Source organism: Triturus cristatus, chromosome 4_2, assembly GCF_964204655.1.
Source record: "Triturus cristatus chromosome 4_2, aTriCri1.1, whole genome shotgun sequence".
In the NCBI taxonomy this organism is placed as follows: Eukaryota; Metazoa; Chordata; class Amphibia; order Caudata; family Salamandridae; genus Triturus; species Triturus cristatus.
In genome coordinates, this window is record NC_140586.1 from 637,253,586 (window position 1) to 637,541,943 (window position 288,358).

The window sequence follows — 288,358 nt, forward strand, 5'->3', positions numbered from 1 at the left end:
TAATTGCGCAGAAGGTGTGAAATGCATTTAAGACATTATTCTGTTTAAGGTGTAAAATGCATTTTATAATTCAATCAAGTGAGCCTTCGATTATTCACTATGACAAAACGACGCCTCACCAGTTTAAGAGGGCCGCCCCATTTTCATACCGCAGAGTGCAATTTCTAGTTTATCCGTCCCCTTACCTGCCGAGACTCATTTTGAGAAGGGATGTGCACTGTTGTCTTGGCGCACAGCGCTCTGCCAGACTGCAGTTCAGTCATCCGTTATAGCAGGATTCAGCTTGACAGCCGAGAGGGTGCAAAAATGCGTGATTTTGCATCTCAGTGCGGTGATGCTAACCACAACACAGAAATGTGTTAGACTAACGCCTGATGCGTGGTACTTGGCAGGGCTGCAATGTGAGTTAAAACATGCACATAGGTTTTTTCATATCTCACACGCGCCTGCTTGCTTTCCCCATGGATGCTTGTACACGGGTGAGGCAAAAATAAAAAAGGATCATTCAAAAAGTCAGCAGCACACTGAAGCAGCCTACCGCACTTTAGCACCGGGAATAAATGCCCTGCATTAACGGTATTTTAGATTGCAAATAGCGGCCATTTTAACTTGGTCACTATGTTCTGAAAAAGAAAGGAAGGAAGGAGACACTCCAACATTCCACACTCCAACATTCTCACAACCAGTCATCCAGGCTGAGAAGCATACTACAGAGACCGACTGCATAACTCCGGTCCTGTAATATTTATTTTAGGAGCAAACTATCTGAATGAGTGTTAAAGCGAATGAAAACTATACTATTTTTTTTAATGAGCAAAGTCTTTCAAGAGGTTAGAACATTTAGATACTACACAAAGTAAGCATGCAATTAGAAAACAACGTAGCTGATGAATAAGGCTCTTTATTGGCATTCTGCTGTAGTTGTGAAACATTGAGAACCGGGCTACCATGGTTAATGCAGCAGTGAAACATGGTGGCGCTGTTGTAATAACACTGAGCATGTGAGCTTGAAGGCGAGCTACATTAGTAGAAGAAGGACTTGCATGTTTGTCTGTCTCCATGGCGACTAAAGGACGCGGCTGGTTGCTCCGCAGCATATCTCCCCGCTGACAGCACTTGAAAGTCACTCTGAGCAGCGAGGAAGAGTTGGCATCAGTCCCACGGGACCAGTCACTTGAGCCCTAGTGCCGGATGGATCACCTGCGCTGTTACAAGTATTTCACTCCACCTGGGAATGCACAGCCTTCATTGTAAGGATTTATGGGGGGTTCTGTTTCCTCATCCTCACCATGCTCGTCAATACCTTCTGGGTGTGCCTGAATTAAAGAAGGAAGGAGAGCGGGATGGGAAGGGCTTTGGTGCAGAGGCGGCGAAAATGGATCAGCTGTGAGTGGTGGGTTGTTTTAGGATTGAGGTACAGGGCGAGTTGTGAAGAGTCCGTGTTAAGTTTTGCCCTTATATAACTGGGAAGCCGCGTAATTAGCCGCAGCACCTATATGATCGGTGTGATGGGTGCTTTGGGACTGCTAGGGTGTGTTTTGCATTATTCGTAAGTCAGAAATAGAATGGATCCTGTGAGACCTGAGAAGCGTTACGTTGTCGCCTCCTTGAACTGGAGATAAAGGAAGAGATGGGTGAGGTGAGGTGCAAAACTCAAAGTAATAGCTGAGCCAGCAGTAGAGAGCTGCTATAAGGGTGAATGCATCTATTGTTTAGCACATGCCAATTTTAATACGTCTCTCAGAGTCGTGTAATCAAATGATTTAAACGAAATGCAGATTACATGAGAAAATGCGATGCGGTATTTCTTACAACTGCGTATCGTTTCAGTGCATATTATTGAGGAGGAATAGACACGATTATACATGAATTCTGGAAAGTGTGTGTCTTAGAAACGAATTAGGATAGTTTTTCATAGTATAAAGTTAAATATCGGAAAGCTAAATATTCATATGATATTACCACAGAGCTTCATTGAACAAACACAATCACACATCACTAAATGCAATCAAGTAAGTAGGTCAATGAAGTCGCACGTAAAGTGCCCTTGTTGATAAAGGTAGAATGGGCGCATTTATACTCGGAAAGAGCTGAGCTGCAGGGCGCTTGTTGATAAAGGTGCATGGGCTGCAATGATAGTTGGAAAGTGTTGATATGCAGCAGCTGTGTTTATAAAGGAACAGGGGTTGCATTGAACTTTGGAAAGAGGTGAGCTGCGGTCCCCTTATTGATAAAGGTACATGGTCTGCACTGATAGAAGAAAAGAAGCGAGGTACAACAACCTTGTTGATAATGGTACAAGGGCTGCATTTATACTTGGAAAGAGCAGAGCTGCAGTGCCCTTGTTAATTATGATACAAGGGGCTCCTTTATATGTGGGCAGTGCTGAGATGCGGTGCCCTTGTCTATAATGGTACAATGGAGGTGCATGCAAACTTGGAAAGAGCGGAGCTGCAGTGCCACTGTTGATGATGGTACAAGGGGTGCACGTGTACTTGGAAAGAGCTGAGACGCAGTGCCCTTGTTGATAATGGTAGAATGGGCGCATTTATACTTGGAAAGAGCTGAGACGCAGTGCCCTTGTTGATGATGGTACAAGGGGTGCACGTGTACTTGGAAAGAGCTGAGACGCAGTGCCCTTGTTGATACTGGTAGAAGGGGCGCATTTATATTGGAAAGAGCGGAGCTGCAGTGCCACTGTTGATGATGGTACAAGGGGTGCACGTGTACTTGGAAAGAGCTGAGACGCAGTGCCCTTGTTGATACTGGTAGAAGGGGCGCATGTATTCTTGGAAAGGGCTGAGACGCAGTGCCCTTGTTGATATTGGTAGAATGGGCGTATTTATACTTGGAAAGAGCTGAGACGCAGTGCCCTTGTTGATATTGGTAGAATGGGCGCATTTATACTTGGAAAGAGCTGAGACGCAGTGCCCTTGTTGATAATGGTAGAAGGGGCGCATTTATATTGGAAAGAGCGGAGCTGCAGTGCCACTGTTGATGATGGTACAAGGGGTGCACGTGTACTTGGAAAGAGCTGAGACGCAGTGCCCTTGTTGATACTGGTAGAAGGGGCGCATGTATTCTTGGAAAGGGCTGAGCTGCAGTGCCCTTGTTAATTATGAATGATACAAGGGGCTCCTTTATATTTGGGCAGTGCTGAGATGCAGTGCCCTTGATGATGGTACAAGGGGTGCACGTGTACTTGGAAAGAGCTGAGACGCAGTGCCCTTGTTGATACTGGTAGAAGGGGCGCATGTATTCTTGGAAAGGGCTGAGCTGCAGTGCCCTTGTTAATTATGAATGATACAAGGGGCTCCTTTATATTTGGGCAGTGCTGAGATGCAGTGCCCTTGATGATGGTACAAGGGGTGCACGTGTACTTGGAAAGAGCTGAGACGCAGTGCCCTTGTTGATACTGGTAGAAGGGGCGCATGTATTCTTGGAAAGGGCTGAGCTGCAGTGCCCTTGTTAATTATGAATGATACAAGGGGCTCCTTTATATTTGGGCAGTGCTGAGATGCAGTGCCCTTGATGATGGTACAAGGGGTGCACGTGTACTTGGAAAGAGCTGAGACGCAGTGCCCTTGTTGATACTGGTAGAAGGGGCGCATGTATTCTTGGAAAGGGCTGAGCTGCAGTGCCCTTGTTAATTATGAATGATACAAGGGGCTCCTTTATATTTGGGCAGTGCTGAGATGCAGTGCCCTTGATGATGGTACAAGGGGTGCACGTGTACTTGGAAAGAGCTGAGACGCAGTGCCCTTGTTGATACTGGTAGAAGGGGCGCATGTATTCTTGGAAAGGGCTGAGCTGCAGTGCCCTTGTTAATTATGAATGATACAAGGGGCTCCTTTATATTTGGGCAGTGCTGAGATGCAGTGCCCTTGATGATGGTACAAGGGGTGCACGTGTACTTGGAAAGAGCTGAGACGCAGTGCCCTTGTTGATACTGGTAGAAGGGGCGCATGTATTCTTGGAAAGGGCTGAGCTGCAGTGCCCTTGTTAATTATGAATGATACAAGGGGCTCCTTTATATTTGGGCAGTGCTGAGATGCAGTGCCCTTGATGATGGTACAAGGGGTGCACGTGTACTTGGAAAGAGCTGAGACGCAGTGCCCTTGTTGATACTGGTAGAAGGGGCGCATGTATTCTTGGAAAGGGCTGAGCTGCAGTGCCCTTGTTAATTATGAATGATACAAGGGGCTCCTTTATATTTGGGCAGTGCTGAGATGCAGTGCCCTTGATGATGGTACAAGGGGTGCACGTGTACTTGGAAAGAGCTGAGACGCAGTGCCCTTGTTGATACTGGTAGAATGGGCTGCATGTATACTTGGAAAGAGCTGAGCTGCAGTGCCCTTGTTAAATATGATACAAGGGGCTCCTTTATATGTGGGCAGTGCTGAGATGCAGTGCCCTTGTTGATGATGGTACAATGGAGGTGCATGTGTACGTGGAAAGAGCTGAGATGCTGCGCCCTTGTTGATAACTGTGGAAGGGGCGCATTGATATTTGGAAGGAGCTCCTTGTTTGAGGTGCAGTGGGTGTACAATTGTAGGTATGCATGGGTATTTATGTACTACAGACATTACCAAAAGGCAGCGGGCTGCTGATAGTTGAGAAGAAGTGAGCTGGAGCACCCTTGCTAATAAAGGTACAGAGAAATGTTAGAACGAGAAGGTGTGAGCTGCAGCACTCTTAGGATAATGTACGGGATCTGTTTTGTAATTTGAATAAGGAAATGTAGCACCCTTAAGATAAGTATATAAGGTGTGCTTTGAAAGATGCGAGGGGCATTCTGAAGCACCTTAAGCCTAAGGGCATTAATATGATTGTTGCTAGGAGAGATGGAAGGATAAGATTTGGGTTGAAATCTGTAAAAGTATTGTCCTAACAGTTCAGGTTTGGACTGATCTCTCTGGTTAGAACAAATATATAAACCTATTTTCTGTTCAGGTCTGGATATATCTTTGTTCTTGTCAGAGAAAAATACAGCTCTTTCGGATCTGCTTTAATTAAAATTTGAGTTACATGTCATTTCCATTCGACCCGGTTGCTTGCAGAAGGGATTTCAGACTTTCCAGTGAACTGTGATCGAGAAAATTTCAGGATAGGCTAGCTTAGGTTTGTAATCTATTCATCAAAACAGACATGTACAATACCTTGTGCGCTTTCCTTCAAACTAAAACATTATGTAATGCCAGTAGGTAATGTGATCTACATTTACGAAACAAAGGTTTATCCAACATTAAACAAGTACACAATGTAGGTTCATGTGGAACAGAGATTTATACAGACCCAAACAGGCCAGAACAAATTAAAACTTTTGGGACAAAGGTATACAGTGGCATCAGTTTACTAAATGCATCTTGAATTGGTTATGTTAATTGGTATCTGTTTATTTCAGTTGGTGCTTCAATTTAGCAGTAAAATTGACCTTATTTTTTCCCTACTAGAGAAACCCATTTTAAGAATTCATTTGGATGGGTGACTACCCACTTTAAGGAATAATCAGAACCCATGTCGTGGTGAGCCTTTAAAGTCATTAAATTAATTGGTAGCTATAGCACAGAACAGAAAGGTACAACTTAGGGCAATGTCTAAAGTATTTATGCATTACCAAAAAAGTAAGAAAGTCAAAATGCAAAAGAATGACAACCCCAAACCAAATAAAAAAAATAGAGTAAAATGTAATTAACAAAGTTACAGCAAAATGACCAGTGGTAATGGAGATATGATTTTTTAAAGATTTAAGTAAGGATAGCGCCAAGTAGTACAAAGTGCCAGTGATAGTGTATGGTCGTGGTAAACAGGGACGTAGGTGTAATGTGAGCCTGGCTGCGAAGGAATATGGGTCAGATACACCAAGCAGGTTTGTCCTCGTCAAAGATTTTACCTTCTGACTTAGTCCTTTAAGTCCTAATCCACCTCTAGAATGCACTTCTAAAGCCCACAATGACCTCAGGGAAGGCATATAGAGACTCACAAGGTGTCAGGCAGAAGTCAAAATGGCAGGGTGCACTCCAGGTCCAGTTTGCCACTGGTCAGCTGAGCAGCTGCAGGAAAGAGCTCTTGTAGCTTGTTGTATCCCTGTAGTTTGAACAGGAGGTCAACCCTATGATCCCTGGAGTTCACTTGTCCTGGGTACAAAAGGGGCAGGTCTAGTCCTTCAGAGTTCCTCTGAGTCCACAGGTCCTCTAAGTCCACAGGTCCAGTCCTCTTGTTCTTCCTCGGGTCGAGGAATGTTTTGATTGACCCAGGTCCTAGAAGTGTTCTGAAGTGGGTGCCTTGAGTTGCCACATTTGTGCCTGCCACTAGCTAGTGGGTTGGAATGACTCCTGGGCATGACATAACCAATGAGGGCAAAGTACCAGGGGCCAACCCTACTCACGTCGGGGATTTTCAGATGGCAAAAATCTTCAGCCACACTAAAATTGAGCTCTGAGGGCTTTGTGTGTGTTTGGGAAGTGCACTATGGTAATCCTAATGTCCTCCCTCATCTAACATAGAATCCAGTTTGAAGAAGCCCAGTAAACCCAGACACAGAAGCCTGGTAGAACACAAGGCGGTTTTCCCAGCAGCCATACAATAGATATACAAGAATTTTCTTGGCATCCTGTTTACCTTCCTTTAAAGTGAACCCCCTGTGTCATATGTATGTAAACCCAGCAGACCTGTCAATCAAGATTTGACACTGGTATGTCTAAAAGGATGACTACAGCACACACTCTACATAATATGTGAGGATCAGAGGAGTCATCACTGCCCACTCAGATCAAACTATTGTTTTTCCTCAGAGACATTTCACGCCTTTTTCGCACCGATTCAAATGCTAATCTCTGGCTAGGAGAATTTGGAGAATCAATACAAATTAGCCTCCAGGAATTTCAGGCATGGAAAAGGTAACTTTCTAAAAGTTACTTTTCCTTAATATTTATAAAAATCTGCATTCTGCATTGAATTGGATTTTTAATAACTATTAAAAATACTTGTTTATTTTTCTAGTTAGTTCCCTAGCAGAGATACAATATTCAAATTGTAATCTGTACTCTGGTTTCTACATAGGACACCTAGGCCTGCCACCATGAAAAATTGCTTTTGAGTACTAGTCACTGTAAGGATATTTTTATCATTACATTTCTATATATCCTACTTTTAAATACCATGCACCTTGCAGACTACAAGGCCTACTTAGGGGTTAATTATTAAAATTTAAAAGGGAGGTTTTGACCTGTCAAAGTTGTTTATTTTGATAGGGTGGATTGCAGTTTTAACATTGCTACAGTCAAGCTACACTGGTAGGGCTGAAGTCATGTATACACTGCCATTGTAGTGGATGGCACAATAGGTGCTGCAGTCCACATGTTACATTTAACTTGCGGGCCATGAGTATACTGATAGTACCATATACTTATAGAACCATATGTTCCATATACTATGGACTTATAGGTAAGTTATATATGCCAATTAGGAGTATACCAATTACATCATGTTGAAAGGAGGAGCATAGGCACCTTACCACAGGTTAGCAGGGGTAAAGTGCATAGAGTTCTAAAGGCAGCAACATTTTTGGGTCCAGCAAAAGTCAAAAATTCTGGGATGACCACGCTGAAAAGGCAAATTTCCTACTCTCATTTTCTGTGACTAGATTAATTTGAATCCACTTGCAACTGATCAAAGGAAATGTCTACTAAGGTATACAGTGTTTGCTTCTGGAGAACGAAAATGTGGTGTTTCTGTTTGAGTTGCAGCTCCTGCTGAGCCATTTTGAATAGGTGAGTTGCAACACAATTTGCAAAGATGTATATAGCTTGCTGTGAGAGGTAGGAAAGGAATGAGTAAACTGGATCATTATTTTAATATAAATGTAGGGCGTATTGTGAGAGTTGGAAAGGGGTAAGCAGTACAAGTCATCCAATGATAGTTGAGAAGCGGTAATGTTCAGCACCTTTATGGTATATGTACAGGTAGTACACAGTGGGACAAGGAGAACTAGATCACCAAATAATAGGAGTACAGATGGTGATTATAATTTATTATAGTACATGACCGGCATAGAGGCACAGCAGATGGGTAGCTATGTTATGTTAGTATCTGTATAATGGACATCCCACCCGGGAAGGTATCCAGATGCTTGAAACATGAGGCTATGCCAGCTACGACAAGAGCCTTGTGGAAAAGCTCTTCAGATATGAGAAAGCAAAAGACACACAATTGATGGACGGAATGCAGAACAAATCAGTCTTGACCCTGTGCCTCATGGGAACAGTCCAGCCCGAACTGCCAAGCCAGGTCCCGGTTTCGGGGTTCTCATGAGGCACAGGGTCAAGACGGATTTGCATATGGCTAGGTTCAAACTGGAACGGCATGGTGAGCAAAAAAACGATGGATTTAGGCCAGGATCTCTGTACTGGGGTGAATGTATGACATTGTTCTGCATTCTGTCCATCAACTGTTGTTTTTGCATTCTTCAGATATGAGAGACACGCGCGAGGATTGATTTCTGGTCAGGGTGTGGAAACTGATGCTGCTGTTAAGGTATATGGGATTTTGTAGGGCTTTGTATGTGTGTGTGAGGAGCTTGACGAGTGTGCATTTGTGGAAGAAGAGCTAGTGGAGGTCTTTGAGATGTATGAAGATTTGTATTCCGGTTGGCATTCTAAGCGTGAATCTGGCTGCTGTGTTGTGGATGAACTGGAGTCTCTCTGTGGGCTTAGTGGTGATGCTGAGATAGAGTGAGTTGCTGGTTATAAAAGTGTAAAAATCGCAGATTTCTAATTTCTTATTTGATGTGTCCCATGAGCCTGATGGTTTGGGATGTATTACTGCTTGCAGCTCTTTCAATATTGCATAATACTGACAAACCCTGGGCGTGGTGCTTCCCATTTATAGTCTATTAATCTCAGGCCAGATTGGTGGGAAGGAGTAGCACAGGACCAACTGTGAAAGCTGAGGTGCTAAGTAGACCAGCTCCATATTTAGCAGATAAAGAGCCCTAGGCTGAGAGGGGGGGCAGTTTAGTTTTGATACAAGCCTTAGTTTTCTTCTTGCCCACTGAAAGCCCTTGATTGACTGTCTAATGCCATATGCGTTTGTTTTGGAATAAGTAAGGGATTTAATACCAGTAGATGGCTACTGTAGGGATCCACCACAACTTTTATCATCTGAATTTTACCACCAAACACAGAGAAAAATATTTGTTTATCTAGTATAAGATTTGCTAGTTTTGGTCCCCAGTGATTCCAGATTGTCTTCCACGATCTTTCTCATGCCTTCTTTTACTAGTGCACCAAAATATTTCAGATTGCTTGGGAGCTTATGGAAACCATGGCCTTTCCAGTGTGACAGACTGTGCCTTGCTACATTTCAGTTGTGCTGTGAGCAACCGGCCCGTTTATTCCACCTGGTCATGATGTCGCCATTTTAATCAAGATAAGACATATTCCTCTTTTGATGTGAATAAATCATTTATTTGTACTTTTCCAATTCCAAAATTTGCAGTGTTTTGGTAGTTTGGCTTATCCCTGATCTCTCTTTTCAGGTGAGATGTTTCTGTATAGTTTCTACGTTTTACTAGAAGAAGATTCTTCATCATCTGTCACCTCAGTGTGAATGAGCTTTAAAGCGGTCTCAAGGGGAGTCTGTATTGGCAATGTAGCCCACCTTAAAAAACTTGGATGTCAATTTAGGGAAAAATTAGAAGAGGACATATAAGTGATAGAAATAAATTACAGGGTGCCTCCATCACACTGCCTTTTAAGAGAGGTTATCTAACTCAAGGGTCAGTTGCGCATCTTAGATACAAACAAAGCAGAACTATCACTACTGAGGTTAAAAAACCTCACCTACAAAGCAGAACTATCACTACAGTGGTTAAAAAAGACCGACCGACCGACCGACCTTCCTGGACGCTACCTCCATACCCAGCTTGGTCTAAGCATGAGACAACGACGCACAGGTAAGGATCGGGGCGGGTCTGATTTTGATTTTGTTATGCTGAGACGCTTTTTGACTAAGTTTTGCTGAGACTCTCTCTGAGCCTTCTGACTAAGTGTTTTGCTTAAATTAGGCATATTTGAGTTATGTGCACGGAATACTCCACCTAACTTTTTAAACACTTAAAGATTGATAACACTCACTTTCCTGTCCTAGGTAATGTTAGGATTTAGAGATCTGTTCTTCAGTCATATTCTCGCTGCGTAGACAGCGTAATCACACACGTTAGAGTTTTGTGGACTTGTCCAGATTTATTTGCAAGATTTTGAGAAAGAGATGAACGTTTGTTTGATTCATAAGACTTGCTAGGCATATACCAACCTGTACACACTGGGTCATTAAATGCATCATACTAGCGGCATCTATACTTTTGCCATGTTCTGGAATGGATGTTCACCTCACATGCAACATTGGAGTTGGTGTTTTCTCTCTCTGATTAGTTGACAGAGATGAGATTACTTAGACATATGGACATTTGTATATATGGAGTGATCTGTCAAATAGTTTGAACTCTAAAGTTCTAATTTCACTTGCCTTTCTCCCTTTTGGTTAGAGCGGGACCTCTATTGACCTGAGTTGGTACCAGGCGAGGTGAGGTCCAGTCCTCGTATCAGACGGGTGAGCAAAAACATTTTTTAGACTATAAGTATATTATAGACTTGAAGCTAGATTGAGGCTATTAATACCATATACCTCAAAATACTTACCAGCTGTAAGATTTTGTAATTATATGTTTTGTCATTTAGAGTACCACGTTTTGAATTTTAATTTCTTTTTACAGATGTTCTACATATCCCGCTGATACGGTAGGATCAGTAAAAGACACTAGAGGTTGTATTAATTCCAACCTTTATGTTTATTGTTTCTCCTTTTTCACCCTTCACATTTCTGATAATATTTTTGTTTTGCAGTACCAATAGTATTAAACAGACAGGTCCTGAAGAAAGCCGCGGATCATTTGTCCGGTAGGCTGAAACATGTCGACCGTTTTCTAAACAGTGATTTTTTTACAATTGCTCATTTTGCACTGTTTTTAATGAGAATTGCAATAGATGTCTCAATAAATAGTTTTTTCTTTTGCAAATTCTCTTTTAATTCACACACACACAATTGCACTGCACTTATCATTCCCACATTGATTTGGGGTTTCCTTATGAAGTTTTCCAAGTTTCTTGAGAACATATTATTTCTCTCGGTTCTTTTGTCTTTTCTATAAGACTCCCTTGAGAACAATAACCACCCATGATCCCTCTATGATCAAGAGGATGGATACCCAAATGATGATCATGATCACGTTGGTGAGTGATGGGAATCCAATCACTGACAAGAGATTCTTCACTCTATAATCTTATCTAATTTTTTTCTTGTGGCTTGCTCTTGATGACAAATCTGTTCAGGTCTTTCTTTAATCAAATTGTTGGTACATTCAGACCCCGGATTATTTGTGTTTTTTGGTTAAAAAAACTTCACCTACTCAGAGGGAAATAAGGGGGAGGGGCAGCTAGGTCGTCTACGACGAATTAAAGAAGAACAGGGATTTGAGGGAAATATTGCTTGACAATGGTGAATGAGTCATCCGAAGAAGGGAAACCTAAAGCCTTCTTCGACAATTATGCCAAACTTTACACAGTGGAACACTCTACAGAATCATTACAGGAAGAATATTTGAAGGCCTGCTGCATCACAAAGATTGCACATTAACAGGCAATGGACTCAGTGGACCCGATTTTAGAGGCGGAAATTAAAGCACCCATCATCTATTTAAAAATTAAAAAACTACCAAGACCTGATGAATACCTTGAGGGGGGATATCTATAAAGCTTTCACAGGACTACTAATTCCCATTGTAACAAGGCTTTATAATTCATTCGCCTCCGACAATGGCTGAAGCCATTATCTCTTGAATACATAAGCAAGGGAAGGATCCTGAGAAGTGCTCATCCGATTGACCTATAGAACTTCTGAACTTTGATGTGAAGATTATCATGAAGATATTGGCATAATATCTAACATCTAAAGAATATACTTCCATATCTCCTTCACCCAGACCAGTCAAGATTTTTAAAACACTGGCACAAGACAATATTAGAAGAGTAGGCCACCTAGTCAAAAAAGCAAAAACAAAAAGTAAAACCAGCAATTGTAGTGGCACGAGTTTCAGAAAAAGCATTTGACCCGGTGGACTGGCAATTCCTTGTGTGGGTGCTTAGGGAGAATGGTATGGGTACAATGTTTATAGCAATGACAATGGTGCCCAAGTCAAGACTAATACTTAATGGGGAGGATTCACTGGACTATTCAGATTGAAGAGGGGCACTCATCAGCATTGTCCGCAGTCCCTACTCCTCTTCACTCTTAACATTGAAGCATTAGCCAACCACATGGGAGAAAATGGGGAGATATTGGGCTTACAGTTTGTACAAGATGATCATGCTCTTCACTGACAATGCGCTTCTGAGCTTGGCAGAGCTGGTGAGGTCTCTCCCCAGATTACAGACCTACCTCGAATCATTTTAGAAGCTCGTTGGCTTTAAACTTAATACCTCCAAATTGGAGATCTTAAACCTGAACCTCTCACAGCAGAAAGTAGATGAAATTAAAGAATGAACTGGTTTTCAATGGCCATCGAAATGCATTACATATATTGAGATAAAGTTAAATTGGGAGGTATCTGATATATATAAAGCTAATCTCATCCCTCTTTTAACTGGGACAGAGTAATCTCATATGATGGTCAAATTTACTTGTATCATAGCACTGTAAAATTAACGCTATTAAAAAGGAATATTCTTCCCAGATTGTTATATCTCTTTAAAGATTTTTTAATAGTGTGATCCTGAAATACATATGAGCAGGTGGGAGGCCAAGAATAGCTCACATAGTACTGTGTAGATCTAGGGTGAGAGGCATGCTACCTCTTCTGGATATGCAGCTCTACTATAGGGCAAAGAGCGGTACAGTTGCTGGTAACAGCCGATTGGAGTTTTCGAGACTCAGAAAAAATAAGGGTACACATGGTCAGGGCTGTTACGAGTCCATCACTGTGGGTTTTGATATGGAGGATGAGATAGGATAAACTGTCAAATGCACATCCTAGCACATCTACGAACACTACCCTTGTAGTATGGGATAATATGAATAAGCAATGAGAATCGACTATTTATCCTTCACCATACACCCCAGTTCACCTCAACTCCTCCCTTACTCCAGTGGCGTAGCTAGGGGGGTGGGGGGGGAGGGGTGTATCGGTCCGCCCCAGGCAGCACTATTTTGGGGGCGGACGCATGGCACTGGTGGCCCGTTGCGGCGGCCTTTATAATTTATTTGGGGACCAGTGGCGTAGCTAGGGAGGGCGGTGCGCCTCAGGCGGCACTATTTTGGGGGCGGACGCATGACACTGGTGGCCCGTTGCGGCTGCGGCGGCCTTTATAATTTATTTGGGGACACGGTGTTGCCCAAATAAATGATAAAGGCCGCGGCGGCCGCAACGGGCCACCAGTGCTGCGCGCGCTGCCCAATTTGAAAGTGCAAGCAGCCACGCACTGCTGCCAAAATAGCCGCCACGACCTCCGTCTCGCGTTTGTGCTTGCTTGACTGCTGGTCCGTCCCAGCCTCCAGGGCCGTCAATCTTGTAGCACGCGAGAGCTACCAATGATGCCCTGGGCAGCATTTTGGCCAGCCCTCGCGATGAGAACGTAGCAGTGATGCGTCACGCACTTCACCACTACGCGCTCTCGTGAGGAGTCAATTCTGGCCTGGGGCAGCAGCTAGTGGCAGAGCTATATGCTGGCTGCTACAGTGCAACAGAAGTGAATGAAGTTCGAACCAACCCCTGCCTGCCATAGAGACCCTGGAGCAAGTGAGGTGAGAGCAGCAGGAGCTAGCTAAATGTTTTCAGAGGGGTGGCTGAGTGGCTCATCACCCCCGCTACAAATCCACTTTCATATGTGAGTGCATTTCCGCTGCAGATAAGAACATTGATGACGCCCAAGTCCCCTTGACACAGTAAGCGTACATTAGTAAATAATTCGCACTCGATGCACAAGGGATACAAACAAAGTTAATAATAGCTCTTGAGCAATGTAAGCCCCTCTGAAGACCCCTTGGCCTAAGAAGAAAGAAGGCATGACATCCGATGAGCAGTGAGGCAAACTCTGACATTTCCTGGTGCCCTGTGAGCTGTTAATGTCCGAAATTAACATAGGAAGGAGAATGTGCAATTGGTCTGATAATTAACTTAGTAATGAAGTTTCGTGATTTACCTACATATTGTAAAACTGTTTTGCCATTCGACTCAATCTTTTGGGATTTGATTACTACTTTGCATCGAGAGCTTACCAAGAGTTCTGCCAAGTGTGGAAAAATATATTGCAGGCCAGCGTTCCGAAATACGTTCTGTGAATATTTCACCATTGAAAGGCGGGAGGATTTCTGAATGCCTGCCTGCTGAAATATTTCATGCTTTGTGATTGAGAAATTTGTCAATCTACACTTGTGCGCACCTGACAGTGCTGGACGATTTGTGTGGAAGTAAGGTGAGTGGGTCTGGGTGGGGTGCTGCTGCAAGGGTATTGAGCCGGGTATGTTTTCTTTGTCAGCAACATATGGTACACAGGGACGGGGAGGGTTGAGTAGAGGTTGAGGCAGAGTTTGCTAGGGGGGCCGGCTGGCAGCCCTGGCGTGGCTTGTGGGGGGCAGTTTGGTGCATCTTGGTGCCCGAAACAGTCGAGTGAAGTTGATGATGTTGGCTACCTGGCTGAACCAATTCTAGCTTGCTTTAACTGCTGTTGTATGGAGCATCGAGGTTGCGCTGATTCACATTGACATCCGTATTAGTATTTGTGTAGCATTCTAACTCTTCCATTCCCTGACTACCATGGCAACCTGGGTTGGCTTGTTTGTTTTTGCCTGCCTTTGGTCTGTGGAAGTGGCTTTTGTACTTAAGACCATTCTTCTATCATTTGATAGCCTGATAAAATGACTTTGAGGCGGTTATGTACGTTCTAGTCGTTTGATTGCTACAACCAATTCCACTTCCTCTAACAATCCCTTGAAATAGAAAAATCTATAAAAAAAAAGTCTCAGTTGTCGTACCCTACATTTTTGACTTTTTTCCTCGTGGCTGCTGCAGCAAGTGAACTACCCTTTGATTGCCATAGAGACCCTGGAGTGAGGCAAGAGAAGAACTAAACGTTTGCAGAGGGGTGGCTGACTCTGAAGCCTCTAGGGTAGAGGCCCTCAAAGTCTCTTAAAACATCAAACCTACTCTTTATCAGGGTCCTCACCTCTCGTTTGAAATGATGTCCTAATACCCTTTGCGCGAGCGTACCTTCCTTTAGTTGAGCCTTAGCCAAAGAAGCCTTCAAAAGGCTGTTGTACAAGGAGGAGGGCCTCAAATGCCTCTTGAGCGAGGATACTTAAGTTTTTCTAGGACAAGGCCCTTAGTTGATGGCCGCACAAACGGAGCAGGTGCAGTGCACTGCAGGAGGTATAGCCAATAGCCTCAGCCAGTAAGTGCGCAAACTAGCTTCAACGCTCTGCCCCAAAAGCGGACCCCAGGAGCTGCCTGGCCTCGGGTGGGGCATCAGAAGTGGGCACGCCATGATCGTGAGTAAGGGAACCAACCACAAGAATTGGCTCTGTCGCTGAGGAGGGCTGTCACTCACAGGCTCAGCAGCCCTGCCCTGGCGGCAGCGCTGTCTCCCAGCTTGTGTCTCTCTCGGGCAGTGACTCCTGGCTCCCTTCCCGTGCCCTGGGTAGACTTGGTGGTATCGGTTACAGGCTCAGCCCACTGGCGGCTCTAAGCTCTCCACCATTGGCTGCACTTCCAGCCCATTAGGAAAATGAAGCCCTCTCTCCAGTTTCCCGAGTGGCTAATGCCGTTTTCTGGAAACCCGAGACATCCTGTGGGGGGCACGCAGAAGCACAGGGTGCCAACATTTCTCTCTACTGTGCGCACCCCCCCCTGCCCTTGGGATGCCTTTCTTCCCCAACCTGTGCTATGCTTAAAGTGTCCTATGCTACCTTGTGTTTTGTTAGAAAAGCTTTAGTGCTCACAACCAAGAACTGAGTCGCATCATGGCACTAAATTGTTTTTCTTTTGTAAACACGTCATGCTCACCGCCGCCACTCTTCACCCTCTTCCTCACTCCCTGGCCTCTCTTCCTCACACCCTCCTCATTCTTTTCATCACTCCCTGGCATCTCTCCCTCACACTGGCCCTCCTCATTCTTTTCATCACTCCCTGGTCTCTCTCCGTCACACCGGCCTTCTTCATTCTTCTCATAACTCCCTGGCCTCTCTCCCTCACACCGGCCCTCCTCATTCTTTTCATCACTCCCTGGTCTCTCTCCCTCACACCGGCCTTCTTCATTCTTTTCAGAACTCCCTGGCCTCTCTCCCTCACACTGGCCCTCCTCATTCTCTTCATCACTCCCTGGCCTCTCTCCCTCACACCGGCCCTCTTAATTTATTTCATCACTCTCTGGCATCTCTCCCTCACACTGGCCCTCCTTATTCTCTTCATCACTCCCTGGCCTCTCTCCGTCACACCCTCCTCATCCTCTTTATCACTCCCTGGCCTCTCTCCCTCACAATGGCCCTCCTCATTCTCTTCCTCTCCCACCTGTTGGTCGCCCCCTTAAGTATGTGCATCCACAGTCCCTCTACCAATTTGCCTGCCTCTACTCCTTCATTACCTCCCGCTGCTCTTTAACACAAGCCTGTCCATGTTATTGCACATTCTCTTTTCTTCCTGCATCGTGCCCTCCTCCATGAGGTCCCCTCCCTGCCAGGAGTGTGTCTTTCTGTGCATTGCCCTCCCAGGTTCTTTCGTGTCCTCCGTCCCCACCTCTCTTCCCTTGCAGTGGCAGTGCTGGGCAATTTGCTGGCTGCTGCAGCAGAAGTGACACAGCCCCTGCCATAGAGACCCTGTCTCTGGCTGCCACCACTGTGGAGTGCTGCTGGATGCTGAGTGAGGTAGGAGCTAAATGTTTTCAGAGGGGATATTTAGTGAGTGGCAGAGTGGCAGCATAGCTACCATGGTTTCAAATGTGTGACATTTTCTCATAACTTCAGTGTAATTATGATTGACATTTCAACGACTGTGAGCATAGCTGCCAAGGTTTCAAATTGCTATGTGTTACATTTTTATAATTAAATTGTAATTATGAGTGACATTTCAACGACTATGAGTGACACTTTTTGCGAGAAAAACTCAAGCAATGAAGACGAGGGAAATATATATATATATATATATATATATATATCAGTAATTACACCCATTTGAGCAATGAGAAACTCTAAGAAGACTAAAACTGGTGCAAATGTCATACAATAAAATTATGAAAATATCACATAGCAATCTGAAAGCTTTGCAGCTATGCACTTTGAGGCTGCTCTTTACCAACTGACGTTGGAACTACTCAAAAAAGCAATGTACAGTAGAACGCTTCATACTGTGTATCATGTGTGACTTGTCCATGCACATCAAGGGTTGAATCTCTCTGGCAGTACCCCCATATAAGTCAGGTAGATTGCACAATTTTCTTCTCTAATGTATAATTCAGATGTAGCTTACTCAAATTATTTTAACTTAATGTGGTAATATATTTTAATGGGCACATCTAACAGGGGGTCACAGTAGTATAGCACAATACAGCCCATCCCATAATCTTCATGATTATCTCATGTACATCCAGGGTTCGATTCCCTGGCTTTACATCCCTTAACTTTCAGTTTGATTAATATTGTCTTCTTTGATTTGGTCAAAATGTGTGGTATTATTTTGGCAATATATTTAAATAGACACACCCAACAGCATCTCATGTATGTTTAGCATAATGCAGCCCACCTGGTTTGCTCAAGACTCACCTATGTATATCTACTTCCTTTAAATTTATTTCACTTGTATTTTAGCAGCTGACAATCACACTTAACGTGCTTCATGTCATCTTTGTCTTGTATCTATTTATTTGCCCTGCACATTTCTTTATTTCGAAATATTGACCATTCTTGGCCCACATCACTGTGGTAGAACATGCTTCACCATCTATCAAACATTAATCCCCAGGGCTTGATTCTCAGGTAGCATCTTTCAATATTCCATTGGATTGTTTGTTTTCTTTTATTGTAATTAATTTCCGAATTACATTTGTGATGGTTAACCCTTAACGTTGCGCCGAATCTCTGTATTTCCACCAGAATCACAGGCTTCAACACTGTTAAGTTGGTTTTGGGTCCCCAGAGCACATCACGTTTGTGCAGGTCCCCACTGCTTTAATGGGGTGACCATGATGTATGGTCATTTAATGTCAGCTGTAGATGATGGATCCCTGAACAGTGTCATGTATGTGCATGTTTGCATTGTGGTGATGGGATTACCAGGTAATTGTTCACGCAGCTCTCTGATGGATGTCACATGCGGTTTTTCTGAGTCCCTAGATAGATCATGCTGTCTGTGTGTTCTCTTTTGTACTGCCAGTCACCGGTGTATTCAACAGTGTAGCCTTGTACCGTGTCATGTATGTGCATGTAACTTGCATGATCGAGGTAACTATTAGCGGCAATACTACGTGTCTCTCGGACCTCTGTCAAGTGCTCGCTGTCCTTTTTCCCCAGGCACCCCCCTCCCCTGGGGCGGCAACCTGAGGTATAGCCCCGGGCGCCACAAGATCTAGCTAAGCCTGGTGCTGGGTGCATTTGATGCATGGTGGGATGCCAGTTACCGCATGGTGAGCGACATGTTTCATAAAAGAAGCATATAATCTTTATTCTGATTGTAGGAGGCAATTTTATGTGATTGAGAAAGAAAGACTAAACTACGCACAGATATGACATTTGGTTCAACAGCCTTACATTCGAACAGCAAGCACAAGAGAGCCCGCCCCTACAGAGTAATTTATCCTGAGGGCAACTGGAGATAAAGGTGTTATTTCTGCACTTTACCAGCTGATATTAGATGCAACATTAGTTAAAACCATTTTATATCAAGATAACTGGGACACCAGTGGGGGAAGAGAGCTTACAGACACAAAATGATTGCAGGTCTCGATAAGCCTCTCCAAAACCAGCGCACAGTGTCCTGGGAAGGAAGGCCCTCTATAAACTTATGTTTGGTATCTGTTAGTGTCTAAGCTAAACAGATTTTGCCCCCATAGTTAGACTGATGTGCTGGAAAGATTGCAGCTTAGTTGGAGATATGACTCATATACAGTGGGAATGTCCTAAAATCAAACCCTCTTTTGGGGAAGGTTTTCTCTGAAATGTGAACAATTCTGAGCTACCTGCTACAGGAAAAACTGTAATTTATTATTTTTGGGGTGCAAATGAAGGACATGCAGTTTCAGGCTAACTGGGACAAATGATCATATGGAATTGCATGTGAGCAGCAAAAACCACCACTGCGGCTTTTTGGAATTAAAAAGTACCCCCTGATATTGCACACTATCACTCGTGCCTTTTGAACATTATGGCGATGGAAAACTCACATGCGATATGAGGTATGAACGATGGCACTCAATACCCCTTATTTCAATATTTGATGTTATTTCTTGCGCTGCAAACAAGCAACCAGGGTGCAAACATTTGGAACGAACATTGAAGTTACATTACAATGTATGTTATTATCTGATTATTTTGCTTGTGTTAAAACGCAATAAATTACCACGGTTAAAAAAATAAAAATAACCCCAATTTTATTTCTCCTACTAAAAATAATACAATATCTCTCATCAGTCTTTATTTTCTCAAAATCTCATATTCTGAAATTATTAAGAACCCATCAAAATAAAAAAACATACTGTCATAATAATGTTGTAAAATTGAATAATGGAATGCAATTCCTAACTGATGGCATTCAAGAACCTGTCCTATGGTTTTATGTGCGGAGTTTTCTGCCTCGACTGCGGATTCTCCGCACTAGTAAACTTACTATTTAAATGTAGTTTTGTGAATACCGAAAAAGCATAAACTTACACAAATGTGTAAGTTTACCTTTGTGAATCAGGCCCTATTAGTAGTACTCCTGCAGTACTTACTTTAAGTACTACAAAACGCAATTTGTGAATTAATTCCTCTGAATGCAGATTTCTCTACAGAAATGTATTAATTCAGTTCACACATGTAGGACACAACGTTTGTTTGGAACGTGCACCTTGTTCAAAAGCTCCAATTCACATAACTGTAAGTAAATATGAATAAAACACAGTCCGATTTCAAGATTCTTGCTATCAACGCAGGACCCAATTCATAAAGGTAAATTTAGACGTTTGGTCTAAACTTAGACCAAGCATCTAAATTTACGACTTTTGGACTTCGCAAATGGCATTTATGAGCACTATCTTTATGTCTGCACTTGGGCGGATCTGCGCCCCAAGTCGGACTTAAAGATATTACTCGTAAATGCCATTTGTGACTTCCCAAAGTTGTAAACTTAGACGTTGCTATATGAATAACGTTGTAATGCAAAAAAAAAACTCTTTTCAAAAGGTACGTGTGTTTTGTGGGGATGCAACGTCTCGGCAGAGGATTGTGTGAGTTTTCAGGCAGCAGTGATCAATTTTGACAGTGTTAACTTTGTTTTTTCCTGAAAATCTGTTTGAAGAAGATGTGTATATGTTTGCCCGTTCTCACACAACACCTCACAGTGCATACCCTTTCCTTGTGGGAGTCGCTGTTAAATTCTCTTTGCTTACCTCAGAATAGTTTGACATTTTGCACATCACAAACTCACGCCTAGCTCTGTTCTTCCCTTTCAGGCCTGGTGGCAAATCAGCTCTGGAACAGAATCTGATTTTGAGTTTACTGAACAAGATCAATGAGCTGGTAGTTGATTATTGGATAATGTGGACACAACGAAACAGTTCTTTTTCATGTCCCGAGCTGTGAGTTGACCTTGTTGGTACCTCCGCCTTGCTCTTGCCCTTGCCCTACACTACCTCAGGAAGGATCACAAAACCCGTCTCTTTTCTATTTTGCTTCTACTCAAGGTTTGATTTCCCTCTCGCATGGCTACTGAGCACTCCAAGAAGTACTCTCGTCCCATCCTATAAGAACATGCACAAATGAATTCTTTCCTCCCACATTTGTAACATATTTACAGCCCTGGGAGATTGAAAAACAGCAGTAGGACGTGCAGTGTGAAAAAGTATTTATTAATATAATTAAGCTCAATACATGCAAACCCTGATGCAAACCCAGATGCCTCATGCTAACTTCCCTAACTCTGATTCTGGATGCATTGTGCATGGTGAGTCGAAGCATGAGCATGAACTTGCTGTGAATGACAAATGCAATTTAAATATGTGTTTTACCGTGAATTCTCTACATCTTTCAAAGTACTCTATTAAATTTGCTAAGAAAGAGATTTAGCTGGTAGAATTCTGAGTGGGGTAGTTAGCGACTTTTATTTGGGTGAGGAAATAAAACAAGATTTCAGATATAATTGCTTAACATGCATTTGTCAACAGTGGTTTTGGCCTCCCAATGTTTCATTTCTTTAATAAAGGATTAGTGTTGGAGGGTGGTTTTGACCACACAGAAACAAACACTGAATGTGTTATCTGAAATAACAAGACACACTTCTGAAAAGCAGGAATTGAGTCAGGAGTGACACTATTTATTTAAACAACTAAACAATAAATGTCAAAGACACATCACTAATCAAAAATGATACTGTTAAGTAATCGCCACCACAGCAAAGATTAATAAGAGAAGGTGTTTATTGAACATGAATCTTCAGGCACCAGTTGACAAGTGAAGCGCACTGAACATTCTAAGGTGAGCTTCTCACCAAGATTCTACTGGAATGGTAAGTACCAATGGGAGTAAAAGGAAGGGGGGGAATGGGTGAAAGGAGGTTGGATTGGAAGGGATGAATGAGGATACACAGGAACAGGGTAAAGTTCCTAGTTACAACACATCTCCCTTTGAATATGGAAAGCTAAGGAAGAAACTTGTACAGGCCAAACATTCATAAAGAAGAATACATTATGTTTATAAAACATAATACAAAAGATTACATTTTATAATCCACCTACCAAACTGGTGGTTGACGAGTTCTGGACTCTTTAGAACCATGTGAAATGGAGGATGACTCGTCCTGACTTTCCTCACCGGAAGGTAACGGGAAATGTACTTTGGAACAATGTGCAACATTGTCCATGCTTCAGGTGCTACCATCTTCCAGCACAACAGAGTTATTATTGACTCGTTTTATTCTCATGGGTTTGGAAAATGAGGAGACTTTGGCTCGATATATGTTTGGCTTCTTGATAACTACCCATTGACCTTCCTGCCAATTCTTGTTGACAGTACCCCATTTCTGGTCGTATCTGGCTTTGTAGTCTTGTTGATGACGCCCAACTTTATCCAAGACCGACTTCCTGTCTACTCAAACAGGACATTCCCCATTCAGCCAATTAGGAGTGAGTTTGGAACCAGGATTTCTTCCTTTGAGGGAAACAAATGGAGAAACACCAGAAATACTATTTGGCGTGATGTGGTATAACCATAGCATCTGTCTTATGGCTTCTTCAACAGGATCACGAGATGCTAAGGCCAATTAAATCGTATCTTTTATCATCCTGTAGGCTCTTTCGACCAAACCATTGGTTTTCGGACAATAAAGGGGTGATTTGAGATGGGTTATGGATAATGTGGTCAGAAAACTGCATCATTTCATCGGACGTGAATTGAACACCATTGTCCGTGATCAATGTGCTGGGAACACCCTCTCTGGAAAATGTTTCTCTAAGAAATTCAATTAAAGAAGATGTAGTGATGGTGGTGAGCATTTTTGTGAAAATCCAGTGAGAATGGTAATCTATAAGTACGAACATGAATCTTTGAGAATAGTTGAGCAAGTTTAAGGGTCCTATAATGTCTAGGCCTAGTTTATCCCACGGTTTGGAAGGGACAGGTGCAGGAATGAGTGGAGCTTTGCGAATGACTTTAGATTTATCACTGGATTCACACACCAGGCAGTCTTGCATAACCCGCTTTACCATTAAATCCATGTTGGGGAACCAATAGTCTTGTCTAATTTTACTTTTAGTCATACTTCTACCTGGATGGCCTTCATGGGCTATTTCAATTATACGTTTGTACATATCTTCTGGGGAACAATCCTATTTCATCTGTAAATGTGGTAATTTATGACTGATAACTCATCTTTCACTACCCAGAGGGATTTGAGATTCTCTGGTAGTTCTGTAAGACTTTTGGCCCCCCGTTGCAGATAGTGCTTTTAAGATCATTAAGTATAGTGTCACTTTTCATGCATTTTTCCCATTCATCTTTTCTAATGGCCGGGATATCAACTGAAAGAATGGTCTCATCAAGGGGGTAAAACTGGGGGTTCTCATTAGTGATTGGAAGTCTAGAGAGACAGTCGGCAACTAGGTTTTCGTTGCCAGGTTTGTACCTTATGGTGCAGTTAAAGGCTTGTAAACCTAGAATCCATTTGGAGATGCGGGGAGTAGTTTTTTCTGTGCATTTAGTTGAGAACAAGGGAAGCAAGGATTTATGATCTGTTTTTAAGGTGAATGGAATCCCCCATAGAAAGAATGTAAAATGATTTATTTCCCAATAGCAAGAAAAAGGCCTCCTTTTCAATAGTGGAGTAGTTGCGTTCTGGTTCTTTCAAAGTTCTAGACGCAAAGGCTATCACCCTTTCTTGTCCTTTTACGTGTTGTGTAAGTGCAGCTCCTAATCCTTTCATGCTGGCGTCGGTTGTCAAGGTGGGTCTGGCATTGGGATCGAACATACTTAAAATGGGTGCCTCTACTATTGCTTGCTTAATCCATGTGAAGTCATTGTGACACTGAGAGTTCCAATCGAATGGAGTACCTTTTTTGAGTAACTCTCTGAGAGAGTGGACCTGTTCTGCAAAGTTTTTTATATACTTGGACATATATTTAACCAGACCAAGAAAGGATTTAATTTCCTCTTTATTTGTAGGTGCAGGAGCCAGCTTGACTGAGTCCACTAGGCTTGATTTAGGTTTGATTCCTTCTCCTGATATGGTGTGGCCTAGATAAACCACAGATTCAACACCTATTTTGCATTTGTCCTTCTGTGTATTTAACCCAGCTTTGTTCAGTTTTGTTAACACTTCCTCTAGAACCTTATTATATTCTGATTCTGATTCTCCGTAAATCAGGATGTCATCCTGAAAACACAGCACCTTGTATGTTCGATGTGTTGCGTTATGCGTTGAAACACTGCAGCGGCAGATGCTAGACCAAACGGCATCCTAGAAAACTGGTATGCCCCAAACGGAGTTATAAATAAAGGAGGTTAGGGACTTAGAGTCGGGATGGAGAGCTACCTGGTGGTAAGCTGAGGAGAGGTCGAGACCGCTGAAGAACTTTGCCCCCTGTTTGACACTGAGCATCTCGTTTGGAAGGGGGTGTCTGTCCACCCATATGTTAGAGTTCAAGTCTCTAAGGTCAACTCATAGACAAAATCTCTTCCCTCCTTCCTTAGATGCCACCACAATGGGAGCCAACCATTGGGAGCTCTCAATACGCTTGATCACACCGCTGGCTTCCAAACTGTCAAGTTCTTTTTTTGAGTGGGTCTCTTATGAGTAAAGCAACCGATCTGGCCTTGTGGACAACCGGTTTGTGCTGAGCCTTGAGCTTGATCTTGTGTAGGACACCTTTCAACAGTTCTAATTGATCAGAAAACACTTCGGGCAATTTCTCACATATTTCTTTTCCTATATTCGACCTCTCCACAAGATAATTTGGTTCAGGGGCATTAGGATCTAGCTTGATCCCCAAGTCTTTTTTGTGTTTCCACCCTAATAAATTTGATCAGTTTTTTGTGATATAAACTTTTCCTAAAATCGATCCGTCTTTAAAATCAATGTGCATTAAAAGCATGCCCACAAGAGGTATAGGATTGTGGTTGTATCCCCGAGGTGTGATGTCAGGAGGTAATAAAGTGTATTGTTTGTTCCCTGAGTTTTCCTGAAATGTGGATTTACTGATGAGGGTATATGGGGAACAAGAGTCAGCAAACACTACATACAGGACGTCTCCTAGCATGATCTCACATTTGGGATAGTTGTTGCTAGAAGATTCCATATTGTTAGCTACTTGAAAAACAATATCTTCATTAGGAACAGGTTCATTGCTGACGAAATGGGTGACGTTTCTCCTGATTTCCTTGCAGACCGTGGCAAAGTGTCCTCTTTTATTGCATTTTCTGCATGTAACACTTCTTGCAGGGCATCTAACATTATTGGCCAAATGGTTGGGATTACCACACCTGTAGCACTTAAATTTGTTTCCCTCAGGTTTTTGTTTCACTACCTCAGTAGATGACGATCTGTTTTTATCATCTTTTGTTGATATTTTATTTACTCCGTTGTCCAACACTTGTTTGACATCAACTGCATCTCTCATCTCATTCATGCAAAATGCAGTATGTTCTATACTTTTCGCTATATCAATAGCATGTTTTAAATCTGGGGCATCAGCTAGTAGTTTCTCATGTATCTTCTTATCACTTGTACATCTAACTAGTTGATCCCTGATAAGAGATTCAGTCAAAGTACCAAAATCACAGGTTGATGCTAATCTCCTCAATACAGCAATGTAATTACACACTTTTTCATTTTTCACTTGCGAACGTGAAAAAAAATTGTCGTTCTAGAACTACATTAATCTTTTCCCCAAATTGAGCCTCTAATTTCTTAAGAGTGTTTTGATAAACATCATGCTGTACATCACCATGTGCATCATCATTAACATCTTCACCCTCAATAATGGAATAAGGAAGATCATCAAAAATCTCTCTTGCATGTTTTCCTAGGTTATGCAGAGACGTAAAGACGAAAACCTATCACCCCAAATAGCAATTAAGTAAGACTTGAAAAAGTTTACCCATTTTTTCAATGGAATAAGTGGTTCTCCTGCTTCATTAAGAAATGAAGGCGGTTGGGATATTTTTAAGATGCTGCCTTAGTGAAGAAAGGAATGAATAAGGGGGAAGATAAGAATAAAGGAGAGAGGTAAGATCGGTGCGAAGAATTTGGGAAAATAAGTGAAATACTGTGGGATGTATGTCGTTACAACGCACACTTTTACAACGCATGCACTTACAACGCATTTTTTACAACGCAACATCCATTACAACGCATTCCATTACATAGCATGACACTACAACGCATTTTTAAAAACTACCTTTACAACGCATTCCATTACATCGCATACTACCTTTACAACGCATACCATTACAACGCATAATATTAAATTGCATTTAAGGTAAGTATTAGATAGTATAGGGGTAAAAATTACTTTTCTAACTCCAGGGGGTGCAACAGTAGGGTAAGTGTTGGATAGTACAGGGGTAAAAATTACTATTCTAACTCCAGGGGGTGCAACAGTAGGGAAAGTGTTGGATAGTATAGGGGTAAAAATTACTATTCTAACTCCAGGGGGTGCAACAGTAGGGAAAGTGTTGGATAGTATAGGGGTAAAAATTACTATTCTAACTCCAGGGGGTGCAACAGTAAGGTAAGTGTTGGATAGTATAGGGGTAAAAATTACTATTCTAACTCCAGGGGGTGCAACAGTAGGGTAAGTGTTGGATAGTATAGGGGTAAAAATTACTATTCTAACTCCAGGGGGTGCAACAGTAGGGTAAGTGTTGGATAGTATAGGGGTAAAAATTACTATTCTAACTCCAGGGGGTGCAACAGTAGGGAAAGTGTTGGATAGTATAGGGGTAAAAATTACTATTCTAACTCCAGGGGGTGCAACAGTAAGGTAAGTGTTGGGTAGTGTAGTGTAGTATTATGCGTTGTAATGGTATGCGTTGTAAAGGTAGTATGCGATGTAATGGAATGCGTTGTAAAGGTAGTTTTTAAAAATGCGTTGTAGTGTCATGCTATGTAATGGAATGCGTTGTAATGGATGTTGCGTTGTAAAAAATGCGTTGTAAGTGTAGTGCGTTGTAAAAGTTGCGTTGTAAATGTTGTTCCCCAATACTGTGGAAAGACTAAAGGAAATATTAAATTATAACCCACTGTGAGAATTCCTGAAAATATAATTAAACAGTTATCAAAATATCAGGCAAATATGAAAGACCACGGTGAAAGGTACTGTAGACATGTGCTTTTCAATGAGCACACCGGTGCAGGGGTCACCCTTCTCAGTCCACGGGTCCTTAGACTAACAAAATAGAGATTGGCACTGAAGCTGGAATTCAAATAACAAGTTTAATAATCACTCATGAGTGGGACTACGTCCACACAGCACTCTCAAGTCCTGCCTGAGGTAGTACATTGAAGTCACAGAACACAGGCCTTATATACAGAGTTTGTTGCAGAGTAAGCATGTAGTTACAAATCCAAGGTACAAACATACACAGGAATAACTACCGACAAACATGGGCAGATTGGGGATCACTTAGTCAGCAAAGTGGGAGGAGGAGCAGGAGTGTTTATGGCTGCACTAAGAGATTGACAGTTGAGTCTGAGACCAGGTGTTCTGGCAGCTACAAACTCTTTAGTATACATATTGCTTTTAGCTGAGTCAGGAAGTCAACTAAAATGAACAGCACAGGCAGGGAAAAAAGACGAGCAGCAGAAGATGGGAGAATTACAAAGCCAACAAAATGGATGCCATAACCAAGATGGCTTCAGCTCATGCTAACAGAAATTATTTCAGATTTACACAGACAACCCTTTTAGCATTGGCTGAAGACATCTCTATGATTTGGAAGGAGCATGGATGATATAATGTACATCTATCTGCATTAATTCAGTAATTTCTTGGTCCATTGCCAAACGAGCATTTACATTTGTGACATTTCGTTTAGTCGGTATACATGAGGTACAAGTAGAAATACATAGGGAACAGAGCATTGGGCCACATTGAATACATAGGCAACAAGTAAAAAGAATAGCAAAAATTATAAATAGGGCTGACAATAGTTTCCAACCCCATACAGTAAACATTTTCCATAGCCATCCAGTCAAAGTCCATGTCCCTGAATCCTGGTGGATTTCAGTGGCTATTTTGTGCTTCTGTTCATGATAAGAAAGAGTAAAGTAATAATGTTCAATGGGGATAGGAGTAGTAGCAGTCAGTAGATTTCGGACAGGAGCTACTTCCTCTACAATCAATGTTATTATAGCAACAGTAACAACAGTCAAGGTAAGTCCAGTAGGAATCATTAAACTCTTGCAGCAGTTGGTTTCTTCTCCTTAGGCATATTCATTTTGTCGACAAATGAGAAAACAGATGGTGCTCTAAGGTCCTGGGCAGACGTTGGTTTCTTCACTGAGATTGAGACGAGTAGTCACTAAAAGGTTACCCCATTTGTAGCTCAGCCTTTCACTACCCAGGCCTGTGGCTCAAACAGTCTTTTTCAGCAATGAAGTTTCTTTCTTCCTGGGTTGCAGCTGATAACGAGATGTACCAGGAATCGTGTGGTCCGGGAAGACTTCCTCAGATCCTTCAGGTGATGTGGCTTGTCCTTTCTCGGTGACCAGGATTTCGCGGTGATCTGCCAACGCAACTGACCTCACTAGGTCTTGCAACACTTTTCGACAGTGTGTCGCATGGATCCAGTTCTTCCGGTTGGTCCCTCGAACCGCAGTCCTGGTAGGCAATAGCACCTGCTCAGGGCCACGCCATCTCAGTGCTAGGGAGCTGGCTCTCTGAAAAAACTTGACTACAACGTAGTCTCCTGGGCGTAAGCAGTGGCCCTCACCTTGTGACCTGTCTGGAAGAGTCTCCCGAACCTGTTGATAAATAGAAGACAAACTGTCAGTCAACTGAGACAAATAGCCACTCATCAATACACAAGGTACATCCTGTATAGGGCGTGGCTTAGGAATACCCCAACTATTCATTGCCCTTCCAAAATCCACCTCATACGGTGTGAGGCCAGATCGTGTATGTGGTATTGATCCAATGGATAGCAATGCCAAGGGCAGTGCATCAGGCCATTTCAAAGATGTGGAAGCCTATATCTTAGCCAATTTTAATTTCAGGGTAAAATTGTAACGTTCCGCTAACCCTGCTGATTGTGAGTGAAAAGCAGCATGAAACTTCTGTTTAATTCCCAACCCTTTCATGAGGTAATCAACAACTTGCCCAATAAAATGGGGTCCGTTGTCACTCCACAAAACTCAGCAAATGCCGAATCGGGGAAAGAACTCCTTTAGGAGCATCTTTGCTGTAGTAAGAGCTGTATTATCTTTCGTAGCGTATGCCTCCACCCATTTACTAAAGGCACAAACCACCACTAAGACATACTTCAGGTTGTTACAGCTCTCAAGCTGGATGTAATCCATTTGCAGGACCTCAAAAGGTGCAGTAGGTATTGCAGACCCTCCTGTTGGAGTTTGTGTTCCTTTTCCAGGATTATACTGGAGACGGACTGGACTATTTTCTTAGCCGTACCGACAATCTCTGGATGGTCCCAAACTTGCATAAGTTGCTTTGCTATTGAGGATGCTCCCACATGTGCCGGCCCATGTGCCATGTGAACCATAGGGTGTAAATAGGCTGTGGGTAACTTCCATTTGGTCATTTCTTTATTCTTCCAACAGCCCTCATCATCCAATGCTCCCTTCTTGGACCATTGGTCTAATTCATCAACAGAGGCAGATTGTTGCATGTCCAGCACCTCTTGCCTAGCTTCATGCCAACGTTCAGCCTGTGATTTAGCTACATACATAGATGTGGTACTTGACTGCATTGCGGTCTCCCGAGCTGTGTGATTGCAAAGGCATCGCCTGCTCCTATTTTATCAGTCACTTTCTTGTGTGCACTACACTTAACAATTGCTACTTTCTTAGGATAGGTCAAAGCAGTAAGGCAATTATGTACTAATTCCCCATGCACTATTTGTGTCCCATGTGAAGTGAGAAAGCCTCTTTCTTTCCAGAGTTGCCTGAAGTTATGAGCCACGCCAAAGGCGTATTGGCTATCAGTGTAAATGTTAACAAGCAACTCTGTACTAAGCTCACATGCTCTTGTCAGTGCTATCAACTCAGCTGCTTGAGCTGACTTCTGTGGGATGCGAGCTGTCTCAACTACTGTCTGAAGTGTTGTAATTGCATAAGCAGCAGATGTAGTGCCATCAGGCAATTTCAAGCAGGACCCATCAACCCACAATTCACCATCAACACTAGAAAAAGGTGTATCTTGTAGGTCAACACGACCCTTTGTGTGTTCTTCAGTAAGGGATATACAATTATGTAGCTTTTGTGACTGAGACTGGTTAGCTGGAAGTGGCAATAATGTAGCAGGATTCAGAGTCAAACATCTTTTCAACATGATATGAGGGGCCAAAAGTATCAATTCATATCCTGTCAAGCGAGCACTAGTCAGATGCTATGTCTTTGTTTGATTTAGCAAGGCATCTACTGAATGAGATACTAACACCAACAATCTATGTGACAAGACTATTCCTTCACTCTGACGTATAGACACAGCCGCTGCTGCTTCCACTCGGAAACAACCGGGCAGCATGCGAGCAATTGGATCAAGGACAGCTGAGAAATATGCACAAGGACGTTGTTTATCACTGTGTGTCTGTGTTAAAAACGAGAGGGCACAACCTTCCCTCTCATGTACATAGAGTGTGAAAGCCTTAGTGTAGTCTGGAGTTCCTAATACTGGTGCAGAACAAAGAGCTTGAGGTAGCTGTTGAAAGGCATTCTGGCATTCAGTAGTCCATGGGAGAGGCATCAGAGTGTCTTTAGTCAAAAGGGCCAACAAGGGTTTAATAATGTATGAAAAGCTAGGGATCCACTGCCTACAGAAAGAAGTAAGGCCAATCAATGCACGAACGTCCTTCTGAGTACAGGGCACAGGTGTGTCTAAAATGGTCTGAATGCGATCTGGTGTGAGTGCACGTCCCTCCTTAGACAGGAGGTGACCTAAATAGGTAACCTGCTGTCTACAAAATTGCAATTTCTTCCGAGAGACTTTGTGATGATGAGAGGCAAGGAATGATAATAGTGACAGTGTTCCTTCTTTACACTGTTCAGGGGTAACGGCTGCCAACAAGATGTTAACTACATATTGAATAAAAGCCACCCATTTCGGTACAGGAAAAGAATCAAGCTGGCTTTTCAATGCCTGACTATAAATGCTAGGACTCTCTGTATACCCTTGTGGAGCTCTGCAGAATCTGTATGATCTATTATTCAAAATGAAGCCGAACAAATAACGGCTATCAGGGTGAATAGGAATTGAAAAAAATGCATTCTTTAAATCAATGACACTAAATGTAGTGGCAGTAGGAGGAACCATAGTAAGGAGTGTTGTGATGTCAGGGACAACCGGGTATTGGGGCACCACAATTTTATTAACTTCTCGTAAATCAATAATGAATCTGTAAATTTTAGTGTCAGTGTCTCTTTTCAAAATAGGAAGGATAGGGCTATTACAAATGTTATAAGGGACTTCTTCCACAACCCCCACCTTAATCAAATCCTGAACAATGTGCATCAATGCTTCTTCGCCTTCCCGAGGTATTTTATATTGGGGCAATCGAGGCAATGAAGCACCTTCCTTTACTTGAATATGCACTGGTGGAATAACCATTTGTCCCACATCGGTATCTGATGTAGCCCATAAAGTACTAGGTAAAGATGCCAGAGCAATATCTTCTTTAATGAGACAAGACCTCTCAACCATTGGATAGTTATAATTTAAGATAACCCGCACACCTTCTGGGGAACAACGTATTGTAGCACAATTTTTTTTTAACCTATCGATAGCCACAATGTTTTCCGGCGTGGTAGGGGAAATCAAAAATGGACATGCTGCAGTGAATTTATCAAGACTAAATGCAAGTGGCTGTGACAGTGGGCTAGATGTAGGTGCCCCATCGAATCCTATCGATGTTATCATTGCGCCAGACAGGGGAGCCCTAGGAACCAATTTTTTAGACAAAGCACTGCTAGTAGCTCCTGTATCAACCAGGAACCGATCAGTAGAGCCCAAAACATTTGCATCAACATAAGGAACTTTCTGATCTACTGGGACCTCAACCGGTTCCTTACCCCATCCTAGACGTTCCTATGCATAATCAGAATCCCTAAGACCATCAGTCGAATAATCTGACATGTGATATTGATTTCGTCTATCAAAAGTATTAGAATAATTTGGCCCCTGTTCAACTGCCTCAAACCTGGGACGAGTTCCTATACCTCCCCTATTTCCTGAATTCCCTGGGCGTCCTCTCATGCTTCCTCTACCCCATTGATACTGCTGACCTCGCAAAACGGGGCACTCAGAAAGTCAATATCCAATCTCTTTACAGTAAGCACACTGATCAGAAGACAAAGTTGATCGAGAGAAAGGGGGTACACCAGGGGTATATACTACACGTCCGCCTGTACCACCACCTCTGAATGGTGGACCATATACTTGAGCCAACATAACTTTTGTTTTTAACTCCTTTACCCTCTTATCCTCTTTGCCTTTTGCTTCCAATTCTTGATGCTCATAATACTGGGCCATAGTCAAAAGCGAGACTGGGGAAGACGTAGTCCATGAACTTTAGGAGACTAGCTATTTCTGGCAACATGTTGGCGGCAAATTTATCGACGAACAGATGCTTACCCGTGTCATCTGTCAATGACTGCCCACTAAAGCCATGGAATGTCTCTTCAAATCGTGTAAAGAAATCGGAAAATGACTCATCCGCTTTCTGTTTACAAGACGCTAACATTGTCCAATCTATTTTCTTAGGGGATTTGAGAGTTTTTAGTTACAATAGCTTTGGGAAGATGTAATATCTGCTATTTTGGTTTATATGCAGGCTCTCTAGCCGCATCTATTTCTTCTAAATGCACCCAAGTATCACCATAGGCTACATTATCATCTATTTTCCGAATTGTTCTCCACATATCAGGGGGCAAACTAAGTCCAAAAAACATGTCAATATCTGGCAGAGTCATAGTACAGGAGCTAATAGCTCCTTCCACTTCATCGTAAAAAGCGGCCGGATTTTTTCGTGGATCAGGCAAAGCAGCTTTAAGAGCCATAACATCTGCTCTACTCCAAGGAGTATGGACCCAATTATAGACAAAATATCCCTTTGCATCATCTGAATCTTTATCAGCACTTGTTCCCGCACCCTTCGGATGAACATACAAAGGCGCAGCTTCACGCATCGGTTTTACAGTAACCACAGTATCATTAGGGTCATTGTCTGTCCCCAAAACGTATTCTTTCTGCACTGGGGTCTGAACTGTTTGTGCAGTTTTAACTTTACCAGCTGATTTTTGCTCCGCTTTTAAACGTAGTGTATCATGTCTTAATTTAACTACTCGCCTAATTAAATCAGGTATATTTGAAAAAAGAAAAGTTCCATCATTTATTTGTTTATAATCAGAATTGATATCAGTGGGCTCTAAGTTTTTAGAAACATTTCTAAAACCAAGTATTACCTCCCAGGTAAACTTCTCTGCAAAATATAGCTGCTGCAAAATCCTTCCACTGCTAAACCATTGCTACAAGGTCTGGGGCAGAAGTAGTCCCATGAGCTTCTTTGCGAGCAGTGGATCTGATAGCGGCCTTTTCATCAACAGTCAAAGTAGAGCGAGTCTGCCGCCCATCTTGCTTATCTAAGTCTTTAACATCTGAAGAAAGTTGTTCTTCTTCAGAAAGATCACCCTCAGGGGCAGAGGGAAATTTATACGGGGGCGGAGGTCGATCTAACAAAATGGAGTCATCCTGAGGTTTATTAAGTATGGGATAAATGGGGCACCTACTAGGGTACTGGCCAGTTACCTCTAAACGATGCTCCTTTCCTCTTTTTCTTTCATTGCCTTCATCTCTTTATTTTTTTTATTCCAATGCTTTTTGATATATCGTTTTACGCTGTTCTTTTTCTGCTTTAGCTTCTTCTTTCCTCACTCTCTCTTGCACTTCTTTCTCCCACATTCATACACAATCAAACATATCTTATCGACTCTTATGCTTAAACAAACACTGCTCTACATACTGAATCTTTTTTAAATCAAATGACCCATTCACTGGCCATTGTAGATCAGGATCCTTTTTCGTGTATTTGTTCCACAGTGCACTATACATTATGGAAGAAATACCGTATTTAATGTACATATGCCTATTAGGTGTCCCCTCTGGCGGAGACGGCTAACTTCTTTCTAAATCCATTTTGGTACCACCACAACAGCAACACAACCTATGGAATGTGCTAGGAACAGGCATGCTACCAAATTTTTGAAAAATATTAAGTTTCCAAGATATACCAAAGTAGAGAAAAATCTCCACATTACCTGCCTTTATCTTTTGCAAAGGATAAATCAAAACAAACAAAACCAGAATCTTGGCCAAGTAAATCAAGAGAGCCGCAGTCGGGACCGGCCAACACCTGGAGGGTCAAATCAAGAAAACCGGAAAAACCACTTCAGCTGCAAAGACAAGGGTCTCCTCATGTAGGAATTCTCCTCAGCAATATTCCACTATTCCATCAAGACCACTCCTTTGGACGGCCGCGTCTCCGATGAGGACCCACGTGTTGGGAGCCAACTGTGGAAATGTGCTTTTCAATGAGCACACCGGTGCAGGGGTCACCCTTCTCTGTCCACTGGTCCTTAGACCAACAAAGTAGAAATTGGAACTGAAGCTGGAATTCAAATAACAAGTTTATTAATCACTCAGGAGTGGAACTCAGTCCACACAGCACTAAGTGCTGTCTGAGGTAGTACATTGAAGTCACAGAACACAGGCCTTATATACAGAGTTTGTTGCAGAGTAAACATGTAGTTACAAATAGAAGGTACAAGTATACACAGGAAGGACTACCGACAAACATGGGCAGATGGGAGATCACTTAGTCAGCAAAGTGGGAGGGGGAGCAGGAGTGCTTATGGCAGCACTAAGAGATTGACAGTTGAGTCTGAGACCAGGTGTTCTGGCAGCTACAAACTCTTTAGTATGCATATTGCTTTTAGCTGAGTCAGGAAGTCAACTAAAATAGACAGCACAGGCAGGGAAAAAGACGAGCAGCAGAAGATGGGAGAATTACAAAGCCAACAAAATGGATGCCATAACCAAGATGGCTTCAGCTCATGCTAACAGAAATTATTTCAGATTTCCACAGTACAAGTGTGCAGAAGTGATAACTATACCAATATTGTAATGTTTAGGATACAGAATATAGAACCTATGACAAAAGAATTCAATGTAACAAAACTAAAAGGTGAATGTATGTAGATAGGATGTGCCTATCAGCGAAGGAAGGCACCTTGATGAAGGATTAGAGGACACTGAAGTGAAGATAATAACGTGGAGTGCACACTGATTGTACAATTAGAAGGCTGTGCCTGTCGGCGGTTAAGAAAGCTGGCAGGCTGGAGTGAAAATGGTATCCCCAGGTGGAGAAATGCTGAAACAACAGAGTATAGGGATCACTTGTAGTACAATTAGAAAGCTGTGCCTGTCTGCGTTGAAGAAGGTTGGCAGACAGTGGAGATATGGCAGCCTCTCCGTTGAAGAAATAGAACTAGATGCCAATGCCTCAAAACGGAGAGCGAGGAGCGGCATGCTACGTCATTCAGCACAGCTGAGGTGAATTTTACCGAAGTGGCGCCCTCAGCTCCGCCCATTGTTCTGAGCGGAGAGGCGAGGCAGCGTGTAGTGTTACCCAGCAATGGCTGAGGTAATTAGAGCAAGGCAGTGCTCTCATCCTCTGCCAAGGCTCTGAGAGAAGGAGCAACGTGCCGCGTTACTCAGCAAAGGCTGAGGTACACGGAAACGAAGCGTAGTCTTCAGCTACTCGTTCAGAGAAATTCACACGGTGGCCAGCGCTCTGAGGGGCAGCGTGATGCATCATTAGACATTAGCTGAGACGAGAAGGCAACTCCAATGGTGAAGGAAGGGACGGGAGAGTTGCTTGCTGTAAAACGCTAAGTAGCGGCGGGGAGTGCTGATAAGATCTGAAGAAATGAGGAATGTCTCAGGAAACCCTTTTCTCAGCGAAAACAACAAGGCTCTATAGGGAGTACTAGGAGGAGGGAGCGCAGAGTCATGTGTTGCTACCAGCTGAGAAGAGATTGACGGAAGGCTCAACGTCAAACACAGCTAAAGGAGAGAGAGGGACCGAGGTGCAGCACAGAGAATGGAGAAGCTGTGCCTGTCAGCAATAAGGAATTCTGTCAGGCTGCCCTGAAAGCGCGTAGCACTCACCTCACAGCAGAAGCTTGAAGAAATGGTAGCTGCTCACAGAGGTTGAATACTTCTTTTCTACTTGAAGAAATAAGACTGCTCACAGAGGTATAATTCTTCCTTTCTACAATAGCAGGCACACTGTAGCAGCACTCTTCACACTCACTGGAATGCTCTTGAATTCGGAATAGGAGGTGGCACATAGACAGCTGGTGAAAGAAACTGGGGAGAGGATCATAAACTGCCCCAGCATAGCAAGAATCGTTGCCAAAATGTTAAGTACATGCCACCACAGCAAATATTAAGAAGAGAAGGCGTTTACTGAATATGAATCCTCAGGCACCAGCTGACAAGTGAAGCGCTCTGAACATTCTGAGGTGAGCTTCTCACCAAGATTCTACTGGAATGGTAAGTACCAATGGGAGTAAAAGGAAGGGGTGAAAGGAGGTTGGATTGGAAGGGGTGAATGAGGGGACATAGGAACAGGGTAAAGCTCCTAGTTACAAAACATACCATACAATCTAACGAGTAACAAGTGTCAAAGACACATCACTGATTAAGAGCAAAAACATGTAGTCTTGGCAAGTTTAAAATCACGGCAATTCAACTAGAGAGTCAAATAGGGAGAAATTGAATATGAAAGTACAATGAAGAAATGTAACCTTATCAAATGCTAAATAAATTAATTAAACAGCTAGCTGGGGGCACTTCCCCGTGGAAAACACTGGGTGAGGTGATCAACGAGTAAGTTAGTGAAAAGCCCTTTCATACACCTTTAATTAGGAATCATTGACCGCAAAGTCTAACTTTAGCAGGTGTTTGACCACAGAACATAACAAAAGCTCCACATTTTATTGAAAACAATTTGCGGCACTTCTCAGAACCTTTAAGCTCCTTATAAGACAATTGTTTATTTTAAGCCATGTCATTATCTTTGTTTGCAAAGCACGCAAAACATCAGGTGAGAAGCTGCAGAAAGTCCCAGTTGGTCCCCACTCCTACTATTAGCCCATCTTGTTCTTCTAGATGACAGATGCATTCTGTAATTGCTACATCTTCTCGATGTTCAGAAAGATGTACACGTAGAGGACAGGGGCTCAGAGACTTGATCATCAGAAAGACAGTGACCTGAGGTTATTGGAATTCATAGGGGAGATACATCTGAGGTTACAGGAGGGCATGAGGCCTACTGCCTCTGTAGACACTCATGGCAGTGTGGGCAATTTTAGCACAACCCTGTCTATGGGCTGGCAGAGACATTTGAGACTCTCATGCTTCAGATGTGGACAGAATGGCCCTAGTGTACTTTTTGGCAAAACTAGATCCTGCTTCAGTTCAGTGAAAACCAGCCTCCAACAATGGTTGTACAGAATCCACATTTCTGGATTCAAGACAACGTGAAGGAAATTCCAGACTGTTGTCCCATTGAGCTATCTTCGGTAGAACTTTTCCCACTGGTTGCTTTGATAATTATAGAAAGGAACCTAAATGTTTGCTAGGTAGCTCCCAGGGTAAAATTAAAATAATCTATAAGCAGTTACCTAGAGACAGGAACGACTTGTATTATATCTCTTAAGAATATTCCATTTTGTGGAATCCGGCTCAGCAATTATTTAAAATAAACAATTGTCCAGAAAAAACAAATCAGTTCTAGAATCATTTAGAGTAAGAATGTCTGTTGCAACACTCAGTTTTATGGCAAGACCAGGAGACTAACATTATGCATTAATCCTTTATTACCAGTACTTCAGAAGCTCCTTTAAAGAATGTAGGACTTAGAATTCTGACTTTAATAAAACCTCAGAACTCCCAACACACAGCCTTCTTTTTTGCTGCTGCTGCAGTTAGTTACAGTATGGAGAGTGTGAGATTAAGTTTATTAATATAAGAATGTTTGTTACATTTCTTAATTTTAAGATTACAACTACCCTTCTAAGGTGTGAATGAGCCGGAATATGGGTCCAGGATATATAGTACTATGATTATGTTAGAAATAAGGTATTAATAGCATCTTTTAACATGTAAATTAAATTAGAGCGTTTAAATACATGTTCGGGGGTTTGGAGCAGAGCGGTGTTAAAGGGATTAGACTTCTGGGATATTGAAATTATTTGCTTACTCTGCGGCCTGTGGCCGTTTGATGCAGTGGTTTTTCTTTTGAAGGCTCATTTTTTGACCGCGTTGGGTGCTTATCTATGATCAGGCACTTTTCGATATTTATACTGCCATGAGAAGTTGCAGACGGTAGCGGCAACAAAGGAATTTTGTTAAAGAGGTGCATTTGATGTTGTACGCTCTGGTAATGAAAGTAGAGGTAGGACTATTTTGTCAGCAGTCTGGCCACGGCAGCCATTTTGACAGGTTGGGCAGATTTGTATGCTTTCATTAGAGTGTGTTATTGTGGAAAGACAGTTTTGCTACTAGCTGTCGGTTGACTAGATGTTAGTCAGATGCGCACAGGCAGTTGAGGAGAGGAAAAATATATTTTGTGACAAGGAATACTGGATTTAATATTTTGATGAGTAGATGAGTTATTTTAGTGGCTTCACTCCTTTTTAGATTCAAATGAAGTAGCACCTAGAGGGTTATTAACATGGGTAAGGAAAGGTCACAGGTGGATGAGGAATGTTTGAAGAGAAATTAAAAAAGGCAGTACAAAAGATGTCAGAGGATATAGTTTCTCATATGGAGAAAAAGTTGGAGTCAGTGTTGGATAACCCAAGGGTAGTTTCAGAGGAAGAATAATTCTGGTCCACTTGGTAGGCTTCACATTCTAAGAAAAGAGGTAAGGTTGCTAAAAAGAGAAAGCATCTTTCTGAGGATTATGCACATGCTAAAAAGTGGAAGACTGCGTTTGACAGCCCATGGTGCTGGTGTAAGCTGGAGGCATGGTAGTGTCAAGGGCACACACAGGGGCAGTACAAAGGCCCCAAGAGTGAAAGAAAATTGAAAGAGATTGGTAAGAACCGTAAACATACGGTGGTATTATGTGATAAATCTTTGGGTAGTTCAGAAGTGGAGATTAGTTGTTCATCACTTTTTGGAACTGATGATTCTGGTAGTGAGGATGATCATCAGGTGAAAGAGAAAAAGGAGAGATTTAAGGACACTGACATGGAGGTAATTAAGGATCCTGCTATGGATTTAATGTTTGGCCCTTTTCTGTTCAGGCACCCTCTTTCTCCAGATTGGTCACCTCTGGAGCATGTGGCAGATTACAGGCATTCATGGATAAGAAAATAAATCCCTAAAGTAGTTAAGGTTGAGGAGAAAGGGGTGTCCTAGACAATCCTTGGAGGATAAGGCAATGGAGACCTCAGAGCTGGATCCAAAAATATTGGCATTTACAGGGAGAGGGGGACGAAATCCCCGGAAGGGTTTGGATAAGGGTTTACGTATGTGCCAAGATCGGTTTCTGGATGTTTCTGGGCCATTGAAGAAGATTTTTGATTTAGTAGAGGAGGCACATATGAACAAAGAAATTGTAGACACAGACGAATTGTGTCAGTGGGTCCAAAGGGCAATTTGCCTGCTGGCCAATGCAAATACTGCTTTATCTGTTGACCAAAAGCTTGTTGATTGGTCCAAAAATAAGGCTGGGCCAGCTGTGAAAGGTCTTCTCTTTGGAGACTACTTTATTAAGTCAATGTCAAAATTTGTGGGAGCATATTCTTCAAAACAAAAGTCCCAGTAAGATATTAAGAGGGTCTTCAATGAATTTGTTTTTGGTTGGGCTGGAGATCAACAAGTCGATTTCCGGGTCAAGGACAGGGAATTACAAGATCTTCTCTTTCCCGAGGATATGGCCCCTCACCTGGACAAGGCACATGGAAGTCCTCTGGTTTCTACCCTCATAGACAGCGAGTTAGGGGTTGTGGGGGACAGAGTAATCGCCAGTTCAGACGTAAGACAGGTAAGATCAGGCCTTACTTCTATCTCGTAAAGTTGGGTGGCAGACTTGCCCAATTTTACAAGAATTGGTTTCAGGTAACAAGGGATCTTTGGGTTTTGGAAATGGTGCATGGTTATCGCATCAAATTCATAGAGGAGCCAGTTCAGAGTTTGGTGCATGGTCTGGTGCAATTCAGTATGGAACAAACAAAACTTGTAGACAAAGAAGTATTGGAGCTGAAAGAGAAAGGAGCGATTGTGGAGGTGTGGCAAGAATGAAGGGGTTTTGTAAGCAATATTTTCCTAGTAGAGGAAAAGGACAATAAATTTGCGAAGTCTCAACGATTGGGTGGTGTACCATCACTTCAAGATGGAAGGGATGCACATGTTGGGAGACATCCTGCAAATAGGAGACTGGTTGACTTGATTAGATGGGAACCACATCAGAAGTATCTCATGTTCAGGTGGGGCGGCAAGACCTGGAAATTTGTATGTCTTCTATTTGGTCTTTTGTTGGCCCCTTGGTGTTTGCGACCAGTATTGTAATTTCTGAGAGAAAGAGGGGTGAGACTGATAATCTACCTAGATGACATTTTGACCATGGATAAGAGCAAATTACGTGTTTATGTGATCAACAGACAGAAATCTTGTTTAGAACCAAAGCAAGAGACTCAGTTTTTGGATTTTTTAGTGAACACTGTAGAAGGGGTGTTAAAACTTCCAAAGGAAAAGTTTAAAAAGATAAGGAAGGAATTGAAGAGGACGTTATTACAAGGTCAAATTTCTTCGACAATGTTAGCTCATGTGGTTAGTCTTTTATCTTCAATGCTACAGGCTATTATTCCTGTACCTTTAAATTATCGGGCGGGCTTTACAGAGATTGAAGGGTATGCATTCAAGAGGTGACTTGAGGTATTCACAGATGGTTGTTCTAATGGAAGAGCCCAAGGAGGAATTGAAATGGTGGTTGAAGAACATGGAAGCTTGGAATGGAGAACAATTTTTGGGGACAATCCAGAGTTAGTAATTGAGTCAAATGCGCGCTTAGATGGCTGAGGTGCACAGTGTGGTGCTTTTTCAACAGGTGGCCATTGGACAGATGAGGAGAAGAAGAGCCATATAAATTGTCTGAAGTTGCTGGCAGGATCATTTGAGATAAAATGTTTTGCACATAACAAAGTGAAGTGTTCAGTGCTGTTACACATGGACAATGTGTCAGCCGTGCAATATGTGAACAAATTGGGGAGACTGAGATCAAAGAATTTAGTGGATTTGTCGATGGTGTTTTGGGAGTACTGTCTGAAAAGGTGACTATGCCTACAAGCAGAGCAATATAGTGTCAGATTGGTTTTCACGGAAATACAGGGACTCAAGCGTTTGGCTGTTGGATAGGACAGTGTTCTTGCAGTTTGGGGTCCATTTGGTGTGGACCTATTTGCCAACAGGCTGAATGTACAGGTGACCAGGTTTTTCAGTTTTCAGAAAGATTTGAACAATGTTTGATTTACAGGATAGCAAATGTGTATAGATCATCTACTGCGGCAGGTCATGAGCTGGTTAACGGACTATCGGTAGGACAGGATGTAGTGGTGTGTAGACTTAAGCATAGCATTTGAACTGCAAAGCCCCCTGTGTCGGTTTGACATGTTTCAAAAGTGTTGGCGTTTTTGCTATGGTGGGAGGTAAACAACTTGTTGTCTATGAGAGATTTGTTGTAGAAAGTGAAATTTTTGTTGTGTTTGGTTTCATTAGGAGGGTGTCAGATGTGACAGTTCTCGATGTAACCAGCAGAGTTTTTTCACATGGGGATGTGTATTTTTATGTAGCAAAATGAATGAAGACTATTTCAATTTACATTTTTTATCCATGGCTTTGATGACTCATAGAGAAATTGTGTGTTGTGAGAAGTGCGAAGGAATATGTGTGGAGATCTGCGGAGGTAAGATCATATGGGGTGAATCAGCTGTTTATTTCCTTTAAGAAGCCATATAAGGCAGTATCGTCACCAATGCTTGCAAGATGGGTGCGAGAACTGATGTACAGAGCAGGTGTGGATGTGAGTATGTGTGGAGCTCACTTAGTGAGGGGACAGCTGCGTCTACGGCGTACATGATGGGAGGATCTTTGCAAGATATTCTACGTTGGGCAGACTGGTCGAATGATATAACTTTTCAAAGATTTTATTTTAAACCACTAGAAAATATAGCAAGTTGTTTGTTGTAATGCTTTAAACTTGTATAATGTTAGCCTCTGGTTCCTGCCATAAAATATAGATTTTCCACAGCCTGGTGGGCATAAAATCTGGATTTTATTAAAGACACAGAGGTTAATATTATCCCTCCCGTATACCTAACCCTTGTTAATTGAGGTTTTCTTAATTTATACCTCGACAAGTTAAATGGACTGCAGTCGCAAGCGCATGAAGGATCGATGTTCATGTTTTTTGGAGATAGAGAAAGTTCAAATTCTAGGACTTTTTAAAAGACTGATGTAGAGTTAAATACAGTCAGTTCCTCGAAAAGGCTGTATGTTGGTGGGTCTGAGGTTTTATCAAAGTCATAATTCTAAGTTCTATATTCTTTAAAGGAGCTGTTTGAGTAGTGGTTATAAAGGATTAATGCATAATATTGGCCTCCATGTTTTAAATAAAATCAAAATTTTCTGCTCACCAGGCTGTGGAAATTCTACATTGTTTTGTGTTTCATTTAAGAATGCATTAAAAAGAAATGAGGATTTCGGTTTTTCAAACCTGCATTTTGTGTTCCAAACAGTATTGTCTGTGTTGTCAGGGAAATGCCAGAGGTGCCAAGATTGTTTAATGTTTTGAAAGATAATTGACTACCTGTCTGTAAGATACTTTGCCTCTTTCCTGGTTCTCATGTGAAGGAAAAAGAGCCTGTATAATACTATGAAGGAAGTGGTCTATCAATCTGGTAACATCAAGTGCTACAGATCTGGTACCTTATATGCTATAATATTTCTGAGGTCAAATTAGATCTGGGTCGGCCAGTTGAGCTTTGAGCTTGAGCGGATCTTTGACTCCAGTATATTTGGAAAAGATTAGTTTACGGAACCCTAATCTATCTTGGTCCTCTATGTAGATGGTTACATCACTGAGTGAAATGTTAAGCACTTTTTGGCTTGTGTATTTGATAGAGGTAAGCCAATATTAGGGTTCGTTTTTAGCACAGTCACCATTGGCAACATATGTAATTCCAGTGTGGATCTTTGAAACCAAGTTTGTGGTTATATAAGAGATTCATGTTGACTAAAAGCTTTTGTTGCAGCAAATGAAAGTGAAGTTTCCACCTACAATTGGTAAATGGTGATAAAAATGAACTCCTCTCTCGAAGTATGAATATGTCATATTTGCTGGTAATGATCCTAGGGGCTCTACAACAGGATCTGCAATGAGTTTGATAGATGTACTGATAACATTGGGCCCGATGTATAAAAAGCCAGGTCGCAATGCAGTTGATGTATTCTTCACACCGACTAGATTGCGATCTGGTTTCTATGATATATAAATCAGTCACATCACAAAATGTGAATTGCAGTTCACAAATCCTCTTGCCTAACAAATATTAACTAGGCAGGAGGTATTCTGTGACCCCATGCAAATGCCTGAAAATGGAAGAACGGAGGCTTGCAAGGGATTGCATACCTCCATCTGTGCTTTTGCATTCCCTGCATGAAAACATTTTATTTTTAAAAATAGCCCTATCCCGAAAATGCAACAAACACTACTTTCAAAATTATTTTCATCCAGGGAAGACATCTGGAGGAGCATGGAGTGGTCCCATGAACCAATATCGGTTTCCCTACCTTTAACCCGCCCCCTGAGGTCATCCACAATGATCCCCAAAGGGGAAGCAGTTTCACAGTACAACTTCCCATATCACCCTAACTCAAGGATCGGTAACAGATCAGTAACAGATCAATAGTATGTGAATGCAATTGTGGTTGTAAAACATTGATAGATCTCTTTGCAACTCACAAAGAGGAGGAGGACACCTCATTCACGCCCTTTCTCTGTGCGGTTTGAAAGGAATCACAAATGTTACTTTGTACGTTGGAAAGGTTTTTCTGACTCACAGAGCATCATGTCATGATGTGGCATTTTAATTTTAATAAGCTTATAAATATTTTGGGGATATTTGAAAATCTGTGGGCATTCAATGACAACAGAATGCACCTTCGGGAGGTTTATCCCATTGTATGATGCTTCATGGCATTTCGTATTAAAAACATATGTGTAGTTTTTGGAGTCAATTCTGGGATGTTGTAAAAAATATTATCTTACTTTTTACTTATATTGCAAAGTTAGTATCAGATAAGTGTTTTGCCAAGTAATTCGAAAGCTGTGAATCTAAAGGCACTTGTTTTCGCAAAGAAAAATAAAGTGAAAACTATCTATTTTCTACAACAACAGATATTTTAGTTAGATAGGTAAAAAATAGAATTAACCTATATTTTTCTCTGAATAGGAAACACTGAAAATGACGCAGAGGTTGCTTTCGGAATTTGTAGTTTTTGACAAGTACTCGCAGTCAATATTGACTAAACATTCACAGGTTGGTAACATCTTACATCGAAATAAAATCGAATGAACTTATGTAACTTATGTAAAAATTAAGAAAAATAATATGTTTTGTTGCAGATTTATCTTTAAAGTTGTAGTGAATTATTAATTATTTTTCTTCCTCTCCAAATCATCAACATATTTTAGGATCTCAAAATCTTCTTTGAATGAGTTTCAGAAGGATGCATTTCATGAAACACCTGATTAAAGACAAGAAGGACTACATGACCCATGATCCCATAGAACTCTCATGAGAATTGATGAAGGTAGCAGCCCTGTTAAAAGCATATAAGTTCATCGTAGTCCATAGCATCCTTGCAAAGCAAGTGTGATACATAGTTATTACACCCAGGATTTTTTTTTGCAATCCTGTTGCCTGCCCTTCTGTGAAGTTCATTAAAGATGTCTTTGTGACTGAGAAAAATTTTGCAGGTAATAGACTTGCACTTGTTCTTTTAATTAGAAGTCAACCTTAGGTATTACAAAGTCTATAGCACTTGCTTGTTTCACAAGAGTCATCCTTTAGGATCAAAAATGTATTGCACTTGTTAGTTTCACCAAGAGTTATTCATAGGGTTATGAACTCTGTTGCACTACACAAGCAATTACCCATGTAGGTTATGAACTATTTATGAACTTTGATGGAAGTGTCATAGCACAGAAGTATTGTGGTATGCTATGTTGACATCAAAAATACTAAATACGTTTATGACCATGATAGAACTTCACATGCACTACTAATGAATGGTTTTCATGTTACAGTTATCCACTTGTAACACATTTTATTGGTTTTTGAGAACAAGTACAACATACCTTGGACTCAGTACGTAAATCCTGGCATCCCGGTTGCACATCCTTATCCGGAGGCACATCCTCATCCGGAGCCTGTCACCCTTCCCACCCAACATCCTGTTGTACAACACACTAAGCACGACACAACTTGTTGATCCAGACCTTCCACATACGTTGCGCACCAGGAGCACCTGCCACCAGTTCCTTGTCAGTCCTCCAGATCCCTCTCCGCTTCCCATGAATCCCACATTTTTTCAAATTTCCTCAGCCATCCTCGTTCCTGATAAACCATTTTCTCGAGAATTTCAGATCTCGAGTATGGCTTGCATAGATCTGGAATATTGCATATCTATGTGGCAGGGACATTAAGACCCTGTATTCCAGCTGGAGTTCGTCGGGCAACTCTACCAGGGCATATTTACATCTCTAAGAGTCTTCTACACCAAATTGTTCTCGTAGCTCTTCAAATGTTAGTATGCTTCTTTGGCCCCACTGGTCTCCTATCATAGATATCAAATCCCATGGACAGAAGGCTGATAGGTTTTTCAGGTCCACTAACATATCAGAGTCGCTCAATGGTGTCTCTCTGGTAATCTTCCTTGTACAGCCAATTGCCTTCGTTGAATCCTTCAATATATGGACCACTGCTGCAGTGGGGTTGTGTTGTCCCTATGGGGCATCCCTCCCATAAAGTGCCCTTGGATGTCCTCTTTGTGGCACAGTTTATCTGTCCGCAATAAGAGCAAGATTTCAACAAAGGCCCAAACATTAATCACTGTCAATTGCAGCACTCAATAGTACAGTTTGAGGTTGGGAAGTGCAATCCCCCCTTAATTGGCCCCTCATTAGACTGGAGAGGGCAATTCTAGGTGAACCTCCATCCCACAGCAGTACTCAGGTTGTTTCCGTCACTGCCCGTAAAAAGGAGTGTGGGATTTTATATGTTGTGTTTTATAACACATAAAATAAAATGGGCAAGTATATAGTTTTATAGAGCACGGCCCTCCTGACAAGGACAGTGGCAACGTTCTCCATCTTGCCACATAAGTTTTATATTGCGTGAGGAGTCTCCCCAGGTTTCTGTGTCTAAAGTCTGTTGGGTGGTGACCGCAATACCCAAGTACTGGAAGTCCATCATAGACCATTGCAGTGGCAATCCCAGTACTCAAGAGGATCCCACCCTGTGGGTGAGGAGGCCACCAACTTATACCAGATTATTCTAGTGTCTGAGTAAATGGCAAATGTATTTAATATCTCCAGTATCATTGGAATCAAATGTAAGGTGTCTGCCAAAAAAAAGAGTGTATCATCCACGTAAAGTGAAGAGATTGTATCCTCTCAGTCCTGATCCCACCTTAAGCCCAGCAAAAGGGCGTCTTTCCTCACCCATTCCACCAACGGCTCATTGGCCACGGGGAATAGCAGAGGAGAAAGCAGGCATCACTATTGAGTGTTCCTCACCAATTTGAATTCTCGAGGCAGTACCCCATTTACACATACTCCGTCCAGGAGCACCAGTATAAAACAACCTGACCCATGAAAGGAATGCTGGTCCAAAGCCCATCTTGTCGAGCAGCGCCCATAGGTAAGGCCATGGGTTCTCCCGGGGCCAAAACGTTTGGTCTTTGGTATGACTGAGGGCCGCACTGATGGTCGCAAGGAAATTGGCGGGTGTAAAGTGGGTGTGGGGAAAGCGAAGTGTGTACAACTAGTGGCTGAACTGATTTGCACAATGAATCCCGGATTCCCCATTTGACCAAATAGTGTAATCCTGGGCAATTGTGTTTTTTTTTTAGTTCCCTCCTTTTTCTTCATCATTACACATATGAGGACCTCGAAATACATGACTTCAGAATGCGAGCTGTACAAAACCTTCTCCTGAATTTGGATTTAATCACTAATGGCATTGTTGTCAGGGGGGGGGGAGGGGGAGAGCATGACCATTTCTGAATTAATGTTTGAAAACTATCACTTTAAAAAAATAATACTTCTGAATGCACTGCTGAAATCTGATTTATTAAGGTTAAATGATTCTGCAGTTTAATGAAATTCACTTTTTGTATTCTGAAGAGCCTATCATATCAAAAATGTTTACCTCTTATGGGCCCATCTCACTGCTAAACTTAGAGGCGAAGATACTGGTGAAAGTACTGGCCGACTGCATGTATGATGTGGTGGAGATGTTTGGTGGACAGGCTGATTCAGGAGGCCAACCCAACTCATGCCCCACACAGCAATGAAATATAATCTCAGACGCTTGCATTGAGTCCTGATGTGCCTTGCATCTCTCCAGGAGCTGGCAGTGATACTTTTCCTAGATAACGAAAAGGCATTCAGTTAACTCAAATGGCCCAGTGATACTCAAAGTCTGGCCCTGGGGACGCATGCAGCCCTCCTGAGCTAATGCTTAAGAGTCGCCCTAAAAGGTTTTGGGGCCTATACACGCAATATTCAGTGGCGAAACAGGCCCACAGTGGGGATAATTAATAAATGTATGGTGTATTGGACAGGACCAAGGGCACTGAGGACTGGGAGCTCTGACTTGGAGAGATAGTGGTGGCTGTATAACCGGTACGACAATCGCAAACCCTCAGACTAATGAATCCTGCAGGATGCTATATTATTGTCATGGAGGCTGCTATGCAGGGTTTTTCCATGTTTACTGTAATATTATATCGCTATTGTGATATAAGATGACATCTGGCGTGACTTAACTGCTGGCATGTATTTGTTGCCTATTGTGTTCTGTGTATTGATTTGAACTGAGTTATAAAACTAATAAAAACATGTTAAAAAATATATATATATCAGATTTCAGCAGTGCATTCGGAAGTATTTTTTTTTTTAAGTGATAGTTTTCAAACATGAATTTAGAAATGGTCATGCTCTCCCCCTCCCCCCACCCTGACAACAAAGCCATTAGTGATTAAATCCAATTAAAGGAGAAGGTTTTGTACAGCACGCATTCTGAAGTCATGTATTTCGAGGTCCTCGTATGTGTAATAATAAAGAAAAAGGGGGGAAACTGAAATAAAACAATTGCCCATGATCACACAATTTGGTCAAATGGGGAATCCGGGATTCATTGTGCAAATCAGATCAGCCACTAGTTGTGCATACTTCGCTTCCCCTACACCCACTTTACACCCATCAATTCCCCCTTGAACATCAATGTGGCCCACCGTCATACCTAAGATCAAATTTTGAGCCCCCGGGAAAATGTTTGCGAGTACCCATGCCCTAGATATTTTGTCTCGAACCATGACTATGCCTTCTAATCAACCTTCTGCAATGTCCACAGGTCCCAGCAGGCGTACTGCTCGCCTCACCCATGTGGGATTTCTCTCACCAGAAAAAAAGTTTGTCAGGTTCGGAAAGCCGCTCCCTGACTGCCAGTTGCACTTAACATCAAAACAAAAATGTTTTTTCAAACCAAATTATATCCATGTATTCTTCAATGTATTTTTAATAATTACGAGTTTGTAATATTATCACACCAACTTCTTTATTTACTGTAATGTTCAACGTTGTTCTGTATCTTTCATATTTTGCAATGTTCAACAGTTAACAATGTCATCATCCGGGGATTCTGCCCAATGCATTTTGGGTCATCTATGACCCTTCATCGGGGGCCTTCAAATAACAGAATCTAAAACATAATTGAAACAATAGTCATCTTAATCCAGTCCTATTCAAATGAACATGATATAATGAGACTAAGCATAACATCTGCCCGTGTTGTAACTTAATCACCCGAATCGAGACTCATAGTGTATTTTAACCCAACCGTAGTATTCATGCTATGATAGATGCTAAAAAAGAACAATGCGTGCCTCAAACAAAAAACACTCAACGTGCCCCCAAATACTTCCGACCTCGACTTTAACCGAGCGTGAGCCCATCGTTATGAACAGCTGTGCTGCATGCTCCCTGGTTCGAAATTAAATAAGCAAACATGAGTGTGCTCATTCAGGCCACTCCCAAGGCCTCTGGCCATGCCTTGGTCTCTTTTAGCCTGCCTCCACTTAGTTGCAGCCCAGGGTTTGTCTCCGGGCTCTACAGCCCACCTCCGCTTCCAGCCTTTTGAGCACTCTACTACAGCCTGACCCAGGTATGGTGTGCCCTCAGTGTGGAAAGGGAAACATCTGAACAGACTTCAGTAATTGTGGGCTGTCCTCCTCAGCTCCCAGCCTTTTGGGCACTTTACTACGGCCAGACCCAGGTATGCTGTGCTCTAAGTGTGGGAAGGGAAAAATCTGACCAGACATTAGTAATCGAGGGCTGTCCTCGCCGTCCTTCCGCCTGGGTAGAGCCTCAGGGCACAAACTCCCCACCACTAGCAGCAAGCAGCACCCCCATTTCCTCTGGTGGGGAGCCCCCTCACTGCCACAACACCTCAACTGCTCGTGCTCCGCTTCGCAGCATGCCCAAGGCCACACCTCCTCACTTGTCACCGCCCTGGGACACATTTGGGTCCTCGGCGGCTCCACGGCTCCATTGGCGCTGCATCCTCACCTCCCGCGTGTTCGCTTCCTCTTCCTGGGTTCCATCCAGGATCAGCCTCATGCCCTGGGGCCACTGCCAGGCACCACGCTCCATCCATGTTACCAGTCATGGCCGCTACCTAGCCCGTCTCTGTCTTGGTGGCCCACAGTGTGCCCACAGTCGATTTTCCTCCTCCTACGGCCTCCTCAGAGGTTCCGTGGCCAGCACCGCCTATAAGCCTACTCCACTGGTAGGATTATGGCAGGATCTTGGAGGTCTCCCATGAGATCCTCCTAGAAAGACTTTGGGAGATCGGAGTCCGAGACGGAGCACTAGAGTGGTTTGCTTCATTTCTGACAGACCGCTCGTTTCAGGTCCATGCTCCTCCGTATAAATCAGGAAGGTTCCCGCTGTGCTGTGGCGTTCCCCAGGGGTCCGCACTTAGCCCCACGCTATTTAATGTATACGTCCGCCCTCTGGCCGTATTGGCCAGAGCTCGCAACATCAAATTAACATCTTATGCGGACGATACACAGTTCATTTTTTCCTTCTCCAGTGATACCGAGGCAGATAAAACTAAATTTCAGGAAGATCTATCGGCTATTGCAAACTGGATGACTGAAAATCGCCTCCAGCTTAATTCATCTAAGACGGAAGTATTACTGGTCGGAAAGGAGCCTCAAAAATGGAACGATCAGTGGTGGCCGTCTGCATTGGGCCCTGCACCCATCCCTAAGAAGGAAGTCAAAAACTTGGGTGTTATGGTCGATAACCGCCTAGACCTTGACTCCCACGCCAAAAAGGTAGCAGCCACGTGCTATGGCCGCCTACGGTCTCTGAGACCCATCTTGGGTTTTTTCGAACCCCATGTCCGTCAGATGATCATCCAGGCCACGGTGCTGTCAAACATTGACTATTGCAATGTCCTCATGCTGGGCTCCAATCAATCCACAATTCACAGACTTCAAAGAGCGCAGAATGCGGCCGCACGCAGTTTGTTCGGTCTTCCTAAAAACTGTCATATCTCCCCCATCCTCCATCGTCTGCATTGATTTGATTTGATTTGATTCGTCTATTTCTAAAGCGCACGAATGCCCGGAGGTGTCTTGGCGCTATGAATTGTCCAGTTTCCGGTGCAGGTCTGAAGTTAGTGTAGTTTATGCAGTGAAAAGCCAAGTCTTGATTTTCTTTCTAAATATCTCCAGAGTTGGGCTGTTTTTTACATCAAATGGTAGTAAGTTCCATGTCCGTGGTGCGTGAACGAGGAAACTTCTTCCTCCCCAGTTTGTTCGTTTAAACTTGGGTATTGCTATCAGTTTTTTTTTACCAGATCTGAGAAGTCTTGAAGGTTCGTAATGTTTCAGGTGTGTTTTCAGGAAGTGAGGGCCTTTGCCCTGCAGGGCCTTGTAGGTTAAGCACAGTGATTTGAACTTGACTCTTTTGGCCACAGGTAGCCAATGGAGTGTCTCAAGTTTATGACTAATAGGCTGAAACTTTGGAATTTCCAGTATCAATCGTGCCGCTGCATTCTGGAATCGAGACAGTGCAAGGGCTGTCACTACTGTTCTGCGTGTGTCTTGAGGCAGATATGGGAGTATTTTTCTTATCATTTTTAATATCAGCCAGAAAGACGAGGCTAGTTTGTTTACTTGGGCTTCATATGTTACTTTGGTGTCAATCATGAATCCCAAGTTTTTAGCTTTCTCTGAGGGTTCTGGTCTGGTTCCCAGGTCAGGAGACCACCACTCTGAGGACCAGATATCAGCATTACCTCCCAGAATCAGTACCTCACTCTTTTCTCCGTTGAGTTTGAGGCAATTTTGTTGCATCCATTGACTAACTTTTAGCATGCATAGTTGGAATTTCTTGGCTGTTACTTTATTGTCTTTGCCTATGGAAATGACAATTTGTGTATCGTCAGCGTAGGATATTGGTGTAAAGCCATTTTCTCTTATTACTTCGGCAAGGGGGGCCACATATAAATTTAAAAGTGTTGGGCTCAATGAAGAGCCCTGTGGAACACCACATGGTACTTTAAAGGAGTCTGACTTTGCTTCTCCTAATTCAACTGTGAATTTTCTGTCCTTGAGGTAGGATACGATGAGACTGCACGCGTGGTCGCTGGCTCCGGCTTCTCTAATGCGTTTTATTAGTATCTCGTGGCTGACCGTGTCGAAGGCCGCCGAGAGATCCAATAGCACCAAGGCGGCCTTTTCCCCCTTGTCTAGTATACTTCTAAGTTCCTCGGTGGCCGTGAGGAGGGCTGTTTCTGTTCCGTGCCCTTCCCGGAATCCGAATTGAGAGTGGTCAAGCCAGTTGTTGTCCAGAAGGTACCTTGAGAACTGTTTATTCAGCAGTTTCTCCAGCACTTTTGCGGCAAAAGGAATCCTAGCTATGGGTCTGTAATTGCTGTGGACTTCACTGTCCAGATGAGGTTTTTTCAGTAATGGTCTGATTGAAATGGTTTTCCAGTCATTTGGAAATATACTGGTGTTCAGAATTACTTCGAACAATTTGTGAAGTGCTGGTCCTATTTGTTCTGAACATATTTGCATTATCTTCGGTGGACATGGGTCTAAGGGACTGCCTGAGTTGGTTGTCGTTATTTCCTTAATTATTTGTTCCACTGTAGGTAAGGACCAGTAAAATGATGGGGTGCCGCTAGGTTGGTTGTCTAGTTTTGTGTTATTTGTGGGGTTTTGGGTTATATGGTCTATCTGTTTGTTTTTAAATAGTTCATATACTGAAGACACTTTATTTACGAAGAAATTGCCTAAAGTATTGCAGAAGTCAGATGATATATCCTCTGGATTATTATTTTCAATTTTGGCAAGTTTTTTGACTACTGCGAACAGATCTTTACTCGAGTTCTTGGATTCATTTATTTTGTATACAAAGAATTTGCTTTTTTCTGCGATTATCATATTTTTATAGGTGGCCAGTTCATTTTTATAGTCTACCTTTAATTTGGGGTCATATTGCGATCTCCACTTTTTCTCTGCCCTTCTGCAGGTCTGTTTTTGTGTTTTTAAAGCTTCCGAGTACCAAGGTTGTGAAGGTGACTTCCTTTTGAAGGTCGCTCTTTTCTGTGGTACGGAACTCTAGGTGGCTGTTTTTAACCAATCATTGAATTGCTTGCAGGCTATATTGCTGTCACTTTCTAGTGTTGGAAATGAGGAGTTCATTACCTCTATTAATATTTGAGGGTCTACTTTTGACCAATCAGGATAAGTGACTTTCTTGGGAATTTCAGTTGGTTTTCCCAGGTCCTCTATAGTCTCTAGCTGAAAGGATACTAATTTATGATCTGTCCATGCGATCGGGTGAACTTCTACCTTTGTTAGTTTTTGGCAGGATGTAAAGATACCATCAAGTGTATGTCCTGCTACATGTGTATCTAAATGGACTTTTTGGTCTAGATCAAAATTAGCCATTGCCTCTTTAAAGGTGTTGAGGCATTGGTTGCCTGCAAAGCAGCGCATTCAATTTAAGGCACTTTGCCTCACCCATAAAATTCTCTACTCCTCAGGCCCAAAAATTCTGCATAATCTAAGCTCTCTATATGTCCCTATTGGGGCTCTCCGTTCTGCAGATTTGCTTTTGGCCCACATTCCTAAGATCTGGAGGAATAGAGCAGGAGGTCGATCCTTCAGATATTTGGCCCCGAAACTATGGAACACAATCCCGCTCGAAGCTCGCGCTATCACGAATCATTTGTTTTTCAGGAAGAGAATTAAGACCTGGCTATTTGCCACCCTCTAGCCCGACTCTGCGGCTCTCCCTACTTTTGGCCTGGTTGTTGAGCATCTAGTCCGCCTGCAAAGCGCTGGGACGCCCCGTTGCTGGGGTAGCCATGCGCTATATAAGCTACCTTAACTTAACATAACATAACATAACACCGCCTATAAGCCTACTCCACTGGTAGGATTATGGCAGGATCTTGGATGTTTTCACCTTCCTCTGTGGTAGCTCTACATCAGTGCGCCCTCTTAGGCTCAGAACTCGGCCATGCCCCCCACTTATAACCTTGAATGCAAACCAGACATGAAAAGTTATTTCCTAATACTGAAGGAGGCTCTGATTAGCAATCTATCTGTCAAACTGATTGCTATGAAGTTATTTGTGTATTAGGCAAAATGGAATACCAGTCAAATACATAGGCAACTAATGTATACACAAAAGTGATGCATTGATTGAATTAATCTATGCCACCGGTAATTACTTTGGCCGCATCCCAGTCCATTGTTCTTTTAAACACCATGCCACCTCAGTTTGGACTCACCCATAAGTAAAACAGTCTTGGCCCTGCTTCAATGGGAACAGTACAATCCAAACTACCAGGCCTGGTCCTCCTTGAACCAAAATACAAGCGACCCAAGACTGATTTCGCCCTAATTAGGTATCATCAGCCAGGGTAAAATCGGTCTGCTTGTGTTCCGGTCCAAAGAGGACATGGCTTAGCAGTTTGGGCTGGGCTGTTTCTATTAGAGCCAGGTAGACTGTTTTGCATATCGCTGGGTCTCATCTGAGGAGACATGGGGGCCAAAAGAATGATTGGTGGGAATGCTACCCAAGCGATCGCCAGTAGTTAGACTTCTTGTAAGCATCCTCCCATCACCTTTTGTGTGGTTGACATAGGTTTCTAATACCATTAAGCTCATACAGATGTATAGTACAGATTTCTGCTTTACTACTTTGTGAGCACACAAGTGAATTGGTTAACTGCGTATATGTCGCTGGTGTGCACCTCTGAACTTTGAATTGTGTCTCATATCTGATCTGAAAAGCTAATGTATCTTTGTGCAGGCGTAGACCTTATATTGTGATGACCTCGTAGGCTTGCCACAGCAAAACAATTTTATACATCAGGCCTCTGGAGTTACCAGAGCTGATTTTTTAGGTCGAGCATTCAAGACCTCTTGTATTTACTTTAGTATATACTTATTATATACTTATATGTGTAGGTACTTTGTGGGCTCTGGAGGTCAGCCCTAGGACTTGTCTACTTCCGCTTAGGGACTTTTTTCTGTTCAACTCCCTCTATTTAACTGTCTTGATAGAAAATGACCAACAGAGGTCAGTAAAATAGCAGAATTGTTTTCTGCTGAGGGACTTTCTTTTTTTTATTTTTCTGGTGACTCCCTCTATTTAACTTTCTTGATAGAAAAAGGACCAGCAGATGTCAGTAAAATACCAGAATCACTAAGCATTCTCTAGATTCCAATACATAGAAATTGTCTTCCACGAGCACCTGTAGACAATAATATTTGTTTCAAATCTTGTATTTTCAGTGATATGAACAGCGAAGGCCCTGATTTTATATTAAAAACAGAGCTTTGGACTATACCATTTCCCACTGAAAGGCAATATTTCTCTCCATGTGTTCCCATACCTGGCGTGTCATGCAGTTTGGTGCTTACATTTCCTCCATGTTAAAGAACAGTAGATATTTCAGCACCCAGGCTAATGTGCTGCATAGCTAAATACATATAAGGTCCCAAAGGCAAGACCGATTGCAATGTAAATGCTTGTCTTGTGTTGTGTTTTCACTTTATTACTGTTTGAGTACTGTATAAATACTTTGGAAATTGCCTCTGAGTTAAGTCTGACTGTTTTTGTGCCAAGTTACCAGTGGATTTAGCACAAGTTTATTTAGTTACTTTTGTGGTTTACCCTGACAACGATTGTGTTTATTATTTGAGGTTGGTTGTCACTCCCTCAGCAAATAACCCATTTTCTTTCACAGGGGTATAAAGGAGCAGAATTTTGTTTTCATACCTGATGCAGCTCCTTGAAAGGAACACAAATTGACGATCTGGGGTGGTTGAGCTTGATGTATCTCTACTTTTCAATAGCAAAGACATTATAATGGGATCTCCAGGAATTGCCTCAGTGCAGTGATGCTAGACGGCCTCTATTGAAGAAGAAATCGAAAAATATAAATGCTGCAAATCTATAAATCTGCAAGATATGGGCCTGCTATGTCAGTGTGTTTCTGTGAAGAAAACAGGGAAGCAGTGAAGAAGACAGAGTGATGTTAAACAGCAGTTTAAGCTATGCGGTGTTGCTTCCATTACACATTTGGAAAACAATTGGAATCCCTGGAGAACGTAGCTTGAACTACTTGACTGGCTTGAATGGAGAGGCCCTCTCGGCGACAATGAAGACAAGCATGATCTTCTTGTTTTGCAAGAGGAGGTGCTGTGCATTCTTGGTTGGCGTGGTGAAGGTTATCAGGCTACTCACAACGATCCTGCAGGGTAGAAATCCAGGGCATAGATCACTGGTGAGTTAGCTAGGAGTAAGCAAAAAGAGTTGATAGCTTAAGTGCCAATAAAGAACATTATCTCCACTTCTCTGGGGTGAAGGTGCAAGCTTTCCCAGACTTGAAAAAGTTGACAATGTTGAGAAGGCAGGAAATTCGCTGCTTTTCTGAGAGATAGGGGTAGACCTTGAAGGGAACCAATATAACGTTTCGCACTCTGAGGACTATTTCTTGAGGGGAGACAATTGCAGTGGAGTTGTAGAGGCACACAATTACCCCAGTTCACTTTTATTCCCCCTCTTTTGGAGATTGCCCCCCTCTCCCCTCTCACTCCCCAGGTTAAAACAAGAGCTTAAAGTTTGATAGGAGACATATTCTAAAGCAGACCTACAAATACTAGCCTTGGCTTTCTTTGATTTCAACTAGGGGTTTGCTCCTTCACCCTCCCAGCCTTTTTAAGCTAATGAGTTTATTGACAACCACAGTTCTATTCTGCTTTAGATTGTTCATTGAACAACACGCTGAGTTCAGTTCATGTGATTCCAGTATTGCTGCGTATACCTGGGATTGCTAAATTTCCTATTTTCAATAAAATATTTAAATCTAGATTCTAAAGGGTCCAATTGGCATGCACTATAATCACAGCTGGAGTGACAGCAGGAAAAAGCGCCAAATTATGGCTCCTGCTATTAAGTGACTTGAGAAAGAAACCTGAACTCCTTTGCGCCCAAAAACCTATCATGGCTAATATTTGGTGCTAATTGAGCTATTTGCAGTGGACACCCACACGTGTCAAGCAAGGTAAACTCTTACATATCGGCAGAAGGTATCTCAGCCCCATTTGATTGAGGCAGAGGCTGTAGCACCATTTTTAGTGGTAAACAGCAGTCCCTTTCTGACAACCTTTTTAAGAGTAGCGGTGTATGTACTCTTCTGCCTCTTGCTCTGTGTCACTTTTATTCTCCACCCTTATTATGTGCTTTGGGTTCGACAACAATCTCTTGTCTCTTTGCTTGGTTCTTCGCTTGTTTGAGATTTGATCTTCCACAGTGCATGTTGCAAGGGCTAGTTTTAGAAGGGCAAAGGCTTACTCGACATGGAGGGCTAACATTTTGGGCAGCTCATCAGTGTATTTTTTTTTTTGTTTTTTTTTTTTTGTTTAAGAAGTTTTTATTGAATTTACAGAGAAAAAGAAAAAGAAAAAACAAATGATACAATAAAACAATTATTACAATATAGCGCCATAAGAGATATTATATAAACGAAGTTAGTTTATAATGACTGGGTCAACAAAAGGAAAAAAGGATCAATAATAGGGTAAATTAAGGAAAATGGGACTGGAGAAGGGGATAGGAGGAAAAGAAGGGAGGAAGAGAGGAAAGACCAAAGAGGTGAGGGGGGGAGAGAAGAGAGAAAGCCAGAGAGAGAAGAGAATAAAAAGAAGAAGAATTACCGCAAGGGAAGGTGCGAGGAAAGATAAACAGTAAAAGGAAGCCAAAGAAGATCAGTTTTGATTTTTTGGGGGACAGAAGAGGAGGAAACTGAAGCAATCCTGTGTTCGTCACAAATAAAATTCCACCAAGTAATTGACGACAGTTTAGAATTATCTTTCCATGCAGACAGTATCACTTTAAAAGCTAATGCAATAAAAAGGTCAAATAACCTAGAACAAGGTAAAACAGTTTCCATATCAGGAGCTAAAGAGCCTAAAAAGATATTTACAAAAGATAAGGTTGCATTAAAGTTGAAAACTGACATGCATACATTCCAAATTGAATTCCAAAAAGATAGAACAGATGCACATTCATATAACTGATGGACTAATGTGCCAGTTTCGGTAGAGCAGGACCAGCAAAGGGGAGAGGATGTGGGGGAAAACTTACAAATAGTAACAGGAGTAATAATGGCTCTATGATACAGAAAAAACAGAGATTGGGTTATCCTGGCTGCAGCCGAAACTTTAAATAATTTCGACCATAGTTTGTCCCAACTTTCAATAGGAAGAGAAAAGGACAGGTCCATTTCCCATGCACTTTCAATGGTGGTTTTAGAACGAACATTGGCATTAGATAACAATAACTTATAGACAGTGGCAGCTTTGAGTTTATGCGCCGGGAATAGAGGATACAATGGTGAAGAGGGTGTTAAAGAAGGTGGGACTGATGGGAGAGAGTAGGTAGCCAATTGGGTTTGTATAGCATTAGAGATAATAAGGTATTCCTTGTGGAAGGAGTCAGGTAGCTGATATCGTGTTTGTAATTCCTGGAATGAGATGATAGAGAACCCATTCAAAAACTGATAGACAAAAATGATCTCCTTTTCCTTCCAGTATTTGTAATAGAAAGATCTACCTTTGTATTTAAGAAATTTGTTATACCACAGGGTAGAGGCTAAAAAACATTGGATAGGGGATAGGTCCTTGAGAAATGTATTGCACAGCAATTCACGGGAGTATTTTAATACAGGGTGTTTAGACAAAAAGGTGCAGTTGGACATAAATGTAACATGCTGAAACTGGAATTCTTTTAGAAGCGATCGCTCAAAGATAATCCAACGAGGTATAGGCGTATCCCCAAAATCGAAGGCCAATGAGAAAGATTGTTTAATCAAAAAAGCAGAGTGGTATATTTTAAAATTAGGGAAACGCACAACCCCCTCTTCCTTGGGGCGAATAAGTTTGTTTAAGGCTATGCGGGAGCGTTTATTGTTCCATAAAAATTTAATACATAAAGAGTTTAATTGGGAGAAAAACGTGTTAGGGATTTTGACAGGGAGCATAGAAACCGTATAAAGAATATGAGGAGTGACCATCATCTTAATAGTATCTAGTCGACCCCACCATGACAAAAATAAGGGGGACCACACGAGGAGAAGGGATTTCAACTTATTCATTAGTGCGTTAAAGGTGAATTTAATAGTGTCCGCAATATTGGAGGCAAACCAAATGCCAAGGTATTTAATTTTGGAGGGACACCATGCAAAGGCTGTATCCGCAAACATGAAGTGATAACAAATCGAATTTAAAGGAAGAACCTCCGTTTTGGTTAGATTGAGTTTGTACCCAGAAATGGAAGAGTAAAGATGGACTTCTTCTAAAAAGGGGGGAAGGGATTCACTGGGATTGGACATGTATACCAATATATCGTCCGCGTAGGCAGATATTTTAGTTTCAACAGAAGCAGAGGCAAAACCTTTAATATTGGGATTGGTTCGAATACGCTCAAGGAAGGGTTCCAAACACAGGATAAAAAGTAATGGGGAAAGAGGACAGCCTTGCCTGGTGCCTCTGGATAGGGGAAAAAATTGAGAGAATTGGTTATTAACAAAAATACTTGCCCTCGGACATGAGTATAACAATTTGATAAAGGAAATAAAATTAGGGCCAAAACCAAACCATTGTAAGGTGTGAAACATATACTGCCAATTTATACGATCAAATGCTTTTTCAGCGTCCAGAGACAAAGCAGCCAGAGGATTTTTATAATTTTTACCATGGGATAAGATATTCATGAACATTCTAGCATTATCGGAAGCCAGTCTACCTTTGACAAAACCCACCTGGTCCGTCTTGATCAGAAGGGGTATGATAGAATCAAGTCGGGATGCAATAATCTTAGCAAAGATCTTGCAGTCGTAATTGATAAGGGAGATTGGGCGAAAATTTTTACATAAAGAATGGTCCTTGTCAGGCTTAGGGATAATGACGATCAGGGCATCCATAAAGGAGCCTGATGCTTTCGCATCAGCAATGAAAGAATTAAACAGCTGCAATAATTTAGGGGCAAACAAAGATTTGAAAGTACAATAAAACTCCACCGGTAATCCGTCCGGGCCGGGGGCTTTTGATTTCTTTAAAGCTAGAAGGGCGGTAATAATCTCTTGAAGGGTAATATCCGCCTCTAAGGCAGAAAACTCAGCATTCAGAGATGGGGGAGCAGGAAGTCCAGAAAAAAACTTCTCAAGATTATGAGAGGAGGGGAATGTATCATCTGAGTAAAGAGATCGGTAGTAGTCATGAAACACCGCTGCAATTTCTTCATCAGAGGACACCAGATTATTGGTGGATTCATCCAAGATAGGACCAATGGTCTTACGTTCAGAGCGAATTTTTAAATAATTCGCTAGCATTTTACCTGCTTTATTTTGCCCTCCGTGAAATTTAGACTTAATTCTAAGTAAAACATTGCAGGCGTCAACAGTGGCAATTTTGTTAAGGTTGGTTTTGGCTGTAATTAAATCCCTAAGTGAATCAGCATTTTTGGAAGAAAAATAGTCATGCTCTAATTTTTTCAACTGTTGTAATTGGTCTTTATACTTTTTCGCATTGGCCTTTTTCTTCCGGGACACAAAAGAAATAGTAAAAGCACGGAGCGCCGCTTTAAAAGCATCCCAGTTGTTAGAGGTGGAAGTGTCTGATGGGTTGTTAAAGGTGAAAAATTCATTAATAAAGGAGGTGACTTCTTTAATATAAGTTGTATCAGAAAGTAGGTGAGTGTTAAACTTCCAGCGATTATATTTGGTGGAGGTGAGTGAAAGGTCGAACATAGCATAGACAGGGGCATGATCTGAGATAAAAATAGAGCCAATTTCAGATTTTTGGATACAAGGAAGAAGGGATTTGCTAACCAAGATATAATCAATTCTGGATCGGGTTTGGTGTACATTAGAAAAGAACGTATATTCCAACAAATCAGGATTACAGGTTCTCCAGACATCATACATTGGACGAGAGGCAATGGCCGATTGAAAGGATTTATGGGTCTTATCCGGTTGAAATTTGTACTTAGATAAGCGATCCGAGAAAGGATCCAACCATTGATTAAAATCGCCTGCTACAATAATATTGGGACAGTCAGCTGTGGAGAGGAGAATTTTGATATCATTCCAAAATTTGGGATCAGGTTTCACAGGGCCATAAATGTTTAGCAAGATTAACGTTTTATTGTGTACAACAACCTTGGCCATTACCCATCGACCTGCGTCATCATTTTGAGAGGAAACAATTTGCACAGATAAAGTTTTGTGAAACAATATGGCAACCCCCCCCTTCTTGTCAACAGCAGGGGAAAAAACAACTTGGCCTACCCATTGCCTTTTTAATTTCAGTGACTCGACGTCATTGCAGTGAGTTTCTTGAAGAAAGGAAATTTGGGAATTAAGCTTAGATAAATGAGAAATTACCTTTTGGCTTTTAACCGGGTTTCCAAGACCACGAACGTTCCACGTAACAAAATTACACATACGCGAGGGTCAGGGGAATGTGATACACATGGTGTGGAAATACTTCGGAGACACAACGACACTGGAAGACAAAATGCGCATAAGGGTTACACAGGGGAACAACAAAACATAAAACCACCTTAATAAGAAGAATCAACAAGCCTTTGACAATGTAATAAATAAGAAGAAGTCCAAAAGCACCATATTCATGAAGAAATGAAGGGAAAAGAGCAAAGAGGAAACATGGAAAAACTCGAAAGAAGAAGAGAGAGACGCACCGACCAGAGGAAGACTGAAATAAGAAAGAGCGCGAAGGAGCAGGGAAGGGAAAAAAGGTGAGCAGAGGAAAAAAGCATAGGAAAGCAAAGACGGAAAACAGGTCAAGGAAAAGAGTCCAGACCTGAAAGACATCGATAGAAAAGTAAAGTTGGAGCGTGATGAGACCGGAGAGAAGACAGCGGTATAATTCACATGGGTACAATTGGAAGCAGGACATAACGTAGGAAATCATATAGCGGGAGCGAGATATGAGAAGGGGAAGAAAGAATTTGAACAGGAATAAGCAGCAACAAAGAGGGAGAAACGTGATTAACAAACGTACAATAAGCAATAAGCACTAAAACATAAGGAAAGCTATGTATGAGAGGAATCTAAGGTAACCAGAAAAAAGCTGTTAATAGCTGTTAAGAGCACTACACTGAAGTAGCAAAAAAGAAGCGTTCAATGATTTGTGTCCATATTCCGAGAGGAGATGTTATTGAGAAACAGTTTCAGTTTTCCCGGGTCATCAAAGGATCTCGTCTGGCCGTCGTGGGTGATCTTGCAGATGGAGGGATGAAGTATACCATACTGGACGTTCAAGAGCCTCATTTGTGGACGCAATGCAAGAAATTCTTTGCGACGAGCATTGGTCGCATTGGAGACATCTTGTGAGATAAAAATATTGTGTCCAGACCACGATAGGTTACGTTTGAGTTTAGCTGCTTTAAGAACAGTCATGAGTTCTGTGAACTCCAAAAACAGCATAATAATACCACGAGGTTTGGTGGAATTCGGTTGAAGGCGACCTAAGCGGTGAGCTCTTTGTATATTCAAAGGTGTAGATGACTGAAGGCCCAAGAGGTCATGAAGGAATTTTCGAAGGAAAAGCAACATATCAGGACCCTCAATATTCTCTGGCAAGCCAAAAAGACGGAGGTTGTTCCTTCGATTACGATTCTCCAAGTCCTCAGTATGTAGCTTCAATTTATGAATCTCTTGTTCCAATAACGGAATTTTTGTGGTAACATCTTGAACGTCACTGACGCGTTGTTCTAACTCAGTCACCCTACCTTCCATGACAATCCATCGGTCCTCAATTTGTTGCAATTTTTCGTTTGTGGCGGCCATAAAGGGTTGAAGACCACGCACTTCCTCTAGTATGTTATCCAAAACTGGGCTTTGCGAAGAAAGAATAGGCGAGGGCGGATCATTCTTCAGCCTTTTAGGCTTGGCGCCAGAAGAGGACGGTTTATTTGGAGGATGGGAGTCATTAGACATCTTGGCAATTTGACGAGATGCTTTTTTGGCGGGAAAAAGTACACGGAATTCTCTCATACGCTGTACGGTTTGACAAAGATATTCATAAAGCCACTACAGCATCACCTTAGAACAAAAAGAGAAAGATACACAAAGCTGCAATGCATCCAGCCTGTGGCTCTGAAGATACCGGAACATAGGGGTTAATCACGGCTCCTCTGAAGAAAAGACAGAATTATGAGACCTTCTCCGGGGAGAGAAACGATATAGAACAAGCATGGCCAGGGGCTACTGGCGACTGTTGAAGATGGAGCAGACTCCCTCTCGAAGAGAAAGGGAGCAGTAAAGCATCAAAGCATGACTGGATCCAGGAAATACGTGCGCGGTGTTTCAGGAATAGAATGCCGGCGCCTCGATACAAAATGGCCGCCGTCGGGCATTACCTCAGGAACTCAAACCGCCACGTCTCCGAGGGATAGGAGTGGTAAAAACAGCCAGCGAGGAGCAATTCAGAATCACGCCATGTTCCGCCGGTAAGTTCTTCTGGAGACAGTGCCCGTAGCTCGCTGGGAAGTCTTCCACACAGCTACATAGCACCGCGTCCGAGCGGAGCTAACGGAGATCCGCCATCTTCCCTCGGCGTCCAAGCCACCGTATTTTTTTGTTTTTAATTTGAATGCTCTTTGACTTTTCTCGAGGACAGATAATGTTAAGCTAGCTGTAATACTCGCAGCATGCTCAATACCCTCACCCATGCTGCTGCCAGGATTGGTTTGGGACAGTCTAAAAATAGATACTGTACACCAGAGTGTTGTGTTATTATGTATTATATTTTTATTCTTTGTAATTTTACCTAGTATCTTTGGAAGAAACTTATTTTGATGCTGGGAATGTACTAGTCAAGGAATGTGATCTTGGTAGCAACGACATTATGACTGGAGGAGGAACAGATCTGGATGCAAGACATTTTCCTGGCAGTGAGGGTGATTTTACTGACAATGAGAATTTGGATAGTTGTTTCTATAAGAAGGGGGAAGAAGGAGAAGGCGCAAGAGAAGGGCACGTGCAAGGCCCAAATGGATGTCTGATTTTGAGCATGACATCAGCTAATTTAAGTATTTTCTTTTTGTTTGTTTTAGAGAGGAAAATGTGTTGTGTTATTATGTATTATATTTTTGTTCTTTGTAATTTTACCTAGTATCTTTTTGCTTATATTTGTTTGTATTTCATGGTCTCTTTCATTACACCTGCTGCTTCACCTGTGTTCTAGATATTTTCCTTTAGAACCTGGTGGGAATTGCTGGTGTGGAAGGACTGAGACAGGACGTGTGTTCTGAAGCTATACATTGGTGTTTCAACTTGCAATAAATGTAACTTGTTTTACCTGGATCATTTGCATTCTACTTTGCACAGAGCCTTGTGTGGGATGGACCCAACTTGGGAATTGTGGGCTGGTGGAAACTGTCGCACAATACCCTGTCTTTACCGATTCACATGAGACATGCCTACTTATTTGCCTTTAGAGTGATTGCTTGTCAAATCAAATGACCTTAATGTAGTGCTTAATTTGATCCGGAGGTTTCCAGTGCTTGGCACTGGCACTTAATTGTAAACACTGGGGCTTGTGACAGTCTACCACAAGGTGGTGCTGGATGGCTAATATAAAGATGACCACCGCAACAATTCAATGTGCATTAAAAATGACTACTGCATGCCGCCCAAGCCACTCATAGCTTTGGGGGTCTGGATTAGTTCTAATTGTCTTTCTTGTAGGAGTGTGATGGTTAGTTACTATTATTGGCAGCATGACAGGGACAATGTGTGATGCAAGCTGCAGTGGCCTCCTGACAAGAGACATGGCACTTATGTTTTTTTGCAAATTAAGTACCGCCTTAATGCCGTCTGAATGGCGGTTGACATCCTTGCCCTAGTAGACATCGTCAGATAAAGGAACATCTGGAATGCCTGTTGTTGGTGATTGTTAGAGATACGGCACAAGGTCAAGAGCAATGCTCATTTTCTCCACATGGAGGGCTAACATTTTGGGCAGCTCATCAGTGTATTTTTTTTGTTTTTAATTTGAATGCTCTTTGACTTTTCTCGAGGACAGATAATGTTAAGCTAGCTTTAATACTCGCAGCATGCTCAATACCCTCACCCATGCTGCTGCCAGGATTGGTTTGGGACAGTCTAAAAATAGATACTGTACACCAGAGTGTTGTGTTATTATGTATTATATTTTTATTCTTTGTAATTTTACCTAGTATCTTTGGAAGAAACTTATTTTGATGCTGGGAATGTACCAGTCAAGGAATGTGATCTTGGTAGCAACGACATTATGACTGGAGGAGGAACAGATCTGGATGCAAGACATTTTCCTGGCAGTGAGGGTGATTTTACTGACAATGAGAATTTGGATAGTTGTTTCTATAAGAAGGGGGAAGAAGGAGAAGGCGCAAGAGAAGGGCACGTGCAAGGCCCAAATGGATGTCTGATTTTGAGCATGACATCAGCTAATTTAAGTATTTTCTTTTTGTTTGTTTTAGAGAGGAAAATGTGTTGTGTTATTATGTATTATATTTTTGTTCTTTGTAATTTTACCTAGTATCTTTTTGCTTATATTTGTTTGTATTTCATGGTCTCTTTCATTACACCTGCTGCTTCACCTGTGTTCTAGATATTTTCCTTTAGAACCTGGTGGGAATTGCTGGTGTGGAAGGACTGAGACAGGACGTGTGTTCTGAAGCTATACATTGGTGTTTCAACTTGCAATAAATGTAACTTGTTTTACCTGGATCATTTGCATTCTACTTTGCACAGAGCCTTGTGTGGGATGGACCCAACTTGGGAATTGTGGGCTGGTGGAAACTGTCGCACAATACCCTGTCTTTACCGATTCACATGAGACATGCCTACTTATTTGCCTTTAGAGTGATTGCTTGTCAAATCAAATGACCTTAACGTAGTGCTTAATTTGATCCGGAGGTTTCCAGTGCTTGGCACTGGCACTTAATTGTAAACACTGGGGCTTGTGACAGTCTACCACAAGGTGGTGCTGGATGGCTAATATAAAGATGACCACCGCAACAATTCAATATGCATTAAAAATGACTACTGCATGCCGCCCAAGCCACTCATAGCTTTGGGGGTCTGGATTAGTTCTAATTGTCTTTCTTGTAGGAGTGTGATGGTTAGTTACTATTATTGGCAGCATGACAGGGGCAATGTGTGATGCAAGCTGCAGTGGCCTCCTGACAAGAGACATGGCACTTATGTTTTTTGCAAATTAAGTACCGCCTTAATGCCGTCTGAATGGCGGTTGACATCCTTGCCCTAGTAGACATCATCAGATAAAGGAACATCTGGAATGCCTGTTGTTGGTGATTGTTAGAGATACGGGACAAGGTCAAGAGCAATGCTCATTTTCTCCACACTGGATTGGCCCTTAAATGTTAAACTGTGATAGAAAAGAACATCTATAATTATATACTCTAGTGACTTTGCCTTTTGTTGTCTCCTTCCAGGAAAGGTACCTTGGCAGCATTGGAAAGAGAAAAAATTTGAGCACACCACTAACATTTGATTTCGAGGCAGACGATAATCTATCCACTTCTTCAAGAACACACATTTCAAATCCAAGACCGGCTTTTGAGATGACATATGAGGAGCACAATATTTTGGACGAAGAATCAGGGTGACGACCTTTTGAAAGTTTTGTAAAATATTTTATAGCCATGTTACGAATGAAATACTCAAGGAAATGTTCCATGTTTGTATGACACATAACACAGATTAACCTTTATTCCAAGATATACAAATATTTCAGGAAAAAGCCGTCTGTTTTAGAATGAATGTCTTTTTCTTCCAGCATACTTTCCCCCCATTGAAACAAAACAAAGTGCATACCACCTCAAATGTATCAAAATGATTTTACACATCTTTTGAATCTTGACCATTCTATGTTTTTTGTCTAGAGGGGATAAAAAAAGGCCCTTCAGACTAGTGGGCACCTTATCTGGATGCTTTCAGAGTGCTGGTGCTGTTTAGACTGAAGTTGCACGTGCAAAAAGAACATGCTGCACAACAACGTGCCGGCAATGAGCTATGAATCCCAGCAGGCCGGCGAGGCCAGCAACCTGCATGTGTCCCAGAGACATGGTGGCCATCTTGGATTATTGGACATGAATCTCCTCGTGGTTCCCAGTCTACAATGTTGTTGTAGCCAGGACCTTGCTGCATGGATTCCAAATGTATCTGCCAGGACTCAATGCTCCTCAAAGGGTTGTTTTGAATAGACAAATGGATTACAGAGTAGTATCCTGAGGTTGCGTTGTTCATGAACACGAACTATGCACGATCCTCTTGAACACGCAAGTAAACTATTAACATGGGGCTATTTACTAGGTTTTCTTGTAACAGAGAGGACTCTTGAAATTTATACATGTTTGCGACTGTCATGTGTACTGTTTACAAGACTACGCCTTATTAACGCTATTGCTTTTATTGCAATGCTACAGAAGTCATGTAGGAACTATAACCCATTCATCACCTAGCAGTGTGTTGTTATGAAGCTTGAGGTCGTTTTTGAAATGCAGTGAGAAGTACCAATGCCCATGTACATTTGATATGATTGTTTGTTCTTAGTTTTCAGGAATTATCCATCATATATCAAAGTAGAGGCTTGCTTGCACACAGATAGCAGTCAAGTGTATCTATTAACAATTGCCGTTAGGTTTAGTTATGTGAATGAAAAAACACTTAGGATATATTTTGTCTTATAGGGTTTCACTACATTCCTCAGGCCTCACTCATCAGTCAAGTGTTGAGACAGCAGTGGTTGAGTTCTCTGTTGCTGTTTTCTCACTCCTCCTATTCCTCTTTCCCCATCTCTTCCACTGGCCATCGTTATCCTGTATATGTGGTCATTGGTGCGGGTACTGAGAGACAGAAAAGGCCATCACAACTGTTGGACCCTGCACACAAGATTGGTACAACCTGACAGAACACCAGCAAAGACAAATTCATAAATCCAAATTGTGTGCATGTGGTGTAACTTGCACTATCCTCATATGCACACTGAAGTCATTCTCCCCTATCAGATGTTTCATGCACGTGGTGTACGAACAATGGTGACACACAGTCAAATAAGGCTATGACTCAAACTCCAGGCCCACGTAAAAGTGCACAACTTGCAACTCCTCACCTGTCTGCATCTGTAACTCATGCATTGCAAGCATTTCAACCATAAGCACGAACTACTTTAGGACAATTGATTCAGCAAACATAGATAGACCAAAAGTGTGATAGATAACCCTTCATAGTACCTAGAGCTAGTCCTTGCTGGTCTAATGAAAGAGCTAACAAAAGAACATTAGAAAGCTTTAGCCTCTAAGGGATTGATATTTCTGGCACTACACCAGGCAACACATTTCTGCAAGTGGCCTACAGAGATAGACTGAGTGAAATGGCTTTTGGCAACAAGGATGACATCAAATACCTCTGTCAGAAATCAAATATGCTCAAGTACAGCTGTTTAGTCTCCAAGCATGGAGCTATAGGCTGCAGAGGCTTGTGTACAGGATCCTTTCTGTTGCAGAGAAAGGACCTGCAGTGGTAGCCTGATCAGAGGACAAATGCTCAGACCCAGGACATCTGAGTATCACACTCTCTTGGCCTGGTCTGTCCTAATCTTCTTCTGAACCTGGCATGGGGGGGAGCGGTTGAAATACATACAGGCGTCCCTTGTTCCATTCCAGCCAGAATATGTCTCCTAACAAATGCCGAAGAGGAAATTCCAGTGTGCAAAAATGCTGACACAGCATTTTCCCAACAGTGGCAAACAGATCTAGCCAGGGCATTCCCCATTGTTCACAAACACCTCTGCAACACATCATATTGGAGATGCCACCTGATATCTGAGAGACACCCGCTTTGTTCATCCCCTGTGACATTCAGAGACGCCCCCCGCCCCAGTGGCTATGGACCAAGAAGATGTTCTGTTGCTGAAGCCACCTCCAGAGCTTCTTAGCACATGATCCAGGCAGCCACACCAGTCTCCTTGTTGCAGTACCACATAGGGGCAGAGTTGTCCATGAGGACCTGGACTAGTCTCTCTTTGGTGGATGGCAGGAAGACATTGAGTATAAGACAAATCGTTCAAAGCTTCTCCTGAGAGCAGAGGCCTCTGATCTGTACCATACCCAGATGGCCCCCCACACAGAAGCGACACATCCGTCACCACCATGAACTCTGGTTGTGGGAGGGAGAGTGGCCTGTCTCATCTCGGATTGGTGTCCACCAGCCACCACGGCAGATTTTCCTCTCTCTCCTTCAGATTCTGAATGTAATCAGGGAGGCAGCCCTGATGCTGTTACCGCTGGAATCTGAGGGCCCACTGTAGGGCCCACAGTTGCCACCTACTTTTCAAAACGAGGAGGATACACATGGCCAGGAGAACAAGAAACCTCAGACCCATCCTCACCAAAACATTGGACCAATCACAGAACATTGGGATCATATCATGAACGTCCCACAGTTGCTGTAGCACAGGAAAGACCCTGAACTCTACATTGTCCAGCATTGCCCCAATGAAAACAAGCCTTTGTGTGGTGTTTGGGGGGGACTTTGGCCCATTGATAGTGAAACCCAATGACATCAGGAGTTTAGCCATCATTCAGAGGGGGTCTATGAATGACTGTGGTAAGCACGCCTTCAGTAAACAGACATTGAAGTACAGGAATATGTAGACTCTGACCTCCAAAATGGGCAGCTACCACCGCCATTACTTTTTTAAACACCTGAAGCGGACATGGTAAAGGGGAGCACAGCAAACTGAATCTGGTCTTGGCCCTCCTTGAACCAAAGGTATTACCTGTAGGACTGCATGATGGGTTTACGGATATAAATGTACTGTATGTACAGGGACACCGTCCAGTCTCTGGGGTCCAGCGCTATAATGATCTGAGCCAGTGTGAGCATTTGAAATTGTCCTTCCACAGAAACTGTTTCATAGGGCAGAAGTCCAGAATATGCCTGGGACGCCTGTCCATCTTTGGAACAAGGAAGTAGTATGAATAGAACCAATCCTTTTACTCTGATTCTGTTTCTATTTCAATTGCATTTGGAGAGTAAAAGATGTATCTCCTTCATCAGGGTTACAAAGTGCCCCTGTGAATTTCGCTCTGGTGTGGGAGGAAGATGAGATGAGTAGGAAATGAAAGGAGGTGCATGGCCCTGATGAACATCAGTGTGATGTGAGGGAATGATGGATCCTGCCTTCCCTGCCTGCTTAATTGTTAAGGGAAAACGTAAGCGGCGCTGCATGGCGTGGCGAGGCGTGGTAGTCACTGTAGCTGGGGAGGAAGAATTAGAAGACTGCAGTCTTTGCTAGCCTCTATGATTCCTACCAGAACTGCAACCATGGCCTATAAAGGACAGGACTGACTACTGTACAACTAAATGAAAGGGCTGGGGTTACCTGTATGAAACATCTCTGGCAAAACTCATGAACTTCCTGAACAGATGGAGACATTGTCTCTTTCCTGTAGGTGATGGGGGCACAACAACCAAGTGCACTGGTGAGAAATTCAAAGTCTTGTTTTAACAAATCACAAAGCCCTATATAAATGATGATTCACTCTCCCAGGTCCCGCCGCCAAAGACCTAGTCCTCAAAAATGAATCCTACAAATGGAAAGGAGCGTCAATGTATCCGCTGTGGTATCCAATCAATTATTGTTTTTCGAGAATCATATCCATAGGCAAACTCATTTCATATGTGTTTTCCATTTAATAATTCAAAGGAAAATCATAGCTCCAAAATATAACAGTATCCAGTCGTCAGCCAAATATACCAATATCCAATTGTCAGCCTACGCGTTTCATCCTCACTTGGACGTCATCAGGACTGGAAAAAAGGATAAGTACACAAATCAATATAGATCCCTATGTAGATGGAGAAATTGCTTCTCAGGGTTGAATAATCCTAAGGATCTAGCAGTGCTGTGACTGTCTTACACCAAATCAGCCTTTTCAACAAGGAGCCTGGACCCATCATGGGTCAAAACCAATAATGAAACATGCACGTCACCAGAAAACCAGGTTGACCTCATTGAGGCATGGCTTCTGAGCCTCTTTTGCCAGTAAGTTTGCCAATAAAGTCAGTAGTGGTCAGACTGGCCCATAGTATCCATTTTATCATATACTGACTAACATGTATTGTCTGGGCCAGTCAAGCCCTGAGATCCTCCAGGACCGATGTCAAGATCTCTCTGGCCATGTCCCATAATGCACATGTGTACCTGCCTAATAAGTAAACCATGAAGGCCTCATGGGCAAGGCTAGCTGATGAAAACTAGACTTTCTTATCTAAAAACATCAATTCTTTTCATTAAGACTTCCCCAATAGTGCTCCAATTTAGGAAAGAATTGAAGACTCACCTCCTAAAAAGAACACTTCATCACAATGCAGTACTTATCAACAACCCAGCTTCTTTTCTTCCTACTTGTTGACTTTATGCTAGTCTTGGACCATGTACGCAGGTGTTTGGCTAAGTTCACACTATAGAAATACTACATCAGTCTAGATCGGGCTGATATCCGGTGAGGGTCCGAGATTGGCAGTGGAACCAGTTCTACTGCCACCAGAGTCAATGTCAACACCAGTGCAGCAGGAACTAGTGTGGGTCTTGGTACAATATTGCAGGAACCAGTGTCATCCTTGGTGCAGGCATGGAAGTCCCTAATGGAGCGGGCCTAGCATAGAATCCTGAGCTGGCAGATGGTGTTGGGGGTGAACCCGCCAGAGATATTATTAATGGAGATGCCTGTGGCTCAATGGGGCCTAAAGTCGTGCCAGAGGGAGATAAGATAAACTAAAAATCTGCAGCAAGCCCTCCTCAGCGGCTCCTGCGGGGACGACAATGTCCGTTAAACTTGGCTACGCCAGGACCAATTGTAGAGTCGACTTACTGGAAGACTTAAATCATGAAGTAGACCTTTTGCAGAAACAGCCTCATGAATGAGACCAGGCTTGCGTCTTGCAACAGGAGTGGGACCTATCCTTCGACCATGACCCCTACTTCTATACGACCAAACAGAGTTTTGCTTTATGTTCTCTGATGCTTGCGGGTGCATGATGGCACACATGTTGCACGTTTTGGACTCATGCCAAAAGTTCAGGCACCAGAAACAAACCTTGTGTGAGTAACCAACCAACACCTACTTCCTGCAGTCTCAGCACGGCTTCAAGCCTGTTGTTTTCGGTGAGGACATAGTTCCCTGATGCACTGTACAAAAATTTTGAAATTGTCTGGAGACTGACAAAGTTGGGAGCAGAGCACCTGGATCTGCGCCAGAAGGCACCGAACAAGGGAACTAACACCAGTAGTCAGTTATGGCGCTTATATGCAGCTCCCCTCTGTCACTTCTGGGGTGGTGGAAAGTCACTGTGGTGCCACATGACACCACCTATTGGCGCACAGGAGCATTAATAAGGAAAATCTCCAGATCCAGTTTAGTGCTTGGGGATATCCTGATGGTGAGGAATCTGCAGGTAGAATTTCCCATCAGAATTTCTATTAACACTCATTGTCTTGTATTGCAAAAAGATAAGGACGTTGCAGCTGATAAAATGATTAATACATGTGTGGCTTAAGTATGGTTTATAGTTTTGGCAATTGTTCGAATAGTATATTGCCATCATCGGTGCAGGGCTCTGCTAATCACCCAGAATTAGCTGAAATCTCTCTACCTATCAACTTTATTTATTGATTGGCAATCAAAATCAAACAAAACCAAGTCACAGAAAAAAACAGTCCTTGCACGCAACCATGTTTTGCAGTGAGTAGCCAAGAGCAGAATACCTATACATGTTCCTTGCTGTAATCGTCATTTGATAACGTTTGAGAATGTAAATGCTGTACTTTCCCAAAATTTTAGTGAAGGAAGCAGTAGTTCATGCACCTTCTGCATTGCCTCTCAGACTAAGCCTGGCTGTCTTTGCTTCTTGCTGAGTGTGAGTGGGAAATCCTCAAAATTTCCATTGTCAGTATTTTGATTAGAACATCCAACACCGTAATAGGCATGCCTCTCCCCCGTTTCTGTTATACGAAATGGAGTATAGGGATACGTTCATTGTGCAAGATTGCCAGTGTGGCTTGTTGTGGTGATGTTTGGCGGCTGCTCTCTCGAGAATCAAATATAGCCCTACATTTGTTTTTGACTTGAAGGCATGGTTTGCATTTTTTTTTGCTGGATCATTGCTCCCTGACAGTGCCCATTACAATTTCTAGCATGTTAAAATATTCCTAAGATATTGCAAAAATGGTCTTTTGACTCTAACAAGATGAATATATCTAACCCACTATATAAAAAATATTCTGTATCCTATATCGTACTTGATCTTCAGAATGTTACAAATCTTTCAAGAGTACATCAGAACATAACACCAGGTGCTCAAAGATATTGATGTGCTTTACAAATGAACAGAAAGTTCCATTTACCAACCTTCTGATTACCTGTATGTATTTTATTTTATCCTTAGGTCTCAGTGTGAATTACCGATTACACCAGCAGCAAGTGCTAGAGACCTTCTTTCTTACAAACCACCTATGCGGCCCTTCAGTGCACCCCAACTTCTGAAAAGAGAGGACCGTGATCAGAAAGGTGAGGTCTTGTCAATATATGGTAGGATTCTGTTTTCACTGCTGTCTCAAACCAAGAGGTTCTGAAAGGACTCTAATGAAATATTCTAATACAGTTTTGGTATGGGAAACAAGCCTTACTTTGCCCAGCTATGTTGGGATTTAGTTTCCCAAAGACCCATAGAATATTGGTGGCAAAACAGTAGACTTTCAGCAAATTGTTCGTAAAAAGTGGCTGCGGTGCTCTGTGTAGTACAGACAGTTATCTCTGATTGTGCAGGTCACATGGCCCATATTTTTCCAAATGTCTGCAGCATTTGTATTCACTTGATTGTTCTGCCCTGATTCTTACAAGTAGATTCTCAGTTATATGTGTGAGTGAAAACATCACAGGGCAAGGACTGCAGAGACTGACAGCTCGTACTAGCACAGGAATGATACTGCTCAATTAGCTTGAACTTCAGCATCAGGCAGCAGACTGGTTACACCAATCTTACATCCTCAACCCCCAGACAGTAGCACTGCTAATATTGTGGAAAGCTTTAGCAATATAAATGATATAGTGCCTCCATACCAGTCATAAAATAGGAGACGAAGCAGTAAGGGCATATGTACTAAAACATTTTCCCATAGACATAGAATGAGTAAAACCCTTTGATACATCAGGCACTAAGTGCCCTCTAGTACCAAGAAACGAAAATCCGCACTAAACATCCCCAGCTCAGAGGAGAATTATTCCTCAGATAACAACTTGAAATATATTTCAGTAAGTAATAATTATGTTTTCCTCATACAAACCACAGATATATTTTCCCCTATCAACAGACCCTAGCAAACTATAATGAGTGACTTTCTATCTGAGAACCGTCGTGCAGAATTTTTAGACAATTAATCCAGTGTATGAGACTCACAGGCTTGAGGAGTATAATCATAAGAATTTAATCTACCATTAGCATCTAACCAGATTATGTAGGGACCCCATAATTTTCGTTCACGCGCTCACCTGACTATTTCAGCCCATCCAGAATATATCTTTGAGTGTATGCCACAAGGATGTGGTGTAATGACCTGAGCTGCCGACTTTGGCGCAGGTGAGAACCAGGTTCAAGTCACGGCATCGGCGTCAACATCCTATGTTTCTGGGCAAATCACTTAATCACATTGTGCCTACGATTCAGCACCTTGAGACCCTCACAGGTGATTTGCCATGCTTTACAAATTTTGAATGTGCTGGGGAAAATCGTCATCCATTTCCTTTATAGATCTCAAGTCTCGCAAGCAGCATAAAATAATACAAACATGTGCCTTGTCATGGGCAAGCTCAGATTACAACACAATGCTGTCACAAGCATTGGCACAGCCCATAGGTCTGACCTTGGCAAGCTGATGTGTTGGTTATTGATTTTTATTGTGAGCATGTGCCACAAATGTAAAAAGAAGCAAAAAAGAAAATATGCTGCCACCAAAACGTGTTAGCCTGTATTATGAATGTTAAATTGAAAAGAAAATAACCATTGCATAAACTTTTAGTAGAACACTGAGGGTGCTTCCTAACAGGCAGGTGTACTTAGCGCAGAGTGAGAAACTCTTTAGTTTTAATGCACATCTCTGGAAAATATGACTCTTATTGGTGCAAAGAAAAGGTTCTGTTACCTTTGAATTATTTTAACCTGAAGACATAGGGCCTGATTAGGATGGCGGGGGGACCGCCACCAACAGGCTGTCAGTAGTGGTCTCCCCGCCATCCTAAGCAGCTTTACCGCCTGCCACATTTTGATGGCGGGCAGAGGGGTGGCGGTTGGAGAGAACGACCGCCACAGATCGCAAGGAGCCCGTTGGACCGTCAGAGGACACTCCGATCCCTACAATGATAGTGGTGCCTACCAGGCACCGCCGTAGGGATTAGGATGTTCCCTCCCCGCCAGCCTTTCCATGGCAGTTCACCTGCCATGGAAAGGCTGGTGGGATGGACATTGGGGGCCCGTAGCGGGCCCCCCTTCATCCCTGGCCCATTCCTTTGGATGTTGAGGGGCACCAATGGTGCCCCCTTACATATCCCTGTACCAAGTGACAAGAACCACATTGTGCCTGTCACGTAGTACAGGTATATGTAAAACATCCCTTTTTCCTATTGCGGCGAGTGCTGCAGCCAGCTGCCAGCAGCACCCTCTGCAATGCAAAATATGTACAATGCAACAGTCACTGTGGTGGTCACATTGTAATATGGCCTGTGGGATCCCTGACACTATGTCGGGCGGTCCCCTTCTCTGTTAGGGTGGTAGGCGGATGAAAACTTGAAAGGGTAAGAATGGAGAAAAAAATAGCAAATTAAAGTATTGGCCTACCAACTCTGTCTTTGAAGTGCACTTTATTTTTGGCAGATGGGCATATATGAATTTAGGGGGGGAAACCACTCATAGTGCAGCAGAGCCAGTGGTTCAAGTGGGATGACCCATTGCTGTATGCTGTGGTGGACAAAATCAAAATGTGAATGACAGTTAAACAGAGTCAGGGATGAAGAAGGCTGACCTAACGTGCCTCTATGTATGTGTTTTGTTCATGATTTTCTTTAGGATAGCCAGACAGCTAAAGCTGTGTCCAGGCCAGACCTAAACATTTCAAGGGAATTGGCTCCCCAATGCATATGGAGAGGATGTTGCAAATAAGCATTCCTACAAATTCAGCAAGCGAAGGACAATTTATAAGCATATGCAGATCTTTGGCCCCAGGCGTATAAAAGTTTGGACATAATTCTTCAATATCCTGCTGAAACATAGACAGCTCTGAGGTTTCCAGTAAATCCTGTGGAGTATAAAAAAAAGGTTCTTCAAATATGTGGCCGATTTGATGTTTTTATAAATCTTGGAACTCCAATATTGGCCAGCATTTAGCTCACATTGTCTCCACTGAATGTAAGTTTTCTAGAAGCTCTCGCACCTCATTGTATCATCTTGATACAGCTTAATTCAGTATGGTTGAAGTTCTGATCCCAGACTCGAAGCCAGAGGGTGTGCTAATATTAAGGGTGGGCATAGTTGGCGGAGTACAACTACGCGGAATTCTGCGGAATTGTTAAAAAACTGCAACTCCGTTCCTTTCACCCCAATTAATAAAACAGAAACCTCACATACCTCCCATACGTAATTCTATCATTAATGCTAAAATGCATATAGTCATCTCACGAAAATGAAAATATAGCAAGCAGTGAGAGAGGTGATGATTTGTTGGTCCTCACCTAGGGAGAGAACCAAGCAGATGCCTTGAACACAAAGAGCACATCATGCTGAAATGATTCAGTGGTGGTCCCATCCTCCTTGGACCACCCCAGGCACAGTTATGGCCAAAAATCCAATCCCAACCAAAGGCCCTGCAAAGCATTATGGGACGTTCCCATTGTGGCACCACCCTGTGGTCAAAGAACTGCCTGATCTGGCGGGTGGTTCGTACATGGGTTTGCCAGTGGGGGAGCGGGGCAGTCCCGCACCACTAAACTCACAATAAGGCCCTATGGTTCTATAATTGCTCTTAGAAACTAGTCCCAATTTCACTCTTTAAATGGAGATCCAACTTATACACCTAGAAGTCCTGTACAACTTAACCTTCTTTTTTCACTGACCTAACCGAAGACCACAAGATGATGATGTCCACCAATATTAAGAACACAATTTGAAAGAGTGAGGTCTTAATTAAAAAGATATTGGAACATTCCTTTAAAAAACATAAGCTGGATTCATTCTTAACAAATGGTGTTTCTTCATAAGCATATTTTTTATTTGAGTCTATCCCCAATGGCTTGACAATAAGCAAGTTGTTAACTTTCAGGAAAGTGTAATTTGCTCTTCAAGTGGTGCTCAATTTTCCTTGAAATATTCAGGGGCCGATTCACAGAACTAACTTAAGACAAAATCCTAAACTTACTACTTTTGGTATTCACAGAAGTTAGGATTTTGTCTTAAGTTTGACTTAAGACAAACTTAAGACAGACTTAAGACAAACTTAAGACAGACTTAAGACAGACTTAAGACAAACTTAAGACAAACTTAAGACAAACTTAAGACAGACTTAAGACAGACTTAAGACAAAATCCTAACTTAAGTCTGTCTTAAGTCTGTCTTAAGTTTGTCTAAAGTCAGTCTTAAGTCAGTCTTAAGTCTGTCTTAAGTCTGTCTTAAGTTTGTCTTAAGTTTGTCTTAAGTCAAACTTAAGACAAAATCCTAACTTCTGTGAATACCAAAAGTAGTAAGTTTAGGATTTTGTCTTAAGTTAGTTCTGTGAATCGGGCCCTCAGTAATTTTGTCTGAAACATCCGCTTGAGAGACTCTGAAAATACAACATTCACATATTTGCATAAATTAATGCATTTGCCTTCTGCGAAAAAGTAGATTATTAGTTGGAGTGGATGGTGGTGCGCCGGTCTTGAGGCAGCAATATGCTTGGTGGGGCCGCTGTGACCTGAAGTATCAATTAGCAGAACAGAAAGATCTTGATACATTTTCAAATGGTAGACATCCATGATGTGAGAAGGGCATCCTGCATTTGAGGACTGAGAACTCTCAGCACTCTACCTCTATATCATGCTTTCTAGAAACATAGAACCTTAAGTTAGAATATAGGTCTGGTACTCTGATCATGTGTCAGGTTGATGGATGAAGAGGTTGAATCTCAAGTTGGTAGGCAATCATAGGAACAGATGCTGCTCCATGATTCTGCTAAGAAAGGGAGCATGCTAATAAACTTGTAGTTGTTCAGGTTGCCAGGATGCATCTTTTTTTGTTAAGGGGTAATGACCTCTTTCTTGCAGGACTCAGACACTTATACTTTAGCAAATGAGATGTTAATAATTTTGTGCAGGCATGATAGAATACCTCAAGCTAAGGTGTGTAGCATAAGAATGGGGCACAGTCATGTGGACAGCCAGTTAGTCTCAACAGTGCTGATCGTGATTGGTAGAGGGCAGATTTTAGTTTTGACCACCTCAAAAACCTGGCAAAAGTAGGAATTCGATTGTCTGGTAGGGTGCAAGGAAATATCCTCAAAAATTCCACTAATCTTGTTAGTAAAGATCTTAGCCTGGTTGTCATGTAGTTTGAGAACTTGGAATCTCGTACAAGCAAGAATCAGGATCAAACTCTTACCTCTGAAAAGAGCTTCTGTGATGCCTAGTGTGAAGAGAAGAGTCAATCTTAGATAAATACTGTTTTGGCTGCATGTAAGCATGTATGTATTGTGAGGAATAGGCAGCATATTATCAAGAATGCACACATCAGGCTAAGATGTAGACCTTTTCACATTCATACTGCATTTAAAAAGAGGGCTAAGCAATAACAGCTGTCACAATGTACTTTAACAGGGAGACATTGGATCAGTTGGCCCCCCGAGTTCAGGCCAGTAGCTAAGCTAATAACTTCTGCCAGTGTTGACTTGAAAGTACTGAAGCTCTTCCAACCATTCTCTAATGAGTCGGGTTGAAAGCAAAACCGGACCCCAAAATTTGAGTACCCCAAAATGTACCTCAATCAGTACTCCCACAGTTTACTGAATCGGAGCCAATGTGTCCCCGTGTTAAGACAACTCCATAAACATCACTTGGAAGAGTATCAATGGTTCCGTAAATAATGAGGCCCACTCAATAATTGAGTTCTAGATCAATGGAAAGTTAAAGGGTTTTATTACAAAAAGTTCAAAATAAGCAGTACAGAGGGATCACTGTAAACAATATAATTGACAAAACTATTATTTCAACAACATCATTTACGACAATATTGTGATCCAATACTTAGGGCCCGATTACAATGTGGAGTCGGAGCCCTCCAGCCTGCATCATAAGCGGCTGGTCAGATTCCTCTCCGATCAACCCATTTCGATGGGGTTGGTCAGAAGGGTATCCAAATCAGTTTTCCAAATGGCCTCCGACGGGCTTAAAGAGCACTTACGCTATTTGGAAACCCGGCCGAGGGATTACAATGGCAGATTCCTACTGCCTTTCTCTGGCGACCTTTCCAACACAGAAAGGCAAATGGAATTTGTCTTTAAGGGCCCCCAGCAGTGCCAGCTAGGCCGAATGGCGGCCTAGGGGGCACATATGGTGCCCCCTGTTGATCCCTGCACCCTGTGGCAACAGGATTCGGTTGCATCCTACTTCCTGGGCTGGAACCGATGATAGGAGGGCATTCGGTTCCAGTTCCAAACCAATGTCGGCGGACTACAGTCTGTCCGACATCGGAATCGGGCCCTTAGAATGTTAAGTACCAAAATCTCGGGAAAAACATATTGTTGACACTAATATCATCAGAATATATACAAAATTATATATTTTTTCTATATTAATAGAGTTTCAAGTAGAAAATGTTAAATATATTAATATATACATCTAATATAATGTAAATGTAATAAATAAAACTAGTATTTAATACTATATATAAAGATATACTTAGATATACTTATATAAACATACAAACACACATATCTGTTTGTGTTTATATAAATATTTTTCTGCAGTATTGAGGTATCTTTCATAGATTCACATGCTTGAATCATTCCTCGTCGTCGAAGTGGGAGTCCCACGGTACATAAAAAGCAGTAAGCAATTACTGTAACATTAAAGTTAATAGAGAAAAACCATACACTTTAATATCTCGTCCTAGTCATTAAGAATGATCCAAACTCCAGCCAATCAGGTGACAGCACCCTCTAGAATCCTCTCCACAGAGGCTCCAGGCTCTCAGATTTTCGACCGCACGTCGTGTGAAGGGAGTCTCCATGGGCTCTGCTCAGTACTTTCTCTTGGCCTCCTGAATCTTTCAGATCTTCAATCAACATGTCTTCTTCTTCGAAAAGATCTCTCTTCAGGCATTGTGATTCTTGTGGAAAATTAGGACTTCACTCAGATGATCCCCACAAGAAATTTATTTATTGCCTTTATCCTGAACACCAGGTGAGAGACTGCAAAAATTGTAGAACTTTTTCTCAAAAAACTTTGAGAGATAGAGAAGGGTGTCTTCTTCTTTGGCTACAGAAGCTTAAAACCAAAGACAATCCTTTATCTGATGAGTAGAGTGATTCCTCACTTAAAACTACAGCTTCAAAGAAAAGAACTAGTGAGGCGGAGCTGGTGTCTCCTAAGGCTGCTAAGCTGTTGAAAAAGCATTACCACACCTCAAAACATGAAAATCAGCCTTCATCTTCTAAAAAAGAACCAGCCTCTCTTAAGGGTCAGTCTGTGCCCTCTACGCCTTCTCAAACTACTTCAAAAATGAAGCAGGCATCAAGGTCTCTTCCTGAGACAACTTTACCTCACAAGAAAGATGCTTCGTCAATGAAACCGTCTACGGTTCCTTTGTTGGCGAGAATCTCTAACGCTACGACGTCAACGTCGACTTTTTCGTCTCCTCAGACTACGATGATCATGTCGTTCGCATCATCTCCATCTATGTTAGTATCTGTGAAGGTGAGACCGTCTCCGATTACAACTTTGTCTTCCTCGTCGCCGAAAAAGAAAAGGCCTTCGTCTACGGAAATCTCGTTGCTGCTGCTGCTGTTGGCGGCTCTCAAGCGCAAGTCTCTCTCATCAACGCTGTCTTCGTCGGCAGTAGCCTCATTGACGGTAGCCTCATCGGTGGTAGCCTTTTCGACAGAACCGAAGAATTTGGATACAGATTCTCGTCGACGAACCACGTTGACATCAAGATCGCCGACGGAAGAACTGGCAAAGAAAACTTAATCTATGACATCCTCATCAGTGGTTTGCTTGACATCGTCGTTGATGCTAGTCCCGTCAACGAATATAGCTGCTTCCAAAGAATAAAGACCTTCACAGGAGGTTATACTGCCTTTTCACACATCTCCAAGTAAGGTGTCTCCCTGTCTTCCAGAGAAATTGTTTGATTATGGAGCAGATGAGGATTAATTAGAAGACGAGGGAATGTTCGGGGTGGCTCACAGTCCCTCTGACCTTCTCATTATATGGCAGAATGATGAGGATGAGGACTATGTATAAGACACCAACAAGGAGAGGCAAACCAAACAAACCATCCAAATGCCTGTTTCTCCGGCTTCAAATTTACAGCATATGGTAGAGGATTACTACCGCAGATTCCTTCCTTCAGAGCCGGCATCTTCAGTTCCTCACAGCCTTCATTGCTCATTAGACCCTTCCCTCCATTTACCCCAGTACCTGTGGCAACGCAACATCAGGACCAGAAGGTTCATACCACTGATGAGGAGAGAGAAGAGGGAGATTTGGATGGGAATGGCTATCCAATCCAGACACCATCGCCTTCCACTCCACCCCCAATAGATTCACCACCTGAAGATATTAGGGGCTTCCATACCCTCAAGGAGAGAGCTGCAAAGAGATTTCAGCTTCCCATGGTTACTAAGCAGGCTGACTGTTTCCCTTCAGACCATCAAGAAGGACACAAACACAGCAAAGGCCCTTGGTACTCTACAGTTCAAGAAACAGTCCTTTGGTGGATCAAGGGGACGTGGCTCGTCCTCCTTTCGGAGAGGTTACAGTCAGTACAAACAGTACCAACCATATCAGAGTCAATCAAGGTACCCATTGTCACAATAGTCTTTCAAACAACCTCCTGCCACCTCCTACAAACATTACAGAGGAAAGACTGCCTACAGAGGCAGAGATAACTCCAATAAGCAGTGACAAATGCCCACTGCTGGCACTGTTACCACCAATTCAGTCAAGGTTGGTGGAAGAATTTCCTTTTTTTTCTCCCAATGGTCTGCAATAACAACGGACAGATGGGTTTTGCACATAGTTTCCAACTGTCACTCTTTGGAAATTTTAAAGATTCCTCCGAACTACCCTCCCAGAGGTCCTACTCCTGCTCATCTAAAAGAACCTTTGTCCCAAATAAAAATAATGTTAAAGTAGGGAGCAATCAAAGTGGTACCAAATGTACAGCGAGGAACAGGGTTCTATTCAAGGTTTTTCCTCATAATAAAGAAATCAGGAGAGTGGCATCCCATTTTAGACCTTCGTTGCCTCAACAAATTCCTAAAAAAGCAACCCTTCTGAATGTTGTCTCTTCAGGAAGTTCTTCAATTGATAAATGAGGAAGATTTCATGACAACCCTAGACCTTCAGGATGTTTATTTTCACATCCCTATCCTCCCCAAACACAGGAAATTATTACGCTTCACCAAGGTCCTAGCACCGGTGGCAGCTCATCTCTGTCAGGCTGGAATTCAAATCTTCCCATATCTGGACGATTGCCTGCTAAAGGCGAAATCTTTCACAGTGGCAAGCAGTAACACTCAAAGATGTCTTTCCCGCTTCCAATCCTTGGGTCTCTCAATAAATCTCCCTAAATCTCAGTTAATCCCCTCAAACGTGAGAACATTCTTAGGGGCAACCCTGGACACTCATCAGGCAAAGGCCTTTGCCTCACAAGAAAGACAACAAAAGATTTGCAAGTTGGCAACTTTACTTCTGTCAAGAAAGTTCACTTCAGTCACAAGTACAAATCGCTTCTGGGCATGTTTTCCTCTTGCATTTCCCTCCTTCCTCCTGCATTTCCCTAATTCACAACTGTTGTCTGCGAATGAGACCCTTGCAAGAGGAGCTGGACAAGCACAGGCTGCAAATCTCAGGGTCCTTCGATAATGTTATAGGGATAACACCTCAAATGAAAGAATCGCTCCTATGGTGGACTCAGATTCCAAACATAGCAGCAGGCCTATCGTTCCTAGTGGACTCACCAGGTTTCACAATAACAACCGATGCATCCCTCGAACGGTGGGGAGCACATCTTGAAGGACAGACAGTGAAGGGAAAATGGAACAGCCACCAACAAACATTGCACATAAACCTTCTAGAGTTGAAAGCAATATTCCTGGCTCTGAAATCTTTTCTCTCAATAATATCAGGAGCTTCAGTATTAATCCGGACAGACAACACAACAAGCATGCATTATTTAAACAAGCAGGGGGGGACAAGATCAACTATGCTATCCCTGCAAGCACAGCAAATTTGGGATTGGGCTATTCAACATCAGATAACACTGAGGGCAGTGCATGTTCCAGGAGTGGCCAACATCCTAGCGGATTCATTGAGCAGGTCGATTACAACCAACCACGAATGGGAATTTCACCATCCAACGCTGGATCAAATCTTTCGGTTGTGGGCAAACTGAGTTTACACCTATTTACAACCAGTCAGAACCGCAAATGCCAATTCTTCGCCAGTTGGCTACCCCAACAGGGATCGTACGGCAATGCATTTTCGATAAATTAGTCAAAGATTTATGCTTACGCTTTTCCTCCGATTCCTTTAGTCCCAAGGGTGCTTCGGAAGATGAGGAAAGAATCCGGCTGAATACTTCTCATAGCTCCAGGTGGCCTCGCCAATTCTGGTTCACAGAACTTCTGCTCCTATCGGAGTGCAAACACCCATTACAGAACTTGCTGACAATGGACTGCGGCCAAGTCTGCCATCCAGATCCAACATCTCTGCGATTAGCAGCTTGGCTCCTGAATACTATGAGTTTGCCGACCTAGTAATACCTGCTGACTGTCGGGAGGTCCTAGCTAATGTCAGAGCACCTTCCACTATCAAGACTTATAAACTCAAATGGAAGAGATTCTGTCATTGGTGTGCATGCTCTGAAGTGCACCCTATTCAGTCTTCGCCAGAACAATTACTGCCTTTTTTCCTACAACTGGCAAAATCTGGCCTTTCTCATTCTACTATTAAAGTATTATTTGCCACGATTTCCAGATTTCTACAGCAGAATGGATCACAGTCTCTTTTGTCATCATGGAAAATAAAACAATTTCTTAAAGTATTGTTTAGAATGTTCCTTCCAATTAGGTGTCCACCTCCGCCTTGGCCTCTCAACATTGTTTTAGGGCATCTTATGAGCCTATTCATAGGGCTGACCTTAAATACATTTCATGGATTTACCGCCGGTCGGAGCCCTCCAGCCTGCATCATATTCGGCTGGTCAGATTCCTTTCCGGCCGAACCATTTCCATGGAGTCAGTCAGAAGGGAATCCAAATGGTTTTCCGAATGCCCTCTGATGGGCTTGGAGAGCCCTTACGCCTTTGGAAACCCTGCAGCAATCCCTCGACTAGCTCTTTCCGGCCTAGGGATTATGATGGCAGATTCCCACTGCCTTTCTGTGCCAACTTTTCCGACACAGAAAGGCATTGGGAATCTGTCTTCGGGGACCCCCAGCAGGACCCCCATGGGTACAAGTCTGCTGAATGGCGGCCTAGGAGGCACATATGGTGCCCTCTGTTGATCCCTGCACCCGGTGGCAGGCACATTGAGGTACCTGCCACGGGGTGCAGGGATGTACTGCACCTCAGCTCATTACAATGGGAGCATTCATTCCGTTAGGAATGCATGCTCCTATTGTAAAGTATAGGATTGCGACCTAACAGGGTTGGGTCGCATTCTACTTCCTGGGCTAGAACCGACGACAGGAGGTTATTCGGTTCCAGTTCCAAACCGATGTCTGACGAACTCCAGTCCGTCCGACATCGGAATCAGGCCCTTAGAATGTTAAGTACCAAAATCTCAGGAAAAAACATATTGTTGACAGTAATATTATCAGAATATATACAAAATTATCGACTTTTTCTATATTAATAGAGTTTAAAGTAGTAAATGTTAAATATATTAATATATACATTTAATAAAATGTAAATGTAATAAATACCATTAGTATTTAATACTATATATAAATATATAATTATATAAACACAAACACACATATCTATTTGTGTTTATATAAATAGGTATATATAGTATATAATTATTACAAATATGTATTTTACATATACATATATATATATTTTTATTGTAATACATTTCTAATAAAAAGGGGTGGTGGACTTCAGAGAAGTTACATTTACTATTCCCACTCCTGTCTAAATAGCAGTATGGTAAGCACTGGGCTTTGGGATGGGTGAGAATTACCATGTCCACTCTGAATAGCACAACTATAGGGAAAATGTTAGAATTTGGAGGGCTACAATTTACTTTTCCCACTCCAGTCTGTGAGAGAGCAGGAAAAATGCTGGATTTTGAATGGGTTAAATTTGCTATTCCCACTTCAAACAGTGCCAAAGTGTGGAAAGTGTTGGACTTTGGAGGGGTTACATTTACTATTTCCACTTCAAACAGTCCAACAGTAGGGAAGATTGACTATTCCTACTGCAGTCTAAGACAGAGTAGGGAAAGTACTTTTCTTCAAACACTTTACATATTTCAGTAACCCCATGGAGGTAGAAAAAAGTAATGTTTCATATAATTAATATAAAAATTATCAATGAACATGAAATATACATATGTATATAAAAAACTACAATCAATTAATCCATTTACATAATTATTATTCAGTATTTATCAATTAATTATTAGTTGTTGTTCCATTATTAATTAACTTCCCACCCTATACTCCTACAAACCTAGTGCACCACACCTAAAATATAACTAAAAAAATAAATATTCCATAATTTACATATTGAGTATCACTTTAATAATTAATAATGAATTGTTAATTAATTTTACTTACTTAACTTACAACCCTGTCCCCTACAATCCCAACAGCCCACAACTAAAATAAATATTCCATTCTTAAACATAATTACAAATAAATTAGTAATAAATGTTTAATTAATACTTATTTACCTTCCTACCCTAGACCCTTTCAAACCTAGCAGCCAGTAACTAAAATATTAGTGAAATACATAAGTATTCCATGAACTGCATAGTCAAAAATCAATTAAACAATTGATTACCCATTAAGAATTAATTGATAACTAATTATTACTTAATTAACTTCCCACCATATACCCTTACAAACATAACAACCAACAAATGACACATGACAAAAATCAGTATGAAATAATTTATATAATAAATATAAGTCATATAATTAAATAAAATTGATTAGATAATTAATAATTATGTATTACCTAATTAACTTCCCACCCTATCCCATTACAAACACAACCCCCCGCTACAAAACTATAATTTAGTATTAAAAATGAAATGTTTTATTTACAATTTATTTATTTATTTTTGCCTCCTTACAACTCGATATTTTGTCCAAACACCGTACAAGGTTCATACCATGAAAACACAATCCTGCCATTTATGGGAATGTAATTTGTGAAACAGACCCAGACTCTCATTTTCTAATTTCGCTGATAGATAATAATGGTGAAGAAACATAAAATTAGCCAAAATGGTCACAAGACGTTTTTATCTCTTTAGTTTTTATATATTTTCTGTATAAGAATCCAATGTCAACAAGGAAAATTGAGCCTGGTGCATCGTTCTCAAGTTGCTCAGCAGTCAATCTTTGTGCACAGTGACTGTTGAGAGACATGAGATTATTTTTGCATTGCAGCAGATGTACTAATACATCACAGCACTAACATAACCATTCGGGATGGTTAATAGTATCCCACCGTATTATTATTAATGAGGCCGGTTATTGTTTGTGATTCCTACCAAAAGTGCTGTGAATGCAGGGATGCAAGGGTCAGCACACCTCCATCCCTGTATTCACATTCACAAACTACTGCAACCTCTGTCCCATAAAGGGCTGTGACTCCAACCAAAAAACAAAACACTGTTCTGATGCAAGGGAGTTGCATGGATAGTCAGTCACCTGGACTTCTGCCTGCTAAACCCCCCACTCGGCAATACTCCAGCCCAGATGGACAAGTGGACGCTTTCTCATGGACAGTTTCCACTTTACAAATTCCATGCCACCCCCTTTGGTTTACGACCGCAGTAGCTATTGCAAAGCATTCATACATTTCATTACGATTCTCAAGGATAGCGGATGTCCCTTTTCATGGGCCCTCTTCTTTTCAAGCACAAGGTGTCGCGGTAATACATATACTATGGTTCACAACGTAATTTGCGATTCATAAGGTGACGCAAAACCCTTTAATTCAAAAAGACCATATTGCCTTGTTTTCCTGGGATGAGTTTCACTTAGTTACTTAGCCCCAATACACGACCAAACTAACTGTGCAAGCACGCGTATTTCAGCAGTACTACTAAATGTCCATTTTATGATTATTATTAATATCGTTATTATTATATTAGCAGTAATAATAAAATAACAGGATGATATGTTGATGCTAGAACAATAGATGTTACTAGGCCCAGTGTTACTCTCTTGTGTAATTGAACGTGGAAGGTGGTAACGCTAATTTGCTCTTAGTAGGATTCCTGCCTGTGATCTGAAGGCATCCTACAAATCTCTGCAGGGTGTTCATGTCACTGGGATATTTTACCAGCGAAATGAAGAAAGAAATGGCACAGACATTGTGCACAGGCCTGTCTTCCAAATTCAACCCAGTCATAAACTTACTTTCCTGTTATAAAGTAAATGTTTCTGCTATACTATTCATCTAGAAATAAACATGAAAAATGACATTCTGGATTGTTTAACTTGCCTTCCTTCTGTTTGTGTCAAATAGAAAATGTGGCTACAGATATTAGGAGGCTAAAAAGAAAGCCAAAGTCTGCAGTGTGCAGGGCACAGTCCGCCAGAAGATCAAACTGGAAAACAAAGGTAAGAATCACACTCCAACTTTGGACTTCGTTGTATTCTGCATATTCACCACACAGCTGAATTGCACCTAGCACAAGAGAATGTTTTATTCTCAGAGGGTATGAAACTTGCTCCAGCACTGCATTTATTTATTTATTTATTCATTTATAGAGCGCATGGTTATACCTAACGGTGTGTCCCCGCGCTGAGACCTCGAGACGAGTGTGTTAGATAGAGACTGAGCAATAGCTTATGAGTTGTTGTTCAGAAATAGCCATGTCTTTAGTTGTCTGCGGAAAACGTGTTCGTTAGGCTCGGTTCTCATTGTTATAGGTAGCGTGTTCCATAGTTTTGGCGCTAGGTACCTAAATGAGCGAGCCCCCATTCTGGCTCTGAAAATTCTCGGGATACTCAGTAAGGCCATATCCTTAGACCGTAGAACCCGAGCCGGAGAGTATCTTGACACCAGAGACTTGAGGTAGAGGGGGCTTTTACCTGTTAAAATGCGGTGTACATAGCACATAGCTTTGAACATGATTCTTTTTTCAATGGGCAGCCAGTGTAGGGTGGTCAGAGCTTTCCTTGTATTACTTCTCCTGGGAGGCTGAGGACTAGGCGGGCAGCTGCATTTTGTATTCTCTGCAGTTTCGTGAGTCCTTTTTTAGAGGCTCCCAGATATAATATGTGAGAAGTTGGCCTGATATGTAGTGCTCACTATTCTAGTGATCACTGTGTATCATTCCAAACGACCCTTATTGATGATTGGTTGTAAGTCAACCTTATAGACCAGCTATCCTAGTAGCGTGGATACGAGCAGTCTTTAGGCTAAACTCTAGAGGGCGTGTTAAGCCAGCTGTTTTACCACCACATTTACCCCTTGAACACCACGTGAAAGGACACCACACACGTTGTTATGAAAATAAAGGATATTTATTTATAACAAGACTACCCTGGCTCTTTATGAGTCAGGGAGCTAAGCACACTACAAAACTCTTATGAAAATACTTCAGTTGCACAATTTACACAAATGCCCGAGGGGCACGAGAAACCATCTACTCTAACAGTGAAATGCGAATGGTTCGAGTCTGGAGTTACTGATTCCGGAGTGATCCAATCAGTGGGACTAAACGAAAAAGGAACTGGACATTTGTAGAGCGAACCTGCGATGGAGCACCGAAATGCTCGAGTTACCTAGCCCAGAGGTTGCGGCTGCGTGAGGTTCGGCAAGATGTCGGGAGTCCTCGTTGTAGTCTCAGGAGCCTGAAAGAAGAAGTTGCTGGCAGGCGACCAGTGTCGATGTTCAGCGAGATCCAAGCCTGGATCGGTGATGAAGGAAACCTGAAAGCAGAGGGGACTCAGTTCTCAACCGCTAGCCAGCGATCGTGTGGGTACCAGGAAGGTACCGGCTGAAGTCACCTCGACCAGGTGAGTGGATGACGTCGGACTCGGCTGTTCCTCAGACCAGGAGGCGCGGCGGCGACCAGGATGGAGGGCGAGCTGTCCCACGAAGGTGTCTGCTGTCGACGATGCTGGGCCCAGGAGTGGGGCAGCAGGTCTTGGCAGTGGCAAACCCACGCGGTGGAGTCAAGATGGCGTCTGGAGTGGACCAGGAGGGTCCGAGGTACTCCTCTGTTGAAGGGGAGCAAGAGCCAGTCTGGAGCAACCAGACCAGTGATGAAGGACTGTCGTGGTGCGTCGTGAAGAGGGCCACAAGCCGGTCGGCGAGTGGCCGGACAACGCGGTGAACAGCAAGGAGCGGAAGGGCCCCCACGCAGATCTCGTGGATGCTGGGGAGGCAGACTTCGGTGCTGGAGCTGCTCAGGGTTAGGGCTTCTCAAACCCTAGTTACACTCACTCGAGGGTCCCTCGGTGGGCGTGCTAGATAAGCGTCGTGCAGGTTCTGAAGATGGCCGGTCCCGCAGGTCTCGTCACACCTACGACTCTCAGCTGGGCTGACGATGTAGGTAGAGGTCAGAGATGGCAGGGAACCCGGGTCTCGTCGAGCTGGGCAGTCTTGATCCGTGGGAGAGACGTACAGCAAACCGCAAGCGCTTAGGTGGTGCCTGCTGGTGCAGGGTGGCTACTCCTTAGCCACAAGGGAGAGTCTTCAGAAAAAGTCAAGAGTTCCTTTCATGGAAAGTAGTTCAAGATTCAGAATTATCCAATTTGGGAAGGGGACTCGCTCCTACCTTTATTCTAGGAAAAGGGGCTGGCCCGTGACTAGGTCCTACCTATGGGTGGGGCCAGGAGGGGGGTGGTTACACCCCTATCCTTTGTCCGGCTTCGCCCCAGCCCAGGGGCAGGGTTGCCCCCGAAACTGGTTTGAGCCGGGCTATGCACAGTGAGCACCGGGGTGCCACTTGCAATCACCTTCCTTTCAGCCCTGCCTACCTGGGATACACAAACCCTGTCTGGGATGGTGCTAACACCGCCCTCGACAGGAAACCCTTTGTCCAAGCTCCCTCCGCTGGAAGGTCTCCCAGCAGCAGGAGGTCAGACTTGTGTCTGGTGGCAGCATCCATTTTGTGATGCTGAGGCTTGAGTCAACTTTTAACCGGGGTTCAAGGTTACTTCCATGTCGTGCCCCTCTAAAAGGGGGGAATGCTAACCCCGTCGCCAGAATTGGCGAGGGGTTCGTATTCCCATTCGTATGACACCTTACTCGACATGTGTGGGTGATGCGATGCCAAAGTTAGCAAATAACCGCAAGGATTATAATGCATTTTAAAGTAGTTGGCACGCGTCACCATGGAACGGCTATTAGGACTTGGTACCGCAAGCCGTCGACGGGCTCAGCTCGCGCCAGAGCACCATCCCACATGATTCCCCGCACTCTGCCTTCAGGATTGATAAGGCCTGCCATAGGAGTGACTGATAGGAATCCATGTGTCCATTCTAGGGTTAGGTATAGGAATACTACACCTACAGCAACGGGTGATTACACCACTTTGCCCCAGCTGTCGTGCAGCCAGTTGTGTCAGATTTCGGCGGCCATCCAGGGGTGGCATAATACATGCTGCAGCCCCTGGTAGGCCCTGGGTACACCGATGCCCTGGATACCTGTGGTATGCTGATACAGGGACAGACAAGGCGGCCCAGTTCCAATTAGTGGATGCACCTAGTGTACAAGTGTGTTAATTTCGAGAGAGAACAGCTAGGCTGTGGGGCTGATTGGCAGGCCCACAGCCAGGGAAAGTCACAAACCAATGAAGCAAAAGCAAAAAATCTGGGTGATCATAGGATTGCAGACCCTACTCTCCTACATGACCCCCCCCCAAACTTTGGGACAATAAGCTAACCTTGACCAGGTGAGTCTTCTTGCTCTAAGTGGAAATACCTGGAGAGCCCATCTGCATTGCCATGATCAGTGCCAGGTCTATGCTCCACTGTGAAGTCCATCCCCTGTAGGGAAATGGACCACCTAAGTAGTTTGGGGTTTTCACCCTTCATTTGATTTAGCCACAAGAGGGGCTTATGGTCGGTCTGAATCTTGAAGTGAGTGCCAAACAAGTATGGCCTCAACTTCTTCAGGGCCCAAACCACAGCAAAGGCCTCCCTCTCAATAGCTGACCAATTCTTCTCTCTGGGGGTCAGCCTCCTGCTAATAAAAGCTATGGGCTGGTCATGACCATCACAATTCAGCTGAGATAGAACAGCTCCCACACCCAACTCCGAAGCGTCTGTTTGGACAATGAATGGTTTGGAGTAGTCTGGACTCTTTAGGATAGGTGCTGTGCACATGGCCTGCTTTAGGTCATCGAATGCCTTCTGACAGCTTGCTGTCCACTGAACTTTTTTTGGCATCTTTTTACCTGTCAGGTCGTTTAGCGGGGTCACAATGGATCCATAATTTCTGACAAATTTCCGGTAATAACCAGTCAGGCCCAAGAAAGCTCGAACCTGAGTCTGGGTGGTTGGAGGAGCCCAGTCCTGGATGGCCTGTATTTTGCTCTCCAATGGCTGAACCTGGCCTCCACCTACAAGGTGGCCCAGGTATACAACCTGTGTCTGCCCTATCTGGCACTTAGTGGCCTTGATAGTGAGGCCTGCCTTTTGCAGGGCCTCTAACACTTTCCTCAGGTGGACCAGGTGATCCTCCCAGGTGGAGCTAAAGACAGCGATATCGTCCAGATACGCCCACAGAAGTCGTCCAACCCAGTGAGAACTCGATTCACCAGCCTTTGGAAGGTGGCAGGTGCATTTTTCAAACCAAAGGGCATTACCACGAACTGATAATGCCCACCCGGGGTAGAAAATGCTGTTTTGGGCTTGGCCTCCTCAGCTAACCTGATTTGCCAATACCCAGCTGTCAGGTCAAACGTACTTAAGTAGTTGGCCGAAGCCAACCGGTCTATAAGTTCGTCTGCTCTTGGTATCGGGTGGGCGTCAGTCTTAGTGACTGCATTGAGGCCTCTGTAGTCCATGCAAAACCTCATCTCTTTCTTACCGCCCTGGTTGTGAGGTTTCGGCACGAGAACTACGGGACTAGCCCAGGGGCTGTCCGAGGCCTCAATGACTCCCAGCTCCAACATTTTCTGCACCTCTGTCTTGATGCAGTCTCTGACATGATCAGGCTGTCGATAGATTTTACTCTTTACGGGCAGACTGTCCCCAGTGTCGACCTCATGGGTACACCAATTGGTCTGACTGGGCGTCAGAGAGAACATATGTCGAAAGGATTGAAGAACCTGTTTACAATCCTGTTGTTGATGTCCAGAGAGGCTGCCACAAAAGACAACACCATCTACTGACCCATCGTCAGGGTTCTGAGAGAGCAGGTCCGGGAGAGGGTCACTCTCCTCCTCCTGTCCCTCATCTGTGGCCATGAGCAAGCCCATGCCCTCCCTGTCGACATATGCCTTGAGCCGGTTTACATGGAGCACCCTGTGGGGGCTCTGGGGAGTTCCCAGGTCTACCAAGTAGGTGACCTCTCCCTTTTGCTCAATGATCGTGTGGGGCCCAGACCATTTGTCTTTGAGTGCTGCTGGGGCCACTGGCTCCAGCACCCACACCTTCTGTCCAGGCTGGTACACAGTCAGGACAGCCTTTTGGTCGTGCCAAGCTTTTTGTAATTCTTGTTTCGCCTCAAGGTTTTTAGATGCCTTTTCCATGTACTCCGCCATCCGCGAGCGGAGACCGAGCACATAGTCCACAATGTTTGATGCCGGCTTTCTGAGAGGTCTCTCCCATCCTTCCTTTACCAAACAAAGGGGTCCCCTTACAGGATGTCCGAACAGAAGCTCAAAAGGGCTGTAGCCAACCCCCTTCTGCGGGACCTCTCTGTAGGCGAACAAGAGGCAGGGTATCAGGACATCCCATCTCCGCCGAAGCTTTTCAGGTAGTCCGTGAATCATCTCTTTTAGGGTCCTGTTGAATCTCTCAACAAGCCCATTGCATTGCGGGTGATAGGGTGTGGTGAACTTGTAGTTGACACCACACTCCTTCCACATTGCAGTCAGATATCCCGACATAAAGTTTGCACCTCTGTCTGAGACAACCTCCTTAGGGAAGCCCACTCTGGAGAACACTCCAACTAGGGCCCGTGCCACAACAGGTGCTGTAGTGGTCCTAAGGGGAATAGCTTCAGGATACCTGGTGGTGTGGTCCACCACCACCAGTATAAACTTGTGCCCTGATGCTGTCTGGGGTTCCATTGGTCCGACAATGGCGATCCCCACTCGTTCAAAGGGTACCCCCACCACCGGTAGTGGTATGAGGGGGGCCTTTGTCGTGCCACCTGACTTACCACTGGCTTGGCAAGTGACACAGGAGCGGCAAAACTCCTTCGTATCTTCGGACATGTGGGGCCAGTGAAAGTGTGGAACAATTCTGTCCCAGGTCTTATTCTGGCCTAAGTGACCTGCAAGGGGAATCTCGTGGGCCAAGGTAAGAAGGAAACCTCTCAGAGACAAGGGGATGACCAGCCTCCTGGTCGCGCCAGGTTTGGGGTCTCTTGCCTCGGAGTACAGGAGTCCATCGTCCCAGTACACTTTGTGGGTACCTGTGGCGTTCCCTGCAGCCTCAGCAGCAGCCTGCTGTCTGAGGGGTTCAAGTGAGGGGCAGTCTAACTGTGCCTTCCCCAGGTCTTCCCTGGAGGGTCCCCCTGAGCCCAGAAACTCAACCTGACCAGGTTCAAGCTCTTTCGGCTCAGTTTCCCTCAGTTCTTTAAGGTCAGCCTCCTCAGAGACTTGATCCACGACCTGGGGCAAGGGGGAAGGCGAAGCCTTACCCTTACTGCTCCTTTTCTTGGAAGGTGTCTGGTCCGTTCTTCCAGGATCCAGCACCTGTTCAGTGGGGCATCTTTTGGCCTGTGACCTGGTCACAGCAAGGACATGTGCTGGCAAGCCTAACATTTCCATGTGAGTCCTCTGCTCCACTTCTGACCATTGTGACGTTTCCAAATCATTGCCCAACAGACATTCTACGGGGAGGTCTGAACTAACCACAACCTTTTTCGGGCCACTTACCCCTCCCCAGGAGAAATCAACAACTGCCATACTGTGATTGGTAGTGACATTGCTGGCATTGGTCACTAGGTAATCGGTACCTAGCATGATCTGTCCAGGGTCCACAAAGTTAGGCGTCACCATGGTGACACTGGCACAAGTGTCCCTGTAGGCCTGAGCCACTTTTCCATTGATCAAAGGTGTCTGTCTGTATTTGCCCAAAGTATTGGGACTGGCATCAGGGGACATATCCATATCCCCTGTACAGACAAGGACGGCCTGAGTGAGCGTGCTGACTAAGTCGTCACTCCCCTCGGTTCCCAAGGTTAACCCAACTAATGCCTTGGGAGGCGCACTACCACTGCTGACTGTACTAGGGGGTGCAGGTGCCTTAGGGGCTGCAGTGGCAGGAGTTTGCCCTCCTTTCTTGGTGCACTCACTAAACCAGTGAGTCTTACTTTTACAGTATTGGCACCACCTTTTTGACTGGCCTTCTTGAGTCTTCTTCTTCTGTGAAGCCTGACCCCCACCCTCTTTGGTTTGTTGGGGACCTGTCGAAGACTTCTGGTCATTTTGTTCGTTCTTGTTACTACCCTTCTGGTCTGCTTTCTTCTGACCACCCTGGTTCTGAGTCTGGTTCTGCTTGACCCTTGTTCTGACCCATCTGTCTGCCTTCTTTCCCAATTCTTGGGGAGAGGTCAGATCCGAGTCGACAAGGTGCTGATGCAACAATTGGTTCTGACAGTTGTTTAAAATCTGTTCTCTCATGATAAGATTGTACAATCCTGTGTAATCAGTAACCTTGCTACCCAGCAACCAGCCTTCTAAAGCCTTAGTGGCACAATCGACAAAGTCAGTCCAATCCTGAGACTGAATTTTCTGGGTGTCCCTGAACAGCACCCGGTACTGCTCGGTGGTTAAGCCAAACCCATCAATCAGTGTATTCTTCAGGACTTGGTAGTTGTTAGCATCCTCAGCTCTCGTAGTGAGGAGCTTGTCTCGTCCTTTACCTTCAAAGGAGAGCCACAGTATAGCTGCCCACTGACTTAGGGGGACGCACTGGACAGTGCAAGCCCTCTCCAAAGCAGTTATCCACTTGTGGATGTCGTCCCCTTGTTTAAAGGGGGGCACTATTTTACTCAGGTGTCTAGTGTCTATACCCCTGTCTTTCTCTCTAATGAGAATGCTGCCACCAGTGGGATCTAACCCACTTAATTTCTGCTCTCGGGCCAAGGCAAGTCTTTCTTTGGCGAGGGGCAAGTTCTTCCCGCTCGATCCTCAGATTGACTTCCCTCATCTTCGCTTCATGCTCCCTTCTCTGAGGGGACGTCATTCCTCTCTGAGAAGATGCCTGAGAGACATGTGTACGAACAGATCTGTTAGAGCCTCTGGAGAGAGACCTAGCTCGTCCGTTCCCAATGTTAGGCCTGCTTGAGCGTGGGCCCGGGGCTCCCCCAGTTCCATTCTCATGCCTGCTTAAATTGGTCCTCGTAAGCCTGCCGACTCTGTATGGAGGTCGAGGTCTGGGTCACCAAGGGTTCCCTCTAAGGGAGGCATGTTCCCATCAGCATTGGGGGGACCTGTGTTAGAGGACCTCCTAGCATCGTACGTCTCTAAGAGACCTATCAGAAATGCGATGGTAGGGTTAGAACCCTGGTTTAGCTTCCTGGAGGCACACAGTTGTCTCATCTCCTTGAAGCTAAGAGCTGCATATCGTGACACGACCTGTGGAGGGTCACTGACCACTAAGGGAGTCTCCGCAGACTCTCCGTGGACCGACATGCTTCTAGTGAGGTGTAAGTGATGCACCTACCTACACTATGTGTTTACCTACTGATCCCTTGCTAAGAGTTGTAGTCAGGGTGTACTAAGCCCTGTTACACTACAACAGCTGGTTCAGTAGAACTCAGAGTATTCTAAGTTAAGTTATATGTACCTGGGTACTTATGTGATCTTTCACTTTGATATTCTTAGGATACGTGTGTGGTAAAACAACAGCAAGCTCAAATCCCAACCGCTGCTCACCAATGTGAGAAGTTGGCCTGATATGTAGTGCTCACTATTCTAGTGATCACTGTGTATCATTCCAAACGACCCTTATTGATGATTGGTTGTAAGTCAACCTTATAGACCAGCTATCCTAGTAGCGTGGATACGAGCAGTCTTTAGGCTAAACTCTAGAGGGCGTGTTAAGCCAGCTGTTTTACCACCACATTTACCCCTTGAACACCACGTGAAAGGACACCACACAAGTTGTTATGAAAATAAAGGATATTTATTTATAACAAGACTACCCTGGTTCTTTATGAGTCAGGGAGCTAAGCACACTACAAAACTCTTATGAAAATACTTCAGTTGCACAATTTACACAAATGGCCGAGGGGCACGAGAAACCATCTACTCTAACAGTGAAATGCGAATGGTTCGAGTCTGGAGTTACTGATTCCGGAGTGATCCGATCAGTAGGACTAAACGAAAAAGGAACTGGACATTTGTAGAGCGAACCTGCGATGGAGCACCGAAATGCTCGAGTTACCTAGCCCAGAGGCTGCGGCTGCGTGAGGTTCGGCAAGATGTCGGGAGTCCTCGTTGTAGTCTCAGGAGCCTGAAAGAAGAAGTTGCTGGCAGGCGACCAGTGTCGATGTTCAGCGAGATCCAAGCCTGGATCGGTGATGAAGGAAACCTGAAAGCAGAGGGGACTCAGTTCTCAACCGCTAGCCAGCGATCGTGTGGGTACCAGGAAGGTACCGGCTGAAGTCACCTCGACCAGGTGAGTGGATGACGTCGGACTCGGCTGTTCCTCGGACCAGGAGGCGCGGCGGCGACCAGGATGGAGGGCGAGCTGTCCCACAAAGGTGTCTGCTGTCGACGATGCTGGGCCCAGGAGTGGGGCAGCAGGTCTTGGCAGTGGCAAACCCACGCGGTGGAGTCAAGATGGCGTCTGGAGTGGACCAGGAGGGTCCGAGGTACTCCTCTGTTGAAGGGGAGCAAGAGCCAGTCTGGAGCAACCAGACCAGTGATGAAGGACTGTCGTGGTGCGTCGTGAAGAGGGCCACAAGCCGGTCGGCGAGTGGCCGGACAACGCGGTGAACAGCAAGGAGCGGAAGAGCCCCCACGCAGATCTCGTGGATGCTGGGGAGGCAGACTTCGGTGCTGGAGCTGCTATGGGTTAGGGCTTCTCAAACCCTAGTTACACTCACTCGAGGGTCCCTCGGTGGGCGTGCTAGATAAGCGTCGTGCAGGTTCTGAAGATGGCCGGTCCCGCAGGTCTCGTCACACCTACGACTCTCAGCTGGGCTGACGATGTAGGTAGAGGTCAGAGATGGCAGGGAACCCGGGTCTCGTCGAGCTGGGCAGTCTTGATCCGTGGGAGAGACGTACAGCAAGCCGCAAGCGCTTAGGTGGTGCCTGCTGGTGCAGGGTGGCTACTCCTTAGCCACAAGGGAGAGTCTTCAGAAAAAGTCAAGAGTTCCTTTCGTGGAAAGTAGTTCAAGATTCAGAATTATCCAATTTCGGAAGGGGACTCGCTCCTACCTTTATTCTAGGAAAAGGGGCTGGCCCGTGACTAGGTCCTACCTATGGGTGGGACCAGGAGGGGGGTGGTTACACCCCTATCCTTTGTCCGGCTTCGCCCCAGCCCAGGGGCAGGGTTGCCCCCGAAACTGGTTTGAGCCGGGCTATGCACAGTGAGCACCGGGGTGCCACTTGCAATCACCTTCCTTTCAGCCCTGCCTACCTGGGATACACAAACCCTGTCTGGGATGGTGCTAACACCGCCCTCGACAGGAAACCCTTTGTCCAAGCTCCCTCCGCTGGAAGGTCTCCCAGCAGCAGGAGGTCAGACTTGTGTCTGGTGGCAGCATCCATTTTGTGATGCTGAGGCTTGAGTCAACTTTTAACCGGGGTTCAAGGTTACTTCCATGTCGTGCCCCTCTAAAAGGTGGGAATGCTAATTAACCCCTTCGCCAGAATTGGCGAGGGGCTCGTATTCCCATTCGTATGACACCTTACTCGACATGTGTGGGTGATGCGATGCCAAAGTTAGCAAATAACCGCAAGGATTATAATGCATTTTAAAGTAGTTGGCACGCGTCACCATGGAACGGCTATTAGGACTTGGTACCGCAAGCCGTCGACGGGCTCAGCTCGCGCCAGAGCACCATCCCACATGATTCCCCGCACTCTGCCTTCAGGATTGATAAGGCCTGCCATAGGAGTGACTGATAGGAATCCATGTGTCCATTCTAGGGTTAGGTATAGGAATACTACACCTACAGCAACGAGTGATTACACCACTTTGCCCCAGCTGTCGTGCAGCCAGTTGTGTCAGATTTGGGCGGCCATCCAGGGGTGGCATAATACATGCTGCAGCCCCTTGTAGGCCCTGGGTACACCGATGCCCTGGATACCTGTGGTATGCTGATACAGGGACTGACAAGGCGGCCCAGTTCCAATTAGTGGATGCACCTAGTGTACAAGTGTGTTAATTTCGAGAGAGAACAGCTAGGCTGTGGGTCTGATTGGCAGGCCCACAGCCAGGGAAAGTCGTAAACCAATGAAGCAAAAGCAAAAAATCTGGGTGATCATAGGATTGCAGACCCTACTCTCCTACATAATACATTGCCATAGACTAGTTGGGATGTGATTACAGCATGAACAACCGTTTTCCTGGTTTTTACGGGGAGAAGGTCCACAACTTTCCTGAAAGTTTTCATTGTTCCATAGCATTTTCCTGCAAATTTACGTATTTGGCTGTCGAATGATAATTTGGCGTCGACCCAGATACCAAGATTCTTCACTTCTTCTTTGGGAAGGGGGGCCTGTCCTAATGAGTTTGGCCACCACGCCGAGGACCATATGTTAGGTGTTTTGCCAACTACTAGTACCTCTGTTTTGTTCCCATTCAATTTTAGGCAGTGGTTATTCATCCAGAGTGCCACTTCCTCAAGGCACTCAGAAAAACGGATAGCAGCCAGATCACTATTTTGGGATAATAGTACTATTAGTTGGGTATCATCGGCGTAAGATACAATCGATACCTCATGTTTTTGTACACATTCGGCTAGTGGTCCTACATATATGTTAAACAAGGTAGGGCTTAAGGTGGAACCCTGAGGGACTCCCTGTTTCAAAGGATGACTATCCGATATGTGTGATAGTTGTGCTACTTGGAAACTTCGTTGGGCTAAGAAGGAGGTCAGCCACTGAAGTGCACATTTCCGTATGCCACACGCTTCTAATCTCTGTAGAAGTAGGGGATGTGAGACAGTATCAAAAGCAGCGCTCAAATCCAGCAGGATGAGCGCAGCTGTCTTCCCCTCGTCCGCAAATTTTCCCAGGGTCTCAGTAGCCATCAGCAGAGCTGATTCTGTGGAGTGTGCTTTCCTAAAACCTGATTGCGAAGGATGAAGAATCGCGTTCGCATCCATGAGATCTACTAACTGTTTGTTTACGATTTTTTCTGCTAACTTTGCCGTCAGTGGTAGTAGTGATATAGGACGCAGATTCTCTAATACGGAGAAATCCAGGGAGGGTTTCTTCCTCAGCGGTTTTACAATGGCCCTTTTCCAACCCGAGGGGACTATCCCAGTCTTGAGTGAGCATTGAATAAGTTCAGAGATCAATTGTATTATCGTATTGACACCCATCATTATTCTCTCCGGCCTTGCCGGGTCACGAGGGGATCCTGATTTTATTCCCTTAATCATAGTTATCAGTATCTCTTTCTCAGGTGTTATGAATTCATTTAGTATAGTTCCCCTAAATTCTTCCTGGCTACTGGGGAGCTGATTACCACCCAATTGAGCTTCCATTGGGAAAGACTCATATATTCTGGAGACTTTGTCAGCAAAATAGCCTGCTATTTTGTTGCAGATCTCTTTGGAGGAGGTTATAACATCTTCCTCCTCCTTGTTTTTGAGGGATTTTAATATAATGAATAATTCCTTATGCGAATTTCCAGCATTATCGATTTTGTCTGTGTAGAAATCACGCCTAGTTTTTTTTATTAACGTGTGGTAGGCTTTTAATTCCTTATTATATTTTTCTTTGGATGCAGTACAATAGGTTTTTCTCCAAGTTCGTTCAGCCTTTTTGCATCCTCTTTTTTTCGCGCGAAGTTCTTCGTTAAACCATGGTGCGGTGGCTTTTATTCTTTGAGGAGTTCTCGTGCTCCAAGGAGCAGTTTTGTCTAACGCCCCTAAGATCCAGGTCTCCAACTGTTCATTTGCTATATCTAAATTAGTGTCTAGTGTAGGCCTCGTCACATTGAGTTCGTATTCGAAGGATGAAGAGTCAAACATTTTCCACTTTCTAGTGGTGATTGTCTCTTTCGTGGGTAACGCTTTTTTTCCCTGTACTGACATCTTAAAAGGGGACCACAAAATGGTCAGACCATGCCTGTATCCATAACAATGATAAAAACACGTCAGTATGATGTCACACCTGTAAGTCTTAGGGTGGTTTTCCCCCAAGCTTTTTTACCTTTGCCTCCCCACTTTTCGCTGGGATTCGTTTTTGTTGGCCTTAGGACTCTGTGTACTTTACCACTTCTAACCAGTGCGAAAGTACTTGTGCTCTCTTCTTTAAACATGGTAAAATTGGCTTACACCTGATTGGCATGTTTAATTTATGTATAAGTCCCTTGTAGAGTAGTATACCAAATACCTAGGGGCTATAAATTAAATACGGCTAGAAGCCTGTCAGGCTACGTGTCCCGCTTACCCTGACACCACAGGTGAAGAGTGGACAATACCTTATTTGCCCGATCCTCTGCTTGTTTCCAGCCCGCCTGTCCGAATGAAGAGGTGTTCTATACCGGAGAGGATGACCCTGCTTTCGCCTGCTATGGGACTTTTAAGTCGCCGCAGCCTGTCTATGGGAAAAGGACAAACCACGCCGCCCTGGGTGGTACAAGGCCCGAGCAGGAAGAACGAAGCAAGCATCACATTGAGGAGAAGAACACATCAGAGCAGAGTCCTGAAACCCTGAGTGGAGAAGTGGTTAGGAGTGCTGGAGATCAGGAGGAGACTCAGACCTCTGTCCGAGAGGCCTGGAATCCGCCATAGAGAATCCGACCCAAGCGCCAGTAGGCCAACGATTCCTGGTGAGCGGGAGGCGGGCAGAGGATCGTACTCAGTCCATAAAAAGCGAGGGGGCAGCTTGACAAAGACGCCCGTACCCCACTACAGGCTCTCGGAGGCTGCATTTTTCTTTATTTTATTTTTGAGTGCCAAAACACAGGTGGAGGTTTTTTCTTTTTCTCTTTTTACCGGCGCCTTGCCTGTCTGCATGTAAGGTGTGTTTCCCCCATTCCCTTCTCTTCATAGACGTCGATAGTCATGCTCAACGCTGACGTTTTCTATGTCTTTTCTTTCTTTTTTTGCGGTACCCTGTCCCAGATGTCTGGATTGGAGAAAAACGCCCTGAGGAGTTGAATTCCCCAAAGGAGACATTTAGAGGACCTTTATGTTGTATTTTGAGACATTTAATAAATGTATCCCAAATAAGGAGAACCAAAAAGACAATTGTCATACTCTTACTTACCGTACCTCGTGGTGGAGAATGCGGGCAGCCCTCCAGTGGTAAGCCGAAATGGAGATGCTGATACATCATCTAGTGAATGGACAGAAGAAGCTGGAATGAGCCATAGAATGGCAGATGACCTCGGCCCAGGCAGATAGAGAGGTGTTTAAAGACGTCATTAAGTCCCAGGTGGATGCTATACAAAAGGTCGCAGAAGACCAGGTGCAGATCTCTTCTCACCTCCAGGAGACCCGCCCTGGAACTCCCTTACACCCGAACATAGCTTTGCAAAAGTATATAGCTGGAGAGGACCCGATGCCTTTTTTTTTTTTATTTCGAAAGGGCAGCCAAAGCGTCAGGATGGCCTGAGTGAAAAATGGCCGTTTTTCCTGGCTCCTCTCCTGACAGGGGATGCCCAAACAGCCTACCAGGTGGCTAACGCCGGGGGTACTACCCCCTACGAAGAAATAAAAACCATCATTCTTGACCATCTTGATATGGACGCGGAGTCCCACCGAGTCCGGTTTCGGAAAGAAAAAGGGGCCCCCAGGTATAATCCTAAGACACTGTTCTTTAAACTGAAGCTGGCAGCAGATACATGGCTGAGCCCAACAGAACAAACAAAAGAAGAAATCATGAACCAAATCTATTTGGAGCAATTCCTTGAGGCTCTCCCCTTCCCTACCCACAGATGGTTAAGACAACACTCACACCTTACTGTAGAGCAGGCCGTGGAAATGGCCACATCCTTTGCACGTGCCCAGTCCCAGGCTTTCCCTTGGGAAATGGAGAAAACAATATGAGGTAGCCAATGTCCAAAGAAAGCTCTAGAACCAGTTAATGAGCCTCCGAAACCTCGTACCTATAAACCTGATAACCCCCCTTTCCGAGGCACCCAGTGTTTTGATTGCGGCGAATGGCACATCATGTCCCCACAAGAAGCAGAGTGAAGAACCTATGGATGTCAGCTGCGTTCCCAAGTCTCTTCTCTACACGGAGGAACTGCGAACCTGTTTTTATGTGTGTGTTCATGTCAACCAAACCCTGGTTACTGCCCTACTGAATTTAAGTTCTCGCCAATCCATTATTCAAAAAGACCTGGTTTGTGTCTCCCAGATAATTCCTGGGAAATAGGTACATATTTGATGTGTACATGGAGACGTTCAGAAATACCCGGTGGCCCGAATACCCATACACCCTGTAATGGACCATGTTTCATAGTGGCCGTAGGAGTCCTAAAGAATCTCCTAGAGGAATTCATGCTAGGAACAGACAACCCTGATTTTCTGACATTGGTCCTGGGTACAATAAGAAAGGGAAACCAAGAACAGCTACCCGAGCCAATCGTTCCTAGTGCTCTCATCACTCAGGAACCTTGGTAAATAGGAACTTCTGGCTGACATAGATCAATGACGCTTCATTGCAAAACGCATGGCAGGAGGCCTGAAAACCCCAGTCCTCTTCTCCTGTGGTATACCCCCAATTCATAGAAATAAATGGCCTCTTATACAGGGTGGGAAGGGTGGACGATCCCCCTCAACTTCTGGTACCATGAGTTTATCAGGAAAAGATAATGTTTTTTGCCCACTCACATCTCCTAGCAGGGCACTCAGGGGCTCTCAAGACACAAAGTATCCTTCGCCACTTCTACCAGCCAGGCATATATGCGCATGTAAAAAAGTATTGCCAAGAGTGTCCCGTTTGTCAACGAGGGAATCCCTATAGACCTCCCACGGTGCCGCTCTAGCCTTTACCAATTGTGGGTTAACCGTTTGAGCGTATTGCCATGGATCTGATCTGTCCTTTACCCAAATCTGCCAAAGGATACCAATACGTTCTAGATCTGAAAGAAACACGTTAGTTAGATTCCTCACCTTAGAATATCCCCAGGCGTCAGACTGGATCCGGAAGATTTTTCGTCAGCAATACCCCTTGCGCGTCGCTAGGCGTCGTCTGCGGCTCCGCGTCCGTCGTTGGCGTTGTGCGCCGGAATGACGTCGTCGGAGTACTTAGACGCCGCCCTTGCGCGCTGACGTCAGTTCTTCTTTTTTCCGTGCCAGTAAGCGCAGATCCGGGAGAGCTACCCCTTTTAGTCTTTTTTGACTAAGTTTTTTGATCCTTTTTGATCTTGTCTCGACTCCGGTGCCGGTAGGATGCCTGGTTTCAAGGCTTGTACTGACTGTAACCGATTGATGTCGGTTACGGATCATCACCGCCGGTGCCTTTACTGTTTGGGCCTCGACCACGACGCGGAGTCGTGTTCGCACTGCAAGGCCCTGACCTCAAAGGCTAGACGGGAGCGGTCCCGTAAGCTTCTCGAGATTCGCCACTCGGCTCCGCGCCCCTCTCGTTCCCGGTCCAGGAGGAGGTCCAAGGATCGGTCGCGGAGCCGCAGCCGACGTCATCATCGCTCGTCTGGCTCCAAGTCTTCGGGTAAGTCGAAGCACTCCAAGAAGTCCAAGAGGCGACACCGCTCCTCAGACTCCCCTCGCCGGTCGCGCGACTCGGCTGAGGGTCAGGGTGGTTCCACCCCCGTGGCTCCAGCGGAGCCGCAGGCGCCGCGCACTTCCCCATACCCGCCGGTCCCTGGGACTGACGCGACGCCGGCGGAATTCAGTGCCTTCCTCTCGGCCATGAGGAACCTGGCTCCGCCGTCGACGCCCGCTGGCGTGCCTTCGGGCCCCGCGGACCCGACTGGGCGACCTTGCACGCGGTGGCTCCGGCCCCGGTGCCGTCGACGGCTCCGGCCCCGACGCCGCAGGTCCCTCCCCGTCGACGCCGGTCGACCTCGTCACGCCTCCTCTGCCGCCGTCGACGCCGGTACCACCTCCGACCAGGAATCGGATGACGGGGGCGACTGGGAGGGGTCCGAGGACCCTATGGCCGTTCAGGCTCAGCTGTCACAGGACTGGGCAGATGAACTGGGGGAGGCCAGTGGTCTGGATACCTCACCAGACACTGGATTCATCTCTCCTCCGACTGTGGCTTCGGAGGTGGGTGCTGCTTTCTCTGTGGTGCTGCGCAAGGCGGCTGCAGCCCTTGGGCTCGAGCTGCCTGCCGTGGCTGTGAGGACTAACGTCCTCACTGAGGTGCTTCAGTCTGCAGCAAGCTCCACTGAGCCTCTGCTGCAATTCAATGAGGCCCTCATTGACGTTCTGCAGGGCACCTGGTCCAAGCCCTCCACAGTTCCTCCTGTGGACAGGAACGTTGCTAGGCGCCACCGCCCTGCTCCGGGCGACCCCAGTTTTCTGTCCCAACACCCCACCCCCGAGAGCCTGGTTATCCAGGCTTCTACCTCCCAATCCTCCTTCCCGACCGCTCCGCCGGACCGGGATTCCAAGAGGCTGGAACAGTTTGGCAAAAAGCTGTTCTCCCTTAGTTTGGGTCTGCGGTCTTTAAACACCGCCTGTCTTTTGGACCGTTATTCCCACTCTCTGTGGGATACGGTGGAGGACGTGCTGCCCCTGTGCCCGGAGGAGGCCCGGACACGACTTTCCCAGGCTCTGGCCGATGGGAGGGATGCAGCACGACATGCAAGGAAGGGGCGCCTCCTCACGTCCACCTAGCCACCAGCCGCAGACCCAACCTGCGCACGGTCGCGGACGTGGTTTCCGCCGAGGCGGTTCTGGAGGCCGACGCGGTCAGCCCACATCCACCCCGGCAGCATCCGCCTCCAAGCCTTCCTAGTCCGAGCTTTCCGGCCCATTCCTCGCCAGTGGGCGGCAGAGTTCGCCATCACCTGCTCCACTGGCGTACCATCACTTTGGACAGGTGGGTGCTGCAAATCGTCCGAAGGGGCTACTCCCACCCCTTCGAGACGACCCCTCCAGCCATGCCACCGCAGCACCACCGTATCTCGGAGGATCATTTGAATCTTCTGCGAGAGGAAGTTTCGGCCCTCTTGGCCAAAGAGGCCATCGAGCGCGTTCCGAGTCCAGAAGTAGGTTGTGGTTGTTATTCCCACTACTTTCTGGTTCCCAAGAAGGGCAAGGGGGGCCTACGCCCTATCTTGGACCTCCAGAAAGTCAATGCCTTCCTCCGGAAGGAACATGTTCAAAATGTTGACTTTGGCTCAGGTTCTAGCTGCCCTAGACCCTGGAGACTGGATGGTAGCGTTGGACTTGCAGGATGCTTATTTCCACATCCCCGTCCTGCCGGCCCACCGGCGTTACCTGCGGTTCACGGTGGGTCAAGAGCACTTTCAGTTCACCGTGCTCCCCTTTGGCCTCACCAGTGCCCCTCGGGTGTTCACGAAAGTGATGGCGGTGGTCGCAGCTCATCTGCGCAGATCAGGGGTTCCAGTCTTCCTCTATCTCGACGACTGGTTGTTGAAGGCGGGCTCGCCCCAGGCAGTCGTCTCCCACCTCCAGACTACGGCGGATCTCCTGCATTTGCTGGGGTTTTCCATCAATGTGCCGAAGTCACACCTGAGTCCCTCTCAGGAGCTCCTCTTCATCGGAGCGGTTCTCGATTCGGCGCAGTTCCGGGTCTATCCACCGGAACAGCGGGTCCGGGATATTCAGGCCCTGATTCCCATCTTTCGGCCTCTATCCTGGGTTTCGGTCAGGCTAGTGTTGCGGCTTCTGGGGCTGGTGGCCTCCTGCATCCTACTAGTGCATCACGCCAGGCGGCGCATGCGGGCGCTGCAGTGGGACCTGAAGTTTCAGTGGGCCCAGCATCACGGAAACCTGTCCGACCATGTCTTGATCTCGGAGGGCGCGGCGAAGCAGTTGCAGTGGTGGCTCACGGACCGCGATTGGGTCACGGGCAAGAGCCTCTCCCTTCCCCAACCGGAGCATGTCGTAGTGACTGATGCGTCCCTCCTGGGATGGGGTGGCCATATGGGAGAGGCAGAGATCAGAGGCCTCTGGTCTCCGGCGGAGTCTCGTCTCCACATCAACCTGTTGGAGTTGAGAGCGATCCGACTTGCACTGAAAGCCTTCCTTCCCTCTGTCAGGGGAAGTGTCGTGCAGGTGTTCACGGACAACACCACCGCCATGTGGTATTGCAACAAACAGGGCGGGGTGGGGTCGTGGACCCTTTGTCAGGAAGCTCTGCGCCTCTGGACATGGCTGGAACACCAGGGCGTCACCCTAGTGGATCAACAGCTGGCGGGCTCTCTGAACGCCAGAGCAGACGAACTCAGCCTCGGGTGCATGATGGATCACGAATGGCGTCTGAACTCCGAAGTGGCGCAAGGTCTCTTTCAGCAGTGGGGAGAGCCTTGGTTTGATCTATTCGCCACCGAAGAGAACGCGCAATGTCAGCGGTTCTGCTCGTTGGAATTTCCAAGGCGGCACTCGCTCGGCGACGCTTTTCGTCACGAGTGGAGTTGCGGTCTGTTGTACGCCTTTCCGCCTATACCACTTCTGCCCAGAGTGCTGAAGAAGATCAGGCGCGACCGGGCCCAAGTCATCTTGGTGGCTCCGGACTGGGCACGAAGGTACTGGTATCCCGAGCTACTCAGTATGTTGACCGATCCTCCGATACGTCTGCCCCTTCGGGAGGATCTTCTGTCGCAGCAGCAGGGGACGGTCCTCCACCCGAACCTTTGCAGCCTACACCTCCATGCGTGGAGATTGAGCGGCGGCAGTTGATGCCATTTGACTTGCTTCCTGAAGTCTGTGATATCATTCTGACAGCCAGGCGTCCCTCCACAAAGACGGTATACGCCTGCCGGTGGAACAAATTTGTGGCATGGTGCACAGCAAAGGCTGTGGATCCCCTTTCCGCCCCTCTCTCTGAGGTTCTCCTCTTTCTTCTTTCTTTGGCCCAGCAGGGCTCTGCCTTGGGCACCTTGAAAGGTTATCTTGCTGCCATTTCTGCCTTCTTACGGCTTCCTGATCAGCCTTCTCTTTTCAAGTCCCCTGTGGTTACACGCTTTCTAAAAGGCATTACTCACACGTTCCCTCCTGTTCCTTTTGTAGTGCCTCAGTGGGACTTGAATCTTGTTCTCACGTTTCTAATGTGCGCTCCCTTTGAGCCTCTTCATAATTGTCCTCTTCGTCTTCTGACGCTTAAGACTGCTTTTCTGGTAGCCATCACCTCGGCTAGACGGGTGAGTGAGCTCCAGGCTCTATCATCGAAGCCTCCTTTTCTCTCTGTTCATCCAGACAAGGTTGTCCTTCGTCCTTCCTTTCTACCAAAGGTGGTGACTCCCTTTCATCTTGGGCAATCTGTCACCTTGCCCACCTTCTTTCCGCCTCCGCATCCTTCCAAAGAGGAAGAGAGGCTCCACCGTCTGGACCCAAAACGTGCGCTCTCCTTTTATCTGGACCGCACAAAGCAGTTCCGGGTGGACGACCAACTTTTCGTTGGATACGTGGGTGCTAAGAAGGGGAAAGCTGTGCACAAACTGACCATCTCTCGGTGGGTCGTTTTGTGCATCAAAATGTGTTATTCCTTGGCAAAAAAGGACCCTCCTGCTGGGCTGCGCGCCCATTCTACTCGGGCCACAGCGGCTACTACTGCTTTGGGACGGGGTGTCCCTTTGCAGGACATCTGTCAGGCGGCAACGTGGGCTTCGCTACACACGTTTGCCAGGCATTATTGCCTTGACAGCCAAGTCCGGAGGGATGGCTTCTTTGGCCGTTCTGTCCTCCAGGACTTTCTGGTGTGATCTTGGTTCGCAGACCCACCACCGGGGTTGGTATTGCTTGGGTATCTATTCTAAGGTGAGGAATCTAACTAACGTGTTTCTTTCAGATGAACAAGTTACTTACCTTCGGTAACGATGTATCTGTAAGAAACATTAGTTAGTTAGATTCCTCACCGACCCACCCATCCTCCCCGTTCTGCGAACCGACATCTAGGGTTAAGGTTATCCTTTTCAGGCCCCTAGATTTTTTGGCACCAGTGTCGGTCTCTTGCATGGCTCTGCGTTCCTGGCGCGGAAAGCTATGTACAAGAACTTACGTCAGCGCGCGAGGGCGGCGTCTAAGTACTCCGACGACGTCATTCCGGCGCACAACGCCAACGACGGACGCGGAGCCGCAGACGACGCCTAGCGACGCGCAAGGGGTATTGCTGACGAAAAATCTTCCAGATCCAGTCTGACGCCTGGGGATATTCTAAGGTGAGGAATCTAACTAACTAATGTTTCTTACAGATACATCGTTACCGAAGGTAAGTAACTTGTTCTGCTAGTAGATTACTCCACCCAGTTTCCTAAGGCATTTTCATTATGAACTCCGAACACGACAAACATTGCTGACAAACTGATTGAGTATTTATCCCAAGTGGGTTTTCCTTGCCAGATCCTTACAGACCAGGGATCTCCCTATGTCTGCAAACTCATGTCACAAGTATGCAGGAAGCTAGATCTCTCCCATATCAAAACCTCCGTCTATCACCCTCAAACAGATGGCTTAGTTGAGAGGTAAAATGGGACACTCAAACTAACCCTTAAGCAAATGCTCACCGGCGAAGGAAAGAACTGGGACCAACTTCTCCTCCTTGCCCTGTTCATTATCCGAGGACAGGTCTAGAGTAGCCTAGGCTGTTCCTCCTTCGAGTTGTTATACGGATATTCAGATATCATACACTAAAGTAATCAGTCATTGAAAAACAATATACAAGGATACAGAAAGAACAACAGAAAACTAAACAAACACTGACAACCGAGAACATAAAGGTTGGATGTAAGAAACTATCTTAGTCATCACTCTTTTTTATCAATCTTCCTCCAGGAAAACAGCAAGTCTGTCCTAAACATAGGATTCGGCACTCATATCTCAATTAATTTAGCAATCACTACAGAGAAGAATGGATTATTCTTCGACGTTTCGGTCTCTGTTGTATCAAATCATTGAGACCATCTTCAGGACAAATGAAACTCTTATGTAATTTCTTGAACCTGGTCAGAGAAATGTCTAAGATTCTCAGATAAGGTATCTCCAATACTGTGAGAAAGCAACAAAGTTGGTTCAGTTAGTCTCTTTGACAGTTTGTATACTACGTGGCATATGTCACACTGTCACAACGAGAAATGAAATCGAACGCCATAGAGAGTTGGCATTTTCCTGTCCTGTCTATTTGGTGCCTGTAGCCTGTCCTAGGTCACATGCCTGGGTGTAGATGGCACTTGAACTTTATTTATTCATCTAAGACAGCCACACAATGTGGGGTTTGGTGTGCCTGGATGGGCGATCAACTGGCAGGGTGGGTGTGGAGCTGGGCACAGCTCAACTTGCCACTGAATAGGATGTGCTGTGCTTTCACAGAAAGGACTTGTTATCCCTGCATTGTTCATGCTGCCAGCTTAGAGCCTTAGCCTGGGAGTCACGAAACCTCAAGTACTATTAAGGGAATTCTCATTCAACTTCTCCTACTTCAAATAGGGCACCAGTTATCAAAGGAGGACCCTAAGGCCCCCACTCTTCATTAATTCATTTTAATTATTGCCTATTTCAAGTTCATCCAAGCAAAATTCCTATAGTTTCCCTCAGTAAATTTCAGCAAACATGACAAGCCGAAATTTACAAGTGGAAAGTTGTAGAAATGCAGTATTAGCTGCAAAAGTCGGAATTCCATACCGGAGGTTCACAGGCCACTCATAATTAGCATTAAAAACATTGCACTTTTATACTATTATAAACTTCTCATAAATAGTGGGGGAAAACACATGGTACATTAAGTGTGCAAAAAGGACTGATCTACTTATTTGGACAAATGCAAGTTAAAAATATTGACCAAGCTGAGGATGAAATGAAGGGTTGGTGTTCAATTTCCAGGTAGTAGTGTCCAGCTGATTTTAGGGAAACAGTGGTGGCTGCTTGCCACATAGCTTGTGGGCAAGTACAAGCTGGGGTCCATGTAGGTGCTTTGTTTGTCTCCTTGCTATTACATCCAATGTCCTACTGTGGCTTTGGAGCCTCTGAGCTATGAAGTGCGAAGCAGGTTTTAGCCTTGTTTGTATACGGTATTACATTTTACGGTGGAATGTCTGTGAATCTCTTTTTTATTCGTAAGTCACTGTAGGCCAGATAGAGAAAAGGGGTGGCCTAGGTCCTTTTGGCATCACTTCTGGGGCCTTTTGAGGAAGGTTTTAGTTCTTTGAGACAATTTTGCAATCATTATCAGAGGTCTGCTCTCTCCAAAGGACAAAATACCCATTCATGGGTGAATTGGAGGAAAGTAGGGTTTAGGGTGTTGGGCCATGCTTAAAAGTCCCACAATAAATTCTTGCGGATTTCATTTCATTTCAATATGGTTCTCTGATTTTCAAGGCTTTGTTGGCATTTCTCAGCGGGTCCAGCTTGTTCACACTGGGTTTTAAGAATACCCAAATTATTTTCCTCATCTCTGATAGTTGTTTCTCCAACGTGGCGTACTATTTGCAGACAATATGATCTAAATGGGTTGTCACTGAGGTGATTATATTTAGGGCTGATCCTAATAGGGCTCTTCTTCCTACGTCACTCTCCAAGACTTTCGGTAGGAGAAACATGTTTTTCCTACCACCTAGTTTTCTGCACATTAGGAGAGGATTTCTCGAAGAATTGACTAGATTGCATATCAGTTGGGAAGCGATTTAGTTGCAAAATCTTCTCATACATCCCTCAATAGTGTTTCCTGGTTTTGACTAGTGTAGAGTGATATAGATGTATTCATTCTATTTCAAATTCTCACTACCAAGGTACGGGAAGATTTTAAGTTGTTGAGATTTTCTTCCGCCACTTTGAACTAGCAGCCAAACGTTTCATGACTCCCAGCTAAATATCAAAGCACCACTTTAGAATCACCATGAATCCCAGATACAAAACCAGTGGTGCAAGTGGGTGGCACCATTGTGCAAGTGGCCGCAACAGTGATAGAAGTGGGTGGAATCCTGCTAGAAAACATGTTGGGTTCTGACACTTATTTTTAATTATTTATCGATAAATTAAGCAGTGCTTACCAGGGAGATGATCTATGCATGCCAAAGAACAAAAGTATTAGCAAAGCCAATAGGTCTGACGTTGACTGCAAGTCTTATGGCTTTGTCAATACTTGTTTGTTATAGTTTTTGTATAACTTTAGTGTTGGGTTAGCTAGCATCCCCCTGTCAATACAGAAAAAACATCAAAGCAAAAATATTTTTAGATCTCAAAAAGCACATGCTGCTATACATAGTTGTCCCTAGTACAGAATAAAACTACTTTGTGTAATACATGCTTCTTGCGAAAGAGCAGATTGCCATTCCTCTTCTATCCCTCCATTATCCTATTCAATCCAACTAACAGACTCACATGTCTACTGCTCAAATTAACTCATATTTCCCTATACTAATTCATCACTAATCCTTTTGGGTTCCGGTGTAGCATGCTACTCGCAGAAAAGCGATTACTAACACACACTCTGTAGTGAGCTAAAGTGGGCTCTGGCATGGCCCATGCTGTATGCTTTAGTGGGGGAACGAAAAATGTGAATGCCACGAAGACGAAATGAAAAAAAAGGCGGGTCGAAAGCCCTTGCAAGTAAGTATATTAGATGTAATTTTAGTAAAACCTAAAGGTCTTGGCTAACGCCAGACCTAAGAAGACTGACACTGTAAAACTGAATATTATCACGTCTGCACCCAGGAGACTCAGGTGATTCTTTAAGGAGGGAGGGCAGCAGTGTTGGTCTGGACAGAGGTGCGTTTTACAGTTCCAGTTAGATTTTCTGTAGTACTGTTTACAGTAAATATGAAATATGTTAGAAGCTTATAAGCGTGTAGTGATTTTGATTGCAGTGACTAAGGAAGTGACTTGTGGTGTGAGAGGAATTGAAGTGTAATACAGTGTAGCATTTATTACAAGGACAGAGACACAACTTATTTTTTAGGCTCTCTATAACAAGAAAAGTCAAGTCTCACCTCCAGTGCTCAGATTGAAAGGACATTTATTATCGTTGATTAAAGTAATCATTTTATTATACATATTATTTGCACCCATTTTAACGAGCCCATTGGCTCCTATAAAGTTCTGCCTCTTTAAAACCAAACATATTCCTAGAGTGATTTTCAGCTCAGTGCCTGGACTCCGAACTCTGGGCCTAATTTATATATTTGCGGACGGGGTTACCTCCGGAGTAAATTATTCCGTCACGCTGATAGATTCCCCGCCCATCAAATTTAGAAATGTTCGCTGGCCCAACTGAGATTTCTGCTATTGGTAGCAACCCCTGTCATGACAGTTGCTGTCACTACATTGTAAGTTTAGTGGATGGCTCCGTCAACCTGATGGAACAGTACAGCAAACTTACAACATCTTTTTATTTTCAAAAAGAAAATTCCAAAGCAGGATTTTTATTATGATAATAAAAAAATAAGGCCCCCTTCTCCATGGGAGTTTCCTACACTGGTGAGGTGGGTATTGAGCACTTTTCAATGCCCCTTACTTGCAGGTGTTTCCTGTTGGTGAGGGCCCTGACTAAATTGCAGCCTAAGCTCTGACGGCCTTTACTCCATCGGGCCTTCAGAGAAGTTTAACCACGATAGAGACAAAGTATTCTCTGCTGTGGTCAAACTATGGTCCACTCAAATCCAAATTGGGCAGATGGGCGGACCATAATGTTGGTGGGGCAGAAACCCAGGTGCATTTAAAGCGGGCCCCCTGTCTTGCTTCACGTTATCATCCTTGCAGTTAGTGCTTGCTTTAGTTTTTGAAAAACACTGAAGCCTTCTACATGTAGTACATATACTATAAACTTAAACCAGAGATGGAGAGTGCAAAGGACTGTATGTTAGACACTTCATTAAAATAAACTGGAGATTAATGATTCCAAAAGTAAACAAGAAGTAAAGAAATGTGTTAATGCCTGCATACCTCATTAGTGGATGCTTGTATTTGCACGCGTTCACACATTAAAGCCAGATCTATTGACTTTGCTTCTTATCCCAAATAAAAAAGTTAATAAATCATGTTTTATTAGAAGGCTTCTAAGTCTCTTCATCTCCAAGGAAAAAGAACAAACGTTTAGAAACACCACGGTCATTTAATGAAAGGAGTGTTATTTGATGTTTGCAAAAAACTTGACAAACAGCAGAGCAAAGCCAACAAGTCTGGATTATCATTGTAACTTCAACTCCGAAGCAATGCTTATTACAAATTGTTTAAACGTCATTGCCGTCTATTATTGTGAATTCCCCTTTCAACTTATTCAGCTGTTTTCTTGTTGTAAATGTTTTTGAATTGTTTGCATTTTTTGGTCAATGTATTCTCCAAATGTGTTTATGTGTTGATTTGTACCCCTTCATTCTCCTTCGAAAGATGTACTTGTGAATTTGGAGATTTCTAAAGGATCTAAATAGTTGCTTCTTGAGAGTACATGAAGGTTGAGCTCAGTATCCAGACTAAAAGAGCCCAATGTGAAAAGTTCAGTTAAACATTATGGAGCGTCTACCTCTCCAACCAGGGTCGATTGTTCTTATAATTCTTCCAAGGATGGAACATATTTTAGAGATGACTATCAGAAGTACCTTTGGTTTCTATCAAGCTGTTTGTTATAATTTTACCCATCCATTGCACATTGTCGAATTCTCTTTATCACCATCCCAATAGTGATTTTATTTACCATATTGATTATAATTTTTTCTTTTATGTCTGCCAGTGATGTGGCAATGACATGACATGGCCAAACTACCATCTTATACAACTTTACAAAGCTAAAAGACATTAATCTTGGGGCAAACCTACTTTAAATAGGTCAGTAATGCATGCCTTACTATATCCTCTTATCTAGGTTGATGATATACCAACACTAGATGTGTTGTGTCAACGAGAAGTCAAATTACCCACTGGATCATCCCTAGAATATACTGACTTTTCGCATTGGTGGTCTGGTACAAATGAAAGTAGAAGTGACGATGTCTGTTTGATGGGTAAGTCCTATTGGAATACATTCCCAAAGTACCTCCTCCTTTTTGTAAAACATGAATTACACAGCTGCACTTCTCTGTCCTCTCATGTGGCAAGTAGAAGAGATGGAGCTTTATTTATTCAAGTTTTAAAAGACAGTACTTCAACTATCAGCTGTTTATATAGTTACATTATTATTTAAGGAGTGACATTTCATACTCTATACGTAAGGGTGACGGTCAGACTCCTAACAAAGAGAATAGGGCTCTAGTGAATTATAAAGTGTAGGAGCTCCCACCCACGCTGCAAATCTTGCTTTTCCATTGCCTTCTTTAGAGTTAGAGAGATGCAGGGCTTCTGATGATGGAACATCTTAAAAAATCCTATACCAGGTCATCCGTCTGCCCACCGCTGCACTGCCAGGTCACAGTAGCAGTCACACCCCCTTACTTATGGGATGGTGAGTGTCACAGATTTTTTCCTTCCTGACGAGTCAGCCTACTTAAGCCCCTGGCTAACGTTACTTTGAGTGACTGCATTTTTCTCTTTCGCAAGGTGCACATCCGCACACAAGGAGTTCCCTTTAGACCAGTGTTGCCTGATATGGTATTAGAGTAAATATGAAGTGTTTCTGTTTTGCCACCATTTTACTTCTTTCTTTCATTTTTGCCTTTTAATTGGTCTTTCCTTCTTTTTTGCCTTCTTTTTTTCTATCTTCTTTTCTTTATTTTTTACCTTCTTTCTTTCTTTTCTTGTGTTCTTTCAATTTTTACCTTCTTTCTTTCTTTCTGTCTTTCTTTCTTTTTTGCCTTGTTTTAATTTTCTTTCCTTCTTTCCATTTACTTTCTTTTTCCTGTACCTTCTTTCATTCTTTTATTCTTTCTGTCTTCATTTCTTTCTTTTTTACCTATTATCCTTTTTCTTTCCTTTTACTTTATTTTTTGCCTTTTTTCATTATTTATTTCCTTTGTTCTCTTCTTATTTTTTTTTGCAGTCAATATATCTTCTTTCCTGCTTTTCTTTATTGTTTTGAGCATTTATTTATTGTCTTCTTTACTTTTTTCCTTTTTCTTTCCTTCTTTATTTCTTTTTTGACTTCTTTCCTTTTAAATTCTTTTTTACCTCGATTTTCTTTTTGCCTTATTTCGTATGTTCTTTCTTTTCCTTGTTTCCTTCCATTTTGCCTTCTTTCTTTCCTTGTTTATTTCTTCATTTAAATGTACTTCTTTCTTTCTTTTTTGCCTTCTTTCATTGTTTTTTCTTTCTTTCTTTCTTTGTTTTTGTCTGGTCTCTTTTCTCTCTTCCTTCCTTCTTTTTTTGCTGTCTTTCCTTTTTTCTTTCCTTCCTTTTTGCCTTTTTCCTTCCTTCTTTCTTCTTTTATTTATTTCTTCTCTTCTTTCTTTCGTGCTGTCTTTCCTTTTTTCTTTCCTTCTTCCTTTTGTTGTCTTCTTTCATTTTTTGTTCCTTCTTCCTTTTTGCCTTTTTCCTTCCCTCCTTTCTTCCTTTTTTGGTTTCCTACCTTTCCTTTCTGCTTCCCTCCCTTCTTTTCTTTTTGCCCTTCCTACTTCCTTTTTTGTAGGTCTTCCTTCCTTTTTTTATCTGCCTTCCTTCCTTTTTTTATCTGCCTTCCTTCCTTTTTTTATCTGCCTTCCTTCCTTTTTTGTCTGCCATCCTTCCTTTTTCCTCTTCCTTTCTTCCTTTTTTTCTCTTCCTTCCTTTCTTACTTTCATCCCTTCTTTCTTAAAGATGAGGTTAGCAGCCAATGCCAGATCAATGTCTTTGTCAGGTCTGTTAGCCAAGTCCTTTTGATTTTACTTAAAGTATGTATACCATAGTTACATATAGGGGGTTTGAGACAGACGTCATCCATTAGTCATTCACATTTTTCTTTCACCCACTCCAGCATGCATCAAGAGGCAAGGTTAGCAAACATGCCATCACTCATAAGGAAGTCGGCCATTGACTGACTTCCTTATGAGTGATGGCATGTTGCCTTTTCACAAGAAGCACATCCACACACAAGATAGTTCCCTTCAGTGCCAGGTGTTCCAAAGTAATGTGTACTTTTTTTGAGACCAGAAAAACACTTTTTCCTTAAGCCACGTTTTTGTAGATTTAATAAGAGCCCAGCAGCTTCCCGAACAGTAAATATTTGCAAAAACCATGACAAAACAAAAGAAGAATTTACAAAACTCTGGCGGCCAATGCCAGCCCTATTGGCTTTGCCAATGTTTGTTTTAGTTTAAAGAAGTAGTTTTAAAGAATTACAAATGATACAAAATGCCTTTTTCAAATTACTTCAGGCAGTAGTTAGTTTAAAAATGGTTATCACCATCCTCTCTGCTCTGAGACTGCTCTATAGACATTGCCCCGCGTTTTATGTCAGACCATACAGATCTCGTAACTCCAAGATAAGTTAAAAAAGCAAAGGAGAAACTAATTCAGGCAGTTCAAACAGGGGCCGAAATAGAAGTTGCTCAACTTGAAGTGACAGTCTTTAAGGCTGAAATTGGGTCAATTTTTCCTAAGAAGGTAGCAGTTAAATGGGCCTCTGCACGGGAGAAAAGCTATGAGTGTAGCAAACTCATCGGCCATCAATTGGCTCTCAGAACCAGACAGCAGGTTTCTGCCAATGAAATACTCTCGATCCAACTCCTAACTGGAGAGATTACCAACGACCCGATTAAAATCCAAAGGGCATTCCGAGAGTTCTATCAGAATCTCTGTTCTGAGGAGAACATCAGTCCTGTAGATTTGAGAGAGGACGAGATCGTTAATTATCTAGATAAAATCACTCTGTCCCAACTTACTGCTGAAGATCGTGACCAACTAGAGGAACCTCCGACTTGGGAGGAAATCGCCAAGACTCTAGCATGTCTGCCAGATGGGAAGGCTGCAGGGGCTGACTGTATCCCGGTTGAGTTTTATAAAATCTTTGCTCCCCAAATAAAGGCTGTCTTCACCACACTTGTAGTCTCTATTTTTGACGCGGCTTCTCCACCCGCTTCCTGGTCCAATGCTAAAATCGTAATCTTTCCTAAAAAGGATAAGTCACCACTTAAAATGGGTTCTTACAGGCCGATTACTCTTATCAATTGCGATTCTAAGATATTTTCTAAAATCTTTGCAGCTAGGCTAGCTTTAAGAATTGAACCCCTGGTGTCGGAATGGCAACATGGGTGCATCCCTAAGAAAGGTACTATCAAACACATCCGGCAGACCATCACACTATTTGACGCGGCTCAAGTATCAGGAGACCCGATGTCGCTAATTTTACTAGATGCTGAAAAAGCACTCGACCGGGTCTACTGGCAGTTTCTCTGGGGCGTCATGAGAAGGATGTGTTTTGGGCCAAAGACAATCCAAGCAATCCAAGCCCTTTACATTAACCCTACAGCCAGTGTATCAATAAATGGGAAGTTAACTTAGCAGTTCGAAATTTCACTGGGTACTCGACAAGGGTGTCCTTGCTCCCCACTGCTCTTCACCCTATATATAGATCCCCTTATCAAAAAAATAGAAAACAACCAAGCAATCCGGGTAGTGAGTAGATTTGGCTGGGACACTAAAATCATGGCTTATGCCGATGATCTGGCCGTGGCAACCCCGGATCCCGAGAGTGCCATTTTTGCATTGGAACAGGAGGCTCAGGAGTTTGGGAAAATTTTGGGGTATGCACTTAAACAAATAAAACTGAGATTATTTTATATAAAGAAATCAATTGGGTGGATAATTGGGTCGTCAAGAAAGCTAAATATCTGGGGGTGACTGTGGTCGCAAATACCAATATGATCGTGGCAGAACATCTAATCCCGTCGGCAGCAGATACTAAAAGAGTGCTTAACCGGATAAATAACATGCATTTGACCATAGTGAGACGATGTAATGACATCAAGATGACCTTTTTCCCTAAGCTACTTTATTTTTTCAGGGCTATCCCTCTAGAGTTCAGTAAAACTATGCTTCAGAGATTCTAATAACTTTTCTCACAACTTATCTGGGCATATTCTCAGCCTAGGCGGGCTTTTAAGCAACTCTCTCTTCCCAGGGAGAGGGGTGGATGGGTACTCCCTAACATAAGACTATATGACTGGGCTTCGGTTCTACAGTATAGTATGGTACTGCTGCATGATCATTCTTATATTCCAATCACTGGGCTCCCGTCTCCCTTCCAACTATTACTTGGGGAGGAGGCCTGGGGATGCCTGTGGCGGAAACTGACTTTTGGGTATTACAAACGGGTTAGATTTAAGACCCTGATGAGTGCATATAAAGTCTTTTCTAATGTACGCAGGATTTATGGGCTGGGCAGACTGAATTATTACTCTCCCATTAATATGAACTCCAAATTGCCAGCTATTTTTGGGAGATCTTATCTCCAAGATTAGCACAAAGCGGGAATTTTAAAATTGGGAGATTTTAATCACCATCTAAGGAATTAAGCCATTTACCGACCTTAAAACTCAATATAATCTGCGGGACCAAGATGCTTCTAAGTATATTGCCATAGGGATTTCTTGGCCCGAAAGGCTGGCGGGACCGCCGGGTTCGCAAAGATAGACCTTATTGACAAACTAAAGGCCCTGTCTTACCTCAAATTGGATACATCTACTCCGCATTGAATAGTCAAATGCCCGATGACCTGCAAAAAATAGCAAGCAAATGGCAGTCGAAGCTGGAGGTCCCTCATAATATCTTTTGTTGTGCCTTGAGATCCGCCTAGAATGATCTGCTCTCGGCCAAACTACAGGCGCAATTTTTTAAAACCACTTTTTTTCTGTATTTTACACCTAGCAGAGTTCCTAAATGGGGAACAGGCAAAGGGAAGTTTGGTCCTAGATGTTCAGAGTTCAGTGTAGACTCAGTACACATGTTTGCTACCTGCCCGAAACTCACTCCATTCCTTGTCAAAATACAGGATTTCTTAAGGAAAGTCCTCTCTCAGGATACTGAGTTAACCCCCACGACTATTTTGTTAGGGACTCAAGACAAGGTTAACAGAAAGAGTGGTGGCGCACTTATCTTCGTAGACGTGGTTGCACTCTCTTGGACTAAGAGAGTGTCCCCCTCTTGCACTCAATATAAGTTTCAATAGTTAATCCTAGGGTAACAAATCACTTAATTCGTGGTGTAGTTGATATCATTGATTTTTATTCTCTTCATAAGTTGTCAAATAATCGTTTTTTTCATTTGAACTTTCCATCAACTTTGAATTGTCAATTCTTTCAAAGTGCCCAATGCATTTCGGGCATGCAAGCTCTTCATCAGGGAATAATATACTGCAAATAAAAGGAAACAGGGTATCAGCGTAAGGCACTAAATGCGGGTATAATGAAAGTATGGGGTAAGTGTGGTGCAAATGCCAAGTTATCAGCATTTAGATGCAAGAGCTGCCGATATGTAAACAGTGTCCTGAATTCAGTGAAATATGCGGTGTAAACGTGACAAAGAAGTGAACTGTGCGCTTTAAGTACTAGTGCAGCAGATACTGATGTGCGCGTTGGGGTGCGATCAACAACGTGAAGTGAATCATGCCATGCTAGTGGGTGACCAAATGAACAGTAGAATGCAAATCGGTGATGGAGTAAAAATCGTGCCGAACAGGGTGGTTAAGAATGGCGAAGTGACGGGGATGGGACAGAGTGGAATGGTGAATGAATATTCACATGTGATTTACGTGATTACAAAGTTTCTGGTATCAGTGCAGGAGACAGCGATGCACAATGTGAACGTAATAGTGGTCGGCGATTTGAAAGTACTTACATAGGAAATGAAGACGGTGTGTACAACACGTTCTTCGGAACGGTGTCAGAAAGTGTGGATGGCCGGGTCGTGTTCCCGGAAAGAGATTTAAGCGTCCCGGTGTACCGGAAGTGACGAGCGTGACCCGGGTGAAATTCCGGTGCGTTCAAGAGAAGTGAACTACGTGAAAGAAAGACTCGTAGTTCTGTAACCTGTGCCAGTTTATCGTAGAGAATCGGATGATTCGAAGTGCGGTGAATTGCAAAGTGCAAGTTTTGTGAAGGTGATTTCTCGTGTGTGAGAGGAACTTATAAAAGTGCAGTGTGTCAAAAGAACATTGTAACAAAACGAAATAGGGAGTACACAAACTCTAACATGGAATAATGTTATTTGTGGAGAGTCTCGAAACGGTAACGAACATAAATAAGCAAGCAATGTGAAATGAGTATACAATGCGGGATATAACAGTGTGCCAGGTAACTTGTATGGTACATTGCGGTAATCCAGTCATTCAAAGCACAGGATGCCGTGGGCTGGGACATCGGATTATTGGATGGGAGGGTGAAGAAATGACTCTACAAGAAACAACTAAGGCCACAACGTTCATTGAGTCCCTTTGGACTGATGGAATCCATTTTGTCTATCCAGTACACTTCTCTTTTTAGCATGAATTGTGTATTGTTACGTCCTTTTAAAATTGGTACTTGTTCAAGAGTCAAAAAGCGTAGTTGACTGATATTGTGCTTGAAAAGTTGAAAGTGGTTGGCAATGGGAGATTTGGCGTTGTGTGTTTGGATATTACTCTTGTGTTCATTGAGTATTATGCGCATTTTGCGTTCTATCTTGCCAATGTAAGTCAAACCGCAGGAGCATTTTAACATATAGATTACGTTTTGGCTGTTACAGGTGGCTGTTACCCTTAATTTAATGTTGGTTCCTTTATTAGGGTGTCGAAGTGTGTTGCCCTTTATTATGGAGTTGCAGTTACCACAGTTAAAACATGGTGTGGTTCCTTTGAAATGTGGTTCGTTAAGATTCTTGGTTGTGTTGAAGATTTGTTTAAGATTTCTGGACCATTGATATGCGAACCTGGGAGGTGTATCGAAGATGTGTTTGAAATCGGTTTCAGTTCAGAGCATTGGCCAATATCTTAAGATTGAATTGAATTGAAATTAAATTTATAGAGCACAGTTTTTACCCGAAGGCGAAGGTGCATGATCTGGGAACATCCAGAAACATGAAGAAAGCCGTAATCAGAGTTAGAAGTTTAGGCGCCTAAGTTTTGGTCTTTTGAATTGCGTAACTTTGGGTGGAATATTTGGATATAAACAAGTTTCTGGATTCTTGTGAGAAAGTGCCATCTTTCTTGCATGGTATGCCCCCACTTTTTGCTAAATTGCTGAATGTACTTTGACTGAGTGTACCCTGGACTCCTGCCAATCAGGCGCCCAGGGCCTATGTTCCTTCCTTAAAACACACAAACTCCAAATTGGCAAACCCTGGCCACTTGTTAGCCCCTAGTAAATGGTACCCTAGGTACCCAGGGCCTTGTGACCAGGGAAGGCCCCTCAGGGCTGCAGCACTCATTGTGCCACCCTTAGGGGCCCTGTACCCTTACACACACACACTGCCTTTGCAGGCTGAGTGTCTGGGTGCAGGACAAAATGAAGAGTCGACATGGCACACATCTCTGTGTGCCATGCCCAACACCCACACTGCCAAGGCATATGTCAGCCACCCGTCTGGCTGGGTGCCTTATGCCCATGGTGTGGGCACAGGAGCAGGAGCCCTGTGCCCCTACAGTACCCAGGTCCATTCCTGGGCACTGTAAGTGCAGTGCTGCCATTTAAGAGTACATGGTGCTGAGAGCTCGTCAAACACGAGCTCCACAGCACCATAATGGCAACACTAAAGACTGGGAAGTTTGGTATCAAACTTCTCAGCACATTAAACCCACACTGATGCCAGTGTGAGATTTAATGTACCAAGCACCCCAGAGGGCATCTTAGAGATGCCCCCTTACAACTAACCTACAATCCACGTCTGCTCTGAGGCTGCCCAGGCTGCCACACAGCAGACACGTTGCTGGACCCCTGGGTGGGAGAGCCCCTGCTCTCCCGGGCCTGCAACAATGCACATCCTGGGTGAGGTGATAAATCTCCTCCCCCAGGATGAGCAAAGGGAAGCTTCAAAGGCCTGCCGCCTCTAGGAGTTTCCCCAGGCCACTGCAACCCCCCACTCTGGCGGGAAGCTTGGCCGGAAACCCCATACAAGGACAAGGAATGTGCCAGCCTGCCAACCCCACCCCTCAGGTGGGGGAGGCGAGGTTAAGTACATCCCCGGGCTCTCGCCATCTTGAAGATGGGAAGCCCTACCCAATCAGGATTAGGCTACTGCCCCCCTCCCACAGGAGAGAGGCAGGATAGGGGGTGTACCCACCCCAGGACAGGGACCCATTGGTCCCCGCCCAGCACCTACCGGTAACGCCCCTAAATCTAGTATTTAGGGGCACCCTGAACCTTCCTTCCCCAGATCCCAGATTCGAAACTACAAGAAGAGCAAGAAGAACAAAGACCTGCCCTGCAGCTGCTAAAAAGAGGAAGACACCAACTGCTTTGGCCCCAGCCCTACCGGCCTGTCGACCCTCGAACCTGCTCCTGCTCCAGCGCGGCATCTCTTGTGGCCAGCAACCTCAAAAACCCCGGAGGACCTGGCTACCTTTAAACTCTGATTCCCTGGGACTCCCATGAGTAGAGGCTCTACTCAAAACCTACCTTTCACCCCTGGCAGCAGCCCGGAACCGCAATCCCAGCCCACTCTGCACCCGCCAAGCCTGGCCGGTGCCGGAGTGAACTAAACCCACGAGGACGACCCCACGGCGACTGTTACCCCGAGTCCGGCACCCAAGGTCCCCCCTCGACTATCCTGAAGAAGCTTGCAGCCTCAGAACAGAGTGCCACCCCAACCGCGATCAACAAGAGGGTAAGATTTCCGACATCAAAAGGCACCCCTGCACCCAGCGCCCCACGGCCCTCTGTGCCCAATCCCGGGGTACCTACCTATCCTTCAACTACCCAACTTACCCCTCGAAGTGGTGGTGGCACCCGAAGAGTCCTCGTCCCCGAGCCTGCAGTCTTTTTCCAAACCGGAGATTTCCCATAGAAATCAATTGAGCGCCCGATGGCTCAAAAGCACCCTGCAGCCAGCCGCCCGAGTGGCCCTGGCAGTGAAAACGCTACTCTAACCTACTTCCCCACTTGCCCGGAGTAAGTGACCAGGAGCCCAGCTCCCACAGCCACGTGGCTTGCCAGACAGCAGCCACCAACCAAGGCCCCCCTATCCCTCATAGGATAACATTGGGCCTAACTCTCTCTGCACCCGGCCGTCCTGAAACCGCTGAGGGTGAACTAACTGTACCTACCTGACACTGGGAGACCCCTGAGTCTATGCCCAGAACTTCAACTCTGCCAGTCGAGAACTTACCCTTAAACCGCGATCTTCATTTTTCTCATAGGGTAACATTGGCTGGCTTTTTCTTGGAAATTCTTTTAAGTGTGAACTTTTCAAAACTCAAAATATTCACCAAAAATCAGCCGAGCACCAAAAACGAATTTACTCACCTGCTCTTAGGTGAACTCCCAGTGCTGGATCTTGGTGCCCAGCACTGACTCTGAAAAGTACCCACAACTACACTTACCTGTAACTCCTTTTTCTTCCATAGGAAACCATTGACTGCTTTTCTGTGAAATTTCGTCTAAGTGTTGATTTCTGCAATCTTGAAATATTCTTTTAAAATCGTACAATTTCTGCAAACGTAATTGCTTACCTGTTTCTGATAAGACCCCAGTGCTGAGTCTAGGTACCCAGACCTGGATTACAAAAGTAACGATAAAGTACTCTACCTGCAACTTGAATTTCTTGCCATAGAGATCCATTGAATGTTTTCTGTGTCAACTTTTGAAATAGCTAAATATTATTTAAAAATCAGTACAGTAATTAAGTCGCCTTTCACCACTTGATTCTAAAGATTGTCCCAGGGCTGGATCTAGGAACCAGACCTGGAATTCCAAAAGTAATCTGAAAAGTAATTTATTACAAATAACCTGAATTTACCATTGAGCTCAATGCATTGTTATGTTTAGGAAATAGGATTGTTTATTGCAACCAACTGTGACTATTTACAAAAATCCATTGCTTATTGCAAAAGTATTTATATTCAACCTCTCATTCTGAGAAAGTATATTTGTATTCCCTTTGTGGTTCTAAAAATAAAACAAGCATATATTTTATATATATAAACCATTGGCCTAGAGTTCAGTTATTGAGTGTGTGAGACCATTTGCTGACTGAGTGTGTACAACAAATGCTTTACACTGTCCTCTGGTACTGCCTTACTGCTCGACCAAGCTACCACTTTAGAGAGTAAGGTCATACCTAACTTTAACCTCTATCAGCCCCTGGGGGACTGTGGACTCTGTGCACCCTGTACCTATTAGGGAACAGTATATACAGAGCCACTTTCTCACAATTCTGCACTGTCCTGGTCAGCCGTGTGATTTTGTCTGCTTTATTGATGGCATTTACCAAAATGTGTTCCGGAAATTTCCATTTTCTGAATTTCTCTATGCATGTATCTCTGCTCTCTTTATATAACTGCTCAGTGCTGGATATTCTTTTGAGTCTGAGTAGCTGGGGTGCTCTTTAAGGGAAGGCTGATGAAAACTGTGAAAATGTAGTAGGTTGTTCCGATCTGTGGGTTTAGTATATACCTATTAACCCCTGATGAAGGGCTTGCATGCCCGAAATGCATTGGGCACTTTGAATGAATTGACAATTCAAAGTAGATGGAATGTTCAAATGAAAAAAACGATTATTCGACAACTTATGAAGAGAATAAAAATCAATGATATCAACTACATCACAAATTAAGTGATTTTTTACCCAAGAATTAACTATTGAAACTTATATCGAGTGCAAGAGGGGGACACTCTCTCAATCCAAGAGAGTGCAACCATGTCTACAAATTATCCTCATACTCAGGAGGACTTAGCCGATTGCACCACCAACCCTATTACCACATTCTACACAGCTACTCAACAGTCCAAAAGGGAGTGCGCTACTCTGTTCTTTCCGCACTTATCTTCGTAGCCATGACAATTTTGCAGATCTGTATAGCCTCTTTATGGATAGATTTAAATCTTCCATTGTTCTCCCAATGGCTGGCCCGACTAGTTACGACATGTCATCTTGAGAAGACTATCTACGCGAAAAAAGGCATCCGGGGAAAAAGAAAGGGCTTCATTATCTGGGAACCTTTATCGGCATGGCTTAATCAGACACAGTAATAGGGCCCTTGAAAGCCAAGTTCCCTTCCTACTTTCTCATTTCTCTTTGTTCCAGCCATCAACTGTCTATCAATGTTGCTTGCCTTGGTTGTATAAGTTGTTAGGCATCATCATCAACTTTATTTCGCACCACTCGGGTGCATAAAAGTACACAGATCAAACATTTCAATACAGATGATAAATTATAGTTAAAAAACAGGGCAAATTGCAATCAAATAACTGGAATAGCACAATCATCGAAATAAACCAATAAAAACATTACAGTGCAAATAATAATCGCAAGGTAAAAACAATACAGGTACATAACATTTAACCAGTGGCAGCATTTATGAGTTAAAATAATTACCAATGATTAAAACAGTGACTCTTAGGATACTATGGATAAATTATTAAAGGCCTTACGAGATCTCACAGTGGCCAATAAGAAGGAAGCAAGTACATAACAGACAAATGGGGTTTCTAGTTGATAAAATAGGAAGAGAGCTGAAGCTGGGTTACGAATGGAAAATTTCTTTAAAAGAGGCATAATAAAAATCTTCTTTTCTTGGCTGTACAGATGGCAAAAAAACAATACATGTGCAGTTGATTGTGTCGCTCTGTTATTTCAAGGGAAGGGTGGTAAAACATTAATCGAATATAAATTGTGTGGGTGTCCCAGCATTAAAGAAATAAAACTGAGTCGAAATCTAGTCAAAATAAAACGATGCTGGTTAGTCTCAACAAACCCTAAATACGAGTGTGGATTATTTGGCAACTGAAGTATGCTCTCATAGAACTTCACAGACTGCTTATCTCTTTGGCTTTCCCACCTGTCTCGTGTAACTTTCTGTAAATAGATGTCCTTCAGTCTAGATTTAGGGAAGTGTACGCAGAGAGTAGAGGTGTTGTATAAATAGGCAAGGCCCAAGGAAGTTAGGGTTTGCCTAACATATGAAAGCCTCAGGACTTTGTGGGCGTGAGTCATATTCATAATGTCTTTCAAAATTTTCTGATTCAGGATCACAGTATCCCTTTATCATACAGATAACCAGAGTGAAAGTGGGGCTAATGGCATTGGTAATAAAAGGCATGCCGACTTCCATATGGGCCACAAGGTTATTACAAGTATGTGGAACTGCCAGCAATCTTTTGATGAATTTATCTTCCAAAACTTGAAGTGAGGTTACATTTATTATCTCCCAGATTGCTGCCCCATATGTCGCCATTGGTAAAGTTTTAGCCAGGTAAATTTAACCATCTCGGGGATTGGCTTTCAACCCATTTTTTTGGCAAATCTAAAAATTGCATTAATACTTTGGAGCATTAGATTAGCACGGGTTTGCAGCATCCATTTCCAGTTTTGATTTGTATCAAAAATAATTAGAATGTTGTACATGCTCAATTTTGCTTCCCTCTAATTATAAACCCATCATTTTCTTTTGCGAACCTCCTATTACCATAGTATATGATTTGGTTTTGTTTACATATAACTCCAAATTACGCATTAAAGCAGCATATTGTGTAATAAGGTTTTGCAGTGCTAGAGGGGTCCTTGCCAATAAGACTGCGTCGTCCGCATATAAAAGGATTGGGAGAGGGGACCACAAAGCTATTGGAGTATCCTTCGCAATATTGGCCAGGGTGTCATTAAGATTGTTAGTCTATAGGGCAAACAAGAAAGGGGCCAGCACACATCCTTGTCTGACTCGCCTTTCAATTTTGAAAGAGGTGGTACATTCGCCTAGACTCCCATATCGGACCATAGCGGTGACGGCCTGTAGAGCTCTCCTATAAAATATATAATGGCATCATCTACTCCCATAATCATAATTAAGTTAAGACATCTGTCTACAGTACCCTGCCCTAGTCTAAATCCGTACTGCACTTCCGAGAGAATATTCTTCTCTCCTGCCCACTTTTTACAATTTATTTAACAAAAGCCTGCCCATGAGTTTGGCTGTGCTGTCAATCAAGGAGATAGGCCGGTAATTGGCAGGCAAGGAGGCATTACCTTTTTTGAATATCAGTATTAGGAGGGGGGGGGGGCATGTATTGCTATAGAATTGAAAACCACAGTTAAAAGGGGGACCAGAGAGTGATATTTGCAAGAAAAATATCCATAGGAACCCTGTCAGGCCCTGGCTCTTTCCTGGATGGGGATTGTAACAGAGCAAGTTCGACTTCCTTAAGGTTAAATGAAAGATAAGTGGAAGCCTTAGCATCAAAACGAGCATCTGCAGTGGATGCAGACCCCGTATTTTTAAAAAATTTCCTGAAAATACTTTACCCATATATCCTCATCGATATGTACCTCTAAAGAAGGCCTACTACTATCCTTCAAGAAAGGCGCATTTATTACCTTCCAGAAGGCGGTGCTGTCTCGAAGGGCTGAAGCTTGTTTTAAATTATCCCATGCTGCTGATTTAAGCTTTCTCAGTCTGCATTCTCTTGCTCGTCTATAAATTTTCCTCAAGTCGCAAACACGCACTTTATCTGTAGGTTGAGTATTAAACTCCTTACACAGATTTGCAGAGGCCACGGAGCAGTCCTGGTCAAACCATCTGTGTGGGTTACTCTCTCTAGTGTATAGTGGCTGTATAAATTTTAGTTTAAGAAAGTGTAATAACTTCCTAAATGCACTTGTAACCTCAATTTGACTAGCAGAGGGATCCAGGCAGATTGAATTATCCTCCTGATTTTCCATGAAGAGATTATTTAAAAGCGAGACCACATCGACCTTGTCCCATTTTAAAGTAAAGTCATTTGTCCTAGCAGGGACTGGTTTTGGTGCAAAAGTGTCATTACGTTTTTTAGAGTCCCGCCATATTAAGACACACGAAAGCATAGCATGATCACTGTGTTCATTACAAAGTTTCTGGAAAGTAGTTATACTTAAGCTGGGGATATCAGAGCAGATGATATATTCAATTGGGGATGAGTAATCGGTTCTATAAAAGGTAGGGGGGAATTTCCCCGTCTGTGCATCTAATACATTAAGCATTTTTAGTTGGTAAAAATGGGAAATTATATATCCCCTTTGATTTACAATCCTGCATAAATCATCCATAGCCCTAGGATATGACTTTATATTAAAATTGCCTGCCCAGATTAGGTAAAAGGGTTTAGGATGGGACTCTGCGGAGTTCTCTAATATATCATCTAAAAGCAGAGGTACCGTCTCAGGGTTTTGGAAATTGTTATTGTAATAATTCACTAGCAATAGGTCCCACGTGTCATTCCCTTTAATGACCAAAATGTGAAAATAAGGTGAGGTGTTTATAAAGCTTAAAACCTTGAAAGTCACCACGTTAGAAATCACAGTAAGTAGACCGCCCTTTGGTCTGCCACATAAGGAGGGCACAGCTGCAGTTTGGAAACATCGAAAACCATTTATTGTAATAGACGCGGTCTCCCAAGTTTCTTGTAGAGTAAGAATCCGAAAATCGTCCAGAACAGAGAGCCACTTCTCATTATTCTGCTTGGTGTTATAGCCTGCTATGTTCCACGTCAGCAAAGGATAAGCTGAGGTAGATGCTCCGGGAAGAACACCACTCATTGCCCCATTTAAAGTGTCAGGGGTAATTTGGGAAATCCCGCTCTGAGGTGCCATGTCTCGGAGTAGGGGGCTAGAGGCATAATTTCTCTCAATCCCTTCACATGCCGTCTAGATAACAATTCAGGACTCTGATATGGGACCTCATGTCAGTCGCATGACTCCAACCCTGAAAGTGGAGCATATCTATTGGAAGTACCCAAATACGGATGATTAGTTAATGCAGGCCTATCAGCAAAGTTGTTAGTCTATTTATAGGTTTTCCTTTACTGGTTTTTTATAGCTCATTATGGCTGCTAAACAATTCTTCACTCCTATTTGATTTTACTCGATCCTATAAACTTCATGGATTATGAAAGATAACTAGAGAATAGATGTAAAAGGTTCTCTCTATCTAGTGCTAAACATTTTGTTTTGTGTATGGGATGGTGGGGTGAGGGGAGGGTCCAGGGTGGTTCAACATTGTTTCATCTCTGTATCTCTTTTTTTTTTGTATTTTATAGTTTAAAAAAAAAGTGGTTATCACAAAAAGAACAATACCTTCTATTGAACTTATGTCTTGGCTATTCGTAATGTTTTCCAAATTAGTAATGTCATCCAAAGCATTATCAGTTTAAAAAAAAACAATCCATATAAATGTCCCCTAATTTACTTAATGCATTTCATGTGAACAATAATTCAACTAAAGTTATGTGAAGAATAATTCTACTAAAGTTTCATAAGAGCCGGGGCATAATCTACACAAGCTTTCATGGTGTCTCAGCACTTGCCAGTCAATGTCACTCAAAAGAAAGGTAGTTGGCCCAAACTAATTCCCATAAAACACTTGGCCATAAGTCTTCTTTGAAGTAATTCATATTTCCTAAATAATGGAATCCCATCATAAACAGAAAAGAGCTTTTTATGTTTTCTTCCATTAAAAGACTATGTACATTTCCTTTCAGTCATTTGAATAAACAAGCCTTGTCAAAGCCAATAGGTCTTGCTATTTAGTACTATGCTAAAGGCATCTTTAGCTGTTTGTTAGAATACCTATAGTTTCTAAAACATTATACTTCAAGTGGACATCATTGCATGGCTTTGTTGTCTATTTTAGATGACTGCTCTTGCTTTGATTGCTTTACTTCTATTCTTGTGTTTCTCCCACCCTGGAGCATTGATCCCTCCATGGGATGGAATGTGTTTCCTCTATTCCCCATTTGTTCAGCTGTATACCCCACCCTCAGTGAGCTATCTTTTTCCTTCCCTCCCCCACTCCTTGATGCTCCTTGCCCACTGTCCTCTGTTGTGCTGGCACAAATCTTATTTTCCCTTTTTTAAAATTGCAATTCAACATAGTAACATGTCCATCTGCACATTAGAATGGTAAATAAAAAATGGCCACCATGCATCACGACACAAGAATTTATGCATCACCATACATGCATGTATACACCATCACTCATGCAAACACATGCGTCATCACTTACACGTGCATCAAGAAACATGTGAACACATCTGTAGCCATCTTGGTATGGTTTTCTTCAGTAGAAGACTCTTTGCAAGATTGCTGGCTATTATTCTGCATGCAACGGCAAGCAAATGACAATGAAAAAAGGATTTGCAAGGCCAATATCTTGGCCCATTTAGAGGCAACCCCTACTGTATGCAAATGGTTGTTTTAAAAAAGGCATTCACGTTTTATTTCCTTCAAAACATGCAAGTGGCTATTCACTGCTGTAAACTGCAGTATCTTAGTCCCTCAAGTTAGGTACAAGTTAGATTGTTACATTGTGAATGCAGTGAATAATAGGATAACTTGATCTCATCAACAATATCTAATGAGAATATAAAAGGGGCAATGTATCATCCTCAAAACATTCTGGCCTCAATTGATAGTTGATCCAAGAAATGGAAATCCATGAACACACATGAAAGTCAATAGCTAACAAGAGCTGGTCCAAAGGCCCCTTTCTCTTGCTAATCTTATTTCTTTCTGATTAATTGATGACAAAAGTTGTCACAACATACAAATTAAGCTATCCATAGCAAGTCCTAAATGCTGGTGACAGCCATATCAAGAGTCCCAAACATTCCAGCACATAAATTGTGGTAAGATTTAGAGTACCCCTGTGTTAGACCCATCATCCTTAGGGTGGTCTTCCCCTGGACTTTTTGCTTTTTACCACCACGTTTTGTTGATTCTTTTTGTTGACCGGCGGACTCTGAGTACTTTGCCACGGTAAACAACGTTTACAACAAATCTTTTTTCCCACAGGGAATCACAACACGGTCGTTACAACGACCGCGTTGTGATTCCGTATACCATTACTCCGCAAGTCGGAACAACGACTTGCGGAGGGGGGGGGAGGTGTTGGATTTAAAATCCAACACCTTCCCTATTGTCCGCACAGACTGGAGTTGGAATAGTAAATTATACTATTCCAACATCCAGCTCCCCCCGTCTGCAAGTCGTTGTTCCGACTTGCGGAGTAATGGTATGCGGAATCACAACGCAGTCGTTGTAACGACTGCGTTGTGATTCCCTGAGGGGAAAAAGACTGCGGCATAACAACATACATTCCTTTGCCACTGCTAACCAGTGCTAAAGTGCATGTGCTTCTCTCCTTAACATGATGACATTGATGTATGCCTGATTGGCATATTTGATGTACTAATAAGCCCCTTGTAAAGTGTTATACCATATACCCAGGGCCTGTACTTCAAATGCTTCTAGTGGGCTGCAGCACTGATTGTGCCACCTACAGAAGTAGCCTTTCAAACCCTTCTCGGCCTCCTGCCACTGCAGTGACTGTGTGTGCAGTTTGCTGCCACTTCAACTTGCCATTTAAATCAACTTGCCAGGCCTTAATTCCCCTTTTATTACATATAAGTAACCCCTTAGGTTGGCCCTAAGGTCAGGGTGATATGTAAGTAAAAGTCAGGACATGTACGTTTACGCTTTGCATGTCCTGGTAGTGACAAAAAGTCTATTTCGTTGTTCACTACTGTGAGACCTACCCCTCTCATAGGCCAGCATTGGGAATCCCTTAATACACTTATAAGCTGTAATTCCTGATCAGAGAGGTGAAGCTTTTTCATGTTTCATGTCTTTGGAATGTTAATGATACTGGTGAAGTTGGATTTAACATTACTGTTTTAGAAATGCCACTTTAGACAGTGGACATTTCTCTGCACTTACTTGTCCATGTACCTGACAGCTTGTCTCCAATGTACATCTGGGGTGGGTGACAGCTACACTTTGAGCATTCCCTCTAGACAGCGGAAACACAGGAAGGTGAGGTTCATCTGTATTCTGAGCATTCATCTATATTCATATGATTTCTGATGGGTCTGCCTGGGCAGGGAGGAATGGGAGTGGCTGTCACTTACACTTCAGTAGGTAGTGTCTTGCCCAAGCACACAGCACTGATTTACTCCCCACAGGTAGCCTGATAGACAGGACTGGTTTGAAAGGGATCCTTATGCACTTCAGAGAGCTGCTTTGAAGTCACCCCCTACATCATAGGCACCTTTAGGTATAAGTACTGGTTCACTGACCCCCTGAAATCAGACACTTTTGAATCTTGAACTGAACCTCTACCAGAAGGACTTCTGTGCTGCTTAAAGGACTCAACTGGACTGCTTTCTTGGAAGGAGTGCTTTCTGCTCCTGCCCTGCTGCCTGCTGCTCACTAACACCCCTGAAGTAGAGCTTCCTCCCCAAAGTGATGGCCACGTATATGTTTTTAAAGTCTCAGAAATACAAAAGACTTCCTGCAGTTCTTCTGGTGCTGCTGGACTCTGCCTTCTGTGAGTCTTACCCTTGCCTGAGGTGCTCTCTCCAAGTTCTGGGCCTCAGAAGTGGCTTCTGCAGCTGTTTTCTACAATATTGATGCATCGTCACCACTGTGCTGATCGGAACCAACGCATCGGCTTTGGATGCCAATGCAGAGGCTGTTCGACAGGTGTTCTATAGCCTGCATGGTCTGACGACAATGCTCTGAGTGGCTCAACAACTACGCATTGCCTCCACCTCAGCGAAGCTCGACGACGATGCAGCTACCTGACTGCGTGGAAAAGATCCACGCATCATGCCATCCGCGTCAATCCTTTGATCCATCCAATGTATTTTCTCAGCGGGTCCTGCATGGGGCATGTAGCCGGCCTGCCCTCCATTGAGGTCGGCCTGACCTTTGAATTTAAACCAGTCCCTCGCGACCTCAAGTAAGCTGTGATCAGCGGTGAGGAAAGAACATGTGTTTGTGCAATATCATATAGTAACTCATTGTTCACTACAACTCTATACTTAGACCAGTTCAAGCCTTTTCCAATTCTCACACTGTGGACATCTTTTGATTTTTCCAAAGTACGTTTGTCCGAGTCTCACTTTCTCTGCAATCTCTGTGGCCTGACACTGTGGAACTCGATCAGAATAATCTGGAGGCATACGCAGTGTCCCAGCTCAAGGGGTTCTGCTGGGAGAGAGGAAGGTCCATTAAGGGAAGTGCTAGGAAGGCAGTGCTTCAAAAAGCTTTAAGATCATGGGCAGTAGCCCACCCAGAAGGAAAAATGAATGAGGAGAAGGGATTTATTTCAGAGAAAGGGTCAGAGAGGGACTTGACAGGGGGTCTTGTCATGCAGCCCACATAGGGGGGCAATTTTATCCCAGGACTAACAGTTTGATCTAGGCCGGGCAGCAGTGTCTCTTTCTAGATCCTGTCTCCAGAGGAGATGGGGGACAGGAGGGAGGAGAGAAAACTAAAGCTAGCGTTCACCAAGATGGAGAAGGATAAGAAACAGAACCTTTCCGTTGCTAAGCTTGAGAAGGAGCAAGCTCTAGACGAGAAGGGGTTAGCTGTGGAGGAAAGGGAGATGGCCCATGAGCTAAGCCTCAGAGAGCTGGATATTAGAGCCTTCCAAATGGGGTCCAGCAATAGGAACATTGGTGGCTGCATACCTGCAGTGTCTTCACATGAGTCCAGATGTCATATCCCAAAAGATATGGTACAAAACTATGAAGTGGGGGATGACATAGATAAATGGTTGGCAGCCTATGAAGTGGCTTTAAATTTGCACAAGGTCCCAGAGGAGTTCTGAGGGGTATTCTTTGGCTGTACATGCCCATCGTAGAAAGGGACACACTCCTTACACTAGAGGTGGGGGACGAGACCAACTACACTGCCATGAAGACCACAAGTGTGTGTTGATGCCTGAGAAGTACAGGCAATGATTCATGACCAGTCACAAACTCTCTACACAAACATGGGTGGATTTCCTGGACTATGCTGGTAAGGCACTGAAGGGCTGGGTGAGGGGCAGCAAAGTTAATGATTTTGAATGGTTGTACAGCTTGTTTTTAAAGGAGGACATTCTTGATACTTGTTTTCCAGTCCTGTGCCAATACCTGTTTTTTTAGCAAGCTTACTGATCCTATGAAGCTTGCTGAGAAGGCAGATCTCTGGGTCAGCACCAGAGTGTCCAAAAAGGTATCTGGGAGAGATTGCCAAAAGTGTAGTCAGGTTTCCCACCAGAAGAAGGAGGGGGAGATAAAAATACTGAGCTCTCTGAAGGCCCCCAAAACAACTCACAGGGTAAAGGGTTTGGTTTACATTCCGATTCTAGCCACCAGAAGAAAAATTACCCTGACAAAGGTCAGCAGACCAAGCCCATCGAGTGCTGTGAGTGCTACGAGTATGGACCACAAGGGTCCAAAAAGAGCACCACCTCCAACTGGAGGAAAGATTCCAGGAGTGCCTAACGTAGTGCGGGGGAAGGAGTTTGTCCCAGTTAACGGGGTGTGTACAGGGGTTACCCTATTGTCCCGGGGTGACAGTGAGATGGTCCCCAAGATCCATATGCCCTCACATACTATCAAGTATAGGCAATGGGCAACATGAATTGGCAAGGTGTGGAGGCTCTGAGGATACAGGAGCCAGTATGACTATGGTAAGGCATCAGCTGGTTCCCCAGAGCATGTAATTCCTAATGCATTTCACCAGGTTGTGTTGGCTGACAACAGAGATGGGCAGCATCCTGTGGCCCTATTTCCATTTGATTGGGGGCAGGGGGTGTTTCAGGTCTTCTGAAAGTTGCAGTGAGCCCTGCCATGTTTGTGGACTGTTTGTTAGGTAATGACCTGGAGCAAACTACCTGGAAGGAAGTGGAGCTCAAGGCTCATGTGGCGATGTTAGGTTTATTTGAGTGGATCTGTGCCATGACAATGTCTGTGGCTGCCTGGGAAGGGAATTTAAGAAGGGCTGGAGCCTGGAACAATGGCCCAGCCAGCTGCAAAGAAGGAGAAAGGCAGAGGGCATGGTGAACCTGCCCCTAAATGTACCTCCAGTGAGACGGATGGGGCACCTGCGGTGGCCGCCCCTGAGTCCACTGAGGGGGACATTGCTTCTTCCCTTGGTGACCTGCCTGAGCTTGCTGGATAGCATGTGGAAGGAGAACCCACCAACAAGGAGCTCTGTAGGGCACAAAAGGAGTGCCAACCCTTGTGAGCATGAGGCAACAAGCTGAAGCCCAAGCAGCAGGTGATGACTCTGGTAGTCACCAAATTTAAGGATCCTGGGCATGGGACATCAAGGGCCCTGGTAGTCCCCCAATGCTACAGGGCCTTCCTACTGGAACTGACTTACGCAATCCCCCTGACAAGACGCCTAGGACAAGACAATACTTTTGCAAGGCTTGTCCTCCACTTCTATTGACCTAGGATCAAGAATTCCTCAGATGCGTTCTGTAGGACTTGTGTGACTTGCCAAGACAACGGGAAGACCGGGCAGAGGCTTAAAGTCCCACGAAATCCCTTGTCTGTCATTAGTACCCCCTTTGAGAGGGTGGGCATCAACATTGTAGGGCCTATGAATCCCCAGGCAACAAGTTCATCCTGGTTCTGGTGGATCATGCTACTAGGTTTCCCAGAGACATTTCCTCTGATAGCTACTACTGCGCCTGCAGTGGCAAAGGCCCTGATGGGAATGTTTACCTGAGTGGGGTTTCCCAATGAAATTCTGTCTGACAGGGATACAAACTTCATGTCTGTTTATATATAGTCAATGTGGAAGGAGTGTAGGGTAACATACAGGTTCTCCACCCCTTACCATCCACAAACCAATGGGTTTGTTGAGATGTTCTACAAGATCCTGAAAGGCATGATCACAGGCCTGCCTGAGGACCTGAGGAAAAAGTGTGATATCCTCTTACCATGCCTGTTGTCCGCTTACAGACAAGTGCCACAGAAAGGAGTAGGTTTCAGTCCCTTGAACTGTTGTATGGGCACCCAGTCAGATGACCTCTGAGTCTGTTTAAAGAAGGGTGGGAGCAAGCTCCCAGGAAGGTACCCCAGGATGTAGTGAACTACATGCTGGCCTTCAAAAGCCAGATGACTAAGTTATGGAAGTAAGCTTCCAGTAACCTTGAAGCCAGCCTGGAAGTCATGAAGGAGTGGTATGACAAAAATGTTTCCATAATGGAATTTCAACCTAGTCAGAACGTGTGGGTGATGGAATGGGCCATATAAGGTGATTGAAGGAAAGGGTGAGGCCACATACCTGGTGGACACCTAGGCAACTCCACAGGGTCCTCTATGTTAATTGCCTCAAACCACACTTTGAGAAGTCTGAGCTCACCATGCTGTTGGTGACGGATGGAGAAGAGGAAAAGGAGAGTGAACCTCTCCCTGACCTCTTGGACTATGAGGAGAAGAATAGGTCTGTGAAATGAGTAATGTTTTCCTCTACTCTAACTCCTGGACAACAGAGAGACTGCCACCAAGTGCTAGTGCAATACTCTTTTCTGCTCTCCCTTATCCCTGAGACTACCCACTTGAGTACCCATGATATGGACATAGGGGACAAACTCCCTGTAAAGAATAAATCTTACAGTTTGTCAGATAACGTGAGGTCCAGCATTAAGGTTGAAGTGTCCAAAATGCTGGGGTTAAGGGTGATAGTATCCTCGAGTAGCCCCTGATCCAGTCCAGTGGTTCTGGTACCAAGAGCTGCCCCACCGGGCACCACACCTGAACTAAACTTCTGTGTGGATTACAGAGGGCTAAATTCAGTGACTAGGACAAATGCTCACCCCATCCTCGGGGCTGATGAGCTGGTTGATCGATAAGAGGCTGCCAAGTATCGCAGTACCTTTGATCTTACATCAGGGTACTGCCAGATCACCCTAACGACAGGAGCAAAGGAGAGGTCAGCCTTCTCTACTCCAGAGGGCCACTACCAGTTTAGAGTGACACCCTTTGGATTAAATAACGTCCCTGCACCTTCCAGAGGCTGATAAACTAGGTCCTTTCTTACATGGAGGCCTTCTCTGCTGCTTATTTGGATGACATAGCTGTCTTCAGTAGCAGCTAGAAGAACCACCTTTTCCACCTCCAGGTAGTGCTTCAGGCTCTGCAACAGGCAGGCCTGACTATCAAGGCAAGTAAGTACCAGATATGGCAGGGGTCTGTGGTGTACTTGCGACACCTGTTGGGCAGACGATAAGTGCAACCCCATCAGGTCAAGATATAAACCCTCATGGCCTGGCTGCCCCCCAAAACCTAGACTGAGGTCAGAACCTTCTTGTGCCTCACTGGGTTCGATAGGAGATTTGTCAAGGGATGTGGCACCCTTGTTGTACCCTTGATTGACCTGACTTCGAACAAGCAGCCCAGGAATGTGATTTGGACAGAGGCATGCCAAACTGCATTTGACTCCCTTAAGCAAGCCCGGTGTACCACTGCTTTGCTCAAAGCCCTTGATTTCTCCCAGGAGTTTATCATTCAGACAAATGCCTCAGAGCATGGCATGGGACAGTACTATCCCAACTTAATGAATTGGGCCTAGACCAACTTGTAGCCTTCATCTCCAGGAGGTTACTCCCCGTGGAACAGAGGTGGAGTGCTATTGATAGAGATGCGTTTGCTGTGGTCTAGGCACTGAAGTAGTTGAGGCCATACCTGTTTGGCACTCACTTCCTGATTCAGACTGACCACAGACCCCTCAAGTGGCTCATGCAAATGAGGAGTGGGAATCCAAACTGCTGAGGTGGTCAATTTTCCTACAGGGTATGGATTTCAGGGTGGAACACAGACCTGGGGTAGACCACACCAATGCTGATGGTCTAGCTAGGTTTTTCTACCTTAGTGATGAGAACACACTAGAGGTTGGGTATATCTCCCAATTTTCAGCTGGAGGGGACACGTGTTAGACCTGTCATCCTTAGGATGGTCTTCCCCCGGTCAATTTGCTTTTTACATTTTAATCTTGCTGACTTTCTTTGTTGGCCTTAGGATTCTGAACACTTTACCACTGCTAACCAGTGCTAAAGTGCATGTTCTTATCCCCTAAACATGATGACATTGGTGTATACCTGATTGGCATATTTGATGTACTAGTAAGTCCCTTGTAAAGTGGTATACCATATACCCAGAGCATGTCCTTCAAATGCTACAGCTGCAGCACTTATTGTACCACCCACAGCAGTAGCCTTTCAAATCTGTCTGAGGCCTGCCACTTTAGTGCCTGTGTGTGCACTTCAACTTGCCCTTTAAAACTACTTGCAGGGCCTTAAACTCCACTTTTATTACACGTCACCCCTAAGGTAGGTCCTAGGTAACCCTAAGGGTTGAGTGCTATGTAAGTAAAAGGTAGGATATGTTCCTCTTTATTTGTATGTCCTGATAGTGACAGCCTATTTAGTTTTTCATTACTGTGGGGCCTATCCATCTCATAGAACAGTATTTGGAACTTTAAACTGTAGTTCCTGATTAAAGAGGAATAGCTTTTTAAAGTTTCATATCATTTTAATGGTAATGATATACCCCCCCTTACTGGTGAAGTTGGAATTAACAATACTGTTCTAGAAATGCCACTATTAGAAAGTGTAAAATACACAGCAAAAGACACACAATTGATGGACGGAATGCAGAACAAATCGAAACATTCACCCCCAGTCAAGAGATCTGGGTTAAATCCATCATTCTTTTGCTCACCATGCCACCCCAGACGTGGGTCCTGGGCTCACTGTGCCACTGGAATCAAGCTATTCTGGCTGATGAGGGGTGAAACCCTGAAACCGGTCTTAGGATGCTTGTTTCCGGTCCATGGAGGACCTGGCATGGCAGTTCGGGCTGGGCTGTTCCCTTGAGGCACACGGTCAAGACTGATTTGCATATGGCGAGGTCTAAACTGTGGTGGCATGGTGAGCAAAAGAATGATGGATTTGACCCAGATCTCTTGACTGGGGGTGAATGTTTTGATTTGTTCTGCATTCTGTCCATCAATTGTGTGTCTTTTGCATTACTGCTCTATGAGCCTGACAGCCTGTCTCCTGTACACATCTTGGGTGGGTGGCAGCTACACTTTGTGCATTTCCTCTAGACAGCCACAAACACAGGAAGGTAAGGTTCATCTGCATTCTGAGACCCCCTGAAATCTGACATTTGTGCTGCTTAAGTACTCAACTGGACTGCTTCTCTGGAAGGAGTGCTTTTCTGCTTGTTGCCCTGATGTCCGCTGTTCCTGAGGGAAGAGGTGTGGCGCCGCAGCCAGGGTGACTGACTCCGGAATCTGGGGATCACGGTTTGACCCCCGGCGCTGGTTGCAGATTAGTCGAGCACCATGTGACGTTGGGCAATAGCTTGCTTAATCTTCCCGACGGCCCCCAGCACCTCGAGACCCTTACAGCTGATTGTTCGCTCTTTACAAATATGGATTATTATTCCCTGACTGCTGTAGGTGAGGTTGACTCTGTCTCCCCCCCCCCCCACTTGATCTCCAGGGGCTTGCTGGCTTGCCTCCTGTTTTCTGAAGGGTCATGGGTACAAAAGACATCCTGCAGGTCTGCTGTTGCTGCTGGACTCTGCCTTCTGTGAGTCCTACCCTTGCCTGAGGTGCCCTCTCCAAGTTCTGGGCCTCAGAAATGGGTTCTGCAGTTGTTTTTTAGAAAAACTGCCGCCTCGTTACATCTGCGCTGATTGGAACCGGCGTATCGGCCTTCAATTCCAATGCCGAGGCTGTTCACGTCAGCGGTTCTACAGCCTGTGCGGCCTGACAAGGACTCTCTGCATGGCTCACTGATGATGAATTGCCTTCACCTCAGCGAAGATTGATGACGACCCACTGCATGGAAAAGATCGACACATCGTGCCCTCAGCATCAACGCTTTGCTCCATCCAAAGTACTTTCTCAGCGGGCCCTGCATGTGTCCTGTAGCCGGCGTGCCCTACTTTGTGGTCAGCCTGAAATTTGGATTTACACTGGTCCCTAGCAACCTCGAGTAACCTTTTGATCACTGATGACTTCTAAGCACTATGTTTGCATTTAAACTTTACAAATTCATACCTGGACTTCTGCATATTAGAATTTTGTCGTTTTGATCTTATTTTGCTCAGATAAATATTCTCTATTTATTTAAGTCTTTTTGTGCTATATTCATTGTGTTATTGTGTGTGTGTGTATAGCACAAATACTTTACACATTGCCTCTTTAGATAAGGATGACTGCTCTGTGCCAAGCAACCAGAGGGTGAGCACAGGATATCTTTTAATGCTTTTAATGTGTATATAGCTTACCCTGTCAAGATTAGTTGTTCCTGCCTGGCATGGCAAGTACCAACATTAGCCATACTGGAGTTAATGCTCAGTTCACAGCTGGTTAATTTCAAAGGAGTATTCTTTTCTATCCCCAGGAACGCTCACCATGCTCTGCCTTCACTTCTACCAGGAAACCTAACATATGGTAGACAAACTGCAGCCTTTGAAGTTAGGACTGCTGCGGCAAGGCTGTGACCAGTGCTCTAAGGAAGAAAGACCCATATTTATAATTCATTCTGCAGTGTACAGTTAACTCTTTTATCAGGGATCATTTTAGAGTTGGCAAGAGTAATTTAGAGCTATTCAATAGAATCACTTTTATCATACAGAATCTAGCTTCCAAAACCTCTATCATCCTGATGATTGGCGTTGTCTTTTCGGCTTCACTACCCTTGGAGAGTCAAGTATAAAAAAGGAGTATTCAAGAAGGGTGCACTACTTAATGAAAACATGTGACATCAGGCACCAGTGGCAAATTGCAATACCTACCAGAAATGATGCCCTTAACTACTGACTGCCTCATTTCTCGGAGATAAAACATCGCAATCAATGACATGCAGATCATCTCTGTATAGAGAGTGAACTTGATTAGTAGTCAGACGTTTATATGTCTGGACACCTCTATTTTTTTAGGTGAAAGAGATTTCCTATTCTTCAGTCGGATGCAAACAAAGATCTTTCTTTTCAGAGCACTCTAAATTGCCTACTACAGTTTTTGTCAGTACTCCTAGGAAGGTCCTCCAGCTCCAAACCAAATAGGGAAGACATTGAGATCCATTCTTTATCCCTATCACTTCTGAAAACCAGCTTATTGGGCTAAGTGGTCAACGGGCAACCCAGCAGCTAAACCTGCTCTGCAAGATCTTCTTTAAACCTACAGAGGATTAAGAACAAGATGCTCTTCTGTTAAGGAAAAGAAGTAATTTGAAAATCCTCTTTCCTATCCACAGTGGGTTGGGGAGAATAGGCCCTATCGATGTCCAATAATTTACTCTTTAATATCATCCGTGTTGGACTTAAGATTGAGCTGCTCCACGCTGAACTAAAATCCAAAAGTGATGCCTGGAGAAAGGATACTGAAAATCCTACCCCTTATTTACCGCTAAGACAGGAAATTACATCAGAAAATGATGCTGCCGTATTGGATTGAGAGGACAATTCAATAATAAATGAGCTAGACACCATGATATGGATTGGGAATTAGAAAACTCCTACACAGGAATTCTGGGATGGAGGTCTATGGTGGCTTCCAACATGTCCCCCAGGGAGAAAAGCTCAGATGACCGTCCAACCGCTGAGAAGAAGCACCCCTGGATGACTGCGGCGGCCCGCCATCACTGCCACTACCCCTCAGGTAATAAGACAGTGTGTCCTGCTGAATAGAGCGAGACACAAGAGAAGTTGTCAGTCAGGGCATGGGCCGCAATGCAGCCCGCGGTGTAACATATCCCAGACACCATACTGTCACCCGTGAGGGCATACTACATGACTCATCAAGGACCTGACTTCTACCCTGATGGCTCTCCTTGCAGAGCCCCATCATCCACAAATCTAGCTGCATAACCTAAAAAGCCATCACAACCGGCACTTCTGGCTAACTAACTCATCGCCTTTGCTCGCAGGACAACTGCAGTGAAAATACTATCACACTAGAGAAGAAAAGTGCACAGACAAACAGCAACAGCCTTCTCCATCTGGTCTCCATCTTGACCATCCGAAAACGCTGCTCTAATTTAAAAAAAAGCTGACGACACACCTCTTTAATGAACACTACATCTTGGTGAATTAACAGTCCACTTACATTCTTAGAACCCATCCTCATCTCAAATAATTTATTGACAGCATCTTTGCTTTTGACGGCGTACAGTGTGACGCTGTATTTTGGCTGGGTTCATCCTACACAAATACCACATACATACAAACATACACTCCACCTCCACCTTAATGGCGTATTTTGGAAAACAACCAAACTGATCCCTCAAATCAAGTACCCTCAGTAGTAGCCAATATTGACATGTGCATGCAATAACAAGGGGAAATCAATAAATACATTAATTAACTGCAAAGCACATTAATTGAGGGTGTCGGAGATCCAATTGCTTGTTTGCAAAGAACGATTTGATGTAGTAGGTCCTAGGGAGATTGATTGAACAGTGCTTCAAACCTGTTTCAGAGACACAGGTTGGATATGATTATTTCAAACATTCTGGCTTTTCAAGCTGTATTAAAATCTCCGATATTGCCATTGTTTCATTAGACATACAAATCTGCATGAACCCCAAGCCTGAGAGTCAACATCAATTCATGACAGGTGATTTAACTATAATGAACGTTCCACAAAGTCCCTGAAGGTGCACACACTCCGTGAACCCATGTACGCAGGGCGATTGAAGCATGCCTTAGTATTGGGGAGCAACAAAAGAGGTGAAAGGTAATCCTAATGTATGTAACAAGAGGTATGATAAGTCTACTGGGAACCTCACTTCCATATTTTAGGAATTACGAGGAAAACATTGTTAACAAATTAGCTTTCCATAGGTAATTGTGTGAATATGTAAGTGCCTCCCAAAAAAGAAAGTGAGCAATATTTAGAACTAAAATACAAATCTTAAGCAGAGAAAACGGGTGAAGCTTTGACAACACATTTTTTTTTGCAAAGAGGGCACAAAATATTAAATCACAGGTAGTATACATACACTCTAATTACTTTGACAAGTAGTGGAAATGAACTCCAAGAGACTGTTAAGAACTCCTTCAAATTCTGAAGATCAATCAATCAATCAATAAGGAGTTTGTACAGTGCAGCTACTCACCCATCAGGGTCTCAAGGTGCTGAGGCGGCGGGAGGTGGTGGGGGTGGACAGGCTGCAGATCCGTCTGGGTGTGGGGGTTCAGTTGAAGGTTTTACAGGCAGTTTGGAGGAGGGCAGGTCGAGCGGAAATGTCCCAGACCCCGCCAAGTGTCCCTTAGTTTCACTGAGACCCTCTGCCTTGCCTAAGGGGCTATTTCCTGCTCACCTTGGGGTGGAATCATTGTGCTGCAACCATCCAGGTGTAATATTGTACTCATTGAGTGGCCACCGATTACTAGAAAGGGGGTCCCCTGCCCCTCATGGGGCAATATCCTATTGTTATTTTTTGGTCCTGATGAAATACTGACTGACCCTTTGGGCGACTAAGGCATGAAACGATGTCGACCTCACTTTATTGATAGCTATCTAGGTGCATTGTGACTGAAGGATAGCACCACTGTTATTTTTTAAAGTCCTGGTACCCTTACCCCATAAAGAATTGTTTTGGGGTACCGGAGTCTATTTTAGACACACTTCAATTGTCACCAGAAACAAATATGCACTGTCCCCTCTCATGCATTCACCTAAACAGCGTATTCGGAAAAAAAGATTTCCGACAAAGAGCCCTAGGCCCGTTTGGAATTGAAGAGCTGCCCTGATGAGGAGCGCCGAATGATGAAGCATGACACCCCAACAGGTGTGTGAGGGCATTAAGATCTAACCTTCTGGTCTCCTTGCGACGATATGGGCCAGCTTTGTGGCTTCACCACCTTGTGATCCATTTGCTTACGAGGAACTACTCCTATTTTGATGGTTAGTGGGTGGTTCAGTTAAAGAGCCAGGTCTTGAGGTCCTTCCTGAATTGGGTCAGTGATGGGGATTGCTTGAAGTGGAGGAGCAGGGCGTTCCAGGTTTTGGCGGCGATGTAGGTAAAGGATCTTCCTCTGGCTCTGGTCTTGTGAATCCATGGGAACTTGTATGAAAAGTTAAAGAAAATGACTGCCTGTAACTAGGTTGACCAGCATGTATCTTCTGTAAATCCACATGCTAGGTAGAGGGTCCCATGGGATGATCGTATAATAATTTGTGTGTCCGTAGAAAACATAGGTACTAGAAGAGTAACCCAACGCATGACAACAAAGAAGCCATAAAAAAAAACCTTGCTAAATGTTAATATTTAGGCTGTGATTCTCAAAAGACTGTCATTGTTCACTTCGATAGACATTCATGAATGATGATACACCATAATCCCAGGGGGAGTGAAAGAGACAAAATGCACCATTTGATCCCAATGGCATCCCAGTTTTACCTACCGCAGTGCCTATAGACCCCCAGCTACCTACTATTTGCAGCTCAGGTACACGAGGAAGGCCGTGCAAGAAAAACTGCTTCAGCCTAATGATGCTTAGACCAGGGGTAGCAATGGCACTGCGAAGAGAAGCACATGGTAAGTGAGTGCTGGTACCTTAGCCACCTCTGATTGACATCTATGTACCCATTTTGCCTGCACAAAGGGATCCTGCATATTGGTGGGTGCTGGGTGAAGAGTGCGAGTGCTGCCCTGACCTCCTTGCAAACCTACGCACCATCCCTCAGTGCTATACATTTGATATTATACCTCTAACAATATGGTACTGTAAAGTGCGTGCAGTTCATTAGCGTTAACGTTACGGAACGCACAGTATCAAGTCAAGGTAATGAAATGCAGGGCCTCTGTGTCTACAAACTCATGGACCACTCTTCCACTTTTGAAAATGCACACACAAAAGGCAATCTTCCCATACTCTAACCCTAAATGCGCAAACCTCACACGACAGCCTGCTTATCTTCAGCATCAGTTATTAATATGCAGTGTACTAAATGCAATTGCATTTACCTTTCTAAAGATGGGCACGTGCAATTTGTATGTGTATAGGGCTCAACCAAATTGAAATTTTATTTTGTGACTTTAGAACTTAAATCCTTTTCCAGAGCAATAACATGGCTCATTGAACCAATGTTTTGAAGAAGCTCCTTTTTAGCTAGTTATGTTGCCCCAGAATACTGCATTGTTATATCTTTGGAAGAGTGGAGCCTGAGTCGAAACAAGACAGAAGTATTGCTTGGCTTTATAAAATCATTGTGATTGAAGGACTCATGAACCTTGAGTTACTTTTATTAACTTGTTTTTTTATCAATTTGGCAGCAGAAGAGTAAGCCTTTGTAGTCTCTGCTCCCAGTCCTGCCTTTGAAGTGTTCCAGATCTATTCCTATCAAGTACTGCCAAATCGGTGCATTGGTAAAGACAACCAGATGACCAATAGGTTGAAGAATCTGAAACTATTGTTGAATTTAAGGCTAATAACCTGAATCACTTCAAGCAAATCATGTAGCCCTCATTAAACTAGATAGTCATCTTGTTGGGTGAAGCATGCTCTTCTCTAACTTTTAAAGCGTTAGCCACAATGCTTCAAATCTGGTATTGCATCTCGCATATGCGCATGGACTCCCAAGTTGGAATTATGCCGGAACGTGTCCTTTTTGTCTGGGTTTTGAGACAGCTACTTTTGCTTTTCCCAAACCTTTACACAAGACATAAGTAGAGGGGTTTTGGATCACTGGGCTTCATCCATTGGTCCGGTTTATTGTCATTCCCGCTTTGCTGGGGCAGCGGATCAGCCCACTTTACCCACTGGTTTCCTTCACTTTGAGTGACTGTACATAGCCTGTGCATGTTGTTCACTTCTGTCTAACAATAGTTCCTTTATCTTCAGTGACAAAGCTGATTTAAAATTATATTTTGTATGATAACTTTAAATACTGGCTGTTTCGTCTGCACTTCGGGTACCAAGTTAAACAGTTATTTATTTTCAGGCTCCTTCTTACAGTTGCGGTTATACAGTTACATTGTATCATTGTAGCTGCTGCGATTTGGCTGCTTGTTTACGTTGTGATTTATTCCTCACTTCTTCAATAATAAAAAAACAACACAACTGAAAATCTTTTTATTAAAGACAAAAAGCTAGTCAAACAGCAATAGCAGTGCATGTAAAGACTAGTAAAACAGCCATAGCTGTGCATGCAAATACTTGTAAAACAGCGATAGCAGTGGACGCAAATACTAGTAAAACAGACTTAGAACTGGATGCAAACAGCTAGTGAAACATCCAAAGCAGTGCATGTAAAGACTAGTAAAATAGCCATCGCACTGGATGCAAACGGCTAGTAAAACAGCCATAGCAGAGCATGCAAAGACTAGTAAAACAGCCATAGCAGTGCATGTAAAGACTAGTAAAACTGCCATTGCACTGGATGGAAAGGGCTACTAAAGCAGCCATTGCTGTGCATGTAAAGACTAGTAAAACAGCCATAGCAGTGCATGCAAAAACTAGTAACACAGCCATAGCAGTGGATGCAGAGACAAGTAAAGCAGCCATAGCAGTGGATGCAAAGACTAGTAAAACAGCCATAGCACTGCATGTAAAGACTAGCAAAACAGCCATAACAGTGGATGCAAAGGGCAAGTAAAACAGCATAGCAGTGGTTGCAAAGACAAGTAAAACAGCCATAGCAGTGGATGCAAAGACTAGTAACACAGCCATAACAGTGGATGCAGAGACGAGTAAAGCAGCCGTAGCAGTGGATGCAAAGACTAGTAAAACAGCCATAGCACTGCATGTGAAGACTAGCAAAACAGCCATAACAGTGGATGCAAAGGGCAAGTAAAACAGCCATAGCAGTGGATGCAAAGACTAGTAAAACAGCCATAGCAGTGGATGCAAAGACTAGTAAAACAGCCATAGCAGTCGATGCAAAGGCTAGTAAAACGGCCATAGCAGGGCATGAAAAGACTAAAAAGAACAGCCACAGTGGTTCATGTAAAGACTAGTAAAACAGCCATAGCAGTGCATGCAAAGACTAGTAAAACAGCCATAGCAGTGGATGAAGAGACTGGTAAAGCAGTCATAGCAGGGCATGTTAAGCTTAGTAAAAACAGCCACAGAGGTTCATGCAAAGACTAGTGAAACAGCCATAGCAGTGTATGCAAAGACTAGTATAACAGCCATAACAGTGGATGCAGAGACTAGTAAAGCAGCCATAGCAGTGGATGCAAAGACTAGTAAAACAGCCATAGCAGTGGATGCAAAGGGTTAGTAAAACAGCCATAGCAGTGGCTGCAAAGACAAGTAAAACAGCCATAGCAGTGAATGCAAAGACTAGTAAAACAGCCATAGCAGTGGATGCAAAGACTAGTAAAACAGCCATAGCAGGGCATGTAAAGACTAGTAAAAACAGCTACAGCGGTTTTTGTAAAGACTAGTAAAACAGCCATAGCAGTTCTTGCAAAGACTAGTAAAACAGCCGTAGCAGTGGATGCAAAGACTAGCAAAACAGCCATAACAGTGGATGCAAAGGGCAAGTAAAACAGCCATAGCAGTGGTTGCAAAGACAAGTAAAACAGCCATAGCAGTGGATGCAAAGACTAGTAAAACAGCCATAGCAGTCGATGCAAAGACTAGTAAAACATCCATGGCAGGGCATGAAAAGGCGAGTAAGAACAGCCACAGTGGTTCATGTAAAGACTGGTAAATCAGCCATAGCAGTGCATGCAAAGACTAGTAAAACAGCCATAGCAGTGGATGAAGAGACTGGTAAAGCAGTCATAGCAGGGCATGTAAAGATTAGTAAAAACAGCCACAGAGGTTCATGCAAAGACTAGTAAAACAGCCATAGCAGTGGATGCAAAGACTACTAAAACAACCATAGCAGTGGATGCAGAGACGAGTAAAGCAGCCATAGCAGTAGATGCAAAGACTAGTAAAACAGCCATAGCACTGCATGTAAAGACTAGTAAAACAGCCATAGCAGTGGATGCAAAGACTAGTAAAACAGCCATAGCAGTGGTTGCAGAGACTAGTAAAGCAGCCATAGCAGTGGATGCAAAGAGTAGTAAAACAGCCATAGCACTGCATGTAAAGACTAGTAAAACAGCCATAGCAGTGGATGCAAAGGGTTAGTAAAACAGCCATAGCAGTGGCTGCAAAGACAAGTAAAACAGCCATAGCAGTGGATGCAAAGACTAGTAAAAAAGCCATAGCAGTGAATGCAAAGACTAGTAAAACAGCCATAGCAGTGGATGCAAAGACTAGTAAAACAGCCATAGCAGGGCATGTAAAGACTAGTAAAACCAGCTACAGCGGTTCATGTAAAGACTAGTAAAACAGCCATAGCAGTTCTTGCAAAGACTAGTAAAACAGCCGTAGCAGTGGATGCAAAGACTAGCAAAACAGCTATAGCTGTGGATGCAGAGACTAGTAAAGCAGCCATAGCAGCGGATGCAAAGATTAGTAAAACAGCCATAGCAGTGGCTGTACAGACTAGCAAAACCGCCATAGCAGTGGATGCAAAGGGCTAGTAAAACAGCCATAGCAGTGGCTGCAAAGACAAGTAAAACAGCCATAGCAGTGAATGCAAAAACTAGTAAAACAGCCATAGCAGTGGATGCAAAGACTAGTAAAACAGCCAAAGCAGTGGATGCAGAGACTAGTAAAGCAGCCATAGCAGCGGATGCAAAGATTAGTAAAACAGCCATAGCAGTGGCTGTACAGACTAGCAAAACCGCCATAGCAGTGGATGCAAAGGGCTAGTAAAACAGCCATAGCAGTGGCTGCAAAGACAAGTAAAACAGCCGTAGCAGTGAATGCAAACACTAGTAAAACAGCCATAGCAGTGGATGTAAAGACTAGTAAAATAGCCATAGCAGTGGATGCAGAGACTAGTAAAGCAGCCATAGCAGGGCATGTAAAGACAAGTAAAAACAGCCACATCAGTCCATGCAAAGACTAGTAAAACAGCCATAGCAGTGGATGCAGAGACTAGTAAAGCAGCCATAGCAGCAGATGCAAAGATTAGTAAAACAGCCATGGCAGTGGCTGTACAGACTAGTAAAACAGCCATAGCAGTGGATGTAAAGATTAGTAAAATAGCCATAGCAGTGGATGCAGAGACTAGTAAAGCAGCCATAGCAGGGCATGTAAAGACAAGTAAAAACAGCCACAGCGGTTCATGTAAAGACTAGTAAAACAGCCATAGCAGTCCATGCAAAGACTAGTAAAACAGCCATAGCAGTGGATGCAGAGACTAGTAAAGCAGCCAATAGCAGTCGATGCAAAGACTAGTAAAACAGCCATAGAAGGGCATGAAAAGGCGAGTAAGAACAGCCACAGTGGGTCATGTAAAGACTGGTAAAACAGCCATAGCAGTGCATGCAAAGACTAGTAAAACAGCCATAGCAGTGGATGAAGAGACTGGTAAAGCAGTCATAGCAGGGCATGTAAAGATTAGTAAAAACAGCCGCAGAGGTTCATGCAAAGACTAGTAAAACAGCCATAGCAGTGGATGCAAAGACTAGTAAAACAGCCATAGCAGTGGATGCAGAGACGAGTAAAGCAGCCATAGCAGTAGATGCAAAGACTAGTAAAACAGCCATAGCACTGCATGTAAAGACTAGTAAAACAGCCATAGCAGTGGATGCAAAGACTAGTAAAACAGCCATAGCAGTGATTGCAGAGACTAGTAAAGCAGCCATAGCAGTGGATGCAAAGACTAGTAAAACAGCCTTAGCAGTGCACGTAAAGACTAGCAAAACAGCCATAGCAGTGGATGCAAAGACTTAGTAAAACAGCCATAGCTGTGGCTGTAAAGACAAGTAAAACAGCCATAGCAGTGGATGCAAAGACTAGTAAAAAAAGCCATAGCAGTGAATTCAAAGACTAGTAAAACAGCCATAGCAGTGGATGCAAAGACTAGTAAAACAGCCATAGCAGGGTATGTAAAGACTAGTAAAACCAGCTACAGCGGTTTATGTAAAGACTAGTAAAACAGCCATAGCAGTTCTTGCAAAGACTAGTAAAACAGCCGTAGCAGTGGATGCAAAGACTAGCAAAACAGCTATAGCAGTGGATGCAAAGACTAGTAAAACAGCCATAGCAGTGGATGCAGAGACTAGTAAAGCAGCCATAGCAGCAGATGCAAAGATTAGTAAAACAGCCATAGCAGTGGCTGTACAGACTAGTAAAGCAGCCATAGCAGTGGATGCAAAGACTAGTAAAACAGCCATAGCCGTGCATGTAAAGACTAGCAAAACCGCCATAGCAGTGGATGCAAAGGGCTAGTAAAACAGCTATAGCAGTGGCTGCAAAGACAAGTAAAACAGCCATAGCAGTGAATGCAAAAACTAGTAAAACAGCCATAGCAGTGGATGCAAAGACTAGTAAAATAGCCATAGCAGTGGATGTAAAGACTAGTAAAATAGCCTTAGCAGTGGATGCAGAGACTAGTAAAGCAGCCATAGCAGGGCATGTAAAGACAAGTAAAAACAGCCACAGCGGTTCATGTAAAGACTAGTAAAACAGCCATAGCAGTCCATGCAAAGACTAGTAAAACAGCCATAGCAGTGGATGCAGAGACTAGTAAAGCAGCCATAGCAGCAGATGCAAAGATTAGTAAAACAGCCACAGCAGTGGCTGTACAGACTAGTGAAGTAGCCATAGCAGTGGATGCAAAGACTAGTAAAACAGCCATAGCAGTGCATGTAAAGACTAGCAAAACCGCCATAGCAGTGGATGCAAAGGGCTAGTAAAACAGCCATAGCAGTGGCTGCAAAGACAAGTAAAACAGCCATAGCAGTGAATGCAAAAACTAGTAAAACAGCCATAGCAGTGGCTGCAGAGACTAGTAAAGCAGCCATAGCAGGGCATGTAAAGACAAGTAAAAACAGCCACAGCGGTTCATGTAAAGACTAGTAAAACAGCCATAGCAGTCCATACAAAGACTAGTAAACAGCCATAGCAGTGGATGCAGAGACTAGTAAAGCAGCCATAGCAGTGGATGCAAAGGGCTAGTAAAGCAGCCATAGCAGTGGTTGCAAAGACAAGTAAAACAGCCATAGCAGTGGCTGCAACAACTAGTAAAACAGCCATAGCAGTGGATGCAAAGACTAGTAAAACAGCCATAGCAGTGGATGCAAAGACTAGTAAAATAGCCATAGCAGTGGATGCAGAGACTAGTAAAGCAGCCATAGCAGGGCATGTAAAGACAAGTAAAAACAGCCACAGCGGTTCATGTAAAGGCTAGTAAAACAGCCATAGCAGTCCATGCAAAGACTAGTAAAACAGACATAGCAGTGGATGCAAAGACTAGTAAAACAACCATAGCAGTGGATGCAGAGACTAGTAAAGCAGCCATAGCAGTGGATGCAAAGACTAGTAAAACAGCCATAGCAGTGGATGCTGAGACTAGTAAAGCAGCCATAGCAGTGCATGTAAAGCCTAGCAAAACAGCCATTGTAGTGGATGCAAAGGGCTAGCAAAACCGCCATAGCAGTGGATGCAAAGGGCTAGTAAAACAGCCATAGCAGTGGCTGCAAAGACAAGTAAAACAGCCATAGCAGTGAATGCAAAAACTAGTAAAACAGCCATAGCAGTGGATGCAAAGACTAGTAAAACAGCCATAGCAGTGGATGCAAAGACTAGCAAAACAGCCATAGCAGTGGATGCAAAGACTAGTATAACAGACATAGCAGGGCATGTAAAGATTAGTAAAAAACAGTCACAGTGGTTCATGTGAAGAATAGTAAAACAGCCATAGCAGTGCATGCAAAGACTTGTAAAACAGCCATAGCAGTTGCTTACATCAAATGAGACATTAATTATTGCTGTAAGAACATTAATTCTGTCACTATTTCAGGAGAAAAAAAAGACATGCACAAGATTTATGGAGAAGTTGGGAAACTGGTAGCGAGTCAACTACAGAAGGACAATGCAAGCCTTAAAAACAAAAATAGCATGATAAATTCACATGAGAACTCAACAAGGTAATTACATAATTGATGACCAAATGAAAATTGCTTTTCTCCATAGCATCTCTTTAATCCAGCTATATTAGTCATAGAATTAGGTGTGAGATGCATGCAGCGAAATACTAACAGCAGTCATGATATGTTATGTGATTAGCATCTGTGTAACACACTTTTAATATTTGTAAGGCACCATAGTTCTTCTGATGTTTGGGTGCCTTTTCAATACGGTTACGGAATTCCGATTGGTCAGAATGTGGTTGGGTGTAAACGATCGTGTGCAATATTTGGTCTCATTATGATTTATGTTTGATTAAAGTAAAGAATCTAATGTGTCCCATCATATCAGAGATCTTTTTAGGGTGCTATGCTTAGGGATGTGGTGAAGGCCTTTTCTGTTTATTTTGTTCCGCTCAAGTAAACGTCGTCCATTTCCCAAACTGATGATATATAGCTTTCATGCAGTGTTTTGCTTGTGGTAGTGTGACATGTGTGGTAAACTAACCTAATCTGAATGGTTAAAAAATGTATGTTGGCTAGGTGAGAGGGATATGCAGTCAGGATGGCAACGCTTTACCAGTCACATGAACTTGGTGCAGTGTTGTGTGGATGAGGGTGATAGAAGGGGTTTCTAATCTGTTATGTTGGGTGGTATTACAAGGCTACCATGAATAGCACTAAATAATATGCATTTTGAATATTAAGTGGTATCAGGTGTCTGATGATAGCAGACTATACAGCATGTTGAACTGTGTTTGATGTATGTGATAAGGTCTGTTTAGTTGAGTACTGATTTAGTAGTTGTGTGGTAAATCTTGGAACTGGGTGATGTTTCTAGTCTCTTGAAGGTAGAAGCCCCACAACGCACTGTGCAGCTGTAACATGCATCCTTGCCACTTTTGCATTTTCCATGTCTTTGGGAACAGTTTTAGGGCCCTAAATCCTGAGGGTCACCTGAAACTGCACATTGATGCTCGTCAGGGTCTGGTAGGAGAGACCCTTCATTGTTCTACCAAACCCTCAGTCCCAAGTGGATAATCTGCCTCAGCCCCCTTTGTGCACGTCCAGATTTTAAAAGGAGTTCTGAGGGGCCTATACATGCCTGTCAGGCTCCCTATATTAACTGAGACCCAGAGGCTTGGGGCAGATGATGGCCCCCTACATGTTTATGAGCAAATGCCCTTTTTGCAGGTTTTCCACCAGTTATTTCTAGATTTACTGCTGGTGTATGAACTTGAACACTCGGGCGCTGCCATAGAGCGCCCCGTGTTTGTACTATAATCCCTAAAAAATGTGTTCAATTGGCTGATCCCTGATTGCCATATTTAACCTACCTGGACGTCCCTAGTGTATGGTACTCTGTGTACCCAGGACAAGTAAGCTAAATGTCACAAGTGGATCGCAGCAATTATTTTGCCAGCGACAAGTGAAAACATTACTGTAGGTCTGCCACTGCAGCCTTGTTGTGCAGTGTTTAAACTGCAAATTCGACCTGGAAAATACCTTTTGGCATGCCTAAACCTTCCTTTTTAATACTGCTAAGTCACTCCTGCAGTAGGCCCTAAGTGTCTATAGGGCAGGGTGCATGGTACTTAAAAAGAAAGATATTTGTTTAACATGTCCTGGCAATGAAAAATCTCCAAAGTGATTTTTCACTCTGGCGAGGCTTGCTCTCCCATAGAAAATCACTGTGTTACAATATAACACTTTACAATACATAATTCCCAGCTGTCACCTGGCATCCTGCTAAGTGGTGTGAATTGCTCCCAGGAAAGGGAACAAAAGTGCCTTGGCTGATCGGAGGTGTGACCACCTCCTGACAGGATGGCCTGTGGAATGAGGCCCGCAACTGTACAATCTTCAAAGGGACATCTTCTTTCACAGGCAGATGTGAACCACAACTAGGCCTGCCTCTATCATTGTCTAAGTAGCCAGAGTGGCACTAAGCCCGGTATAGGGAAAACCTGTTGCAAGAACTGGTTTTCAACAGGGAGTTGCTTCAGTGCTTAATTTGTGCAGATGTTTGCCAGTGCTCGGCACCTGCACTTATTTCTTGGCAATGGTATTTACTGCTGAAAGTCCACCACATGGCCGTCCTGTTGTTCTACTTTTACGCAAAGCAGCAGGGTGTTTAAAATATCAATGTACATTAAAATCAAATATACATTTAGAGCTTTTGGGAACACAGAATAGACCAAATTAATGCAATGGTTAGAGAGGGGTGGTTAATAAACAACAGTAGCACTGGCATTTGCTAATGCTGGCAAGGGCAGTGGGTGGTTCAAGTTGCAGGTGCCTCCTGTGAACAACTTGACTCTGGCCCAGTGAAGACATGTTCTGATATCTTAAATTTTGGCAGAGAGATGCACTGTGGGATTGTTCAGTGCTAAATCTTGAGGAAGTGATGTCAAAGTGGATAGGATTGCCCCTAAGAACTTTTTCTACATTGGGCAGAGAGTCTCCCCCACCCACATGCTAATGCCCAGGATAAAGTTGACATCCCCTGCAGAACCCCTTCACAATACTGTGGAAGACAGGTAAAGGGATGCACCTGCTGAGTGAAAGGACTGGAACTCAGAAGAAGGACTGTGACTGCTGTTTTACCTGTGGGGAGAGACACCAAGGGCCGGCCCTGCTCCCACTTGAATCCAGGACTGAAGAGTGAACTCTAAGGGCCAGCTGGCTAGTCTCAGCTGGCTAGTCTCCTTTTAAGCTACAGGATCATAAAAACCTGCAAGAAGCATACCTTCTTGAAGATCTTAGCAGACTAGTTCCAACTGAATGTGCTGTGGACCTTGCTGGTGGCTTACCCTGGAGTGATCACTTGACTGCAAGATAGCGACACAAACAGTCGTTTCCCACTCTTTATTCATAGTCAATCGTAGCTATTTGGGGATGTCTCACTCTTTTGGGACTGCAGACTCCACATACAAAGCCTTGAATTTAAAAACGCCTGGCCTGTGAGCTGAAGTCTGCGATGCGGCAAGCGCAAGGTAAGTGCTTTTATTTATTTATTTTGTTGGCTTTTACATAGCCGTCGTATGTCCGATTCCACTACTCCCCACCCTGCCCCGCCCGCCTCACCACCCGCAGCATTTACCTGTGCGAGCCGCGGCTGGAGTTAAGGGAGTTCAGCCTGACTGCTCTGTCCCTAAGCTGCTCAGGACTGAGCCATGCTTTAAATAAAAGTAACCTAACTGGACCTGATACAAAATAGTGACACTATTACTTGGCGACATAATGTAACCACTCAACTAATAATCCACTTTCTCACAATGTTTATTTATTGAAGTGAGCATAACGTTTGCACTAATTAGGTGTAGCCATCATTGGCCCGATCCTTCAGAAACACTAAAAGTGATATGTTCAATAGGAAGCACTTTCAACACACTTGTCTTTATTGGTAACCATCCCTGTGCCTCTGCAGAAAGGCAAATGCCCCTGCATTGCATTCTGGGGAGAGGATCTTCCAAGACTTAGCCAGCCTAATTGGCTGGATATTTGAACTGTATAGATACACTGGTCACTGTCCAACGGTGGGCATCTGTCCAGCTGCCTGATAATGTGAATGTAAGCTGGAGCTACTCAGCTGTTCACTCATCATCTTTTGAACTTGGACATGTGAGGACCCTGAAGCTGTGTGTTGCAAACCAAGCATTGAGCTGCAGGCTGCCAACTACCTCCTGGTTTTTATTAGGCCTTTTGGGGCTCTTGACGTTCCACTGTCCTGCCACTGCCAGCCAGCTCAAAAGAACTTACCAGACCAGGTGCCTTGAAGCCTAGTCCCTTACCATAAAACCAGAGACTGGCTCCTGAGGAAACAACCTCAATGACAACTGATGTTCACAAACGTCCTCTGAAACCCTCAAACCCCTCACTAAAGGTAGAAAGGCGGATCCAGGCTACCTAAGAGATCAACTCTAAGAAGTGCAGGAGAGAAGGGTGGACCAGCACCCATCGCTAGCCAGCGAGCTGGATCATTGTGGTCTATCAAGAGCCATGATTCTTGTAGACTTGTACACGCCATTGTGGGACATGCTATGCCTACCCCTTTGTTCAATTTGCACACCCATGAACAGACATGTGAACTGTTGTTGTGTGTCACATTTAGGCGGCGTTATTGCTTAATAACCGCAAATCTGCATGGAAAATTACAAATTCAACTCTCCTGTGTTTGCAAAAGGCCATGTTTTCTTTGTTCGGGCTGTTTTATTTCCTTCCAGTGGATCAAGGCAGCGATGTGCTGGTTAGGTTTTCAGGGCGACATGTATCCTTATTTCAAATAGCGATTACCTAATTGCGATTCTGTGCGAATTGCAATTAGGTAATCGCTATTTGAATTTAAGAAACTTCATGAGTTTCATTTAGCGTTTCCTAATGAGTTGCAAATCGACCTACCTCATTGATATTAATGAGGCAGGTTGCAATTTGCGGCCAATTATGAATCGCTACAATCACAGGTATGGTGGCCTGCTGGGGTCAGCAGACCACCATGTTTGTGGTTGCTTTTAAATAAAGCAATATATATATTTTGTTTAATGCAGCCCATTTTCCTTAAAGGAAAACGGGTTGAGTTTAAAAAAGAAAAGTTTTTTATGAACATTCACAAAGGGTGAGGGATCCCCTGGGTACCCCTTCCTGTTTGCAAATGGGTTACCACTTCTTTGAAGTAGGTGGTAAAATGCGAAAGTCTTGCGACCGCATTTCAATCACAAAACATTCCTACATAATGCTGCAATTTATTATTAGAAAGGGATGCCCTAAACACACCCCTTCTAAATACCGAAGCTATATGTATTCGCAATTCCAAATTGCGATTCGGTAACATGCTACTGAATCGCAAATTGGAAATTATGCATACCAAATTGCATTTTACCGGTCGGAAATGGCCTGAGTTTGCGACTGGTAAAATGGATGATACATGTGGCCCTATCTTACTGGTCATAACAATGAGGGACGTCTATTGTTAAGATCCATGTTCAACCAACCTTCTAACTAACCAACTTCAAACCATATTTAAATGCATAGGTAAAACATTACGCCTGCACATGAATACACCAAATCAGCTTGATAAGAAATTTCCTCGCAAAACCGTTACAGAAGTCGCATCTTTGTTGTTTCAGGAACGTCAGCATTTCCTGGTGGACAGTGGTGCACGTTGTTTGCAAACCACCACGAAATGCTGAAATGTTCATGAAAGGTAGTGCTTCATGGCCTGCCTTTTGGCAACTTTTTTCCTGTTTCGCGGAACGCAGATGCTAAATTCCACAAATCGCACTGTTTTCACTGCCATATTCCGTGAAAAAAAAGCACACCATGGCCTAAAGATGCCCAATAACTATCAGATGTTGCTCAGGAAGCTGCTGTAAATGGTCTGCATGTCTTTCATCATAGCTGTGTCCTTTATCATGTTTCTGTATATTCTCATTCATTCTGCATCTGAGATAGGTAACATAATGAAAGTCCTTGGGTTTCTATGGAGCCTAGCCATTCACACACATGCACACCTGTGGCACAGGGCACGCCAAAAATAGGCATCTAAAATCTTGTGTGCTCCTTTCAGGAAGGCTATTGTACTCAAGGATGGCATTGATGATCATGAGGTGAAAGGGAGCTTGAAGAGAAATGTGGAGCCTACTGAAAGTGACTCAGAAGACAAGAAAAACAAAACAGAGATTGTTCCTTTAACCATTGAGGATGAAATGAAGAAACCAAATGTCAGAATTTTCAGTATTCGTCCTCAGGGGGCAAAAACAACTGACACGGTAAGCAACACGTTCTTCTTAGTGTTTCGCACTCTATTTTTTCTTATACTCCTCCTTATACTAGTATTCTTTTCAGCTCACCTTTTGCATGCTTTTAACCTTTATGTTTATTTCATTATTATGCATATTGTCACTTTTTTGTGGCAAGGTACTATTAGCAATGATCTTTGGAGACATAGAGAAAGAAGAAATCAAGAGTCAGGTATTTATCCAAAGGGTAAATTTGGAAAAAAGAGGTGAAATCTTCTAAACAGCTAAAGGGTTTTTAGAACATACATGTAGTTTAAAAAATAAGAAGCGTCAAGGGGATCAGCACCGGTAAGTGCACACACCCCCCTCATCCTCTCCTTCCCCCACACACCCTAATGCCACTAACGATGAAAATAAAGTGTTTAGTTATTATAAAGCTACAGATGTTCAGGGCTGTGCAGAGGGAAGTGTACGAGGAACCCCTAACCCAGGACTTTGTATTGGCATAATCTCTTTGCCATGCTTTGATAAATCAACCAGCATTTCTTCCTTTCAATTTCACATCATCTAGTGCCTTATGTACAAAGCCCTTCTGCAGTCAATCAATCATAAACTTTTTTCGACTTGACAAGCAAATCATAAAAGCACATAAATAACAATGCATTGGATAAAAATCTGTCATGGAGTAGAGATGCATAATTTAAATAAAATACTCAAAATCATTAAAAGGATGCTGAATCCAATAAAACCATAAGTAACACAGACAAATAAGTTAAGAAACAAAATGGCAACTTGATAAGACTATTCCAGTGTTCATTTCTTGGCAAGTCTGTCATAGCCTCAAAAGAATCCCATTCCCAGCCTGCAGGAAAGATAAAGTGCTTATGCAAAAAAACACTATAGCATGCTCTACGATTTGATACACTCAGTTATTCATATCGTTTTCATATTATGAGGGCTCTTCTTATAAAATGTAATACAGCAACACAAATATTAAAAGAGTAGAGCGACTCTAAGGGGCATATGTATCAAAAACCGTATTTGCGATTCTCAAATAGCGATTTTGTGAGAATCGCTATTTGAGAATTGCAAAACGGGATGTATTTAAAAATTCGCACATATTTTGCGAATTCTTAATATTCCTTAATTGCGATTAGCAAATTGCAAAATCGCATGTTAAGGAATACCTTCTCATTCATTCCTATGGGCCATGAGGCCCGTAGGAATGAATGGGAAGTCATTCTGAAATTGCAATTCGCAATTTGCTAACCGCAAATTCAGAATAATTTCAAAGGTGCAAGGGTGTCATGATGACACCCTGACGCACCCCTGAAATGAGCATGTGTGCGCATATGGCGCACATACATGCCATAAGGGCATGAATGTGCGCCACATGGCACCTAGAAAAATGCCAAAAAGTGCATTTTTGAAAGAATTCGCAAAATACCACCAACTTGAAGTTGGTGGTGATTTGCGATTTCTTAAGGAGAAATCGCACAACTTGGGTGCTTGTTACATAGCATGTAAGGAATCGCAATTTGCGATTCCTTAAATGCTTACACAAAATTAAGGAATCGCAAAATTAGCGATTCCTTATTAGTGCGATACGAAAAAGGCTCATACATCGCGTTTTGTGATTTTGTATTCGCAAACGATGTTTTCTTGCGAATCGCAGCGTTTGCGAATACAACATCGCTTGATACATATGCCCCTAAGTGTCTAAAACCTTCTGTATACAAACAAGGGCGGCACGGCCTCAGTATCGGAAGCAAACATTTGGATCTCATTTTTTTGTACAATGCATAAGACAAAGTGCAGAGTCAATTGTTTTGCAACGTTATTACATGGGCACAGCGAAAGGTAGTCATGCCAACCACTTTGATTGGTAAAGGGTACCAGAAAGTGCAACATGCGTAGACAAAATCTCGTTAAATAAAAGCTATGTTGAGGTTCCAAAATAGATATAAGTAGGATTGCATCTGCTTGGTGGAAAAACTATCATTGCTCGTGCTCAAGACTCTTTACTGATTTAATTGCTGGTTGTGACATGCACTGGCACTTGAATTGTAAAGATTTTATTAAAGACTTTGCTTAAGAAGGCATATTACAGGGGTCATTAAAGAACTCTATTACACCCAATTCGCTAAATGCACGTTTCAGATAACCGAGTCAGGGAATCCTCTCAGTATTGGCCATGGAAAGACAATCCATAATAATGGATATTGAAAAATCTAGCTGCAGTGTTCGCCAGATTTTCACCTATAATAACAAAGGGGTGAGTCCAATGCGATATGTAATGTACACAAGGCCCAGTTTTGAGTGGCAGAAAGATGTTGATGCGCTCTTAGGGACCATCAAAAGCTACCTCATAAAATTATTTTCCACTGTTTGAAGTCTTCCACAATTACTGAAACCCCAAACTCCACCCCCAAATTATAGCGATTGAGAGGCATTTAGTTTTATAGCATGAGGTCATTTCTTTGATAGGCTTATGACATAATTTTGCTGCAAAATGAAACAGTGCCTCCGTGACTCTAGTCGTTTGCTGTGTCCTAAGGGTCAGCAGGGGATCTCATGATAGCTGGGTTTTAAAAAGAGTCCCTAGATAAAAACATTTTTTAACTTTCTCGATCCAATTGCCCTGTATGGTGAAAGATTTTGACTTTGTTTACTTGGGGCCACCCGCCATGACGTACACATTTTTATGGTTCATTTTTAAGTCCTAGGAAGAGATCAAGTCTACATAGGCATCTATGGACCTCTCCAGGCTCATAGCTGTCCTTGCAAGAAGGACAACATCATTGGCGTAAAGTAGTGTTGTAATGAAATTTTGGACGATTTTTGGACGATCTAGACCCATTTTTAGTAGATGGGCCTCTAAGCCGTTTGTATAAACTAGAAATAGAAAATGGGCCAGTTTACAGCCCTGGTGGACCCCCATCATCGAGACACCATCTCTCACCATTGTTGCCGTAGCGTATTTTCATCATAGTATTACAGTGTACCCTGCATAACAGGACAACAAGTGGTTCCTCAACCCCCATATCTCTCATCATTTTCCACTATCTGTCATGACTGACAGTGTCAAACACACTAGATAAGTCCATGAAGGCCAGATGTAAGGAGCACTTCATTGACCTAGTGTTTTTACTGATAATCAGTGACAGGTTCAGACACTGTTAATGTAAAGAGAGAGGCCCCCTACTGAGAGGATGTGGTTCCTTAACGTAGGGAAAGACAATAATTGTGCAGCATTAAGGCAACCAAACAACAAAACACAATGATAATTATATATACTGTCAAAGTAGAACCAACGACTAAAATGGTTATATCAAAAATATAAAATTAATTTTTATTATGCATTAAAGAATTGTAGTAAAACATTATCACATTCCTACAGGAAATTACGTATTCATCGTGCGCATATCTAATCACACTTTCAAATGTACAGAAACATGTGAATTTGGTAATAATGATACATAATTGATAATTGATATTCTGATGAAACAAAACATTCAATAAAAATCACACAATGTGGCACAAATTTGGTTGACTGGGTTGTTCTCTATGCGCGTTTCGGCACACCGAAGTGCCTTCGTCAGGAAAAAATGGCCACTGGGGAAAATCAGGAAAACGGAGTGTCTGTATTATCTTATTGTTAAAAAGTCTGAATCTTGTAACGGGATGTCAAAAAAAGGGAATTTTGTTCACAACAGAACTTGGTAATGGACTGATATTCTCCCTAATTTTGATAGGGGAAATAATTATAGCGTTGCCAGGTCAAGTAGTATGGGAATACTAACGTTAGCGTCGTCTAGGAAGTGCGGAAGCCGGAACCATTGCTCCGAATGCTCAGCATTTATCAAGAATCAACCCTTAATCTAAATTGGGTCCAATATATTATTTCGGATCAAAGGCTACACAGAGGATCCAGTGCCTTGACATCTCGAGACTTGCGACATCCCGCCTCTCAAGACATTGTCGGTTTTCATATCAGAAACCCAAAAATATCTCTAGTATTCCCATACTACTTGACCTGGCAACGCTATAATTATTTCATCTATCAAAATTAGGGAGAATATCAGTCCATTACCAAGTTCTGTTGTGAACAAAATTCCCTTTTTTTGACATCCCGTTACAAGATTCAGACTTTTTAACAATAAGATAATACAGACACTCCGTTTTCCTGATTTTCCCCAGTGGCCAATTTTTCCTGACGAAGGCACTTTGGTGTGCCGAAACGCACGTAGAGAACACCCCAGTCAACCAAATTTGTGCCACATTGTGTGATTTTTATTGAATGTTTTGTTTCTTCAGAATATCAATTATCAATTGTGTATCATTATTACCAAATTCACATATTTATGTACATTTGAAAGTGTGATTAGATATGTGCACGATGAATACGTAATTTCCTGCAGGAATGTGATAATGTTTTACTACAATTCTTTAATGCATAATAAAAATCAATTTTGTATTTTTGATATAACCATTTTAGTCGTTGGTTCTACTTTGACAATATATATAATTATCATTGTGTTATGTTGTTTGGTTGCCTTAATGCTGCACAATTAAGGTTCAGACACTGTTCCATGGTGCCCATTCCCAGTCTAAACCTATATTGGGTTTTAGAAAGCACATTATTTGTAAAGGCCCGCTCTTCTAGCCAAACCAAGAGGACCCTGCCCCAAACCTTTACTGTTGCGTCTATTAGAGATATCGGCCTGTACATGCCAGATCATTCTTGTCCCCTTTCTTGAAAATAGGGACCACTATAGCGTCTTTCCATGAAACGGTAGGGGACCTGTGATAGAGGCCCCAAAGATATTTGTTAGAAGAGGCGCCCAGAATTTGGGGTTATCCTTGAATAGGTCAAGGGGGACCCCATCTGAACCGGGCGCTTTGAGGCTGATACCTTGAGTTATTGCTGCCTCCATCTCCTTAACAGAAATTGATTGACTAAACTTCAGAGCTTGTTCCTATCTTCAATCATAGCGATGTGCCTATGCTCAGAATTAAGGCTCCGTTTAGAGGGTCAAACTATGTAAATAATGAGAGACCCAGACTCCTCCTGGTATCAGTGAATCATTTTTTTGGGTTGAAGTATATGAGAACACCGGGCGGTTAATGACTTCCCAGAACTTTTTCACGTCCAGTCCCTGGCAGCCAACAGATCCAACCAGGCCTCTGTCCGAAGGTCCGTCTTTCTCTGGGCTATCACTGCCTTATATTTCTTTCTCAGTGCCCTAACTACCTCTTTGTTGCGGGGGATAGTATTTAGGGCTCTTCTCAACTCTTTATGGACCTTTGTGCAATCACTATTGAACTAGTGTTCAGTAGGGGCAGGTTTAGTAGAGCATCTAACAGAGAAGGGCTGGAGAAATAGCTGAACAAAGGGTCTCAAAATCTAGAACTAGAACAGCGGGTGCGGCTCCTAATGTCAGACACCTTTCCATGAGGGCAATATTCTCACTCAGTATTTTATATTCAAAATCCTGGGAATTTACCTGATCCCATTGCAGCCATAGGCCTTTATTTGGGTTATACTGGATTGAGTGTGGGGGGGGGGGCATTTGACTTCGAGTTCCCTGTCCGCTAGAGGCAGCTCCTCCGATAAGGCAGAGGAGCGTTGCCCCACTGTGCAAAGAGGAAAAATAAAATGACAATAACGTTTTTTATTATCATTTTATTTTTCCTATTGCATGCAGTCAGTGGCCTTGTTCAATGTGGGACTGGAGGAGCTGGCCAGAGCAGAGGAGGAGTGGTTTGCACTCCCTAAGTGCGCACGAACTGTTTGGCCCGCTTTCTTGGGCCGACCAAACAGTTCATGCGCACTTTGCATGTTCCTAACCAGGCTGCATTACATAGCATGGTGAGGAACATGCTCAGGCTCCCTGTTTCCGTCTGAGCGCCAAACCACGGTGCTTAGACCAATCACAAGGAGCCTGTGTGCTGGTGCTTCCTGCTGCCGGCCGAACTGGAGAAAGGGAGAAGGAAGAAGACACAGGGAAGGCGGCAGCTGGCTGTTCCAAGGTAAGTGTTTTTTTTTATTAATTAACCCCCGCACCCATGCCTCACCACCCCCATCCCGTAGCAGCCGCTACTGCTGTCCGCATTTCTAGATTTAGCAAGGCCGCTAAGGGATTATGGTCAGTGGCGCAGTCACAAATTCACAAATTCACAAACTCACATGGTTTGCAACTTCAAAATAGTCTTCCCACTCATAAGGTTTTTGAGGCCCTTTCCAAATTGCCGTAAGAGGGGTGTCTCTCTCCTATTTACGAGTTGCAAAGGTATGTATCAATAATTTGAGAACCCCAATTGCAATAGCAGCCTATTGAAAAGTTACAGAAACCATTGAAGTAGGTGGTAAATGATTTGCAAAGAGGGACAGTCTCCCCTTCAGGATTAGAATTGGGCAGCCACGGAGGTAAGGAGGAGTAACAGTGGTCCAGAAAACCACTGCCTGCTCCTCGTATGTCTCCTCAAAAATATTTTTTTTTAGGGTTCACCTACACAGCGCTTGGGCTGTGTTTGTGAAATATCTTGTATTCAATATATCTTAAAAGCGGCTCTTATCAGTTTCTGTTTCCTGTGTTAATGCGCTTTAGTGCAGATTTTGTTTTGGCATTACTTTCCCTGGCTGCATTAAACTGTATCACAAATTTAATTTACTTTCCCTGGCAGCACTGCTGTCTCCATTTCTTTGATTCGCCGATCTGTTTCATTTTTTTTTTAGGCCTTTAACTTCTTTTGGTTTATAACTTTCACGGTTTCTCATTTTCAAATGAAACCATGTCGCACATCACTGCCGACTCCATTTGTTTCATTCTCCGAAATGTTTCATACTTATTTAGGCTTTTACCTTTCACAGCTTGCTTATTTGCCTTCAAACCGTGTTACACATCACTTCCCTCTACATTTCTTTCATTTAAGATACGTTTATTACTTATTTCAACTTTTAATTTTCACGCCATGCATGCATTTGTGTAAGCACTTTGGCTCATCGGCTTGCTCATTTTTGAGTGAAACCGTGTTGCACATTACTGCCGTCTCCATCTGCCGACTTGGCAACTAGGGAAAGTGGTTCATGTTTCAGCACCAGCATTACATCCTGTAAATTTGGGCAATTCACTTAATCTCTCCGTACCTCCCCCCACAAAAAATGTGTCTTTGTGTAACAGAACTAGGGCTTATATAAAAGCGCTCCAATGAGTAGTTGTTATTACCAGCACTTTCATACAGCAGGAGCACGGTACAAACAGCGATACAGTAAATACTTTAATTTTATAATTCCCACACAGAAAAACCAATAAAATACACTCTGCTGTTTTACGCAACAGAGCCCAACGTGTCGCACATCAATACTTAAACTTCACTCCCTACCCTTGTTCTATCTTACACTTTTATTACTTAGTCTAGCATTTAGTTAACTTTCCCAGACTGTACACATTTAAAGCATGTCTTTTTTACTTCTACAGCAATTGCTTATACATTAGCTTTTCAGGTGAGCACACATTTATTTAGGCTTTCCTTTAATTACTCTGCTAACACTCATTTGTTTGCATGTTGGCACCATACTCTTTAAAATTCATCTTTGCGTGCCTTTGCCATCGTAGTCTTTAAAATTAATCTTTGTGTGCCTTTTGCACGTGGAGTTGACAGATTATTGCTTAATTATATATTTTTTTTCTGTGTGTATTCATACCGGTTTTACAGGTGAACCTGCGGGCACCAGTTAACATTTTAAAGAAGAGGAAATGCTAAAGTTTTAACAAATGAAAAGCACGATCACACATATACTAAAAGCTACCGCCTAGATTACATAAGGGTTGCATGGTTATGGGAATGCCGGATTCTTGTTCTTATCCAATTATCTACAAGAACCCACTCAGGTCGCCAGGATCTTTTTATTTGCCAAATAGCGTAGAGGGAAGAAACACAATTATCAAATCGTATTTACCGCAATTTGACATTTCAGAAAGAAAGACTCATAATCTGGGAGGTTGACCTTTTATTATCAGCAAAAATATCTGAATATATAGGCACCTCAATACAAGGCACAAAAGATAAATGGGAACTAACACAAATGCTAGTCTACGAAGTATTCGCATACGACTAAAGATAAACAGGATTACAGCTTCCAAAAGCATCAAGTACCCTATGGCAATCGTGATATCAAAATTTAAAGTCATGAATCAAATCATTTCTGTCTCATCTCTACTCTAAGGTGACATCCCTACTCAACATTCCCTTCCAGGTGGGGATCGCATAAAAGGTGTCAGCAGTGAAACTTCCTAAGAAGTCTTCACCATATGAGAGCTCGATCTATAGTGCCCCTTTCAGTCCCTCTCCCAAGTCTCGTCTGCTCAACCCACGGGGCTCTGTCCCTAATACAAAACCCCAAAAAGCTGTACACGCCCTTCAGCACACCCCTTCAGGCAGATTCTTCCTCCAGTAGGTTTCCATTAAGATCCTTTCATCTTCCTTTTCATAAATTCGACCTTGGGTCCCAGGCCTTTTCTGTACCAGGAGTTGCAACTTCGCATTCCAATTCACTCCCTTCCTGTCTACTCCTTCTGTCTCCATTCCATTTGAACAAAGACTTATTCTAACTAACGAGCTACATGGCCTTGTACCTGCAGCCAAATGATGAACAGAAAAAACCCCTAAAATCATGAGGTTTCACAATTCACTGCAAATTTAAGCTTTGCTAAAATCCTGTCGTCCTAATATAACATGGCTAAAATAAAACGAAGGCCTTCACTTTACATACATTGTTAGGCCTCAAACTAAACATACTACAATTACTAATTCAATTTATTCGTCTCATTCTTAAGAGAATTACCTTCTTCATTCTTCTAACATGACTTAATGTCTCTTAATGCACGACATTACTACAACTAAACATTACACATACACAAATGCATTCCTTAATAACTGGTGGCCTTTTCTCTTCTCTCAAGGCCTGTTCACATTTCTACTTTTCTATTTCAATAAATATATTTCTATTACTCTTTGAACATTCTTATTTTATATGCGGGTGCTGACTAACAATGAATATGGTGCACCCCTACAAATTTCGCATCAGCAACGCTCTATCAGTTCCCCCCTGTGATGACAACTTGTCATCACACAAATCCATTTATACAGAAGTGGTAACCATCCTATTATGTTGGAAACCCTCCATTCTTTTTAGATCCTGATACTGATTATCTTGCATATGCGCCATTCGTCTTTCATATCCCCTGAGAATCCTCTCAGCTCTGTTTCCTCTGTACCACTTGTACGCTCTTACAAGTCCCCACAAACAGATCACACAAATCACCACAATCAAGATTGGTTTCAGCACATATCCGAAAATTCCTTTCCCTAAATCTGTAAACCAACTTCCCACATGCCCAAATCCTTTCCCAATCTTCTCCCACACATTCTCTTCTGCCAATATTGCAGCCTCTTCGTGAAGTGTGGTAATGTTGACTATATATTTCCTCAGCTCCTTGCTGTTGTCTGGAATATACGTGCAACATTCTTGAACCTTCAACAATTTACAGACTCCGCCCTCTTTTGCCAATAATACGTCTAATGCAAGACGATTTTGTAAAACCATTGTCCTGATCGATAACATTTCTCCATCCACCAACAACAATGACTTCGCAGTGTTCATTGACAACTCATCGACCACAGTTGCTAGCTTTCGTATTTTCACATCATTCAAAACCACACCCAGACCAGGTATCATTGCTCCAAAGATATCACCAATCACGACTCCTGCACTTGCATCTCTCCGTGCTCTAGAGTGGTGTCCCGTTTCTAGCAGAGCCAAATCCTCGGCATGGTACATCTTCGGGAAAATAACAGCCAAATAACAAGTCCCGTACCACTGCTCAGGCAACCTCACGTATGCATTCCTTCCGCACACATAATACACTGTCGGGATAACCTGTATCTGACCCTGCAAGAAGTTCCTAGCTGAATCTTCCATAGTAAAGGTATGGACACATGTGCTATGTCCAACCCAGATTTTGTCCTTGTCCAACTGCGGACGAGCAACACACAGATTTCCCCTCTGTACTTGATCTAAAGCTATGGGTCCATAACTTCCCCTTGACTTATGTAGTTTCTCTTCATCTGTCCAATCTGTTGACTTCTTTCCCCCATCCTTATCTTGGGTTAATTTTCTATATCTGTCTTCAACTTGGCCAATGAATTTCTTTTCAGTGTCTGATAACGAACATGTCAAATTATGTCTATGTGCATAAGCAGTATCCAAACTTGTAGTCGGTATGAAATAAGTCCGAAGTCTTTCTTCTGACTTATAATAATCATACTTATTCAAATGCTTAAACGCTGGTACGTCAGGAAGTACTGTGTCATAATTAGAGAAATAATACTCGAACTGTTTCCTTTCGTAAAACAGACTAAGCAATAGACTGCAAGAAATCCCATAAGTCAATGGAAGGTGATGGTATCTAATACCCTCATCTACAGAGGCAGGCAACTGCATGCACACATAGCAATCCTTCGCATCCATCGCATCAACGTACTCATACAACAATTTCGCATACGCATTAAGTTTGAAATCACCTCTCGACAAATCTATGTGTAACATACGACTTTCTTCTAGCATCATCGCCCTTTTATCTCCTGAAATATCCTTTTTGGTACTGGGAGTGACAGATGTAGGCGTTCCCAGCATCTTCCTCTCCTGCCTGTGGGCCACTGCATAAGAAGTTATGACTACTGCGAATAAAAAAGGCAAGGAAGAAGTGGATCATCCAGCTCTGCAAGTCTAGGGGTCTTAGGGACTATCAGGAGGTGTTTAGAATTCTGAAGTATGACACTACCCCATTGATAGTGTTTGCGATGGCCAAATATCTTCTCTCTATGTGGTTCACCCGGTCCAAAAAAATGCTATCTGCCACATAACTCTCTTGATCCTAGTATTGTTATTACTGTTACTATAGAAGTTTGTGGTGTAGCGAGAACACTCTGGGCCTTGGATACAGTTCCAACAATATGTTTTCATGTCGAAAAATTTTGTTCTCATTTGTCCGTGTAATTTTTTTACTATAAATTTTTTTAATGTTTTGATGGATTATACTCTATGCAATGTCTATTTAATCATGTTTTATTGTACATAATTATTTATGTCTTTTTATGGTATTTTACCGAAATAAAAGCTTTGACTGACTGACTGGCTATGATTACTCCTAAAAGTGTACCTATCACTTTCTTCGCCCTACGGTGTGAATTTCTAGGCTCCGCCATTTTTCCTCCACGCTCAGAATCTAGTTCAATAACAATAGGCGAGAGTCTCTTCCTCATTCAGGCTTGTATCTCAATGCAACAATTATCCTCTGTAGCTAATGTTTTCTTCTAGCGTTTCAGTTCCCCACTTTATTTCGGATCAACAAAGGCTTCCTTCTCCTTTTTCGATACCTCCGACTGAGATGTCACTAAATTTTTCTTCTTCCACTCGGGCCTAGATTGCCTTCTTTTTGCTCTTATTCGACAAAGTTCATTGCTAATCCAGAATAACCGCAGATCCCAACAACTCTAGGACTCCCTGCAAAATTTCACGTTTGAGAGTTTTCAGTTCTTGGGGAGAAGGTACAACAGCAAAGTTCGGGAAAGCCAATGTATCCAAGATCAGACCACGAATGGTACTCAGGAGCGGCGGATCTGGAATATGGAGAGTCAATATTCCCTCGATCTCCAATCCTGGAATCTTAAATAACACTTCCGCCCTCAGAGCCGGAGGACCGCTGACAAGAGTAATCGACCTCAGCCTCCCCGTACTCATCGGTCCTAGCATTCGTTGCTACGTACGTCCACTCAGGTGAAGCGTACCTGTGACACGGCACTCTTGCTCTCCTCGACCTTCTCGGAGCTTCTGGATCTTGATCTTCCTCACTCTGTTCTGACTCTGTCACCTCCGATACTGGGGCAAGATCTCTTCTCGGTGTCCCTCTCGAATTTACCCGTTTCTGACTCACGGGCCAAACTCTTTCTGCTTCTGAGACACCCCTGCTCTCCCTTCTGATACCCTGTGCACTGCTTTCTTCCTCGGCAGAATTAGGCTCCACTCCGCCTACTGCACCTTCTTCCGCTTCTGTTTCTGATTCGGAGTTTCTCTCACTTTTGCTTTCAGCTTGTTCCAGTGCACAACCAACTACGTCAGTCACCCTCACAGCTTGACTTGCCCTCTCAGATGGCCCTGCCACCTCAGCTGGGTTTTCGTTCACGAGAGGGGCTGTATCTTCCAAGGGTGCTGGAACTCTACGGGTATGGGAGGCATTCACCCAGTTCGGTAGTACCCCACACTTCACTGCCGTGTTTGTAACCAGAATAATCTGGTAAGGGCCTCTCCAGCGAACATCCAAGCAACTCTTCCTCACATGTTTTCGTACCAACACCCAGTCCCCTGGGCACAGGTCGTGGCACAGATCACTTGCGGCTGGAACAGCTACCGCCTGCACCTGCTGGGACACAGAATGAACCACATCAGCCAGGCCTTTACAGTAGTCGAGAATTACATCATCAGTGATATTTATCGATGCAGAGGCGGGTATTGCTGGCACACGCATCGCTCTCCCCATCAATATTTCGTGGGGTGACAATCCAGTTCTCCTATCAGGCACACTCCGGAGACTCATGAGAACCAAAGGAAAGGCATCTGGCCACTTCAGAGGAGTTGAGGAGCACACTTTTGCCATTCTGGCCTTCAATGTTCCATTAACTTGTTCTACTATCCCAGAAGCCTCTGGTCGATAGCTGCAATGTAACCTTTGGTCTATGTTCAAAGCAGCACAAAACAATTTCATTAATTCACTGTGGAAATGCGTTCCTCTGTCCGATTCCAAAGAGGTCGGGAACCCGAACCTCGGGATAAGCTCTCTCAACAGTAATTTAGCTACAGTTAGAGTATCACATCTGCGAGTTGGGTAAGCCTCCACCCATCTAGAAAAGACACACACTACGACTAATATGTACCTCAACCCATTACACTTTGGCATCTCAATGAAATCTAACTGCATCCTGTTGAAAGGGCCACCTGACCTCCCTATGTGACTCATTGTCACAGCTGTTCTCTTCCCTACGTTCATTTGTTGACAGGTGACACATCTTTGACATACAGCTTCGGCTGCTGCCCGAAACTTCGTATTGTACCAAGTTTGACGAAACACTCGCACCATCGCATCCCTGCCGAGGTGCACAGCACCATGTATCAATTGTGCCATTGGATTCAACAGACATTCCGGTAACACCGCTCTTCCATCACTCGAAACCCAAACATCCACATCTCCCTTCTCACATCCAGCTCGCACCCAACTATCCCGTTCCTGGTCAGACACCTCGTCTTGCAATTGTTTTAACTCTTCCCATGTATCTGCCATCGCCAGCATCACACTGAGGTCAGTTGTCTCTTCATTTCCCCTTACATGTCGTTCCGTGAAGTCACATCCCTGTTCTGCACAAAATCGAGCAACCTCATCTGCATAATTATTTCCAAGTGACACAAAATCATTTCCTTTCGTATGGGCAGAACACTTTACCACTGCGATTTCATCTGGGCCTTGCAATGCTTCTAACAATTGTCTCACATAATCCCCATTTCTAATGGGCGACCCAGATGATGTCATGAATCCTCTCTGGGACCATAATTGTCCGAAGTCGTGAATGACACCAAACCCGTACTGACTGTCGGTGTAAATCGTTACACGGATTTCATTTGCGGCCAAACAGGCACGAGTCAAAGCAATAAGCTCAGCCACCTGTGCGGAGTATACTCCTTCTAGACAAGCGGCTTCAACCACTCCGGTGATGGTACAGACAGCAAATGCTGCTCTCAACTGACCCGTATTGTCTCTTAAACATGATCCATCCACAAAGAATATTTCATCTGACTCTGGAAGTGGTTCATCCACAATATCGGGTCTGGGTTTGGTGGACAATTCAGTCACATCGAGGCAGTCATGATCCTCACAATCTTCATCATCTATATTCGGGATCGGTAACAATGTGGCAGGATTTAAAACAGAACACCTCTTCAACGTCACATTCTCGGCAGCTAGGATGACTTGTTCATAACGTGTCAACCTATTATTCGTGAGGTGCTGTGTTTTAGTCCTGGTCATCAACAGTTCAACAGAATGTGGCACATGAACAGTAAGCGGGTGACCCATTACAATGCTCTCACATCTCTCGATACTGACACCTGTTGCAGCAACGGATCTGAGACATCCGGGCAACGCAGAGGCTACTGGATCTAGTGTAGCCAAAAAATAGGCAACTGGTCTACGGACATTCCCATGAACTTGAGTTAACACTGCCAATGCGCAACCTTCTTTTTCACAGCAGAACAATGCGAATGCCTTTTTGTAATCAGGCATTCCCAGAGCTGGTGCACAGCACAAGGCTTCTCTCAGTTTCAAGAATGACCTTCAACAGTCTTCATCCCATGGTACCGGATCATTCACATCCTTGCGCGTCAGCCGCTGTAAGGGCTTTGCTTCAAAGGAAAAGTTCGGGATCCATTGGCGACAATAGCCAACCATTCCCAAAAACATTCGAACTGCCCTCTGAGTCGTTGGGACGGGCATTCTCAAAATCGCATCTATGCGATCTGGTGATATTTTTCTTTTACCTTTCTCAATCCGATGACCCAAATACTGTACTTCACTCGGACAGTACTGTAATTTATTTGGAGACACCTTATGCCCATTCTCTCCTAGGAAATTCAACAGTGCTACTGTATCAATCCTGCAGGCGTCCTCAGTTTTTGACGCCACAAGCAAATCATCAATGTACTGGACGAGAACAGACTCTTGGGGAAGCAGCAGACCTTCAAGTTTCTTTTTCAAAATCTGATTGCAAATAGACGGGCTCTCAGTGTACCCCTGTGGGATACGACACCATGTTAACACACGATTTTCCAGCCTAAACGCAAAAAGAAATTGGCTCTCCTCATGCAGAGGAATCGAGAAAAAGGCTTGACACAGGTCAATCACGGTGAACCATTCCGCATCACATGGGATTTGGAACAAGTTCACAGATGGATTCGGTACCACGGGACAACATGGGACTACGATCTCATTAATTCTTCGCAAATCTTTCACAATCCTGAATTTCCCGCTCGGTTTCTGCAATCCCATTATGGGCGAATTACATGGACTACCCCTGATTTCTCTCAAAATTCCTTGCCTAAGCATGGACTCAATTACAGGTCTAATCCCCTCAATAGTTTCAGGTGACAATTTGTACTGGGGAGTTCTCGGGTACTCTACATTTGTTTTGACTTCTATTTTCACTGGGTCTACACCTTTAACTAGTCCGATCTCTTCCCCACTAAGGTCCCATATATCAACTAACACAGAATCCCTCAGGTCTAATGGGAGTTCTTCCACCGTGAGTGCAGGATACATTTCCACGCACCAACGCTGGTTCGCAACCTTAAAGGTCGCATCATCGTCTCTTGTCTGGACTTCCACTCCATTCGGGGTACAATAGATGGTACAATTAAGCTTGCACAATAGGTCTCTTCCTAAAAACAGACTGGACTAGAATCACACACCACAAACTGGTGTCTGTCACTGAAGTTCCCAATCCTAATCGGTATTGGTTCCGTCAGTGAGCTAGTCAATTTCTTATTCGCTACCCCAATGACTTGGATTGTTCGGCCAGAAAGGGGTAGATCCGGGATCACTGCGGATCTTACAGTCGATCTTGTAGCCCCCGTATCAACCAAAAAGGTCGTAGGGTGGCCATCGATCTCTGCTTCTACAAAGGGTCCCTTCTGATCTACTTCTAGGACCGCCCTAAGCGTACAATCATCTTCTCCTCCCCAGCAAGATCTTGCTGCTGGATCGGAATCATCTTCCCCATTCACTTCGAATAGAGGCATCTGTACATACGTCCGAGCTCCCTGCTGCATATTCTGTATTCTAGGCGGTCGGGGAACCTGTACCTGCGGAACATTCGTCCCCCCTTTTGTCATTCTAGGTTGCGTCACTACAGGGAGTGTGTCCGCCACTGGAACCTGGGTCAACTCTTCTTCCTGCTGTATTTGGTTTAACGGATTAAAAGGAAACTCGCGTCTCCAGTGTCCAATCTGGTGGCAAAGATGACAAGCTGTGGTCTTTTTCAACACTGCCACATCTATTCCGGTCTTAGGATCTACTCCTCTCGGCCTCCCCTGTCCTTGAGCATTCTGTGCTCCCCCTTGATAATTTCCCTGCCTCCTTCCCAACGATCCTCCGGTAGACTGTCCCTGAACTGCGGTCTGCATCTGTACTAATAGCAGATTATCTTTCAATTTCCTGTGCTTAGACTCAATCTCGTCGCTACAATATCTAGCATATCGGAGAATCTCATCCGCAGGCTTATTCTGCCAACAAATCAAATGTTGCTGTATCATCAGGCTAACCTCTGGCCTCAATCCCAACACAAACTTGGACACAAACTGTCCCATATCTTTGGTATCCAACGCCTCCAAACCACTGTACTGTTTAAAAGCCTGCAAAAGCCTCTCGTAAAATTCATGCACTGTCTCCTTAGGCTCTTGTACAGTCCTATCTATCTTCACCCAATCGGTGTCTTGAGGTGAGACCTGCGACTTCAACCAAGTGATTACCTGTTCGAACTTTTTCATCACTATCGGCGACGGGCCATGTGTAATCAAGTCCCTGTCAGGCTCTGAGGCCGGCCATTCAATCGCAACTTTACATGCCGACCACAGGTCCCCCGGGATCCCTATATCAAACAAAGTGTTCAAATCAATCCACAGTACTTTCGAAATTTTGACAAAGCGATCAACTTGCTTGTACCACTCCACAGGCTTTTCCCTCAATCGGGGAAAATCATTTGTGAAGGCAGCCAAGTCCCCTCTACTCCAGGGTACATGAACGTACCCTCCATTCTGTACCTCCCTTAAAGGGAAATTCCCTATCACCGTCGTTCCTCCACCCGGAGGTGGCGTCTCTCCCACTACTCCTCTAGAGCTTTTCTTCTTGGACCATCTTTCTTCCCATTTATCGAGCATGATCCATGCCCGCATTGCTATAATCAGATCTTTGACATGGGTCCTCAATCCCATGAGTCTCTTATCTTCCAATTCCTGATCACTATACTGTAGCCGGTGATCTCCTTGCAACGCTCTAGTTTTTGACAAATCCACCCCATATCTCTTTGCCAGCTCTGACAATTTCTCATGAGCCATGCGTGCTTTACGAGTCACATCTTTCGCTAAAAAGAGAAACTCATCTTGTTCGTACGTTAGTATTCTTTCTAGGGGTAGATTTCCACCTATTATCTCATCCAACTCTGCCTTTAGTCTTACGACATCCAACATTTTTCCTCTCAAAGCTCCCCTCAGAACTTCTCGGCAGGCTGTACCATCCCTGTCATCGTACTCACATTCTCTTTCGCGTGGCCTACGCTCTCCTGACCTGCCCATGGGAACAGAACGATTTACAATCGTCCCTCGTCCCCTCTCTGCGTCTAACACACCTTGACTCTGTGTTCTCACCGGTGGTGTCCACATCCTCAAATCTGATCTTGACTCAACTAAAGACCTCGGTCTAGTAGGTCTCGATTCTCCCTGTCCTCCTGAGGAATCAGCTGTGGCTGGCATCGGCGTACTCCATTCTATAGGCTTCGGAGTCCGCTCCATTCTCCTCACCGAGTCACTTTCCTCAACTTCATTTCTCGTCCTGGCCTCTGATTGTTCTAAACTTCCTGCTGTCTCTGGCTCAAGCTCATACATCGACTCAATAGGTCCGATGATAACTGGTATTTTCAACGCATCTGGTAACCTCACTCCTCTCTCCACCTCTGAGCTGCCTACAGACTTATACCTGGTATTCCCGGTTCCTATCGAGATCTTTCCTTCTACTCCTACTTCTGATCGGGGTACTGCTCCCCTACTCTCTTCTTCTTTTGTCTCATTACCTTCTGAGGCATCTGGGTTATATGGAGGTGGTCTCTCGGATAGCAACCTTTCTACCAGGCTGTCATCCGTGTCACTGTCTTTCTCCCCATCTACTGTCTTTTCCTTTGACTTTTCTGTCGTCTCCAATAAGGGATATAATTTATGTCCCTCTATTGCCTGCATTCTCCATCTTTTCTCCGCTGCATCCCATCTAGCATCTTGGAAAGCCTGGACCGACCTTTTCACCCTTTCCGGATTTCTGCCTCTCTCCTTATCATGCGCTGCTCTAATCCACGCATGTAGTGCTTCAAATTGTGTGGGCCTCGGCATAGGTCGTAAAGCTGCCATTACAGTCTTCAGCTGATACAACACCGCTAATCTGAATGAACCATACCGTGGGAACGCTAACTCTCCTTCTCCTTGCGTCATTTTATGCCAATTCTCAAGCCAAACTATGGTATGCAACCCTACATTTCTTGCCATGTAATGTGCTGGCGTGTCCTCAGGAGGGGCTTCCGCACCCTCTCGAGTAACCACATGTTCATCCCCTCGACACAATTCTCGGAAAGCTTTAAAACATTTCATAATGACCAAATGCTAAACGCATACAATCTCTGTTTACTTCCCGGTAACTGTCCGCCAATGACAGCGCGAACTACACCAACCAGCCTATCGCAGCGCGACACCTTCTGACATCACTTTTCCTCCACTCGCAGCAGTTCCCCTCCTTCACACCGCTCGTCTCACCCCTTGCATTCGTCCCATTCACACGCTGAAATAACCGTTTGTCCCAAACAAGTTACTCCTCTGGCTGTCTGTCCACAGCCTCTGACTGTCCGTCCACAGTCTCTCGAAATTGTCGCCCTCGGTTGGTTACTATCTGTCCCTGCCGGGCAGACAGATCGCCTCTGATAGGTTGCAAATACTCAATTCCACATACAACAACCCACGACCAGCGTCAGGTTGACACACACTCATACATTCGCTCCCCCTATCTCAGTCCAGGTGATCGATGGTACCTCACGATCGGTGGTCAACAAAATCTACCAGGGGTGTCTTCTACACCCTCTCGCTTAGGCTTCTCATCGCCTAAGACTTTCCTGGGCTGTGCGCGCTCACAGCCTGATCTCACAATCACACAACATTCACACTATCTCCGCAAAACATCTCACACAATACAACGCCGCAATCTACAACATCGTATACGGTTCATACTCACTCTTCGAGCTTCTGCTTGCTGCCGCACCGCTACTCGCCATCTATGTCCGTCCGCCAGGCCGTCTGCTGTTCGCCCTCCGATGATTCGACCTCACTTATCATTTATGGGCCTCAAGGATCACTTATCCTAATCTCAATCTTCCCTCGCTATCAGAAATAAACCATCCGTGTCTGCTACCAACTGGGAACGCCGGATTCTTGTTCTTATCCAATTATCTACAAGAACCCACTCAGGTCGCCAGGATCTTTTTATTTGCCAAATAGCGTAGAGGGAAGAAACACAATTATCAAATTGTATTTACCGCAATTTGACATTTCAGAAAGAAAGACTCATAATCTGGGAGGTTGGCACCTCAATACAAGGCACAAAAGATAAATGGGAACTAACACAAATGCTAGTCTACGAAGTATCCGCATACGCCTAAAGATAAACAGGATTACAGCTTCCAAAAGCATCAAGTACCCTATGGCAATCGTGATATCAAAATTTAAAGTCATGAATCAAATCATTTCTGTCCCTACTCTACTCTAAGGTGACATCCCTACTCAACATTCCCTTCCAGGTGGGGATCGCATAAAAGGTGTCAGCAGTGAAACTTCTATAGAACTTCCTAAGAAGTCTTCACCATATGAGAGCTCGATCTATAGTGCTCCTTTCAGTCCCTCTCCTAAGTCTCGTCTGCTCAACCCACGGGGCTCTGTCCCTAATACAAAACCCCAAAAAGCTGTACACGCCCTTCAGCACACCCCTTGAGGCAGATTCTTCCTCCAGTAGGTTTCCATTAAGATCCTTTCATCTTCCTTTTCATAAATTCGACCTTGGGTCCCAGGCCTTTTCTGTACCAGGAGTTGCAACTTCACATTCCAATTCACTCCCTTCCTGTCTACTCCTTCTGTCTCCATTCCATTTGAACAAAGACTTATTCTAACTAACGAGCTACATGGCCTTGTACCTGCAGCCAAATGATGAACAGAAAAACCCCTAACATCATGAGGTTTCACAATTCACTGCAAATTTAAGCTTTGCTAAAATCCTGTCATCCTAATATAACATGGCTAAAATAAAACGAAGGCCTTCACTTTACATACATGGTTAGGCCTCAAACTAAACATACTACAATTACTAATTCAATTTATTTGTCTCATTCTTAAGAGAATTACCTTTTTCATTCTTCTAACATGACTTAATGTCTCTTAATGCACGACATTACTACAACTAAACATTACACATACACAAATGCATTCCTTAATAACTGGTGGCCTTTTCTCTTCTCTCAAGGCCTGTTCACATTTCTACTTTTCTATTTCAACGAATATATTTCTATTACTCTTTAAACATTCTTATTTTATATGCGGGTGCTGACTAACAATGAATATGGTGCACCCCTACAAATTTCGCATCAGCAACGCTCTATCAGTTACACGTCCAAAGCTGACGACTTTAAAACTTGGAAACCAGGTTAAAGTCTCAGCCCACGCTCAACATCCTGTCTTTTTGGTCAAATTGCTTAATCTCGCTATGCCAACAATTAAAAATGTGTGTTTGTGGAACGTAACTGGTGGTCATGTGAAAGCGCTCCTGTACCTTCGGGTGGAGCTCACACGATATAAATAATGTAAATACAACAAATGTGGCATGAGGCCTTTACTGGTGCAACTTTTTGGGAACTGTGCTTCTAATGTCTGTTCTATGCTCCTATATGCTTTTGGGGGTCTGACTCCTTTCAAATAAAATAGAGTTGTTTAAAGGATACATTTGTTAGGAAACCACACGCTTAATTTATTTGCTCTCTGTAAGCATACATTTGAAACATGCATTATAATGTTATTATTTATAAGGAGCAAAATCACATACATTAAAGGCTAGTGCTGACATTCACTAAAGCTTGCACGGTTGCGCACGTGTGTATGGGCAATGCTGCACTCTAGTTTTTTAGACAGCGCGATGTACTTGAAGGTATTGGAGCACTTTATTTGAGCACCAATTCCATTACATAATGACACATTCATTTTTTTGGTAGGCATGGGGAGATTAAGTAATTTGCCCAGAATCACACGATGTTGAACCAATGATGAGACTCGAACCTGCTTCCCCAGCTCCAAAGTTGGCAGCTCTGGCGTTACATCACGTCCGAGCCATTACACTCTTACTCCAAGCCTTGCTTTCTACAGTTGTCTAATGGAGGATGCTTTAAGCACATCATGCAGAGGTGTAGCAAGGATGCATGTGCCTGCTAGGGGAGGTGTACATCTCTAAACTTGCGCTGGCTCCAGCACTTGTTACACTTGTTAGCATTGTCTGGACATAGGTCGTAGCTCATTAGTACCGGTTCAGCTCCCAAATATAGCAGTAAGGTGACCAGTTAATCCTTGCAAAGGACATTTCACTTCACATGACTGCATTTTCAGTAACTTTTGAACCGTTTGGGCTAGAATACATTTTTTTAATCTGCAGATTATGCATGTTATGATGGATTATGTAGCAAATGTGGTAAATCCATAATTGTGTTAAAAATGCTGTGACTGCACATATTTCCTTTCTCAATAAACAGGTCATAACACTTTTACGAAGTTTCAGTAACTTTTATTGCACAACAGCTCACCAAGCTAAAATTAACAACCAGAAAAAAACGTTTTAATCATGAAGGCGAAGCTATAACGCTGAATCTGTTCCTTTACCGGTCAAGGGCTTCTGTTTTTAAAACATGTTTCTTGTGTAGGAATACAAACACAAGGACATAGATCTGCTGTCTCTTGCTTCCGTCAATCACCTGGAATTGCAAATTGTGACCTGCCTAATTATTCACTAGGCAGAACGATTTTCATCCCCCTTCAGATAGACATTTTCTACTGTACATATTAGTAAATAGGTGGCTCCACATATTACACATCCATTCGAGAACCAGTTACTGTGTAAATTTCATATCCTGGTTTGGATATTGGTGTTTGTACCCCACGCCCCTAGAGGTTACCCACCTATGTTTGTTTAAATACTTGGGCACCGATTACGATGGCAGGTGGAAAGCCTCCTCCCAATAGTCGGATCCTCCTCAACCGTGTCAGAGCCCTTCCGACCGACTCAGTCGGTTTACAATCCGCCCAACAGAATAAGAAGTTCGCGGTCGGAAGGTAAACTGTGTGGTCAATCCAAATCGGTTTCGACCGGCTCTCAGAGTATCCGTGTCAGTCGGAACTACATCATACACCTCTATGGACAGCATTTCCGACCGGAATTACGATCCCGATTTCCAACAGCCTTTCTGCGTTGGCCTGTCTGACATGAAAAGGCAGTCAGAACGCGACTTTGGGGGCCCCTAACAGGTCCCTATTCATCCTGGGGCCTTCTGTTGGGGGCCGAGGGGGTACTTAAGGGACCCCCATGTAAAACCCTGCACTCTGTGCCAGGCACCGTGAGGTGCCCGCAACAGGGTGCAGGGTTTTATACATTCACCCCATTTCTCCATAGGAACCTGTGTTACAGGCAGAACACACGCTCCAATAGGAAACAGTGGGAATCCAACCGATTGTCGCATCATAAATGGGCGGATGGAACCACCAACCGTGAGTCGGTGGCTCCCGATTCTGAGTCAGTGTTAGGCGTAAAGTTTCTGCCCGAAATCGTACTCCGCCCGTAGGTGTTGCCTGAAACATTTAAAATAGTTTTTAGAGGCATTAATGACCAGGCTGCTATATGCTCTAGCCTGCAATTCATAAGACCTCACATAGCTTCTATAATTATTACAAAAAAACTTAAACACAGCCACCATTGTGTAAAAGAAATCAAATGAACAACTGAATATTATTTGCATAAGTAGAAATATATGTATGCTGTGACGCCAGTGTTATGGTAACTATGGTATTAATCTTTCTGTTGATTTTAGATTATATATCACTTCTGTAAGGGACTGTTCTCTTAAACAAAAAGTAGATCTGCTGCAATACCTCTCCAAACATTGTCACAGGCTATGAAGGTCTAAATACTGACACCAAGTGAAACATGAACATAATGAACAGAACAGCAAGGGCTAAAACAATGTGTCATGTGTGGCCACTATTAAAAATGTGTCACAGGGTTTGCAATAGGCCCTGTCAGTTATCAAAGCATGACCACAATGGTGAAATATTCCTCATTTGAGTTGGCAGGTATATGAGGCAAAACAAGTGAACAGAGTCTGCGGAGAGAGGATGAAAAGGCATCCACACCTATAGAGTGCTGAAACACAAATAAAAAAATTGTTCCCTGATGTCATCAGTTGAAGGAAACAAATCATTCAAATTGAAACTTGGCAAAGCAGCCATGCACCACGGCTGGGAAAATCACAAGAGTTGGGAGAAAAGGCATCCAAATAGTAGCTGAGATCTGAGAAAATAAAGCCATGCTATCATGATCAAAGGGCAGACTCAAAGCCCATTGTAATCATTAGTTTACAAGCAAAAGGTTTTAAACACAGAACATGTAATGGGAGTAATGCTTGCAATAAGTCTATCCACTGGCAATCGCTTGAGTATCATTACAACACATCGTTATGTTGCCCACCTTACCGCATCAGATTGGACCCGAACATGAACCAGCATGCCCTCTTTAGAAGGGAACCACAATGAATATTCCACCTTTCATCAAACGTCATCACTCTTAATGATGAAATTGCTTGGCACAAAATATAAATTAGATCACAGTTAGTGAGTGACACATGTATGTCTACAATACCATCCTCATTCACAGAATAAACAATTGTTCAAAGGAAAAACACGTCATGTCATCAAAATAGGAGTGTTTTTATGTCAATCCGACAATTAAAAGTAAGATTGACTGGACTGACGATGTTTGCCCACATTGACTTCACAGATTTGTGCCCCCTTGTTAAAATGGCCGCCACATTTACACATATATGGGAGAGAAGATTCCTCTCCCATTAGAAATAAAAAACAGACCCAAAATCGCAACCCAAGTGTGTCCCTTCTAGTTGTTGAAACCGGACTTCCACTGCACAAGACACACTTGCTTCCAATTAACGCTGATGGAAGACAGGTTAAATACTGAAGACCCACTGCACTTTGCACTTTTGAGGTTGCCGGCGTGAGTAGGTCTTCCAGTGTGCTGATATACAGGAGTTCATAAGTACGGCATAGCTGCTCTAGTTTTTCAAAAGAGAGTGTCGGTGCAATTTAACCGTTCGCTCGCCAGAACATTACACGGGTCAATTGGCCCTGTATTTTTATATTTTACAGCACGCTAATAAGTGCGTCACCAGGCAAAATACTCTAGGAGTCCTGATTTATTCCCTCAGGGGGGAAGTTTCCTAACTGAGTGTGTTGGAATTTCATGATATATCTTCCATATGGTTTTGGTGAAATGCGCTTTTTAATTCATGGAACACATTAGAGAGTGAGCTTGAACATGTGAGCATGCTTTGTTGTCTCAAATTGTCAATTTGTTTTTAGAATAGTGAAATTGATGAAGTCATAATTTTGTCTGCACTACAGGTCTTATCAAAAATGTATTTACTCATATTGATACATAGAGAAGTATAGGTGGCTGGGAGTAACAAAAATGAACTCCTATATCGAAACCCCAGTCAGTGTGTAGATTAGGTTTTTATGGTCTTGAAGAAAAGCCGCTATATCATTGACATGACTAAATTAGGCTTGAAAAATGTCGACCTCAGCTACCTTAGATAATCACTTCTAGTAGGGGGCACCTCATATATTACCATAGGCAGTAGGACTTAATCATTAAAATATTTCTGAAGTGTACCCCCTGTCCTATTTTTCATTCTCTTCTACTGTGAGTCCCGCTCTGCCAAGTGGTGCCAAATCCAGTACTGGGCGTTGATCGGATGTGGCACATTTCTCTGCAATATCAACCCATCGCTGCTGCCTGCACCAAAGTCGTGAACACTGCTTGCTGACTGCGTAATGCAACTACCTTGGCTTATAATGCAGCCCGACTTTGGCAACACAGCGCCTCCAAATCACCGCTGCTGCGTGAGTCTCGGACACCACATTGCTGATAACTGTGACTCACCATTCCCGACTCCAACGCATTCCTGGCTCTGCGCATCTTCGCGTCAACGCATCGCCTATAGCCCAGAGGCTTGGCATCTACGCCTCGGCTCTACACACTGTGCTGCTGACATCAGCACGTCAGCGACGTTGCCCAACTTTGGAAACTTCGGAAACGACTAATGGCCCTCGACAGAGACACATCTCCTCTTTTATTCAACACATCGTCCCCGAGCTTCGATGCATCCAAAGTACTGTCAGCTGTTCTATGTGACTCCCGTTTCAGGCCCACATTCCATCGTGGTTGGACTGAACTTTTGGATTTGCCCCGGTCAAGCACGACCAGATAGCCCCAGTTGGAGCTATTGATTTCTAAGCACTGCCTTTTGATTTAATGTTGCAAAATTCATAACTTGTGTATGTTGGATTTTTATTGTTGTGGTCTTGTTTTACTCAGATAAAGAATGGCCATATTTCTAAACTGGTGTGGAGTACTTTAATCGGAGAAGGCTGCGGTGGGGGTCTCTGGAAGGGAGTCCAGAGAAGGTCCGAAGGATACTGCTGGGATAAGCAGTGAAGAAAGGAGCTGCAGAGTGCAGTCGTTGATTTCAGGCAGGAAGAATCAGGAATTTGCTAGGGAATTATTCAGCAATGTGTCGAGCCGGCGTTAGTATTGCCAGACCCCCACCGCAGCCTTCTCTGATTCAACCAGACCTATGGATGCGTCCTGACTCAGCCTGACAATTCAGGTGCCCTTGCACGTCTCCGAATGGGATACCTAGTATCGCTTAATGTCACTGTCATATAAATAACTGTAACCTGGTCCTGATGATGGCCTAAACATTCCTACAGGCCGAAATGCCATCGACTCTTACAGCACAAATTACGGCGCCATTCCTTCAAGGATGCCCATCTTAAATTCCCCTGTATATATTAACATTTATTGTTTGGGTATCTCTACAATATAAATTCTGTCACCAACTGTTTTGTGTTTGCGCCCCTTTGTGTCGCTGTACATACATCCTCACGTGTCACTTGCGTCGTTTACCATTTCACAAGCACTTGTGCACAGTAACCCACAGGTTACATGCAGGTTACATGCCATTTAATGTAACGCAGTGCTGTTCACATACATGTTTAAATATATGAAGTTATCTATATGACAAATATATGAAGTTATCTATATAACAAATGTACGTTGCCCCTTTGAATTTTTATGTCTTCCTGCTTTTCCCTTGTGCTCCTAGCAATTAATTGTGCTACCAAAAATTGACTCCTAACTTACACCCTTAGAGACATTGTGTTATGTTACACAAGTTGGCCTTGGTCTCCATAGGGTTTATGGGCTACCTCCTGTAGTCTAATATTGCTGATGGTGATCACAGCACACCATCAAAGGCTGGGGGTACCAGTTTTTCCCTATCTCAACAACCAGCTATTAAAGGTGGGCTCACCACTGTCAGTCACAGACTGCCTCCATAGGACAGCGAACCTCTTGATATCGTTGGTTTCATGATCAATGAGCCACCATCCCACCTCACTCCTTTGGAGAGGCTACCAGTCATTAGAGATATCCTTCCTATTGTGCAGTTCCAGCCATCCCTCTCCCGCAATGAGTCAGGACATTTGCACCATGATCCCAATGTTTCACCCTTGGTCCTGAATATCGGTGGAGCAGCTCTGAGGCTTCTGTACTCTTAAACTCCAGCATCTCCCTGGTCGACTACCAGGACTCTACAATGAAATCTGAAGCTCCAGTGAGCTCAGCACTGAGAACATCTTTTGGATGCCATGCAAGTTACAGAAAAAATGGCTCATAATTTGCAATGGTGGCTGCTCAAACGCAATTGGTCCAGCGGTAAGGCCCTCTTCCTTCCCCACACTGAGCTGATGGTGGTGATGGACAAATCATTACTAGGTTGGAGAGGCCATCTTGGGATTAGGTAGTGGAGATCAAAGAAGGAGGCATGAGTAATCCTGTGGCTCTGAATTGGGTCAGGAGGGGGGGTTTCCCAGAACTTCTGGGCATGACTATCTGTCCTCTGATCAGAGTCCTGCACCCCAACTTGGGCAATCTACACCTCCATGCATGGAGATTGAGCAGTGGCAGGGGACTGCATTTGATGTTCCACCTGAAGTTTTGAAAGTCATCCTCATCACCTGATGCCTCTCTACGAACTCTATTTACACAAGGCACTGTGATAGGTTTGTGGCCTTGTGTGGTAGCCGCAAGATTGTTTTGTTTGTTTTGTCTTTCACCCTCCAGTGCTTTGCAGTGGACATTATTTTGGATTATTTGTCGACCCTTTCAGCATTTTTATGTTTGCCAGACCAACTGCCCTTGTTTAAATCACCTGTTGTGATGAGGTTTATAAAACATTTGACCCACAATTCCTTCCAAATGGTTTGTGATGGGAAACAGCCATTACATCTCCGCTGTTACCCCGCATGCCATTACAACGCAAGCATTACCACGCATGCGTTGTAACAATGCGTAGTTTTTACTATTCATTTTTTTTAAATGCAATAACTTTTACCACGCATGCCTATACAACGAATCTCGTTGTAAAGGTATGTATGGTAAAAGCACATATGTTGTAAAAAAATACAGGTTATCCACGTCATTGTGAGGAAACAGAGGCTCGTTCGTTTCCCCACAACAATGTGCACCACCCCTCAGGCCGCAGGAAAAAGGAACCACGAGGAGAGAGAGGAACCATGGGGAGAGACAGGTAAGGGGGATTAGGCCTGGGGTGGGGGGTTACTATTTTAGGATAAAAGGAGGTGGGGGTCATGCAGGGTAGTGTTTTAGGGTAGGGAGAGGACTGGGAATCGGGGTAGGGTCGTGTAGGGGTAGTGTTTTAGAGTTTAGGGTTGGTTTGGGGGATCATGCAGGGTGGTGTTTTAGTGTAGGGAGAGGACTGGGGGTCGGGGGAGGGTCGTGCAGGGGTAGTGTTTTAGGGTTTAGGGTAGGAAGAGGACTGGGGTTGAGGGGTTGGTGCAGTGGTAGTGAGTTAGAGTAGGGAATGGATTGGGGGTTGTGCAGGGGTACTGATTTTGGGTTTAGGGTAGGGCAGGGTAGTGCAACTTATCTTAGACACTTTTACCAAGTGTATGCCTTTAGCACGCATGCATTTGCGTTGTAATGGCATACGTGGTAAAGGCATTTGCATGGTGAAAGAATGCGTTGTAATGGTAGGTCGTTGTAAGGGTACTAGCATACTAATACCTGCATTGTAATGGGACGTGTGGTATTCGTATGCGTAGTACCATCATACATTCGTTTGTGATGCCGTAGTTGAACCTAAATTTGGTCCTAACGTTTCCCATTTGCGCGGCCCTTTGATGCTCACTGCATCTCTTGACATTGAAGACTATTATCCTCATTGTGATTACTTCAGCTCATCATGTGATTGAGCTTCAGGCACTGTCTTTACAACTGCTCTACACTACCTTTTTTCCAGTCAAATTTATGTTGAAAACTCTAGGACGCATCTTGTGACTCCTTTTCACTTTGGGCAATCTATCACCGTGCCTGCGTTCTTTGCCCTCCAAACCCTCAAATGAGGAGGAGAAGCTTCATCGCCTAGACCCCTGAAGCGGTTTTATATTTATCTTGCCAAAGAACACCGTGTCTATGATCAGCTTTTGGTAGGTTTAACTGGAGCAAAGAAATGGAAGACTGTGCAGAAGAGGACCCTGTCAAGGTGGATAATTATCCGCATTAAGCAGCCATTGTAAGGGCGGGGAGAGCCGTTCCACTTGGACTAGGGCTGCTACGACTGTGTGGGAACGCAGAGTGCCTGTTCTTGATGAGGCTGTGATGTCGGCGTCAGTGCATACATTCACAAAGCACTGCCGCCTTGACAGCCAGGTCCAGTGGGAAGGACATTTTGCCCATTTGATTTTTGCTCTGATAACTGTGGTTAGAAGTATACATCAGAAGAGCAAGTTACTTACCTTCGCTAATACTCTTTGTCGTGGATACTCTAACTGCAAATTAGATAGGGGTTCTAGGCCGCCTCCTCAATTTTTAAACCTTGCACAGGGAAGAGAATTTTGAGAAGAGAAGCTGTAGAAGAAGGTAGATAGATCAGCTTTCTGAAGAACCCCTGTAAAGAGTGTGGGAGACCAATTCAGTAATTTGAACCTTGGACTCTGTTTCTAGAGCTAGTGACACTAGCTTCTTGGCACACTATCAGGCAAGCACGGGATGGACTTTCTGTAGGGCCTTGAAGAAAGAGGATACCCTCGACATTCATGGACTAATCTTAGTTGTGGATGCCTTTTGAGTTGGTGCCACAAGCTCCTGCTGGAAACACAGATACCCTATAAGTGGCTGTAGGGATTAGGCAATACCTAGGTACTTGGGGTGAGCTAGTAGGGAGAATGGTCTGCCATGAGAACCTTGGGTGCTGCTGCAAGAAGACCGCAGCTCAAGAGACTAGCAAGAACTGGACAGGAGGACAGAGCCAAGCTGTTACAGCCCGCATCCGCTAAGAAGAAAGAAGCAGCAGTGCCAAGGATTGAAAAGTACAAGAAACAACATCAAAGTCTTTGACCCTGAGGCCTCGAAAAAACATTTCCATCTGGAATGTGTCACCAGGAGCCATACAAACAGACCCTCATGTTTGTTGGTCTATCTGCTGAACTTATCAGTAGAATAAGCAGTTGCTTATATGCAGCCCTGGATGAAAGACTAGTGTGGATATCCTGAGAATTGGAACAATTACAGTGTAAGCAAATCTAAACCAGGATTTTGCCATCACCCTCAAGCAGCCCGTGTGCAGTTAGGGCCACCCAGTCGACCTAAAACATGAGTTCTCAAGAAGTTAATTTACTCCTTTTTAGTGGAGGGTAGGGGGAACTGTCAAGTCTTATTAACTTTAGGAGCACCTGGGCTGTCCTGTGTGGCCCTGAAAGGAAGGGGGAATCCCTCAGCCCATCCAATGCTACTGTGTTTTCTACCCTCACTGTGAACAGGTGGCTTTGTACTTCCCTTCTATATAAATTGATTAGGTTCCTTCTTGAAGTTTGTTCACACACTTAAACTCTTTTACCCTGCTGCTGTCTCTCATCACCCTTGTAGCCTTAGCCACTGATCTATCATTTCCCATTGTATCAAATATTGTTTGCATGCATCTCTACTCTTGTTTCATTAGATCCTTCAAACTGTGGTACCAGTGTATGCTCACAACATACCTTTTACTTAGCAGCTTGCTGACTTACCAGCTCAACACTGAGACCTGTACAAGTCCACGGAGGCCTTCAAGGTCTGGCCTGATGGTAGCCATCTTAGATTGAGAGCTGTAGATCTTAGGTCGTTGTCACACTTTCAATGATCCTCAGCTCTTACCTCCGCTCCTCTGCTTTGGATGGTAAATACCCTAATCTCGTTATCAAAAGCCCCAGTATTTATTTTTTATTTATTTAGTTGTTTGTTTGTTTATTTTTTATTTAGTTATTTATTTGTGTATGTTGGTGTTTTGGAAGGCAACAATTGTCATCTTGCTTCTAAGTGCTAAGCAGAGTTAGGGACAAAAGAACAAAGCCAAACTGTAGAATATGGAAATGAAGGGATCACTGAGAGTTCAATATGTGCATCAAACACAGGCGTCTCACATTCTTCGATCACAACCCTGCTCATGTCCAATCATAATCGTGATTCATTACTATCTGTAATATAGAGTCAAATCTTCCTTCTCTCAACTCTTCAAACAGGGCTGCATCCTATCTTCCCACCCTTACACTGTATATTGCCATACTCGTATACAAGCCCCATGGCTTCCTTAACAGAACATAGCAAAGTTAAAAATGTAGATGTCTTCCTGGCTTTCAGGTCCAGGAGAGGTGACATTGTTACATCCCTCTGCCAATTCCTTCGCTGGCTCACTTTATAGATGAATGAATCTGTAGCAAGGACCCTGAGCATTTGCCCAAGTAAAACACCTATTAGTTTTCGTAACTTTCTATTCCACTACCCTGATATTCATCCTTAGTTCCCTGATAAATCCATGATAGGGGGTGGGGGGAGAGGGCAAACTACTTAACCTAAACAAACTGCTGTCAGTTTGAAAAGGAGTACAGCTTTTGTCACCAGTAGAACCAATTCCCCGTGTTATCTCTCCAGCCTACCAGCAAAACTCAAAATCTGGAGGTAAAGGTGCCTGGGAGGGGGGGGGGGGTAGATAAGGTGTGATAACAGTATTTCCCCAGGTCTGTGTTCCCCTTGGGTAATCCTGACCAAGTCGGCCTGACCTTCTCAGTTGAGATAATGCGTTAGGTTCCTGTGCTCCACACAGAGGGACCTTCCAAAGATCTGACCACTCACAACCTACTCAGACAGCATCTCCCTTCCAGGTGAGACCCTCCCTCTCACTCTCTGCAGCTGCTGGCCTGTACTTCTTTCCTTAAACCTATATTCTGCAAATTACACCTTTTTCATAATTATTTGATGGTTAATCTCTGAATAGATCCATCACTAAAAAATCAGTAAGAAACTTTCTATCTGTTGTTGCTTACACATTGTGTTTAACTGAAATTTACTGTACATTCCTCTTCTCAAAGCAGTTGTAGAAAAATGTGTTTAATAAAACTGTTTTGCATAGTCTATAGACTAGAAAAGTGCATGATTTTAATTTTAGCAGTATATGCATAGATGTAAAGAACATATTTACGTGTAGAAACATTGCTACAGTATATGTTTTGTATAGTATATCGCTTGATCATCATGAAACATTGAATGTTCTGTTCTTTCCATTTCCCATAGAAACTCAGTGAAACACGCCCCATCGTTTACAATAACCAGGGCTATCGGTTTGTTACTTATAAAAGCCTGAGCACCGAGGCAATTTCAAATGTTGATAGAAGCCATTTTCACGAAAGATTCAGAAATCAAAGTGCAAAATCTGCAATTCAAGTAATGTCAAGTCCAGTTGTGCAAAGCAATCTCAAGTATGCAACCAGATTAATTGACAATAAGCAGAAAAGATTATGTGCCTCAGCAATCGTAAAAAAAGAAACGAAAAGACTTTGGTCAGCAAAACTCAAAATCAACGTGCATATATTAGCAGCTGACGGCACAAGTGAAGCTATACGTGTCACAAGGGATAGCAGCGAATCCACACCCAAGAGTTCGGATACTTCTTTTGAAAATGCCATACCTATCAATAAAGTCTCATCAAAAGCCATCAGGATTTTAAGGCCGAAGCAGGAATATTCAGGTGTCAGTCCTGTTATTAATGGAATAAATCCCGATGCAGAAATCCGCCCTATCATTGTGTCGAATAGAATGATGTCGCCAAATAATTCCAGCCCCCATTTTCCTGGTGGTAGGCAAATAGCATCCTCACATTTTCACAAAATCTCTGATGCTGACCAAGCGGTTAAGTGGAATTATATTTCTATAGCGAGACAAATAAAAACTCCGGGGAGTGACACGTACCTTTTCCCGAGAAAAGAATTTCCTCGTAATAATGGAGTGGGCTTAGCAAATATGCTGTTAGATCTCAAAGAGAAAGCAAAAACTTTTAAACACAGGCTAGACCATGTAAACCTGACCGGGGTCCCTGCAGTGTCAGGACCCTTAAGCCTCAACATCCAGCAACAGAGTACATGTGGGTCGACTCCAAGTGCAGACAATTCAGAAGAAATGAACTCAGTGGAGAAAATACCAGGAAACTCACAGATGGAAAATGCACAAGTTCCAGAAGTTGAAAAAGAACAAGCATGGCTAGACCCTTTACAAATATGTAGCTTTGACAAATCATCAAGCGACCGCCCCTTGGAGACTGACCCAGCGACAGAGCCACAAAAGAGTGACACATATGAAGTGCCAGAGCATCATGTCGATCAAGTACAAGACAAAATATCCTTGTTAGCTTCTGAATCCACGCCAAGGCCCAGCAGTGCTTTCCCAGTCATAAACATCCCAACAGCACAAAACGAAGAATTTGAAGAGTTTGAAACAGCAAGAACAAAGTGAAATTAGAAAAGGTGTCCTCATAAGGTGGACAAAATTCTAAGTTGTGCCCAGCAAATAACTTAGAATTCACAGCATGGCGTAACTGTAGTCTAGAATATGCAGTTTATGAAGAAGCCAACTTCAGTGATCGGGGAACAGGCAACTACATTGATGTTACAGAACAGCACTATGGTATGGATCAATACCACCCAGTCTAGTGCCTAATGCGAGCTTCCCACAATCCATTGTTGATGTTGCGTGTTACAAACAACTTGGCGGAGATCCCTGTTGTGTCACAAGGCCCCACACTCCCTTTACCTCATTTTCAGGAAGCACTGAAAGACCTGATCACCTACCACTTTGGGCAAGCACACGGGAAAGACTCTCCATTTCTTCTGCTTGTAATACCACTGGTCCACAGTCCACCGCTGCAAGTCATCGCCTCGCAGAGCACCTAGAAGTTGCCAAAAGACGGTGTCAGGACTTTTCTAAACAATAAGTAAAATATCAGAAATGATATATTAAAGTGCCAAACAGTTGACAATGTGAACAAATTGAATGAAGCTTTATGATTTGTAAAAATCGGTCTCCATAATAAACATTCTACTTATTTAGATTTGATCTCATTGCTTATTCCAGGAAGTTTGGTTTTTCAGGTGACAAGCAATTGCCATTAGTTCAGGCACATCAAAAATGAAGGACCAGTTAGCCTGTCCTATAGAATACATAAGATTGCCAGCATTTCCAGCGCATCTCTTGCACACCTACCTATCTAGCACCTGTTTTAGCTCTGGGCTCACTAACTGTTGGGCGTAAGGTGTAGGTGCAAGAAGGGGTACTGATCTTCTTCTTGCGAAGCTCTTGAGCCTCTCACATTTTGAACCAATTAACTGAACGGGACATGCATTGGTTAGCTTGAAAATTATCTTATCCTACCTACTCTCGATACCCTCCCATCAGCCTCCCAATCACTGTCTGACCCTATACCTCCTCTTTCACCTACTCCAACCCCTCCTCATACAGACTTTGAAAACACCACGGAAATCTCTCAAACACAGATTCTCAATCTCTCCCCCGCCTTAACAACTTTCCCTTCTATTGATTCACCAGCGGCCTACTCAACCACCCAAACTCTCTCTCCTCCTCTTGAGGCTCCAACAACTCTCATCAATTCCTCCCTTTTATCTTCTTCTTCCTCACAACCCCCTCAATTTGACCTCCCTACGACTCAATCACTTACTCCAACTTCTCCCCCCCTAATTGACCTTCCCCGCCTTAACCAGGAGGTTAACCCTCCTCACTCTCCCCGAGCACCCTTTCCTTCTACTGACTCTCTTCAGTCTCCAGTGACTGCCCTGTCCCACCTCACCTCCCTCCCTTCGGCCAGTAATCGAAACTCCCCTCTCCACACTCCACCTGGACTCCCACTCCTCCCTCGCCCCAGACCTCCCGTCTTGACTAACGCAGAACATCCTCCGAGTCCCTACGAACTCCCTGCCTCCTTCTCCTTCTCCCTTATTCCCCAGACGCTTCTTAATATTGAACTCAATCTCGCTCACTTATTGTTTGAACTCACCTCTCTCAGAAAGGATGTCAACTCCCTCTCCTCACTTAATCGCCCCAATCATTCTATTCCCCTGTGTACTGAACTAAACAACACTACTTTCCCCAAGCAAGTGGATACCACCCCCCCTCTGTAACGATACACTTAGAACATTCTGCGCCTCGAACCTCCTCCACGCCTCTGACCTCCCTGACCTCTGTAATCCTTACCCACCTTGCTCTTTGACTACTGACCCTCTGATCCCACAGGCGCCTATCCCCGTGATCCTTGGGACTAGCAGTATTCCAACTTCCCGAGCATCACCAAGACTTCCCCCTCAATTTACCACTATACAATCCTGCTCCCCCCCTACAACCAACCCTATACCCCTGACTTGCATGCTGGTTAACTGTCGCTCGGCTGTCCAACATGCGATTGAAATTTCGGAAACCATCCTTAGCGAATCTATTGACATCGCCTTTCTTGCTGAAACTTGGCTTAAAGATCACTCTTCTTCCATCCTGGATATGCTCTCTCCCCATGGCTACTCCGTCCTCAGACTAGATAGACCTGTCAAAATTGGAGGCGGTCTAGCAATAATCTACAAAACCGAACTCCAACTCTCCCCTGTGCTAAACTCCGATCATTCTACTTTTGAATACCTCGGAGCGGAACTTAAAGTGCAGGGCTCCCCTCCAATTCGGCTACACAATATCTATCACCCTCCCGGCGATCCTCTTCCTTTTGTAGAAGAATTGTCTGACCTTCGTAGCCAATCCACACTTTCCAACTCTAAAAACCTCTTCCTCTGCGATTTTAACCTTCATTGGAACAAAAAGGACGATCCTATGGTTAATCTCCTCACTGATCTACTCGACATCAATGACCTAAAACAACTATGCCATTCTCCTACTCACTCCAAAGGAGTCACACTCAACGCTATCATTACTAGCAATGAGCTGGCCTCCCTTTCCTCCATCGTTCCCATCGACTGGTCCGACCACCACCTCATCCTTTTCTCGATCACTAACTCTGCACTACCCCTGCCACCCAAAACCATCAAACAGATGAAACTGACCAGGAATCTTCATCTCATCCCCCCAGGCGAACTTGAGACCAAAGTCAAAGCTCAACTTCGACTCTCTCCCTCTTCCCAAAATACCAATGACCTCACCGAACACTTTAATAAATCCATCATTGAGGTCCTTGACCAAATCGGCCCAGTCAGACTAAAATGACAGAAAAACTGCTCCTCCAAATCCTGGTTCAATCCAGATCTCAACAATGAGAGGCGCGCACTTAGATCGACTGAACGCGTATGGAGGCAAAACCCTTCCCCCGTTCATCTCTCTCTCCTCAGAGCCGCTATATCCAACTATAAAAAACACATCTTCAATGCTTCCTTCTTCCGCTCCCAACTCGACCGGACCAAAAACAGACCTAGAGAACTCTTCAGCATTGTTAAAAAACAAACATCCTCTGCACCCCCCAAGGTGACTGCCACCACTGAGAGATGCGAAGAAATAGCCAGCTACTTCTCCGAAAAAAATCTCCAAAATTGACCTATCCTTCGCCCTGACTCCCCTCCCTCTTAACCTACTTCCCTCACCGGACATTTCCTCCAATTCTCCTTCACTCTCTACGCTTCCTCATGACTCCTCTTCGTTCCCTCCTATTGCCCCTTTTCCTGAACCTGGCCCCATCATACTTGAGCAAAAAAATAATGCTTCTTGGCACGACTTACAACTAGTCACTGAACTTGATGTCCTTAAAGTCATTTCCAGACTCAAACCGTCATCTCACACTAAAGACCCCCTCCCTTCCAACCTTGTCCAAGATCTGAAACATATCATTGCCCCCTATTGGACCTCTATCATCAACTCCTCCTTTACCTCGGGTTGTGTCCCTGCTTCCCTCCAATTGGGACAAATCACTCCCATCCTCAAAAATCCTGCTGGTTACCCTAATGACCTTAATAACCTTTGTCCTATCGCTAACCTTCCTCTTCTCTCAAAAGCCCTTGAAAAATGCGCCTTGCTCCAACTAGATGGACACATCGACTCATTCAATCTTCTAGACTCTTTCCAATCTGGCTTCAGAAAGGGCTGCAATACAGAAACGGCAATGCTAAACATAATTGATGACATCCATCACACCCTCGACAAAGGCAAATCCTCCCTTCTCATTCTCCTTGATCTCTCCGCTGCTTTTGACACTGTTAACCACTCTACTCTACTTAACACACTTAAGGATCGTTTTGGCCTTAACGGTTTAGTCCTCAAATGGTTCACCTCCTTTTTCCAACACAGAACCCAGCAAATTAAAATCTGTGACTGCCTTTCCAAACCTATGCCCGTCTCCCTTGGGGTCCCACAGGGCTCTATCCTCTCCCCCTCTCTATTTAATCTCTTCATGGAACCTCTCATCCTTATCCTTAAACAAACAGGAATCAATTACCACCTATACGTCGATGTCACCCAACTTTACTATAAGATTGAATCCCGCTCGGATGTTCTTCACCTCAATGATGCCTTGACCAAGATTCAATCCTGGTTCCACTACAACCACCTCAAACTCAACCCAAAAAAAGACCGAAATCATTCTTTTCTCCCCTAAGAACAACTCGCTCCCCATTCTATCCTGGATCTCTGACCTTACCGCACTCAACTGCTCACTCACTATATCTAACTCAGTTAAATCCCTCGGTTTTAACATTGACCAGAACCTTACCCTCATCCCCCACATAAAAAATGTGTCCAAAAGCGCTCTCATCACCTCAAGAAAAGAAAACCCTTCATTCCTGCAGACGACTTTAGTCGTCCAATTGCTGGTCTTGTCGAAAATCAATTATGGTAACGCCACCCTCGCTGGAACCCCTAAAGTCCACCTAGCCACAATCAAATCTGATCTGAACCTGGCCGCTAGGCTCATTACCGACCTCAACCGGTTCGATCACATCTCCCCTGCCCTTAAAGCCCCCAAGTGGCTTCCCGTTGAAGGAAGAGCTTCCTACAAGACAGCTTGCATTACGCACAAAGCCCTGCATCTATGCTCCCCGCAGTACCTCTCAGACAAACTTCACAAAGCTGGCTGCTCTAGATCATTGAGAAGCTCCAACACCCTCGCTCTTGTCCCTCCTCTGTTAAACAAGAAAACCACACAATCTCGCTCCTTCTCCGGAAACGCGCCTAAAATCTGGAACTCCCTCCCTAAAGATCTTCGTTGCAACCCCTCCTACGTCAGTTTAAAAAAAGACCTCAAACTTCTCCTGCTCAACAAATACTGGGGTCCTTAATCCCTACCCTGGGCACTCATTCCACCCCGACCTCATACTGTTCTCCCCCCTCTCACATCTTCCTTCGCCCGCTTACTCCTCCCACTAGCCTTTCCCTTTAGACCTGCTTAGTCCCACTTGGTATTGCCGTAACCTCCCCCCCTCCTCAGCCTCTCCCCATTCCCATACCCTTCCCCCCTCTTCTCCATCCTTTCCCTCCCACGCTAGGCTAATCTCTCATGACTTGCTGTAGCCCATTGCAATTCATGTAATTTGATCGTGTAAAACTGTAATTGTAATTCTGTTACACTACAATTATTATCCATGTATAGCGGTATGATATTGCCTTAACCTACCCCACTCCCTAACCTCCCCCATTCCTATACTCTACCTCCCTCTTTTCCATCCTCTCCCTCTCTCACTAGCCCAATCGCTCAGAATTTGCTGTAGCCCATTGCAATTCGTGTAATTAGATTGTGTAATCTTTAAGCTGCTTTCTACCGTTTTGTATTGGTTTTGGAATACTACCTCATTGTAAATTTTGATATATTGCAAAGAATGACCCATGTAAAGCGCTCTGATACCCTCGGGTCCAGCCAGCATTATATAAAACATTTAAAATGAAAATAAAATAAATCTTTATTCATATTTTATAAAGAAGCACTATTGCCCGGATTAGGAGCCAGGCAGCGGCGAATCGCTTCATGGGATTTCGCTCTGCCTTATTCTGAGTATTTGGGTATTTCCACATTCAGTTTTTCAGCGTATGGGAGAACCCGACTCAATTTTTTCCATCCGCTAAAGCCGGCTAATAAAATTGCATAAAACTTTTGTTGCAGCTATCACCAAGTATAATTTCCATTTATTTTACTGACAGTGGATGTGTTCAATGCTCCCCATTGACAGAAAATAGTTTCCTCTTTCATCCACTAACCTCCCCACCTCCACCCTCACCAGACCCACAAGCCACTGCACCTCCTTAGAGCAGTGGTAACTCCTTGCGGTAACCCCACACTGTAAAACTCCGTAGAACGGCAAATTCTGTGTGGCTGGAAAATCGGTCACATACGCTAATTCCCCATTCCAAGGAGTAATACTCATAAGGAACAAAAATGAGGTAGTAGTGGAGACAGACGTCACACCTCGTATATTAGACCAATTGTTTCAGGCAAACGGTATTAAAGAAGTATAGGTAGATTATCCCTATTCAAGTAAAGGTGCTAATCAGTGTAATACCACACCCTACTACCTAAGGTGTGAGTGCACAATGGCCTTGTGTTACAATATCTTTTAAATGGTATCCCCCAGCACTAAAACAAATTGTTTATATTTAGTCATATATATTTAAAGATACCAAACACAATTTTACACTTTTCACAGGTTCACAAATTCCAGAAAAAATTGTTCATATTTCAACAGTTTTAATGATTCCACTGAACCTAAATCTAATCAATTACAAATTTCACAATGTGGTGGTGAAAATTCTTTCCAAATCCAATTAGTGCAGAAATGTTCGTTGATACACAACAGCCGACACACGTTTCGTCACAAAGGTGACTTTTTCAAGGCTTCAAGTCTTACAACTTCAAAATTGTGCCAAATGTTGTATAAGACATGTAATGCTCAGACCAAGCAATAGTTTAGAGAGCCTCACGATGCCAGTCGTAACTGATATTCACAACAGAAAGATGGGAGAGAAGTGGTCTCCAAGTTCTGATACTTTTGAATTTGTTCACATGATGAAGATGATGGTGAAAAAATATATATGCAGACTCTCAGGTTGCAATTGATTTATCAAACACATTTCCAAGTGTCACGTTCTCCAATAAGTAGCAAGACGAGGTGTTCGTCCTTCATGGACCATGCTAAGTCCCTGTATTATCCTTGTTGCGGCCACGAGTAATAGTCGGCCAACTCAAAAGTATCAAAGCTTGGAAACCACTTCTCTCCCATCTCTCTGTTTCCTCCCCTTCTCTAGCTCTTTGTGAAAGTAAAGCCTTGATCTCTATTGGCATTGATACCTCTCACTGCAGGAGTGCCAGGGTTTCTAAAGCCTTCTGCACTGGCTTGAGATTGGAGAACATACTACGGGCTGCAGATTGGTCTCATGCAGCCACCTTTATGACATCATACTTAAGTCAGTGGACGAATTAGCTAACCCCATTCCATAGGGGCTTTGACCTTGTGTATTATTGCCACCTCTGTGTCTTACCATGAAATTGCGATTTTGTGCCTGTAATGGATTTAGTCTTTCCATTTTTCTTTTTCAGTATTCTATTCTTTCAGGTCCTCCTGATCTTCTAGAATGGACCAGTCAGTTTTCAGAGTTTTGCAGCTGTCCCACTGTGCTCTTCCAGAACCTGTTAGTCACCCTTTGAAGTTTAAGCACCCTTTGCTGTTTGCCCTATGCAGTTTTTAAGTGGTTTGAGCAGTGAGAAAAAGTGGCCGCATTCACCGTGATATAGGAAGAATAGGAGAGGTTATTACTGAGATGACTAAATAGGTGTCTGAGCAAATTTGTTGGGATAGGAGGAGACACCAGGTCTTGAGCCATCACTGGTCAGGCCTGATATCTTACAAGACAGGGTGTCTTGCAGTATTTCTGTTTTCTCACTATTCAACTTGAGGCAACTGTTTTTCATTCACTTAACAAATGCTACCGTGCTAGTTTTTTAAATTTTACTTGTGTGGCTGAGGTGGATTCCGAATAGTTACTATTAGTTTCATGTCATCGGCATATGAAAAACTAATGAATCTGAAAGGTCTCACCAACTCTGAGAAGTGTCATATATACATATATATATCCATCCAAAACAGGAACCCAATTGAACGAAGACCACAGGAAGATGTAGTTCAGCTCATGATTTATTTGGCAGCTTGCTGACAGACACCCTGCCCAGGAAACCACATCAAAGTTCAAGTGCCAGGACGCGTTTCGGGAATGGAAATCCCTTCATCAGCGGCAAAAGTTCTTCGAGGAAAATGAAGCACTGTTCTAGGCGCGCACTTATATTAACACACCTGCCTCCGTGGGCGTGGCTATAAACATGGCCTTCTGGGATGTGTAGTGCCGCCATGTGATACCAAGTGGAAGCGCTGTCATATCCCACAATTTGCGAACAAATAAAAACCACAGTGGGTTGATGTGCAGTCCTGGCGGACGCCCGCCTTGCTTTGTAGATGCCAAATCAGCTTCAAGCCGGCTGCTCCCTGCAAAGTGCCTGCTTGTCTCCCTTCCAAAGTTCAAACACCGCTGTGGTGTCAGAGCGGACCCGCAACCGCGGTGGGCTTCGTTCACGACCTGGGCAGGCCGTACAAATCCATCCAAAACAGGAACCCAATTGAACGAAGACCACAGGAAGATGTAGTTCAGCTCATGATTTATTTGGCAGCTTGCTGACAGACACCCTGCCCAGGAAACCACATCAAAGTTCAAGTGCCAGGACGCGTTTCGGGAACGGAAATCCCTTCATCAGCGGCAAAAGTTCTTCGAGGAAAATGAAGCACTGTTCTAGGCGCGCACTTATATTAACACACCTGCCTCCGTGGGCGTGGCTATAAACATGGCCTTCTGGGATGTGTAGTGCCGCCATGTGATACCAAGTGGAAGCGCTGTCATATCCCACAATTTGCGAACAAATAAAAACCACAGTGGGTTGATGTGCAGTCCTGGCGGACGCCCGCCTTGCTTTGTAGATGCCAAATCAGCTTCAAGCCGGCTGCTCCCTGCAAAGTGCCTGCTTGTCTCCCTTCCAAAGTTCAAACACCGCTGTGGTGTCAGAGCGGACCCGCAACCGCGGTGGGCTTCGTTCACGACCTGGGCAGGCCGTACAAATCCATCCAAAACAGGAACCCAATTGAACGAAGACCACAGGAAGATGTAGTTCAGCTCATGATTTATTTGGCAGCTTGCTGACAGACACCCTGCCCAGGAAACCACATCAAAGTTCAAGTGCCAGGACGCGTTTCGGGAATGGAAATCCCTTCATCAGCGGCAAAAGTTCTTCGAGGAAAATGAAGCACTGTTCTAGGCGCGCACTTATATTAACACACCTGCCTCCGTGGGCGTGGCTATAAACATGGCCTTCTGGGATGTGTAGTGCCGCCATGTGATACCAAGTGGAAGCGCTGTCATATCCCACAATTTGCGAACAAATAAAAACCACAGTTGGTTGATGTGCAGTCCTGGCGGACGCCCGCCTTGCTTTGTAGATGCCAAATCAGCTTCAAGCCGGCTGCTCCCTGCAAAGTGCCTGCTTGTCTCCCTTCCAAAGTTCAAACACCGCTGTGGTGTCAGAGCGGACCCGCAACCGTGGTGGGCTTCGTTCACGACCTGGGCAGGCCGTACAAATCCATCCAAAACAGGAACCCAATTGAACGAAGACCACAGGAAGATGTAGTTCAGCTCATGATTTATTTGGCAGCTTGCTGACAGACACCCTGCCCAGGAAACCACATCAAAGTTCAAGTGCCAGGACGCGTTTCGGGAATGGAAATCCCTTCATCAGCGGCAAAAGTTCTTCGAGGAAAATGAAGCACTGTTCTAGGCGCGCACTTATATTAACACACCTGCCTCCGTGGGCGTGGCTATAAACATGGCCTTCTGGGATGTGTAGTGAAGGCCATGTTTATAGCCACGCCCACGGAGGCAGGTGTGTTAATATAAGTGCGCGCCTAGAACAGTGCTTCATTTTCCTCGAAGAACTTTTGCCGCTGATGAAGGGATTTCCATTCCCGAAACGCGTCCTGGCACTTGAACTTTGATGTGGTTTCCTGGGCAGGGTGTCTGTCAGCAAGCTGCCAAATAAATCATGAGCTGAACTACATCTTCCTGTGGTCTTCGTTCAATTGGGTTCCTGTTTTGGATGGATTTGTGCGGCCTGCCCAGGTCGTGAACGAAGCCCACCGCGGTTGCGGGTCCGCTCTGACACCACAGCGGTGTTTGAACTTTGGAAGGGAGACAAGCAGGCACTTTGCAGGGAGCAGCCGGCTTGAAGCTGATTTGGCATCTACAAAGCAAGGCGGGCGTCCGCCAGGACTGCACATCAACCCACTGTGGTTTTTATTTGTTCGCAAATTGTGGGATATGATAGCGCTTCCACTTGGTATCACATGGCGGCACTACACATCCCAGAAGGCCATGTTTATAGCCACGCCCACGGAGGCAGGTGTGTTAATATAAGTGCGCGCCTAGAACAGTGCTTCATTTTCCTCGAAGAACTTTTGCCGCTGATGAAGGGATTTCCATTCCCGAAACGCGTCCTGGCACTTGAACTTTGATGTGGTTTCCTGGGCAGGGTGTCTGTCAGCAAGCTGCCAAATAAATCATGAGCTGAACTACATCTTCCTGTGGTCTTCGTTCAATTGGGTTCCTGTTTTGGATGGATTTGTGCGGCCTGCCCAGGTCGTGAACGAAGCCCACCGCGGTTGCGGGTCCGCTCTGACACCACAGCGGTGTTTGAACTTTGGAAGGGAGACAAGCAGGCACTTTGCAGGGAGCAGCCGGCTTGAAGCTGATTTGGCATCTACAAAGCAAGGCGGGCGTCCGCCAGGACTGCACATCAACCCACTGTGGTTTTTATTTGTTCGCAAATTGTGGGATGTGATAGCGCTTCCACTTGGTATCACATGGCGGCACTACACATCCCAGAAGGCCATGTTTATAGCCACGCCCACGGAGGCAGGTGTGTTAATATAAGTGCGCGCCTAGAACAGTGCTTCATTTTCCTCGAAGAACTTTTGCCGCTGATGAAGGGATTTCCATTCCCGAAACGCGTCCTGGCACTTGAACTTTGATGTGGTTTCCTGGGCAGGGTGTCTGTCAGCAAGCTGCCAAATAAATCATGAGCTGAACTACATCTTCCTGTGGTCTTCGTTCAATTGGGTTCCTGTTTTGGATGGATTTGTGCGGCCTGCCCAGGTCGTGAACGAAGCCCACCGCGGTTGCGGGTCCGCTCTGACACCACAGCGGTGTTTGAACTTTGGAAGGGAGACAAGCAGGCACTTTGCAGGGAGCAGCCGGCTTGAAGCTGATTTGGCATCTACAAAGCAAGGCGGGCGTCCGCCAGGACTGCACATCAACCCACTGTGGTTTTTATTTGTTCGCAAATTGTGGGATATGATAGCGCTTCCACTTGGTATCACATGGCGGCACTACACATCCCAGAAGGCCATGTTTATAGCCACGCCCACGGAGGCAGGTGTGTTAATATAAGTGCGCGCCTAGAACAGTGCTTCATTTTCCTCGAAGAACTTTTGCCGCTGATGAAGGGATTTCCATTCCCGAAACGCGTCCTGGCACTTGAACTTTGATGTGGTTTCCTGGGCAGGGTGTCTGTCAGCAAGCTGCCAAATAAATCATGAGCTGAACTACATCTTCCTGTGGTCTTCGTTCAATTGGGTTCCTGTTTTGGATGGATTTGTGCGGCCTGCCCAGGTCGTGAACGAAGCCCACCGCGGTTGCGGGTCCGCTCTGACACCACAGCGGTGTTTGAACTTTGGAAGGGAGACAAGCAGGCACTTTGCAGGGAGCAGCCGGCTTGAAGCTGATTTGGCATCTACAAAGCAAGGCGGGCGTCCGCCAGGACTGCACATCAACCCACTGTGGTTTTTATTTGTTCGCAAATTGTGGGATATGATAGCGCTTCCACTTGGTATCACATGGCGGCACTACACATCCCAGAAGGCCATGTTTATAGCCACGCCCACGGAGGCAGGTGTGTTAATATAAGTGCGCGCCTAGAACAGTGCTTCATTTTCCTCGAAGAACTTTTGCCGCTGATGAAGGGATTTCCATTCCCGAAACGCGTCCTGGCACTTGAACTTTGATGTGGTTTCCTGGGCAGGGTGTCTGTCAGCAAGCTGCCAAATAAATCATGAGCTGAACTACATCTTCCTGTGGTCTTCGTTCAATTGGGTTCCTGTTTTGGATGGATTTGTGCGGCCTGCCCAGGTCGTGAACGAAGCCCACCGCGGTTGCGGGTCCGCTCTGACACCACAGCGGTGTTTGAACTTTGGAAGGGAGACAAGCAGGCACTTTGCAGGGAGCAGCCGGCTTGAAGCTGATTTGGCATCTACAAAGCAAGGCGGGCGTCCGCCAGGACTGCACATCAACCCACTGTGGTTTTTATTTGTTCGCAAATTGTGGGATATGATAGCGCTTCCACTTGGTATCACATGGCGGCACTACACATCCCAGAAGGCCATGTTTATAGCCACGCCTACGGAGGCAGGTGTGTTAATATAAGTGCGCGCCTAGAACAGTGCTTCATTTTCCTCGAAGAACTTTTGCCGCTGATGAAGGGATTTCCATTCCCGAAACGCGTCCTGGCACTTGAACTTTGATGTGGTTTCCTGGGCAGGGTGTCTGTCAGCAAGCTGCCAAATAAATCATGAGCTGAACTACATCTTCCTGTGGTCTTCGTTCAATTGGGTTCCTGTTTTGGATGGATTTGTGCGGCCTGCCCAGGTCGTGAACGAAGCCCACCGCGGTTGCGGGTCCGCTCTGACACCACAGCGGTGTTTGAACTTTGGAAGGGAGACAAGCAGGCACTTTGCAGGGAGCAGCCGGCTTGAAGCTGATTTGGCATCTACAAAGCAAGGCGGGCGTCCGCCAGGACTGCACATCAACCCACTGTGGTTTTTATTTGTTCGCAAATTGTGGGATATGATAGCGCTTCCACTTGGTATCACATGGCGGCACTACACATCCCAGAAGGCCATGTTTATAGCCACGCCCACGGAGGCAGGTGTGTTAATATAAGTGCGCGCCTAGAACAGTGCTTCATTTTCCTCGAAGAACTTTTGCCGCTGATGAAGGGATTTCCATTCCCGAAACGCGTCCTGGCACTTGAACTTTGATGTGGTTTCCTGGGCAGGGTGTCTGTCAGCAAGCTGCCAAATAAATCATGAGCTGAACTACATCTTCCTGTGGTCTTCGTTCAATTGGGTTCCTGTTTTGGATGGATTTGTGCGGCCTGCCCAGGTCGTGAACGAAGCCCACCGCGGTTGCGGGTCCGCTCTGACACCACAGCGGTGTTTGAACTTTGGAAGGGAGACAAGCAGGCACTTTGCAGGGAGCAGCCGGCTTGAAGCTGATTTGGCATCTACAAAGCAAGGCGGGCGTCCGCCAGGACTGCACATCAACCCACTGTGGTTTTTATTTGTTCGCAAATTGTGGGATATGATAGCGCTTCCACTTGGTATCACATGGCGGCACTACACATCCCAGAAGGCCATGTTTATAGCCACGCCCACGGAGGCAGGTGTGTTAATATAAGTGCGCGCCTAGAACAGTGCTTCATTTTCCTCGAAGAACTTTTGCCGCTGATGAAGGGATTTCCATTCCCGAAACGCGTCCTGGCACTTGAACTTTGATGTGGTTTCCTGGGCAGGGTGTCTGTCAGCAAGCTGCCAAATAAATCATGAGCTGAACTACATCTTCCTGTGGTCTTCGTTCAATTGGGTTCCTGTTTTGGATGGATTTGTGCGGCCTGCCCAGGTCGTGAACGAAGCCCACCGCGGTTGCGGGTCCGCTCTGACACCACAGCGGTGTTTGAACTTTGGAAGGGAGACAAGCAGGCACTTTGCAGGGAGCAGCCGGCTTGAAGCTGATTTGGCATCTACAAAGCAAGGCGGGCGTCCGCCAGGACTGCACATCAACCCACTGTGGTTTTTATTTGTTCGCAAATTGTGGGATATGATAGCGCTTCCACTTGGTATCACATGGCGGCACTACACATCCCAGAAGGCCATGTTTATAGCCACGCCCACGGAGGCAGGTGTGTTAATATAAGTGCGCGCCTAGAACAGTGCTTCATTTTCCTCGAAGAACTTTTGCCGCTGATGAAGGGATTTCCATTCCCGAAACGCGTCCTGGCACTTGAACTTTGATGTGGTTTCCTGGGCAGGGTGTCTGTCAGCAAGCTGCCAAATAAATCATGAGCTGAACTACATCTTCCTGTGGTCTTCGTTCAATTGGGTTCCTGTTTTGGATGGATTTGTGCGGCCTGCCCAGGTCGTGAACGAAGCCCACCGCGGTTGCGGGTCCGCTCTGACACCACAGCGGTGTTTGAACTTTGGAAGGGAGACAAGCAGGCACTTTGCAGGGAGCAGCCGGCTTGAAGCTGATTTGGCATCTACAAAGCAAGGCGGGCGTCCGCCAGGACTGCACATCAACCCACTGTGGTTTTTATTTGTTCGCAAATTGTGGGATATGATAGCGCTTCCACTTGGTATCACATGGCGGCACTACACATCCCAGAAGGCCATGTTTATAGCCACGCCCACGGAGGCAGGTGTGTTAATATAAGTGCGCGCCTAGAACAGTGCTTCATTTTCCTCGAAGAACTTTTGCCGCTGATGAAGGGATTTCCATTCCCGAAACGCGTCCTGGCACTTGAACTTTGATGTGGTTTCCTGGGCAGGGTGTCTGTCAGCAAGCTGCCAAATAAATCATGAGCTGAACTACATCTTCCTGTGGTCTTCGTTCAATTGGGTTCCTGTTTTGGATGGATTTGTGCGGCCTGCCCAGGTCGTGAACGAAGCCCACCGCGGTTGCGGGTCCGCTCTGACACCACAGCGGTGTTTGAACTTTGGAAGGGAGACAAGCAGGCACTTTGCAGGGAGCAGCCGGCTTGAAGCTGATTTGGCATCTACAAAGCAAGGCGGGCGTCCGCCAGGACTGCACATCAACCCACTGTGGTTTTTATTTGTTCGCAAATTGTGGGATATGATAGCGCTTCCACTTGGTATCACATGGCGGCACTACACATCCCAGAAGGCCATGTTTATAGCCACGCCCACGGAGGCAGGTGTGTTAATATAAGTGCGCGCCTAGAACAGTGCTTCATTTTCCTCGAAGAACTTTTGCCGCTGATGAAGGGATTTCCATTCCCGAAACGCGTCCTGGCACTTGAACTTTGATGTGGTTTCCTGGGCAGGGTGTCTGTCAGCAAGCTGCCAAATAAATCATGAGCTGAACTACATCTTCCTGTGGTCTTCGTTCAATTGGGTTCCTGTTTTGGATGGATTTGTGCGGCCTGCCCAGGTCGTGAACGAAGCCCACCGCGGTTGCGGGTCCGCTCTGACACCACAGCGGTGTTTGAACTTTGGAAGGGAGACAAGCAGGCACTTTGCAGGGAGCAGCCGGCTTGAAGCTGATTTGGCATCTACAAAGCAAGGCGGGCGTCCGCCAGGACTGCACATCAACCCACTGTGGTTTTTATTTGTTCGCAAATTGTGGGATATGATAGCGCTTCCACTTGGTATCACATGGCGGCACTACACATCCCAGAAGGCCATGTTTATAGCCACGCCCACGGAGGCAGGTGTGTTAATATAAGTGCGCGCCTAGAACAGTGCTTCATTTTCCTCGAAGAACTTTTGCCGCTGATGAAGGGATTTCCATTCCCGAAACGCGTCCTGGCACTTGAACTTTGATGTGGTTTCCTGGGCAGGGTGTCTGTCAGCAAGCTGCCAAATAAATCATGAGCTGAACTACATCTTCCTGTGGTCTTCGTTCAATTGGGTTCCTGTTTTGGATGGATTTGTGCGGCCTGCCCAGGTCGTGAACGAAGCCCACCGCGGTTGCGGGTCCGCTCTGACACCACAGCCGTGTTTGAACTTTGGAAGGGAGACAAGCAGGCACTTTGCAGGGAGCAGCCGGCTTGAAGCTGATTTGGCATCTACAAAGCAAGGCGGGCGTCCGCCAGGACTGCACATCAACCCACTGTGGTTTTTATTTGTTCGCAAATTGTGGGATATGATAGCGCTTCCACTTGGTATCACATGGCGGCACTACACATCCCAGAAGGCCATGTTTATAGCCACGCCCACGGAGGCAGGTGTGTTAATATAAGTGCGCGCCTAGAACAGTGCTTCATTTTCCCCGAAGAACTTTTGCCGCTGATGAAGGGATTTCCATTCCCGAAACGCGTCCTGGCACTTGAACTTTGATGTGGTTTCCTGGGCAGGGTGTCTGTCAGCAAGCTGCCAAATAAATCATGAGCTGAACTACATCTTCCTGTGGTCTTCGTTCAATTGGGTTCCTGTTTTGGATGGATTTGTGCGGCCTGCCCAGGTCGTGAACGAAGCCCACCGCGGTTGCGGGTCCGCTCTGACACCACAGCGGTGTTTGAACTTTGGAAGGGAGACAAGCAGGCACTTTGCAGGGAGCAGCCGGCTTGAAGCTGATTTGGCATCTACAAAGCAAGGCGGGCGTCCGCCAGGACTGCACATCAACCCACTGTGGTTTTTATTTGTTCGCAAATTGTGGGATATGATAGCGCTTCCACTTGGTATCACATGGCGGCACTACACATCCCAGAAGGCCATGTTTATAGCCACGCCCACGGAGGCAGGTGTGTTAATATAAGTGCGCGCCTAGAACAGTGCTTCATTTTCCTCGAAGAACTTTTGCCGCTGATGAAGGGATTTCCATTCCCGAAACGCGTCCTGGCACTTGAACTTTGATGTGGTTTCCTGGGCAGGGTGTCTGTCAGCAAGCTGCCAAATAAATCATGAGCTGAACTACATCTTCCTGTGGTCTTCGTTCAATTGGGTTCCTGTTTTGGATGGATACATATATATATATATATATATATATATTCACTTAAAAAACCATAGGTTTCACACATGTTATAGCTAGGTGGATATTTCACTCGTAAAAAACCAATGAAATTCCCCCGTTATAGTTACTTCAGATAACTATAACTCGCGCGCCGGCAATCCTGTGCTCATGACATCACATATTACATCACTCATGAAATGGTCAGTGGCATCACCCTTGACATCACTGATGACATCATTCTTGTGATAGAGTGGCGGTCGCGCGAGTTATAGTTATCTGAAGTAACTATAACGGGGGAATTTCATTGGTCATTTGAGATGTCATCAGTGATGTCATGAGTGATGTCACTGACCATGTCATGAGTGATGTAATATGTGACGTCATCAGCAGTGCATTGCGTGCGCGCGAGTTATAGTTAGCTGAACTAACTATAACGGGGGAATTTCAATGGTTTTGTACGAGTGAAAAGTCCAGCTAACTATAACGCCCTTGAAACCTATGGTTTTTTCAGTGAATTTCTAAGGTTTTTTAAATGCTAATTCCTAACTATAACGTGCCGGAAACCTGTGGTTTTTTCCGTCAATTTCAAAGGTTTTTTAAATGCTAATTTCTAACTATGCCTACAAAGATAGGACTTGTGAAGAAAGAAGAAAAAACGCACAGAAATAAAAAAAAGAAATGCAGAAAGAAGCAACAGAAGTCCTCAAAGACGAAGAAAAGTGCAGGAAGAAGGATAACGTGCAGAAAGAACAAACAGAAGAGCAGAAAGAAGCCTTGTTGCAAAATCATCCTGTACCCTCAACTTTTTCAGACGGATACTGGTGGTAACTGAGTCTGACTCTACCAGTCCTAGAGCCAGTGCTATGTTAAAAGACACTCAGAATACAGTGAAAACACCTACATACACTAGGGAACACTATGCGTTGGGGTCCCCCTGTGATCAGCATGACCTCCTCTGTAAGCCCCTAGCACACCCTGTGGCCATTTTAAGTTGAGAGATTAAGTCTCCTTGAATCCTGAGGGTCCCTAGGGTCCAACTAGACCACTAGGTACCTCCAGTAAGCGCCACAGAGCTGCGTTGCAGAGAGGTGTAAAAAGTGGCATGGCCTGGACCACCTCTCTGCAACGCAGCTCAGTGGCGCTTACTGGAAGCACCTGGTTGGCTAGTTAGCCCCCAGGGGCCCTCAGGATTGAAGGGGAATTATTTCCCCAACTTAAAACGCGCCATAGGGCGTGTTTGCACACGTCACCTCAGGTCCCGTCCCCTGCCTTCCCCACTGTGTAAAGACGCCCTGTGGCCGTTTTTTAAGTTGGGAGATTAAGTCCCCTTGAATCCTGAGGATCCCTAGGGGCAAAATAGCCCACTAGGTACGTCCAGTAAGCGCCATTGCAGAGAGGTGTAAAAAGGGGCACGGCCTGCACCACCTCTCTGCAATGCAGAGCAGTGGCGCTTACTGGAAGCACCTGGTTGGCTAGTTAGGCCCCAGGGGCCCTCAGGATTGAAGAGGAATTATTTCTCCAACTTAAAACGCGCCATAGGGCGTGTTTGCACACGTCACCTCAGGCCCCGTCCCCTCCCTTCACCACTGTGTAAACGCACCCTGTGGCCGTTCTAAGTTGAGAGATTAAGTCCCCTTGAATCCTAAGGGTCCCTATGGTCAAACTAGCCCACTAGGTACCTCCAGTAAGTGCCACAGAGCTGCGTTGCATAGAGGTGTAAAAAGGGGCGTGGCCTCAGAACACCGGTCTGCAACGCAGCTCCCTGGTGCATACTGGAGATACCTGTTGGGCTAGTTGGCCCTCAAGGACCCTCAGTATTGAAGGGGAATTAATTCCCCAACTTACAACTGGCCAGGGGGCGCGTTTGCAGAGTGCTGCACGGAGGGGGCATGGCCTCCGGCACGATGCCGGTCTTTTATTTATTTTTAATTTTTTTAAGAAGGAGGGCTGTGTGGCCCCCCTTCTTTTTCTAATTTACTGGCCCTGGGGACCCCATCCCCCAGGGCCTGCACCCTAATTTTTTTTGTTGAAAAAAATTAATTTGGCCCTCCCAAGGCCTTAATCGGCCCCGTGGACCCTAACCCCCGGGTCATGGCCTTTTTTTTTTTTTTATTCTTTAGGAGGGGGCTGCGTTGCCCCCCTCCTCAGGCCACTTATGGCCCCGGGGATCCCATCCCCCGGGGCTGGCCTTTGTTTTTTATTATTTTTTTTTGAAATATATTTATAGAAAAACCTAGGACATGCTGGACAAACCGTATGTACCTATCACCATGACGATTTGCGTGATATTCATTGAAAGGCGACTATGCATAGAATGAATCCACATGGAATGTATTTACACCGCTAGTGAAGCTCTGACGTGTCTGACGCCCTACCGTGCGTAATCCCGGCGCCCCCGCCGGTGGGTACTCTCCAAGTAGACACCCTTGTCGTTTATTTATACAAACATGGGTAGCTATTGACGGGCACATTTAATATACACGCACACCAAGCCATTCAAAGCGGAATTGACAAAAATTCGACAAAACTATGCAAGAAACCCCCCTCACGGTTAATAAAACACACATCCACCGCCGGATGTGTACTACTTTTTATTTTACCCTCTGGAAAGGAGACGAACCGCACTTGAGAGTCACAGCGTGTTCCTGGCTGATCCCAATGCTGTGTTACACCCACCAGTGCCCGCCGAGTGCCTCACATCTCTGTGTTGTATTCCACCAGCTAGTGCGTATGCTATGACACTCTCTAGCCCATGTGCACTGTAACACCACCCCGTGAATATGTCATGCCACACTTGCCTTCGCACGGGTTATATTGCCCCATCTAACGTGCCTTCCTCGATGCCTATGTTATAACGCACAGCGCTATGCCATACATATTACAATCTGGGATCCATATCTTTGTCACAGTGCATATGCAACGTTACACTCCCCAGCACATATTTTATATTACAACTTTAGAGACTAGTTAGGTTACACAACACTACCCTGTGCATATTACACTCCAAGGCGCATATCGCATAGCACGCGCTAGTACCTGTGCTATCTCGCGCTCTCCAATGAATCTGTCATTGCGCACAATGTATTGCATATTATATTTCATTCCCCGGTTCATCTTATATCACACTTTTTGGTGCATAGTTTATACTATATACTATATCTAGTTTTCATTTTCAATCGTGCTCTCAGGACTATGTTCTATATAACACTGCGTCCACCAACCCTTTTCACGGGCATTACATTTTGCGATGGGGTGGAGGGTCAGGGGGTGTTTCTGCCAAGTGAATCCGAAGTCACAGTCACAAACGTCCTCTTCTTCCTGAATAAAAGTGAGATTATGCTGCATACTTGTTTATATTTTAAGTAGTTCGCACAGACACACATTTTAAAAACAATAAAGTTCCTAATACCCACCTTCTCTGAACAGTTAGCCTGCTGCCCCATCCACCTCCTCCCTATCCTCTGTTGTCTGAATCCATGGACTAGCCTCCTCCCTCCTGCCATGCATGGTCTGATGTGCTGCCACTGCCCTCCATTTAGCATGATGTACCAGTCCACTCCTCCTGCCCTCCATTGCCCAATTCTATGGCCCATCATTGACCTCCTGCTTAGCCTCTGTGCTTAGCTTGCTGCCCCTATTCTCCTTCCGCCTGCCCTCCGATGTCTTTGTGCATGCCCCTGCTCCATCCTTTTTGCCCACCATGTTCCATGGACCTGCCACTCCTATCTACTCTGAGTGTTCTGGTGAGCTGCCACTCCCCTCCCACCTGCCTAGCATTGTCAGATGACTGTAACATGTCCCTGCCACCTCCACACTGCCTGTCCACATGCCATGCCCCTATCCCCTTCCTCCTGTCCTCCATGGTCCATTTTACTGCCACACCCTTCTGCCCTCCCTGGTCTATGTGCTGCAACTGCTCCTCCTGCCTGCCCCGCGCGGTCTGTTGTGAGGCCCCTTCCCCTGAACTCTCTTGTCTGTGCCCAGGTCCTGACCCTCCCTTCTATCCTCCATGGTCCTTTGTGCACGCCCCTGCACCCTCCTTCTTGCCCATCATAGCCATTGTGCTGCCACTAACCCTCCCGCTTGCCATGCATGGTCTTCTGTGCTGCCATGGCCCCTCCCACCTTCCCTGTGTGGTCAGCTAGCTGCCCCTGACCCCCTCCCACCTTCCCTCCATGGTCTGTGTGTATGCCATCATAGTCTCATTGTTGCTCTCCATAGTGTGTCTTGTTTCTAGTGCCCATCCTGCCTGACCTCCATGGTCATCTTGCTGCTCCTGCCCTGCCCCCTTGCCCCCAGCCCTCTTTTTCCATGTGCAGACCCCTATTCCCTCCCTCCTGGCTTGTCTGTTCCATTGTAATGCCCCTGAACCGTCCCTCCTGCCCTTTATGGTCTGTTATGCTGCAGCTTTCACTCCTGTCTGTCCATTATGGTTAGCTAGCTACCATTACCTCTTTCTCCTCTGTTCTCTGTTGTCCATGTGCATGGTCCTGTCCCCTCCCTATTGCTTTCTATGGATTGTTGTGCTGCACTCCCGTCCTGCATGCACTGTGTGGTGTATTGTGCTGCTGCAAACCCTGATGCCTGCCCTGTAGGGTCAGTTTGGTGCACCTCTCCATGTCCCTCCTGTCCTCTGTTATCCGAGTCCATGTCCCTACCCCAATTCCTCCTGCCTACCATGATCCAATGTACCATGCTTGCGAACATTTTGAACTTGGTAAGAGGGAGATTTTGAAAACAAAACTGGGGTATTGATTTTCCCCTTTGAGTTACATTGAAAAAGAGGAGATTGTAGATAGGAGACAGATCAAATAAAGCCCATTTGAGCTTAAAAACATTGGACGTTTCCTGGCTGAAACGGGTCTGTTGGCATGTACGGTTGTACTACCACTGCCTCTTCCTTCTGCCCACAATGGTCTATTATATTGCCACAGCCTCTCTTGCCAGTCCTGTATTGTTGGTTTGTTGCCCCTGCCCCCCTTTCCACTGCCCTCCATAGTCTGTTGTGCTGCCACTGCCCTTCCTGCCTGCCCAGTGTGGTCAAATTGTTGCATCTGCACTCTCCTACCTGCCTTCAATTTTCAGAGTCCGTGCCCCTGGCCTCTGCCTCTCAACAGTATCCCAATGAACAACTAGATTGCTAACATTCTATATTTATTACAAAAGTGTGGAACGCCTGACGTCATCTTGATGTAATCAAAACTGTAATACCTAGAGTATTTCCTTTAGAAATTACATATATGAGAGGATCTTATTTTCAACAAAATTATGGTTAGTGCTCTAAAAAACTAAAATGAGGACATATTTTCTGAGTTTTCAAATAGCGACAAAGAACTTTTAAATTATTTGTAATCTTTATGTTTTTTTATCCAGTTGACCACTTGATTAAATGTTGCACCTAGGATGTGGTGTTACTTCCAGAGCTGCAGACTTTGCAACTGGGGAACCAGGTTGGAGTTTCTGCTTCAGCTCAACATTGCGTGATTCTGGTCAAATCACTTAATCTCCCCATGTCTACAACCAAAAAGAAGTTGATCTTGTGTGATGTAACCAATGCTCATGTAAAGCACTCCAATACCCGACAAGTCTGCACTATATAAAACTGCAAATACACATCAAATAAGTGTTTTACACACCTCTGTCATTGGGCTATACTTGGGCTACATCTGGGTGATATTTGGGCTACATTTGGGCTCTTTTGTCTCTGGTGGCCATCTTGGGAGATTTATTTGTTATGAAGTTTCCTAATTTCCTCATTTACTGCAGTTTCCTCAGTAGGAAATACTTTCAGTTTTTTACTTTGGTTCCATCAAGAAAGCATTCAGATGTGTCACACATTTGCCATAAATTCTGAATGTTAGCACTCTAGTTGCTCATTAGATCACTGTAGTAAAGCTACTGCTCACCAGCGAAGTCTGCTGCTGGTATTGAAAGTGCATGTTTCAGTCTGCATGTCAGAATTTTTTTATGAAATAGAAGAGGATTTGAGAAGTCAAAATGTGCCCTAATTTTTCTTTCTGCAGCACTAATCCTAATTTCTATGGCAAAATGAACCCCCTCATTTTGTTCCTTTGTAAATTAAATGTTTTAAGTGTTATCACTTTATTCCAATTAAGATGGCTTCAGGTGTGCCATACTTTTGTCATAAGTAAGACTGTTAGCGCTCTAGTTGTTCGTTAGAACACTCTGGGACATTCTGTCATTGGGCTATACTTGGGCTACATCTGGGTGATATTTGGGCTACATTTGGGCTCTTTTGTCTCTGGTGGCCATTTTGGGAGACTTATTTGTTATGATGTTTCCTAATTTCCTCATTTACTACAGTCTCCTCAGTAGGAAATACTTTCAGTTTTTTACTTTGATTCCATCAAGAAGGCATTCGGATGTGTCACACATTTGCCATAAATTCAGAATGTTAGCACTCTAGTTGCTTATTAGATCACTGTAGTAAAGCTACTGCTCACCAGGGAAGTCTGCTGCTGGTATTGAAAGTGCATGTTTCAGTCTGCATGTCAGAATGTTTTAATGAAATAGAAGAGGATTTGAGAAGTCACTCAAAATGTGCCCTAAATTTTCTTTCTGCAGCACTAATCCTCCTTTCTATGGCAAAATGAACCCCCTCATTTTGTTCCTTTTTAAATTGAGTTACCACTTTATTCCAACCAAGATGGCTTCAGGTGTGCCATACGTTTGTCATAAGTAGGACTGTTAGTGCTCTAGTTGTTCTTTAGAACACTCTGGGAAGCTGCAGTAGAACACAAAGGAATCAACTGACAGTCTCTGCCCTTGTTGGATGTACATGTTTTACTGAGAATGTCAGACTTAATTCTCACATGACTGAGAAAGATAATGTGAATTTACAGAAAATATGCTCTCAGTTTAGCTTATAGATCACCTTCCAAACCTCTGTGGGAAAAGCATGAGAAAATAGTTTTCTCGCAAACATGATTCATGATATCACTGCAGAAGGCTTTTAACATGGTAAAATCACTTAGAACACACCACAATTCCTAAAATGGGTATGGTACCATCAACAAATGATTTATAATGTAACTAAAGTCTTAAAACCTTCTATTAACCGCAATGCTTTTTAATGAGGTGCTATCATGTATATTGGTCCCAAGATGGCTGCCAACACTTCTTGGATGAAGTGCTGACAGCCAATCGGATCTCACGATGAGATGTGTGGTTAGGCTCCGCCCAGATATATATGTGATATTACTTTTGATTTTCTCAGGAACTACTGAACGGATTTACACCATTTAAGCAAAAGGCACGAGTGTGAACCAAGGGCTACCTTTTTGCCTAATTTGGTGTAATTCCGTTCAGCCGTTCGGGCTGTACCTTCGACTAAAGGTCCTACGGGAAAATGCATGGGGAAAACGCGTTTTGGGACCCCCCTTTTTTCTCAGCCCCCGCTTGATAAATCACCCCGAGACTTTCAGGGTAGGAGCTGAGCGGAGCGCCCCATTAGTTATGAAAATTTCACGAAGATAAGTCAACCGGCGCCAAAGGTATTCAAAATAGAATTTTCAGATTTCCTATGGGAACTCGGTCCTAACTATAACTATCTACTGGCGACCGCCAGTAGATAATACATATATATATATATAATATATACATATATATATATATTCACAGAAAAAACCATAGGTTTCAGGCACGTTATAGTTAGGAATTAGCATTTAAAAAACCTCAGAAATTGACTGAAAAAACCATAGGTTTCAGGGGTGTTATAGTTAGCTGGACTTTTCACTTGTACAAAACCATTGAAATTCCCCCATTATAGTTAGTTCAGCTAACTATAACTCGCGCGCCCGCAATGCACTGCTGATGATGTCACATATTACATCACTCATGACATGGTCAGTGACATCACTCATGACATCACTCATGACATCTCAAATGACATCACTGATGACATCACTGATGACATCATCCACTGAATGTGTGTTTTTCTGAAAATTAAATATGTTTTATATATGTATATCTTAAGGTCGATGGAAGACTAAATGGGTATATAAGTGTCTAAATGGATGATTTGTTTTTGAAAAATTGATTGTGTAACTGACTGATTAAGTGTATCATAGTGAATACATGGCTTAGTGAGTAATGTTTAAATATGTAAATATCTGTATCAGTCTCTCACTTTGTGTATAAGTGGCTGCATGGGTTGGTGAGTAGCTACATGGGTGTCTATATAGGTTATTAGTTGGTTTTTTGAGTATCAGTCTGAGTGTCTGCATGGTTCGGTGGGGGGTATTACGTAGTGCATAGGTGCATGAATGAGTGACTCACTGTTTGTATGTGTTGAAGACAGCATGTGTGCAGGACTGTATGGGTGGATGAGTGTGTGTATGGGTGTGTTAGTGAGTGAATGACTGTCTCAATAGTGTCTTTATGAGTAACTACATATGTTTTAAACTAGTATATGTGACTATTGTTGTATATAAGTGAGTATATGTGAGAGTAAGAGATTGAAAGAGTTCCTGTATGAATAAGTATGTGTTTCTATAAGTGATTGTTTAAAAGACTAAGTATGTGTAAGTTTCCGTAGAAGTAAGTGTGGTGGTGTGTGTATAACTGTATATGCAAGTAAATGTATGTTTGATTCTTTATTAGCATGAGTGACTATGTGTGTGAGTAACTCTATGGATGAGTGGCATTGTGTAACAGGATGTATAGGTGTATGAGTACATATGATGAGTGAGTACATGTATGAGTGACTGTATAGGACTGTTGGTGAATGAGTGGATGTGTATGTGGATCTTAGAATTACTGAAAAGGTTGTTGTAACTGGTATTGGTATGTCGATTGTTTTGAAAATTTTAGTCTCTATTTTTGAATGTGTGTATCAAAGGTTATATTAGGGTGAGAGGAGGTCTGCCACTCTATCACAAGGATGATGTCATCAGTGATGTCATCAGTGATGTGATTTGAGATGTCATGAGTGATGTCATGAGTGATGTCACTGACCATGTCATGAGTGATGTAATATGTGACATCATCAGCAGTGCATTGCGGGCGCGCGAGTTATAGTTAGCTGAACTAACTATAACGGGGGAATTTCAATGGTTTTGTACAAGTGAAAAGTCCAGCTAACTATAACACCCCTGAAACCTATGGTTTTTTCAGTCAATTTCTGAGGTTTTTTAAATGCTAATTCCTAACTAGAACGTGCCTGAAACCTATAGTTTTTTCTATGAATTTCAAAGGTTTTTTAAATGCTAATTTCTTACTATGCCTACAGAGATAGGACATGTGAAGAAAGAAGAAAAAATGCACAGAAAGAAAAAAAAGAAGTGCAGAAAGAAGCAACAGAAGTCCTCAAAGACGAAGAAAAGTGCAGGAAGAAGGATAACGTGCAGAAAGAACAAAAAGAAGAGCAGAAAGAAGCCTTGTTGCAAAATCATCCTGTACCCTCAACTTTTTCAGACGGATACTGGTGGTAACTGAGTCTGACTAACCAGTCCTAGAGCCAGTGCTATGTTAAAAGACACTTAGAATACAGTGAAAACACCTACATACACTAGGGAACATTATGCATTGGGGTCCCCCTGTGATTAGCATGACCTCCTCTGTAACCCCCTAGTATATAATAGGGCAGGGGGATTAAAACTACCTCTTAAAACAGGCCACACGGCGTTTTTGCACACGTTAACTCAGGCCCCGTCCCCTCCCTTCACCACTGTGTAAACACGCCCTGTGTCCGTTTTTAGTTGGGAGATTAAGTTCATTTGAATCCTGAGGGTCCCTAGGGTCCAACTAGCCCACTAGGTACCTCCAGTAAGTGCCACAGAGCTGCGTTGCAGAGAGGTGTAAAAAGTGGCACAGCCTGGACCACCTCTCTGCAATGCAGCTCAGTGGCGCTTACTGGAAGCACTTGGTGGGCTAGTTAGCCCCCAGGGGCCCTCAGTATTGAAGGGAAATTATATCCCCAATTTAAAACGTGCCATAGTGCGTGTTTGCACACGTCACCTCAGGCCCTGTCCCCTCCCTTCACCACTGTGTAAACGCGCCCTGTGGCTGTTCTAAGTTGAGAGATTAAGTCCCCTTGAATCCTAAGGGTCCCTAGGGTCAAACTAGACCACTAGGTACCTCCAGTAAGCGCCACAGAGCTGCGTTGCAGAGAGGTGTAAAAAGGGGCTTGGTCTCAGAACACCTGTCTGCAGCGCAGCTCCCTGGCGCATACTGGAGATGCCTGTTGGGCTAGTTGGCCCTCAGGGACCCTCAGTATTGAAGAGGAATTAATTCCCCAACTTACAATTCGCCAGGGGGCGCGTTTGCAGAGTGCTGCAAGGAGGGGGCATGGCCTCCGGCACGATGCCAGTCTTTTATTTATTTTAATTTTTTAAGAAGGGGGGCTGTGTGGTTCCCCTTCTTATTCTAATTTATTGGCCCTGATGACCCCATCCCCCAGGGCCTGTCTCCTAATTATATTTTTTGACCCCAATCCCCAAGGCCGGCCACTGTTTTTTATTATTTTTAAAAAATATATATTTATAGACACACCTAGGACATGCTGGACAAACCGTACGTACCTATCACCATGACGATTTGCGTGATATTCATTAAAAGGCGACTATGCATACAATGAATCCACGTGAAATGTATTTACACCACTAGTGAAGCTCTGACATGTCTGATGCCCTACCGTGCCTAATCCCGGTAGACACCCTTGTCGTTTATTTATACAAACATGGGTAGCTATTGACGGGCACATTTAATACACATGCACACCAAGCCATTCAAAGGGGATTCGACAAAAATTCGACCAAAACTATGCAAGAAACCCCCCTCACGGTTAATAAAACACACATTCACTGCCGGATGTGTAATACTTTTTATGTTACTCTCTGGAAAGGGGACGAACATCACTTGAGAGTCACAGCGCGCTCCTGGCAGAGCCCAATGCTGTGTTTCACCCACCATTGCCTGCTGAGTGCCACACACCTCTGTGTTGTATTCCACTAGCTAGTGCATATGCTATGACACTCTCTAGCCCATGTGCACTGTAACACCACCCCGTGAATATGTCATGCCACACTTGCCTTCGCACGGGTTATATTGCCCCATCTAACGTGCCTTCCTCGATGCCTATGTTATAACGCACAGTGCTATGCCATACATATTACAATCTGGGATCCATATCTTTGTCACAGTGCATATGCAACGTTACACTCCCCAGCACATATTTTATATTACAACTTTAGAGACTAGTTAGGTTACACAACACTGCCCTGTGCATATTACACTCCAAGGCGCATATCGCATAGCACGCGCTAGTGCCTGTGCTATCTCGCACTCTCCAATGAATCTGTCATTGCACACAATGTATTGCATATTATATTTCACGCCCGGTTCATCTTATATCACACTTTTTGGTGCATAGTTTATACCATACACTATATCTAGTTTTCATTTTCAATCGTGCTCTCAGGACTATGTTCTATATAACACTGTGTTCACCTACCCTTTTCACGGGCATTACATTTTGTGATAGGGGGTGTAGGGTCAGGGGGTGTTTCTGCCAAGTGAGCCCGGAGTCACAGTCACAAACGTCCTCTTCTTCCTGAATGAAAGTGAGATTATGCTGCATACTTGTTCATATTTTAAGTAGTTCGCACAGACACACGTTTTAAAAACAATAAAGTTCCTAATACCCGCCTTCTCTGAACAGTTAGCTTGCTGCCCCATCCCCCTCCTCCCTACCCTCTGTTGTGTGAATCCATGGACTAACCTCCTCCCTCCTGCCATGCATGGTCTGATGTGCTGCCACTGCCCTCAATTTAGTATGATGTACCAGTCCACTCCTCCTGCCCTCCATTGCCCAATTCTATGCCCCATTATTGACCTCCTGCTTAAACTCTGTGCTTAGCTTGCTGCCCCTATTCTCCTTCCCCCTGCCCTCCGATGTCTTTGTGCATGCCCCTGCTCCATACTTTTTGCCCACCATGTTCCATGGACCTGCCACTCCTATCTACTCTGAGTGTTCTGTTGAGCTGCCACTCCCCTCCCACCTGCCTAGCATTGTCAGATGACTGCAACCTGTCCCTGCCACCTCCACCCTGCCTGTCCACATGCCATGCCCCTATCCTCTTCCTCCTGTCCTACATGGTCCATTGTACTGCCACACCCTTCTGCCCTCCCTGGTCTGTTGTGCTGCAACTGCTCCTCCTGCCTGCCCCGTTGCGGTCTGTTGTGAGGCACCTTCCCCTGAAGGTTCTTGTCTGTGCACAGGTCCTGACCCTCCCGTCTATCCTCCATTGTCCTTTGTGCACGCCCCTGCACCCTCCTTCTTGCCCATCATAGCCATTGTGCTGCCACTAACCCTCCCACTTGCCATGCATGGTCTTCTGTGCTGCCATGGCCCCTCCCACCTTCCCTGTGTGGTCAGTTAGCTGCCCCTGACCCCCTCCCACCTTCCCTCCATGGTCTGTGTGTATGCCATCACAGTCTCATTTCATGGTGTGTCTTGCTTCTAGGGCCCATCCTGCCTGACCTCCATGGCTATCTTGCTGCTCCTGCCCTGCCCCCTTGCCCCCAGCCCTCTGTTTACATGTGCAGACCCCTACTCCCTCCCTCCTGGCTTGTCTGTTCCATTGTAATGCCCCTGATCCGTCCCTCCTGCCCTTTATGGTCTGTTATGCTGCAGCTTTCTCTCCTGTCTATCCATTATGGTCAGCTAGCTACCATTGCCTCTTGCCCCTCTGTTCTCTGTTGTCCATGTGCATGGTCCTGTCCCCTCCCTCTTGCTTTCTATGGATTGTTGTGCTGCACTCCCGTCCCGCATGCCCTGTGTGGTGTATTGTGCTGCTGCAAACCCTGATGCCTGCCCTGCAGGGTCAGTTTGGTGCACCTCTCCATGTCCCTCCTGTCCTCTGTTATCCAAGTCCATGTCCCTACCCCATTTCCTTCCATGATCCAATGTACCATACTTGCGAACATTTTGAACTTGGTAAGAGGGAGATTTTGAAAAAAAACTGGGGTATTGATTTTCCCCTTTGAGTTACATTGAAAAAGAGGAGATTGTAGACAGGAGACAGATCAAATAAAGCCCGTTTGAGCTTAAAAACATTGGACGTTTCCTGGCTGAATCGGGTCTGTTGGCATGTATGGTTGTACTACCATTGCCTCTTCCTTCTGCCCACAATGGTCTATTACATTGCCACAGCCTCTCTTGCAAGTCCTGTATTGTTGGTTTGTTGCCCCTACCCCCCTTTCCACTGCCCTCCATAGTCTGTTGTGCTGCCACGGCCCTTCCTGCCTGCTCAGTGTGGTTAAATTGTTGCCTTTGCACCCTCCTACCTGCCTTCAATTTTCAGAGTCCGTGCCCCTGGCCTCTGCCTCTCAACAGTATCCTAATGAACAACTAGATTGCTAACATTCTATATTTATTACAAAAGTGTGGAACGCATGACGTCATCTTGATGTAATCAAAACTGTAATACCTAGAGCATTTCCTTTAGAAATTACATATATGAGAGCGTCTTATTGGCATCAAAATTATGGTTAGTGCTCTAAAAGACTAAAATAAGGACATATTTTCTGAGTTTTCAAATAGCGACAAAGAACTTTTAAATTATTTGTTATCTTTATGTTTTTTTATCCAGTTGACCACTTGATCAAATGTTGCACTTAGGGGAGAGGATGTGGTGTTACTTCCAGAACTGCAGACTTTGCAACTGGGGAACCAGGTTGGAGTTTCTGCTTCAGCTCGACATTCTGTGATTCTGGTCAAATCACTTAGTCTCCCCATGTCTACAACCAAAATGAATTTGTTCTTGTGTGATGTAACCAATGCTCATGTAAAGCACTCCAATACCTGACAAGTCTGCACTATATAACACTGCAAAAACACAAAATAATAAGTGTTTTGCACACTTCTGTCATTGGGCTATATTTGGGCTACATCTGGGTGATTTTGGGCTACATTTGGGCTCTTTTGTCTCCGGTGGCCATCTTGGGAGATTTATTTGTTATGAAGTTTCCTAATTTCCTCATGTACTGCAGTCTCCTCAGTAGGAAATGCTTTCAGTTTTTTACTTTGATTCCATCATGAAGGTATTCAGATATGTCACACATTTGCCATAAATTCTGAATGTTAGCGCTCTAGTTGCTCATTAGATCACTGTAGTAAAACTACTGTTCACCATGGAAGTCTGCTCCTGGTATTAAAAGTGCATGTTTCAGTCTGCATGTCAGAATTTTTTAATGAAATAGAAGAGGATTTGAGAAGTCACTCAAAATGTGCCCTCATTTTCTTTCTTCAGCATTAATCATAATTTCTATGGCAAAATGAACCCCCTCATTGTGTTCCTTTTTTTAAAATTAAATGTTTTAAGTGTTACCAGTTTATTCCAATCAAGGTGGCTTCAGGTGTGCCATACTTTTGTCATAATGAAGACAGTAAGCGCTCTAGTTGTTTTTAAGAACACTCTGGGACATTCTGTCATTGGGCTATACTTGGGCTACATCTTGGTGATATTTGGGCTACATTTGGGCTCTTTTGTCTCTGGTGGCCATCTTGGGAGACTTATTTGTTATGAAGTTTCCTAATTTCCTCATTTACTGCAGTCTCCTCAGTAGGAAATACTTTCAGTTTTTTACTTTGATTCCATCAAGAAGGCATTCAGATGTGTCACACATTTGCCATAAATTCAGAATGTTAGCACTCTTTTTGCTCATTAGATCACTGTAGTAAAGCTACTGCTCACCAGGGAAAACTGCTGCTGGTATTGAAAGTGCATGTTTCAGTCTACATGTCAGAATTTTTTAATGAAATAGAAGAGGATTTGAGAAGTCACTCAAAATGTGCCCTAATTTTTCTTTCTGCAGCACTAATCATACTTTTTATGGAAAAATTAACCCCCTCATTTTGTTCCTTTTTAAATGTTTTAAGAGTTAACACTTTAATCCAAGCAAGATGGCTTCAGGTGTGCCATACGTTTATCATAAGTAGGACTGTTAGCTCTCTAGTTGTTCTTTGGAACACTCTGGGAAGCTGCAGTAGAACACAAAGGAATCAACTGACAGTCTCTGCCCTTGTTGGATGTACATGTTTTACTGAGAATGTCAGACTTCATTCTCACATGACTGAGAAAGATAATGTGAATTTACAGAAAATAAGCTCTCAGTTTAGCTTATAGATCACCTTCCAAACCTCTGTGGGAAAAGCATGAGAAAATATTTTTCTCTCAATCAAGATATCGCATCAGAAGGCTTTTTCACATGGTGAAATCACCTTAGAACATACCACAATTGCTAAAATGAGTATGGTACCATCAACAAATGATTATAATGTAACTAAAGTCTTAAAACCTTCTATTAACTGCAATGCTTTTTAATTAGGTGCTATCATGTATATTGGTCCCAAGATGGCTGCCAACACTTCTTGGATGAAGTGCTGACAGCCAATCAGATCTCAGGATGAGATGTGTGGTTAGGCTCCGCCCACATATATATATGATTTTACTTTTGATTTTCTCAGGAACTACTGAACAGATTGACACCAGACCTGCAAAAGGCACTTCCCTGACCTGAGGACTACCTCTCTGCCAAATTTCAAGTAATTCTGTTCAGCCGTTCGGGCTGTACCTTGGACTAAAGGTCCCTATGGAAAATTGCATGGGGAAAACGCGTTTTGGGACCCCCCTTTTTTCTCAGCCCCCGCTTGACGAATCCCCCCGAGACTTTCAGGGTAGGAGCGGAGCGGAGCGCCCCACCTATTTTGAAAATTTCGCAAGGATTCGTCAACCGGCGCCAAAGTTATTCCAAATAGAATGTTGCGGATTTCCTATAGAAACACGGTCCTAACTATAACTATCTACTGGCGACCGCCAGTAGATAATATATATATACATATATATATTCACTTAAAAAACCATAGGTTTCACACATGTTATAGTTAGGTGGATATTTCACTCATAAAAAACCAATGAAATTCCCCCGTTATAGTTAGTTCAGATAACAGCCCTGGGGCCGACCAAACAGTCAGTATGCACAACAATGGGCAAGCCACTCCCCCTCTGCCCTCAAGCAGGAATGCCCACTCTCTCTTTTCTCTATGTAGGCTGCTGCATGCAGCAGCCTACATAGAGAAAATGGCCCAGATGGGGTGCTCTCAGTTTCACCTCACAAGATGTGATTGGCGGAGGGGAGGGAGGGCTGATGACGAGGAGAGCTGCAGCCGGCCGGCCCGGAACAGGGAAACATAGCAGGAGTCAGGACCGGATGGCGGGAGTCGGGACCCATCCAGAAGATGGCGTGGGACGGTAAGTTTTAATTCTTGTATTTTTTTCCCATTTAACCCCTCCCGCCTCCACTCCAACCCTCCCCCCCCCCCACGGCGCGACGATCCCATTTACACCCCCCCCCCTCCCCGTAATGCCGGCCGCGACTGTGTTTCAGTACATGTGTCTCGTGTGACACGCTCTTTCTTGTCCCTTCTCTTGTTTCGGGTCACAGCCAGGGGAAAGACTATCACTGCTTCATGAATATGAGCCCTGCAGAGTCACTGTATTCAGTACACAGTAGTTCCTGGCGCATTAAATATGAAAGCAAGAATTGACCACAGTAATTTCTTGCCATCTCAATTCATGTTTAGCAAAAAGCAGGTGAAAATTAAAACTCCCCTGAATGAGGAAAAAAGGTAACAGGTGTGCATGGTGCTTTAAGTGGAATGAAAAGTGGGGGTTCTCTAAGGAGCGAAGCACTGTGAATTAAGTATTACTAAGGCCTGTTTAATTGATGATGGCCTTCAGAGTACCTCAGGCACTTCCACTCTCCCTTTCACACCACTTTAATCTGCAGTCTCTCTCTGTTGAAAATGTGTGCCCATTTTTCTCCACACTTGTTTCTGGAATCCTGCATCTACATATCTTTCATAAACTCTTTACCCTCTCCATTACAGTTTTCTCTCTCTCTCTTTTGCGCATACTTTCTTTCATCTCCTCCACTTCTCTGTCTCCCTTGTACAGACAACATACCCACTCCATTCACCTGTTAGCACAGCATCTTTTCCTTCTTTTTTGTACACATTTTGACAACTGGGTGACCTTTATGTGCTTTCTCAAAATTAGTGCTTTACCATTTTCAAGGTGGTCTGCAGAGAGGCCAAGGATTGAATGTACCTGTAATGTGAACACTATTATGACATAATGACAGGTGTTCAACTCCAGAGTTCTTAATACTGCACTGTCATAAACACCCTGACAACCTGAACTCACCCAGGTAGACTTGTTGAGGCAGAAACTGTTGAACATTTTTAGTATAGTAAGATATGGGGCATTCTTTAATGGTCTTAAATCTTTCAAAGCCACACATTCAAAATTGCTTTATGAATCTTGCTTTTCACAAAATTCGTTATTGAAAGTATCTTTAAAAAAGAATTTGGCCCCATTTTGAAACTCCCTCCTCCCCTCCCCCCCCCCCCCCAACTCACAATGCGTCAGACTGGCTCCCTCGCTTTGCTTGTTCACTACTTAAAATTCATCCACAACTTTTACGCCCTACCACTTTGAAATGTCTACAGCCTCTAAGTTGCCACCTCTGCCCAGAGCAGGCTTTGTTCCTGGACTTTGAGAGTGAGGCCTCTCACCCCATGAAGTCAAAAACATGTCTGGTGGCAGCAGGCTTGCTAAAACTACCACTAGTGTTTGGTAGGTTTTCAGGGATACTCAAAGAAAAATTCAGAAAGCTGCAAAACAAATGGGCATATTTTATTCACACATTAGCTAACATAACCATAAGGAAGAAAAGAAAGTGTTCTAGACAACTTATCTTTAGGACCACCTTTAGTTTTAAAGATATCTTGCACTAAACATGTAAAAACATGATAAGCTCTCTGCAAACAGGTGTATTTCATTAACATGCATGAGCATTTTAACCTTAGTAGATCAGATTGTCACTGCATTGAGAGGCATTTATTAGCAGTGATAGTTTTCAAACATGATCTTGGAAACTTTCATGCCGCCCCAATCCGAAAACAATGCCATTAGTGATCCAAGAGGGAAGTTATTTGTCAGGTGAACCTTGTGTGTAGCCTTGGTTGTTATATAATTGGAACACCATTATAGTTTAATAAAATACAAGAAGGTTTTGTACCATACATATCCTATTCCTGAACTCAGGAATAGGGGCTCTCATATGTGTTGAGGAAGAAATTGGAGGCAAAGTGAAATTAACAAATTGCCTAGGATCACACAATTTCGTCAAGTGGGGAAGCCAGGACTGATACTAGGTTTTCTGGTTTCACATTTTGCAATTCAGCCATCAGATGAGTATCTCTTTCCCTCTAATGTTTTACATTAGAAGTTAATGCTTTGACTTTAATTCTTAATGCATGAGAATAGAGCATAGGTGACAGAAGTCACGTGAAGGCGTGGCTTATTGTCCACACCATGCATCTGCTTCGTGTCCCCCCAACGCTCACCTTTCATCACCCCGACCCTCCTATTTTTGTCATCGGCGAGGCCTTCGGGCATGCCACAGACAGTACTTTGTGTCCCCCGGGGAAAGGTTTGTGAGTACCCATGCTCTAAAGGGTCCTCTGTGGCATCAGTGAGGATGTACTAAGACGAGAAGTTTGGTACGAAACATCTTAGGGTACAGTTGAAGCCATCACGGAGCTAGGAAACTCACAATGACAAGTATCCAACCCATGCATTCTCTGTGACTTCCCTGTGCACTTAAAATATCCAAGAAAGGCTTAGATATTATATGGCCATCTCTGCTCTGTCCACACATGGGGCATATTTCACCCTGCCTTAGGGCTATAAGTCATGCAGTAGGGGTAACTTACCTATACCTCATGCAGTGTATGTGGGTATGGCACACAGGGCCATGTCGACTACGGTTTTCTCTGCGCCAAGACACGAAGCCTGCAATGGCAGTCTGCATGGACTTGGTGAGGCACTATTTGTGCTGCAGCTCCAGTGGACCCTCTTCAATCCCACTGCCCTAGTCACCAGGGGTACCATTTACTAGGGACTTACAAGGGTGGCTGAAGTGGTGCCAATCGTGGTACAGTATTAGAAAGAGATCTAGCACTGGGAACCTGGTTAGCGGGACTCAGTGCACTTACATTTCAAAATTACGTCAGGCATCAGGTAAAAAGTGGGGGCATTCCTATGTCAAATGAGGCACTTTCCTTCAGAGGGTGTAACACCCCCAGATAAATCAATTTTCTGATGAATAGTTGGGTAAAGGTGCTTTCGGTCTGGTATGGTGAGGTGTCTGTTGGATTTCAACCGGGATTTTTGCATAAACATAGTCAAAAACGCACACACACTGTTTTGAAAGCCTCAAAAAGGTTGATTATTTTATATAATATTGTGTTTTCTCTGTTAGTACTCCTACCAGTCTGCATTCCTCTCCCTTTTCACTCCCCCTGAAGGCACCCTGCTTGTCCTATAATGTATTTTAACATTTTATACGAGCTTTATTGTTGAGAAATCTGATCCCCTCTCTCCCCCCAGTCTTACTGACCAAGCCAAGCCCCTGAATACATTTTACTAGCAGTTTTAACAGATTCAGCATTTGGTATGCAAAGCCCATGTGGCAGGACCTGGTGTCCAGTATCCTGGCTGTGCACTTGGAAGGGCTCTGCACTGCAGGGTCCTAGTGTCCTCACGACATGACACAAAGCACCACCAACGTCAATTTCCGCATTGTATTCCCTTATAATATAAAGCAGCATCAAAGAAGGACTTCTCTCCCCTTTCTCACAGTGGTCTGCTAAGCTGCCCCACCATTGAGGAGGGTCTGCAGGGGGTCAGGCTGTGGCTCAAAGTAATAGTCAGCATTAGCCACTCCACTCATTTGACAACACAGAAGTGCTCTCTGACAAATAACTGAGTTTCAACCTGAGTAGCATAAGAGATGCAGATCAATCTAACATATGGATCACATCTGTACTTGATCTGGTTACTCCGACCAAGAAATGCTACTTGCTCCGTAACCTCCAGACTGCACCTTGGTTTTTGACTGCACTCTGTGTCAAATGTAAAACGCCAGTGTCAAAACTAGAACAAGCCTGGCGCTCTATATACAATGCTGTTGCAGGACACATCTACAGATCAGCGTACCGAAATGACCATAAATTGATCCATGAGCCACACACAGCATATTAAAAGGAAATAATTGGCAAAGGAAATCATTCCCCAAGAGAAATCTTCTCGATAGTCAAGTCCTTTCTTAAACCTCCTTCTTTAGGCAAAAGGTGACTCTCTCTCTTGCATCTTCTTTTCAAACGAAAAGTATGAATTTCTATTCCTCCTTTCCAGAACAGCCAATAGTCGAAATTTTAGCTTTTCTAGATAACCTATCTTTATCAAGGACAGGCTCTACTTTGGCAGAGCTTATCCCTATATCAGTAAAAGCCATCTGTGAAGGGATCCTGGCATGCAAATCAGGACTCTTGCCCTCCCATATATTGCACTTGGTAGTAGATACTCTTTTTCCTTCATTGACGGCCTTAATGATTTCCTCCGTTCAGAATGCCTTTGTACCCAAATGCTGGAAAGGGCATGTATTGTTCACTTATTGAATAAACCTTCTTCTGCTCCCACTGTTCATTCAAACTATTGAGCCATGTTACTGTTACTTGCCTGCTGAAATACTATTAAATATGGTTAATAAACAACTTTCCGGCAACCTAGAAGAAAATGGCTTTCTAGTCAACTCTCAGTTTGCCGTTAGACCAGAACACGCAACGGAATCTATTCTTTTGGCTGCTACAGAATATCTCCTTGTCAGATGTGATCTTGGTGACTCAGCTGCCTTTTTATTTTTTACTAAATCTCTCTTCAGCATTCAACATGGTCCTGCATCTCACTGTACTAGAGTGTCTTTTAATCTGGGTATTGGTAAGACCGTGTTCAATTACCTGCAATTTTTCTTAACAAACAGGTCCCAAACTATTATGCTAACACTGTACAGATCCTCCTCTACATAGATTCAATGAAGTGTTCAATGTATATATATATATATATATTATCTACTGACGGTCGCCAGTAGATAGTTATAGTTAGGACCGTGTTTCCATAGGAAATCTGAAAATTCTATTTTGAATAACTTTGGCGCCGGTTGACGAATCCTCGCGAAATTTTCAAAACTAATGGGGCGCTCCGCTCAGCTCCTACCCTGAAAGTCTCGGGGCGATTAGTCAAGTGGGGGCCGAGAAAAAAGGGGGGTCCCAAAACACGTTTTCCCCATGCATTTTCCTATAGGACCTTTAGTCGAAGGTACAGCCCGAACGGCTGAACAGAATTACTTGAAAGTTGGCAGAGAGGTAGTCCTCAGGTCAGGGAAGTGCCTTTTGCAGGTCTGGTGTCAATCTGTTCAGTAGTTCCTGAGAAAATAGCATTTAAAAGCATATAAATATCTATAAGCGCGTACCGTGCGAGCACCGTGCGAGCACCCTAACATGCGCGAGCATAATTCTGATTGGTGGTTACATGTTAGTCAACGTTTGAATCGGTCGAAATCAGGAAGTGTCGGCCGCCATTTTGTTTGTTTTCAGTGCGAGAGTGAAAAAGGAAGGTGGCGAACGTGAAAAGGGGGCAGGGTAGAGAATTCCTGAATCCCTAGCCTTTGTCAGGAGGTCCCTGAAGGACCCCGAAGGCAGAATTTTTTTTTGAAATTTTTTTTAAAAAAAAAAATCGCGGTGGTGCGCGCACGGTGAAAAAACAAAAAAAAAAAACATTTTAATACGTAGTTTACTGTAAAATAAATATATTAAAAAAAAATAATACATACATAACTTAGCATTTAAAAAAACGTACAAATTCACTGAAAAAACCATAGGTTTCATACACGTTATAGTTAGGAATTAGCATTTAAAAAATCTTGCAAATTCACTTAAAAAACCATAGGTTTCACACATGTTATAGTTAGGTGGATATTTCACTCGTAAAAAACCAATGAAATTCCCCCGTTATAGTTAGTTCAGATAACTATAACTCGCGCGACCGCCAATCTATCACAAGGATGATGTCATCAGTGATGTCATGAGTGATGTCACTGACCATGTCATGAGTGATGTAATATGTGACGTCATCAGCAGTGCATTGCGGGCGCGCGAGTTATAGTTATCTGAACTAACTATAACGGGGGAATTTCATTGGTTTTTTATGAGTGAAATATCCACCTAACTATAACATGTGTGAAACCTATGGTTTTTTAAGTGAATATATATATATGTATATATATATTATCTACTGGCGGTCGCCAGTAGATAGTTATAGTTAGGACCGTGTTTCCATAGGAAATCCGCAACATTCTATTTGGAATAACTTTGGCGCCGGTTGACGAATCCTTGCGAAATTTTCAAAATAGGTGGGGCGCTCCGCTCCGCTCCGCTCCTACCCTGAAAGTCTCGGGGGGATTCGTCAAGCGGGGGCTGAGAAAAAAGGGGGGTCCCAAAACGCGTTTTCCCCATGCAATTTTCCATAGGGACCTTTAGTCCAAGGTACAGCCCGAACGGCTGAACAGAATTACTTGAAATTTGGCAGAGAGGTAGTCCTCAGGTCAGGGAAGTGCCTTTTGCAGGTCTGGTGTCAATCTGTTCAGTAGTTCCTGAGAAAATCAAAAGTAAAATCATATATATATGTGGGCGGAGCCTAACCACACATCTCATCCTGAGATCTGATTGGCTGTCAGCACTTCATCCAAGAAGTGTTGGCAGCCATCTTGGGACCAATATACATGATAGCACCTAATTAAAAAGCATTGCAGTTAATAGAAGGTTTTAAGACTTTAGTTACATTATAATCATTTGTTGATGGTACCATACTCATTTTAGCAATTGTGGTATGTTCTAAGGTGATTTCACAACAGTGGGCAAGCCACTCCCCCCCTGCCCTCGAGCGGGAACGCCCACCCCCAACCAGACACTTCTGCTTTCTCACAGTGCGAGAAGGCAGAAACATAAATGGTAGTTATTACCATTTACGTTTCTGCCTTCTAGCACTGCGAGAAAGCAGGGGGGCGGCGCCCAAACGCCCCTATAGAGGAGCCGCCACTGTAGACACCCTAAAGTTAGGCAGCCCATTGGCTACTACCTGTCTCCCCCTTTAATTTTAATGCCCCTAAACTTAGTATTTAGGTGGTATCCCTGGACCCTGAACTTTAGATTCAATGGACCTAAGAAGAGCAACGGACAAGCAAGAGCTGCTACCTAAGAATCGAGGACCGGCTTCAGAAAATTGGTGCCAAACCTTGCCAGCTGCTTCCAGGACAAAACAATCATGGTGTGTTGATTCCTCCTGCAACTATGAGGCCTCCAAGAACCCCGGAGCACCTCCAACCTTCGACACATTGCCAAGAACCTCCCTTGGAGTAGAGGAACTACTCGCCTGCAGGTCCCGAACAGTGAAGTCTGGTTTACCGATCTGCTGCTCCCTGGCAAATTCAGTGCAGCACCCAAGCACAAAGAGGTGCATCAGCTCTGAAGGATCGGATGAGTCCCCACACTAAGTGAGAGGACACCAGGACCTACTGGAGCCTTGCTGTACCATTACCCAGGGTACCAGGCAGAAAAAAGAATCTAATCCGGACTCCAATGACATAGGATGAAGACACCTGTCGAGGGACTTCGAGACCCCTTAGACCTACTCTGTGAGTGGCCCAGCGTCCTGGAATTGCCTGACCGCAAGGACCATCTTGACGCACAATGCTTGGCTGCACTATCTGCTCTGTACCTAGCCCGTCCAACCTAGGAAACGGCAAACCAGCTGTTCTCCTGTCGTCCTGAGGCCCTTGCAACCTGCTCTTTTGAGTGGAACCCCCAAACTTACCTTTAAGTCTAGGTGTGCAGCGTTTTAAAAAAAGGCCCCCTTCTTCATAGTACCTGCTACCAACGACCACAGCACCCTGCTCCTGGCCGAACCTAGGACGCTCCCAAACTTCTGCTGTTGGAACATTGGATCCATCCTTGCTATTTACCCAAATCCAGAAGGTAAACCTTGAGCACCACCTGTGTGATCTTCTATGCTTTTTTCCTATTTTCTCTCATTGACTTCTAATGTGCGTAATTGTGCACAACAGCTAATTCTTTTCTGAAATGTAGAAATGAATGACTTAAAAAGTACTTACCTTCGAATGAAGTTCTTGATCTGAAAAATTATATAAAAATCGGTTATGTTTACAAATAGGCCTCGGATTTATTCTTGTGTGTGTCTCATTATTGCCTGTGATTACAACAAATGCCTAGCGCTACCCTCTGATAAGCCTAATTGTTCACCCACACTACCACAAATTTAGCAATATTATTATCTACTTTTACCTCTGTATATCAATAAGGGAACCACTGGACTCTCTGCACAGTGTACTTCGTTTTAGTAGATTTTAGAGAGAGACAGATTCCTACACCCCCCACGCCCTCCCCAAAGCTATGCCTATGAATGTATTATTTACTGAATGGGGAACATACAATTGGTACATACTGTAGGGAAATCTGGGTAGAAATTGTTTTGGCAGTTTTGCATTATTTACTGCTTAATAGTTGAAACTGGCTTAAATGTTGCTTTAATACTTTGGGCATTGTACCTTCTGGGTCAGCGAAGAAACTCTCTTGGCATGGTTTGTGAATCAGATCAAAAATAGGTGTGATAATTTATACATATTTGGGCAATGTGTAAACTGACATGGCAGTGTCTACAAATTTGTGTAATGTTGCATAATTTTTGTTTTTGTAACCTAATGCATGTCTTATCCTGTAAGATTAATAACTTGAAGGTATTATGCAACCTGCACTCTTACAATAACTTAAATGTAAGAAATTGGGTTATTAGTTGTGCAGGATGTGAGGCCTGCACGCGTAATAGGTCCACAATTTCCCCTTAATGGGAACCAAGCACTCCATTATGGCACTTAATGGCACTTGGCTTTCTCAGGGTAGGGAAGCAGAGCAGTCTAAGGCCTACTCAGGAGAGGTGCTGTGGGCTAGGAATCACCATTCGCTGGCAAGCAATAATAGCACTCAATAAATCACTGTTCAGTCAGTGCTTTTTTTTTAGAAAACGAAAAGTACATTTATTACACACACATTACTAAATACTATGCATTCATTTACAAATCTGTACATTAGATAGAAATACATTTAGCTTCTAAAGAGTCATGACCTCTAAAATAACTGAACCCCTCCACCTCACAAGATAGCCCAACACAATTATTTCAAATGATGCCTATTGGCCTTGTCAAAGGGTCATCACTACTACATAAAAGACAAGCCGACAAGCCTATAGGCTTTGTCAGAGGTCACCACATCAATAATATAAGGTAAGCCTATTGGCTTTGTCAAGAATTACCACATTCAACAACCAAAAATCCACATCTTATAAACAACCATTATATCACTCATCATTAACCATGTTTAAACGCAATCATTAGTATGAATAAAGCATTTATCAAAAAGCACTATTAGCAATATATTGTCACTAAAGCCTTTAACATGAGCACAACATGTCTCTGTGTCTCTATTTAAAATGTTTAGGCCACATACCATGAAGTCATAGAACCAACCATTAGAGATCAGTACACTCCCAAGCTGCAGAACAAAAGTGCCAGCCTTAGATGTGCTTGGACAATAATGGTGAGTCTCCCCAAGCTACACATTCTGTGATCTGGGAAACATAGGGTTATATTTATAAAATTATAGGAGGGCGGCTGTGTTGCCTCCTGCATTCCACACCGGTGGTGGTAATCTGTATAATGGGGCACCACAGAGCAAGGAAAACATATGTAAACAAAAACCTCCCAGCACAATATAGGGCGCTCCAGCAGGGAGGAAAATGAATACATTTATAGTAGTCTCTGGAGCTTCCTTGTTCCATCACAGCCGGGTGTTGCATATATTTTTTATGTTTGTTTTTTCTATCTGTTGGGGGTGCCCAGTCCCACAGAGGCACCTCAACATGCACTCTTGTGGGGGCAGCGCGGAGAGTACACTACTGTGCTAGCCAGATAGCTCCCCACCTGGCTGGCTCGATTGACGATCGAGGTGGGAGCCGACAACTGGATTCTCCAACCCCGCTCCCTGCAGGCAGGGTGCTGCCCCTGCTCTTACCAGACAGGGGCACAGGAAACCTTCTTTCTGCATTGGGGACCTGGGATTTGGTTACCGGGTCCCTTCCTTCTGTTGTGGAGTGTTTACAGTGCTGCGCCTCCCTTCCTCTGCATTGGGGGCTGTTAGAACTGGGGGTCTCTAATTGGCAAAGGTAGGTACCTTTGTCCTAGTAGGGACCCTTGCTTCTAGTCAGGGTAAGAGGGATACACACTTTAGATAACCCCTGCTCACCCCCTTCGTAGCTTGGCACAAGCAGACAGGCTTATCTCAAAGGCAATGTGTAAAGTATTTGTACTCCAAACATACAGTTATACAGTGATAACACCACAAATTCAACAAAACCAAAACGACAAAGATCCAACATACATGTAGTAAAATAGCACTTCAAAACAGTTATTTCCAAAATGGTAGAAAACAAATAGCTTCACCTGGGGCTATTACAACATTGCAAAAGCAATAAATCCAAAGTATAGCGCCAAACGAGGTGCGCAGCGTCGGAGTCACACGAACCCCCAAACAAACAGTGCTTGGGAAAACGAAATCTATGATGATGCACGGCATTGTGGAGGGGAGGCGTTGGTGCTGAGGATGAGGCCGGCGCCCTGGCGAGGCATTGTGTCTGCGAGGAGGCGACGTGTCGAATCCAGGACAGGGGAAGTCAGTTGTGTCGGCGGTGAGGCGCCGGTTCCGGTGAGGGGATGCGAAGCCAGCGAGTTTGTGGAGTCACACTCGGCAGTTATTGGCACCGCAATAACAGGATGCAGGCGCTGGCGGTAACAGAGTCTGTGCAAGCGCTGACGTCGGGAATGCCGATAAATGCAGGCTTCGGCAGGTGTCGAAGGGCGTCGGAGCTGCAGTGCAGGCCGGGCGTGCATTGTGCACTTCACGAGCGGTGCCCCTGGCCTCGGAGCAAGTCGCGGTGTCACTGTGGCATCAACGAGAGCGTCAGAGATTGTTTGTCTTGCTTCTCTTAGGTTTCCTTTCAACTCCCAACGGCAGGAACAATCTCCAGAGGCCCAAAACTGGAATAGGCACCTCCTGGCAAGTCAGAACCCTCAGCAGTAGAGTTCAGTGGAGCTGGGGGTAAAGTCTTTGTGTCCCCGAGACTTCAGAACAGGAGGCCAGCATACACAAGCCCTTGGAGATTCTTCTTCAAGCAGGTTTCTCAGCAAAGTTCCAGTCTTTGTCCTTTCCTTGGCAGAAGCAGCAACTGTGGGCTAACCCCACACAGCAAAGGGGCAGTACTCCTGCTTACATCCCTCTGGCTCTCCTCCTTGGCAAAGGTTGCTTTTAATACCAGAAGTGATATAACGTTCTGGGGTTTAAGGTCCACTACTTAAACCCCACTTTGTATTTGTTTTTCTTTGTGCAAGGGTCCCAGTTCAGTCCTCAATGGTGCTGTATGACCAAAGGGGTTGGAGACAGCATTGTGCAAGGGAGACAGGCCCTATTCAGGTGCAAGGAAAACTCCTCCCACCACTCTAAATGCAGCCAAGGTCTATTCAGCTCAGCTCTGAGTCATCCAGGAAGGGCCAGGCACACTTCACCCGCCCCCCTAGTGGCTGTCTACAGTGAATGCACATCCCCAGCCCCTGCCACTCCATAACTAGACAGTCAATCCACAAACAGGCAGAAGCACACAGAATGGTTAACCAAGAAAATGCCTACTTTCTAAAAGTGGCATTTCCAAACACACAATTTAAAAAACCTATTTACTAAATGGTGCGTTATTAAATTCTTGAGTTTAGAGAGCCTAAACTTTATTCCTTCATCTAGTCCCAATGGGAATTTAGACTGCAGTGGCAGGTCTGAGTTACATGTGTAGGGCTACTTAGGCAGGTGGCACAGTCAGTGCTGCAGGCCACCTAGTAGCATTTGATTTAGAGGCCCTGGCACCCTCAGTGCACTTTACTAAGGACTTACCTGTAAATCAAATTGGCCAATCAGGGAGTACCAATTGTTATAACAATTTACAAGAGGATCACTTGTACTTTGACACTGATCAGCAGTGGCAAAGTGCCCAAAGCATCTATGCCAGCAAAAACAAAGTCCAGCACAGCATCAAAAATACAGCAGGTAGAGGCAAAAAGTCAGGGGAAACCACGCCAAATATGCCAGGTCTAACAGGGACCCAGGCATATGACCCCTTAGTTGTATATGCTGGCCTGGGCGATGGGGTCCTCAGGCCCTGTCGAGCTCTGAGGAGGGAGGCCCCTACACACCCCCTCCCTGGCTCATTAATATGTATTAAGATTACACTGTCAAGAGGTCTCTGTGCATATCTTCTTTGATGAGCTTAGCTCCAACCCTAGCTGAAATCAAATCACTGCCATGGAACCTTCCATCAAACTTCAAAGGGGAGCCCCCTCCTGTGTTATCTCCAATTGTGTGGGCTTCCTACTTTGTTCAGAGGGCCTGAGCTGTCCCAACCTTGGTACAGTGTGACAGATAACTACCAGATGCAGTTTTATTCCCCACCTCTTCCTCCTCAGGAGCTGAGTGAGCACTGTTAATTGCTCCTATTGTATGGGAAAGCCTTTGTTCCTTCTGCTGAGGAGCAGAGTTATTAACTCAAATCTAAAGGTCTGGAATTTGAATGACATATTTTTCTTTGTAGCAGTAGTTAAATACTTCTTGTATCACTAAAGCAAGTATTTGACTGGCCAATCATTTATTGCTGCTACTGCACGTACTTTGAGTTGTGAATCTGTATTCCCCCCTGCGTTGCCACCCACTCCCTAGAAGCCTTGGACTGCTCGATCCATGCTACCATTGAGAGTCATGTGCTGGAGGGATACTTGGCCCAGTTGCTCAGGATCCATAGAACGTCGGACACCACGACATTAGAAGGATAAGGCCTCAACCCCCTCTGAATAGGGCTCAGATAATGAGCATTATTACTTGATCAATTTATCATATAAATTGACTCGTAGGGGCTGCTAGTCACACTATTCAAGAGAGATGTAGTTGAAGTCTTAAAGCCACAAGAAACCAGGTAATATGGCAAAAGTCAGCCAAAATACTTGGAAGTAACCAAACTCAAAAAGCCCAGAGGGGTGGGCAACATTTCAACAAAGGTAGAATAGAGTGACAAGTGAACAAAAAGACTCTAGAGGTTTTCCATGCTGCACCTGGCCAAGTTTGCTAATCGAAGTATGTCTTGGGTACTGTAGAGCCCTGGTGTGAATACAGGCATGGCAACTGGGATATTGTACGGTTGCAATATAATCACACATGTAGAGCTCACCCACATATAATCCTTTGTCATGTTTACATAAGGTGTTAGGACTTTGAAATGTAATAACATAAATGTGATGTATATAGGTTATGGGAAGTAAATGTGAAGAGTTAATGCAGAAACCAAATGTAACTAGCAGAAAACACTAACGTGAAGATTCGTGTTGTGCAACTGACAAGCATTCATTATTGAATCTGTTTATTAATTAGTGTCATTTTATATGTAGGTGGGAATATTAACTGAATGCGCCTTATTTTCTATGCATTTTCATAAAGCTCATGCTCCATTTCTCTTATGTTAGCTGAATCTTGTAGGCCTGAAATGCGTTTCCCTGAAGCTCTCGCTTTAGAATTAACAGCTTGAATTTCATGTGTGCTGTGGATTTCGTTCTTTCTCACGTTTGTGTTGCAGGTGGAAGAAGCTCCCTTGTTAGTTAGAATAATGTCTTTGTTTTATGAATTAGGCAAGGAGAGAAGAGGGTACATCAATAGTTAAGGACAATAAGGAGAGCTGTTGCACCTTCACACCAGAGAAGCCCTTTGAATTAAGGTCATCATGTTGCTGTTCAGGAATATCGCGTCCTGTGTAAAAAGAGAACAAGCTCTGTCCCAATACCTATACGCTATTCAACCCATCTATAGTGGAGGGACTTCTTAGGAAGACTCCACATGCTGACACCTTTTTATACACTTTTCCCTGAAGGATGCTTAAGTAGGGATGTCACGTTAGCATTAGTGTAGGGATAGATTGATGTTTTATATTCATCAAACCTCAATGCAGGGAAATTTGGACTCATGCTTTTTGATCCTCTACATCCTATTTCTTGAATTAATTGTCTTGTGCATGTTGCACCTACTGAACCTTATTCGCAGATTTGGCTTTATGTTGATTTCAATGTATTTCTACACTCTCATCTTGAGGTGCATTTATGTCCAGTTATTTTTGGCTTTGTAATAAATTAATTAACCTTACGTAGTGGTCTGTGGTTACTATGTGTCAGAGAAATTCTTTATTCAATTGATTAATTTGTTAACGATTTTCTCCCCTCTAGCTATCGAATTGTGATGCTAGAACAGATCTAGAACTTATAGTACCTGGCCTTTTCAGGTCCATCCACATACCCTTGTATGCAGGTGGACCTCTATCACCAATATTCCAGTTGCTGAGATGAGATTTGCAAATTTCCACTGTTGGAAACCGGGCAACCGGGTTAGCAGTCACCAGGTTCCCAGCACAATGGTAGCTTGGCTCGAGCGGTTGGGGTCAGGCACCGTGTTAAGCGTACGTCACACCCTCACAATAACCATGCGTTCATCCGTTCCAAAAACGACACTACACCGTAAACATTATGCAAGTCAAGTTGAAAATATATATGTCTTTATCTTATTTTCTCTTAGTTGCAGGTTTCATTACATAAATAAAATACAATAAGATTTTCCTTAAAAGAGCAGGTCAAATAAATAATACTACATTGGAATTTGAATAAATAGGTTCAGGTCATAAATAAGCAAGGAATAAATAGATGTGCAATAAATACAGATGGCAAATAAATACAGTCAGACAATAAATATAGTGCAGGAATAAATTAGTGGATGACAATAAATAAAGCACTTCCAATAAATAAGGTAAAACAATCAATGACAGTGACAATTCAAATCATTTACATGAGGTCACTTGGTCTTACTTTGCCCATACACAACTTAAGGACACTTGGTTGGCATGGGGGTGTCCCACCTAGATTGATCAAGGCTGGGGCCTAAGCTGAGGCAGAACAAGAGTAACCTAAAGATCTGGCCCTCCAAACCACACAACCCTTTATGGAGGTCACTGTACCAGTCTCAGTTCACCCCTGGCACTCTCAGGCTGGTTCTAGCACCCCTTTAGCCCCTAGAATGGTCTTTTAGGGCTCCACAGGGCCTCAGATACCCCCTCTACCACTTACTGCCCTTTTCACGATGATCGGCTCCGCTCGGCGCCGTGTCGACGCCGTGAGGCAGCTTCGTATCGATGTCGTTGGGCGGCCTCGACTCGATGTCGCTGGGCGGTCTCGACTCGATGTCGCTGGGCGGTCTCGACTCGATGTCGCTGGGCGGTCTCGACTCGATGTCACCTTCCGGCGTCACAGGGACTCAGACTCCCCACTTCCTGGTGTCTCCGGAGTGCGATCTCCACTCCCGACCTCCGGCGCGCTTCACCTCGGTTTCCGGCGACTCCGGTGGGCGGACTTCACTCCACCGTCGACGCCTCACCTCGACCTCAGGTGACTCCCGACTCGACCTCCGGCGCCTCTCCACGACCTCCGTCGGCGCCCTCACTCGACCTTGGGTTACTCTTTACTCGACCTCCGGTGCCTCTCCACGACCTCCGTCGGCGCCCTCACTCGACCTCGGGTTACTCTTTACTCGACCTCCGGTGCCTCTCCACGACCTCCGTCGGCGCCCTCACTCGACCTCTGGCGGCTCCGGGTACGACGTCTGCTTTCTGTCAGCGCCGCTTCTTCACCTCAGGCCCCAGGTCTCCAGGCTTCTCGACGTCAGGACTCCAGGAGGCCACTGCTGAACAGGTCAGGAACTTGCTGTTCTTCTTCTTTAAGGCCTGTTTCAAATGTTCAGTCCTTTAAGATGGTTCTTCTGGTCTTGGTCCCACACAGGGCTCTAGGCTGGGCTTGGTCAGTAGAGACTAGCATCAAGGGTGGGTTTCTGGACCCCACTCCAAGCACTGGTTCCCACCTCTGCTGCCTTACTCCGACCTCCTTCTGTCTCTGTCCTCTCTCTTCTCCAGTCAGTTGCCAACTGCCACTCTGAGATGGCCTCCCAACATTCTAAACTGCCTCTCACTGTCACAGGGATCTAGAATGTTACGGAAGGTTCTAGAAATCTCCAGTGGGTTCTGATGATGTCACAGGTGACAATGGGTGGCCACCATTTTGTGTCTCAGGCCCTCAGACAGAAGTTCCAGGGGTAGGGAAAATGGCTCCCTGATCCTGCATCAACACTAAAAAGTCTGGTGGTTCCCAAAAAGGAAAAATTATAACAGGGTTTGAGGCAAAAGTGGGACAAAATAAATAATGATGAGGAGGGACCACCCAAAGGGCTGACAGGTCTAACATCCACCCAGACAGGATGGTTCTCAACCACATCTTCACCTTCCTCTCAGCTCACAATAATGTCTCTCTGTGATCTGTATTGTTCTACACTGTTCCACTGCAGAACATACAACTTGCAACTCTAACTTGGCTAGGCATCACAGATATGGCACTTAAATGCTTCACATTTTCACTTAGATTGTCCCAAATATTCTGTCACATGTTGATGCACCAACTCTTATGATACTTTGCTGGCATTTAGAGAGGGCTTCTCAGAAGGATCTCCACACCTCTTCTTTCTTTAAAAAACCCTATTGGCAATAATATTTCTACATTTGGTTTCTCTTACAAATTATTTATTGATGCCACTCACACGTTCTTCTTCTTACCCAAATTCACCTCTTAACCTCTCTACTCCAGCTGCAGGCCTGAAGCAGTTCACCCTGGATGACCCTGAGATCCCGGATGCTAAACTAATCTACACACAAAATTACATACTTTCCCTCATGCACAGTGCCTCACACCATCCCTTCTTCCCTTTACATTTCTAAAGATGGTTCCTTCTCTGTCTCCTTCCACCAAAAACATTTGAATTTAATTTGATGACCACACATGGCTGTGCGTTTTCTTCACCGAGGTGGCTGCTACTTGAGCTCTCATTCCACTTTACAAAACTTTGGATCAGCGATTAGGACCATGTGGACTATGATAACAGCCTCCTCCTCGGTCTCCTGATTGCTCCTTTCTCTAACTTTACTAGTCATACACTACTTAACTCATTGCTCCTCTATTGCTCTAGCATTTGATACCATGGCAACTAACTCTGCCTAAAACAAGGTGCTGTGAAATTACTTGACTCTGGTCTCCAAATCTGAAGGCAGTACACCCACCGCTCACCTTGTTCAAACCATTTGCCTACAAACATCCAGTTACCCTGCTATCAATATCAGTATAATCTAATCCTTGATGAGTGCAACATGTTTCAGATGTCGACTCAAGGACTCAAGAGATATAAATATTATCTACTGGCGGTCGCCAGTAGATAGTTATAGTTAGGACCTATTTTCCATAGGAAATTCGCAACATTCTATTCCCAATAAGTCTGGTGCCGGTTGACCAATCTTCGCAAAATGTTACAAACTTTTGGCCAGCTCCGCTCCGTTCCTACCCTGAAAGTTTTGTGGTGATTTGTCAAGCTGGGGCCAAGAAAATAGGGGGGTCCCAAAACACGTTTTCCCCATGCCATTTCCCATAGGATCTGTTGTCGCAGCTACAGCCCGAACCGCTGAACGGAATTACATCAAATTTGGCAAAGAGGTAGTTCTCAGTTCAGACTCATGCCTTTTGCATAAATGGTGTGAATTCGTTCAGTAGTTCCTGAGAAAATTAGAGTTAAACGTACATATATATCTATGGCCGGGGAGGATCCGCGGACCCTACCCGCACCGTAAGCGCACCCTCCCCGAACCGAGCGCGCACCCTCCCGATCGCGCGCTGAATGCTAATTGGCTGTCGAGTGTCTGTCTACATTCGAAACCAGGAACTGTTGGCGGCCATTTTCTGCCTCGGTAGAAGTGAGGCTGAAGAAGCAAGGGGAATATGTCTGTAAAACATATAAAGGGGGCAGAGTGGAAATACTCTGACCCTGTAGAGGTGCTTAGGGAGTCCCAGAAGGACTCCCTGGGGCCCCCTTACCTTTTTTTTTTTAAATGGCGGAATGCGCGCACGGTGTGTCCATTCTATCGCGTTTGGTGCACGGATCCTCTCGCTGTGGGTAGGCGGATCCAAGCAAAAAAAAATTGAAAAAAGACAAGAAATCATTGGTTGTATGACAACTTTCTACACTGAAAGGTAGGGTTATATTTCTGTTTTTTAAAGGCATGATTCTTATTGGTTAACAAAAACTGATTGTAAGGAACATTATATATGATAAGCTGATATGTTGAAAAGTCAAGCACACTTGCTGTCTTGTTTAGCAACATTGTGTGCTGAACTTGTGACCTGTGTGCTCAGTGCAGTGTTCCATGACCTGTTTCTATGGTAACAGGCAGAAGGCAGATTGGGGGAAGGGTTGAAATGTATTTCATTTGGAAAGGGTTGAAATGTTTAACCAATAGAAATGTGTGTTTGCTTTTGAATTTATGTGTGAAGGATTGTGATTTGATGATTACATGTATATGTGTGGAAAATGAAAGGGAAACTTTTCCATTCTTTGTTTTTGCTGAGAGGTGCACAGTGCAGAGATTCTGTAAAAGAAAATCTGGTGTGTGACTGATATACTTCTTAATCTACAAAACAACTTGAAAGGTGAGTTATTTAATTGTGAGGGGATGTATGTAGACTATTTTGATTTTAATCAGACTAATGTATTTCTCCTGCTAAAGTGTAGGGAGTATTTTTTTCTCTACAATCTTATTGAGAGTGTGTGTGCATGTAGAAACCATTCTGTGATAAGCATTTGTGTTTTTCATGTGTTTGCAGACAGATAACTGTGCTGTTTTTATATTTTGTTAGAATTAGAAACCAGTCATTGTTTATGAATTTGTGAAATGAGTTATGTTTCTATACTAAAATGTAGTACTCCTTCTAGATGAAGAAATGCGTTTTGGTATAGTGCAAGAGGTAGTGTTGTTTGTCTAGAATCACACAGTGAGTATGTGTGCATTTGGGAACCACTGTGAGAGAAGCATTCGGTAACATCATGTATTTGCTGACAGACAATTGTTTTTAAACCTGTCATGTTGTCAAGTTTTAGTAGCATTAGAAGGCAGTTTTTGCTTATGCTTTGATTAAATGAGTCAGGCTTTGACACAAAAGTGCAGTCCTGAAATATGTAGATTGTGTGCAGTTCCCTTACCACTTCCACTGTAGTGAATGAGTTTGGGTAAACTCCTAGGGATAGTGGTGCTTGTCTAGATTCACACTGTGAGTTTGTGTGCATTTGAAAACCACTGCATTTGGTAAGATTGTGTATTTTCTGACAGATAACTGTTTTAAAACCTGTCATGTTGTCAAGTTTTAGTAGTATTAGAAGCCAGTCTGAAGGACTGGGCAATTTTTAAGACCCAGCGGTGCCAGGGGACAACACCTGAGAACTTCGGGGTTCACCTGTTTTGGCGTACTAAACAAACAGAGACACGGGAATCATCCTCTGGCATCGAAAGATCTTTTTAATGACTGCAGTCAGGAACAGAAGTCACAGAAGTATCATACGAGATAGATTCTACGGAGACTGCTCGATTTGTACAAAGCAGGTCGCTCCTTAAATACTGACTATTATGCCTCGGGCAAACATTCCTACAAGTTTACAATTATTCCCGTTTCTGTATTCCAAACAAAAAGATCACATAACATCACATTCCCATCTCCAGGTGTCCGGCCTTCAATCACACAATTCTGACATCCCTCTATTGAAAGGCCGGACTGCCCCATAATAAAATTGGTCACCTCCTCATCATAAAAGGCTAGAGGGAAATACAGGTATAGATGCAGAAAATAGGAGAGTCAGATAAGACATACTCGTAGGCAAATAAAAGAAGCGTGCTCTATTGTATCAGGGTCAGCAATCTTGCTCAAGCAGGACAAGACAAAAGAGCCGGTGTGGCAGGGTCAGCTTCGGGGGGCAGAGTCAGCTTTCGCCAAGTCATGCGGAATTCAGCAGAACGTGCACTAAGGAATACGTATCCTCGTGAGGTTACCCAAACAGGGTCATCGCTCGGACATCGCCCATTCACTGACTATGTGAGGGCAATGATACAAAATGGACGTCGTGCACAAAATGAAACCCGTAGGTTTGAACACGAAAACCAGCAATATATGACAAATCCTTCAGTGCAGCGTTGCGAAAACACTCGCCCATACTAAACTCATAATTTGTGATTCCCTAATACCAAAATCGTCACGGTACCATTAGTTCCAAAACACGGGTTCAGTTTTCACGGAACCTCAGACCCTCCTTTTGCCCTTACATAGGCAAGCACTAATCGATATCTGAGTCGATGCCTATTTTCATCAAATCACTGAGGTGTTGCTGAAGCATCATCCTTTCCAACAGTGCCTCTCTAGTAACAGGCGGCCTTCCTATACATGTCGCAGCACAAAGGCCACATAAGGCAGGACCACACTGGACACAGAGACAGCACGAAAACAGGAGAACTAAAACAACCCCAATGACCATCAGAATCTTCCATCCCCACGCAGATAATAGATTCCAAATCCATCCAGTTAGCGACCACTCTCCTTCATCCACATGTATAGAGTCAGAGATCTTATGCAATTGGCCTCATAAACTGTCAAAGCATTATCCGGAATGAAAACACAGCAACTCGATCGGATCACTTTACATACTCCACCTCGATCTGCAAGTACAACGTCTAGAACCATACGATTCTGCAACGTCATAAGGCGATCCGCTTGAAGCTCAGCTGTCAAGTTACCAAGGGCACCAGCCATTACATTAACAGTGGATTCAACTACACGAGTCAGTTGTCTCAGGTTCCTACTATTGACCATAGGTCCCCAAAATGGCAGGAAACCCATGAAGAAGTCTCCCGCTTCCTGACCAGCAGTATCCTCCTGACTAACAACACCTCTCACAACTCTAGTCTTGTGATAATCAGAGGCAGCAGTAAATGTCGGCGGTAGTAATTTAGCAACACAACATGTTCCCGAAAAATCAGGGGGCAACCATGTGTAAATAACCATCATAAGGTGCAAAGTCCGTAGAAAGAAGAATAGCTAACCAATAATTGCTATAGAGGAGTGCATGAGATCCTACAGGTAATCGGGACGCCACCTAACAGGAGGTGAGAGTCCATCAGCCCACCCTTATTGGCGGAGCATCGTCACCTGGAACTCTAAGGAATCACGGTCTGAGCCCAGAATCGCGGGTCACAGAAGACTCTGCTTGGTGCACAGGCCAGTGATACCCAAAAGAAAGACAAACTCCTGCCAGGGTTTGTACCCAAGACTTGAGGACTCAAGTGATGTGCAGTGCTTATATGTGATGTGAGATTAAAAATGAATACTTGGTCAAAAAGTATGTTTAAGGAGAATTAACCAGGTTTCATGTCTAAAAGAACCTATAGTCTTTTTTTCAAAAAATTTATAGACTAATTCTTGGTTCGATTATAGTGTGGTCGACATGTTTCAGCCGGAGTGGTCACTTGACCCGGCTTTCTTCAGGACCGAAAAACAAAACACAACTAAGATGCTACTGCTGAAGTAATAATATGTGAAAAAGTGAAAATCAAAACCCATGCAATCCAAACGTGAATGTTGGGTAAGATAGTGGCAAATGCCACCCTACCAGACAAGCAGTCTCGTGCTTGAGCGCAAGAACAATGTCTCCATTCCTAGAGAAAAGAGTCCAAAAGATCAAACATTGGAAATAGACATCATGCACAAGAAAACAGCACTACTGGTCGCTATTCAACAGAGCTAGTTCTGCACTGCACTGATGGACTCTCACCTCCTGTTAGGTGGCGTCCCGATTACCTGTAGGATCTCATGCACTCCTCTATAGCAATTATTGGTTAGCTATTCTTCTTTTTACGGACTTTGCACCTTCTGATGGTTATTTGTAGTATTTTGATGGGATTGGAGGTGTTGTAGTCCTAAAACTAAGTGTCCCTTTTTGACCCCCTTATAAAGTAGGTTTTTGGCAACCATGTGTATGCTCGATCATAACAGACAAAGTATGTACCCTTGGCAGCCAAAAAACGCAGGGGAAGACTGTGATGGGAAAACGTACGTTTCAGTACAGTCACTCTTCCCTAGCTGAGCTCCCGGATTCTGACCATTGCCTCTCAAACAAAAACGACCTAGGTGGGGTACGACCCAAATCGGAGACGAACTCTTGCGCTGTTTCTCGCCCAGACTAATGCTATACCCAGTCGCATTCCAACCCATATAAGCTTGCAACTCATCCTTGGGAATGGATGAATATGCATCGATATCTCTACTCATATCGGCAACTCCTCTTACCAAGGCTTTATTGCTGGAGCTAAATTTTGTGGAGCGCGGTGGTCGCGGGGGATAGGTCTCAAGTGCAAAAAGGAACATAGTCTGGAATGCCCACGATGACCCATTATAGCTAAAAGGCAGAACTAGATATGGGATACCCTTATCAGTGGTATGCGGCATCAAACCACACACCCAGCAATTAGTCGTATTCATCACTAGTTGGTGTTGGTGCAGAAGTTGAATAAACAAATTGTTTACAAACTCAGAACGTCTAGCTTGTTCGTGTTCAGGCAAAGGGTGGAAGGAATTCGAAGAAGCAGTAGTAGCGGAAAAAGAAACGTGAGGAGGCACCGTAGACATAGCAGGTACAAAAATTAAAACAATTCCACACACCAAAGTTATAAGGAAAATTAAAAACATTAGGGCACACTGGATCAGGAAACATTTGTTGCGCAATATTTCATGCAATTTCGCTCTACGCTCAATCACAGTATTAACACCTCGCAGCTCAGGAAGCTCCATCCTCTACTCGAGCCGTCCGCGGCAGTTGGTTTGTACCTGTTCAGAAATGCGTCCGTTAGCCTTGGGAGTTCCCAAAAACCAACCGGGGAAACCGACCTAGTGTCTGGTAATCTGCAAATCAAAACTAGGCACACGTCACGGCCCTACGGCGAACCCGGATGGCCGGTTCAGGAACACACATACAGCAAACTTCCTGGCTGAGGAGAATACAATTGTCCAAAAACGAGTTGTCAGGGCAGAGGAGGCAAAAGAAAACAAAAAAAAGGTATTCACTTTATTAGTCCTTGGAATGGGAGCGTAAAGAGTAACCATGTCTTCCAGGTTGTGTCTGCTCTTCGAACAAAGGACCAGATGACAAGACAGTGTTCAATTGTTCAGGTGAATGTTTGAATGGAGTAATGTTCGGATCCAGGGGCAAAGGCACAGTTCCAGGTGGAGCAGCAGTGTTCTTCAGTTTAGCTGACTCAAGACTTTTGAATCGTGCATCGCTGGACTGGACAAGCCTAGGAACACACTCTGTCTCAGAACTGCCAATTCCCTGTCTAATCCACTTGTCATACGGTAAAGGTAGCGGTACACGCTTCGTATGGGCAGCGTGCACCCAATGCTTTCTTCCAGCCAATCGAACAGCAGTCCGTGTTGACAACAGGACCTGGAACGGTCCAATATATCTTGGCTCCAAGTTTCTGGATTTCCCAAAGTTCTTTACGACAACGAAATCGCCAGGCTGTAACTTGTGTCCTGGTCCCTCTGTTGGTTTTGGCAGAGCCTCAAAAACCTGTTGATGAATGGCACCTAGTTTAGCAGTCAAGTCATAAAGGTAATCGATCAACATGGGATATTCGAGCTGGGTAAATTCCTTAGGTCTAGGGACTCCCCAAACGTTCGCGGGACGACCAAACACAATTTCATACGGGCTAAGCCCTACTCGAGAGTGAACAGTCGCCCTAGTGGACAGAAGAGCCAAAGGCAATGCATCTGGCCATGACAATCCAGTAGTTGTTTGGATCTTAGCTAACTTCAGTTTCAGAGTCCCGTTATAACCCTCAACAAGACCTGCGGACTGTGGATGATTAGCACTATGGAACTTCTGCCTAATCCCCAAACCCATACACACACTCTTCATAACCTTTCCCACAAACTCACTTCCATTATCCGACCATACAATCCGTGGCATGCCGAACCTAGGGAAGAACTCTTTGAGAAGGACTTTGGCTGTAGACAGGGCTGTATTATCTTTCAAGGGGTAGGCTTCGATCCATCGTGAAAATGCACAAACTACAACAAGGACATACTTAAGGTTGTTACACCTTTCCATATGAATGAAATCTAATTGAATAATCTCAAAGGGACAAGTCGCGGGAGCAAAATGACCAGCAGGAGTTGGAGTTCCCTTGCCAGGATTATGCATCAGGCACACCATGCAATTCTTAACCACCCTCTCCGCACACTTAGAAATCCCATCATTCTTCCATACTGGGGCCAACAACTTGCAAATTCCCTTCGCACTTATGTGTGCCATTCCATGTGCCATTGTAACTACTGCAGGATGCTTGATTCCAGTCCAGGGAAGACATGGCTTGGCAGTTCGGGCTGGACTGTTCCCATGAGGCACAGGGTCAAGACTGATTTGCATATGGCCATGTCTAAACTGGGGTGGTGTAGTGGGCAAAAGAACGATGGATTTAACCCAGATCTCTTGACTGGGGGAGAATGTCTGCATTGTCAGCATTCCGTCCATCAATTGTTTGTTGTAACGCTTTTCGCCCTAAGTGGGATGGGTATTCCCAGACGTGGGACCCGTGCTCACTACGCCACTGGAGTCAAGCTATCCTGGCTGATGACGGCTGATAGCCAGAAACCGGTCCTAGGATGCTTGATTCCGGTCCAGGGAAGACATGGCTTGGCAGTTCGGGCTGGACTGTTCCCATGAGGCACAGGGTCAAGACTGATTTGCATATGGCCATGTCTAAACTGGGGTGGTGTAGTGGGCAAAAGAACGATGGATTTAACCCAGATCTCTTGACTGGGGGAGAATGTCTGCATTGTCAGCATTCCGTCCATCAATTGTTTGTTGTAACGCTTTTCGCCCTAAGTGGGATGGGTATTCCCAGACGTGGGACCCGTGCTCACTACGCCACTGGAGTCAAGCTATCCTGGCTGATGACGGCTGATAGCCAGAAACCGGTCCTAGGATGCTTGATTCCGGTCCAGGGAAGACATGGCTTGGCAGTTCGGGCTGGACTGTTCCCATGAGGCACAGGGTCAAGACTGATTTGCATATGGCCATGTCTAAACTGGGGTGGTGTAGTGGGCAAAAGAACGATAGATTTAACCCAGATCTCTTGACTGGGGGAGAATGTCTGCATTGTCAGCATTCCGTCCATCAATTGTTTGTTGTAACGCTTTTCGCCCTAAGTGGGATGGGTATTCCCAGACGTGGGACCCGTGCTCACTATGCCACTGGAGTCAAGCTATCCTGGCTGATGACGGCTGATAGCCAGAAACCGGTCCTAGGATGCTTGATTCCGGTCCAGGGAAGACATGGCTTGGCAGTTCGGGCTGGACTGTTCCCATGAGGCACAGGGTCAAGACTGATTTGCATATGGCCATGTCTAAACTGGGGTGGTGTAGTGGGCAAAAGAACGATGGATTTAACCCAGATCTCTTGACTGGGGGAGAATGTCTGCATTGTCAGCATTCCGTCCATCAATTGTTTGTTGTATTGTAACTACTGCAAGCACATACGCATCGGGTAACATCCATCTCTGATGTTCAGACAGATCAATCCAACAACCAGTCGAATCCAATTTACCCATACTTTCTTTCCACACATTCTTCTCACTCTCAGTAGCCTCCTTCTGAATTGACTTCACACTCTCAATCGTATTTTCACACATTCCAGCATCAGTAACCCATCTTGCAGAACTTGCAACATACATTCGACTCATCATGTTCTTTGCCGTCTCTTTCGCAACCTCATCTGCAAACGCATTACCACGACCAACATCATCCGTAACCTTCCGATGCGCACTACACTTCACAATCGCAACTTGCTTTGGCAAAGTAAGTGATTCCAGAAGCTCATTCACCAATTGTCCATGCTGTATTTTTGTCCCGTGGGACGTCAAAAATCCTCTCTCTTTCTATAATCGTCCAAAACTGTGTGCAACACCAAACGCATACTGACTGTCGGTGAACACATTCACTCTCTTTCCCTCGGCCAAGACACATTCTCTCGTCAACGCAATCAACTCTGCAGCTTGTGCAGAATTCTGACTTACTCTCGCAGTCTCAACAATCTTAATCAATGTCGTCACAGCATACGCAGCAGTCACATCACCATTCGGCAACTTAAAGCACAAACCATCCACATACAAAGTACCATCCGGATCTGACAACGCGGTATCTTTCAAATCGATCCGACCCTTCGTTTCTTCTTCAGTTCGCAAGCAACAATCATGTGGTTCTGAATCACTCGACTCTACAGTAGTCGGCAACAATGTGGCTGGATTCAACACACTACATCTTTTAATCTGGATATGGCTTGCCAAGAGTGTCAGCTCATAGCCTGACAACCTAGCACTCGTAAGATGTTGAGTTTTCGTCCTGTTCAATAGAGTATCTACTGCATGTGGAACCATTACCACTAACATATTATCCATGACCAGACCAGCAGACTGTCGAATAGACACAGCAGCTGCCGCTGTCGCTCTAAGACAACTCGGCAATGCTCTTGCTACTGGATCTAAAGTCGAAGAAAAATACGCGCACGGGCGCTGTTTATCACCAAATTGTTGCGTCAACACACTCAACGCACAACCCTCTCTTTCATGAACGTATAGTGTAAACGGCTTACTGTAGTCGGGAGTACCCAACACAGGAGCTGAACACAACGCATCGCGTAACTCAGAAAAACTCTTCTGACAGTCATCAGACCAAGGCAGAGGATTCGAAACCTCTTTGCACGTGAAAGCTAACAAAGGCTTTGCTAACAAGGACAAATTTGGGATCCATTGTCTGCAGTATGATGTGATACCTAAAAAGGTACGTACTTCTCTTTGAGTGCTTGGCACAGTCATTTGAGCAATTGCTCTAATTCGTTCCGGGGTCAACCTTCTTCCCTCCTTTGACAAGAGATGACCTAAGTAGGTTACTTCTTGGCAACAATATTGTAACTTAGAAGGTGACACCTTATGATGTAAATCAGACAAATGCTGTAGCAAGGAAATCGTAGCCGCTTTGCAAGTTGCCTTGTCATCAGCAGCTACTAAAAGATCATCTACGTACTGGATCAGAGCAGCACCAACAGGTAACACAAAGGTATCAAGCTGGCTTTTCAGAGCCTGACTATATATCGAAGGACTCTCACAATAACCTTGAGGTGCGCGCTTGAATCTAAAGCTACGACCACCCAAGGAGAAACCAAAAATGTCCCTACTCTCTTCTGCTATCGGGATGCTAAAGAAGGCATTCTTCAAATCAATCACCGAGAACCAGGCAGCTGAAGCAGGAATCAATGTCAATAAAGCTGTAATGTCGGGAACCACAGGAAACTGTGGAACCACAATCTTGTTCACTTCTCTGAGATCAATTACAAACCGATACACAGGTGGTTGGGAAGAATCGGTACGTTTCAAAATCGGCAAAACAGGACTATTACACACGTTACCTTGTGTTTCTTCAATCACACCCTTCTGGATCAAATCATGGATGATCGCTAAGAGTGCTCGTTTACCATCGCTCGAAATTCGATATTGCGGAATTCGCGGTAACCTGACGTTCGGTCTAAGCTGAACAACATATGGAGGAATTTCCAAAAGACCCACATCATTAGGACCCGTAGCCCAAAGAGATTCAGGGAGTGAACGCAATTCTGGTGGAAGTCTATCAGTCGACACATACATAGGAGAGATCACTTTCCTACCCAATGTAAGATGTACTCCCAAAGGGGAACAATGCAACGTCGCATACAATCGTTTCAACAGGTCCAAACCCAACAAGTTCTCACCACAACTAGTAGTCAAAATCAACGGTGCTTCTATCTCACATGGTCCAATTGAAAGGGACAAAGGACTAGAGACTGGATTACGAACAGGGGTGCCAGAAAATCCTACTGAGACATTCGTTAAGCCAGACAAAGGTGCGCCAGGGAGTTTAGAATGTATGATTGAACTTTTTGCCGCACCAGTATCCAACAGGAAAGGCTCAACCACACTTGATATAGCTACTGAAACGTAAGGCCCATTCTGATCGACTGGAACTGACACTACTCCCTCTCTCTGTCCATGGCTATCCTGGCAATCATTATACGCAGCACTCTCGCCCTCGACATAGTAATCATCTACATGGTACTGTGGAGATCTATCAGATTGCACCTTCGATTGATCAAAACAATTAAGAGAACTCTGTGACGGAAGAGAACGCTCATTCTGAGAAAACGCAACACCACATCCTCTACCTGTAGAGACTTGCTGAAAACCACCACGACCTCTCTGAACTGGCACACCATTCATACGTTGTCGCAAAACAGGGCACTCGTTCTTATAATGACCCTCTTCCTTGCAGTATGCACATTGATTCAATCCTAACAAGGGCCGAGAAGCGAAATACTCCGATCTCAGTGGTACTTTCGGGAACTGTGTCTGTTTCTGAAATTGCGAACGTTGCTGCGAATCGTTCTGATTCGAGCGAGGCGGATACGCCTGCTGCAACAACACCTTAGTCTTCAAGTCCTTCGTTTTCTTTTCTACTCGTTCCTTTTCTTCCTTATCTCTGTTCTCGTAATATTGGGCTGTAGCTAGAATCTGAGCCGTTGAAGAAACAGCCCAAGCACTTTCTGAGTCTTTCAATTTGTTGCACAAGTCAGGCAACAAGTTAAACACGAATTTATCGACAAATAGTCTCTGGCCTCCCTCCGAACTCATGTCTTGGCCACTGTGGTCACAAAAGTCTCTTCAAATCGCGTGAAAAAGTCGGACACACTTTCATCCTTCTTCTGCTTACAAGCCGACAATTTATCCCAGTTAACTCTCAACGCCGGCATCAAAGTCTTCATCAAATTAACTATTCTATTCGGTAACTCCGCTACTAGGGGCTCAGGCTTTGCACCTCCTACTTGGAGAGCATCCGCAGCTAAAATAGCCGTCCAGGTACCACCTAACTCGTTCGGATGATCCTCATGGCGGATCTTTGCCCATATCGGTTGTGGCACTACATTGCCAAACAACATCTCCATATCTGCAATGTTCATAATACAAGCGTCCACTGTCTGGGACAATTCCTTATAGTAACCAGCAGGATTCTTACATGGGTCTGGCAAAGTCTGTTTTAATGCTAACACTTCAGACCTTTTCCATGGGACATGTATCCAAACTCTCTGAAAATGCGCTGGAGTGGCCTGAATACCTCTCCCTGCATCAGCCTGTACCGCATCACGCCATACTGGCGGGACCTCTCTCATAGGATACTGTCCTAACGTCTCCGTTGCCGAAGAATCACTCGCAAACAAAGCTCTAGAGGGCAGTACAGACCTATAGGCAAGAAGCTGTTCTAACGCATGTCTAGCTTCAGAACCCACTATCATACCTTTCGCAAATTGACTCTGGAGTTCGAGCATTTCAGTAGGGGTTGAGTCTAATTTGTCGTTATCCCATTCATCTCGCAACATCTTACACATCTCCTCAAACACATACCTCTGAGTCGGTACATTCCATTGAGAAAATGTATCGTAAACTATACGAGAACTATACCTATTGGGTTTCAAAATCCACCTATGAGCCATTGAAGGCTCGTTCCCCAGGGTCAGGGAGTTGGCTACGTTTCTGCGTGGAATCAGAAACGACGGGCGCAATTAGCGACCCAAAAAGAGGAGTCAGAAAACTAGGGACGGTGTCGGTTACTCGCCGACGAACGGAAGGTGAAATAGGCATAAGAGCAGGAGAGACAGCGTTCAATGAAAGCAAAGGAGCAAAAGGAGTAACAGAAACAGGGGTAACAGACGTAGTAGGATGAGGTGTAGTAGTTAAAGACGAAAGAGGCAACCCAGGAAGAGGGGGTTCCGGAGGAACATAACCCAACTGAGGAACAGGGGCAGGGACAGGAGCAGGAACAGGTGGTGGAGGAGGAACTACCAAAGGCTGACCAGCAGCCGGTTGTACAGCAGGGGGAACCAAAAGAGCTGTAGGACTTTGTACATAAGGAGGTGGCAACTTCAATAAATAAGACATCAGAGGATCCTTTTCGGGGTCCTCTATCGGCTTATCGGGACATGATGGTAAAACAGGGTAGCACTTATCAATTGCCATGCTATGTTGTCTAGTGGAAATCTCGATTGCTTTCTCTTCTTCATCTTCCTTAAACTGCCTAGCAGCTTGCATAATCGTAACGCCTTTTTCTCGTTTATCCTTTTTAGCCTGTTTGATTTCATTCTGCTTGGCTTCTTTGCGCCATAGACGAAAGGAGTCAAACATCGCCGGCCGGGCTTTCTTCTTAAATAATTTCGCTTCCAAATTATCCAAAATTGAAGTTTCAAAGCTACCATGTTGTGGCCATCTGAGAACACCATCTTTCCTCGTATAGTGGACCCATACCGCATTATACGTGATAGGACCCACACCATGCTTCGAATAGAGCGCGTAAGTCGGAGTTCCAACCGGAGGTATCGGACAAGAGTCCTCCAATCGGGAATCCTTGTTGCAACATCCAAGACAAGACAAGAAACCAAGACTACGGTTAGGCATCTTCGCTCACTAACCGAGTTTCAATCTTCAAGGGGCTATCTCTACCGATACACTCGTAAATGTACGAGACCCTCAGTTTCTGGGAACTGCAGCTACCAAATAATCCTAAGGACCAAACTAAACCAAATGCAATGGAACCATGCAAACCAAAACTAAGACCCAAAGAACTCAAGTTACCAAACAAAACTAAGGAACAAACCTGAGGACTGGGAGCGACCCACTTATACTTAACTGAAAGATCAATGACGTCACCAGGAAGACCCGTCTATCGTCTCGCCGTGCTAAGGACTACGCCAGGCTCCAAAACAGGTCGACAGTCAGGGCGTCAGTCCTTTGCAGCCGTCTGGAAGCGGGAACCTTCGCGGGGAAAGACCTTCGGACCACTTATGCGACATACATGGATCGATGAAGTGGGGTGCACCTCCCTCGGAAATTTAACACGAAGCTCCTCCAAATCTTCAGGCTAGGACCGGGACCGCCCAATGTCGCCACGCTTGGGCGCCAACTGAAGGACTGGGCGATTTTTAAGACCCAGCGGTGCCAGGGGACAACACCTGAGACCTTCGGGGTTCACCTGTTTTGGCGTACTAAACAAACAGAGACACGGGAATCATCCTCTGGCGTCGAAAGATCTTTTTAATGACTGCAGTCAGGAACAGAAGTCACAGAAGTATCATACGAGATAGATTCTACGGAGACTGCTCGATTTGTACAAAGCAGGTCGCTCCTTAAATACTGACTATTATGCCTCGGGCAAACATTCCTACAAGTTTACAATTTTTCCCGTTTCTGTATTCCAAACAATAAGATCACATAACATCACATTCCCATCTCCAGGTGTCCGGCCTTCAATCACACAATTCTGACATCCCTCTATTGAAAGGCCGGACTGCCCCATTATAAAATTGGTCACCTCCTCATCATAAAAGGCTAGAGGGAAATACAGGGATAGATGCAGAAAATAGGAGAGTCAGATAAGACATACTCGTAGGCAAATAAAAGAAGCGTGCTCTATTGTATCAGGGTCAGCAATCTTGCTCAAGCAGGACAAGACAAAAGAGCCGGTGTGGCAGGGTCAGCTTCGGGCGGCAGAGTCAGCTTTCGCCAAGTCATGCGGAATTCAGCAGAACGTGCACTAAGGAATACGCATCCTCGTGAGGTTACCCAAACAGGGTCATCGCTCGGACATCGCCCATTCACTGACTATGTGAGGGCAATGATACAAAATGGACGTCGTGCACAAAATGAAACCCGTAGGTTTGAACAGGAAAACCAGCAATATACGACAAATCCTTCAGTACAGCGTTGCGAAAACACTCGCCCATACTAAACTCATCATTTGTGATTCCCTAATACCAAAATCGTCACGGTACCATTAGTTCCAAAACACGGGTTCAGTTTTCACGGAACCTCAAGTCTTTGCTTATGCGTTGATTAAATGAGTTAGGCTTTGACACAAAAGTGCAGTCCTGAAATATGTAGATTGTGTGCAGTTCCCTTACCACTTCCACAGTAGTGAATGATTTTTGGTAAACTCCTAGGGATAGTGGATGTTGTCTAGAATCACACTGTGAATCTGTGTGCATTTGGGAACCACTGTGAGAGAAGCATTTGGTAACATCTTGTATTTGGTGACAGATAACTCTTTTAAAACCTGTCATGTTGTCAAGTTTTAGTAGCATTAGAAGCCAGTCTTTGCTTATGCATTGATAAAATGATTCATGCTTTGACACTAATGTGCTGTACTTTAATATGTAGATTGTGTTTAGTCTCCTTACCCCTTGCACAGTGGTGAATGAGTTTTGGTAATCTGCTAGGGATAGTGTTGCTTGTCTAGAATCACACTGTGAGTCTGTGTGCATTTGGGAACCACTGTGAGAGAAGCATTTGGTAACATCGTGTATTTGGTGACAGATAACTCTTTTAAAACCTGTCATGCTGTCAAGTTTTAGTAGCATTAGAAGCCAGTCTTTGATTATGCGTTGATTAAATAAGTCATGCTTTGAAACTAATGTGCTGTACTTAAATATGTAGATTGTGTGCAGTACCCTTACCTCTTCTAGACTAGTGAATGAGTTTTGGTAAACTGCTAGGGATAGTGTTGCTTGTCTAAAATCACACTGTGAGTCTGTGTACATTTGGGTAATGATTGTGATAGAACTGTTTGGTAACACCATGTATTTGATGACAGATAACTGTTTTAAAATCGGTCATGTTGTCAAGTTTTAGTAGTATTAGAAGCTAGTCTTTGCTTATGCATTGATAAAATGAGTCAGGGTTTGACACTAAAGTGCAGTATCATGTACTATTCTCTTCACTGTGCCAGAACTGAAAATTTAAAAGTTTTACTCAGGCACTGTCCTAGCAGTAGTCTGATGATTTAGTCAGTTTCCAAGTACTCCTGTTGTGAACCATACATTACCACATAGACTGCTTCAAATGTCTGTGCAGTATGCATGCAGTCTTCTAACATACTATACACGTGTCTTTCACATCTTCAATTCCCTAGTCAGTATCCATACAGTCCAGCAAACATCCTGTCACTCCCTTTGCACTCCTCTAGTGACCCATTCAGTACCAAGTACTAATCCATTCATTGAGTCAAAAGCCAACCACTTATAAATTCACCCAGGCACTCTCCTTGCTGTACTCTAATCATTCCGTCAGTTCCCAAGTACTCATGCAGTGAGCCATGCCTTAGCACATAGACTGCTTCAAATGCCTATTCACTATGCATGCAGGCCTCTAACCACCTACACAGTTTTCTTTCACACCTTCAATTCCCCAGTCAGTATTCATACACTTCTAGCAAACGCCCTGTCACTCACCCAGTGTGTCTCCTTATAGTACTGTAATCATTCAGTCAGTTAGCATGTAGTCTTTTAGGGCCTTATGTAGGTAGCCTAACATTTACCACTTCATAAATACCGAATTTTACCGATTCGGTATTTATGAAGTGGTAAATGCTATGTAGGTAATCCATCGGTAATATTTACCGATTCGGAATGGGTCGGTAATTTAGAATCGGTATTTACCGATTTGGTAATGGTAACTGGCTTCCCATTGATTCCTATGGGCCAGGAGGCCCATAGGAATCAATGGGAAGCCAGTTACCATTACCGAATCGGTAAATACCGATTCGGTAACGGGGGGAGCACAATCAAGGGTGGCAGGGTGTCACAGTGACACCCTGTTGCACCCCTGATTCCTGCATGTGTGCACATGTGGCACACATACATGCCCTAAGGGCATACTTAACACAAAGCACCACCACGGCTGACCACCGGTTCTGCACCTCAGTCTTATTGTATACAAAAATATATAGGTCCTGTGCACAATTCTTCCAAAAGTCCGCCGCAGAAGGACTTTACTGATTTACAGATATAAAGACTTTAACGAAAGAGGAAGGTGCACCAGTAAGAAGTCCAAAACAATATGAAGAGTCCTTATTATGTTTCTTTAATCCTTGTATATTTTCTTAAAAACAGACATCAGCCAACGCGTTTCGTTCTACAAGACAAGAACTTCTTCAGGGCTCTACTTTAGCGAAGTTGGATTCACGCAAATATCAATCTGTTTCCACACGATCAATGGATCAATATTGTGATAAAATTCAGTAAAGAATTCAAGGATGTATATAGCAATGAGTCATACAGATGTCTTTCAAAAGATCTGAATAATGTTGGAAATTCACTTGAGAAATATAATAAAGGATGCCAGTATGTCCATTAAGTCATGACGCCAAGTGGCAATAATCTGAATGTTATTTAAACATTTCAGAGCGCTCTTCCTGATACGAAAAGCAGCAAAACGAGTAACGCGATCGAATAGCACACCTGTGTCGCATGTATGTCTGCCACATTGCACACTTCAAAGTGCAAAGAAATGCTTTTTTCCAGCTATTCATCATTTACCACCAACTTTTCGTTGGTGGTAAATAACGAATCCCCACAACAACCACACACATCATTTCAGGATTCGGTATTTACCGAATCGGTAAAATTACCGATTCGGTAATTTTACCGATTCGGTAAATTACCGAATCCTGAACTGTACCCCCTACATACCAAAAGCCTGAATGCCGGTCGGTAACGGGATAATTACCGAAAATCGGCCGTTACCGACCGGTATTGGGCTTCCTACATATGGCCCTTAGTGAGGTAGGCTTTAGGGCATGAACTGCTTCAAAGTAGTATGCACTATGCATGTAGTGTTTTAACCATCGTCACACTTGTGGTTCAGGGCTATAGTATCTTAGTCAGTTTTTATATAAATTGTGTTTGTACAGTAATGGAATAGTATAAATTTGAAAGTTATTAATATACATTTATTTGTGATTCTTTTTTACAGATACAGTACAGGAGTGTTTCTCATCTGTTTGCACTCTTCTCGTGCAAGATTGTTTGGATGAAGGGTCCTTCGGTGTTTCGTCATACTTGCCGTGCCGCACGAGTATTTCTTGTTAGGATTCCCTTGCAGCAGAACTCTTTTGCATATCTTGCACGTGACCAAGGTGGCATCGGTCTTCGTTTGCCCCTCGGGAAAAGTAAAAAATTTCCACAACACTGAAGGAAAACGTTGTGGGCGTGGTGCGTCCTCCAAAAATTCATCCTTAGATTCGGTGAATATTTTAAAGCGACAACATTTACAGTTTTTGTAAGTTAAACTTATAAAATTTTGTTAGCTGTAAGCATTTTATATATCTGTGATTTGTATCTTGTGGTATTTTGTTGAGAATAGCATGTTGGTTTTTTTTTAACAATCTTTTTGATTGTTTTTTTTTTTGCCCGCTGTTAAGTGATGAGTACGATTGAAATCACTATTTTTAGTGAAATTTAATATATTCTAAGAACAGCAAAAAAGGCAAACATATTACTTTGTGGAAATTATGCTGTGTTGTAAAAAATGTATTATTTAATCTTATAAAATTTTTTTTCTTTTCTTTCACAGATCCAAATTTAAAAATAAGCAATTTATATGAATTTAGATTGCAATGAAAATCTGAAAAAAATTGATACCATTTTTTATTGCTATTACTGTGAAGGTAAGTTTAACTAAGTCTCAATATGCAGAATGAGGAGGTCTGCAAGAAGCTACAAAGTTGAAACACGTTTCTAAAAATACTCTGTTTATACCTATGTAGTTTTGAAATCTGACCATAATCAGATATCATGTGACCTGCAAAAAAAGAGATTTGAGGGGTTCACAATATTTCCCATTGTACCTATTGAAGGACCACAATCATTTCAATCATTCTTCTTTGAACATCTTTGCAAACAAAACTTACCTTCTATCATTCGCAAGGAATTTTTAAACTGGAAATATGTCACTTTTTGTAACAGTTATTGCGCAAGACACTCTTTCATATTTACAAAGAGAGGAAAAGGCACTCTGTGCACTTTTTATACTCCATGTAAATACAACCTCATCATGCACACCAGTTTGCGTTGAAAGGGTGTTCTATAAGTGTTGTTGTGCATGATTGCACTGAATACTCATAGAACAAGACACATGTCTAGATTTGTCAGAAATCATAAAACTCGATTTGTGTGTGAATGCTGCACCATTCTAAAATTGTTGTAGGAAAGCACAACAAAGAGAATTGTTTTCATTGCTCCCCATTTTTACATCTGCAATGCATGCTAAAATGCTCAGCATACATTGAAGGAGAAAAATGCCTTTACTGATTGTTTTTGTGCAGGAAGGTGTGTCTTCCTGCACAAAAACAAACAGCACATGACACAGATATCCTTGCACTATGGTGCAAGGGTGCCTGTGTCACCACATGGCTGCAGTTTAAGCAGCCGTGCAGAGAGAAGCATAGATTTGCAACATATTTATGTACATATGTTGCATCCCTGTGCTTCGGAACTACTACAGCTCACGGTAGTTAATGAGGTTACTGTGTGATGCTGCAGCACTTCCTCATAGTTCTGCACTCATACATTCATCATATGCTACTAATGCATTTGTTCAGTCAATTATGTACTACACATACATTCATCTAAACTTTCACAGACAAACAAACAAATATAGCTCTTTTTTTAAACCAGGAAAGTTAGTTCTTAGAAGAACTTTTTTTTTTCTTCTTTTTTGTTTTTTAATTTTTTTGTACTTTTTGGAACAATTTTGTTATTTTTTTGTTTTTTTCAAAAGGAAAAAAAGACAACAGGAGGAACAAAACAGTCAACTTCTGCAAAAAAAAAAAATAAACACACGTTTAGCACTTGTGGTTTTGCTGCGCTCGGCAGATTAGTTCAATTGACTGCTCGCCGTAACATAGTAGTTTGTTGCATTTAATGCAACTAATTTTTAGTTTTCCAAATTCTGGACGTATGTCCGGGTGAGTGCTCGATGGCAGCCGCGGCCCGTGGAGGGAGTTCCGTGGGGGGTTCTAAAAACCGGAATATGGATAATTGCAGGTAAGTAAACAATTAAATAAATAAAATGAATTTCGTAGCGCGCCCTGCATCGCAAAATGCGATGCAGCGCGCCGTACGAAATTCGTTTTATTTATTTAATTGTTTACTTACCTGCAATTATCCATATTCCGGTTTTTAGAACCCCCCACCCTGCCCCTCCCCCGCCCCGCCTTACCGCCCCACGGAACTCCCTCCACGGGCCGCGGCTGCTCAATGGTGATGCTGCAGAAGTGCTTGCCACTGCTGGCTGAGGCTGCTGTCGGAGTCTTCTGCATTCCTGCTTGGCCAGGTTCACGGGATGCAGAGTCTTCAGGTGTTTTAACATACTTGCAGTCCCACAAGAGTATTTTTTGATGGATCTCCTCTGGAAAGCACTGTTTGACATATTTTACATGTCACTTTAGTTGAATTAGTTTTATTTTGTCCTTCTGGGAAGGTAAAAAATTCCCACACCACAGAGGTGTATCTTTCTGTGCATGGAGGTTCCACAACAAATTCCTCATCGGACGAATGGTCTGATTCTGATGGTGGCGGCTGTGCAGAAGCCATTGTCTTCAGAAAAATTGCCGCTGTGGAAATCTTCCCCAAAAAGTTTCTTCTAGTTCTAAGGTGTGAGATGTTCCTCCAAAGAAGCTCAAAGAAGAATGATTGAAATGGGTGGGGTCTTTCAATAGTTAGAATAGGAAGTGTAATGAACCAATCAAATCTCTTTTTTTGCAGGTCACATGGGATCTGCGCACCCTGCGCTTACGCATCACGCACCCAGCGCGCATCTGCGAAATTCAATTAAAAAGAAATATAGGATTAGATGTAAAAATATATTACTTTTAAGACTAGTTTAGAGTTTGTGTTCAATTAATATTCACATGAAATACATATATATATGTTTTTTTAAATGTTACATATTTTGCCGGATCCGCGCACCCATCGCATCAACACGCATATGACGCATCGCAGAAGCGCGCATGTGTCGCGTTACGTACATCATATGTGTCGCGTATAGGCTTGGAGTCGCGTACCGGTCGCATTAGAAACACGTACCCAACACATACCGTGCGCGGATGCATTCGCGTAGGGATAGAGAACGGTGCGCATAGGGTGTGCGTATCCCAAAAAAATGGAAAAAAATAAAATAAAACATAAAGTTTTGAAAATATCGTGTAAAAATAGTTTTAAAAATATAACAATAGTTTTAAAAAAAAAATAAAAAAAAATAATATTTTTTAATTTTTAAAAGAATTCATTGAAAAAATAAGTTTAAAAAATGGTGATAAAATAGTATTTCAAAAAAACATAATTAATGAAATTGACACACAAATTAAAAAATATAGAAATCCAATGAAAATCATTAAACATGACATCTTTAGAGATAAGTTATAGATAGGAATTAGCATTTACAAAACCTTTGAAATTCACTGAAAAAACTATAGGTTTCATGCACATTATAGTTACCAATTGGCATTTAAAAAACCTTTGAAATTCACTGAAAAAACCATAGGTTTCAGGGGCGTTATAGTTAGGTTTTGGCATTTAAAAAACCTTAGAAAATCACTAAAAAAAACATAGGTTTTAGGGGCGTTATAGTTAGCTGGACATTTCCCTCAACCCTAGAAATTCCCCCGTTATAGTTAGTTCAGCTAACTATAACTCGCGTCCCCGCAATGCACTGCTGATGACGTCACATATTACATCACTCATGACATGGTCAGTGACATCACTGATGACATCACTGATGACATCTCAAATGACATCACTGATGACATCACTGATGACATCATGAGAAGAAAAGGTTGCCCCTAGTTGAGCCGCACTCCCAGAAGGTAAGTAGAGATTAGGGGAAGCCAAGTTGTGCCCATTGGTCCAACAGTCCTGATGCATTTCGAGCATGCGCTCTTCATCAAAGGACACCTGCAAAGAACCACCAGCATACGTTATTCCAGTGTCTTCCCTTTATTTCAAATTACAAGCAAGCTCATGTGAGTATTTCGCTAAGCATTTGGGGTCTGGAAGTCCATTTAAATATTCACCACAGTGGGCTGCTGGCAGGTTGCAGTTGTGGCTAAAACAATCCGGTGCACATACAAGCACTGCCCCCAGTGCTAACAATCACCTTCTGCTCCGTTTAGCACTGTACAAATTCACAGCACGGATCCGCCCTCTCAGCGGCGGTGTCGGCTCGCGACCAGGCGGGCCGCAAATATGAGAAGAAAAGGTTGCCCCTAGTTGAGCCGCACTCCCACAAGGTAAGTAGAGATTAGGGGAAGCCAAGTTGTGCCCATTGCGTCCAACAGTCCTGACGCGTTTCGAGCATGCGCTCTTCATCAAAGGACACCTGCAAAGAACCACCAGGATACGTTATTCCAGTGTCTTCCCTTTATTTCAAATTGCAAGCAAGCTCAAGTGAGTATTTCGCTAAGCATTTTGGGTCTGGAAGTCCATTTAAATATTCACCACAGTGGGCTGCTGGCAGGTTGCAGTTGTGGCTAAAACAATCCGGTGCACATACAAGCACTGCCCCCAGTGCTAACAATCACCTTCTGCTCCGTTTAGCACTGTACAAATTCACAGCACGGATCCGCCCTCTCAGCGGCGGTGTCGGCTCGCGACCAGGCGGGCCACAAATATGAGAAGAAAAGGTTGCCCCTAGTTGAGCCGCACTCCCACAAGGTAAGTAGAGATTAGGGGAAGCCAAGTTGTGCCCATTGCATCCAACAGTCCTGATGCGTTTCGAGCATGCGCTCTTCATCAAAGGACACCTGCAAAGAACCACCAGCATACGTTATTCCAGTGTCTTCCCTTTATTTCAAATTACAAGCAAGCTCAAGTGAGTATTTCGCTAAGCATTTTGGGTCTGGAAGTCCATTTAAATATTCACCACAGTGGGCTGCTGGCAGGTTGCAGTTGTGGCTAAAACAATCCGGTGCACATACAAGCACTGCCCCCAGTGCTAACAATCACCTTCTGCTCCGTTTAGCACTGTACAAATTCACAGCACGGATCCGCCCTCTCAGCGGCGGTGTCGGCTCGCGACCAGGCGGGCCGCAAATATGAGAAGAAAAGGTTGCCCCTAGTTCAGCCGCACTCCCACAAGGTAAGTAGAGATTAGGGGAAGCCAAGTTGTGCCCATTGCGTCCAACAGTCCTGACGAGTTTCGAGCATGCGCTCTTCCTCAAAGGACACCTGCAAAGAACCACCAGCATACGTTATTCCAGTGTCTTCCCTTTGTTTCAAATTACAAGCAAGCTCGTGAGTATTTCGCTAAGCATTTTGGGTCTGGAAGTCCATTTAAATATTCACCACAGTGGGCTGCTGGCAGGTTGCAGTTGTGGCTAAAACAATCCGGTGCACATACAAGCACTGCCCCCAGTGCTAACAATCACCTTCTGCTCCGTTTAGCACTGTACAAATTCACAGCACGGATCCGCCCTCTCAGCGGCGGTGTCAGCTCGCGACCAGGCGGGCCACAAATATGAGAAGAAAAGGTTGCCCCTAGTTGAGCCGCACTCCCACAAGGTAAGTAGAGATTAGGGGAAGCCAAATTGTGCCCATTTCATCCAACAGTCCTGATGCGTTTCGAGCATGCGCTCTTCATCAAAGGACACCTGCAAAGAACCACCAGCATACGTTATTCCAGTTTCTTCCCTTTATTTCAAATTACAAGCAAGCTCAAGTGAGTATTTCGCTAAGCATTTTGGGTCTGGAAGTCCATTTAAATATTCACCACAGTGGGCTGCTGGCAGGTTGCAGTTGTGGCTAAAACAATCCGGTGCACATACAAGCACTGCCCCCAGTGCTAACAATCACCTTCTGCTCCGTTTAGCACTGTACAAATTCACAGCACGGATCCGCCCTCTCAGCGGCGGTGTCGGCTCGCGACCAGGCGGGCCGCAAATATGAGAAGAAAAGGTTGCCCCTAGTTCAGCCGCACTCCCACAAGGTAAGTAGAGATTAGGGGAAGCCAAGTTGTGCCCATTGCGTCCAACAGTCCTGACGCGTTTCGAGCATGCGCTCTTCATCAAAGGACACCTGCAAAGAACCACCAGCATACGTTATTCCAGTGTCTTCCCTTTGTTTCAAATTACAAGCAAGCTCGTGAGTATTTCGCTAAGCATTTTGGGTCTGGAAGTCCATTTAAATATTCACCACAGTGGGCTGCTGGCAGGTTGCAGTTGTGGCTAAAACAATCCGGTGCTCATACAAGCACTGCCCCCAGTGCTAACAATCACCTTCTGCTCCGTTTAGCACTGTACAAATTCACAGCACGAATCCGCCCTCTCAGCGGTGGTGTCGGCTCGTGACCAGGCGGGCTGCAAATATGAGAAGAAAAGGTTGCCCCTAGTTGAGCCGCACTCCCACAAGGTAAGTAGAGATTAGGGGAAGCCAAGTTGTGCCCATTGCGTCCAACAGTCCTGACGCGTTTCGAGCATGCGCTCTTCATCAAAGGACCCCTGCAAAGAACCACCAGCATACGTTATTCCAGTGTCTTCCCTTTATTTCAAATTACAAGCAAGCTCAACTGAGTATTTCGCTAAGCATTTTGGGTCTGGAAGTCCATTTAAATATTCACCACAGTGGGCTGCTGGCAGGTTGCAGTTGTGGCTAAAACAATCCAGTGCACATACAAGCACTGCCCCCAGTGCTAACAATCACCTTCTGCTCCATTTAGCACTGTACAAATTCACAGCACGGATCCGCCCTCTCAGCGGCGGTGTCGGCTCGCGACCAGGCGGGCCGCAAATATGAGAAGAAAAGGTTGCCCCTAGTTGAGCCGCACTCCCACAAGGTAAGTAGAGATTAGGGGAAGCCAAGTTGTGCCCAACTCCTTTTCCTTCCATATAAGACGGCTGGCCCGGCCGTGAAGTGCACCACCGCGCTACTTTAGCGGGTCGCAGTCTACCTATTTGGGCAGCAATTGCGGATCGACAGAACCCTGGAAATAGAGTGCTTTGAGGTGAGATGCATTGGCAAAAAGAAAATCGTTTTTGAACATGTGAAAGACTGGCAGGATGTTTTGCACTTGCTTTGAACTCACCTGAGGATAATGAGAGTCACATGATGTTATATAATGGTGGACTTTTGTGCACAGACTTTTGATGCATGCAGCCTTTGAGAAAGGAAGTCTCCTTCCGAAACGCGTCAGGCATTTGTTTGCTGTGTGTGCATCTAACCTGAAGCTGCTCTCTGTGGAATAAAGTTTGTTGAAAGTTTGCGCTTCGCCTGGGGGCAACTCCTTTTCCTTCCATACATATATATATATATATATATATATATATTTATATATTCCAAAACAACGGTGCCTGCTTGAGAAGCACTCGAACACAGATGAAGGTCACCAGTCTTTAATAGTAGGAATGGACGAGGTTCAACCACCAGTCAATTGTAGCAGCCTTGCGTCGAGCCTGGCGCGTTTTGAGACTTTCTCTTCTTCTGAGGCAATGATGAAAGGTACGTGCCGCGGTGGTCACACACACCCTCTGTTGTAGCATAACATACCACGCCCCTATTGGGGCTACTCCAATCAATTTGGTGTTTTTAGCATTCTGGGAGTTGTAGTGACCTTAAATATCCACCTTAGTATGGCGCACTTGTAACTGCAAATTAAAGCTCCTCATGAGCCCCAGCAGGGAACCAGTCCTCATCCTCATCTCTGCTCCACATCAGGATATATGTATATATATATATATATATATATTCTGAATAGAGCTTATATAGTCAGTGATTGTTATGAAAATCTGACACAGATCTAGCCCTTCAGGACCTTAGACCTCTCACAAGATTGAGCTCTCTTCACACTGTCTCTCAGTGAAGAGCCAATATCACAAGTTAAAAGAGAAGGTGAGTTGGAAAAGCTTCTGTGTGAAGGCTTTGTTTGCTACCTCCCTAGGACATAGGCATCAGCCTTTGTTGGTGTTTTATGGGTGTGGTAGGATTGCCTCCTCATGGCGATAAGCCCTGACCCCTCCTCTCGGTCCTGCCCTTCTAAGTATCCTCCATGGCTGGTTACGCTAGTATCCAAGCACCTCCCCATATCTCCTGACCCCATCACTCAAACGCTCTGTCCCCTCCTCTAACACGGTGAAAGAAATATGGTCAGGCCTGGGATCTGCTGTAGTTATCACTCTTTGCCCAGGTTTCGGTTTGCCACATTAAGATGTCCCCCTTTACTGGAAACCACAATTCTAGGCTTTCAATCTTAACTCCTAAGGAGACAATAAAGCATCCATATACCAATGGATCACTAGTAGTGTTGGAAAGAAGGAGGATCCAGCCAGATGCCGAATTCAACAGGTATTATTAAGCCAGATCGGATATCCATCTGATCCCAGTGCAATATGCAGAATTTGTCCAACACCTGGACAAAATTCAGCATTGCCCACACATAGTCTGCTTTCTATTCCGAACAGCAATGTGCAGGCGGCAGAGGGCTATTTTGCATTCCAGATGGGCCCAAAACAAAGGACACTTTAAAGAGCGGTAAGCCCTCCTTTTGTTTTAGTATAATAATGGCTGGGAGCTATCTGGAGACTCACATCTAGTCGCCAATACAAAAGAAGGAAACAAAGGCATGCAGTTTGTTATTGCTTCACAATTTCTTAAGAGAAACTATGATTTGGAGGCTGTTCTTTTACTTTTTCAATCCCCGTTGTTAGAAATTGGGTTGTTGGTTGCCTGGAGTATGCTCCTTGGTCAAGCAGCAACAACAATCCTAGTCCGAGTAAGGTAAACCCTAAATTAACCTGTGCTCATCTTCTGGTAGCTTGGCACAGAGCAGTCAGGCTTAACTTTAGAGGCTGCTTAACTTTAGAGGCTGTGTTAGGTATTTGTGCAACAATTCAAACAGTAAATCAGGGAAAACACCACACCCATAACTCTGATTTTAATAAATAAAACAAAACCAAAATGACAAACATCCAATTAGTAGAACTGGAGATATTGATTTTTAAAGTTTATAGTTAAAAATAGCACCACAAAGCACAGAGCACTTGAAGGATAGCTGGTCACGCCGGACCAGGACAATGTCCCAAGTTCAGGCAGACAACAATGGAGCATGGGCCACCTACCGGTACCCAATTAAGCCCGCAAAACAAAGTACCTTAAATTCTGTTTGTGGAGCATTGTGTGGATCCACGCCGAAGATGCGTTGCGCAGCAGAGTCGAGATGTGGCGAGGCTGTGGTGCTAGGTCCTGATGCATCAACATTTAAGAGCCTGTCAACGAGTTTGCAATGCATAGTCTAGTGGCGAGGAGCAGCCGAGGTGATGCATCGGTTCTGATGAGTAGTGAAGCTGTGATGCTGAGTTTCTGCATCTGCGAGGTTGCCATCGACAAGGTATGTGTGGAACTTGCACCAGGAAAAGCATCATGCAATGGCGTTTCCAAAGGCAATGGATCGGTCCCCAGGTGAGGGAGGTGGAGGCGATGCATGTCTTTTGTGATGGGTCCAATCCACGCAACAGCAGAGATGCGTTGGTTCAGTCGAGGAGATGCTCCACCGTAAATTCCTTTCCCTTTAGGGAGATGAACCACCTCAACAGTTTGGGATTCTCACCCCTGATCTGCATGAACCATCTGAGGGGCCTGTCGTCTGTCTGAACCAGGAAGTGAGTCCCAAACACGTATGGTCTCAACTTATTCAGTGCCTAGACCACAGCAAGATGTTCTCTTTCAATTGCACTCCACCTCTGTTCCTTTTGAAGTAACCTCCTGATAATGAAGGCTACCAGTTGGTCCAGGCCCTCTTCATTCAACTGTGCTAACACTGACCCTATGCCATGCTCTGAAGCATCCGTCTACACTATGATTTTTGGGAGAAGTGAGGAGCCTTCAGTACAGGTGCTGAGGGCATCAAAGGCTGTCTGACAGGCCTCTGTTTCGATCACCAATCTGGGCTGCTGCTTCAAAGTTAGCTCTGTTACGGAGCAACATTGGTGCCATTTCCCTTAACCAACATCCTAAAATATCTCAGTCTGAGTTTTAAGTGGTCACCAGGCCAAGAAACTCTCAACCTTGGCCTGGAATACACCATGGAGCCGTGCCCTATCCTGCACTTGATAGTCATGCTTGCCTGCTGCAGGGCTTAAAGCACCTCCTGGAAGTAGTGCAGGTGTTCCTCCCAGGTGGAGAAGTAGACACCGATGTCACCCAGATGGCCCAGATCGCACAGAAGGCCTCCTTTCAAGCCAGGACACTATTACCCAACCTCTGGAAGGTGGTGGGGGCATTCTTCAAGGCAAAGGGCATCCTCTGAAATTGAAAGTGGCCCTTTGAGGTTGAGAATGTTGACCTCTCTTTTGCCCCCTCAGTCAGAGCCATCTGCCAGTACCATGTTGTCAAATCAAAAGTACTGAGGAACTTGGGTGCACCCAGCCTGTCGATGAGCTCATCAGCTCTCAGTATGGGGTGTCAGTCAGTTTTCGGGATGGAAATTAGACCTTTGTAGTCCACACAGAACTTGAGTTTGGGAGTGGCGCCCAGTGGGAAAGCCTTTGGTACCAGCACTGCAGGGCTGGACCAGGGACTGCTGTAGGGCTCAATCACCCCTAACATCAGCATCTTGGAGACTTCCTCTTTGATACTGGACCTCACCTTACATGACAACCTGTACATGTTGTACTTCACAAGTTGACTGTCTCCAGCATCTATGTCATGGACGCACATGTGTGTGATTCCAGGGTTGAGGCGAGTGGCAAACTGCCCCAGTAATTGGTAACAGTCACTCTGCTGCTGTGGGGTCAGGGTAGGGAAGTTAACACCTTCCACTGACCCATTATGTTCCTGAGAAAATAGGAGGACAGAGAGAGGCTTGCTTTCCTCTTCTTCTCCCTCATCTGTCACCAGGAGTGTGCTCACTTCGGACCTCTCTATGTGGGGGTTAATGTGATTTACTTGGAGCATCCTTACGGGGTTCCTAGGAATCATGTGATCCACCGGGTAGGTGACTCCCCCTTACGCTCCATCACTTCATATGGGCCTGTCCAGCGATCCTGGAGAGCTCTGGGCTCTACAGGCTCCATGACCCATACTCTCTGGCCAGGTTGAAACACCACCAGAGTGGGCTTCTGGTCATACCAGAGCTTCATAACCTCTTAGCTGGCCTCACGGTTGCTTTTTGCCTTTTTCCAGAACCGGTGCATCTGGTTGCGGAGGGCCAGCATGTAGCTGACCACATCCTCAGGGGGTTGTCTGGGAGCTTGCTCCCAACCCTCCCTCACAAGGCCCAGAGGTCCCCTAACAGGGTGGCCATAGAGGTCTGTAAAGGGACTAAACCCTAATCCTTTTTGTGGCACATCCCTGTAGGCACAAAGAAGACATGGAAGGAGGACATCCCACTTATGCTTCATGGGCTCAGGCAGGCCCATTATCATGCTTTTCAAGGTCTTGCTGAGTCTCTCCATAAGACCATTGGTTTGGGGGTAGTAGGGTGTGATAAACTTGTAGGTTACCCCACACTCATCCTATATGGACTTCATGTACGCTGACATTATGTTAGTGCCTCAGTCTACACTACCTCCACATGGGTAAAGATCCCCATCAGAGCTCTGGCCACATCAGATGCAGCCACTGACCTCAGAGGGAAGGTCTCTAAGTAGCAGGTGGCATGGTCCACCAAGAATTGGGGTCCAAGAGTCCAATGATGTTGATGTCAGCCTGTTCAAGGGGAGTGCAAACTACAGGTAAAAGGATCAGTGAAGCTTTTTGTTTTTTTCCTGACTTCCCACTGGCCTGGCAGTTGGACAGGACCCACAGAATACATATGAGGCCGCCTTCATCCAGGGCCAATAAAAGTGGGTAACAAGCATGTCAAAAGTCTTGTCTTGCCCGAGTTATCCTACCAGGGGTAGATCATAAGCCAAACCCAGTAGGAATGTCCTGTAACACAGGGGAACCACCATCGCATGGGCTGCCCCATAACTAGGAGCCTTATACTCACTATATAGGTGGTCATTCTCCCAATAGATCAGGTGCACCCCAGAGGTGTCACCTGCTGCCTGGGCTTCAGCTTGCCACTTCAAGCCCTCTAGTGTGGGTTACTTTTTCTGCATCTTGCAGAATTCCTCTCTGGTGGGCCCACCCTCGACCCCACACCCCTTGCCCCTCTATTTCTTGGCAGCTGTCTGGGCCATTGTTCCAGGCTTCAAAGGCCCTTGACTCCCTTCATGGGCAACCATGGAATGTGTGGTCATACAGATGCACTCAGGCGATCCCAACATCTCCAAATGTGACCTGAGATCTATCTCCCTTCAGGTAGTGTGACCCAAGTCGTTGCCTAATAGACAATCTACAGGCATGGCAGGGCTCACAACTACTTTCAGAGAACCTGATACACCCCCCACTCGAAAAGAACTAGAGCCACCAGTAGATGGCTCTCATGATTGTCAGCGACTATGACTTGGTGAAATGTGTTAGGGAGGACCTGCTCTGAGGACACCAGCTGACTCTTCACAATAGTCATACTGGCTCCTGTGTCTCTCAGAGCCTCCATCCATGACCCACTGCCTGTACTCTGAAGTATTGGCAGGCATGTGGGCTTTTGGCACCATCTGCTTATGCCCGAGGGAAACTAGGGTCACCTCTGTCTGCTCCCCAAAACGAACTGGGACTATCTCCCTCCCAAGCTGAGGTTCTGGACTTTTAAGAGTCCAGAGGTGTCAGGGAAACAACACCCGAAGACCCCTGAGTTCCTACTGTCCCGGTGCACAAATAAACAGAGACACGGGCTTCTCGATGGCGGCGTCAAAGACCAAGGTTTATTTACTGCAGGGACACAGAAATCATAGGAACCACACAGAGGCAGAATCTACGAGACTGTTCAAATTGCATTAAGTGGGTTACTCTTTAAATACATGCAAAATGTCTTTGGGCTACATTACACGAATATTTCTCATGCCTAACCCGGTATCCTAAACAAACAGTAAATTTGACATCAAACAATAATTAGTCGCAGGTTTTCGGTATTCGATCAGGCCCTCTCGACAGTTTTCCATTCTTTGCCCGATCCTCCCCATCATAAAAATCGTAACCTCCCCATTGTAAAAGCCCAGAAGGTAAGGAGCAGAGCCAGGTGCAAAGGATTGAAATGTAGGATACGAGGTGTTTATGGATCATAAACGGGCATGGCTACCGTCTTCGGCCTTTCAGTCAGGACAACGGACACGAGAACCAGTATAGCAGGACTGGCCTTAGGCAAGGGAGGCAGCTTGATTCTGCCTAGTCATGTAGCGTCAGCCTTTCTCGGGGCTCGAGCTTACGTGTCCTTAACAAGGTGACTCTGCCGGGGTCATCGTCCGTTCATTGACTATGTGAGGGCAAGAAACAAAATGGATGCCGTGACTAAAATGGGTGCCATGACTTTAGTGACAGAATGCCCTATTTTCCAGTGAATTCATGCTAGTTGCGCAGCGAAAACACTGTCATGTATATAATGGATCATTTGCGGTTCATTGGTACCAAAATCGTGTCAGTACTACGATACCGAATTCACGGGTTCGGATCGCTACAGAACCTCAGACCGTCCTTTTGCCCTTACATAGGCAATAACTCACTCTATGTCAGAGTCCATCTCTATGTTCATCAGGTCACTGATGTGTTGTTGGAGCATTACTCTATCCCGTGGCGTATCTCTAAAAACAGGTGGTCTTCTTACGCATGTAGAAATGCAGAGATTACATAAGGCAGGACCACACTGAACAATGAGACAGCACGAAAATAAAAATACTAATGCAACACCAGTGACTATCAGAACCTTCCATCCCCACGCAGACAACAGGCTCCAGAACCATCCCATTAATGACCAGTCACCTTCCTCTACATGAATAGAGTCAGAAATCTTATGTAACTTAGAGATGGCCTTGTATACTGTTGGCGCATTATCTGGAATAAAAACGCAGCAACTTGATTGGATCATCTTACATACTCCACCTCGATCTGCAAGTAACACGTCAAGGACCATACGGTTCTGTAACGTCATGAGGCGATCCGCTTGAAGCTCAGCTGTCAGGTTACTAAGAGCACCCGCCGTTTCAGTGATAGTGGATTCAACTACCCGTGTTAGTTGACGTAAGTTTCTACTGTTGGCCATAGGCCCCCAGAATGGGAGGAAACCCTTGAAAAAGTCTCCTGCTTCTTGGCCAGCAGTATCTTCTTTACTGAAAACACCTCTCACAACTCTAGTTTTGTGATAGTCTGGTGCAGCAGTATATGTCGGAGGTAACAGTTGAGCGATGTAACATGAGCCTGAGAAGTCAGCAGGCAGCCATGTGTATGCTCTGTCTTGACAAACAAAATAGGTACCCTTAGCGGCTAAGAATGCCGGGGAAGACTGTGACGGAAAAACATATGTTTCGATACAGTCACTCTTCCCTAGTCGAGCTTTCGGATTCCTCCCATTTCCTTGCAAACAGACTTGACCTTGGTGGGGTACGACCCAGATCGGAGTTGAGCTCTTACGTTTGTTCTCACCCAGAGTAATGCCATATTCCGTAACATTCCAACCCATGTAAACTCGCAATTCATCCTTGGGAATGAACGGAGTATTATTGACATCTCTCACCATGTCAGTGATTCCTTTTACCAAGGCTCTGTTAGCAGAGTTATACCGGGTGGAACGCGGTGGTCGTGGAGGATAGGTCTCTAGGGCATAAGCGAACATGGTCTGAAATGCCCAGAATGATCCATTATAACTAAAAGGCAGAGCCAAATAGGGGATGCCTTTGTCCATGGTATGTGGTATCAAACCACACACCCAGCAGTTTGTTGTATTAACCACTAGCTGATGTTGGTGCAAGAGTTGAATGAAAGTGTTATTTATAAACTCAGAGCGTCGAGCTTGCTCGTGGGCAGGAAAAGGATGGAAAGAATGAAGAGACACAACAGTCGGAGAAACAGGAGCATGGGGAGATACTGTAGATGCAACAGGTGTAAAGATCAACTGAATACCAAAAATAATTCCGCCTGCCAAAGTTATTAAAACAATTAGAAGTGTCAGAGTACATTGCATTAGAAAACATTTGCTATACAATATGTCATATAGCTTTGTCTTGTGCACATTTATGACATTAACCCGTCGTAATTCAGGAAGCTCCATCTTCTACAACCGTTCGCAACGGATGGTTTGTACCTGTTAAAAACTTGCCTCTGTTTATCCTGGGAGTTCCCAAGACAAACAGAAGAAACCGACCTAGTGTCTGATTCCCTGCAAATTAAAACAAGGCACACGTTACGACCCTACGGTAACCCAGATGGCAAGGTGAGAGAAATAATAAAAAAAACAAAAAGATAAAGATTTTGAGCAAACTTCCTGACTGAATGGAATGCAGTAAGATCAAAACAGTTTTCAAACAGAATGGTAATTATGCAATGTCATTAGTTCATAACATGAGAACGTAGATTATATCTGTACTTTCCGGGTCTTGTCTGGTCTTGAAATAGCTGGTCTATAGGTGCGGAAATGTTCGACTCCACAGGCGACAAATGTTCACTTTGTACAGTACTTGGTTCGGGATTCAAAGGAGTAGTTGCTGCTGGGGTGTCAAAGTTCTGTGTTTCCGTTCGTGGGTGGTCCGTTATGTATTCTGCATCACTGAAAGGGATGTGCCTAGGAACAGGTTCTGTCTCAGATATACCAATTCCCTGTCTAACCCAGTTATCATAGGGGAGTGGAAGAGGGACACGCTTCGTATGGCTGGCGTGCACCCAGTTTTTCCTTCCAGCTAGGCGTACTGCAGTTCTTGTTGTGAGGAGGACCTGGAACGGACCAACGAATCTTGGCTGGAGGTTTCGGGTACGTTCAAAGTTCCCAACCACCACTTGGTCGCCTGGTTTCAACGTGTGGCCTGGACTCTCCGGCAGTTTAGGCAAGGATTCGAATACCTGTTGATGAATAAGGCTCAATTTAGCAGTCAGATTATGAAGGTAATCAATCAACATTGGGTATTCAATCTGTTTGAATTCCTTTGGCCTAGGGACTCCCCAAACATTAGCAGGGCGGCCGAACACAATCTCATATGGGCTAAGCCCTACTCGAGAGTGTACAGTCGCTCTGGTGGACAGTAAAGCTAAAGGCAGTGCGTCTGGCCAAGAGAGACCGGTGGAAGCTTGAATTTTCGCAAGTTTCAGCTTCAGGGTGCCATTGTACCCTTCAACCAAACCCGCTGATTGTGGGTGATTCGCACTATGGTATTTTTGGGAAATACCCAGACCCGCACACACACTCTTCATAACTTTCCCTACGAACTCACTTCCATTGTCCGACCAAACAATCCGTGGCATACCATACCTGGGGAAGTATTCTTTGAGGAGGATTTTGGCAGTGGACATAGCAGTGTTGTCCTTTAACGGACATGCCTCAATCCATCTTGAGAAGGCACAGACTACCACTAGGACGTATTTGAGATTGTTACATCTATCCATGTGGATATAGTCCAACTGAATCACTTCAAAGGGACAAGAAGGGGGAGCAAAATGGCCAGTTGGGGTTGGGGTTCCCTTGCCAGGATTATGCATCAGGCATACCATACAATTTTTCACCACTCTTTCTGCACACTTAGTAATTCCATCGTTCTTCCATACTGGGGCTAACATTTTGCATATCCCTTTCGAACTGATATGCGCCGCTCCATGCGCCATCGTGACTACTGCAAGTACATACGCATCAGGTAACATCCAACGCTGCAGTTCAGACAAATCGACCCAACATCCACTTGAATCCATTTTACCAGTTTTCTCCTTCCATTCATTCTTCTCATTTTCAGTTGCTTCATTCTGGATTGTTTTCACACTTTCAATCGTATTCTCACACATTCCTGATTCAGCAATCCATCTTGCAGACGTTGCAACATACATTCGGCTCGTCATGTTCTTGGCCGTCTCTTTGGCGACCTCATCAGCAAACGCATTTCCACGGCCAACATCATCCGTAATCTTCCGATGTGCACTGCACTTCACAATTGCAACTTCATTCGGTAGAGTCAGGGATTCCAATAGATCGTTGACTAACTGTCCATGTTGGATCTTAGTCCCATGGGACGTGAGAAAACCTCTTTCTCTCCAGAGACGCCCAAAATTGTGTGCGACGCCGAAGGCGTACTGGCTATCAGTAAACACATTCACTCTTTCCCTCAGCTAAAACACACGCTCTTGTTAATGCAATTAATTCTGCGGCCTGGGCAGAATTCTGACTTACTCTTGCAGTCTCAACAATCGTACTCAAGGTCGTAACTGCATACGCGGCCGTCACATCACCATTCTGTAATTTGAAACAAGAACCATCGACATATAAAGTGCCATCTGGATCTAGTAATGGAGTGTCTTTTAAATCAATCCTACCTTTTGTTTCTTCCTCAGTTCTGAAACAACAATCATGGGGCTCTGAATCACTCGACTCTTGAGTAATCGGCAACAATGTTGCTGGATTCAATATGTTGCATCGCTTGATCTGTATATGACTTGCCAAAAGCGTCAGCTCATAGCCTGATAGTCTAGCACTGGTGAGGTGCTGAGTTTTCGTTCGATTCATGAGTGTATCCACAGCATGTGGAACCATGACTATTAACATGTTGTTCATGACTAGTCCGGCAGACTGTCGAATAGACACTGCAGCTGCTGCTGTAGCTCTCAAACAACTTGGCAATGCTCTGGCTACCGGATCTAATGTGGATGAGAAATATGCACAAGGCCACTGTTTGTCACCAAATTGTTGCGTTAATACACTCAAAGCACAACCTTCTCTTTCATGGACATATAGAGTAAACGGCTTACTGTAGTCAGGAGTACCCAACACAGGAGCTGAACACAGCGCATCACGTAAGTCAGAGAAGCTCTGTTGACATTCATCAGACCATGGCAAAGGGCTCGGAACACCTTTTCCAGTCAGGGCTACCAATGGTTTCGCCATGAGAGAAAAATTTGGGATCCATTGCCTACAGTATGACGTAATACCCAAAAACGCACGCACTTCTCTCTGTGTGCTTGGTACAGTCATCTGTGAAATTGCTTTGATTCTCTCTGGGGTCAACCTTCTTCCCTCCTTTGACAAAAGATGACCTAAGTAGGTCACTTCTTGGCAACAATATTGCAGTTTAGAAGGTGACACCTTGTGATGTAAGTCTGACAAATGACGTAATAAAGAAATTGTAGCTGCTTTGCAAGTTTCCTTGTCATCAGCAGCCAGTAAAAGATCGTCTACGTATTGGATCAGGGCAACACCATGAGGAAGTACAAGGGCATCTAATTGACTCTTCAATGCTTGGCTGTAAATTGAAGGGCTCTCACAATAACCTTGTGGAGCGCGTTTGAACCTGAAGCTGCGACCTCCTAAGGAGAAACCAAAAATGTCTCTACTTTCCTCGGCTATGGGAATGCTGAAAAAGGCATTTTTCAAGTCGATCACTGTAAACCATGAAGCTGAGGCAGGAATCAACGTCAGTAATGCAGTGATATCTGGGACTACAGGAAACTGTGGAATCACTATTTTGTTGACTTCTCTGAGGTCAATCACAAATCTGTAAATTGGAGGTTTGGAAGGGTCAGTACGTTTCAAAATCGGCAGAACAGGACTATTGCAGACGTTCCCTCTAGTTTCCTCAATCACATCTTTCTGTATCAAGTCTTTCACAATCAATAGGAGTGCACGTTCCCCTTCATTCGAAATCCGATACTGTGGGATTCGTGGGAATTTAACATTAGCTTTCAGACTTACCACATAAGGGGAAATTTCCAAGAGGCCTTCATCGTTAGGACCAGTCGCCCAAAGAGTATCAGGGAGAGAACGCAGCTCCGGTGGGAGCTTATCCATCGACATATAACATTGGAGAGATGACTCTTTTGCCTAATGCGAGCTGTACTCCTGAAGGGGAACAGTACAGTGTCGCGTGCAGGCGTTTCAACAGATCTAAACCAAGCAGATTCTCATTACAACCGGTTGTTAAGATAAGGGGTGCTTCTAGTTCGCATGGCCCAACAGATATTGACAAAGGACTAGAAACAGGATTGTGAACAGGGGCGCCTGAGAAACCTACTGAAGTGTTCGTTAAGCCAGACAAAGGTGCGCCAGGGAGTTTCGCATGCATAATTGAACTTTTTGCCGCACCAGTATCCAACAGAAACGGTTCGACCACGCCTGAGGTAACTACTGCGACATAAGGTCCACTCTGATCAACTGGAACTGATACTACTCCCTCTCTTTGCCTGCGGCTGTCCTAGTGCTCGCTTCTTTGAATCTCCTCATTATGGTTATAGTAATCTTCAACGTGGTACTGTGGAGATCCACCTGTTTGCGCAGATTGTGCATTTCGCTGATCGAAATAATTCTATTGGCGATCGGCCTGTGGTGTCATCGTCCCACGTCCTCTACCTCTAGGAGCTTGCATAAACCCTACATTACCTCTCTGGGCTGGGATACCACTAGTTTGTGGGTGCAGTACTGGACACTCATTCTTATAATGACCCTCCTTTTTACAATAAGCACACTGATTCCATGCTAACTGTTGTCGCGGAAAACTATAATTAAATCCTTGGGCCGTCCCTTGCTGGAATTTTGGTTGTGGCTGAAACTGGGGTTGCTGTCGTAAATCTGACTGATTCGAACGAGGCGGATACGCCTGTTGCAGAAGAACTTTAGTCTTTAAATCTTTTGTTTTCTTTTCTGACTTTTCCTTCTCTTCTTTCTCTCTATTCTCGTAATACTGAGCAGTTGCAAGTATCTGTGCTGTCGTCGACACTGCCCATGCACTCTCAGAATCCTTTAACTTGTTACTAAGCTCAGGTAATAAATTAAACACAAACTTGTCGACAAACAATCTCTGGCCTCCCTCAGTACTCATATCTTGCCCACTGTGATCTACGAAGGTCTCTTCAAATCTAGTGAAGAAGTCAGAGACGCTTTCGTCCTTCTTTTGCTTGCATGCCGATAATTTATCCCAATTGACTCGTAACGCTGGCATCAGCGTTTTCATTAGAGTAATTATTCTGCCAGGTAAAGCAGCAATCAGAGGTTCAGGTTTAGCACCGCCAATTTGTTGCGCATCTGCCGCTATAATAGCTGCCCAATCACCTCCTAAGGCGACTGGGTGGTTCTCTTGCCGAATTTTGGCCCATATAGGCTGTGGCACCACATTACCAAATAGCATTTCAATGTCTGCTAAATTCATGACACACGCTTGAACTGTTTGCGTTAACTCTTTGTAATAACCGGCAGGATTTTTACGTGGGTCTGGTAATGCTTGTTTTACGGCTAATACTTCGGCCCGTTTCCAAGGGATGTGTATCCACACTCTCTGGAAATGTGCCGGAGCAGCTGCAATACCCAAGTTCCCATCAGCTGCAACTGCATCACGCCATATCGGTGGAACTTCCCTCATCGGATATTGACCTCGTTTTTTCCTAGTAGTAATCAGTGAACCATCAGGGTCTCTTGTCGCTCGAAGAGGGGACTCATCCCTATAAGCTAAAATCAGTTCTATCGCTCCCCTTACTTCTGGACCTATCACCATTCCTGCGGCAAATTTCTGTTGAATATTTATCAGGTCAGAGGGGACGGAGTCTAAATCATCATCTTCCCATTCTTCACGTACAAGAGAACACATCACGTCAAAAACATAACGTTGGGTTGGTTCATTCCATTGCATAAAGGTATCTAACACTCTTCGTGCATCATACTTCGCAGCTTTCGACATCCACCTAAGAGCTGTCGAATCTAACGTGCCTCGTTCCTGGGGACCAGGAAACTGGCTACGTCTCTGTATAGAGTCAGAAACGGGGGTCTCAATTAAAGACCTGTAGAGAGGAGTTAAGATATTAGTTACAGAGTCGGTTATTTTCCGACGAACGGAAAGCGGAGTCAGAATGTTCACAGGGTTCGGGGACAGAACAGCTGAAGCAGATGAAATAGTAAGGGTAGGAGTAGCAGGTAAAGCAGTTTGCGAAACAACAGGCAAAGGCGGAACGGGCGGCGCCCCAGGAAGAGGGGGTGCCGAAGGAACATTAACCACGGGAAGGATAGGGGCTGGAATCAAAGGAAGTGGAGCAACTATTCCAGGCTGACCAGCAGCTGGCTGTGCAACAGGTAGCAACTGTGGTACTGTAATACCCTGTGCATACGGTGGAGGTGAATTCAACAGGTAAGACAACAGAGGATCCTTCTCATGATCCTCCATCGGCTTAGTAGGACAAGATGGCAATACAGGGTAACATTTATCAATTGCCAAATTATATTTTCTATTCTCCATCTCCATTGCTTTCTCAGTCTCGTTGACATGCAGCTGCCTAGCAGACTCCATTAAAGTCAACCCTTTCTCTTTCTGTTCTTTCTTCGTTTTCCTAATTTCTCTCTGTTTGGCTTCTTTGCGCCATACGCGTAAAGAATCAAACATTGCCGGCCGGGCTTTTCTCTTAAACAACTTCATTTCTAGATTGTCTAGAATTTCACTTTCGAAGCTACCATGCGGTGGCCAACTAAGGACACCATCTTTTTTGGTATAACGGACCCATACTTCATTATAAGCAATAGGACCTACACCATGTTTACAATAGAGCTCATATGTAGGAGTTCCAATCGGAGGAACCAAACACGAATCCTCCAACCGGGAATCCCCGTTGCAACGTAACCAGGACAAAAAACAGTTACTACTGGTAGTCATGACAACAAAGACAAATTCCAACCAAAATGCGCAGAGAACTTAGGCCTACCAAAATGAATCAATACCAAAACAAAGATTATCTAAACAAGAGCAACCAATGATAATCTACGAATTAAACCAAAGCAACAAGGAACAACCAAACTGAGCGTAGCCCACTTAATACTTAACTGAAATGTGGAAGACGTCACCAAGGAGAACCCGTCTACGTCTCGCCGTACTAAGGTCTGCACCTCGGGTCCAAGACAGGGCGACAGTCAAGGCAGCGGTCCTCTGTAGCCGTCTGGGAACGGGAACCCTCGTGGAAGAGATCGTCGGGCCACTTTTACGACATGCAGGGATCGATGAAGCGGGGTACCTCCCTCCGGAATCTTCACACGAAACTTCTTGAACTTTTCAGGCTTTGGACCGGTACCGGATGACGTCGCCCCACGTTGGGCGCCAATTTGAGGTTCTGGACTTTTAAGAGTCCAGAGGTGTCAGGGAAACAACACCCGAAGACCCCTGAGTTCCTCCTGTCCCGGTGCACAAATAAACAGAGACACGGGCTTCTCGATGGCGGCGTCAAAGACCAAGGTTTATTTACTGCAGGGACACAGAAATCATAGGAACCACACAGAGGCAGAATCTACGAGACTGTTCAAATTGCATTAAGTGGGTTACTCTTTAAATACATGCAAAATGTCTTTGGGCTACATTACACGAATATTTCTCATGCCTAACCCGGTATCCTAAACAAACAGTAAATTTGACATCAAACAATAATTAGTCGCAGGTTTTCGGTATTCGATCAGGCCCTCTCGACAGTTTTCCATTCTTTGCCCGATCCTCCCCATCATAAAAATCGTAACCTCCCCATTGTAAAAGCCCAGAAGGTAAGGAGCAGAGCCAGGTGCAAAGGATTGAAATGTAGGATAAGAGGTGTTTATGGATCATAAACGGGCATGGCTACCGTCTTCGGCCTTTCAGTCAGGACAACGGACACGAGAACCAGTATAGCAGGACTGGCCTTAGGCAAGGGAGGCAGCTTGATTCTGCCTAGTCATGTAGCGTCAGCCTTTCTCGGGGCTCGAGCTTACGTGTCCTTAACAAGGTGACTCTGCCGGGGTCATCGTCCGTTCATTGACTATGTGAGGGCAAGAAACAAAATGGATGCCGTGACTAAAATGGGTGCCATGACTTTAGTGACAGAATGCCCTATTTTCCAGTGAATTCATGCTAGTTGCGCAGCGAAAACACTGTCATGTATATAATGGATCATTTGCGGTTCATTGGTACCAAAATCGTGTCAGTACTACGATCCCGAATTCACGGGTTCGGATCGCTACAGAACCTCAAAGCGCTGCACTTTCCAACCCAGGTGTCTGCCCACCGGATGGGAGCTGTGCCCTCTTGGGACATTTGGAGTAGACCTTGGAGTGCCCACACTTGTAGCGTTCAGTACATTGGGGTACAAACCTCCCTGTCTGCATATCAAAGGACCCCATTTTCTTAGATTCAGACTGGGAATGGTTACCACTACTTCTTTGAGATTTATTTTGGGGTCCTTCCGAGTTTTTCTTCTCCCTCTTTCTTCTGGTTGTAACCCTGAACACTTTTGTGGGAGTCTCACCAGATACCTTCTAGAACACTCTGGTGCTAGCCCAGAGGCCCCCCTTCTCAGCAAGCTCCCTGAGGTCAGTCAGCTTAGTCTCAATTAGGTGCTGGTGGAACTCTGCAAAACAAATACTGAGCATGCACTCTCTCATAATCAGATTGACAGCCCATTGTAACTATTCACTTTGCTGCCCCGTACTCAACCATTCATTGCCTTGCTGGAGTAAACCACGAAATCTACCCAGGACTGGTTGGAAGTTTCTGGCTGTCCCTCAACCTTTGGCGGTACTTTTCAGGGGTCAGCCGAAACTTTGCAATCAAAATAGCTTTCATTGTTGTGTTCCTGGTTTGGTCCCCAATCTCTTGCTTTAGAAATGTGTCCCACCCACAGTAGGCATATGTTTTCAATGAACCCTCACCCCACAATGCTCTTCTAGGACCTTGTGAACCTTTAGGGCTACCTCATAGGCAGAAAAACATTTGTCAGTGTCCTCGCATACCATATAACTGGACAAACTCTTTTGCCTCCCTCAGATACAGCGTGTATGCTGCAACCATCACCCGCTTGAATCTGCCTGCCTGGCTTTGATGTCCAGCTCTTTCAGACTCAGTTCATGAGTTTTGGAAGGTGGATTATTAGTAGGAGTGAGTCTGCACCCACCACTAGCAATAAGGTAACCAATGCAATATAAGGTCCAGACAAGTTCTCCATAAATTATTCCCTTGCTCAACCCTTGTTAGCTGGCAGCGAGCAGGCAGGCTTAACTTATGAGACAGGTATGTAAAGCATTTTAAAACACCAATACATTAAAAAAGTAAGATACAACACACAATACAAATCCCACACCAATTTATAAGAATAGGAAATATTGTTATCTTTAAAATGACACCAAAATGACAAACACCCAATATAGGGAACCGGAGATATGAATTTTTAAAGATTAACCACTTTCCAGTGCTTAAAAACATATAGCGTCAACTTGGGACATCTGGTCATGCTTGACCGGGACAAAGTCAAAGTTCAAGGCCAATGGCGATGGAGCCCGAGGCGGATACACTAAACGGGAGGCCCCAATCAAAATTTTACCTACACACTTAGTAACTTTTCTAGAGAATTTTCTAGAGGATTTTCTCTCTGCGGTGAGCCAGGCACTTTGTCGGGCAAGATTTGCTGTGGATTCTCCAGCTGGTTCAACGGGAACTCCAGGGCAACTCCTGGAAATCTTTAGCTCCGGAGCTTTCAGCGGGACGAACCTAAAATTCAGGCCGGGTCCTGGTTGAAGGTAGTCGGCTTGACTCTAAATGTCGGGTCTGTCCACTTAAGGAGCTTTTTCTAAAAGTTGTTCTAAAGTTCTGGAACTTCTTCCTGAAGTTCTTCTCGAGTGTTCAAAGTGCCAAAACACAAATCCAGGGGCCTAGAAAGTCTGAGATGGTCTTTGGAAGTTTGGGACTACAGTTCCCACAATGCACCTGGACAAATCCTTAAAGGTCCACTGGACGCACTCCAGGCTGGGGATGTCTTGAGGGAGATGGTGCAGGGAAGCTCTGATAACCTGTTGCTTTTAGGGAGGCCACTCCTTAATACTTCTTGAAGCAAGGCAAAGTCCTCAGGGCTTTAGTTCCAAGTGTGCAACAGGAGCAGTCCTTCAGGAGTAATCCTGTGTGGTGCAGACCAAAGTTCCAGCAGGGCAGTCCTTCTTGCAGCTTCAGGCACCAAATCTGAGTTGCTATGCCGCTTTCACATATTTATTCAATGATCTAGTGTGGCAAGCAGGGCGGCAGCCCTATGCAATGAGGTGCAGGGTGCCACCCAAAAGCATGGCAACTTCCTCCAAAGTGTGATTTATTCTTGCCCCACAAAGCACTGCCCTTTAAAATTCAAGATGGAGATTTTTCTCTCCTTTGGAGTATGAGCTGGCTAAACCAACTGTCAGGGCACTCAAGTCTTACCTTCTGCTTGTGAAGTGATCTCGTAGAGATGACATGAACAACCTCCACCATCTCCCACCTTTCCCACGTGATAGAAACCACACTGACAAGGGTGAAGATGGGGGCCGGGAAAAGGAATCATAATGGTGTAGTGTTTTCCTTCTGTGTGTAGATCTGGTTGTGTATGATCATTAAAGATGAGGAAACCCTTTTAGGAACAACCACCAGTAGGGATAAATCATATGATTAGATATCTTTACACCCCTGGGTCACACTCATACAGGCTTCCATACAGACATTAAATACATATTGGAGGAACATCTGTATTCACCTGGGATGTGGTACAGGCTGGAACTTAAGATATCCGCACACAGGAAGGGAAAACGGAAACTAAGCTGAAAGCGCTCCTGCGCATATGAGATGGGAGTGGCTATACCCTGCTGCTCCAATTTATTCCAAATTAAAAGAAAATCGCTCCTGCGCATTGGGGGTGTTAGCAGCACAACGATGCGCTCCTGCGCGTTGGGTTGTTCATAAAGAAATAGGCGCTCTTGCGCCAACACCAGAAAGGGTGTTAAGCAACTACGCGCTCCTTCGCGTGTTACTGTTCGAAAATGATATCAGCGCTCCTGTGCCAATATCGGAGGTGAGTCTAGCGACAACGCGCTCCTGCGCGTGGCGCAGCTCATAATACATACAAGCGCTCCTGAGCCTGTACCAAAGGCATGTCTAGCAACAACGCACTCCTGCGCATTTTACTGGTCGATAATATCAGTGCTCCAGCACCAATATCGAAGTAGTGACTAGCGACAACGCGCTCCCGCGCGTGTCGCAGCTCAGAAGTCATACAAGCGCTCCTGCGCCTCTACCAAGGCGTGTCTAGCACCAACGCGCTACTGCGTGTGTTGCAGCTCAAGGGATAAGTAAGCTCTCCAGCGCCTGTACCAAGGTATAGATACCTGCTTGGTTGTTTTCAAGGATCCTCAGTGAACTTGCAAAGTTGCAGAGAGGATGCTCTGCCGAACAGACGAACGACTCCTGCAGCGGCGTGGAAACTAAATCCAAAGCAAGCCGGGTTGAACGCCTCGGGTTAATATGCAGTCTCACCTGGTAGTTCAAGCCGTGCTGACCTCCTGGATTACTTCCTGCTGGAGGAAGCTGGACCACTAACCTAAGTAATCCGAAGACTTAGATCTTCGTAGAGCCCACAAGGAAGCAGAACAAGCACTTTTTGCAACCACTCAGAATGTTAGACCCCCCAGGTGGGCTCCTAGACCGTGAACCATGACACCAGCCTCCTGGTGTGGCCTATTTCCCTTGTCACTCCCCCTCCAGTCCTTCTGCAAATTCCAATCCCGGGCCTGCCATCTGGCTGGGGGTACAGGAAGAGGGGGTAGTCCTGGCTGGCATTCCTTACTGTCTTGCTCTCTTTGAAGCCCAGTTTGATTTATCCAGATCCCGACCCGGCCTATACTGTGCAGCTGCAGAGCCCACCCCCCATCAGATAGCCTCTGCTCTATGCAGGCTATTTATCACTTCATCAAAGCAGCTTGGCTAAGCCTGGTAAGGCTGACCAATCAGGAAAGGCTGCTAGAAGGCTGGATTTTGGCTCACAGAAAAGGCAGTCCTATAACTTCTTTTCTATACTGGTTATGATATACTCAACTGTGGCAAGTTGTTGGATTTATCATTGCCAATCTTTTAAGTCCTTGAGTGAAATTTTTAGCTTAATCCTTGCAATATGTATACTTAAATAGCATATTCCAATGTTAGCCTACGGAGCTAATAATCTACAATGGGGGGAGATGATATTGGCAGTTTTTCCCTCACCGGGGCATATAAAACATATTTTATATTGTCCCTGATTATAGCTGCGTGGCACCCCACCCCAGGCGCACTTAGGGGAGACCTTGGTGGTGACCTATATGTACAAATAAGGTAGATTTCCACTTTGGAAGTACCTTTAGTTCCAAAGTCAAAATTTGCATATAATTTACTTTTAAATACAGTCTGCAAAGCAGGGCTGCCTTTAAAAATGACAACAGGCAACACAATAGTGCACATTTCAGTGCAGGAAATCTACTGGGCCTCTAAACCCCCATGCCCTATTATATACTGGAGATGTATAAGTAGTTTGAATCCCCTTGACTTGGGTCTGTCATTGCCAATTGTAATTTTACCTATGTATCATATACCTTTTTCATCACAGCACTGGCCCTGAGCCTGGTTAGCAGAGCCCAGGCCAGTCAGAATCAGTTACCACCATTTCAGTCAAAAAATGCGGGTGAACAGGGCAAAAAGGATGGCTTTCTCACAATTAGCCAGTAAAATGTTCTTCTCTTCCAAGATTCTTTCTGCCGTTTTCTCCTTTGTTTTTATTTTGGCCATTTGCAGCTTGAATTCCCTCTCCTCCCTCCCTTCTGGGGACAGGCCATAGGAGGAGACGCTGCAGGGAGTTCCATTCTAGGGTTCAACCCCTGTCCTTCTGTTGCAGGTGGTTCCTCTACCTCCTCTTCCCCTTCTGTGGTCTCACCAGGTATGAGGTGAGCTTCTACCCAGGCCCTTGGCACCTTTTGCAGTTTCACCTTCCTATTGGTGCTCTTGGCAAGAAGTTCAAACTCCTTGCAAAAGTCCTTGTGTGGCGCTACATTTTAAAGCTCCAAGTTAGCCAGCACAAATCCTGTGCTTGAAGATGTGGTTTCAGATCCAACAGGCAGAGACATGATTTTGGAAAATCAGAAATGCAAATCAGGGAAAATTTTACATTCAAATTGGTCTTAGATGGAATGGTAGTGTTCACTAAATCACTGCATGGCACTGCACAAACACAAGTCCTAATCCCACAGCTGCCACCAATGCTAGAAATTGGGTTGGGCTGTTGGTTGACATGAGTATAAGCCCTTGTCAAGCAGCAACCGGTCATGGTAAGAGGCAAGCAAACCCTAAATTAACCAGTGCTCACCCTTTGGTAGCGTGGCACAGAGCAGTTAGGCTTAACTTTAGATGCTGTATGTACATTATTTGTGCAACACTTCACACAGCAAATCAGTGAAAACAAACACCACACAAAAAAATTCCACACCAAGTTAGAAAAATAACTTTGATTTTAATAAATAAAACAAGGGCCAAACAGACAGAAATCCAATTAATAGAACCGAGGACATAGTGGAAAAATTTTGCAGGAAAGCACAAAGTGCTATTGAGGGATATCTGGTTGCTCCAGACTGGGACAAAGTCACAAGTTCAGGCTGACCGCAATGAAGCACAGGCTGGCTACAGGAACCCAGTTAGGCCCGCTGAACACAGTCAGAACTGGTGAGAGCAGCGCTAGGATTGGTTTGGGAGTTTGGAGCCAGTCAGCCTGCATACCTTGAGGAGAGAAGACCATCGAGGAGGACGTTGCGTCGCAGTTGCAGGTAAGTATTTTTAAGTTATGGTTTTGTTTTAATGTCCCACCTGCCCTACCACCCTCTGACATGCCAGCCGCCACGAGACAATAAGGATTTAAACACATGCCCTGCCGTTTGCATGCAGGTCTTTGATGACGCTTTATAGCTCACTGTGTTATATTAGAAGGATTGCAATTTATGAACAGCAAGTAATAAAATCATCGCAGTGGAGTTAAAGGGTCAGCCCTGGAACTGCTTCCTTATCTTCATAAAATAAAAATCTGTCATATGCGTGTTACACTGTGTGCTTTGCAGGAGTCATATTAACTCTCGCTACCTTATGAATCCAACTGTGGTTAGACAAAACACATATCTCTCTAGCAAGTGCATTAACCACCAGTGTTATCTTACCATTATTATTATTCTCTGAGACTTATTGGGCACATACATCACTTTCCAGCAGGTTCATTAAACTCATAAAATATTTTAAAATGCAGCCTGTACAACCAAGTAATCCAGAACAGATTTATTTTTATGTTTCTCCTTGTTGCCCATTTCCTTGTAGTAGGGTGTTTAAAGAATAAATGTATAAATTGACTGTCAGACTGCTTTTCATGACTCCACGCCCTTTTTGTAGCCACACCTTGTCCCACAGTTTGTGAAGTAAAGTTTTCTCAAGTTCCAGCACTGATCGCTAGTCACTTTGTTTTTGTCATACGTTGTTCAACAGCTTCCATCACCACATTTCCCCAATTGTAGTTACCGTTTCTATGATCGGTAGTATTGTTGCTATGTACCGTGCTCTTTAACCTATGTAAATCGT

The 288,358-nt window shown here is 44.3% G+C and overlaps 1 protein-coding gene across 4 annotated transcripts; it reads left to right on the forward strand.

Annotated features, from left to right (window-relative positions):
* Positions 1–1,116: 1,116 nt before the first annotated feature.
* On the forward strand, positions 1,117–192,148 carry C4_2H1orf141 (chromosome 4_2 C1orf141 homolog). 4 transcript variants are annotated; one of them, XM_085602325.1, is made up of 13 exons: positions 1,117–1,250; positions 9,539–9,955; positions 10,547–10,611; positions 10,775–10,824; positions 10,905–10,958; positions 44,546–44,632; positions 66,445–66,614; positions 73,463–73,584; positions 88,031–88,125; positions 114,780–114,918; positions 152,604–152,730; positions 158,276–158,477; positions 190,370–192,148. In XM_085602325.1, exons 6-13 carry the CDS (start codon positions 44,558–44,560, stop codon positions 191,582–191,584), a joined length of 2,145 nt encoding a protein of 714 aa, XP_085458451.1. In that variant the 5' UTR covers positions 1,117–1,250; positions 9,539–9,955; positions 10,547–10,611; positions 10,775–10,824; positions 10,905–10,958; positions 44,546–44,557; the 3' UTR covers positions 191,585–192,148. The 4 variants fall into 4 exon arrangements, with proteins under 4 accessions (XP_085458451.1, XP_085458452.1, XP_085458453.1 ...); XM_085602326.1 differs by lacking the exon at positions 10,905–10,958 and having other exon boundaries at positions 10,775–10,799; XM_085602327.1 differs by lacking the exons at positions 9,539–9,955; positions 10,547–10,611; positions 10,775–10,824; positions 10,905–10,958.
* Positions 192,149–288,358: the final 96,210 nt, after the last annotated feature.

What these genes read in the sequence shown, in the direction of transcription:
- C4_2H1orf141 (XM_085602325.1), top strand. Translation starts at nt 44,558, where the DNA reads ATGACGCAGAGGTTGCTTTCGGAATTTGTAGTTTTTGACAAGTACTCG. An exon ending in ATTTTGGACGAAGAATCAGG is followed by an intron (nt 66,615 to 73,462) that starts GTGACGACCTTT and finishes TTTTATCCTTAG; the next exon opens with GTCTCAGTGTGAATTACCGA. An exon ending in GGGCAAAAACAACTGACACG is followed by an intron (nt 158,478 to 190,369) that starts GTAAGCAACACG and finishes CATTTCCCATAG; the next exon opens with AAACTCAGTGAAACACGCCC.